General features: G+C 46.0%; 1 protein-coding gene, 1 long non-coding RNA gene and 1 pseudogene across 2 annotated transcripts; 1 reads left to right on the top strand and 2 right to left on the bottom strand.

Annotated features, from left to right (window-relative positions):
- Nucleotides 1-11,972: 11,972 nt before the first annotated feature.
- Nucleotides 11,973-134,033, bottom strand: LOC138567011 (UPF0696 protein C11orf68 homolog pseudogene; annotated as a pseudogene).
- LOC138567012 (uncharacterized) lies at nt 134,005-143,903 on the top strand. Its single transcript, XR_011302083.1, has 2 exons — nt 134,005-134,196; nt 140,510-143,903. It is a non-coding gene; the product is annotated as an uncharacterized lncRNA (long non-coding RNA).
- A 60,604-nt stretch (nt 143,904-204,507) lies between these two features.
- Nucleotides 204,508-209,183, bottom strand: LOC138567010 (uncharacterized). The gene is made up of 2 exons (XM_069644814.1): nt 205,165-209,183; nt 204,508-205,068 (listed from the first exon to the last, which is right to left on the bottom strand). Exon 1 carries the CDS (start codon nt 208,242-208,244, stop codon nt 206,250-206,252), a length of 1,995 nt encoding a protein of 664 aa, XP_069500915.1. The 5' UTR covers nt 208,245-209,183; the 3' UTR covers nt 204,508-205,068; nt 205,165-206,249.
- Nucleotides 209,184-250,575: the final 41,392 nt, after the last annotated feature.

The raw sequence follows: 250,575 nt of genomic DNA, 5'->3' as shown, positions 1-250,575 counted from the left end.
GAGCAGTTTGGTTTAACAGTGTGTGTATTGTTGTTGCATAATAGTGACAGGAGTAGAGGATGTGTAAGAACATCTGAGTTATTTCTTATTTTGTGCCGACCCATGGTTCATTAGCGCAACTACATGTACAGTGGACAAAACATTGCTTCCGCCAGTTGAAAGGAGCCGGCCCCAGGTGAATCCGCTTGCGTTTGGTGAAAGTGTGGATTGATTTACAGTGCTGCGACTCCTCTTGCTAATGGTAATGACTCTGCGAACATGTATGCCGACAAAAGGGGTCATTACTGTATATAAGAGCATGTACAGTAATGGCTGACATAAGAACATTTTGTGGGGGGGGGGGAGTGGGAAAGGATTATGAAAACGTCCAACCCCTTGGTCTCAATGTTGAAGTAGACAGGCGTTCAGTGTGAAGGATGGCATCCAGCACCTGCTCTAAGAGAACCTAAGCTTTTAGCTCCTGTAGCCCCTTTCCTTCAATTTCCAGACTGCTCATTGTATCCTGAAAGTGAGAGACTCACTTGTAGAGGGGCTAGGCCACCTCAGGCTCTTCCAAACCTCCATACTCTGAAGAGTCAGCAGGGAAGGGAACCACGCCCCTCAAGGCAAAAAGGCAGCCCCTGGGATTTATTTTGCCCTACTTTGTTTGATCGTTTGTATGACCCTGGGGATCAGGGATATGGGAGGGAAGGTTTAAAGCAGACCCGGAGGCGAATCCAGATTCTGTGCATCCACCCTCCAGGCAACCACTGCCTCTAGCCTGTAACAAACTGTGGACTTTTGCGGATGATGGGGAGGCAGCCAGATCCAATACTGGCGACCCAAACCTGTAGTTCTTCTGGAAGGTCCCGACTGACGGGACCTACTCCTGGGAGGAGGGCAATCTTCTACTAAGGTGATCTGTCTCGATATTCTTTACTCCCCTGATATTAACTGCTTCCAGGCACAGCAGGTAACGCTTTGACTATGACCTTATCTGCAAAGCCAAGACATTCAGGTAAGTCGACCCTGAACCACCCAGACAGTTCACATATGCCATTGGCAATGGTGTTGTCTGTCTTGACCAGACAGTCCAGCCCTTAATTAACCAAAAGTAATTTCCTAGAGCCATAGCCATGTAAATAGCAGACAGCTCCCTTTAATTCAAAGGTCCTCCCAATTCCATTTTCCTGTAGTGCCATGCACCCACACCTTAGACAGCCGACATCAGATGTAAGGATGGTCTTCATGGTGTGCTCTAACCCAACTCTCCACATTAGGTTTTTGCTGACCAACCACCATTCTAGATTATTCGTCAAGTCCTGGGTCACCGGGATCCGTAAGACTGAGAAGCAGGGATCCAGTGACCCAGACGATATGCAACTAGGGCACTCAGATAGAGAGAAGGCCAAGGAGAAAGGAAGACACACGAGGCCATATAGCCCTGTACTACCAGCAACTGTTGTGCAGAAGCCTATTTTCTCCTAAGGACATTGGTCAGAGAATTTTGTAGATGCAGCTCTTTCTCCTCAGGCAAAACAACCTCGCCTGTTTGGTATAAAACTTAGCCTCTATGAAGCCTAGCTCCAAATAGGGGTTCAGCTGGGATCTGTCAATTTATGAGAACATCAGAATCCCTTGCAGGTGAATATGTGCCATTAGGGGAGCCACCAGCTTTGTAAAAGCCCCCATTTGAGCAGTCTTCAACCCAAAGGGTGGAACCAGTAGTTGATTAGAACATTTCCCCCACATCTGAGGTATTTCCACTGCAAAGAGCCTTTGGCCACATGGTAGTGGGCTGCTGCAGATCAGTGGACACCAACTAGTTCCCATCATTATCAGTGGAATTACTTCTGATGGGTTTACATCGTGAACCGCTCGCCCTTCACACATAGATCCAAGATAATTCTGGGTTTTGGGACCAGAACAACTAGAGTCTGAGGAACCTTTGATCTTGCCCTCTTTTCTGGTCATTGCCTTCCTCTTGATCCAGTTCTTTGGAATAGGAGTTATGGTCCTGGTCTAATAAACAGGAGGGGCCAAAAGCTCGATGAGATACCCTCTTTGTAGTGTCTTGAGGAGGCAGTCATCCGAGGACCACCGGTCCCATACTGAAAAAAAGTGTGAGAGTCATCCACTAACTGGCCTGCTGAGGTTGTCAGGATTGCCGAGATTGGACTGCACATTTTGTATCTTTTGGTCGAGATGGAAAACCCTGTTGTCACTTAAAGGACTTGGACCTGCTACCTGAAGTGTGCAGCTGATGTTTGAAACTGGACGAGTTTAGTCTGGAAGATGAGGAGGCCTTCCTTTTAAGCAGATCAGCATATTAGTCGGCATGACAAACCTTGTGAATTTTATATTCCAGTGAATCACCAAAATGTTTATTTCCATCTATCAGAATCTTCAGGGCCTGAGAATTTGTGGACCCTTCTGCCTTCCAGTCCCTTATATGAATGTGGCACATGGCTGAGACACCAACCCCCATAGCCATGGCTGTTCCCTGCATGCCAATCGTAAGAGAAGTCAGAAAGGAACTCCATCAGCTTCTGCATTTCTATCAGAATAGGTGCAGAATTTAACCCTTTTTCCATGGCCTTGCATAGTTTCTTAAAACCCCCCACAACAGTTTCAATAGTGCATCACCCATAGACATTAGCCCAAAGGGCTAGCTGAGCCCCCAAATAGACTTTATGGTCAACAGGATACCAGGCCGGTGCTTCTTCAGCTTCAATCGATAATCTTCCTACCTTGCCATGGAAATTTGTTCTGGATCCTTCCACTCCTTCAGGACCAGATCTTCATGTCTGAGGTCCGATTGTAGGAGTGTGCTTATATCGTCTGGTCTTGGGATCAGTTGAGCCTCACTGGACAGAAGTTTCAAAAAAGCCCATGCTATCCCAGACCTGGGAAAGTACAGTCTCCACTTCCTACCTATTCAGATATATCCCCTCTACCTCACCCTCTGAGACCCAGTCCTGAGGAGGTCAAGCAAGCTGGATCTGATGTGAAAGATTAAGAGTTGGAGCTAGGAGGAGATACTTACCTATTCCTCCTCCCCTCATGCTCCTGGATCATCTTCATAAAATTTGTCATCTTTCTGAAAGAGGGACAATTGCAGTTCCATTTTCCTTTTATTTATTTGCTCTCAATGCTGAAAATTCAGTGATCTCCAGGTGTTCCCCCTTTAACTTGTGTTTCCTCCTAGAGCTCAAACGCTGCAATCCAAAGGAGACACAGAAATTGGCAACCATAACAACTGGTCCTCCCCACCCTAAAGGCTGCGTAATACAGAAGAGGAACCAATCAGGCTCAGTCTGTTGTGCTGGCCTCAGCCCCCTACATGGACCACACAGCCTGTGTGGAACTGGGTGTCATATCAACGGAACTATCCCTCAAGTACTCCCAAATCAGTCAGCATCACTGCCAACCAGTGTTTAGACCGGACCAAAACATGCAGGATGTAATGCATCCTTCGGTTAAACCATTTTGAAGGTCAACATTCACCATCTGTCTACCTTTGAACGTGTATAGCACAACTGCCACAAAAAGGCATCTTGATGCATGAAAACCGCCCACAGGAAGGCTGAAATGTTTTAAAAAACATACTTTTTCAAACAGGCCTTAAAAAGGTGGATATCCAGAGTAGTCTGGAGAAAAAGCAGAAGAGTTCCAGAAATTGGGCTAGCAACATAAAAAACACTACCACCATAGCATTCTAGGCAATATAGTGGAACAGAGAGAACGGCAAGGAGGCAGAGTGCAAAAAGCGCCCTGGAAGATAGGGCAAGATTTTCTCTTGTAAAGACAGCCTTTTAGATGATAGGCCCGGTGAAACATGCACAAAGATTGTAATTGTATGCAAGCAGCGACCGGAAGCCAGTGTTATTCACAATGAGCCAGGAAGACAGGCTGCATATAGAGAATTCCTTTAGCCAAACAAACAGCAGCATTCTGTAATACTTGGAGACGATTAAGAATATAGGCAGGTTAAGCCCGCAAAGTGGCATTACAATAGTCAAGACTGCCATTAAAAGAGGCAGCAATGAGAGGGGCAGGAAACCTTTCAGGAATAAAGGGAATTATTTTCTTTAGTTTGAAGAAACCAGCACTACAAGTAGCGCTATCTAAGCCTCAGAAGAAAGTGAGGCCAAGCTCTTGATATACAGGTTTTTCACTGACTTGACTAGGATAAGCAGAGGGCCTAAGGTAGCCAGCCAGCAGTCAGTGGTCCATAGACAAGAAACAGAAGAGGAGGAAGAGGAGGAGCACAACCAGGATTGCATTCTTCTCCCAGTTAGGTTTTAGCCAGTTGGAACAGCTTTAAGCCATGATTTATAGACTGGGATCGGACCAGAGATGAATGTATAGCCTTAACCAAATCGCATCAATAGAACTAGCCACGGTTTTCAAAAAAAAAAAAAAAGAAAAAAAAAAAAAGAAGAATGGGATCTTTAAGATGCGAGACTGCACCGACAACTTCGGATCGATTGACTGATGTCATGAATTAAAATAAGGTGCGTCAAGGATCTTTGTAGGAAAGAAGGTTTCCAGGTACTCAAAGTAAGTTATAATGGGTCTTTAATGTCCAGGTCCAGCTCTTCCATCAAACATTAGGATTGTAGGGGAAATACAGGATACAAGTATAAGGGAGAAAACACTGGGACAGCCCCACACCCCATCAACACCTTTGCTCACTGACAAGCCAACCGTCAATAATAGAACAGATGAAACTCCACATTCCACATGATGACACCCTCACCATTCCAAAGCCTAGTTATGAGCCTATGCTCATAAGCATAGATTATAACACTTCCCCCTCCCTTGGGAAACAAACAAAGAATGAGGGAAAATGACCAGCATTGTACCCAAGTCATCACAAAACAAGCACTGAACAACAGAACACAGCGGCCGTCCATGATCGCAATTGCAGCACGCAACATAAGGAAATCTTTCACTGGGCCAACCGGACCACTACCATAAATGCTCCACAGGCCCACACGGACCATCGACAAACACCACACCACCACCATGACCAAACTCCAGATCAAATGCCGATGTAATTCCTAGGTTTCAAAATACCACCTAAACTTCCACCAGAAACTACACAAACCCCTCGATGGAAACCTACAAGGAACAAAAATAACAAATAATGCACTACCACCGTTCCGAGCTGCACCTCGGAACCCTGGACTGCCACTCTCAGATCACGCAGTTCATTAGAGAACACAACTTCCTAACCAACCTATACCCCCATCGCACAAACATCCTCCCACTCTGGTCTGCACCCCAGAGTCTCGGAACTGCCACCACCGAGCACAACCCAGCTCAACAGAGCACAACAAAAGCCCAACAACACCGAGGGACCAGGCTAATACTAAACAAGCAAACCACTCCACAGTAATCTTACAAAGAGAATAACCAAAAGTCCTACAACGCATCTGACTGAATATGGCTTAACACATGTTAACACACCCCAACCAACCGGTATAAAACAAACCTGGGGCAAACCCGTACAACGCGAAGGCACATGGCATGAGATTGAACTACCCTTGGAATTCGCTAACCTCTAACATGGCTATGTGCAAAAAAAAATGTACTCCCCACATGAAACACCCATCACGCACACAACACCTCTTACATAGCCATGTGCATGTGGAAAATTCCCTACATGGCACTTCAGAAGACCAAAACACTGAGTAATAACCGTGTACTCACCACATAACACGAATGGAATGGTGGACCCACCCGGCACCCACCAGCCTAAAACCGGAAAAGTATCAGTATACTGACCACAGAACACCACCTGGTTTCGTGGACCCAATCCGGCATCCACAACCCAAAAACTGGAAAGAATGGACCCACAAGCATCCATTATTTCAGATTCACATCCCACAATACCACATCGTGAACTCTCCCGGATGTCACAACATTGACCTGCATAAAGGCACATAAAACTCGTATACGCCGCCGCACACACATCTAATAAAACCAGAGTATGCACATACTCAATAAATACCTGAACAGCATATCGCGTGAAGCCACCCGGCCATCCACAATTATTATAGATGAGTAAGAAGCAATGGAAATGAAGCGACATAGATCCACCCGGACATCTACACCTAACATAGCCAAACACCAAACCCAAAGATTGGCATAAAAACCTCATAGCCAAATTGACACTACATTCACCCACTCACCTCACAAAACATCATTGTACATTTCATACAATTCACATTTCTTGGTACAATTTGCATTACAATTGCTTTTCATTACATTCCCAATGAACGTTGCCCCTTAGACCACCACCCTCAAGTCCAATATATTCCAGTCCTTAGGAAAAACCACCCGCCAGTCCAGCGTGTTACAGCCCCATTGTCAAAATTCCAATGCAACACACTGTGCTACGTAAAGATGAAACCACCACCCACATGTCCTTGCTTCCCACATAAGGAATAAACCCTCTAATCCATGGAAGCACCACCCTAAACAGTGAGCATAGACTAACAGAATTTCAAAATATGGCTTAACATGGCAACTATGGCTGAACATGGACTATGAGGCCACAACAAAAACACACCACTCACAACATTAGCCCCTTTACTCTAACCGAAAGTTACACCTCGCACCCCTAAGAGTGAGCCACGACAAAGGACAACGACACACTGGCCCAAGACACTAACCTTGTCTATTAGTTACTTGATCTTCTTCGAGTCCACACGGTTCATTGAAGGGCCCGAACACGAATCCAGGAAGTGAAGATAAGTGACACCACTTCCAGCGCCGGCACAAAAGTCCCCCTCGCACCATTCTCTGGCCTCTGCTGAACGTCCAAAGCCAGGACCAGTACAACGGAAATCACTTTTCGGAGGAGGGTACAACATTCCTTGCTGAGCGACCCCATCAGGACCAGGAGTATCCGCAACACTCGACACCTTCAATGGAAAAGGGATTTCCACGGCATCACCACCACTGCCGTATTTCCGCATCACATGACTGCCATCCGTAGTATCCGGAAACGAGCTACGAAACTTGGCATTGATCTCAATGCTGACGTGGGCAGGACACGACCCACAGGAACACCAACGGCCTTTGCGGTGATCGGCCAGATTAGTTAGAGGCGGGGACAACGTCATCATTCTTCCACCAACCTTCGGCCTGTCAACAACGCTCCTGGACGTTGCTGAGCCCTCCTCCGCGGACCTCCCGTGATGGCTCACGTCCGCATTCATGGACGCAAAAGTCAGTCCGGAGGAGGAGCCTGGCACGCACAACTGCCGCTTGTCCGACAGACACCCGGGCATGCTCCCCTTCTCCATGCCCGAAACCAGCTGTGTGCCGCTTCTTCACCGCTCCCTCCAATAAGCCGCTGCTATCACATTCGGAGCCTGGCTGGCACTACGCTCTGATTCCCAACCGCTCCTTCACACCAGCAGACGGAACTTCAGTGACACCAAGTACTGGCAAGCGACTAAACCAGCTGCAAACATGGGCACAAACCTCCGGCGAGAGCCGACAGCAGCTGAACTGGTACCTGTTTGTCTACCAACTCCCATGCAGCGCTCCCAGCACGGAGCCTGCAAGATAGACAGAGGTACCTGCGCAAACGAAATCGCTCGGGGTGCGGGGCTTCCTCTGGGGGGGGGGGGGGCAGTGTTCTCCGGTGGCACAGGGCTGCACCCCCCCCCCCAGCAGCAACGGTCTCCTGCTACAATCCCATCCTCATCGCCAGTGTAGGAAAGAAGGTTTCCAGGTACTCAAGGTAAGTTATAATGGGTCTTTAATGTCCAGGTCCAGCTCTTCCACCAAACATTAGGCATGTAGGGGAAACACAGGATACAAGTATAAGGGAGAAAACACTGGGACAGCCCCACACCCCATCAACACCTTTGCTCACTGACAAGCCAACCGTCAATAATAGAACAGATGAACCTCCACATTCCACATGATGACACCCTCACCATTCCACAGCCTAGTTATGAGCCTATGCTCATAAACATAGATTATAACAATCTTCTATACAGGTGGTGCGAGAGAAACAAGAATATTAGAGCCAATGGTCTCAATTTTATGGATAAAATAAGTGGACAAGTTGTTGCACAAGGTCTGAGAAGGCAGGAATGTGGGGGGGGGGGTAGCCTCTGGGAGAGTAGATCTTTCACTGTTTGAAATAACCTCTTTGGAGTGTTAATCACAGCCTGAATTGTGTCAACGTAATAAGAACGTTCAGCTTCTTTAATGACTGCATGATAGCCAGATTGCTGTTTTTTTTTTAAACACAGATAAAGTGAAGGATCATAATGTATGGGCCATTTACACTCAGTTTGGACCTTAAAATTGATAATTCAAGTGACAATCAGGGAGCTGAAGGACGAGAAGGTTTACGTGTCAATTTAAAAGGTGCCAGAGCATTAGCAACTTTAGATCTAGGGGCAGAAGTGGTCGTTCCATTAGTAATAATTAGATACACCGATTTCCAGTTTCTCTGGTAATTTAGTTTAGGGGTGGGGGAATTCAACGGCCTGATAAAAAAAAAAAAATGTCAAAGCGTATCTAATAATGTGGGGAGGAATCAAGGAAATGTAGGTTTTGCTCTACCTATTGTCGGAGTTTTATGTGGCAAAGCGATTATGATGGGGGGGGGGGAATGCACTGTTTTGGATAGCCAATGTTAGAATTTCAAGAGTCCAAATCCAATAAAGGGACAGAAATACGCTGTCTCGCCATGCTCTCAAATGATACTGTCTTGGGGTCCGTTATCAACTAAAATAAAATTGCTTGTGACCCGTTACTTGGATTGCAATGGTTTATAAACAGCTTCCCCTATCTATTGCTTGCAAGTCATGGGGTGGCAGGCTAATAATGAGAGGAAGGAAACACTGCTCCTGCTGAACCCGTAAAAACATTCAACGAAATCCTTAACATTTTTGTATGTTTGTGGTTCATGTTACTTTCCACAGTGTGTTTGCTGGGCCCGTAAACACGCAAGCAGTGGTGCAAAGACGAATAAAAATAATAATTTAAAAAAAGGTGAATTAAAAAAATATATTATTAAAATTATGCCTGTAAAATGTTTTTGCCCAAAGCTGCTGTTTAGCCGAATACGTCCACAGAAGGTACCTACACCAGCCAGCACAGGCATGCTGAGCACACCATAAATCCTTGCATTTTGTTCTGCTCTTCGAAAATAAATTATGTGTAGTGATAGTGAAAACTAATAATAAGAGCAATACATTTATGAGTCGATATGGACGCATGATACATTGATGGAGAAAATTCTGGAAAAGAGGAAGTAAAAGTTGCTTTGATGGCAATAGGCGCTATACAAAAGATCATTAACACAATAAGCAAGGGCAATAATTGTTCTTTCTTCTCCATCCAAGGAAAATCTGATATGGCAGAGGAGATCCTTTGTGTCAAACTCTCCTTTTGTGTCTCCAGCAGTCATTTTGTACACAGTCAGGTTCAGCTTTACCAGAAGCCGCTTCAGCCATAAGCAGGAGGGGACCCTATAGGATTATCTGGTTAGTAACCCCTCCTGCCCCTTCCCCCCTCAACAACTCAGGAACTCTTGAGCACACCTCAAGGCCATCACACAGCCGCACCATTGCTTAATATGATACAACTGCTGTACTAGTAAAGGACTCCATAAATATGCAGCCTGCCAATAAAATAATCTCTTGTGCCTTCTTTTGATTACATTTTCTTCTGGTCAAATCACTGAAAAATATACACCCATCCCAACAATCCGCTTCACACAACCATAAGTTTTCATTTTCCTACATCTTGTTAAGCCTCTGTATGTTTCCATCTCCCTGACTTTTCCAACTCTTCCCAACTCTCCTCGACCTCCTTGAACAACAGACAGCAGTATGGATGTCACATTGGGTGTAGTGTCAATGTGGCTCTGAATGGTCAAGGTTCTGCGCTTTACTGCCACTACAACAGTGATGTGCTCATTGTGTCTTTTAGCCACACCTACGAGCAAACACACACTTCAGAGTGTTCACCTAATCCATTCCATGGAGGACTACATCAAAATATCTTCCATGCTTTCAAGGAGGACCAAGCATAGGACAGATCCCATGAGGCGCTGTATAAAATGAGTTGCTGTGAATGAGTAGGTGAACTTGGCAGCAAAATAAAAAAAAGGGATGGCAGCTTAGCAACACCAGTCAGCAGTTGGCAAAGCAGTAAGTCACCTAGAGATGGAAAGAATATGTTTAATATGCACTGCTTATGAACATAAAATGTGGAGGCCTTCGCTATGGGAGGAAAGCAAAGCCAGCTGACAAGAATTGGCTCCGAAACCTCCACCTGTTCAATGCTAGTCAAAATACATATCAAAGCAGTACTCAACAGGGGATACTGTAATATTGTAAAGGAACAGTTTCTCTTACGAATTTCCTTCTCTTTAGAAAACGGTCCTGGACCATCAGAGAGATCCCAGAACAGCAGTGAATGTGATCAGATATTTAGTTTACGAGGATGCAGCAGATACTAGAGACTTAGAATAATATGTATACTCTCTTCTTCCAGCATGGCTTGCAGCCACACCAGAATCAGAACGCTAAGAAATATCCTCCCATCAATCATATAGGATCCGGGATCATGACATTTCTAAAGGTTAGGGAATCCCACAGGACATCTTCGCAATAACAATTAATTTCTGATAAACTGGAGCCAGTAAATGCAAAATAACCAATGCTGTGCAACATGAAGGGTTTTGGAAGGATGAAGGGCCTGATTCATGGAAGTGTTTTATAATGGCGCAATCCCATAGAAAAACGTTCAATGAATCAGGCCCGAAGTGTCAGTTTCATTACCAAGAAAGAAATTGAATATAAAACTTTAAAGTAAGATTCAGAGGGATCCAAGAAACATGTGAAAGAGTTGGGAAGCATATGAACACGGTTAGGCCCTTCTACAAAAAATTTAAAAAAAAGATATATTTTTTTTAACTGGACCCTAGGTAAGCAAGTGATTCTTCGCAATACGGCTTACAAACTACTGCAGCAGCCATATCATCAGATCAGGAATCAGTCTGGCAATCTGAAGCAGTTGACGATTTGAATGGCCTGTACTCCTAAAGGAGAAAAAAAAACAAAACACAAAAAAAACAGATTTATATCCAACTATATCCCACAGTGTGGCACTCCAAACAAGGTCATGTGTCGCCCCGGTGCAGCACAATATTGGACTGTGAAGATTCCACCCTTCAGAAATCCATGAATATGATTAACGGGAGAGAGGGGCGCACTCTAGTTCCCTGCGCAGTTGTGATGTGACGAGCACAGAAACCAGTAGGAGGTGGCATCAGTGGCTGAGTAGGTTAACTGTGCAGGGAACTAGAGTGCGCGCCCCTTTCTCCTGTTCATATTCATGGATTTCTGCACTGGGGCGACATATGCCCTGCTTTGGAGTGCCAAACTGTGGGCTACTCACACCCCCCCATTTCCCCACTGTGGGTCTGGGTGTCAGCTTGTTCCTTGCTAACCTGATTACTACAGATACCAGAAGTCCTTGCAGCAAAATCATTGATTGTGAACACCTGCACTTGCTGTGAGCTGCAAGCGGGGAAGACTTCCTCCCTGATTACGTGAAGAGCACAGGTGGGAGGAGAACATCAGTGGCTGAGTAGGTTAACTCTGCAGGGAACTAGAGTGCACCCCTCTCTCCTGTTCATTATCTATATATGGAATCAGGGAAATATACCCTGCTGGACCCCAAAGGAGGCTTTGGCTTTTTCCACAACAGATGCATGCTTTTCACCCATCAAATGAGATCTGCAAATAACCACAGATGGATAAAGATGCGTGCTGGCATTTCAGGTAAGATGAACCAGAACCCTTACATGCCTTCTAGGAAATAAGCAATGCCTTTGAAAATGCATTTTTTGAAGAATTACCAAAATCCTACAGTTCATGGGATTTGTTTTGAATGGACCAAAACAAAATAAAAAACTTAATGGCAACGGTTTTAGACATGAAAGGGACAATCCGGTTCCAAGACCTTATATTGCACACAGGTTTGAAATCATTACACTGTCAAATCATACATTTGTTTCACCGTTTTTAAAAATCGCAGACCAGGGGCCGGAGGGGGGGGAGCGGATGTGGCGGCAGAAGCAAAGCAAGGTTGTATAGTGATATTCACCAATAGAAATCTATTCAGGTATCACAAAGGCAAACTTTACAAAACTTATCACAAGTGCTGTCAGAAGGCACATTTCAATCAGAAGTGCAAAGAAGGTCTTCATATCATAGTGGAGTTTGGGGAGAAGCTTTGTAAACGGCACATGTGGAAATCTGTAAAAACACTCCTCTGCATGTTTAGCAATAAAATTAAGCATCATTTAGAAAAGAAAACCATTTGATCTTTGTGCAAAAACACGAAAGTGTTGAATATAGAATTTAAAAAAAAATAGCACACTTTGCTTTTATAGGAAACTATAAATGGCAAACGTTTTTTTCTAGAAAACGAAATTAAAAAAGAAAAGTAATAATGTTCCCAACTAGCTTTTTTGCCCAGTCTATTGATGGGTTGGGTCTACAATTCACTCCATTGATTCTTAAGAGACCTCAGAGTTGCTGATTTTGTTGATTATGCGCGACCGCCGCGGGATGCACTCCAGGTCATACTTGCTTTCGTAGATAGTGGGGCAGAGTCGCCAGCGATTGTTGCGGTAGATACCCAGGTAGGTGTACACATCTGGCTTGTATGAGATGGAGCACTTTATGCCCGCGCTGCGTATGGCAGCGTCCACGTCCATCACCTGCTCTTCAACAGTAAAGTCCTCATTATAGACACAGATAACATGCTTGCGGTCTGAGTTGGGCATACAAGGACTGACCTTTGCCACGCCAATCCTCCCATCGACCACTAAGGTGGTAATGCCACGCCAAGCATGATCCACCTTGAAGCCTGTATCCAAGTGTATCAGCCACTTTCCGCTCACCACCTTATGGTTCAGTGCAAGTTCCTTGATGGTATCAAAGGTAACATGGCGGCCACTAGCCTGGAGTCGTTCCCAGTCTTCCTGCAGCTCCGTCACAAAGCGAGCTTTTGGGCAGAAGTTTGGCCCATAAACAGCAATCCAGCCTACTGCCTCCATGCTACGCTCAGGGTCACCATAGCGCAGCACCCGTGATGGGCGATTAGTTTCAAGCCAGTCCTCAAATTCTGCCCTTGGAGTTTTCCGGCCATCAAAAATCAGCCAGGGGTCCATGTCAGCAGCCATGGATTCGGCAGCATAATCGTCTGCTAGGAAGTGGCCATTTTTACCCACCTCTTCCTCCTCACAGTCGCCCATTATCAATGTACTATGGCAGCTCTGCAAAGAAAAACAGTAAAAGGAAACAAAGTGATAGCAAGAGTGAATAAAAAGGGAGACATAGAAATCACTATTTTTATTTAACACGGTCTGCCACATGGAATACAAGGCCTGTACACCCTCCCAAATAATGTACTTGTTTGCTGGTATCTATTATAGACCTCACAATATTCAACATTGTGTCGTTCCATTCTTCTACTCAAATACCCAGAAACGAATGTGCTTTTGCCATACAGCAAAATCTTACCAGCCCCGTCAACCTGGTACACAATCACTTAAACACAACCCTTTCCTACCCTTCCTCCCTCCCAGCATTCATCTTTCTTCCAGTGGTGGGACAAGGTGAGCTTTGTGATACACAGCCATGCAACATCAAAACAAAGACGGGGCATCCTCGATTTGTTATTTAAGGGTGCAATTTTGCTTTTGAATTGCACCACATTATATTTGGAGACTTAGGTCTGTCATCAGAGGACATCTGCACCTCTCCCAGTCCTTATGAGTGGTGCCCACTAACATTTTACACCATCTGTTTCTTTCGAGCATTACATTACTGAGAACTGCTGCAGTCAGAACACTGAATGCTTAAGGCATTACAGTGGGATGAATTAATTAAATCCTTCTAAGCAATTCATTTACAGGATTGTTCGTATCTGAAGGAATGGCATGTTTACATAAACAATACTGTATAAAGACGTGACAAAGAAGTTCCCGGTCAAGAGGTTATAAATCAAAAGAGAGCTCACAAAGAGGTCATGTTTCTTGCCAGGTACGAGTTGCTGGCGATCTTCGGGCTCCCAGCACTTTGTCCACCAGCACTAGTAGTCCAGCATTTGTACAGAATAACCAAAAAGTCAGGATGTGCAGAGCATCTCAAATCCGACGGGTGAGAATAGAGATATACCTTATATAGATATATAGGCTTGACAAGTTAGTGAAGGAACTCTAGAACTGACAGCCTGAGAGAATGAAGTTTGACTGCAGAGCTTGTGCCTCCCTAGACTTGAGGATTCCGATCAGGGCTTTGAAGAGATCTCCGTCTTACACTCCTCTGGGCCTGAAAGACCTCCTAAAGAAGACAGAATGTATACCACTGGTGGAAGGCAGAAAAAAAGACAAATTGAAGGCAGAAAAAAAAGACAAATTGATAGCCATGACGACAGTTGGTATGGCCGAGAACAACAAAGCGTACTGAATCTCAGAACAAAAAAAAAATAAAGGCTTGCTAAAAAAAGGGGTCTCAGAGGAGAGGGGCGCCCGAAACATACCACAGGCCCAGAATGCCCAGTTGGAAGAAACATAACACACTCCAGAGCAAGAACATTTGAGGATAAATAACTTATGCATATCTCTGTTTCCAGAGGTGGTGGAGAGCTGGTTGCTATTGCAGAAAACACCAACTATGTGTCTGCAGTTCCAGTTTCGAAATGCTTGCATTCCCAAGGGCACATAGAACCCTGGGCCATAAGTCAACTGATGGAGGACTGCAGAACTCAGCCACCATCAGAGATTGAGCATGAATCTCCGGTGCTGGTCGCTCTCCAGCAAAAAGCGAAGTAATCTTACCGCAACGCCAAGAAAGCAGCTCACCACGTGAATACCATCCAAAGCAAACAGACTGATGTGCCATCCGTGCAAAAAGGGTGGCAACAAAAGGGTTATCTCTAATAATTCAAGGGACATTTTCCCATGATAAATTATCATTGCCATACTTCTGTTATTTCTAATATTACTCATTCACAATGTCTAGTAGACCTAATTTTTTTCTGAACAGATTGTCAAGATTTTAGAAGATCTCTCATTCTATCTTCCAAATGTTCAGGCTCAACCACACAGTATTATTCTCCACCTGCCGCGCTGACCCCTTTAGTCCCTACCAGACACCCCCTCCACCAGCCCAATGCCCCCCCCCCCCCCGGGTCTCAATGCCTCAGACAGCTCCTTCTCCAACACCCCCAAAATCATTTATTCTTATTGTATTGAACTCCTCAATTGTAAACTTGTCGTAAAACCATTGCTAATAAATGGGTCCCTTTGCACACAGCTCACCTATTAAATGTTAGACTAATTTCTCAAATCTCTCTACTTGCCAAGCAGTTGGAAAGGATTGTGTTCCTGCAACAACAGGCCTCTGTCGAAGATAATGACCTTTAAGATCAGCAGAATTTGAATACAAACCCAGTTGTAGCAATACATTTACTTGGAGTGGAGGTGGACAGAGGCAGTGCCACAACCATGTTTTTGTTAGATCTTCTGCAGCCTTCGGCACAATCGACCACAGCAACTCGGTTTAAAAACACAAGCCTTTCAGGGTACGGTCCTCAATTGTATTCACTGCTCCCTTATGGATTGCACCCAGTCAGTGGGTTTGGGGTCATACACATTCAATTAAAAACCTTAGCGTGTGGGATTCCACAGAGCTAACTCAATTGCCTCGTTTTTCTAATATAAACAGGCAGACCTTTGGCTGATCTACTACATAACAGTGGCCCTTTGTTTTCTAATTATTCTGATGAAACTCAAATATTGGTAAAACATTCGGGGAACCGAGATCACACTTCTATTACTGAGAGGGAGCATCTTTCGCAAGTGAACAGTGATGGAAAATCTTTACAATTTAGGAAAGAAAGTGTTTCTGCTTAATTCAGTCTCAAATCTCAGAAGCTCAATTTTTCATCCTGAAAGCTGTGGCTCACGAGTGATCCAGTAGTTTTGGTCAAGAAATATGGGGATCATTATGAATCCAGATCACCTTCTTTCTCAACAAGTAGCAACCTTTTCCAGAAATTGTTATTTCCATCTCAAAGACAAACACATGTATTACCTGAACGAGTGATGGTAGTTAATCCTTTAATTTCCACCATACTAATTTCAGAAGATTTTGTCTAGGTTGCAAAAAATTCAAAATACAGTGATGAGAATTTTGCTCAGGTTGTGATGATTGGATCACGTGTTGCCAGGTCTGGCCTAGTTGCACAGAAGGCTTTTTATTTTAATTCTTGGCATCTAAATCATGGAATGCCATGGTTCAATCCTTTGCTTGAGCCGACTGAAATTCTGCCACTTTTTCCTTACCCAAACAGTGCCAAGATCCTCTGGTGGTGAATGGTCACTAGGGATGTAACGGTATACCGTTAAAGATACCGTGAACCACTCAATTGAACAATAATAACCGTCACATTGTTTATACCGGTATACCGTTTGTACCGTTAAGTGTGCTTTTCAATCTGATTTGGAAAGGCTGCAGTAAACAAGTGCTGCATAGTCTTGGTCTTGCACTGTTGGATGTGCCATCTGCCAAGTAGTTTCAGTTGGAGCAGTTTTTAATGCCATTCCATAAACCACACGTGCCTGACACAAAATCAACATGTTAGCAATAGGAAGAATAAATACAGTGCCAAGAAGGGAAAGGGTTTACTTTGGGTTGGCGGATTTGGGGCTTATATATTTATAATGGATAATGTTTACTAAACTTATGACAATGGGGTATTTGCCTGATTCTATCATTGAATTTACATATAAGTCACACTGCTTAATTCAATCATCTCTGTGGGTATTCCCTGCTGCCATACCAAAGGGTAACATGTCCGTGATTACATTAACACCTTTTGGCCTGCAAGAAAACTAAAGGCTGTAACGTAAAGAGAGTGTGCGTGTGTGTATGCGCAAAAGCTTATACTACCATCAGCCTCCATTGATCTGTGGAATGCAGGTTATAAAGATGGCAACATGTTCATCTTCACCAGTAGCCAGTGGGGGGGCTAAAAGCCAAAATGACCACTTAAGAGAAGCTATTCAGTTTGCTTTGCCAGTCGGAGCAGGGCTCCCCCCCTCCTCCTCTCCACTCGTGTGTTTGTGTTTGGTGGAAGCAAGGGGTGGCATTTCAGTGGAAAGTATGTTGAAAAGCCCAATTCTGGCCCTGGGTGCCTGGTTTTGTTTGTGATGATAAATCTGACAATTTATGACCTTTTAGAAAATATTTAAGATTGGTTAACTCCATCTGCTATACCGCGATAACCATGATATACAGTCATTTGGCAAGAAGGTTATAGTACCGTCATAAAACTAATAGCGTGACACCCCTAATGGTCACCCTTTATAAAAACCTTACTTAAACAACTCAGTCCTTCTCAAGATGAGAGGTCATCCCAACCACATCCTTATCCCACCTATAAAAGACAAGTGTGCTACACAAGATTCACTTTTGTTGCATTACATCCACAGCCCCCTCACAAGCACATCACAACCTCATCCCACGACTACCACATATCAACCCCATATACATCATAATACTCTGATACAGTACAATACATACATGTAAGCTGCTTTTTAGATGAAAAAGCAGAAAGGAGGGTCAGAAACGTTTGGGTCAAGAGCTTTAGCTTTCTGCCAAATCTCTTGAAGCTATTTCCGATAAGCATCCCGGTGACAAAAGGTCTGTTAGAGTTTAAGACACTTTAGAGGCGCCAGTGGAGAGGTTATGATTGGGGAGGGAGTTGCCGATTAGTGCTTTGTTTCCAGGCTGTTTGGTACTCTGTGCTCCACTTTGGTTGTATAACATAAGCATTTTCCCCTCATATGGCTACTATGTGTTTTGCACATGCCCCATTGCTAATAATCATAGAAAGAGAAAAAAACAAAGAGAAGAGGGTCCACGGGCTGGATGGAGATCGTTTCACTACACCCATTAGTTTTGCTATTTGTACAAACAATAGCTTGCACATTTCTTGCTCTCGGTTTACCAAACTGCTTCACACGCAGGTAGTTGGTGCCAGAGGAACGCAGGAGACTAGAAGGAGAGTATTTGGTCAGGAAGCGTTGAAGGAGTGGTCACTGGCTCTAGATAGCCTTGTGGATGATACAGAGGGAATTGAATTTAATCTGTGCTGAGAAAGGGAGCCAGTGAAGGCTATGTAGGGCAGGAGAGATGCGGTCCCTGTGTTCGAGGGCAAGGATAAGTCTTGCTGCCCTATTCTGGGTTAGCTGGAAGGGTCACAGGGTGGAGGAAGAAAGATTATGGAGGAAGCTGATGCAATTCTAGCGTGGAAAGAACCAGAGCACGGGTAACATTGAGTCTCTGGGGGGAAGGCAAGGAAGGATAGAGCTCCCGCGAGAAGGAAAAGCTGAAAGTGGGACTTTTTTTGACAGTGTCCTGAATATGAGGGATGAAGGAAAGGGAGGAGTCAAAGACTGAGATTCCTGGCTTCAGAGACGGGGGCATTGGGGGAGCCCATGGACGACGGCCAGAGTGAAGGGAAGAAGTAGGATGCAGGGGACCCAATAGGGAGAATCTGTTTTGCTGGCATTGAGGCAGAGGTCATTAGCAGTTCACCAAGCCTGGATGGCAGAGAGGCAGTCAAGGATGAAGGAAGCTGCAAGGGCGTCAGTGGGAAGTTTGAAGAAGAGTTGCTTGTCGTCAGCCTAGCACTGGAAGTTGGGGGTGAAGGGGGAAATGCGGCGTGCCAGCACAGAAAGGTATATGTTAGAGAGCCAGGGCGACAGAATGGCGCAGCGGAGGAAGTGGGGGAGGAGAGAAGGCCCAGAATTATTTGAGGAACGGTCAGTTGGGAAAGAGGTAAGCCTATCATGTGCCCGCTACAGGGTACCAGGGGTATCATGGAGCCTTTTTGTGAGGATGGAATGGTTCAGTATGTCAAATGCAGAAGAGAGATCAAGGAGGATGAGGACAGCAGGGGAGGTGGAAGCAAGCAGTTCTTCACTGATGTTCAGAAGAGCAGTTTCCATGCCTCTGGATGCTCGGAATCCGGATTGGTGGTTGTGAAGACCGCCAACAAGTTCGGTATGAGAGATGAGTTGGGGAGGGCCAACGTCGAGCAGTTTCACCTGCAGATCACGTCACTGGGCTGCATTACGGGGTTGGCAGTAAAACTCATTGGTAGACGGCGGGCTACTGCAGAGCCGATAACACTGTTTCCGCCTGTTTCCGCCACCTGACATTCCGGGGCCACCGGGATATCATAGGCGGTGGAACAGTTATTTTCCATTCCCATGGAGTCGCAAAGGACTCCATGGGAAACCTCAAGCACCGGCACCGTTATGAAAAGCCTGCCGGTAGGGGCCTGAACTCCTGGCAGCTCAGAACTGCCGAGAGTACTGTGCCCCTACTGGCAGACTCTTGTCCGGAAAGGATGCTGGTACGTTGCTAGTGGCACCCTTATTTTCGGACTGCCAAACTTGTAATGAAGCCAATTGTCTCTATAAGCTGCTCCAGTACACATCTACATTTTTTAAAAGGCCCGCTACATGATCCCAATAATAATACTTATTGGTCAGGCCCTGGGACTACAGCTCATCTGGATTTATGAGAGGAAAGCACACTAGTAGGGAAGGCAGTCAATCTAGTTCACCAAGAGCCAACTGTGTGCCTGCTGCGAGCGCCGGTGCATTGAGCAGAATAGGGTTTCCTTTTGCGCTAGCATTTATGGAGAATTGTTAGAAAGGGGATTTACATAGTTGTTGCTCCGTGCACTAGGCAAACTCCCATGTGTGACTTCTCACTACAGCCAGTCAAACTAGAGACGTTCTGGTGTTACTTGTATTGGGATGGGTAAACAATAGAAGAGAAGCTCGGACTTAAAATGGACCCATTAGGGGGATGTGCTCTATACTCCGGGTTGGCCGCCAAATACATATTCATCCGCTAGCTTGGTATGAACAGATTTGCAAATCAGGACTCTAGGGTAGGAACATTGAGGCATGTTATTTCCAATATATCCTTTAGTGTGACTAAACAGCATTCCTTAACATGTTGCAACCATTGGATACATTTACTTGTAAGGACATTGTATCTTTTCTCTACTTCACTTCCTTGGTTTGGGTACATTAGCCATCTAGATCAACTCCCTCCTCTAACCCCTCCAAGTATTTATTAATTGGTCTTTCGGCTCCCTTCAAATGGGTTTCTCCCTTCAGATTCCCAAATCAACCATTTGTGAAGGTTTTTTTATTGTGCAAGCGCTGACTTAACGACACTTCACAAATACCCATAAAGTATACAATAATACTTACGAGTCTGTAAATATCCAGTCTAGGTGCTCCACAAAACTCCCCAGTCGAGATTGACAGAGCTCCCTGGTCCCACTACAAGATATGATATAAAGACTGTACCCTACATTCACCACAAAGAGTGCACTCCACTAATGCTGAAGTACCCTCTCGAGCACACTGAACCTCGGCCGTTTTCACTAGATTTAGACACACCCTCAAAAATTCCATCCTTAATTTAGGCCAAAATGTTTAGGTTTATCAAAAATTGAAAAGGGATCTATAAACCTTACGGCCTCTCATTTGTGTAATAGGCGTAATCCAGTCTGCTCGGGACAGAGCCAACTTCACACCCAATGGGTTCTCAATCAACTCAGCTACCGTACAATCACAACCCTCCAAAATACCCATCACACAAGTTTGCAATCACACCAAGAACATATTACAGTCTTTATTCAATTCTCGTTGGATGTCTCCATATAAGGAATCCTCAGTAGAAACGTGTATGCATCTAAAAGTAGTTAACATTTTCCAGTCCAAACTCATTCTCAAGGAGGCTAGCCCCAGTGAGCATCCAAGGCTATCCATCGTAAATGGAGAACCGGTTTCCATTTTCTGCCCTCCAGACGTGCCCAGTTTATCAGCTGGGAGTTGTGAATAGTATCAAATCCAGATAATACAGTGGAGCAAACAGTATTTACCAACACTGCCAACTCAATATTGACCACTAGCCCGCCGACTACTAATAGGTTTTGTAGACCACCGCCCCCCAATTTCCACAGTCTCACACTTACGATGCGTGCTGCTCTCAACACGTTTGCTTTTGAAACACGCTCTAGAGGTCAGCAACTAAATAGAGCATAATAATATAGACATCTGCGGAATCTCAGAAACTTGGAGCTCAGAGGCTGTAGGCCCTAGCTTGAATCTAGCGATTCCGAAGGGATACGTTGTGAAACATATGGATGGACAGGAAGGTAGAGGTGAGGGGGGGTAGCGTTCAACCTAAGAGACACTATCAATATGGGAAGTGCCAGGAGTGATTGTCAAAGAAATCGACTCGCTATATATTAAGATAGGCATGAATGCATTGTACCCAGTCAACCTTATTCTCCTATATCGCCCACCTTCATTAAAGGAGAGTTGGATAGAAGCTCTCATCAACCTTGTGCTTCCCCAACTAAAACCTTTGTCGCATTTTATGACTTTGGGCGATTTTAACCATTGGCTAGGTGACTTTGAAGATCCACAAGCATTACAGGTACAAAAAGCCATTTTAGAACTGGGATTTGAACAACAAGTAACACACCTACTCACATTCTGGTACATATGCTAGATTGGATAGCCACTACTAATATTTTGTGTCAAGATCTGACAATTACCCCATGCCCTTTGTCAGACCATGCTTTTATAAATTTCTCTATTACAGTACTCTTTCCCCATCAAGCTCAGAAACCTATCCATTGGTCATGTGCTGTAACGCAATCAGAAACAGCTCATATTGCACCCCTACTGGATCGTAATGTCAACTTTTTTATTGGACTCCACCTTATCAACGATGTCAGCAAAGCTTGCTTCTAATATTCATAGGATATCTGACAATTTAGCACCTTTAAAACTCAAGAAACAGAAGAATTCCAAGAAAAAAAGCCAACCTTGGTTCTCTACTGATTGAAGGAAGCTCAAGGCCAAAGTACTAAGGCATTCTACTCAAGGAAAGCTGTACAGACTGCTATCCATCGATTATCCTATAAAAACTTAAGTAAGAGTTACAAATTAGCAATTCTTGAGGTTAAACAAACATTTCACAATCAAAGAATAGAAAACGTGGTTTCTAATACTAAAGAAATGTTTAAGATTCTAAAAGAACAAGAGTCTGTTCCCTTAACTGCCGACCAGCAGGAGATTTGCGATGCTGCCTGGTGTCAAAACATTCAGGAGGGCATGCATAACAAACTCTTGGGCAATATGACAGGTATGCAGGAAAGGAAAAAGACCTCTCCAGTTGCCTCCCTCTGTGAGCCTCAAACACCACATAGAAGGCAACTAATCATCCCTCAATTCAAATTTCAACCGATCACAGAGGAGACTCGGCAAGATGTCATTGAAAAATTAAAACCCTCTCATTGCAAAGGCGATGCCTGTGCCTCTCTAATGATAAAAACGTGTCCCTCACCCCTAATAAAAGCAATTTGTAAATTTGTTAACAAATCCCTGGACAAAGGTATAGTCCCCGACGACCTCAAACATACGATGGTCACAGCTAGCCTAAAGAGAATTGGACTAGCCAGGGACAATCCGCTTAATTATCGCCCTATTTCAAATACACCCTTTCCATTAAAGATTTTAGATAAAGTTGCATATAGAGAAATAACAGAACACAAATTCATACCCCATTCTGAATGAACACCAATCTGGGTTCAGATGGGGTTTCGGGACTGAAACCTCTTTGCTCAAACTAAAATCCAACCTGCTCAAGAGACTAGACAAAGGGTCATTGTCCCTGCTAATGTCGCTGGATCAATCCGCGGCTTTCGACTTAGTCGATCATTCCATCTTGAAACAGACTTGTAGATGTCGCCAACTTTTGGCCCCTTGCTGTATCTTGGGTTGCCTCATTTTTGGCAAATAGAGTAAGTAGAGTCTGCTGAGAAATAGGAGAAGCTTCGCCCATCCCAGTCCTCTTCGGGGTACCTCAGGGTGCTAGTACGTCACCATGCATTTACAATTTATTTATGACACCATTCTTTTCCAAACTAGACACAGAGGGTATCATGTTCTGCAATTATGCAGACGATACACAATGCGTCATCCCAATCTCAAGTAATCACGAGCATGATGAAAAGGAACTCAACAGAATCTTTACCATCATAGACTGTTGGATGCTCAATAATAACCTAGCTCTCAACAAAAGCAAAACAGAACTTATGCTTGTGGGGAGCTCTGACACTTTAAAAAAACTAGACAGCAATTATCGCCTGTTTTAATCACCCTTGTAACAAAACTAAAAATTCTAGGAGTGATGCTGGATCAATCTCTAACCATGGAACCCCATGTTCAAGCATTATTACAGCCTCCGCTTATTACATTAAATTACACCATTAGAGCTCAGGAGAATAGCTCAGGGGCAGCGGGCTCGGCTTGGAAGCAAGGCGACATGCAGCAACACAGGTATAATACCCGGGTCCGCACTTAGAAACCTCTGGGTATTAAGCGCGTTACAAATAAACTATCATATCATATCTGAAACCGCTTATCTCCCAAACGAGAGCCAAGATCAACACCAGGGCTATAACTGGCGCTAAGATGGACTACTGTGGGAGTTTACTAGCTGGTATTAGTAAAGGCGAATTACACAGGCTACAAAACAAAAAAAAACAAAAAAACAAACAAAAACAGGGCAGTAGGAGTAGTCTTTGAACTTTCTAGCTTTCTAGAAGAAATCACGTAACGACCGCTAGGCCATCTCTACACTGGCTACCTATTGAAGCACGAATAGCATTTAGGCTTTTGACCATCACCTACAAGTGTAGACTAGGCACTATGCCTGCATGTCTTCAGTCCTCCATTGTAGATAAACCAACTGGAAGGGTTTTGAGGTCTAATGGACAGAACCTACTCACTCAATCTAGATGTAGAACCGTCAAAGCAGAAAAGGGAGCCATTTTTCCAATAGCTCCAAAACTACAGAATAATCTTCCCAAAAGTTCCAAGATTACAAAGTTAATTGCCTTTAAAATAACTCATCTGTTTAGATAAGAATATTATCCTGGCTGAACACCTAAGCTCTTTTGTCTTGCTCATTGTTTAATTGTATACATGTATGTAATTACTGTGATGTAATGTAATAAAGCAATGATGGGACAACCTTTGCCTTGTAATATTTCAATAACTGAGTTACTGAAAATGTGCAAAAGGTTGCGTGTATCAGTGGGATAAGTTTGAACTCTACGTCGGCTTCTCGAGCACCCTTCAGACTGTGCTGATTTTACCTTAATGTCCAGCTAGTACTTTAACCAACGGAACTTCCTGGTTCTGTATCAACTACTTATAGCTGCTCTTACACGAGCCATGGTTCTTAAAACCCTCATAAGCATCAAGATCACCAAGAGGCTTTTTGGGATTGCTCAGGCACAGAGTCTTGCCCAGAGACGTTCTCTGTTTACAGTATCAAACGTTCTGGACAAATCCAGCCAAGCTCCGTAAAGTGGCTGTCCCTTTTTTTCTTTGTTGTAACTCGGCCTAGTACATTACCAGCACATTAAGGGAGGTCAAAAGACCCTTATGAAAACCAGTTTGGAATTTTCCCAATACATTTTCTCTCTTTATTCAGTCCTCCAAATTTCTTAACACAACCGATGCAAAGAACTTTCCATCTACGTCTAAAAGGGCGATCGGGCGGTAATTCGACGGATCGTCCTGATCGCCCTTCTAGTGTATAGCAATAACAATTACGTTCTTCCAGGAGGTAGGTAGCCTCTTGCATATTAAAGACAACTGTCAAAATTGTTGCCCACAGATCAGTGTTCGCTTTTAAGATTAAATTTGTGAGGCCATTTGGGCCCGGTGCTCTTGAACTTATTGATGGACTGGGGTTACTTTTTGTGTTCCAACTGGCTGCCAATATGGGGGGGGGCAGGTTTAGTTTAATGTTGGGTAAATTTATCATCTTTAATGAATCACTTTGTCTCCATTTAGCTCGGTTACTGACTCTTTATCAGACAGATTATTTTTCCAGTATTCATCAGTCAGGATGTTGTCAATGCTATTTTCTTTCTTTTCCTTTTTTACAAGGACCAGCTCCGAGCTCTTTGCTTCTACAGATAGACATCTTTTAATCTTTTGAGCTCTAACTTCCAATAGTTCTCCAATTAACTATTTAGCCATCTTCTTGAGTAGCTCCAAGTGCCTTTATTTGTATGTTTTGCCTCAGTTATCATCATCAAATGCATCTATTCGACTGTCATTACAGCACAAATACAATGAAGCAGCAATGACATTCGTAAAAAATAAACAGCTCAAAACCACACGAGAAGTATTTGTCATTAATAACAAAGGCAAAAAATTATGCATACGGACATCATCGACATAACTTCAAAAACAAGGTGCAAAGTACTAATTAATCTTAAAACTCAAAAAAGCATCTATCAAAACATATGCATACATCAGGATAGTAGGCTCTATAGGTGTGTAGCCCAGGCTCTGAAGAGCAAGCCTGATAAAAATATTTAGCGACAAAGGACGCTGTGTTCAAATTTGCTGTTTGTTTAATGAACAGTATTGCCAGATGGTGCTGCGGATGTTTGCTACATCAAATAGTGGCTTCAAGTATTTCATTCATAGTGCCTTGTAGCTGTTAGAGAATAACAAAAAATTAGCCACTGTTTCTGCCTCCAGGTCACATACTGGACAAATATACATTAACGATATTAAATCTCAGCATTAGATTACGTGAGCACGCTAGTGGGGGGTTGAATCACATCCAAATACCATCATAACCGAAATCCAGTTTTCCTGGAAGATACTCCTGGCCTGAATGCAGCAAGTTACAAGCATCCACTAATTTCCTTCTCGACAAACCCAAAGCTGTTCTTTTAACCTTAGTAAAACAACAGGTATTAGCCTAATTGTTTGTTTATAATAGATCGAATGGTACATTTGACGAAATTCGGCCAGTACAATTCGATCAATTATAAAACATACCAAAAACATGTGGAGCAGGAGTGTCCCCTGCTCACCATGTTCAGTATTTTTGGCCATGGGGAGTTGCAGGGGTAGCCCCCTGCTTCCTCAACACGGGAGACCGAAAAAAAGGGACCCTATGGCATAGGCTCCGACCTGTGTTAGACAGACAGATCTGATGCTGCAGGGGTGCAGGGGACGTGACGGTGAACAAACAGGAACTAGGGGAAAGAGGTGGACGCATTTTGGTTTCAGTTTGTTCGTCTGATAATTGTTCGAATGTGAGCAGATTTTAATTATCAGACAAACAAACAACCTCGATACGCACAGCACACGACTTATCTATCGATGTTGGATTGGTCCACAGTAAACTTAAGTTCAGATAGTGCAGGGCATTCCTCATCCCTGGCAGCGACTAACTCCTCCAGGCCCATAAAACGACATGCCTGTTATGGGAATACAACTGCTGAATTATAGATAACAGATGACTCAGGCTAGCCATGTTGGCTAAAACCAGCCACAATAAATTCCAGGTTACCCCATCAAAAGCTGACTTAAGATCAATAAAGAAAGCATAGAGTTCAGATTTCCTCAAAACAGTATTTCTGCACCAGAAAAAAATAATCGGAAGCTTAGTCTACTGTACCTTTTCCAGTTTGAAAGCCAGCTTCGAGGGGGGGGGGGGGGATCAATGATCTCATTGCCAGTAGACAAATTCCGTAGTTGTAGAAATATTGCTTTCGCAAAAGATCTTACCTGCACTATCCAATAAGGGAATCAGGCTGTAATTCCCATTCAATCCCAGCAGGTGCCTTCCCTCCCTGCTGGGATTGAATAGCTTTTTTAAACATCAGTTAACTGAGCAGGAAAAGAGCCCCTTCGATACGATACGGTCGTCCTGGCCAAAGCCCGCATTGCTGCACGCTCGGTCGAGCTATCCCCATACAACTTCGTAAAATGGGTTCTCCATGTAGCTGGAGTGATACTACAATGAACGCCATTCGCCCCAGCTATCCTTTATCACTAACCAGTTCCCAAAACATATGGGTGTCGCCTTTAATCTTGCCAATTTGGTTGTACAAACGTCTCCTTTCTCTTAACATAAACATGTAATTTGTCTGCAAATGATGCAGTTTCGCCCTTCTACATTGGCTTCTAAACAGGCTATTAGACGAGTTTTTGCTGAATGACACTCCGCATCATACCAGTTCTCTTTCTTTATTGCTTGCCTTTTAACTGGGGTGTGTTACTAGAGGTTGGAGATCAATGACCAACTTATTGAGTCCCTCCAACATTTAATGATTTTGGACTTCTGCCCTAGGCAGCTCTTCCAAGTTGACCAAAATTGTTGGTAAATTTTGGGTTTATGTGAAGATGTATTAAGATTAACCCATTTAAAATTGCTCAGCGTGCGTGCCCTACTACATCTATAGCAGGAACGCTACTTGATACTTTATGATCTAACTCCGTGGGGACACAATGTGATTGAGATTGGTTTGTGATCACTCTCCTGGTGCTCTAAAACCTTAACACCTTGTACCAGACCCCAAACCCTAACAGAAATGAAAACAGTCTACCAGAGATTAACGATTTTGCCCAATTTAAGTGTCTTTAGCTGGCTGGTTTCCTCTTAGTTGACCATTAGCCAGTAGCACATCTCGGTCGCTAGGAAAAGCATTCACTGGCTTCTCATCCGAGAGCAAATTATCTTAAAAACGCATCACACACAGATGTCTCCCCAACTCAGCTGTCCCTCTACTTGGCCCAGCTTCCTCACCTTTGCAGCAAAATAGTGGAACCTACGGCAACAGCACCTTGATGTATCCAGGTTTAGTGCGCTCTATAAATGAAAAAAATAGACAGACACCCTCAGCTCTAGCCCATATAGGACTGTAGCACTTTCAATGGCATTGGAGTGGGCCCTTTGGGGGGTGACTGGGACCAATGTCGGAATATCCCAGACCCTGTCCTGAACCTCCCAAATTCTGAGGAGGATGTGGACTCGCTTAATAACATGCCCGTCCCAATTTCGCTAACAGTACTTGGAGCAACTCTACTGTGTTACATTTGGACAGAGAGCTAGGACGGTTATGAAATAGCAGAATGTAGTGACCTCCGTGAAGTTGTATTTTAAAATATTGTAGATCAGGAGAACCAGAGTCACAGGTTTCAACTTGCCAATTGAGTGCCACATTTATCCAAAAACTGTCAGACCGCCACATGGTTTTGTCTACCTCATGTGCCTTTTAGTGCTGGCAGCGATACAACATGGTAGTCTTAAAACTCCAGTTGTTCCATTGCACTTGCTTCCTGGATGAATATCAGCTCAAACCTTCAAATGAAGTTGCACCACGCAGGGTCCACTAGATTTTGAGCCCTTCGATGTTCCACAAGACTATCCTGATGGAGGACAAGGGGATACAACCCTCCATCTCAGTGGTTGGATCCTGTCAGTCCACCGCATCAAGAGCGTCACCTTCCTAGTGCCCAATCCTCCCCCAAGTTCTTCTAAGCTCAGGTGGAGTGGAAGTTGGCAGTAAACAACACTTATGCAGTCGTTTCATTTTACGAGTATAGAATTATGAAAAAGATCATCGAAATTGGGAGTCGGGGGGGCAGATAAGGGGATGAGGGGGGTCTAGAATAGTTATAAATAAGTGCTGGAAGGGGGGGTTTGGGAACAATCCCAAAAAATAAAAATTTGATGAACTTTTTTATAATTGTGTACTCATAAAAAAAAAAAAGGCAGTGGCAAAATTGAAGAAAGATCACAGACCCAAACAACCTGGGGTGTTGATAAGCACAGCCCAAGAAAGGCCCAAATCTGGTGTTTTTCTTATACTAATTTTTGATCCTCTAGGGGGGTATGTTTGGAGTTCAATAGCTGGCAGCCGCTTTTGCCAAATATCTTTTTTTTTTTTTTTAGAAAGATCCATATTGAGTCATCCTCACAATCTACCATTTATTTGTCTTACGATGCCTACGATGTCATCTCTAATCATTGATACACAACCCCTTACATGACAGAGCTAATGGGAACACTTATTGGTCAATGATTGAGGGTTTCATTCACTCCTTTGGGTAACCTTGAAACAATATACAATGTCACAGAATGCCTCTCCACCACAGTGAAAGTCCCCACCCTTCTTGACTCTCTGAATGCTATTGGGCAGGGGTTTATTCAAAGTATCAGGATTAAAGTAGCTGCCTGTAGTTTTATCTGGAGCTATTGTTCGTCTGGTTGCTCTCTGTGTGATTTTAGAGTTCCATTCTCGGTTGTTAGAATGCCCCCTCTGTGCAATCCCCAAGCGAGCCCCTCGTATGCTGCACTAGGTATCATGCAGTTTGAGACCCAATGTTCCCTCCTACAAACTTCGGGATGGGTACTTGAAGGACGCTCTGCGGTGCAAGGTACAACCCAACTCTAGTTTCCAATAGTTTGAAGGTCTCCATTTTTTTAAAAGTATTTATTGATTGCATGTTCAAAAAATTACATCACTTACAAAAACACAACAGGTTGGATCATACATTAACCAGTGGGTCCTGAATCTTACCCAGCCAAGGGGGCACATATAGACACTCATTCACCAAGATACTCAGGAGAAGAGTTATAATTGAACAAGTATTGTACATAGGTAACCCAGATGTCGGGAGGACGCACATGAAGGGGCATTGTACGTATGTAGGCAACCGCCAGATCCTATCAGTACGCAACGTCTTCCAACCATGCAAAAAACCAGAGGAACTGCACCCCTCTAGCGATCCTCCTGCACACCAATAGCAAAAGCAACTCGGCGGACATGATTGGGCAGGCCCCAGGACCACAAATGGATCCAGCCCAATCTGCTCCCTAATAATGGGAGACCTTAACAAGAACCTTTTGCACAGGGAAAGTGGGGAATTTCACATTGATGTCCTTCCGCAAACGGAATACATGAAAACATCGAGTGGCGACAAGTTGTTTTAGGGACAGGACTACAAATCACCCAGTAGCTTAACCGCAATCTCTTCCATGAAGTATAAATAAAATAAGCCTTTCCCTTCGTGATCTCCAATGCGACACATCTAGCTGGTATCAAGCAGGAGTATATCCTCTCAACCTGCAGTTTTTTGGCTATTTCTTTTTTTTAATCAATCTTTTTATTTGTTTTATCAGTAAACATACAATTTCTAGCGCATTAATTCACTTCTTACATAGTTTGTTTCGAGATAATTGTAATAAACCAAAACATAACCAGGCGGGGAGTTTTTTGGCTATTTTGCACCAGATCTCAACTGCGTTCATCAGGCCCGGCCTGGGTTTACAGGGCTGCAATATGGTGGTTTGTTGCACATCAGGGGCAGTAAGTGAGTCTTCACTTGAACCAGAGGCCTAATAAAACATGCAGGGTACCAGAAGGACACGTAGTGCGCTTGGGGCGCCTAGTAGTAACTCTCAAAATCGTAGGAGACCAGACCTCCCTCGTCCCCACCCTTCTCCGGGCGTACGGTTAGGATAAGAGTAGCCCAACTCACCCTGGGCTGTCTGTTGGCCCACAGAAGCTCTGGAATAATCTAAAAAGATCACAGGGGGAATACAGGGGTATACTCAAGAAGGGATACAAAAACAGCAGGAGTATGACATTTTAACCACCGATACTCGCCCCATTAGGAATAACGGATGGTCACGCCATTTCTGCAAGCAGTCCTTCAGATTAGCTACAGCCCTGCCATAGTTCTTCCAAAAGAGCAGCTCTGGATCCCTCCATAGCAAGTTATCTGGTGATTTCCCCTTCCCAGCATAATCCAAACTCATCAGAAAAGACCCTGGTACACTCCGTGACAGGGAATATCACAGACTTCCCGTGATTGACCTTCAGCCCGGGGAATTCCCTGTATTTAATTATTTGCCTTATCACAGGGTTCAGATTTTCTGGGCGATTTATCGATGAAGAAAAACCACACTGCCAGCATACAGCGAAACCACCAGCCTGTGAGGTGCAAGATGTATGCCTCATGTTCCTCCCGAAGCCTGGCTGCTAGGGGTTCCATCGCCAAGACAAAAAGCAGTGAAGACCGAGGTCATCTCTGTGTTGTCTCCCTACGCATTACCACCGGCCTGGACAAGTGTCCCCCACCCACACCAATCTTGGCTGAGGGAGAGTTGTAAAGAAGCTCCACCAGGGAGACAAACCTGTTCCCTACCCTCTATTTATGCCCTAGGAGAACAGATGTGGCCACTGAACCGAATCAAATGCCTCTGCATCCAACACTGCAATAACCTGGACACTTGCATCCAAAGCCGATAGAACCCCAATAAAACTCCTCAGCCCATAGGAGGGGTTTCTTCCCACAACAAAACTAGGATTGGTCAGCAAGTAACAGTCCCAGCATCAGCGGCAGGAACTGGATGACCAGAACTGTGTCAAATATTTTGGAGTCTATATTGATCAGTGAGATCAGGCAGTCGGAAGCGCACTCCACAGGAGGCTTCCCCTTCTTATGGAGAGAGATCGTTGCAGAGATTCTGAATATACCTGAAGGAGTAGAGGGGCCAAAAGATTAGCATATGCCTTGTAATATTTTCCCCGAGAACCCGTTGGGTCTAGGGGCTTTGGAACCAGGAAGTTCCCTAACTGCCCGAATTTCTTCCAAAGTGATACCATGGTTATGGGCCTCCCTCTGTGAGAGCAGCGAATTTCCATGTCATCTAAATAGCCTTCTACAGAGGGACCACCACTGTGTGTGTTGCGAGAGGATTAGTGTTGTGTAAAAGCGACGAAATTCCTCTACAATTGTGGCAGTTTCGTATTGAAAACAGCCCCAGCGTCCCTTAAGACATCTATCGGTTGTGGTCGCTTGGCTGCAGCCAGCATACATGCCAGCAATGCCTCATGTTCTGTCCTGTACCATGAGTTTCCTACCCAAATATTGGACCTCCATCATCGCATGCTCCCTGAAGCAGTCCAGTTCTTGCCTAATGTGACCTAATACTGTGGAATCCCAGATGTTCGCTACATCAGTTCCAAGACCTTCAACTTATGTTCTGAGGCATCAAGGTATGCCCTAAATAACTAAGATTCAAGCCTCCTCGGTGATGCACCCCGCCTCACGTAGCACTTGAGGCTCTCCCACAGGATGCAGTGCAATTCCACTGAAACATTATGTCACAGGAAACCAATTATCTCATCCCTTATCTCTTGAACGAATAACAAGTCTTTAAGCGCCTCAGGCTTAAACCTCCATCGTCTAGTCCCCCTAAACCACCCTAATGTGTTGAGTGGTCACAGAGTCCTTGGAAGGATTTCAGAAATACCCGCTTGGAGCCTGCCAGTTCTAGAAAGAAAAAGATAGTCCAACCGTGAGGCTGACCTGTGGACCCATGAATGGAAGATACAATCCCTCTGTGACATGTGCTGTACTCGCCAGATATCAAGCCCGTATAAATCGTAGATCACCAATACTTTCTGGGCAGCCTTGGACGGGGCTGTCAACCGCAGGGTCTAGCATTATGTTAAAATCCCCACAAAATCAGTGTTGCATCAGTGCTGTCAGTGAGGTTGACCAGAACCAAATCAAAGAAAAGATCATCAACAACGTTAAGGGCATACGTATTGACCAGAACCACCTTTTTGCCCTCCAAAACTCCTGTTACCATCAGGGCTCTCCCTCTCTGGCCACCCAGAGAAGACGGAAGTTGAGGGAGGTATGGATCAGAATGGAGGCCCCTCTGGCATATGTTGAGAAAGACAAATAGTATCTGACATCCCCATTATCTGGCCCACCTCTGTTTCAATATTGGAAGTGAGGCGAGTCTCTTGTATAAAGGCTATACTCGCCTTGTGCCGTTGCATGTATAAAAGCAATTTCCTCATCCTACCTGGGCGATTACCCCCCGGATACCTTAATAATCATCTCTTTATCCCATCAAATCCTGCGCCAGGCAGTTTACCTTTGTCACACGGCCCATTGGACTACCCTCTGCTGCGCAGACCCACAATGGGTATTCTGCTCCAACCAAAACAGCCATTAAACCTTAACCCTCTCCCCCCCCCACCCAGACCCCTGCCAAGGGAAACCCAAATTGGCCCTCAAACATCCCCCCCACCCGAATCCCCAAAAACGTTTAGCTGTGCGCGATGCACCAGTGCCTAAGCCGACCCAGCCCTATGAGACCAGAGTCAACAACAGGAGAACATGCTGAAGCATTAATTAGGTCAAGATGACCCCCAAACAGTTTGCGCATCCTGGTCACAGTCTAATTACGGATCCACTTGGCCTACGCTCCCTCGTCACCCCCTTTCCTCGCGTATTTTCGGATTGCCCCTCGGACCAGTTTTCACCATTCCATCAACAAATGTACTTGCCGCCCAAAGAGGATGTTAAGAACTACACGTTCCCTTCTTACATTTGTGGGAAAGAGCATTGAATAATTGACATTGTGGTCTTGCAGCCTAAACTTGCACACCTGCAAAGGCATTTCTGGATGCCTGGACTCCAGCAGAAAAAACAGGGACGACCTGGACAGGTCGCCTTTAAGCCAGGCCAACCACAGATCTCTTTCACAGTAATTCAGGATGCGAGCTATGATAGCACGCGGGGGGACCCCTGGTTTGGGTTTGGACGCAGGCACTCCGAGTGCTCTTTCAACTATAAACATGTGGGACTGTTCATTAGTTACCAAACACTATTGTGCAGAATTTCTCCACAAATTCTTCCATCTGCCTTGTCTCTTGATGTTCACAAATGCCCACCAATCGAATGTGGTTCCATCTCAGCCGACCTTCCAGGTCCTCATTCTTAGCCGATACCACCTGAACCATGGTCTCCAATGCTCTCATCTTGGATGCCATTGTGCTTGACGGATCCTCCAACTCTGAAATTCTATTCTCGGCCTCGCCTAACCCTTCACTGGGTTAGTTGCAACATATTGACTTTGCTGGAAAGGGTGCCCAACTTGACATCCAGGCCACCGATGCCTGCCTTTAACTGAAGGAGGAGTTCTATGACACACAAATCTTGGTCAGTCATGTTCCCGGAGTGCATCGCATAGCCGCTGTCTGGCTCAGTTTGTCTGTACAAAGTTTTAGCCTTTTTGGTGACGGTTCCTCCTTCAAATTACAGCACCCTCCAATTCTTGTCATTCTTCCCCATGGTGGCATCTCCTCCAGCCACCATCCAGGGACCAGTACAGAGTATATAGCACTTGCTGTTGAGAAAGGTGCTGTCCTGAAGGGACACCACGTCCTCACCTGAGTCTTACTCAGACGACAGTTCCACCTCTTCGTCGGATTGCTTGGGTGCGCCCTTCTTAGATGTTTCCCGTTCTTTGTAGAGCTATGGTTGACTCAGGGAAGTAGCCAATATGTCCACTGGATAACAGCCCAGACAGGAGACTGACCCCCCGGTAGTCGCCGTTGAAGAAGGGAAAAAGCCTAAGGCCACAACAACAAAAAACCTTTGCTGGGACGTGGATAGTGAGGATCCAGGTAGTTGTCAGCAACTGTTAAAGCAAATTCCCGGTAGGTTGGTTCCCGAGACGTTCCGGAAGCAGAGAATAAGGAGGATCTTGGAGGCAAGAGACCAGTTAAGTAATGAGAGGCCACGGGGAGAAGAAAGTGGCAGCAGAGATGAGCAGGACTGGAAACCCGCCTGCCGGAGAAACAGCAGCGAGAGGCAGAGCTGAGGTGCAGCCTGCCAGGCAGAAGCACAGGGAATGGCAGAGCCGAGGAGCAGTCTGTTGGCAGAGAGCTGCGAGGAGCCAGCAGGGAGAAGCCACAGAGGGGATACAGGGGCAGCCTGCCAGGAGAGAGCAGCAGGGAGCCTGCAGGGCAACGCTGCAGAGAGATACAGGACGGAGGAATCGCCTGTTGTGAGAGCAGCAAAGAAGCCTGCAGGGGGGAACCACAGAGCGAGCAGGTCTGGGGGGCAGCATGCCGAGGGAAAGCAGCAGTGGGCGGCAGGGCCGAGGGATAGCCTGACGGGAGTACACGTGTGTGAAGCAGCAGAGGAGACAAACTAGCGTGCAGCCGGAGCAAAAGGAAAGCAGCCAGCGAGGTTGCAACGCAAGTGAAAAAGGGGTGGAGCCACTACTTAAACAGGCGAGCCCGGGAAACTGGAACAGTGCAGAGCATTAAGTTGGCGTGACAGCACATCAATGGAGAAACTTCTAGAGACTCCACAGGCACCGCCCGGTGACATTATGCCTCCTTCTGTACCTGGGAGGTACCAGGCTTCCCTGGATGCATGCCATGGAACTTCTTGAAGAGATAGGGAGCATTGATGAAAGAGATGGATTTTCCCTTCTCTCTTGTCGGAGTATACCCTTCTTATGGGCCCAGATTTTGTCCAGGAAATTCCCTGCTGCCCCTCTATCGATGAGCTCCAGGGCTTCTATCTTCTTGTGGGGTAGATGGAGGAAAAGGGTGAACCACCAATAAAAACGGGAATCCAGATCCTTTTTGCTGGTGTGGGTAGTAAATGAGGAACATTTTTCGACTTGCGGGTCCCGGGTTCCTCCTAGGACCAGGGTCTTTCATTTCCCGTCCTCCTTGGGGGTACTTCGGAACAGTCCCCAAGCACGTGACAATACATGCAAAGGCCTTGTTTGAGTTGCCTTCTTTCAGAAGAGAACATGGGCCCCCAGGCTGTGCCAATCTGCATGGGTTCCTTCTTTGAGGATGCCCCCGAGGATGTAGGTGGCAGGACAGGCATCGGGCTGGTCTGAGGCTTATTTGACAGTTTCTTGCGCTCAGCCCTTTCTTTCTTTCTGACGATAGTCTATTTACAAATTGAATGCAATCAGATCTGAGAAAGTGGCAGGGCGGGCGGGCAATCCTGGCCAACTCGTCCTTCAGCTCTTCTTGCAAACATCTCCTGAAAAAGATATACTGAGTCTCATCTGGCCAGCCTTCTTCTGCAGCAATGCGTTTGAAGTTGCTGATGTAGGTCATCGCATCCGTAGATCCATGACGGATATCCAGTAAAGGTTCACAGGCGGAATAAGTAACTTCTGACCTTTCCAAGGTCCTTTGTAGAAGGGCTAAGAAAGCCTGAAAATCTTGTAAGGCAAGGTTGGCAGATGTGACTAGGGGTGTGACCCATGACAACGCATTACCAACAATATTGGAGACCATGAAGCCTACTTGAGCCTGGTCTGTGGCTAAGTGTTGGTCCTAAAGGTGAAGTGGACGATACAAGCATCGATAAATTCCTTGAGTCGTTTGGGCGAGCCATCATACTTGCCCATAGCCAGCCCCATAGGTGGAAGATCAGATGTCTCTTGCTGTAACCATCTGTTTAAGTACTTTGTTCTCAGCTTTAACAGCTTGGAGTTCTACAGAAAGTCCTTGAACTGCTGCTATCGATTCTTGGACCTGTTCTGCAGTAGCCATGGCTGTAGTAGTCGACGGGTGTTGTAAAGGGTCCTGAAGTGACACCACGTCCTCATCCGAGTCTTCCTCAGAAGACAGTTCCACCTCTTCGTCGCATTGCTTGGGTGTGCCCTTCTTCTTAGGTGTCTTCCGTTCTTTGTAGAGGAATGGTCGACCCTGGGAGGTAGCCACTATGCTCGCTGGATAAACAGCCCAGGCGGGAGACTGTCCCCACCCCACCTCCGGGAGTCACCGGTGAAGAAGGGAAAAAGCCTAAGGCCACAAAAATCCCTTGTTGCTGGGACGCGGGTAGTGAGGATCCACGTAGTTGTCAGCAACTGCTACGGCAAATTCCTGGTAGGTCGGTCCCTTAGAAGTTCCGGAAGGGGGGGGGGGGGAGAAGAAAGAGAAAAAGAGAGAAAGAGAGAAAGAAAGAGAAAGAGAGAAAGAGATATATTAGGGGCAGCCTGCCAGGAGAGAACAGCAAGGAGCCTGCAGGGAGGGACAAAAGAGCAGTACAGGATTGAGGGGCACCTGCCGAGGGAAAGAAGCAATGGGTGGCAGGGCTGAGGGACAGCTTGCCGGGAGTACACAGGTGTGAAGCAGCAGAGGAGAAAAACTAGCATGCAGTCGGAGCTAAAGGAAAGCAGCCAGCGAGGTTTCAACAGGAGTGAAAAAGGGGCAGAGTCACTACTTAAAACAGGCGAGCCTGGGAAACTGGAACACTGCAGTGCGTTGGCGTGACGGCGCGTCAATGGAGGACCTGCCAGTGTCTCCAGAGACTCCACGGGCACCGCCCGGTGACAGGTATCTCAGGGGGGATGTGATCTTCAATCTCCTGCACACTCCGCCTTACAATACTTAAAAGGAGCAATGCTGTCCCTTCTTCACTGGACAACCCCACCAAGCTACTGCGGCTGTAAAGTGCATTTTCCCCCGGAGGATGAGAGTCCAGCAGGGCCTGGGATGTATGTGCTATGCGCATCACTGGCCTTGCTCAGGGTATGTCAATTTAGGGCTATTGCTGCAGCCCTTTCAGGCCCTCCACTCCCCTCTGGGCCTCAAGATTCGAGCTCCCAGCCTGGCTCTGCAGTTGCCTAACCAAGAGGATCAGGTATTCATTAACGTCCAACCAATCCCAGGATCAAATAGGACCACCCAGACCCAGTACAGTATTTGTCAGCGACCGATATGTGCCACTCAGTCCGTGAGGACTGGCCATCTTCTGCTCCAGGAGCCACCTTCCATCTCCAGGGCTGATGGAAGGGGGCTCAAGGAAAAGAGCTTAGTTAAGCTGCTCCGCTGTTTAGGGCCACCTCTGGCAATTTTATCTTGTCGGAGGTGATGAATCTGGGTGGGTTTGGATGCCGTGGGGGAGGAGTGAATGGGGGTTGTTTTTGATAACTTTCAAGGTGTGTCATTTCTCAAGGGTAGGTACACAGTATGGGCCCAGGTAGCAGGGGCTCATCCATGAACTGTCTTGGAGGAGGGGGAAGTAATGTGATGCCCCGTCAACGGGGCTATGTCTGGCCTGGTTGAAATGATCATTGGGTCCCTTAATGTTCAGGGTTTCAACTCGCCAAGAAAACGATCATTGGTAGTTCATGAATTTAAGGGGGCACGACTGGATTGGATGTGCCTTCAGGAAACACACTGGCCGAAGGGTGGTGAACCTCGACTACGTTCCCGGGAGGTGGGGGGTGAGGGTGATAATGGCATTGGATGTAAAAAAGAAAAAAAAGGCGAGGGGTTGCGATCCTGCGCTCATCCCGATTGGGCCCCCACAACTCGCGCCAACCTCCCCTCCTGCTTTAAATGGCGGGGAGGCACGCCGCGAGGCGAAGCCGCCGAGGGAAGGCCAACAGGAAAGGCCGTTGCCCCTCTCTGTAGCTCTCTGCTGCTCGGAGATGCGGGATGCAGAAATCCATGCTTGCAAGGGAAACGATGGCTGCTCTCCACCCTCTACGGCTCTCCCACCAAATCTCAGACGTAGAACTGATCTCCTCTCGCTGCGCACTGGCACCCGGAACCCCTGCACCTACCCGCCCAGTGTTGCACAAGGTATGCTGCACAAAGCCGTATTCACCGCCCCACAGGCGTGCGCACTAGCCGCATCATCATGAAGCCCTGCTCCGATGCCGGACACAGCCCCACAGGCAGCCCATACGGCCACTACAGCGGATCACACCTGCAAGTCACTCTATACGCATTCCGAAACTGCAACACTGCCGCACCATGAGCCCATAACCTGCCTGAATATGGACTCTCCTCCCGATGCTCTATCTGCAGCACAACATGTAAGTTCCATGTGCACAGACCAAGATGCTATTACTCTGGAAATTGACGCCTCCACCTCCTGCTGGTTAAAGATGCCCCCATTGCTTTGTCATGTAATAATGCCCACACTGCTTTGTTATGCTATGGTTCTAATGATGTTACCCTGGTCAATGATGCCCCCACTGCCCTGCTGGTCAAAGATGCCCCCACTGCGATGTTATGTAATGGTGCCCCCACTGCTTTGTTATGCTATGGTTCTAATGATGTTACCCTGGCCAATGATGCTGTTACCTTGGTCAATGATGCCCCTACTGCGATGCTAGACAACGTCACTAATGATAACATGCTGGCTAATGTTCCACACACTACCAAATCTAGGTCTGCCACGTCCACCAACCAAAGGCTCACTTCAGCTACTCCTGCTAAACCTCGTAGCCCCTCCTCCAAATTCCTAGCTTTCACCCTGGTGGACGCACGCTCTATCCCGGCGCACACGCTTGATGTACATGATCTCATCAGCAGGGATAATCTCAACCTTCTTTTTGTCTGTGAGACATGGCTACAAGACACATCCGGACCCGCACTCTCGCTCGCTATCCCATCTGGATACACCATAGTTAGGCAGGGTCGGGCAGAACAAAGGGAGGGGTGTGGCCATCATAGCCAAGGACACCCTGGACATCAGAAGAATTCAGGGAGAACTGGGGCACAACGCCGAATACCTCCTCATCAAACTCAAAACGTCTCCCAACTCCACCATCGCCTTTCACCTTGTGTATCGCCCCCCCCCCAGGCCCTCCCACCGACTTCCAAGAAACCCTCCTCCATTCTGAATCCCACAACTTGAAAAAAACTACCAGGTTAGTTGTACTGGGTGACTTCAACCTTGGGCTTGACGACCCCCAAGACACCAATGCCATTACCCTACAAAAAGGACTAACCACCATAGGGTTTGTCCAAGCCACCACCAAGCCTACTCGCATCAAAGGTCGTACCCTTGACTGGGTTGCGCATCATAACTGCCCCATTCTCCGCTCTACCATATCCCCAATCCCCTGGTCAGACCATTTCTGTATTAACTTTCACATGGACATCTCCACAGAACCATCAAAACCCACCATCATCCTCCCCGCCGCACTATCTAGGAGCTCCAAGAAACTAACGAAAGATACCCTCCTTCCGTTCCTTCAGGTTCCAGCCCTGCAACCACTATTCCCCAATGATCCTGTACTACTAGCAAACACCTTCAATCAAATCTTAACCACTGCAGTAGATACTATCGCTCCCCTGACAGCCAAAAAAGCTAAGAAAACTAAGCATTCCAATGCCTGGTTCTCCCAAGCACTCATGGATCTTCAATCAAAGAAAAGGGCATCACTTGCCACATGGAAAAGAAACCCTACTGAACCCAACAAATCTGCCTTCAAGACCATTGCGAGACAATACAAATCTGCTATCACATGCCAAAGCTGAATCCTACAACACAAGGATTAATAATGCAGACTCGGGGACTAAAGAGATCTTTGCTATTTTCAGGGAACTTGAATCCCCTTCAGCCCCCCCCACCCAGCATTGTCAAAGATGGGGCATGGTGTAACCAAATTCAAAGAGCTATGCTTGACAAACTTGACTCCCTTCACACCTAAATTCTAGCCCGTCAAAAAGCTGTCTCCTCCTTACTAGCAGCCCAAACTGCACAACCTACATTGGAAACATCCATCCAGGTACCCAAATTTGATTTCTCTCCCATGAGCGAATCAGAAGTCGTTGCCCTCATAAAGTCCATTAAGCCCTCTAACTGTAAGGGGGGCGCCTGCCCAGCTCACGTCATCAAAGATTGTGCTACAGCTATCGCCCCCTTTGTTACTGCTTTTATCAACTCCTCCTGCCAATCATCCACTGTACCCAGCTCCCTTAAAGAAGCCTGGGTCCGACCATTGTTAAAAAAAACTGCTCTTGACCTTCCGATACCTGGCAACTACAGACCCATTACTACAGTCCCTTTACTCAAAGATTTTGGACAAAGCAGCTTACCTGCAAGTTCAAAAATTGAGGACAACCACCTCCTTGGTCTTCGTCAATCCGGCGCTACTTGACCTAAAAAACCAAATAGATGACCTAAGAGACACAACAAAACTGCGCTCTTTCTGCTCCTAGACCCCTCGGCCGCCTTTGACTTGGTAGAGCGCAAAACCCTATGCCACCATCTCGCAGCCACTGCGAACCTCTCCCCAAAGGCTTGTGCTTGGATCAACTCGTTCCTTCAGGAGAGAGTAATGAGGGTTTTCTCGGAATCCTCGAATGCCACACCTAGTCTGATCAAATGTGGAGTGCCTCAGGGCTCATGCATTGCCCCTACCCTATATAACCTCTACACCAGACCTCTGTTCCGTATTCTGGACTCACTGGGCATCTCATATACCAACTATGCAGATGACACCCAGGTGCTCATACCTCTTTCGGGGGACTACCGTACTGATACGGACACCCTCAACCTCGTCTACTCCACCATTCAATCCTGGATGGCAGACAACTGGCTCTGTCTGAACAGTGAAAAAAAACAAACTCTTGCTGATTGGGTCCCCCTTCACTCTGAGCAAACTCGACAGAGTATCTTGCCTTCAATATAGACAGCACCTCCATCACAGTATCACAAACCATTAAGACCTTGGGCGTATACCTAGAGCCAAGCCTGACCATGGACAAGCAGGTCAATGCCATAGCTTCCTCTGCAGCATACTATTCCAAATTGATTAATGCTGCAAGGCCTTTCCTGACCCAACAGAACTGCATTACCATAGCCAGAACCATTATTGGCTCCAGATTAGACTATTGCAATGCCTTCTTCATCGGAACCTCTCAAAGAAACTTGGCTAAGCTCCAGATTGCCCGGAACAATGCCTTAAGGGCCGCAACAGGCATTTCACGCAGGGAACGCATCTCACTGGTTAGGAGGCAGGCACACTGGCTACCTATCAAAGAAAGGGTGGTCTTCAAAACACTTGCCTTAACACACAAATGTCTTCACAGACTCGCACCCACGTACCTCGAACAAAGGATCTCCAAACAAACAGCGACCAGACCGTCCAGGGCCACCTATGCCAACCGCATCTTGGTTCCTCACACGCACAGAGTGCGCGCTGGGGGCTCGAGCTTCCCCTCAATGGCTGCCTCTCTCTGGAACAACCTCTTGAATGAGATCAATCGAATCTCATGCTGCCTTCCGTAAGGCCTTAAAAACTAGGCTCTTTGTCTAGAGGGCTTACGCCTCGTGCGATTCCAAACATATGCTTCCCCACTGAATGTGTCACATCTTTGCAATGTAAATTTCTGCTTCTCTTAACTGTACCAACTAGAGCAAATGTGATATGTTGTTTCTTGGGCCGCTTATTGTAACCCTCAAGCAAGCCTTCATAAGTATCCTTGATAGTGCCTCTATGCCCGTGGGCTGCAGTGCGCTCTACAAATCCAAAAAATAAAATAAAATCCCAACTGGGCTATTTGGTAGAATCGGTATTAGCTGACCCGAATGGGAGGCGTTTGTTAAAAGGACAGTTGTATGGTACCAGACCTACGATGGGTTCCGTGTACGCTCCAAATGTGGGACAGTGAATTTTGGGAGGAGTTCAGGGACAAATTCATTGAATTTGTTGAAGGGCAACTGGTGGTTGAGGGAGACTTTAACATGGGGTTGGACACAATAAGGGACCATAAGAGAATGGGGAAGCGACCAACAACAAGGGCAAATATGGGAGACTTGGAGCGCTTTAAGCAGGTAAATGAGGCGTTGGGCCTGTGTGACTCCCTCACGCCGCCGCTGGAGGGCGATCTTCCGCAAACCACCTCCCCAGTACACTATTCCTTCACGGGCATAGACCTGTTCAACTAAATTTAAGACACAGGCTTTGGACTCCGAGGTTGCCCCAATCCTGTTGTCTGACCACAATATGGTGAGAGTCTCAGACGAAATGGGGATGTCAGCGGGCCCCAGGGAGAGCTGGAGATGCAATGACTCCCTGTTCAAGGATAGGGCAGTGAAACTGAACTACTCACTGGAATCATGAGTACTTCCTCTTCAATGATACTGTAGGTGTGTGGATCCAATAAGTTTGGAAGGGCTTTAAGGCAACTATCCTGAAGTCCTGATAAGGATAGGCTCTAAGAAGAAAAAAGAAAGGGGGGGGGGGGGAAGGAGAGATTGCTCTGTCAGCAAATAGAGCAGATACAGCCTGGGGTGGGTAACCAGGGAAAGTAAATCTCCCACGGAAGCAAAGGAGCTCTGGTAATATAGAACACAATTAAAGGCCACTCTGACCCAGGACACAGAAAAAAACTCCCGTTTCTGAAACAGAAATATTATGAGAAAGGGGATAGGGTGGATAAGATTTTTGCCTGGAGGAGAGAAAGCAGAGGACCATAGGAGCTATAAAGACTGAGGAGGGAGGGTCAGTCTATGACGCCATTTGCAAAGTAGTACAGTACCCTCTACGCTTCGGAATGGAATGGGGATGAGGCACAGATGGATGATTTTTGAGGGGACTGCCCCTCTCAGGGCTCCCCCAGGAAATTGTGGAAAACCTTGAGCCCCATAACGGCAGAGGAGGTCTTGCGGGCCACCAAGGGGATGAAGTCAGGGTCAGCACCTGGGGAGGCTGGGTTTTCGATTAAGTTTTACAAACTATTCAGGTCATTGTTAGCCCCATCCTTAGCAAAGGTGTTTAATGCAAGGGGAGACCCTACCCCTCCAGGATGTTGCTTGCAACAATCGTAGCGATCCCCAAGGAGGGGAAAGGATCCCACCAGGTGTTCCTCTTATCGACCCATCTCCCTCCTAAACGGGGATGTAAAGATCATGGCGAAAGGGAGATTGGCGGTGGGACTACCGCTTCTAATAGGTGGGTTTCATAAGGGGGAGACAAGGGTCCGACAACATTTGGAAGATTATGAACCTGAGTTACGGGGCACAAATGAAGGGGCAAGATGCCTGCCTAGTCTCGCTGGACTCAGAACGCCTTCGACAGGGTTGCATGGCCCTTCATGATGAAAGTCTTGACAAGGATGGGGCTGGGAACGGACTTGCTGATATGGGTGGCAGAATTTAACAATAAGCCCCGGGCCAGGGTCCGGGTCAACGGGGGGCTCACGGATACCTTCGTACTAACAAGAGGCACAAGACAGAGATGTCCCCTTTCTCCATTGCACTACGCACTAGCCATGGAACCCTTGGCAACTGCGATTCGGGCAAATGACCAAATCAAGGGCATAGGGGTGGGGAGGATGTGGGTGGGAAAACCGAGTGCAAACTTCTCGCTCTTTGCTGACGATATATTGGCTTACTTCACTAACATACAGGACTCCCTCCCGGTACTCATGGCCCAGATCGTGGAGTAAGGCCGCCTCTTGGGGCTTGAGATTAACGTAGGGACATCAGGAATAATGCTGATAGTACAGCAGAGCCCCCTGCTCGACTCCAAAAGGAGATGCCAAAGCATGAGGGTAGATCAAAAGAGCATACAGTACTTAAGTCACTAGGAACCTGAAGGAGATTGCCTCGGCCAACTAGGACCCCTTCTGGGCACAACAGATGGCTGACTTGAAGAGATGGGACCCCCTGATACTGACCCGGTACAGTAGGATGACCTCAATAAAAATGAATTCACTCCCCAGACTGCTAGATCTGTTCGCATCCATCCCGAGGCAGCTCACGGAGAGGTTCTTCTTAGAAGTTACAGGAGAGCTCTGTAGATTCATTTGGAAAAATAAGACGCCTAGGGTAAAAATGGTGACCCCGACACTGCCAAGGGATAAGGGGGTGGGGGGATTTGGGTTCCCGGACATCCGCCTATAGTACAAGGCGGCCCAATTTAGGGTGATGCTTGAGCACATGAGGGATGACCTGAGGACCTATTGGACCTACTTGGAAGACCTGGTGGCACATCCACTGAAGGGGAGGCACTATTATTGGTCTTCAATCAGGTCAATCCCGGAAAGGCTAGGGTCCCACCCCACTCTGGGGGTGTTCTGGCACAAATCCAAGGACACCTATGGGTACACGACATGGCCTTCTTTTATGTCCTCTGTATGGGGGTCCCCATTTGAGTTTGGACACCAGGGGCAAGCCCTCTCACAGACATGGACAGATATGGGACTTTAACCAAAGAAGGAAAATTATTGCTACGCCCGGGGTTGGATCAGGTGGGTTAAATTTTTTGGAAACCTCTTTGACAGGAAAAAAACACCATGAAGCCAAGAGCTCTGAATCAAATCTGTATTGAGTTAAGCAAACAACTAACTGTTGGACAAATACAGTATGGAAAAGTCAAATAACATGTGCAAAAATTAACAAGTTGTTAAAACCATCTAAATACACATGTACAGAATTCATAAACCAGAACAGAAAATAGAAAGGAAAAGGGAAACAGACATACAGAAATGGGACAGCGTACAAATAAATTGAAATCCTAAGCATCAAACGGCAAAAGGAAGAAACTAAACCAGTAAATTACTTTCATGTCTACTTAACAGAATGCTATTCTGAGCACACGATGTTACAAATATGAACTGGGTTATCACTTGCTAGTCCTAATTGTGTTGTGGACATAGGTTTAAACATGAACAGTCAAAGAAGGAAGTTGTTTCCCCTCATCAGAGTCCTTATTTTTGCTTGAAAAATGTAAATGGTAGACGGATTCAAACAGTCAATGTGCCTCGGGATAGACTGTCTTCCGGGGTCAAATCTGCCAACGCAGTGGTGGAAAAAAATAGAAATGAGGTCCTGTATTTTGATGTGGAGGCTGTTATTCCAAAGTACAGAAAATACAGTCTAGACGTACAGCAAAAAGAGACCATCAAGCCCCTCACAGATATTGCATTTCGGCGAGAAAGACCCATTTGAAAAAAAATTAAATGTTCCGCCTTCATCTGGGCATCAAAGGACCTTGCGATACAAAGAAGAAAAAAAAAGGAAAATAATGTATCACAAGTAGAGTTGTCTTGGCAGGTTTATAAAACATGTCAAAAGTATGTTCAGCTTAATAAATAAGAAATAGATCTGTGGAAAGCACATTGACAAATACTCAACTCAATGCTCCCTATCCTGTGACAACCTTGCCCACAGGAAGAGAGAAATGGAGTTAAAAATGATTTCTTGCCATCAATGCAAAGGGGCCTCACCACATGTGTTGCCCTCCAGATACTGCCTCTCTCATCAATCATCGTGCATGCTCAAAAATTCAAGTAAAAATGCAGATTGGAGTACCTAAAGCAGCCACAAGGGGGTGCTGTAGAGGATACTGCCTCGTCTTTCGGTGGACCTATTGTGTAGCCCGATGCATCCCGCAACAAAGCAGCCACCTAGATCAGCGCGTGATGCCAGAGAGAATCTTGGTGTAGACAACTGAATATTTACAACTCTGTCATTTCTGCCCTCTGCCAGCAATGCAATGTGTTGAGACATATAGACTAGTGGGTCCTAAATACCCATTGTGTTCGTGTGGCGGCACAGAACTGATAGATACACTCCTGTAGTAAAATTCCTTTAAAGTGGTCTAATCCCTAAATTGTGTCCCAGGCGGGTGCGGCACACGGGAAAGTTCGCGAGGGCTGGTAGGGAGATGAAATCCGAAAAGCCAGTCCCTGATCAGGGCATCATAGTAGGGAGAACCTACCAGATGAAAAGATAATGAAGATAACAAAAATACTCGCTTATTTGCAGAAAACTCCCTCGGCTGGGCATGAAGCCAGCCCTATTAATTCCTCATAAAGATGAGTAAAGGGGGGGGGGGGGGGGGGAGTATTAACGCGGTTACCTGTTGGCGAGTGCTGGCAAGCGTGTCTCTGCAGCAGTCTGCATTGGTGTCCGGCTTTCCGCAGCCCGGTGTTCTGCAGAATGCGGAAGTGAGATCACCAGTCAGTGCACAGCTGTGTGGAAGAGAAGGGGGATGAGGCCGGGATCCGGCAACACACATTAGTCCACGTCACTAGTATCATTACTCGCCGCCCACCACATCGAAAAGTGTAGATGGGCTGGTTTTAGGAAATGTTTTGCCATACGTCACTTATAGGACGTGTGAGGCGGTACCCAAAAGTTTCCTTTATTTGAACTGTACAAAGTGCAAAGAAACAGACACAAAACCATATGTTGCGGCACCCAACGGCTCTTCCGTTCAAACTGCAAAAAGTTTAGAAAATCAGACAGAAGCCCCTGTGGGTGCACAGCATGAAATGCGCCAAGACTTGGCTACAGGTAGAGGCTTTCACTGCAGGGCTGGTGTCTCAGACTGCAAAATTGACGAAATACAGCAGCCGAAATTCACGGACGGACAGCAAAGGGGAAATTGAGAACACCACAAGATAGTTAGTAATGTAGCCACACAGCTGATTAAATAGTCATCCTCGAGATCACTAGGTGCGTGGCATTCGAAATGCAATGTAAACTGGGATGTGCCGAGGCTTGGATGCACAATGTGCATCATATGCTGGAATCACGTGGGTGGCATTTGTTGATGGAGTGACATGCCAACGCTAAGGGGCACTACCCAGGGGGTGCAATTCAACAAATGCCAAAGATGCAAGAATATTTGTAAAAGCACCAAACTGGTTGAGGTAGATGCTGTTCCGCATATGGTTGCAAACGTCGAGGTATTGTGCGGTTGTCAGTTTGTTTAGGTGTGGGACCACTGCCAAACAGATTCATGTTAGAATGATTCATATGCATAAAGCATCATGTTCACGTCTGGGGGATGTATAGCTCATTTAGTCCATTTTCCTGAGTGTTCATCCTGTGGATCCATCTGCTTTCCAGGTTCATAAGTCTGGTCTGTATATTTGTGCCAACTTGGATTTTCTCCAGGACCAACCATAGAAGATCATCAGCTGTGTGATGATTAGTCAAATAGTGAGCTACTACTGGATCCTAGAGCGATGCTCCGAGATCCTGGTCCCAACATTTCGCATGGTCTGCCCTATGTAATGATAGCCACATCGGCATTCGATGCAGTACACCACCTGGCTACTTTTACAGTTTGATTGGTGAAAGACACTGGACCCTAAAACACCAATTAGGAAAGTTTGAATTTTCCTTGTGAATCTGCACACAGAGCACGATCCACAGGGATATTGTCCCGATACCTTGCGAAGATTCCAGAGACCTGAGCGGGGAGTGTCCCGAACATATAGCGAGTGAACTAAATATTCATTGATATTCCGTGCTCACTTAAAAGCGAACCTGGGCGTCTGGTAGTTGTAGCATAACTATTGGCTAGTATTTATGGATCACCTTCTTGATGTTGAAGGAATTGGGACCATGAGTGGTCACATGTGACTCTGTCTAGTTGTTCCTCATCTCGAGGGAGTCTAAGTTCAAGAAGTGCATCTTGGTTCGTAAATCTTGCTCTTTTCCTTGCAGTTGAAACTTGTTCTTGGATACCCTCTTAGCATGAGTTTGTCACCCAGGGTGGTGGCATTCATGTACAAATCCTGGATGGAGGAGCAGTTTCTGCGGACCCGCAGGAATTGTCCATATGGGAGATTTTGTCTGACATCCCTAGGGTGATCACTCCTGTAGTGTAGTAGCGTGTTGCGATCAGTGGGTTTTCTGTATAGATTGCATTCATGTCTGCCTTCTTGGCAGGTAATTTGGAGGTCCAAAAAGTGTACCGAGTTCCTATCATAGTCCATGGTAAATTGAATGTTGCTGTCGCACATATTTAGCCACTCTTGAAAGGATTGAGACGTACCCAGTCTAGTTCTAAGAAACAAGCCATGCTGTCTAGTGTGTGGCAGGCATGGAACTACTTTCCCCTGGTACTACTTTACCTGCGCTATATAAACCACACCCTGACTGCAGAACATGCTTCGTGTTATTCTGAAACCAGCAGCGTGACCTTCACCGTGTCCAGCTCCTGGTCTTCACCATCTTCCTGTAATCCTGCAAGAAGAAGATTATTCTGTTTTACCTGAGGAAACACCATCCAGCACTCAGCATCTCAAATGGGCTGCAATCTGTGGAAACCAAGAGAAGAAGAAACATCACTGACCTGCGAGTACTAGCTTAAGGACTTTCGTTGAACTGCTACCACAGCTGCTGTTCGAACATTGTGACCTGCAATAACGAGAAAGGGAAAAACAATATTAGAACGCACGCTTCCAAAACATCGAATTCCAAAAGTCGTACATGAATTCCATCGCGCTACGCCACGCTTCCATCCGGAGCACCACAGCAACATCTGCAAAGGAAAAGAGACATATTCAGGTTCGCTTTCAATATTAAACAACCGCACAGCGCCGTACTACCTTAACAGATTCCGGTGGCGTGTTTTTCATTGCGCTCTCATCCACTTGCAGCACCACAGCGGCCTGTGAGGAGGAGAAGAAAACACAGGTTAGCTTCAAAAGACAAAAAGGTGCTGCGCTTCGCGCTTTCTCTTACCTAGAAACGTGCCTCTCCATCCGGCACGCCAGCATCAAGACCTTTGCACCGAAAAGAAGGAGATAAAGACATTAACGAATTCCCACCATAAACAGAACAAAGATTTACAATTAACAAACCTACCTGCCTACCAGCAGATTCAGGGTCATAGCAGGCCTGGGCCCAAGGAAGGCGTACTGCACCAGTGAAGCAACTCGGGCAGCTCGCCAACAAACGTGAAACGCCACTGCACAAGAAACGCAGGACGGATAGCTCACCCTACAAATAACTAAGGTGAGAATAGAACCCAGTTGGAAGGGAATCGGTCAGAGGGAGGTGGGAGATTCACCCATTAGAGACAGTTAACACAAATCCTCCCTTCTGTAATTGCAGATTCATTATTCAGCACTGAGCAACTACGCATCCAGGGTTCCAGATCTCAGAGCCTTCCAGACGCCCCCGGGGATATCAGGTGAGCGTAACACTTTATCTGCAGAAAAAAAACGATTGTTGAAAGTAAAGAAATGTTTACAGAGTGCTAGAGTCGTGAATTCTATAATGAACTCCGGTGGGACTCGAGATTGCATTTACGAACATCTAACTCTTGATAATACCCAATCTATTGCAGCCCCCTGTGGGATGGATGTATATAATGATTTAATATCCATAGTCACCAAATATTGGTGACCAGGATCAAAGTGAAGTCCCTCAAATGTTTGGATCGTATGCATAGTGTCCCCAAGATATGATTTGGTCCTTGAACAGGTGGGACAACTATTTAAAAGATGGAGGAATCCTGGAATTGTTAACGATTCGGGAGATACTGGGAAGGGACTCGATTTCAGCATTTGAATATCTCTGCATCAAGGGTAAATTAACGGACCCAAAGTAGGGCGGATCGGTGGCAAGAGAGTTAACGGCACTGGAAACAAACATTTTAGGAGGTACTGGGTAGGCCTGGTGGGGGAGATCTCGGAGGAGGACTGGGCCCGTATCTACAAAGTTGTTTTCCAGGGTGGCCTGTTCACTTCCATGATAAAACAAAACTTCAAAATGTTGATGGGGTTGCATAGAGATCCCCTGGAGCTTCTCCCATGTGCCCCAGGGGTTGTAAGATTCAGGGGTCTCTGGCCCACATGCGGCGGTGGTGGTGTCCTAAGGTGCAAGTATTTTGGAAAGGAGGTTTTAAGCCGGGTGGAAGAGATCACAGGAATATGGTTGGGCTTAGACTCACTGCAGACTCTCTTGGGGATCCCTCAAAAGGACAGGGAAGAATACAGACACCCAAGATATGGGAAGCAATGTTAAGAGTAGGGCGACTGGCCATAGCCCACTATTGGAAAAGTGAAACGCTCCTCTCGAAAGAGGTTTGGGAGGGGAAAGTACACAACATGAGGATAATGGAAAGGATGCCAGCTGCAGTGAACGATAGGATGAGTGAATTTCAAGTAGAGTGAAGCTCTCTGTTGCTCAAATGGGGACTGGGCAAAAGGAAACCGTTGTGGTAGAATAAGCAAATGAGTGGATGTTGAATCTGGAGGGAGAAGGGAAGAGGCCCTGGAGGGAGCCAACAAGGGTAAGAAACATAATGAGGATTGAGCCTCTGAGATGTTGATGAGGGGAGAGAACACCACTGGACATATTTGGTTGAGAACAGGGTTAAGAGAGGGGGGCAGCGCAGGGTTAGAATGAGTGGGGAGGGTTAGGGTGGGAGGTCTAGACTTTTGATAATATGGTGGTCTTATCTGAAATTTCTGCTTTTTTTTTTTTAAAAGTCTTGTTCTCTTAACTAAATTAAGTTTAAAAAATAAAAAAAAGAAATAAAGTGATTGTGGTTTAATACAAGTGGTATGATACGGTTGGATGAGGAATTCAATATTTGCTCGATAAAGTATGTATGTTGGTGACAGGATTTTTGTAGAATTGCTGCTGTAAAGGTGCAACCTGTATGTGTGAGGTCAACAAAAATGGGCTGCAATTTGAGAGAGTTCCGCAGCTGCTGCTAGGAGAGCATCCACTGACTGGAGAACACTTCCTGAAGACACTCAAGACTTGGCTCTCCCTTTCTGCATATCGACAGACGCAGTCCACCTCATGGGTGAATTGTCACTCACAGACCGGTGGGGGCTTCGATGAAATCACGTGAGGAGACGAGACAGCACCAAGTACAGAGCATGCACGGAAAGGATTCCAGTCCATCCGCATATGATATGATCTGCATTCAATCACAACCATACATCAGTTCTAATGCTATTAAAGAAACAGAGGTGAGTATTATTCCAACCATGTCTATTAACTTTCTGCAATGTAAATAGGTGTGTTCTTGTACATGCCTGTTTCCACCCTTTTAGTGATAACTTGAAAATTTCTTTTTCAAGGTATGGAAACCAAATTGTCCCGGGAGGGAGAGAAGGGTGGCCACCTGCGAGTGCTGGCTCGGACAGTTGTCTAGTTGGATTTCACTTTTTGTGGGGGGTCACTGCTGTTCAAAATGGCCTTCAGTTGATTTGGCTAGTTGCTGTCTGATGCAAAGAAAGCAGTGAAGTTGAAGACGGAAAGTAAGGTCAGAGAGCCATGCCAGGGATTTGACTAGGAGTGTCACTTGCTACAATGTAACAAAAATTATTGAGAGAACCATATGCTGCTGGGTCATTTCGTTTGTTTGAATTGTAAAGGAAAGTAAAAGAAGTCGAGCATAACTCTCACCTCCATGTCTTTAATAGTATTAAGGGAGTGCTAATTCTGACAAGCAGCCCAATAGGTAAGGGGTGTACCAGCCAATTCTACTCTAAACCGAAAAAAGTAGGGAGTACAAGTACTCCCAACAGAGAAAATAGGAAACGGGCAAATTGGTTCTTGCTCCCCTGCTTTCACCCACACAGCTCTGATTATATGTTTGGAGCAGTAGTACACAAGCCACCGAGAGACACTCTACTATTATTACTGCCTGAAATGTATCTTTTAATGTTTATACATAGATTGGTGCAAAGAAATATTACAAAAACATTTGGTTTTCCAGGTGGAACTTATTTTCTCGCTTATAAAATACTCCCATTGGAACTTGACTTCATTGTTTTACCCCCTAAAAAGATAATTTTACTCCAACTTCAAAAAAGTATGGAGTAAAATACTCAATTCAAAATCTAATCTAGAGCAATGCTAACAATAATGGGAAATCAATGTTATATATCCAATTGTATGCCTCCTTGTTGCAATATTACCTTCGACTGCACCAGTGTATGCTGCAAGTAAAGAATCCAGTTATAGGGGGGATCCCAAAACTTCTTTTTTTCCCCATAGACTGAATAGGGGGAAAATACTTTGAGCATGCCTACAGGCCAAACCGCTGGACGGATTATCACCAAATTTGCGGCAGGGGCTTGGTCCCGAAAGTGTGCTTTTGTAAATTTGGTGACAATCCGTCCAGTAGTTTCCTTTAAAACGACCAAAAAGTAGGTCTCAAAAAATTAGTGATATCTAGGTCCGCTCTGCAGTCACACTTCCCTGTTCGCTGCGCGGACAAGAAATTGATTGGCTAATACGTAGCGTCATGTCCGCGGACATGTGGCACTTTCACTGATTGGTTGTGGAACAGCGTGAAGTGCGTCAGATTTCTTTGCTGCCCCTGCCATCTTTTGTTCATGTTTTGGTGTACGCGGACATCGCCGGTAACGCATACAAAACAAGACACCAATGCACTTGTTATACTTATGAAATACTGTTTCCGAAGGTGAGCTTTAATTAGGCTGAGATGGGATGTGGCAGCACAAATTCAAAAAGTGGTGTTTTCTTTTCACCAAAGTCATACGGTAAAGTGGAAGTTGGTGCTCAATGTACGGCGAACAATTACTGTATCTGTGTTACAATGTATTTAGATTAATATTGTAGTCGGACTGGCATCCTACGTTTTGAAATCTGAGGCCGCCACCTGGACTGTTTGATGGAAACAGCGGTTTTGGAGGCGTATGGGAGTAGCGGTTCTCTTGATTGGATTCTCATATGTTGTTGCAAAGTGAGAATGTATTTTCTTTCTGAGTGAAGGACACTTGCTTTGCTTTTTGGGTTGCGAGGTCTGTAGGCCCACGCATTTGAGTGAATACATAAGGGGCAATTGTTTTTTGACCTTGAGCGAAAGGGAAACTTCAAAAGGAATGAAAGAAATGACTGGTTGGAAAAAATACCATTTGATAAGGTTATGTTTTAAAAACGTTTGTACAAAACATGAAATATCAGTTCACAAAGATTCATTGCTGCAAATACATTGGTCTCTTACTTGGCCAAAAACAATGGAGCCAGTAAACATCATGTAAGTTTAATTTTGACGACTCTACACCAAACCGCATTTTAATTTTATTTTACCGAAACACTTGTGACAATATAACTGAAGTATTATCTTTCTGAGCAGTTCTAATTTTCCTCCAATAACGGAGAGTGCAGAATCTCCGCATTTGCAGGGTATGACTAGAGTCACCCTTGTTGACTGTTAATATTTCCTCTTTGAAATGTTATGCTTGCCCACAGAGCTTTGTGTATCACTCTGCATATTCTTTTGCTCTGGTTTACAATCAATCACGAGATGTAATTTTTTCTTGCTTGTCCATTCATTTCGACTCCATAACTGAATTACCATCTCACTGAGTAGCTTTTTAAACCATACGGCGACTGCTCATTGTCGGCATTTGTAGGCTGTCACTATATTTACCCATGGTCAACGCTAATATTTCCTTAAAATGTTATGTTTGACCACTTCGATTTGTGTACTACTTTCCACAATGTTTGTGTCTTTTTTGAAATTTTTTGCCAAATGTTGGGTATCGATACATATTTTCACCTACGTTTTCCGCCTAGCTACATCTTGCTGTACTGTGTGTGCCATGGATTCCAGATGCCGAGTGACGGCTTCTTTGGACGCCAAATGCAACTGCTCGTGACCGGCTGCCTGTCCATTACAATGTTGTGGGATGACCGGCCAGGCCCCCTTTGTCCCTACGCTGAATTAGCTATAAGGAGTAACATAACATAATTTATGGTGGTGTAGGGCAAGGGTCATGGTGTCGTCTTGGAAATCACTGTGCAAACAAAGCAGGTGCTTTAACAAAAACGCATACCGTGCGAATGGAAAATAATTACATCTGCCTCACTTTGAACATTTTCAATGACACCCTTAGAACTTTGTTAAAATGTAATTGAAATGGGATTAGTGCGATGGTCTCTGAGGGTTGTTTGTTAAATAAAACTACTTTACAAATTCTATAATGAACGTTTTCTTTTAAAATCCAGTATATCATTTAAAAATGTAAGGTACTACGCTGTACATTTATTTACAGGTTCTGCGTCACGGCACGTACTTTTGCTTTTTGCAGGCTGCCATGGAAAATGAAGAGGGGCCATGTATGGAACAACCACCTTCCCTTTCTATGGTGGCGACAGGGACGTCATTTCACCAAAATGCCAGGGGTAGCGGAAGTGACATCACATGACCCTTGACCCCTAGTGACAGCACAGGAAGTGATGTCAATTGACCACACCCCAAAGTCATATCGCGGGATGCGATGGAACACAACCTTTCACCTGTGCTTCACAGGAAGTGCTATCACATAGCATTGTACACTACAGAAAATATGGTTACGATATCGCTATAATGTGATGCACATTTCATACAAGAATGGATCGCCATATGTATAGTTAAGATCAGTGTATATAGGCACATATTACCAAATTACTGTGAATGCAAGCAGACGTCCATGACCAAATGATAATGGTGTTATTATATAGCACTTACGCTTAAACGCTTTATATAGAAAAGATATACACCCAATATCACACAACCTGTGTTGGTACTCATTTACCAACCTCCAACCTCAGAAGGATGAAAGGCTGAGTTGAGGCGTTTAAGAACAGACTAAATCAGTGATACACCCCCTGAAGTGTGCCCGAAATAAACCTTTAATGAGTCTAGCAATTATTGTATAGAATTCCAGAAAGATGCATTATTTGGTATTCCTATTCCTTCTTATTTAGGGTCAGTGCTGAAAGTGTTAGACTCCTTTTCTTCTTTTTTTTTTTAAAGGGGCTTTAACCAGAAAGCCAGCCACTCCAGAACTAAAGAGCCACATGGTGCTGGCCACAGCCCATGAGCTTATATTACAAAACAAAAAGTTTTTTTTTCTAGAGGTCGCAAGGGAGCCCAGAGGTCGCAGCTGCGACCTCTGGTGACCCCTAAATGACATCCCTGGGTGGCGATTTTGAAAAAGGATTTTGTTTTGCAATTGCTGTATGTTTATTTATAGGTTCTGTGTCACAGCACGTACTTTTGCTTTTTGCAGGCTGCCATGGAAAGCGAAGAGGGGCCATGTATGGAACAACCGCCTTCCCTTTCTATGGTGGCCATCTTGAAAAAGGATTATAAGCAGAAATCCTATTTTTCTGTAGCACACGTTATTGCTCTGCAAATCTATACTATTACTGGCAAATCTTATTGCGTCTATGTCTAAGTACATGGAGTGTACGATATATATATTTTTTTAATATACTTACACTGTGAAAGGTGGTTCTTAATGGAACATTTACTTTGCTAACGGATGGCTTTCTTTTTTGGTAGGACAGGTAATAGGGCAATTTGCGAACGAAAATAAGGAAAGAGGCACCAAATGGAAATATGGGGGGGGGGGCGGGGGGGGTAGGTGGACGGCGCCAAAAATATTGTGCATTTGTTATTTGTAAGATAGGGGCAGTGTTTGTCATGCTCCTTCATTACAGCAGTGCTGCTGTTTCTTGGGGAGGAGGGATGGCCTTAGCTCATGTCATTTTCAGATAACTAGAACTTTTCCTAAAAGTCTGTAATGTGTACTACATTGTTAATGGCCGACTACCAATACGTGTTGGCGATGTGCAAGGGAAATGTTGCAGGTGGACGTTCCTACGTTTCCACACTGTCCACGTGGCATACGTCTTACTGTTCAGTGTTTACGGATTCTTGGACATGTCACCGTGCTGTACACCAGCATATTGTCATGTGGTATTCTCTGCAAAGTGTGTAAATAAGTCAGAAGTTACTTTACATTATAGTTACGTGCCACTACTATAAACCGATGCTCTTTAGCAAAAAAACTTTGGTAAAGGGACGTATGGTTAAGTTGCCCCACTAAAAACCCGTAAAATTCACTAAATGTAAAAAAAGAAGAAAAAAAAAAACCTTTGTTAAGGGGACGTTATGGTTCTAAGTAAAACCCAAAAGCCCCTGAAATTCGCCAGTTATGGTAAGCTAAGCAACCATAATTGCCTGCACCACTGTGTACTGCTAACACTAACACCCAGGACATCAAAGATAACATCACAAATGTCATTGATGACATCACATGTCTAGCCCCTTTGTTTTTGTTCACTGCCATATCTAGGCCAGGTGGGTTCATTTACTGACAGGCAGAAAGTTAACTTTCAAAAGGTATTTTATTTATAGATATTGCTATTCTCACATGTTCTTACAATACTTGCCTTATAATTTAACTGCATCTTATGATGTACATATATAGGGGAAGAAGCAGGCCTGAAACACAGCAATCATTTTTGTGCGTGAATACAATCTTGTATATTACACACATTTGCTAATGATACTACCGCTCATTTGCTTACTTTACTTTCTACATATAAGCCCCATATGTGTATGCATTGTAGTCTATTTATATTTCTGTGTTTATTAGTAGAAATATATAGTATTTATTATTAGCTACTTAGTACATTTTTCACAGTACGGAAAAGTCCGATACAGAAGCATTCAACTTTTTTTTTTTATATAACTTTGGAACATTACAAATATAGCTCCTCTGTGGTGTCTGCTGCAGCCAATACCTACATTCTTTATGACTAGGTTCCTGTACTAGAAAGAACACTGCAATGGAATGTTCTTTAGAACACTACATTGTGTAATGAAGTATATTGTTTATTACACATCTCCCGATAATCCCTGATACTTTTTTTCCAAAATTACATTCACAACCCCATGTCTAAAAAGTAAAAGCACATGTGATGTCATCAGTGATTTCATCAATAACATTTGTGATGTCATCTTTGATGTCCTGGGTGTTAGTGTTAGCATTGTACAGTGGTGCGGGCAGTTATGGTTGCTTAGCTTACCATAACTGGCGAATTTCAGGGTTTTTTCGGTTTTACTTTGAACCATAACGTTCCGTTAGCAAAGTTTTTTTTGTGAATTGCATAGGCTTTTTAGTAGTGCAACTTAACCATAACGTCCCCTAACAAAGCTTTTTTAGTGAAAATATATATTTTTTATATATATATATATATATATATATATATATGATACATTACTCACCGTAATCGTATTTCTGATGCTTGTATCTGCTTAGATTCACATGCTGTGCATAGGCCGACATCTAGTGGAAGCTGCGGAGTATTACAGTTTGTTTTTCGAAACTCGAAATTGGGCGTCGACACAGGCGTGCCAGTAATACTATCCCTAGTGTGACGTCCACTGTACCCAAGATCCCTCACGCGTCTAGGATCCTCAGATTGTATTTTTTCTGACATGAGGAAGCATGAGGAGTAGCGCGAGTACAGATAATCCAAGCAGATAGACAGAAAGGTAAGACTACAAGCAATCATGCGCCTTCTCTCGGAGGGGAGGAAGGGTGGGTCGCATGTGAATCTAAGCAGATACAAGCATCAGAAATACGATTACGGTGAGTAATGTATCCCTTCTGAGGCTTGTGGAATCTGCTTAGATCACATGCTGTGCATAGATTAGCGAGCAGTACCAGAAGAAGGAGGTGGGATGTGAGAAGGGTCATGAGCAAACAGGTGTCTTAGAACCGCTTGTCCCACTTGTGTATCTGTCTTGGAATGAGTGTCAATGCAGTAATGCTGAGTAAAAGTGTGAATAGAGCTCCAAGTAGCTGCTTTGCAAATGGTGTCGAGGGGAACATTTGCGATGAAAGCCAGAGTGGCCCCAATGCCTCTAGTAGAATGGGCCCTTGGCGTAAAAGGCAGAGTTTTTTCAGAAAGAGAGTAACACAGCTGTATACAGTTGATAATCCACTTCGAGATCGCGCCTTTAGAGACGCGATCCCCCTCTCTGCCTGTAGCTACAGAGACAAACAGTTGATCTGTTTTCCTTAGCGGTCTGGTCTTATTTACATAGTAGAGGACCGCCCTACGCACATCAAGGGTGTGTAGTTTCACCTCAGCTGAGCTTTGCGGGTTCTGGAAGAAAGCCGGAAGCTCGATGGACTGGTTTACATGGAACTTAGATATAAATTTAGGTGAGAACCTAGGGTGTGTGCGTAAAACCAGTTTGTCTTTGTGGATAGTAAAGAAAGGATCCTGCACTGACAGAGCCTGAATTTCACTGACCCTTCTATAGAGGTAATGGCTACTAAGAAGGCCGTTTTATAAGTCAGGTGTTTGAGACTACTTTTATGCATGGGTTCGAAAGGGGGGCCCATGAGCTTAGCTAGCACCACATTGAGGTCCCATCCTGGCGGTGGGTTCGAAATAGGAGGGTGAAGTCTCTTTACTCCTTCCATGAAGGCTTTAACTACTGGTACTTTCCACCACGATACTTTGTTATGGGATGTGGTGTAAGCCGAGAGGGCTGCCAGGTGTACCTTCAGAGAGTTAAAAACTAAATCTGCGTCCAGCAGGTGGAGCATGTATGTTACAACGTTGGAAGGAGTGCAATCAACTGGGTTGATTTGTTTATTCTGGCACCAAATAACGAATCTCTTCCACTTGTCAAAGTAACAGTGCCTTGTGTTTGGTTTCCTGGATTCTTTTAGGATGTCCATACACCTCTGTGGTAAATTGAGATGCCCAAACTCTATGACCTCAGGAGCCATGCTGCCAGGTTCATTGAGTTGGGTTTCTGGTGCACTGTTAGACCTTGTTGCTGGGACAGTAGGTTGTACCAGGCTGGGAGTTTGATGGGCTCGCACACCGCCATCCTGCGTAGGTGTGGAAACCATGGTTGTCTCGCCCACATGGGAGCAACTAGGATGAGCGTCATCGATTCCTTGTTCATCTTGTACACCACCTTCCTGATGAGGAGTTGGTGGAAAAGCGTACGCAAACATCCCTGACCAGTTCATCCACAGGGCGTTCCCTTGGGAGTCTGGCTGGGGGAACCTGGATGCAAATCCTGGGCATTGTTTGTTTTCGCCTGTGGCGAATAGGTCTATAGTGGGGAAACCCCACTGAGAGAAGAGATATTCTACGATATCTCTGTGAAGGACCCATTCGTGTTCTTCTGGGAGGGAGTCTCTGCTTAGGGCATCCGCTAGGGAATTGAGCTCCCCTGGAACATGTTGTGATGACAGGAAGATGTTCCGTCTGAGTGCCCATATCCAGATTTTCTGGGCAAGCTTGGACAGATTTGGCGAACGAGTCCCTCCTTGTTTGTTCAGATAGAACATGGCTGTCGTGCTGTCCGTCCGGATCTGCACCGACAAGTTTAGCAGATGGGGCTCGAACGCCCGAAGCGCTCGGAATACTGCCAGAAGCTCTAGCAGGTTGATGTGGTTCTTGGCTACTGAGTGAGACCAGAGACCCTGAGCTGTGTGGTGGAGATGGTGAGCTCCCCACCCAGTCAGGCATGCATCTGTAGTCACCACTGCCTGTACTTGAGGATCGTAAAAGGGTTTTCCCCTTGCGAGATTCTCTCTTGTCCACCAGTGTAAGCTCTGTACGAGTGTTGGCGAAACGACCACTAGATCGTCCCACTGACCACTTGCCTGAGACCACTGTTTCGCCAACCATTCCTGCATGGGACGCATGCGGAGACGCGCGTGGGGGACCAGGTAAATGCATGACGCCATCATGCCCAGTAACCGCATTGCTTTGCGTACCGTTATTTGTTGACCTGACTGATAATGTGGAATTTGCAGTAGTATATTCCGAATTCTCTCTTCCGAAGGGAAGGTCAACCCTTTCTGAGTATCTAGGATTGCTCCTAGGAACTGTTTTGAGGTGCTTGGCACCAGACTTGACTTCTTCTCGTTGATAGAGAAGCCTAATTCGTGGAGGAGGTCGATAGTCCTCTGAATGTTTGACCTGCAAATTCCTGGGGTTTCCCCAGTTATGAGCCAGTCGTCCAGATAAGGGTACACTGGGATTGCCTCCCTGCGTAGGTGTGCAGCTGCCACCGCCAGTACCTTGGTGAATACCCTTGGTGCTGAAGCTATCCCGAAGGGCAGTACCTTGAATTGGTAGTGGCGACTGTCCACCTTGAAGCGCAAGTATTTTCTGTGCGGTGGGAGCATGGAAATATGAAAATAAGCATCTTTCATATCCAAGGTTGCCATGTAATCTTCTTTGGCACAAGGAAGTAAGTTGAATAGATACCCTTGTTTACCTGGTGTCCTGGGACGAGTTCTATCGCGTCCTTTTCTAGCAGAATGGCGATCTCCTCGAGAAGGATCTTCTGATGTTCTAAGGAGTGTATTCTTTGTCGTGGAGGGTGGTTCTGGGGACGCTGCAGTAGTTCTATACAATATCCTGTGGACACTGTTGACAGCACCCATCTGTCTGAGGTGATCCCTTCCCAAGCCTGGGTGAAGTTGGAAATGCGTCCCCCTACTGGGGTTGCGTGAGAAGGGACCCTGAACTGAGCGTCACTGCTTTGGTGGAGGCGTGCCACCTCCCTTGTTGGGGCTGCCTCTGCCTCTTCCACGACCTCTCTTGTTACCCCTGCCGTAACTTTGGGTAGACTGCTGGTTGTTGTTCCATTGTGTACCCTGTCCTTGGGCATAGTTGCCTCTTTGTGAATTTTGGCCGCGTGGGTGACGAAAATTACTGTTCCCCCTCTGGTTAGGGGGTTTGTTGGTAAGCTGGCCAAGGGATTTGAGAGTCTCGTATTCGTCCTTGGCATTCTTAAGTGCGTCTTCGACCGCTTTTCCAAACAATAGATCGGGTTCCACCGGCTTGTCTATTAATGAAGCCTGGGTTTCTGTTTTGAACCCCGACTGCCGTAACCACGCATGTCTCTTGATAACAGTACCTTCCGCTATCAATCTTCCTGCGTTGTCCGCGGCGTCGAAAGTTGCTTTTAATATGCAACCAGACACGGCTCTCCCTTCTGCCGAGATCCGAGCCAACTGGCCCTTTAACGGTTCAGGAGCAGAGGCTATGAGCGCCGCGACCTCTTCCCATTGATGGCAGTTGTAACTTGCCAACAGGGTGGTGGAGTTTGCAATCCTTGCTTGGTAGGCGGACGTTGAGGCTACCTTCCTGCCAAACCCATACAGTTTTTTGCTCTCCTTGTCGGGAGGAGCTTCTGACGACGATAAGGGTGTCCCAGCCCTCTTCCGAGTGTTGGTAACCACTAGGGAGTCTGGTTTAAGATGTCCTCTTATATAAAGAGGGTCAGACTGGGCTGCCCGAAAAAGTTTTTCGACTCTGGGGTTGACGGCTCTGGTGAGGTTAGGATTCACCAGGGATGGATCTATTCTACGTTGGATGGATTTAAGGATAGGGATGGTCTGAGCGACCGGCCTCCTCTCTCCCACCAACTCTTCTGCGAAGTCCCTTTCCTCCTGTACACCGTGGGTGTCGATGTGAAAATGCTCTGCTGCGCGAGCGAGAACTTCATTAAGGAGGGGCTGGTTATCAACTGGCGAGTCGGTAACTGGGGCTTCGCTCTCTACCGGGGAATCTACTCTGTAAATTTCCTGCTCATCTTCTACCTCCTCCAGGTCCTCATCATCCGCATAGTATTTAGTCCCGGTTTGTTCCTCCATAATGTTAAACTCCTGGTCCCCTTCAGGGAAAGGCTGTCCTTGGTATCTGGGGTGTGGAGTAGAGTATGGAGTAGAGTAAGGCTGCACCTCGAAGGGTTCAGGTCTTTCGAACCGGGCCTTTTTACTTAGGGGGATAGGATCAGAGGAGCCTGAGGGTGTGGCCCCTTGAGGGTCATACGAAAGGAAATGTTCTGGGTTTTTGTCATAAAAATCAGCTAAGGAAGACATCCTTGACATGACCCTGTCTATGTCTTCACTGGACCATTCTTTGGAACAGGGTATGACTTTAGTAGGCAACTTAGAGGACTTATCAAGGGTACCCTTGCTGGATGTTGATGTCCCAGTAGATTTGTGTTTGTCTGTCTGCTTAGGGTGAAGGATGGTCTTACAGGAGTGGAAGGCTGTGCTTTCCGCTGTTTCCCACCCTCCCCGTGCGTGGAAAAATGTTTTCCCTGCCCCTTGGAGGCCCCAGAGACTTTCGACGCCTGGCGTCGAGGGTCGGGAGAGGTATCTGTGTGTTTCGAGCGTGGGGCCTCGCTGGTGTTAACTGCGGCCTCGGTCTCCTGGAGCGCGGCCTGGGGGTGGAAGTCGTCTTCGTCTTCCGACGATCGAACTTCCGTTAATCTAGGGAGCGAGGCACTCTTGGCAAGAGTGGATGATTGCCTTGCGTCATGAGGCGATCTCGATCGAGAGCGCCCAGAGGACACCGAGTCGGACCGTTCTAGCTGTGCCTCTTTCCGAGAAGTCGACGTAGTCGAGGTTCGGTTGGACTTAGTGTGCTTAGTGTGTGTAGGGTGTGTAGCGCTTGCGTCGCCGGGGGTCTTCCCCATAGCCGCCCTGCCGGACAACCTTCCGAGGTCGGGGACCTGCGCTCGGCAGTCTTTCGACGCCGTAATGCCCTCGCCGTCCGAAAGTACGGCGTCGCTGCCATCGCTGAAGGCGCCCTCCGCTGCCATGGCCGCCTGCCTGGCGTGGTGGGCCCAACGCTTTGTCGAACGGTCCTTAAGTGTCTTAGGCTTAAACCTACTACACGCTCTGCAGTTCGCTTCGGGGTGGTCCCTCGGCAAGCAGAGATTGCACGTGGCGTGCCTGTCGACCCAAGGGTATTTGCGGTTTCACTTGGGGCAGAATTGGAAAGGGGTACCCTCCATACGCACCTTGAGGCAGCGGGCTGGTAAGTGTTGGAAATATATAAGGTGTACCTATATACCAAGAGTGAAGAGTATGTACCACCCCCCACTCTCCCTACTTGTAGGGCCGAGGCCAGCGGCCTACTAGGCCCGGGCCGAGGCCAGCGGCCTTCCGAGGCCCAGATCCGTCGTGCAGCAGCCGACGGTCGATGTCTTCTCCAGCCGTCGTCGAGGGTCGACGTTGGGGTGGGGAAGGAGGTCAATAAATAATTTTAAACTTCAATAATTAGCAAAAGTAAGGCTAAGGCCAGGGGACTCCGCAAGATGCTTCCGACCAGTATGGCGGAAAAAAACAATCTGAGGATCCTAGACGCGTGAGGGATCTTGGGTACAGTGGACGTCACACTAGGGATAGTATTACTGGCACGCCTGTGTCGACGCCCAATTTCGAGTTTCGAAAAACAAACTAATACTCTGCAGCTTCCACTAGATGTCAGCTTCCACTAGATGTCGGCCTATGCACAGCATGTGATCTAAGCAGATTCCACAAGCCTCAGAAGGGATACATTACTCACCGTAATCGTATTTCTGATGCTTGTATCTGCTTAGATTCACATGCGACCCACCCTTCCTCCTCTCCGAGAGAAGGCGCATGATTGCTTGTAGTCTTACCTTTCTGTCTATCTGCTTGGATTATCTGTACTCACGCTACTCCTCATGCTTCCTCATGTCAGAAAAAATACAATCTGAGGATCCTAGACGCGTGAGGGATCTTGGGTACAGTGGACGTCACACTAGGGATAGTATTACTGGCACGCCTGTGTCGACGCCCAATTTCGAGTTTCGAAAAACAAACTGTAATACTCCGCAGCTTCCACTAGATGTCGGCCTATATATATCCCACCCCAGTGAAAAAGACAAATGAGATACAAGAAGAGAGGATGCAGCACTCTGGACGAGAAAACAGGGAGAAGGCAATTTTCAGCTATCACAATGCTTTTTGTAGAAGGCTGTACATTGGGGAGCGGGGGGGTGTGGGTGAACAGGTCACCCAACCAGTATTTAGGGCCCAAATATCAACCAACTGGGCAGTTGGGTCCATAGTACCTTATTGGCAGTTTGACTATGTCAAAACAGGTTGTTCAGTGTGGTTTGTGGCAATTCAAGTGCAGTGTTAGTGGTGGTGTTGTGCAGGAAGGTGCAGGGTGGCCGAGCAGAGCCTGTTGCCATTTGAAGGTGATGCCAGGAGAAGAGCGGATTGCGAGGGCCACTAGAGTCGGTTTGAAGAAGCTGTTGACTGCATACGGACAGGTTCGATGAAGCGCTCGAGGCGATGCAGACCGTGAAGGCCACCAGGGTCGGTTTGATGGACAGAGTAGACCGACTGGTTTACTCGGCGATGCAGGTGGGAAAAAGATGCTGGCAACTAGATGTGCAGGTTCGGTTCGAATGATCCTTGATGCAGCATCAGATGGGTAGGGCTCGAAGATCCACCAGGGTCGGTTTGACTGGTGATGACGATCAGCAGCGAAGATACTGGCGGAACGAGCAGTGGAGGCAGATCCAACAAAAGGAGCTTGAAGTTCAAGCCGAGGCAACGATGCACTCAGCTAGCAGTGCGGCTGTGAACAAGTTCAAATGAAAAGTTCCGAAACTTGGTGAGTGCCAAAGGCAGCTCTGGAGGGTCCTGCTGGTTCAAAAGGCAGTGAAGAAAAAAAATAAAAAAAAATAAAAAAGTGATGGTTGGAAGGTTTAAAATGAATCGTAACCTCTGTCATTGCTCTGAGCAACCCTCCAGACCATCATTCTTCGCCCGACAAACCATTACAGAAGGGGAAAGATCATATGCAAATCATGCTTGGTTCCACCCGAAAAGGGGCAGTCCAGCCTTTTTTGGACCTCATCGATTGAAGGGTATCTTGGGTCTTTAGGCCCAGCAGGCACAGGACCCACGTCTGGGCATACCCGTCCCACTCAGGGCAACAAAGAAAAAACAAAGGTCTTTTACAACAGTTTGATCTGTTTGATGCAAGGAAGAGGAGGGCTCTTCTGTCTTGGCTCTCTGGATACCAAAGTCCCACTCAGGGGTCTCAGGGACAAGTTCGATCCTTGCTCTCTGGCTCACAGCAAGGGTGGCTTGTGCACACCTTCAGGGGTACTTCACCAAGTTGAGGGCTTCCCAGCAATGCGGCTGGAAGAGAGGCAGGACTTGTTCCAGCAGCAGGTTTACCCCCAATGTGCCTTGAGGCACATAGCTTGCCTCTAACTTGGATGCTCAGTATCCACCTCACTGGTGGAGGGCTCTGGAAAGTGAACACTCCAACAGAGGTCAAATGAATTCTTCTTCCAGGTTTGGAGTCCAAAAGATGATCAGAATAAGTGGTGGGAGACCCCTTCTTCTAAAAGCAAACGCCCGTAGGCGATTGGACTAAAGTTAGCCTGCTTTAGGGGTGCAATCCCTGCGCTTGAAAAAAGTGGACTTTCCCCTTCTGACATCACACCCAAAGTGCTTTACTCTATAGGAAGTGCTGGGGACAGGAAGGAAAGAGAGGTAGAGAGAAACAGGATAGTGACGTCTTCCTCCACAACAGAGCTCCTCGGCCTACCATCCCCTTCCCTTTTCACTAGGATCAAAGGCCTTGGTGTGAGGCTACACTATTTGAATGGGTGTGCTCCTTTAATGCATGGGCCCAGGACAGCTCTCTGTAGAGTGGCTGGATCTGGCGCTGGGTGTTACCTACCCTCACAAAGAGATCAAAGAAGAAGCCTGGCTATTCAGATCCCTGTCTTTATTTGGTAGAGCCAGCCTCTCTGGTCAGAACACACATTACCTCACACAGCTGAGCTGGCTCACTGGAGTGGACACCTCTGATAACAATTTAGATGTGGTTAAAACGATCATGAGTGCCATGCACCATGCCTTAACTTTGGCATAGTTTATGATCATCATAAGTAATGCGTGATGGTGGCACAATAGTGTTGGTATAGGGGTACATATCTTAAATGCAACCCGTGCTCCAGTGACTTGGCTGTCACTGCAGCTATCAAATGGGCAACTGTGACCGCTGAACCTGTCCTGTGCCACCGATCGAGAAGGCCGCAGATCAGTACTGATCCAGTGGGGCACCAATACATATGATGCGTTTGTCGCGGAGTTTATCAAAGGTGGATCTGATTAGCAAATTACCCTTTCAGAGATGGAATTTACCTGCATCATTTCAATACCATTGCCAGATGGCAATTCGATGAGGATGGATATTTCTTTTTTATTGTCCTTGTTCGTAACTGGATGTTTTTGATATTTGAGATACATCTCAAAATGTACACTCACCACTAGCTGGTAATTATGGACTCTTGGAAAGTACGAAATTGCAAGCATTGTGCATCATGAACGGCGGGAGGGAGAGGGGCATTTTATGTGCTGCCAATTTGTTGCAACATGAAATTTGTACATACTTTAGCTGTCAAATTCTGGTAAACCCTCCCGATCCTCCTCCTCACCTGCATCTTCTATTGTGCTGTTGTGGGTCTCTGACTCCTTCTTTCGACAAGTCTTCCATGCTTCCTTGGGCTTCCTTTCCTTCTTTTGATGAAAATAAGGGCGAGCTCCCTCTGAGGCCACCTTGACCTGAGACGTAAACCAGGACCAGGAGGAAGCCCCAGATTATCAGGGGAAAAGCCTCCTTGGCGTAAAAAACCATGAGATTGAGGAGCCCTGAGTCCTTTCTTATTGTGTCTTGAAAAAGATGGAACAGCCAAATCTCAAGTGCGGAACAAAGTCTCTTGTACTCGCTTAAATACTCAATAGGGAAGAGCCTTGATGCCAAAGGAAGTTCTTGATATTGATGGTAGGAAGTATGATGGAGTAAGGCAACTTCAGTGAAGAGTGGCTGGGCCGATAGAAGGAAGGACGTCCTGTGTCCGGAAGGCGTTACAGCCAGACTGAGGAAAGAAGAGTCCTAACTGGATACAGATAGATAAGCCCAATCCACAAGAAGGCATAATAAGAACAAGGAAAGTGCGAAAATCTGCGAGGACAGGGCGGGGAAAGAAGAAGACAGTCGGAAGGGACCGTAAGAGAGCGGTAGAGCAGGTAAAAGTTACCAGAAAAGAAAACAGCAGAAAGACAGGTAAGAGAATGTAACCACAGAGGTTAAAGGAAAGTTGAAAACTACGAGATAGTTAGAAGGCACCAGTACCGCAAGAAACACGGTGGTGGACGAGACAGAAGGCGTAGGGAGAGAGAAGAGGCGAAGTCAAAGGGATAGATAAACAGAAATTATAGGATAAGAGCGAGTCACCGAAATAAAAATATGAGTGAGCAATAAGGGTAAATAGCTAGTGGAAATCACTTATCCGACACCAGAGACAGTGTATGGAGGAATCCTAAAAGAAAAAACAAGCATGAAGAAAAGTAAACACAGAAAGGAACCGGTAGAGACCGGCAGAAGCGTGAGCGCTGAGGAAACAGGAGAAAAAACTAAACTGCTGGGGACAGAGTCTCAGAGCGACTACCAGGAAACAGATACAACGCACTGAGTAGGAGACTCCACCCAGGGATATAGTGGTGGCGGCCATCTTGGAAAAAACACCAGACCGTCAAAAAGGACACCAGCCACCATATTACAAGTACTTCCATTTTTGCCATACTTTCCAAGGGCACAGCATGACATTAGCCACACCTTTCTCAAATAAGCCACACCCTAAACTAGAGCAAATTTATTACACATTAGAACCCTGGGCCGGTGAATACGCCTTTCCTATTGGTCAATTTGCGGACTATAAGTAACTATGTAGCTCGCAGTTTCATTATAGCCCGCAAATTTGGACTTTGCTGGTTTTGTAGCTGGGAAAGTCGAGCACTAACAGTGCTTCACCCCACTCTAGTGGCCTTCTTTAAAATATCACTTGCCTACGAATACCATGCTTTTTTTGTTTTCTTTAAATGCATGATGGTGGGGGTCGCATTGAAGTCAGAGAGGGACCCCTTTACTTGTCCCTCACTCGCTGGGCCGGCCTTAGCGGCAGCAGCACACTGCACAAATCGGCACCCCGCGCCCCTGGTCAGGGTGGGGTGCACCACATTTCTGTTCTACCTCCCCGCTCTGGCGCCTCGCCGGGAGCTAAAATCACTGAAATAGGGTGTTCATAATGCAAGAGTCCCCTATTCCAATGCAAACCGCCTCACTCCCACGTCGGAGCGAGGAGGTAATCATGTGAATAGGGTCCTGATACAAAGCATCAGCACCCTATTGTTATTAAATGCGCCCTGGGTGGGTGCATTTAATAGGGAAAGGGCACCTGCTGCACCTTCTCCCACTACACCAGATCAGGGGATCCCTTGAAAGACTCCCCTGTGCTGGCGTGGCAGGGGTTAATAGCACCCTGGGGGGTGCACGGCACCCCGGGCACTCGCCTGGCCTTCCCCCTGCCCTAAGGCCGGCCCTGTTCACTCCGCCCCCCCATTCCGTGAGCCCGAGCACGCACCTCAGGCTATGCTTCCTCACTTAACTTCCCTGTGCCCCCCTCCCTCCTCACTGTGCACTCACTCACCCCCCCTCAACTATCCTTTTTCTGCTGTCGCTCACTCTTCCGTGGTCCTCGCTTGCCTTCCGTGTACTCCTCCGGTCTCCACGTTCTGTGCTCTGTCGCACACTCACACCTGCTAACTCCTCCCTGAGGGCATGGTTACAACCCCCCTACTGTGCCCCTTTATAAACTTAAATATTCCACGTGGAATATCCCCCCCCCCCAAAAAACATCTATATTTTTAAATAAACTTTGTGTGTTTGCCCATGGGTTCTAATAGCTTTATTGACCTCGCCCTCGGGCCGTACCATCGTTCTGGGTCCTGAAGACCAATTAATGGCCCGAGCAGGATTGAAACATTACTGCCACCCAGTGTGCCTCTCTTTAAATGTCATTAATATATGTTTGAATATGAACTGCACTACCGACCTTAATATAGTTTAAAGAGACCCATTTCACTTAACACATTGCCCTCAAAATGTAACGAGAACTCGACCTTTAGGTTGGACTGGCACATTTTGGGCATCCAATGTCTACATTTCACACCTTCAGAAGTTACCAAGGTGTGTGCATTTTCTCCTTAGTACAGCAACAATTCAATCTCACTAATCAAAATACTGTCCTCTTGTATGGCGGACCCAAGCAAAGGAGACCGCTCCAGGGCCTGTGCTAGTAAACTTTGTACGTTTTCTTTATGTTTCAACATATTGTTAGAAAAACTAAGCACAATAAAAAACAACATGAACCTCCTCTCAAAGCTACCAAACATGAACCTCCTCTCAAAGCTACCAAAAAAATAAGAAAGATCAACAAACTTCCAGAACTAAACATCATGAACTATCATGAGTTGTTCACACAAACAATTCAAAGAATTTTTGCAGAAAAATAATTTTAAGCTGAAAATCACTCTGAGATAATAAGGTCGTCTGTTATTTCAGCGTTCTGAGACCTATGGGTGTGTAGCTTTACTTAAGAAATAAATGCACTATTATTATAGTGTATTCTGTGTGAGGTAAGCATGGAATGCCCGCCAATCGAAACAACCCCAGTCACCTCATCTTCACAACAAGGCTATGCAAGTCTATGTAGCTCTATTTAAATCCCAAATCGTAATATAAGCTCCAAGTAATTCACGTGTAATATTGCACAGGTTGCAAGGACCCAGGTAATCTGCTCATCAATGGCTCAAATCTGGGTAACTACCACATACAACAACAAAAATATAAGGGAGATCCAGCTGACAAACCTTCAGAATGTGATGCGGAATGGGAACCAAGCCTTTCCAGTCTGAAGCACTTGCCCCATTAGGTTTATTTTTACCTTTGTAAGATAGTGATGATATATAACACTACAAAACGTTGTTAAAAAGGGACGTTATGGTTAAGTTGCACTAGCAAAAACCTATGAAATTCAATGGAAAAAAGGTTACAGGGACGTTATGGTTACAGGTAAAGCCGGAAAAAAAATAAACGTGAAATTCGCCAGTTATGGTAAGCTAAGCAACCATAACTCGTGCCACCAGTGTGCCCTGCAAGGACTAACACCCATGACATCAAAGATGCCATCACAAATCTCATTGACGTTCTAGTCTTGGAACTCCGTACTCTCTGAAAACACTTTGTTAAAGGGACGTCAGGATTACATGTAAAACCGAAATAAAAAACGAAATTCGCCAGTTATGGTAAGCTAAGCAACGCCAGCACACTCTGCATGTCTGCATGTCTGCATGTTGTCCTCCACCTACAATGATGTGTTGGAGGGGACATTTGGTAGTTGTGCAAGTACACGCATGTGTATCTGTTCCTCTGTATCCTGGGAACACTGCCACTGTGCAGCATATGCGAACGAACGTTAATTAGGTCGCAGCGCTCACCCACGGCCTACACGTACCTATACAGATAAACATCCCACCTCCCAATACGCTCGGCACACGGGTGGCGCCCTATTATTCACATGCGCACAATGTATTCCGCCCAAAAGGCGTCCTGTGGACTGCTCTTCGAAAGGAGAGCAGTGGAGAAGTCACCATGTGACCGCACCCACGCTGTGCGTGGGCCCTTATTTCAGTGACAGGATCCGTACCCATGGACAGTGGCAAAGAACAGAGTTTTTCTGAAAGTACACGCTTACTAACACACCACAATGGGCCGTTGTAAATGTATTTAAGTTTATGAACAATGTAGGCCTGTTTTCCGGGTGCAAGTTCTTCACAGCAGCCCTACAAAAGGCCACACCCCAGAGCTGCTCCGCAATCTATTTGCAGCTTTTCAGAACACGGTAGTAGGCCACATAGGTTTGGCGTGTAAGTGATGTTGGACCAAATGGGCTGTGCTACATTGCGTTTGCAAGTAAATGCAACCATGTCAACCCGGCTCAGTGTGCGCAGTAATGCAGAAAAATAAGAACAGCCCTTTCTGTGACCCGCACCCACAGGTGTGATAGTCCCCAATGTCCCAATATCATGGGTAGCAAGCTGAAACCAGGAGTATGGGCACGTGCATTTCCGAAAGAAAGGCGAGGGTCGTGCCCCCAATAAAGCAGAAACATTCCTTCTTCCCTTTCTACTGTCTTCTTTTCAGCACACCATCGTTGCGTACTGTTAAAAAGTTCCACACACATCCACCAATAACATTGACTAGCTCCCCATGTAACAGTATCAGTTCTGTACAACAGTCCTCTGTGTACACACCACGTCTAGAAACGTTATTTCGCAATCCCTCTGCCTCCAGAGTCCCACTTCCATTACCGGCATCCTAAAAGTTCACCGATGCGGTTTTCGTGCGGGCATGGGGGGAATACATTGCAACCAGGGTTGGGGGAGCTCTTTTTCTATATGCTTCTAGAGAAACACCTTTTTTCGGTTTTTATTCTATTTTGTGCTCACACTATTACAGTAAACTCGTCAGCGCATCCTGTAGACGAGCAAAGAAAACTGCATTACCAATGGACGACAAAAAGCCATTTTCTTTGTTCCATTCTTCTACTCAAATACCCAGAAACGAATGTGCTTTTGCCATACAGCAAAATCTTACCAGCCCCGTCAACCTGGTACACATAACTTCCACACAACCCTTTCCTACCCTTCCTCCCTCCCAGCATTCATCTTTCTTCCAGTGGTGGGACAAGGCGAGCTTTGTGATACACAGCCATGCAACATCAAAACAAAGACGGGGCATCCTCGATTTGTTATTTAAGGGTGCAATTTTGCTTTTGAATTGCACCACATTATATTTGGAGACTTAGGTCTGTTATCAGAGGGCATCTGCACCTCTCCCAGTCCTTATGAGTGGTGCCCACTAACATTTTACACCATCTGTTTCTTTCGAGCATTACATTACTGAGAACTGCTGCAGTCAGAACACTGAATGCTTAAGGCATTACAGTGGGATGAATTAATTAAATCCTTCTAAGCAATTAATTTACAGGATTGTTCGTATCTAAAGGAATGGCATGTTTACATAAACAATACTGTATAAAGACGTGACAGAGAAGTTCCCGGTCAGAAGTTCCCAGTCAAGAGGTTATAAATCAAAAGAGAGCTCACAAAGAGGTCATGTTGTTTCTTGCCAGGTACGAGTTGCTGGCGATCTTCGGGCTTCCAGCACTTTGTCCACCAGCACTAGTAGTCCAGCATTTGTACAGAATAACCAAAAAGTCAGGATGTGCAGAGCATCTCAAACCCGACGGGTGAGAATAGAGATATACCTTACTATATAGGCTTGACAAGTTAGTGAAGGAACTCTAGAACTGACAGCCTGAGAGAAGGAAGTTTGACTGCAGAGCTTGTGCCTCCCTAGACTTGAGGATTCCGATCAGGGCTTTGAAGAGATCTCCGTCTTACACTCCTCTGGGCCAGAAAGATCTCCTAAAGAAGACAGAATGTATACCACTGGTGGAAGGCAGAAAAAAAGACAAATTGAAGGCAGAAAAAAAAGACAAATTGATAGCCATGACGACAGTTGGTATGGCCGAGAACAACAAAGCGTACTGAATCTCAGAACAAAAAAAAAATAAAGGCTTGCTAAAAAAAGGGGTCTCAGAGGAGAGGGGCGCCCGAAACATACCACAGGCCCAGAATGCCCAGTTGGAAGAAACATAACACACTCCAGAGCAAGAACATTTGAGGATAAATAACTTATGCATATCTCGGTTTCCAGAGGTGGTGGAGAGCTGGTTGCTATTGCAGAAAACACCAACTATGTGTCTGCAGTTCCAGTTTCGAAATGCTTGCATTGCCAAGGGCACATAGAACCCTGGGCCATAAGTCAACTGATGGAGGACTGCAGAACTCAGCCACCATCAGAGACTGAGCATGAATCTCCGGTGCTGGTCGCTCTCCAGCAAAGAGCGAAGTAATCTTACCGCAACGCCAAGAAAGCAGCTCACCACGTGAATACCATCCAAAGCAAACAGACTGATGTGCCATCCGTGCAAAAAGGGTGGCAACAAAAGGGTTCTCTAATAATTCAATGGACATTTTCCCATGATAAATTATCATTGCCATACTTCTGTTATTTCTAATATTACTCATTCACAATGTCTAGTAGACCTAATTTTTTTCTGAACAGATTGTCAAGATTTTAGAAGATCTCTCATTCTATCTTCCAAATGTTCAGGCTCAACCACACAGTATTATTCTCCACCTGCTGCGCTGACCCCTTTAGTCCCTACCAGACACCCCCTCCACCAGCCCAATGCCCCCCCCCCCCCCCCCCCCCGGGTCTCAATGCCTCAGACAGCTCCTTCTCCAACACCCCCAAAATCATTTATTCTTATTGTATTGAACTCCTCAATTGTAAACTTGTCGTAAAACCATTGCTAATAAATGGGTCCCTTTGCACACAGCTCACCTATTAAATGTTAGACTAATTTCTCAAATCTCTCTACTTGCCAAGCAGTTGGAACGGATTGTGTTCCTGCAACAACAGGCCTCTGTCGAAGATAATGACCTTTAAGATCAGCAGAATTTGAATACAAACCCAGTTGTAGCAATACATTTACTTGGAGTGGAGGTGGACAGAGGCAGTGCCACAACCATGTTTTTGTTAGATCTTCTGCAGCCTTCGGCACAATCGACCACAGCAACTCGGTTTAAAAACACAAGCCTTTCAGGGTACGGTCCTCAATTGGATTCACTGCTCCCTTATGGATTGCACCCAGTCAGTGGGTTTGGGGTCATACACATTCAATTAAAAACCTTAGCGTGTGGGGTTCCACAGAGCTAACTCAATTGCCTCGTTTTTCTAATATAAACAGGCAGACCTTTGGCTGATCTACTACATAACAGTGGCCCTTTGTTTTCTAATTATTCTGATGAAACTCAAATATTGGTAAAACATTCGGGGAACCGAGATCACACTTCTATTACTGAGAGGGAGCATCTTTCGCAAGTGAACAGTGATGGAAAATCTTTACAATTTAGGAAAGAAAGTGTTTCTGCTTAATTCAGTCTCAAATCTCAGAAGCTCAATTTTTCATCCTGAAAGCTGTGGCTCACGAGTGATCCAGTAGTTTTGGTCAAGAAATATGGGGATTATCATGAATCCAGATCACCTTCTTTCTCAACAAGTAGCAACCTTTTCCAGAAATTGTTATTTCCATCTCAAAGACAAACACATGTATTACCTGAACGAGTGATGGTAGTTAATCCTTTAATTTCCACCATACTAATTTCAGAAGATGTTGTCTAGGTTGCAAAAAATTCAAAATACAGTGATGAGAATTTTGCTCAGGTTGTGATGATTGGATCACGTGTTGCCAGGTCTGGCCTAGTTGCACAGAAGGCTTTTTATTTTAATTCTTGGCATCTAAATCATGGAATGCCATGGTTCAATCCTTTGCTTGAGCCGACTGAAATTCTGCCACTTTTTCCTTACCCAAACAGTGCCAAGATCCTCTGGTGGCGAATGGTCACTAGGGATGTAACGGTATAACGGTATACCGTTAAAGATACTGTGAACCACTCAATTGAACAATAATAACCGTCACATTGTTTATACCGGTATACCGTTTGTACCGTTAAGTGTGCTTTTCAATCTGATTTGGAAAGGCTGCAGTAAACAAGTGCTGCATAGTCTTGGTCTTGCACTGTTGGATGTGCCATCTGCCAAGTAGTTTCAGTTGGAGCAGTTTTTAATGCCATTCCATAAACCACACGTGCCTGACACAAAATCAACATGTTAGCAATAGGAAGAATAAATACAGTGCCAAGAAGGGAAAGGGTTTACTTTGGGTTGGCGGATTTGGGGCTTATATTTTTATAATGGATAATGTTTACTAAACTTATGACAATGGGGTATTTGCCTGATTCTATCATTGAATTTACATATAAGTCACACTGCTTAATTCAATCATCTCTGTTGGTATTCCCTGCTGCCATACCAAAGGGTAACATGTCCGTGATTACATTAACACCTTTTGGCCTGCAAGAAAACTAAAGGCTGTAACGTAAAGAGAGTGTGCGTGTGTGTATGCGCAAAAGCTTATACTACCATCAGCCTCCATTGATCTGTGGAATGCAGGTTATAAAGATGGCAACATGTTCATCTTCACCAGTAGCCAGTGGGGGAGCTAAAAGCCAAAATGACCACTTAAGAGAAGCTATTCAGTTTGCTTTGCCAGTCGGAGCAGGGCTCCCCCTCCTCCTCCTCTCCACTCGTGTGTTTCTGTTTGGTGGAAGCAAGGGGTGGCATTTCAGTGGAAAGTATGTTGAAAAGCCCAATTCTGGCCCTGGGTGCATGGTTTTGTTTGTGATGATAAATCTGACAATTTATGACCTTTTAGAAAATATTTAAGATTGGTTAACTCCATCTGCTATACCGCGATAACCATGATATACAGTCATTTGGCAAGAAGGTTATAGTACCGTCATAAAACTAATACCGTGACACCCCTAATGGTCACCCTTTATAAAAACCTTACTCAAACAACTCAGTCCTTCTCAAGATGAGAGGTCATCCCAACCACATCCTTATCCCACCTATAAAAGACAAGTGTGCTACACAAGATTCACTTTTGTTGCATTACATCCACAGCCCCCTCACAAGCACATCACAACCTCATCCCACGACTACCACATATCAACCCCATATACATCATAATACTCTGATACAGTACAATACATACATGTAAGCTGCTTTTTAGATGAAAAAGCAGAAAGGAGGGTCAGAAACGTTTGGGTCAAGAGCTTTAGCTTTCTGCCAAATCTCTTGAAGCTATTTCCGATAAGCATCCCGGTGACAAAAGGTCTGTTAGAGTTTAAGACACTTTAGAGGCGCCAGTGGAGAGGTTATGATTGGGGAGGGAGTTGCCGATTAGTGCTTTGTTTCCAGGCTGTTTGGTACTCTGTGCTCCACTTTGGTTGTATAACATTAGCATTTTCCCCTCATATGGCTACTATGTGTTTTGCACATGCCCCATTGCTAATAATCATAGAAAGAGAAAAAAACAAAGAGAAGAGGGTCCACGGGCTGGATGGAGATCGTTTCACTACACCCATTAGTTTTGCTATTTGTACAAACAATAGCTTGCACATTTCTTGCTCTCGGTTTACCAAACTGCTTCACACGCAGGTAGTTGGTGCCAGAGGAACGCAGGAGACTAGAAGGAGAGTATTTGGTCAGGAAGCGTTGAAGGAGTGGTCACTGGCTCTAGATAGCCTTGTGGATGATACAGAGGGAATTGAATTTAATCTGTGCTGAGAAAGGGAGCCAGTGAAGGCTATGTAGGGCAGGAGAGATGCGGTCCCTGTGTTCGAGGGCAAGGATAAATCTTTGCTGCCCTATTCTGGGTTAGCTGGAAGGGTCACAGGGTGGAGGAAGAAAGATTATGGAGGAAGCTGATGCAATTCTAGCGTGGAAAGAACCAGAGCACGGGTAACATTGAGTCTCTGGGGGGAAGGCGAGGAAGGATAGAGCTCCCGCGAGAAGGAAAAGCTGAAAGTGGGACTTTTTTTGACAGTGTCCTGAATATGAGGGATGAAGGAAAGGGAGGAGTCAAAGACTGAGATTCCTGGCTTCAGAGACGGGGGCATTGGGGGAGCCCATGGACGACGGCCAGAGTGAAGGGAAGAAGGAGGATGCAGGGGACCCAATAGGGAGAATCTGTTTTGCTGGCATTGAGGCAGAGGTCATTAGCAGTTCACCAAGCCTGGATGGCAGAGAGGCAGTCAAGGATGAAGGAAGCTGCAAGGGCGTCAGTGGGAAGTTTGAAGAAGAGTTGCTTGTCGTCAGCCTAGCACTGGAAGTTGGGGGTGAAGGAGGAAATGCGGCGTGCCAGCACAGAAAGGTATATGTTAGAGAGCCAGGGCGACAGAATGGCGCAGCGGAGGAAGTGGGGGAGGAGAGAAGGCCCAGAATTATTTGAGGAACGGTCAGTTGGGAAAGAGGTAAGCCTATCATGTGCCCGCTACAGGGTACCAGGGGTATCATGGAGCCTTTTTGTCAGGATGGAATGGTTCAGTATGTCAAATGCAGAAGAGAGATCAAGGAGGATGAGGACAGCAGGGGAGGTGGAAGCAAGCAGTTCTTCACTGATGTTCAGAAGAGCAGTTTCCATGCCTCTGGATGCTCGGAATCCGGATTGGTGGTTGTGAAGACCGCCAACAAGTTCGGTATGAGAGATGAGTTGGGGAGGGCCAACGTCGAGCAGTTTCACCTGCAGATCACGTCACTGGGCTGCATTACGGGGTTGGCAGTAAAACTCATGGTAGACGGCGGGCTACTGCAGAGCCGATAACACTGTTTCCGCCTGTTTCCGCCACCTGACATTCCGGGGCCACCGGGATATCATAGGCGGTGGAACAGTTATTTTCCATTCCCATGGAGTCGCAAAGGACTCCATGGGAAACCTCAAGCACCGGCACCGTTATGAAAAGCCTGCCGGTAGGGGCCTGAACTCCTGGCAGCTCAGAACTGCCGAGAGTACTGTGCCCCTACTGGCAGACTCTTGTCCGGAAAGGATGCTGGTACGTTGCTAGTGGCACCCTTATTTTCGGACTGCCAAACTTGTAATGAAGCCAATTGTCTCTATAAGCTGCTCCAGTACACATCTACATTTTTTAAAAGGCCCGCTACATGATCCCAATAATAATACTTATTGGTCAGGCCCTGGGACTACAGCTCATCTGGATTTATGAGAGGAAAGCACACTAGTAGGGAAGGCAGTCAATCTAGTTCACCAAGAGCCAACTGTGTGCCTGCTGCGAGCGCCGGTGCATTGAGCAGAATAGGGTTTCCTTTTGCGCTAGCATTTATGGAGAATTGTTAGAAAGGGGATTTACATAGTTGTTGCTCCGTGCACTAGGCAAACTCCCATGTGTGACTTCTCACTACAGCCAGTCAAACTAGAGACGTTCTGGTGTTACTTGTATTGGGATGGGTAAACAATAGAAGAGAAGCTCGGACTTAAAATGGACCCATTAGGGGGATGTGCTCTATACTCCGGGTTGGCCGCCAAATACATATTCATCCGCTAGCGTGGTATGAACAGATTTGCAAATCAGGACTCTAGGGTAGGAACATTGAGCCATGTTATTTCCAATATATCCTTTAGTGTGACTAAACAGCATTCCTTAACATGTTGCAACCATTGGATACATTTACTTGTAAGGACATTGTATCTTTTCTCTACTTCACTTCCTTGGTTTGGGTACATTAGCCATCTAGATCAACTCCCTCCTCTAACCCCTCCAAGTATTTATTAATTGGTCTTTCGGCTCCCTTCAAATGGGTTTCTCCCTTCAGATTCCCAAATCAACCATTTGTGAAGGTTTTTTTATTGTGCAAGCGCCGACTTAACGACACTTCACAAATACCCATAAAGTATACAATAATACTTACGAGTCTGTAAATATCCAGTCTAGGTGCTCCACAAAACTCCCCAGTCGAGATTGACAGAGCTCCCTGGTCCCACTACAAGATATGATATAAAGACTGTACCCTACATTCACCACAAAGAGTGCACTCCACTAATGCTGAAGTACCCTCTCGAGCACACTGAACCTCGGCCGTTTTCACTAGATTTAGACACAGCCTCAAAAATTCCATCCTTAATTTAGGCCAAAATGTTTAGGTTTATCAAAAATTGAAAAGGGATCTATAAACCTTACGGCCTCTCATTTGTGTAATAGGCGTAATCCAGTCTGCTCGGGACAGAGCCAACTTCACACCCAATGGATTCTCAATCAACTCAGCTACCGTACAATCACAACCCTCCAAAATACCCATCACACAAGTTTGCAATCGCACCAAGAACATATTACAGTCTTTATTCAATTCTCGTTGGATGTCTCCATATAAGGAATCCTCAGTAGAAACGTGTATGCATCTAAAAGTAGTTAACATTTTCCAGTCCAAACTCATTCTCAAGGAGGCTAGCCCCAGTGAGCATCCAAGGCTATCCATCGTAAATGGAGAACCGGTTTCCATTTTCTGCCCTCCAGACGTGCCCAGTTTATCAGCTGGGAGTTGTGAATAGTATCAAATCCAGATAATACAGTGGAGCAAACAGTATTTACCAACACTGCCAACTCAATATTGACCACTAGCCCGCCGACTACTAATAGGTTTTGTAGACCACCGCCCCCCAATTTCCACAGTCTCACACTTACGATGCGTGCTGCTCTCAACACATGTTCGCTTTTGAAACACGCTCTAGAGGTCAGCAACTAAATAGAGCATAATAATATAGACATCTGCGCAATCTCAGAAACTTGGAGCTCAGAGGCTGTAGGCCCTAGCTTGAATCTAGCGATTCCGAAGGGATACGTTGTGAAACATATGGATGGACAGGAAGGTAGAGGTGAGGGGGGGGTAGCGTTCAACCTAAGAGACACTATCAATATGGGAAGTGCCAGGAGTGATTGTCAAAGAAATCGACTCGCTATATATTAAGATAGGCATGAATGCATTGTACCCAGTCAACCTTATTCTCCTATATCGCCCACCTTCATTAAAGGAGAGTTGGATAGAAGCTCTCATCAACCTTGTGCTTCCCCAACTAAAACCTTTGTCGCATTTTATGACTTTGGGCGATTTTAACCATTGGCTAGGTGACTTTGAAGATCCACAAGCATTACAGGTACAAAAAGCCATTTTAGAACTGGGATTTGAACAACAAGTAACACACCTACTCACATTCTGGTACATATGCTAGATTGGATAGCCACTACTAATATTTTGTGTCAAGATCTTGTCAGACCATGCTTTTATAAATTTCTCTATTACAGTACTCTTTCCCCATCAAGCTCAGAAACCTATCCATTGGTCATGTGCTGTAACGCAATCAGAAACAGCTCATATTGCACCCCTACTGGATCGTAATGTCAACTTTTTTATTGGACTCCACCTTATCAACGATGTCAGCAAAGCTTGCTTCTAATATTCATAGGATATCTGACAATTTAGCACCTTTAAAACTCAAGAAACAGAAGAATTCCAAGAAAAAAAGCCAACCTTGGTTCTCTACTGATTGAAGGAAGCTCAAGGCCAAAGTACTAAAGGCATTCTACTCAAGGAAAGCTGCACAGACTGCTATCCATCGATTATCCTATAAAAACTTAAGTAAGAGTTACAAATTAGCAATTCTTGAGGTTAAACAAACATTTCACAATCAAAGAATAGAAAACGTGGTTTCTAATACTAAAGAAATGTTTAAGATTCTAAAAGAACAAGAGTCTGTTCCCTTAACTGCCGACCAGCAGGAGATTTGCGATGCTGCCTGGTGTCAAAACATTCAGGAGGGCATGCATAACAAACTCTTGGGCAATATGACAGGTATGCAGGAAAGGAAAAAGACCTCTCCAGTTGCCTCCCTCTGTGAGCCTCAAACACCACATAGAAGGCAACTAATCATCCCTCAATTCAAATTTCAACCGATCACAGAGGAGACTCGGCAAGATGTCATTGAAAAATTAAAACCCTCTCATTGCAAAGGCGATCCCTGTGCCTCTCTAATGATAAAAACGTGTCCCTCACCCCTAATAAAAGCAATTTGTAAATTTGTTAACAAATCCCTGGACAAAGGTATAGTCCCCGACGACCTCAAACATACGATGGTCACAGCTAGCCTAAAGAGAATTGGACTAGCCAGGGACAATCCGCTTAATTATCGCCCTATTTCAAATACACACTTTCCATTAAAGATTTTAGATAAAGTTGCATATAGAGAAATAACAGAACACAAATTCATACCCCATTCTGAATGAACACCAATCTGGGTTCAGATGGGGTTTCGGGACTGAAACCTCTTTGCTCAAACTAAAATCCAACCTGCTCAAGAGACTAGACAAAGGGTCATTGTCCCTGCTAATGTCGCTGGATCAATCCGCGGCTTTCGACTTAGTCGATCATTCCATCTTGAAACAGACTTGTAGATGTCGCCAACTTTTGGCCCCTTGCTGTATCTTGGGTTGCCTCATTTTTGGCAAATAGAGTAAGTAGAGTCTGCTGAGAAATAGGAGAAGCTTCGCCCATCCCAGTGCTCTTCGGGGTACCTCAGGGTGCTAGTACGTCACCATGCATTTACAATTTATTTATGACACCATTCTTTTCCAAACTAGACACAGAGGGTATCATGTTCTGCAATTATGCAGACGATACACAATGCGTCATCCCAATCTCAAGTAATCACGAGCATGATGAAAAGGAACTCAACAGAATCTTTACCATCATAGACTGTTGGATGCTCAATAATAACCTAGCTCTCAACAAAAGCAAAACAGAACTTATGCTTGTGGGGAGCTCTGACACTTTAAAAAAACTAGACAGCAATTATCGCCTGTTTTAATCACCCTTGTAACAAAACTAAAAATTCTAGGAGTGATGCTGGATCAATCTCTAACCATGGAACCCCATGTTCAAGCATTATTACAGCCTCCGCTTATTACATTAAATTACTACACCATTAGAGCTCAGGAGAATAGCTCAGGGGCAGCGGGCTCGGCTTGGAAGCAAGGCGACATGCAGCAACACAGGTATAATCCCCGGGTCCGCACTTAGAAACCTCTGGGTATTAAGCGCGTTACAAATAAACTATCATATCATATCTGAAACCGCTTATCTCCCAAAAACGAGAGCCAAGATCAACACCAGGGCTATAACTGGCGCTAAGATGGACTACTGCGGGAGTTTACTAGCTGGTATTAGTAAAGGCGAATTACACAGGCTACAAAACAAAAAAAAACAAAAAAACAAACAAAAACAGGGCAGTAGGAGTAGTCTTGGAACTTTCTAGCTTTCTAGAAGAAATCACGTAACGACCGCTAGGCCATCTCTACACTGGCTACCTATTGAAGCACGAATAGCATTTAGGCTTTTGACCATCACCTACAAGTGTAGACTAGGCACTATGCCTGCATGTCTTCAGTCCTCCATTGTAGATAAACCAACTGGAAGGGTTTTGAGGTCTAATGGACAGAACCTACTCACTCAATCTAGATGTAGAACCGTCAAAGCAGAAAAGGGAGCCATTTTTCCAATAGCTCCAAAACTACAGAATAATCTTCCCAAAAGTTCCAAGATTACAAAGTTAATTGCCTTTAAAATAACTCATCTGTTTAGATAAGAATATTATCCTGGCTGAACACCTAAGCTCTTTTGTCTTGTTCATTGTTTAATTGTACACATGTATGTAATTACTGTGATGTAATGTAATAAAGCAATGATGGGACAACCTTTGCCTTGTAATATTTCAATAACTGAGTTACTGAAAATGTGCAAAAGGTTGCGTGTATCAGTGGGATAAGTTTGAACTCTACGTCGGCTTCTCGAGCATCCTTCAGACTGTGCTGATTTTACCTTAATGTCCAGCTAGTACTTTAACCAACGAAACTTCCTGGTTCTGTATCAACTACTTATAGCTGCTCTTACACGAGCCATGGTTCTTAAAACCCTCATAAGCATCAAGATCACCAAGAGGCTTTTTGGGATTGCTCAGGCACAGAGTCTTGCCCAGAGACGTTCTCTGTTTACAGTATCAAACGTTCTGGACAAATCCAGCTAAGCTCCGTAAAGTGGCTGTCCCTTTTTATTTTTGTTGTAACTCGGCCTAGTACATTACCAGCACATTAAGGGAGGTCGAAAGACCCTTATGAAAACCAGTTTGGAATTTTCCCAATACATTTTCTCTCTTTATTCAGTCCTCCAAATTTCTTAACACAACCGATGCAAAGAACTTTCCATCTACGTCTAAAAGGGCGATCCGGCGGTAATTCGATGGATCGTCCTGATCGCCCTTCTAGTGTATAGCAATAACAATTACGTTCTTCCAGGAGGTAGGTAGCCTCTTGCATATTAAAGACAACTGTCAAAATTGTTGCCCACAGATCAGTGTTCGCTTTTAAGATTAAATTTGTGAGGCCATTTGGGCCCGGTGCTCTTGAACTTATTGATGGACTGGGGTTACTTTTTGTGTTCCAACTGGCTGCCAATATGGGGGGGGGGCAGGTTTAGTTTAATGTTGGGTAAATTTATCATCTTTAATGAATCACTTTGTCTCCATTTAGCTCGGTTACTGACTCTTTATCAGACAGATTATTTTTCCAGTATTCATCAGTCAGGATGTTGTCAATGCTATTTTCTCTCTTTTCCTTTTTTACAAGGACCAGCTCCGAGCTCTTTGCTTCTACAGATAGACATCTTTTAATCTTTTGAGCTCTAACTTCCAATAGTTCTCCAATTAACTATTTAGCCATCTTCTTGAGTAGCTCCAAGTGCCTTTATTTGTATGTTTTGCCTCAGTTATCATCATCAAATGCATCTATTCGACTGTCATTACAGCACAAATACAATGAAGCAGCAATGACATTCGTAAAAAATAAACAGCTCAAAACCACACGAGAAGTATTTGTCATTAATAACAAAGGCAAAAAATGATGCATACGGACATCATCGACATAACTTCAAAAACAAGGTGCAAAGTACTAATTAATCTTAAAACTCAAAAAAGCATCTATCAAAACATATGCATACATCAGGATAGTAGGCTCTATAGGTGTGTAGCCCAGGCTCTGAAGAGCAAGCCTGATAAAAATATTTAGCAACAAAGGACGTTGTGTTCAAATTTGCTGTTTGTTTAATGAACAGTATTGCCAGATGGTGCTGCGGATGTTTGCTACATCAAATAGTGGCTTCAAGTATTTCATTCATAGTGCCTTGTAGCTGTTAGAGAATAACAAAAAATTAGCCACTGTTTCTGCCTCCAGGCCACATACTGGACAAATATACATTAACGATATTAAATCTCAGCATTAGATTACGTGAGCACGCTAGTGGGGGGTTGAATCACATCCAAATACCATCATAACCGAAATCCAGTTTTCCTGGAAGATACTCCTGGCCTGAATGCAGCAAGTTACAAGCATCCACTAATTTCCTTCTCGACAAACCCAAAGCTGTTCTTTTAACCTTAGTAAAACAACAGGTATTAGCCTAATTGTTTGTTTATAATAGATCGAATGGTACATTTGACGAAATTCGGCCAGTACAATTCGATCAATTATAAAACATACCAAAAACATGTGGAGCAGGAGTGTCCCCTGCTCACCATGTTCAGTATTTTTGGCCATGGGGAGTTGCAGGGGTAGCCCCCTGCTTCCTCAACACGGGAGACCGAAAAAAAGGGACCCTGTGGCATAGGCTCCGACCTGTGTTAGACGGACAGATCTGATGCTGCAGGGGTGCAGGGGACGTGACGGTGAACAAACAGGAACTAGGGGAAAGAGGTGGACGCATTTTGGTTTCAGTTTGTTCGTCTGATAATTGTTCGAATGTGAGCAGATTTTAATTATCAGACAAACAAACAACCTCGATACGCACAGCACACGACTTATCTATCGATGTTGGATTGGTCCACAGTAAACTTAAGTTCAGATAGTGCAGGGCATTCCTCATCCCTGGCAGCGACTAACTCCTCCAGGCCCATAAAACGACATGCCTGTTATGGGAATACAACTGCTGAATTATAGATAACAGATGACTCAGGCTAGCCATGTTGGCTAAAACCAGCCACAATAAATTCCAGGTTACCCCATCAAAAGCTGACTTAAGATCAATAAAGAAAGCATAGAGTTCAGATTTCCTCAAAACAGTATTTCTGCACCAGAAAAAAATAATCGGAAGCTTAGTCTACTGTACCTTTTCCAGTTTGAAAGCCAGCTTCAATGGGGGGCGGGGGGGGGGGGGGAGATCAATGATCTCATTGCCAGTAGACAAATTCCGTAGTTGTAGAAATATTGCTTTCGCAAAAGATCTTACCTGCACTATCCAATAAGGGAATCAGGCTGTAATTCCCATTCAATCCCAGCAGGTGCCTTCCCTCCCTGCTGGGATTGAATAGCTTTTTAAACATCAGTTAACTGAGCAGGAAAAGAGCCCCTTCGATACGATACGGTCGTCCTGGCCAAAGCCCGCATTGCTGCACGCTCGGTCGAGCTATCCCCATACAACTTCGTAAAATGGGTTCTCCATGTAGCTGGAGTGATACTACAATGAACGCCATTCGCCCCAGCTATCCTTTATCACTAACCAGTTCCCAAAACATATGGGTGTCGCCTTTAATCTTGCCAATTTGGTTGTACAAACGTCTCCTTTCTCTTAACATAAACATGTAATTTGTCTGCAAATGATGCAGTTTCGCCCTTCTACATTGGCTTCTAAACAGGCTATTAGACGAGTTTTTGCTGAATGACACTCCGCATCATACCAGTTCTCTTTCTTTATTGCTTGCCTTTTAACTGGGGTGTGTTACTAGAGGTTGGAGATCAATGACCAACTTATTGAGTCCCTCCAACATTTAATGATTTTGGACTTCTGTCCTAGGCAGCTCTTCCAAGTTGACCAAAATTGTTGGTAAATTTTGGGCTTATGTGAAGATGTATTAAGATTAACCCATTTAAAATTGCTCAGCGTGCGTGCCCTACTACATCTATAGCAGGAACGCTACTTGATACTTTATGATCTAACTCCGTGGGGACACAATGTGATTGAGATTGGTTTGTGATCACTCTCCTGGTGCTCTAAAACCTTAACACCTTGTACCAGACCCCAAACCCTAACAGAAATGAAAACAGTCTACCAGAGATTAACGATTTTGCCCAATTTAAGTGTCTTTAGCTGGCTGGTCTCCTCTTAGATGACCATTAGCCAGTAGCACATCTCGGTCGCTAGGAAAAGCATTCACTGGCTTCTCATCCGAGAGCAAATTATCTTAAAAACGCATCACACACAGAGGTCTCCCCAACTCAGCTGTCCCTCTACTTGGCCTAGCTTCCTCACCTTTGCAGCAAAATAGTGGAACCTACGGCAACAGCACCTTGTTGTATCCAGGTTTAGTGCGCTCTATAAATGAAAAAAATAAATAGACACCCTCAGCTCTAGCCCATATAGGACTGTAGCACTTTCAATGGCATTGGAGTGGGCCCTTTGGGGGGTGACTGGGACCAATGTCGGAATATCCCAGACCCTGTCCTGAGCCTCCCAAATTCTGAGGAGGATGTGGACTTGCTTAATAACATGCCCGTCCCAATTTCACTAACAGTACTTGGAGCAACTCTACTGTGTTACATTTGGACAGAGAGCTAGGACGGTTATGAAATAGCAGAATGTAGTGACCTCCGTGAAGTTGTATTTTAAAATATTGTAGATCAGGGGAACCAGAGTCACAGGTTTCAACTTGCCAATTGAGTGCCACATTTATCCAAAAACTGTCAGACCGCCACATGGTTTTGTCTACCTCATGTGCCTTTTAGTGCTGGCAGCGATACAACATGGTAGTCTTAAAACTCCAGTTGTTCCATTGCACTTGCTTCCTGGATGAATATCAGCTCAAACCTTCAAATGAAGTTGCACCACGCAGGGTCCACTAGATTTTGAGCCCTTCGATGTTCCACAAGACTATCCTGATGGAGGACAAGGGGATACAACCCTCCATCTCAGTGGTTGGATCCTGTCAGTCCACCGCATCAAGAGCGTCACCTTCCTGGTGCCCAATCCTCCCCCAAGTTCCTCTAAGCTCAGGTGGAGTGGAAGTTGGCAGTAAACAACACTTATGCAGTCGTTTCATTTTACGAGTATAGAATTATGAAAAAGATCATCGAAATTGGGAGTCGGGGGGGCAGATAAGGGGATGAGGGGGGGTCTAGAATAGTTATAAATAAGTGCTGGAAGGGGGGGTTTGGGAACAATCCCAAAAAATAAAAATTTGATGAACTTTTTTATAATTGTGTACTCATTAAAAAAAAAAGGCAGTGGCAAAATTGATGAAAGATCACAGACCCAAACAACCTGGGGTGTTGATAAGCACAGCCCAAGAAAGGCCCAAATCTGGTGTGTGCGTGTGTGTTTTTCTTATAATAATTTTTGATCCTCTAGGGGGGTATGTTTGGAGTTCAATAGCTGGCAGCCGCTTTTGCCAAATATCTATTTTTTGTTTTTTTTTTAGAAAGATCCATATTGAGTCATCCTCACAATCTACCATTTATTTGTCTTACGATGCCTACGATGTCATCTCTAATCATTGATACACAACCCCTTACATGACAGAGCTAATGGGAACACTTATTGGTCAATGATTGAGGGTTTCATTCACTCCTTTGGGTAACCTTGAAAAAATATACAATGTCACAGAATGCCTCTCCACCACAGTGAAAGTCCCCACCCTTCTTGACTCTCTGAATGCTATTGGGCAGGGGTTTATTCAAAGTATCAGGATTAAAGTAGCTGCCTGTAGTTTTATCTGGAGCTATTGTTCGTGTGGTTGCTCTCTGTGTGATTTTAGAGTTTCCATTCTCGGTTGTTAGAATGCCCCCTCTGGGCAATCCCCAAGCGAGCCCCTCGTATGCTGCACTAGGTATCATGCAGTTTGAGACCCAATGTTCCCTCCTACAAACTTCGGGATGGGTACTTGAAGGACGCTCTGCGGTGCAAGGTACAAGGTACAACCCAACTCTAGTTTCCAATAGTTTGAAGGTCTCCATTTTTTTAAAAGTATTTATTGATTGCATGTTCAAAAACTTACATCACTTACAAAAACACAACAGGTTGGATCATACATTAACCAGTGGGTCCTGAATCTCACCCAGCCAAGGGGGCACATATAGACATTCATTCACCAAGATACTCAGGAGAAGAGTTATAATTGAACAAGTATTGTACATAGGTAACCCAGATGTCGGGAGGACGCACATGAAGGGGCATTGTACGTATGTAGGCAACCGCCAGATCCTATCAGTACGCAACGTCTTCCAACCATGCAAAAAACCAGAGGAACTGCACCCCTCTAGCGATCCTCCTGCACACCAATAGCAAAAGCAACTCGGCGGACATGATTGGGCAGGCCCCAGGACCACAAATGGATCCAGCCCAATCTGCTCCCTAATAATGGGAGACCTTAACAAGAACCTCTTGCCAGAACCCAGCCACCTGCCAAATGTACAAAGTAATGTACAAAGTCAGCGGGGCTCACTGCATACCGCGCACATTCATCCGGCGTGGCGGGATCGCAATAATTAATCTTGGTGAGAGTATAGTAAGCCTGATGCACACATTTGAACTGTATAGGTTTCAAGCTAGAATGCAGTGAGAAGTTCTTGATCTGAAGTAGTATATATTCCGAGTCCTCTTCTGAGATTCCCCTCCCAAGGCTTGCTTCCCACCTTCAACTTTCTGTGTCCCACGGCAGCTTAGACACTACACTGCTTCATTGCTTGGAAACCAAATTGACCCTCCTCTTGAGCTTGAATAACATTCTGTAAAAGAGCCCACGTAGGGGTGGGGGTGGTGGTGGGGGGGGGGGGGGGGAGGGGGACTTTTTGCACAGGGAAAGTGGGGAATTTCACATTGATGTCCTTCCGCAAACGGAATACATGAAAACATCGAGTGGCGACAAGTTGTTTTAGGGACAGGACTACAAATCGCCCAGTAGCTTAACCGCAATCTCTTCCATGAAGTATAAATAAAATAAGCCTTTCCCTTCGTGATCTCCAATGCGACACATCTAGCTGGTATCAAGCAGGAGTATATCCTCTCAACCTGCAGTTTTTTGGCTATTTCTTTTTTTTAATCAATCTTTTTATTTGTTTTATCAGTAAACATACAATTTCTAGCGCATTAATTCACTTCTTACATAGTTTGTTTCGAGATAATTGTAATAAACCAAAACATAACCAGGCGGGGAGTTTTTTGGCTATTTTGCACCAGATCTTAACTGCGTTCATCAGGCCCGGCCTGGGTTTACAGGGCTGCAATATGGTGGTTTGTTGCACATCAGGGGCAGTAAGTGAGTCTTCACTTGAACCAGAGGCCTAATAAAACATGCAGGGTACCAGAAGGACACGTAGTGCGCTTGGGGCGCCTAGTAGTAACTCTCAAAATCGTAGGAGACCAGACCTCCCTCGTCCCCACCCTTCTCCGGGCGTACGGTTAGGATAAGAGTAGCCCAACTCACCCTGGGCTGTCTGTCGGCCCACAGAAGCTCTGGAATAATCTAAAAAGATCACAGGGGGAATACAGGGGTATACTCAAGAAGGGATACAAAAACAGCAGGAGTATGACATCTTAACCACCGATACTCGCCCCATTAGGAATAACGGATGGTCACGCCATTTCTGCAAGCAGTCCTTCAGATTAGCTACAGCCCTGCCATAGTTCTTCCAAAAGAGCAGCTCTGGATCCCTCCATAGCAAGTTATCTGGTGATTTCCCCTTCCCAGCATAATCCAAACTCATCAGAAAAGACCCTGGTACACTCCGTGACAGGGAATATCACAGACTTCCCGTGATTGACCTTCAGCCCGGGGAATTCCCTGTATTTAATTATTTGCCTTATCACAGGGTTCAGATTTTCTGGGCGATTTATCGATGAAGAAAAACCACACTGCCAGCATACAGCGAAACCACCAGCCTGTGAGGTGCAAGATGTATGCCTCATGTTCCTCCCGAAGCCTGGCTGCTAGGGGTTCCATCGCCAAGACAAAAAGCAGTGAAGACCGAGGTCATCTCTGTGTTGTCTCCCTACGCATTACCACCGGCCTGGACAGGTGTCCCCCACCCACACCAATCTTGGCTGAGGGAGAGTTGTAAAGAAGCTCCACCAGGGAGACAAACATGTTCCCTACCCTCTATTTATGCCCTAGGAGAACAGATGTGGCCACTGAACCGAATCAAATGCCTCTGCATCCAACACTGCAATAACCTGGACACTTGCATCCAAAGCCGATAGAACCCCAATAAAACTCCTCAGCCCATAGGAGGGGTTTCTTCCCACAACAAAACTAGGATTGGTCAGCAAGTAACAGTCCCAGCATCAGCGGCAGGAACTGGATGACCAGAACTGTGTCAAATATTTTGGAGTCTATATTGATCAGTGAGATCAGGCAGTCGGAAGCGCACTCCACAGGAGGCTTCCCCTTCTTATGGAGAGAGATCGTTGCAGAGATTCTGAATATACCTGAAGGAGTAGAGGGGCCAAAAGATTAGCATATGACCAGGAAGTTCCCTAACTGCCCGAATTTCTTCCAAAGTGATACCATGGTTATGGGCCTCCCTCTGTGAGAGCAGCAAATTTCCATGTCATCTAAATAGCCTTCTACAGAGGGACCACCACTGTGTGTGTTGCGAGAGGATTAGTGTTGTGTAAAAGCGACGAAATTCCTCTACAATTGTGGCAGTTTCGTATTGAAAACAGCCCCAGCGTCCCTTAAGACATCTATCGGTTGTGGTCGCTTGGCTGCAGCCAGCATACATGCCAGCAATGCCTCATGTTCTGTCCTTCACCATGAGTTTCCTACCCAAATATTGGACCTCCATCATCGCATGCTCCCTGAAGCAGTCCAGTTCTTGCCTAATGTGACCTAATACTGTGTAATCCCAGATGTTCGCTACATCAGTTCCAAGACCTTCAACTTATGTTCTGAGGCATCAAGGTATGCCCTAAATAACTAAGATTCAAGCCTCCTCGGTGATGCACCACGCCTCACGTAGCACTTGAGGCTCTCCCACAGGATGCAGTGCAATTCCACTGAAACATTATGTCACAGGAAACCAATTATCTCATCCCTTATCTCTTGAACGAATAACAAGTCTTTAAGCGCCTCAGGCTTAAACCTCCATCGTCTAGTCCCCCTAAACCACCCTAATGTGTTGAGTGGTCACATAGAGTCCTTGGAAGGATTTCAGAAATACCCGCTTGGAGCCTGCCAGTTCTAGAAAGAAAAAGATAGTCCAACCGTGAGGCTGACCTGTGGACCCATGAATGGAAGATACAATCCCTCTGTGACATGTGCTGTACTCGCCAGATATCATCAAGCACGTATAAATCGCAGATCTCCAATACTTTCTGGGCAGCCTTGGACGGGGCTGTCAACCGCAGGGTCTAGCATTATGTTAAAATCCCCACAAAATCAGTGTTGCATCAGTGCTGTCAGTGAGGTTGACCAGAACCAAATCAAAGAAAAGATCATCAACAACGTTAAGGGCATACGCATTGACCAGAACCACCTTTTTGCCCTCCAAAACTCCTGTTACCATCAGGGCTCTCCCTCTCTGGCCACCCAGAGAAGACAGAAGTTGAGGGAGGTATGGATCAGAATGGAGGCCCCTCTGGCATATGTTGAGAAAGACAAATAGTATCCGACATCCCCATTATCTGGCCCACCTCTGTTTCAATATTGGAAGTGAGGCGAGTCTCTTGTATAAAGGCTATACTCGCCTTGTGCCGTTGCATGTATAAAAGCAATTTCCTCATCCTACCTGGGCGATTACCCCCCGGATACCTTAATAATCATCTCTTTATCCCATCAAATCCTGCGCCAGGCAGTTTACCTTTGTCACACGGCCCATTGGACTACCCTCTGCTGCGCAGACCCACAATGGGTATTCTGCTCCAACCAAAACAGCCATTAAACCTTAACCCTCTCCCCCCCCACCCAGACCCCTGCCAAGGGCAACCCAAATTGGCCCTCAAACATCCCCCCACCCGAATCCCCAAAAACGTTTAGCTGTGCACGATGCACCAGTGCCTAAGCCGACCCAGCCCTATGAGACCAGAGTCAACAACAGGAGAACATGCTGAAGCATTAATTAGGTCAAGATGACCCCCAAACAGTTTGCGCATCCTGGTCACAGTCTAATTACGGATCCACTTGGCCTACGCTCCCTCGTCACCCCCTTTCCTCGCGTATTTTCGGATTGCCCCTCGGACCAGTTTTCACCATTCCATCAACAAATGTACTTGCCGCCCAAAGAGGATGTTAAGAACTACACGTTCCCTTCTTACATTTGTGGGAAAGAGCATTGAATAATTGACATTGTGGTCTTGCAGCCTACGCTTGCACACCTGCAAAGGCATTTCTGGATGCCTGGACTCCAGCAGAAAAAACAGGGACGACCTGGACAGGTCGCCTTTAAGCCAGGCCAACCACAGATATCTTTCACAGTAATTCAGGATGCGAGCTATGATAGCACGCGGGGGGACCCCTGGTTTGGGTTTGGACGCAGGCACTCCGAGTGCTCTTTCAACTATAAACATGTGGGACTGTTCATTAGTTACCAAACACTATTGTGCAGAATTTCTCCACAAATTCTTCCATCTGCCTTGTCTCTTGATGTTCACAAATGCCCACCAATCGAATGTGGTTCCATCTCAGCCGACCTTACAGGTCCTCATTCTTAGCCGATACCACCTGAACCATGGTCTCCAATGCTCTCATCTTGGATGCCATTGTGCTTGACGGATCCTCCAACTCTGAAATTCTATTCTCGGCCTCGCCTAACCCTTCACTGGGTTAGTTGCAACATATTGACTTTGCTGGAAAGGGTGCCCAACTTGACATCCAGGCCACCGATGCCTGCCTTTAACTGAAGGAGGAGTTCTATGACACACAAATCTTGGTCAGTCATGTTCCCGGAGTGCATCGCATAGCCGCTGTCTGGCTCAGTTTGTCTGTACAAAGTTTTAGCCTTTTTGGTGACGGTTCCTCCTTCAAATTACAGCACTCTCCAATTCTTGTCATTCTTCCCCATGGTGGCATCTCCTCCAGCCACCATCCAGGGACCAGTACAGAGTATATAGCACTTGCTGTTGAGAAAGGTGCTGTCCTGAAGGGACACCACGTCCTCACCTGAGTCTTACTCAGACGACAGTTCCACCTCTTCGTCGGATTGCTTGGGTGCGCCCTTCTTAGATGTTTCCCGTTCTTTGTAGAGCTATGGTTGACTCAGGGAAGTAGCCAATATGTCCACTGGATAACAGCCCAGACAGGAGACTGACCCCCCGGTAGTCGCCGTTGAAGAAGGGAAAAAGCCTAAGGCCACAACAACAAAAAACCTTTGCTGGGACGTGGATAGTGAGGATCCAGGTAGTTGTCAGCAACTGTTAAAGCAAATTCCCGGTAGGTTGGTTCCCGAGACGTTCCGGAAGCAGAGAATAAGGAGGATCTTGGAGGCAAGAGACCAGTTAAGTAATGAGAGGCCACGGGGAGAAGAAAGTGGTAGCAGAGATGAGCAGGACTGGAAACCCGCCTGCCGGAGAAACAGCAGCGAGAGGCAGAGCTGAGGTGCAGCCTGCTAGGCAGAAGCACAGGGAATGGCAGAGCCGAGGAGCAGTCTGTTGGCAGAGAGCTGCGAGGAGCCAGCAGGGAGAAGCCACAGAGGGGATACAGGGGCAGCCTGCCAGGAGAGAGCAGCAGGGAGCCTGCAGGGCAACGCTGCAGAGAGATACAGGACGGAGGAATCGCCTGTTGTGAGAGCAGCAAAGAAGCCTGCAGGGGGGAACCACAGAGCAAGCAGGTCTGGGGGGCAGCATGCCGAGGGAAAGCAGCAGTGGGCGGCAGGGCCGAGGGATAGCCTGACGGGAGTACACATGTGTGAAGCAGCAGAGGAGACAAACTAGCGTGCAGCCGGAGCAAAAGGAAAGCAGCCAGCGAGGTTGCAACGCAAGTGAAAAAGGGGTGGAGCCACTACTTAAACAGGCGAGCCCGGGAAACTGGAACAGTGCAGAGCATTAAGTTGGCGTGACAGCACATCAATGGAGAAACTTCTAGAGACTCCACAGGCACCGCCCGGTGACATTATGCCTCCTTCTGTACCTGGAGGTACCAGGCTTCCCTGGATGCATGCCATGGAACTTCTTGAGGAGATAGGGAGCATTGATGAAAGAGATGGATTTTCCCTTCTCTCTTGTTGGAGTATACCCTCCTTATGGGCCCAGATTTTGTCCAGGAAATTCCCTGCTGCCCCTCAATCGATGAGCTCCAGGGCTTCTATCTTCTTGTGGGGTAGATGGAGGAAAAGGGTGAACCACCAATAAAAACAGGAATCCAGATCCTTTTTGCTGGTGTGGGTAATAAATGAGGATTTTTCGACTTGCGGGTCCCGGGTTCCTCCTAGGACCAGGGTCTTTCATTTCCCGTCCTCCTTGGGGGTACTTCGGAACAGTCCCCAAGCACGTGACAATACATGCAAAGGCCTTGTTTGAGTTGCCTTCTTTCAGAAGAGAACATGGGCCCTCAGGCTGTGCCAATCTGCATGGGTTCCTTCTTTGAGGATGCCCCCGAGGATGTAGGTGGCAGGACAGGCATCGGGCTGGTCTGAGGCTTATTTGACAGTTTCTTGCGCTCAGCCCTTTCTTGCTTGCTTTCTTTCTTTCTTTCTTTCTTTCTTTCTTTCTTTCTTTCTTTCTTTCCGACGATAGTCTATTTACAAATTGAATGCAATCAGATCTGAGAAAGTGGCAGGGCGGGCGGGCAATCCTGGCCAACTCGTCCTTCAGCTCTTCTTGCAAACATCTCCTGAAAAAGATATACTGAGTCTCATCTGGCCAGCCTTCTTCTGCAGCAATGCGTTTGAAGTTGCTGATGTAGGTCATCACATCCGTAGATCCATGACGGATATCCAGTAAAGGTTCACAGGTGGAATAAGTAACTTCTGACCTTTCCAAGGTCCTTTGTAGAAGGGCTAAGAAAGCCTGAAAATCTTGTAAGGCAAGGTTGGCAGATGTGACTAGGGGTGTGACCCATGACAACGCATTACCAACAATATTGGAGACCATGAAGCCTACTTGAGCCTGGTCTGTGGCTAAGTGTTGGTCCTAAAGGTGAAGTGGACGATACAAGCATCGATAAATTCCTTGAGTCGTTTGGGCGAGCCATCATACTTGCCCATAGCCAGCCCCATAGCTGTAACCATCTGTTTAAGTACTTTGTTCTCAGCTTTAACAGCTTGGCGTTCTACAGAAAGTCCTTGAACTGCTGCTATCGATTCTTGGACCTGTTCTGCAGCAGCCATGGCTGTAGTAGTCGACGGGTGTTGCAAAGTGTCCTGAAGTGACTCCACGTCCTCATCCGAGTCTTCCTCAGAAGACAGTTCCACCTCTTCGTCGCATTGCTTGGGTGTGCCCTTCTTCTTAGGTGTCTTCCGTTCTTTGTAGAGGAATGGTCGACCCTGGGAGGTAGCCACTATGCTCGCTGGATAAACAGCCCAGGCGGGAGACTGTCCCCACCCCACCTCCGGGAGTCACCGGTGAAGAAGGGAAAAAGCCTAAGGCCACAAAAATCCCTTGTTGCTGGGACGCGGGTAGTGAGGATCCACGTAGTTGTCAGCAACTGCTACGGCAAATTCCTGGTAGGTCGGTCCCTTAGAAGTTCCGGAAGGGGGTGGGGGGAGGGAGAAGAAAGAGAAAAAGAGAGAAAGAGAGAAAGAAAGAGAAAGAAAGAGAAAGAAAGAGAGAAAGAGATATATTAGGGGAAGCCTGCCAGGAGAGAACAGCAAGGAGCCTGCAGGGAGGGACAAAAGAGCAGTACAGGATTGAGGGGCACCTGCCGAGGGAAAGAAGCAATGGGTGGCAGGGCTGAGGGACAGCTTGCCGGGAGTACACAGGTGTGAAGCAGCAGAGGAGAAAAACTAGCATGCAGTCGGAGCTAAAGGAAAGCAGCCAGCGAGGTTTCAACAGGAGTGAAAAAGGGGCAGAGTCACTACTTAAACAGGCGAGCCTGGGAGACTGGAACACTGCAGTGCGTTGGCGTGACGGGGCGTCAATGGAGGACCTGCCAGTGTCTCCAGAGACTCCACGGGCACCGCCCGGTGACAGGTATCTCAGGGGGGGATGTGATCTTCAATCTCCTGCACACTCCGCCTTACAATACTTAAAAGGAGCAATGCTGTCCCTTCTTCACTGGACAACCCCACCAAGCTACTGCGGCTGTAAAGTGCATTTTCCCCCGGAGGATGAGAGTCCAGCAGGGCCTGGGATGTATGTGCTATGCGCATCACTGGCCTTGCTCAGGGTATGTCAATTTAGGGCTATTGCTGCAGCCCTTTCAGGCCCTCCACTCCCCTCTGGGCATCAAGATTCGAGCTCCCAGCCTGGCTCTGCAGTTGCCTAACCAAGAGGATCAGGTATTCATTAACGTCCAACCAATCCCAGGATCAAATAGGACCACCCAGACCCAGTACAGTATTTGTCAGCGACCGATATGTGCCACTCAGTCCGTGAGGACTGGCCATCTTCTGCTCCAGGAGCCACCTTCCATCTCCAGGGCTGATGGAAGGGGGCTCAAGGAAAAGAGCTTAGTTAAGCTGCTCTGCTGTTTAGGACCACCTCTGGCAATTTTATCTTGTCGGAGGTGATGAATCTGGGTGGGTTTGGATGCCGTGGGGGAGGAGTGAATGGGGGTTGTTTTTGATAACTTTCAAGGTGTGTCATTTCTCAAGGGTAGGTACACAGTATGGGCCCAGGTAGCAGGGGCTCATCCATGAACTGTCTCGGAGGAGGGGGAAGTAATGTGATGCCCCGGCAACGGGGCCATGTCTGGCCTGGTTGAAATGATCATTGGGTCCCTTAATGTTCAGGGTTTCAACTCGCCAAGAAAACGATCATTGGTAGTTCATGAATTTAAGGGGGCACGACTGGATTGGATGTGCCTTCAGGAAACACACTGGCCGAAGGGTGGTGAACCTCGACTACGTTCCCGGGAGGTGGGGGGTGAGGGTGATAATGGCATTGGATGTAAAAAAGAAAAAAGGCGAGGGGTTGCGATCCTGCGCTCATCCCGATTGGGCCCCCACAACTCGCGCCAACCTCCCCTCCTGCTTTAAATGGAGGGGAGGCACGCCGCGAGGCGAAGCCGCCGAGGGAATGCCAACAGGAAAGGCCGTTGCCCCTCTCTGTAGCTCTCTGCTGCTCGGAGATGCGGGATGCAGAAATCCATGCCTGCAAGGGAAACGATGGCTGCTCTCCAGCCTCTACGGCTCTCCCACCAAATCTCAGACGTAGAACTGATCTCCTCTCGCTGCGCACTGGCACCCGGAACCCCTGCACCTACCCACCCAGTGTTGCTTTGAGGAACGGTTGCTTGCGCACAAGGTATGCTGAACAAAGCGGTATTCACCGCCCCACAGGCGTGCGCACTAGCCGCATCATCATGAAGCCCTGCTCCGATGCCGGACACAGCCCCACAGGCAGCCCATACGGCCACTACAGCGGATCACACCTGCAAGTCACTCTATACGCATTCCGAAACTGCAACACTGCCGCACCATGAGCCCATAACCTGCCTGAATATGGACTCTCCTCCCGATGCTCTATCTGCAGCACAACATGTAAGTTCCATGTGCACAGACCAAGATGCTATTACTCTGGAAATTGACGCCTCCACCTCCTGCTGGTTAAAGATGCCCCCATTGCTTTGTCATGTAATAATGCCCACACTGCTTTGTTATGCTATGGTTCTAATGATGTTACCCTGGTCAATGATGCCCCCACTGCCCTGCTGGTCAAAGATGCCCCCACTGCCCTGCTGGTCAAAGATGCCCCCACTGCTTTGTTATGCTATGGTTCTAATGATGTTACCCTGGCCAATGATGCTGTTACCTTGGTCAATGATGCCCCTACTGCGATGCTAGACAACGTCACTAATGATAACATGCTGGCTAATGTTCCACACACTACCAAATCTAGGTCTGCCACGTCCACCAACCAAAGGCTCGCTTCAGCTACTCCTGCTAAACCTTGTAGCCCCTCCTCCAAATTCCTAGCTTTCACCCTGGTGGACGCACGCTCTATCCCAGCGCACACGCTTGATGTACATGATCTCATCAGCAGGGATAATCTCAACCTTCTTTTTGTCTGTGAGACATGGCTACAAGACACATCCGGACCCGCACTCTCGCTCGCTATCCCATCTGGATACACCATAGTTAGGCAGGGTCGGGCAGAACAAAGGGAGGGGTGTGGCCATCATAGCCAAGGACACCCTGGACATCAGAAGAATTCAGGGGGAACTGGGGCACAACGCCGAATACCTCCTCATCAAACTCAAAACGTCTCCCAACTCCACCATCGCCTTTCACCTTGTGTATCGCCCCCCCAGGCCCTCCCACCGACTTCCAAGAAACCCTCCTCCATTCTGAATCCCACAACTTGAAAAAAAACTACCAGGTTAGTTGTACTGGGTGACTTCAACCTTGGGCTTGACGACCCCCAAGACACCAATGCCATTACCCTACAAAAAGGACTAACCACCATAGGGTTTGTCCAAGCCACCACCAAGCCTACTCGCATCAAAGGTCGTACCCTTGACTGGGTTGCGCATCATAACTGCCCCATTCTCCGCTCTACCATATCCCCAATCCCCTGGTCAGACAATTTCTGTATTAACTTTCACATGGACATCTCCACAGAACCATCAAAACCCACCATCATCCTCCCCGCCGCACTATCTAGGAGCTCCAAGAAACTAACGAAAGATACCCTCCTTCCGTTCCTTCAGGTTCCAGCCCTGCAACCACTATTCCCCAATGATCCTGTACTACTAGCAAACACCTTCAATCAAATCTTAACCACTGCAGTAGATACTATCGCTCCCCTGACAGCCAAAAAAGCTAAGAAAACTAAGCATTCCAATGCCTGGTTCTCCCAAGCACTCATGGATCTTCAATCAAAGAAAAGGGCATCACTTGCCACATGGAAAAGAAACCCTACTGAACCCAACAAATCTGCCTTCAAGACCATTGCGAGACAATACAAAACTGCTATCACATGCCAAAGCTGAATCCTACAACACAAGGATTAATAATGCAGACTCGGGGACTAAAGAGATCTTTGCTATTTTCAGGGAACTTGAATCCCCTTCAGCCCCCCCCCCACCCAGCATTGTCAAAGATGAGGCATGGTGTAACCAAATTCAAAGAGCTATGCTTGACAAACTTGACTCCCTTCACACCTAAATTCTAGCCCGTCAAAAAGCTGTCTCCTCCTTACTAGCAGCCCAAACTGCACAACCTACATTGGAAACATCCATCCAGGTACCCAAATTTGATTTCTCTCCCATGAGCGAATCAGAAGTCGTTGCCCTCATAAAGTCCATTAAGCCCTCTAACTGTAAGGGGGGCGCCTGCCCAGCTCACGTCATCAAAGATTGTGCTACAGCTATCGCCCCCTTTGTTACTGCTTTTATCAACTCCTCCTGCCAATCATCCACTGTACCCAGCTCCCTTAAAGAAGCCTGGGTCCGACCATTGTTAAAAAAAACTGCTCTTGACCTTCCGATACCTGGCAACTACAGACCCATTACTACAGTCCCTTTACTCAAAGATTTTGGACAAAGCAGCTTACCTGCAAGTTCAAAAATTGAGGACAACCACCTCCTTGGTCTTCGTCAATCCGGCGCTACTTGACCTAAAAAACCAAATAGATGACCTAAGAGACACAACAAAACTGCGCTCTTTCTGCTCCTAGACCCCTCGGCCGCCTTTGACTTGGTAGAGCGCAAAACCCTATGCCACCATCTCGCAGCCACTGCGAACCTCTCCCCAAAGGCTTGTGCTTGGATCAACTCGTTCCTTCAGGAGAGAGTAATGAGGGTTTTCTCGGAATCCTCGAATGCCACATCTAGTCTGATCAAATGTGGAGTGCCTCAGGGCTCATGCATTGCCCCTACCCTATATAACCTCTACACCAGACCTCTGTTCCGTATTCTGGACTCACTGGGCATCTCATATACCAACTATGCAGATGACACCCAGGTGCTCATACCTCTTTCGGGGGACTACCGTACTGATACGGACACCCTCAACCTCGTCTACTCCACCATTCAATCCTGGATGGCAGACAACTGGCTCTGTCTGAACAGTGAAAAAAACAAACTCTTGCTGATTGGGTCCCCCTTCACTCTGAGCAAACTCGACAAAGAGTATCTTGCCTTCAATATAGACAACACCTCCATCACAGTATCACAAACCATTAAGACCTTGGGCGTATACCTAGAGCCAAGCCTGACCATGGACAGGCAGGTCAATGCCATAGCTTCCTCTGCAGCATACTATTCCAAATTGATTAATGCTGCAAGGCCTTTCCTGACCCAACAGAACTGCATTACCATAGCCAGAACCATTATTGGCTCCAGACTAGACTATTGCAATGCCTTCTTCATCGGAACCTCTCAAAGAAACTTGGCTAAGCTCCAGATTGCCCGGAACAATGCCTTAAGGGCCGCAACAGGCATTTCACGCAGGGAACACATCTCACTGGTTAGGAGGCAGGCACACTGGCTACCTATCAAAGAAAGGGTGGTCTTCAAAACACTTGCCTTAACACACAAATGTCTTCACAGACTCGCACCCACGTACCTCGAACAAAGGATCTCCAAAGAAACAGCGACCAGACCGTCCAGGGCCACCCATGCCAACCGCATCTTGGTTCCTCACACGCACAGAGTGCGCGCTGGGGGCTCGAGCTTCCCCTCAATGGCTGCCTCTCTCTGGAACAACCTCTTGAATGAGATCAATCGAATCTCATGCGGCCTTCCGTAAGGCCTTAAAAACTAGGCTCTTTGTCTAGAGGGCTTACGCCTCGTGCGATTCCAAACATATGCTTCCCCACTGAATGTGTCACATCTTTGCAATGTAAATTTCTGCTTCTCTTAACTGTACCAACTAGAGCAAATGTGATATGTTGTTTCTTGGGCCGCTTATTGTAACCCTCAAGCAAGCCTTCATAAGTATCCTTGATAGTGCCTCTATGCCCGTGGGCTGCAGTGCGCTCTACAAATCCAAAAAATAAAATAAAATCCCAACTAGGCTATTTGGTAGAATCGGTATTAGCTGACCCGAATGGGAGGCGTTTGTAAAAGGACAGTTGTATGGTACCAGACCTACGATGGGTTCCGTGTACGCTCCAAATGTGGGACAGTGAATTTTGGGAGGAGTTCAGGGACAAATTCATTGAATTTGTTGAAGGGCAACTGGTGGTTGAGGGAGACTTTAACATGGGGTTGGACACAATAAGGGACCATAAGAGAATGGGGAAGCGACCAACAACAAGGGCAAATATGGGAGACTTGGAGCGCTTTAGGCAGGTAAATGAGGCGTTGGGCCTGTGTGACTCCCTCACGCCGCCGCTGGAGGGCGATCTTCCGCAAACCACCTCCCCAGTACACTATTCCTTCACTGGCATAGACCTGTTCAACTGAATTTAAGACACAGGCTTTGGACTCCGAGGTTGCCCCAATCCTGTTGTCTGACCACAATATGGTGAGAGTCTCAGACGAAATGGGGATGTCAGCGGGCCCCAGGGAGAGCTGGAGATGCAATGACTCCCTGTTCAAGGATAGGGCAGTGAAACTGAACTACTCACTGGAATCATGAGTACTTCCTCTTCAATGATACTGTAGGTGTGTGGATCCAATAAGTCTGGAAGGGCTTTAAGGCAACTATCCTGAAGTCCTGATAAGGATAGGCTCTAAGAAGAAAAAAGAAAGGGGGGGGGGGAGAGATTGCTCTGTCAGCAAATAGAGCAGATACAGCCGGGGGGGTAACCAGGGAAAGTAAATCTCCCACGGAAGCAAAGGAGCTCTGGTAATATAGAACACAATTAAAGGCCACTCTGACCCAGGACACAGAAAAAAACTCCCGTTTCTGAAACAGAAATATTATGAGAAAGGGGATAGGGTGGATAAGATTTTTGCCTGGAGGAGAGAAAGCAGAGGACCATAGGAGCTATAAAGACTGAGGAGGGAGGGTCAGTCTATGATGCCATTTGCAAAGTAGTACAGTACCCTCTACGCTTCGGAATGGAATGGGGATGAGGCACAGATGGATGATTTTTGAGGGGACTGCCCCTCTCAGGGCTCCCCCAGGAAATTGTGGAAAACCTTGAGCCCCATAACGGCAGAGGAGGTCTTGCGGGCCACCAAGGGGATGAAGTCAGGGTCAGCACCTGGGGAGGCTTGGTTTTCGATTAAGTTTTACAAACTATTCAGGTCATTGTTAGCCCCATCCTTAGCAAAGGTGTTTAATGCAAGGGGAGACCCTACCCCTCCAGGATGTTGCTTGCAACAATCGTAGCGATCCCCAAGGAGGGGAAAGGATCCCACCAGGTGTTCCTATTATCGACCCATCTCCCTCCTAAACGGGGATGTAAAGATCATGGCGAAAGGGAGATTGGCGGTGGGACTACCACTTCTAATAGGTGGGTTTCATAAGGGGGAGACAAGGGTCCGACAACATTTGGAAGATTATGAACCTGAGTTACGGGGCACAAATGAAGGGGCAAGATGCCTGCCTAGTCTCACTGGACTCAGAACGCCTTCGACAGGGTTGCATGGCCCTTCATGATGAAAGCCTTGACAAGGATGGGGCTGGGAACGGACTTGCTGATATGGGTGGCAGAATTTAACAATAAGCCCCGGGCCAGGGTCCTGGTCAACGGGGGGCTCACGGATACCTTTGTACTAACAAGAGGCACAAGACAGAGATGTCCCCTTTCTCCATTGCACTACGCACTAGCCATGGAACCCTTGGCAACTGCGATTCGGGCAAATGACCAAATCAAGGGCATAGGGGTGGGGAGGATGTGGGTGGGAAAACCGAGTGCAAACTTCTCGCTCTTTGCTGACGATATATTGGCTTACTTCACTAACATACAGGACTCCCTCCCGGCACTCATGGCCCAGATCGTGGAGTAAGGCCGCCTCTTGGGGCTTGAGATTAACGTAGGGACATCTGGAATAATGCTGATAGTAGAGCAGAGCCCCCTGCTCGACTCCAAAAGGAGATGCCAAAGCATGAGGGTAGATCAAAAGAGCATACAGTACTTAAGTCACTAGGAACCTGAAGGAGATTGCCTCGGCCAACTAGGACCCCTTCTGGGCACAACAGATGGCTGACTTGAAGAGATGGGACCCCCTGATACTGACCCGGTACAGTAGGATGACCTCAATAAAAATGAATTCACTCCCCAGACTGCTATATCTGTTCGCATCCATCCCGAGGCAGCTCACGGAGAGGTTCTTCTTAGAAGTTACAGGAGAGCTCTGTAGATTCATTTGGAAAAAATAAGACGCCTAGGGTAAAAATGGTGACCCCGACACTGCCAAGGGATAAGGGGGTGGGGGGATTTGGGTTCCCGGACATCCGCCTATAGTACAAGGCGGCCCAATTTAGGGTGATGCTTGAGCACATGAGGGATGACCTGAGGACCTATTGGACCTACTTGGAAGACCTGGTGGCACATCCACTGAAGGGGAGGCACTGTTATTGGTCTTCAATCAGGTCCATCCCGGAAAGGCTAAGGTCCCACCCCACTCTGGGGGTGTTCTGGCACAAATCCAAGGACACCTATGGGTACACGACATGGCCTTCTTTTATGTCCTCTGTATGGGGGTCCCCATTTGAGTTTGGACACCAGGGGCAAGCCCTCTCACAGACATGGACAGATATGGGACTTTAACCAAAGAAGGAAAATTATTGCTACGCCCGGGGTTGGTTCAGGTGGGTTAAATTATTTGGAAACCTCTTTGACAGGAAAAAAACACCATGAAGCCAAGAGCTCTGAATCAAATCTGTATTGAGTTAAGCAAACAACTAACTGTTGGACAAATACAGTATGGAAAAGTCAAATAACATGTGCAAAAATTAACAAGTTGTTAAAACCATCTAAATACACATGTACAGAATTCATAAACCAGAACAGAAAATAGAAAGGAAAAGGGAAACAGACATACAGAAATGGGACAGCGTACAAATAAATTGAAATCATAAGCATCAAACGGCAAAAGGAAGAAACTAAACCAGTAAATTACTTTCATGTCTACTTAACAGAATGCTATTCTAAGCACACGATGTTACAAATATGAACTGGGTTATCACTTGCTAGTGCTAATTGTGTTGTGGACATAGGTTTAAACATGAACAGTCAAAGAAGGAAGTTGTTTCCCCTCATCAGAGTCCTTATTTTTGCTTGAAAAATGTAAATGGTAGACGGATTCAAACAGTCAATGTGCCTCGGGATAGACTGTCTTCCGGGGTCAAATCTGCCAACGCAGTGGTGGAAAAAAAATAGAAATGAGGTCCTGTATTTTGATGTGGAGGCTGTTATTCCAAAGTACAGAAAATACAGTCTAGACGTACAGCAAAAAGAGACCATCAAGCCCCTCACAGATATTGCATTTCGGCGAGAAAGACCCATTTGAAAAAAAATTAAATGTTCCGCCTTCATCAGGGCATCAAAGGACCCTGCGATACAAAGAAGAAAAAAAAAGGAAAATAATGTATCACAAGTAGAGTTGTCTTGGCAGGTTTATAAAACATGTCAAAGGTATGTTCAGCTTAATAAATAAGAAATAGATCTGTGGAAAGCACATTGACAAATACTCAACTCAATGCTCCCTATCCTGTGACAACCTTGCCCACAGGAAGAGAGAAATGGAGTTAAAAATGATTTCTTGCCATCAATGCAAAGGGGCCTCACCACATGTGTTGCCCTCCAGATACTGCCTCTCTCATCAATCATCGTGCATGCTCAAAAATTCAAGTAAAAATGCAGATTGGAGTACCTAAAGCAGCCACAAGGGGGTGCTGTAGAGGATACTGCCTCGTCTTTCGGTGGACCTATAGTGTAGCCCGATGCATCCCGCAACCAAGCAGCCACCTAGATCAGCGCGTGATGCCAGAGAGAATCTTGGTGTAGACAACTGAATATTTACAACTCTGTCATTTCTGCCCTCTGCCAGCAATGCAATGTGTTGAGACATATAGACTAGTGGGTCCTAAATACCCATTGTGTTCGTGTGGCGGCACAGAACTGATAGATACACTCCTGTAGTAAAATTCCTTTAAAGTGGTCTAATCCCTAAATTGTGTCCCAGGCGGGTGCGGCACACGGGAAAGTTCGCGAGGGCTGGTAGGGAGATGAAATCTGAAAAGCCAGTCCCTGATCAGGGCATCATAGTAGGGAGAACCTACCAGATGAAAAGATAATGAAGATAACAAAAATACTCGCTTATTTGCAGAAAACTCCCTCGGCTGGGCGTGAAGCCAGCCCTATTAATTCCTCATAAAGATGAGTAAGGGGGGGGAGGGGGGGGGGAGTATTAACGCGGTTACCTGTTGGCGAGTGCTGGCAAGCGTGTCTCTGCAGCAGTTTGCATTGGCGTCCGGCTTTCCGCAGCCCGGTGTTCTGCAGAATGCGGAAGTGAGATCACCAGTCAGTGCACAGCTGTGTGGAAGAGAAGTGGGATGAGGCCGGGATCCGGCACACCCATTGGTCCACGTCACTAGTATCACTACTCGCCGCCCACCACATCGAAAAGTGTAGATGGGCTGGTTTTAGGAAATGTTTTGCCATACGTCACTTATAGGACGTGTGAGGCGGTACCCAAAAGTTTCCTTTATTTGAACTGTACAAAGTGCAAAGAAACAGACACAAAACCATATGTTGCGGCACCCAACGGCTCTTCCGTTCAAACTGCAAAAAGTTTAGAAAACCAGACAGAAGCCCCTGTGGGTGCACAGCATGAAATGCGCCAAGACTTGGCTACAGGTAGAGGCTTTCACTGCAGGGCTGGTGTCTCAGACTGCAAAATTGACGAAATACAGCAGCCGAAATTCACGGACGGACAGTAAAGGGGAAATTGAGAACACCACAAGATACAGTTAGTAATGTAGCCACACAGCTGATTAAATAGTCATCCTCGAGATCACTAGGTGCGTGGCATTCGAAATGCAATGTAAACTGGGATGTGCCGAGGCTTGGATGCACAATGTGCATCATATGCTGGAATCACGTGGGTGGCATTTGTTGATGGAGTGACATGCCAACGCTAAGGGGCACTACCCAGGGGGTGCAATTCAACAAATGCCAAAGATGTAAGAATATTTGTAAAAGCACCAAACTGGTTGAGGTAGATGCTGTTCCGCATATGGTTGCGGACGTCGAGGTATTGTGCGGTTGTCAGTTTGTTTAGGTGTGGGACCACTGCCAAACAGATTCATGTTAGAATGATTCATATGCATAAAGCATCATGTTCACGTCTGGGGGATGTATAGCTCATTTAGTCCATTTTCCTGAGTGTTCATCCTGTGGATCCATCTGCTTTCCAGGTTCATAAATCTGGTCTGTATATTTGTGCCAACTTGGATTTTCTCCAGGACCAACCATAGAAGATCATCAGCTGTGTGATGATTAGTCAAATAGTGAGCTACTACTGGATCCTAGAGCGATGCTCCGAGATCCTGGTCCCAACATTTCGCAAGGTCTGCCCTATGTAATGATAGCCACATCGGCATTCGATGCAGTACACCACCTGGCTACTTTTACAGTTTGATTGGTGAAAGACACTGGACCCTAAAACACCAATTAGGAAAGTTTGAATTTTCCTTGTGAATCTGCACACAGAGCACGATCCACAGGGATATTGTCCAGATACCTTGCGAAGATTCCAGAGACCTGAGCGGGGAGTGCCCCGAACATATAGCGAGTGAACTAAATGTTCATTGATATTCCGTGCTCACTTAAAAGCGAACCTGGGCGTCTGGTAGTTGTAGCATAACTATTGGCTAGTATTTATGGATCACCTTCTTGATGTTGAAGGAATTGGGACCATGAGTGGTCACATGTGACTCTGTCTAGTTGTTCCTCATCTCGAGGGAGTCTAAGTTCAAGAAGTGCATCTTGGTTCGTAAATCTTGCTCTTTTCCTTGCAGTTGAAACTTGTTCTTGGATACCCTCTTAGCATGAGTTTGTCACCCAGGGTGGTGGCATTCATGTACAAATCCTGGATGGAGGAGCAGTTTCTGCAGACCCGCAGGAATTGTCCATATGGGAGTTTTTGTCTGACATCCCTAGGGTGATCACTCCTGTAGTGTAGTAGCGTGTTGCGATCAGTGGGTTTTCTGTATAGATTGCATTCATGTCTGCCTTCTTGGCAGGTAATTTGGAGGTCCAAAAAGTGTACCGAGTTCCTATCATAGTCCATGGTAAATTGAATGTTGCTGTCGCACATATTTAGCCACTCTTGAAAGGATTGAGACGTACCCAGTCTAGTTCTAAGAAACAAGCCATGCTGTCTAGTGTGTGGCAGGCATGGAACTACTTTCCCCTGGTACTACTTTACCTGCGCTATATAAACCACACCCTGACTGCAGAACATGCTTCGTGTTATTCTGAAACCAGCAGCGTGACCTTCACCGTGTCCAGCTCCTGGTCTTCACCATCTTCCTGTAATCCTGCAAGAAGAAGATTATTCTGTTTTACCTGAGGAAACACCATCCAGCACTCAGCATCTCAAATGGCCTGCAATCTGTGGAAACCAAGAGAAGAAGAAACATCACTGACCTGCGAGTACTAGCTTAAGGGCTTTCGGTGAACTGCTACCACAGCTGCTGTTCGAACATTGTGACCTGCAATAACGAGAAAGGGAAAAACAATATTAGAACGCACGCTTCCAAAACATCGAATTCCAAAAGTCGTACATGAATTCCATCGCGCTACGCCACGCTTCCATCCGGAGCACCACAGCAACATCTGCAAAGGAAAAGAGACATATTCAGGTTCGCTTTCAATATTAAACAACCGCACAGCGCCGTACTACCTTAACAGATTCCGGTGGCGTGTTTTTCATTTCGCTCTCATCCACTTGCAGCACCACAGCAGCCTGTGAGGAGGAGAAGAAAACACAGGTTAGCTTCAAAAGACAAAAAGGTGCTGCGCTTCGCGCTTTCTCTTACCTAGAAACGTGCCTCTCCATCCGGCACGCCAGCATCAAGACCTTCGCACCCGAAAAGAAGGAGATAAAGACATTAACGAATTCCCACCATAAACAGAACAAAGATTTACAATTAACAAACCTACCTGCCTACCAGCAGATTCAGGGTCATAGCAGGCCTGGGCCCAAGGAAGGCGTACTGCACCAGTGAAGCAACTCGGGCAGCTCGCCAACAAACGTGAAACGCCACTGCACAAGAAACGCAGGACGGATAGCTCACCCTACAAATAACTAAGGTGAGAATAGAACCCAGTTGGAAGGGAATCGGTCAGAGGGAGGTGGGAGATTCACCCATTAGAGACAGTTAACACAAATCCTCCCTTCTGTAATTGCAGATTCATTATTCAGCGCTGAGCAACTACGCATCCAGGGTTCCAGATCTCAGAGCCTTCCAGACGCCCCCGGGGATATCAGGTGAGCGTAACACTTTATCTGCAGAAAAAAAACGATTGTTGAAAGTAAAGAAATGTTTGCAGAGTGCTAGAGTCGTGAATTCTATAATGAACTCCGGTGGGACTCGAGATTGCATTTACGAACATCTAACTCTTGATAATACCCAATCTATTGCAGCCCCCTGTGGGATGGATGTATATAATGATTTAATATCCATAGTCACCAAATATTGGTGACCAGGATCAAAGTGAAGTCCCTCAAATGTTTGGATCGTATGCATAGTGTCCCCAAGATATGATTTGGTCCTTGAACAGGTGGGACAACTATTTAAAAGATGGAGGAATCCTGGAATTGTTAACGATTCGGGAGATACTGGGAAGGGACTCGATTTCAGCATTTGAATATCTCTGCATCAAGGGTAAATTAACGGACCCAAAGTAGGGCGGGTCGGTGGCAAGAGAGTTAACGGCACTGGAAACAAACATTTTAGGAGGTACTGGGTAGGCCTGGTGGGGGAGATCTCGGAGGAGGACTGGGCCCGTATCTACAAAGTTGTTTTCCAGGGTGGCCTGTTCACTTCCATGATAAAACAAAACTTCAAAATGTTGATGGGGTTGCATAGAGATCCCCTGGAGCTTCTCCCATGTGCCCCAGGGGTTGTAAGATTCAGGGGTCTCTGGCCCACATGCGGCGGTGGTGGTGTCCCAAGGTGCAAGTATTTTGGAAAGGAGGTTTTAAGCCGGGTGGAAGAGGTCACAGGAATATGGTTGGGCTTAGACTCACTGCAGACTCTCTTGGGGATCCCTCAAAAGGACAGGGAAGAATACAGACACCCAAGATATGGGAAGCAATGTTAAGGGTAGGGCGACTGGCCATAGCCCACTATTGGAAAAGTGAAACGCTCCTCTCGAAAGAGGTTTGGGAGGGGAAAGTACACAACATGAGGATAATGGAAAGGATGCCAGCTGCAGTGAACGATAGGATGAGTGAATTTCAAGTAGAGTGAAGCTCTCTGTTGCTCAAATGGGGACTGGGCAAAAGGAAACCGTTGTGGTAGAATAAGCAAATGAGTGGATGTTGAATCTGGAGGGAGAAGGGAAGAGGCCCTGGAGGGAGCCAACAAGGGTAAGAAACATAATGAGGATTGAGCCTCTGAGATGTTGATGAGGGGAGAGAACACCACTGGACATATTTGGTTGAGAACAGGGTTAAGAGAGGGGGGCAGCGCAGGGTTAGAATGAGTGGGGAGGGTTAGGGTGGGAGGTCTAGACTTTTGATAATATGGTGGTCTTATCTGAAATTTCTGCTTTTTTTTTTTTTTAAAGTCTTGTTCTCTTAACTAAATTAAGTTTAAAAAATAAAAAGAAATAAAGTGATTGTGGTTTAATACAAGTGGTATGATACGGTTGGATGAGGAATTCAATATTTGCTCGATAAAGTATGTATGTTGGGTGACAGGATTTTTGTAGAATTGCTGCTGTAAAGGTGCAACCTGTATGTGTGAGGTCAACAAAAATGGGCTGCAATTTGAGAGAGTTCCGCAGCTGCTGCTAGGAGAGCATCCACTGCCTGGAGAACACTTCCTGAAGACACTCAAGACCTGGCTCTCCCTTTCTGCATATCGACAGACGCAGTCCACCTCATGGGTGAATTGTCACTCACAGACCGGTGGGGGCTTCGATGAAATCACGTGAGGAGACGAGACAGCACCAAGTACAGAGCATGCACGGAAAGGATTCCAGTCCATCCGCATATGATATGATCTGCATTCAATCACAACCATACATCAGTTCTAATGCTATTAAAGAAACAGAGGTGAGTATTATTCCAACCATGTCTATTAACTTTCTGCAATGTAAATAGGTGTGTTTTTGTACATGCCTGTTTCCACCCTTTTAGTGATAACTTGAAAATTTCTTTTTCAAGGTATGGAAACCAAATTGTCCCGGGAGGGAGAGAAGGATGGCCACCTGCGAGTGCTGGCTCGGACAGTTGTCTAGTTGGATTTCACTTTTTGTGGGGGGTCACTGCTGTTCAAAATGGCCTTCAGTTGATTTGGCTAGTTGCTGTCTGATGCAAAGAAAGCAGTGAAGTTGAAGACGGAAAGTAAGGTCAGAGAGCCATGCCAGGGATTTGACTAGGAGTGTCACTTGCTACAATGTAACAAAAATTATTGAGAGAACCATATGCTGCTGGGTCATTTTGTTTGTTTGAATTGTAAAGGAAAGTAAAAGAAGTCGAGCATAACTCTCACCTCCATGTCTTTAATAGTATTAAGGGAGTGCTAATTCTGACAAGCAGCCCAACAGGTAAGGGGTGTACCAGCCAATTCTACTCTAAACCGAAAAAAGTAGGGAGTACAAGTACTCCCAACAGAGAAAATAGGAAACGGGCAAATTGGTTCTTGCTCCCCTGCTTTCACCCACACAGCTCTGATTATATGTTTGGAACAGTAGTACACAAGCCACCGAGAGACACTCTACTATTATTACTGCCTGAAATGTATCTTTTAATGTTTATACATAGATTGGTGCAAAGAAATATTACAAAAACATTTGGTTTTCCAGGTGGAACTTATTTTCTCGCTTATAAAATACTCCCATTGGAACTTGACTTCATTGTTTTACCCCCTAAAAAGATAATTTTACTCCAACTTCAAAAAAGTATGGAGTAAAATACTCAATTCAAAATCTAATCTAGAGCAATGCTAATAATAATGGGAAATCAATGTTATATATCCAATTGTATGCCTCCTTGTTGCAATATTACCTTCGACTGCACCAGTGTATGCTGCAAGTAAAGAATCCAGTTATAGGGGGGATCCCAAAACTCCCCCATAGACTGAATAGGGGGAAAATACTTTGAGCATGCCTACAGGCCAAACCGCTGGACGGATTATCACCAAATTTGCGGCAGGGGCTTGGTCCCGAAAGTGTGCTTTTGTAAATTTGGTGACAATCCGTCCAGTAGTTTCCTTTAAAACGACCAAAAAGTAGGTCTCAAAAAATTAGTGATATCTAGGTCCGCTCTGCAGTCACACTTCCCTGTTCGCTGCGCGGACAAGAAATTGATTGGCTAATACGTAGCGTCATGTCCGCGGACATGTGGCACTTTCACTGATTGGTTGTGGAACAGCGTGAAGTGCGTCAGATTTCTTTGCTGCCCCTGCCATCTTTTGTTCATGTTTTGGTGTACGCGGACATCGCCGGTAACGCATACAAGACAAGACACCAATGCACTTGTTATACTTATGAAATACTGTTTCCGAAGGTGAGCTTTAATTAGGCTGAGATGGGATGTGGCAGCACAAACTCAAAAAGTGGTGTTTTCTTTTCACCAAAGTCATACGGTAAAGTGGAAGTTGGTGCTCAATGTACGGCGAACAATTACTGCGTCTGTGTTACAATGTATTTAGATTAATATTGTAGTCGGACTGGCATCCTACGTTTTGAAATCTGAGGCCGCCACCTGGACTGTTTGATGGAAACAGCGGTTTTGGAGGCGTATCGGAGTAGCGGTTCTCTTGATTGGATTCTCATATGTTGTTGCAAAGTGAGAATGTATTTGCTTTCTGAGTGAAGGACACTTGCTTTGCTTTTTGGGTTGCGAGGTCTGTAGGCCCACGCATTTGAGTGAATACATAAGGGGCAATTGTTTTTTGACCTTGAGCGAAAGGGAAACTTCAAAAGGAATGAAAGAAATGACTGGTTGGAAAAAATACCATTTGATAAGGTTATGTTTTAAAAACGTTTGTACATAACATGAAATATCAGTTCACAAAGATTCATTGCTGCAAATACATTGGTCTCTTACTTGGCCAAAAACAATGGAGCCAGTAAACATCATGTAAGTTTAATTTTGACGACTCTACACCAAACCGCATTTTAATTTTATTTTACCGAAACACTTGTGACAATATAACTGAAGTATTATCTTTCTGAGCAGTTCTAATTTTCCTCCAATAACGGAGAGTGCAGAATCTCCGCATTTGCAGGGTATGACTAGAGTCACCCTTGTTGACTGTTAATATTTCCTCTTTGAAATGTTATGCTTGCCCACAGAGCTTTGTGTATCACTTTGCATATTCTTTTGCTCTGGTTTACAATCAATCACGAGATGTAATTTTTTCTTGCTTGTCCATTCATTTCGACTCCATAACTGAATTACCATCTCACTGAGTAGCTTTTTAAACCATACGGCGACTGCTCATTGTCGGCATTTGTAGGCTGTCACTATATTTACCCATGGTCAACGCTAATATTTCCTTAAAATGTAATGTTTGACCACTTCGATTTGTGTACTACTTTCCACAATGTTTGTGTCTTTTTTGAAATTTTTTGCCAAATGTTGGGTATCGATACATATTTTCACCTACGTTTTCCGCCTAGCTACATCTTGCTGTACTGTGTGTGCCATGGATTCCAGATGCCGAGTGACGGCTTCTTTGGACGCCAAATGCAACTGCTCGTGACCGGCTGCCTGTCCATTACAATGTTGTGGGATGACCGGCCAGGCCCCCTTTGTCCCTACGCTGAATTAGCTATAAGGAGTAACATACCATAATTTATGGTGGTGTAGGGCAAGGGTCATGGTGTCTTGGAAATCACTGTGCAAACAAAGCAGGTGCTTTAACAAAAACGCATACCGTGCGAATGGAAAATAATTACATCTGCCTCACTTTGAACATTTTCAATGACACCCTTAGAACTTTGTTAAAATGTAATTGAAAATGGGATTAGTGCGATGGTCTCTGAGGGTTGTTTGTTAAATAAAACTACTTTACAAATTCTATAATGAACGTTTTCTTTTAAAATCCAGTATATCATTTAAAAATGTAAGGTACTACGCTGTACATTTATTTACAGGTTCTGCGTCACGGCACGTACTTTTGCTTTTTGCAGGCTGCCATGGAAAATGAAGAGGGGCCATGTATGGAACAACCACCTTCCCTTTCTATGGTGGCGACAGGGACGTCATTTCACCAAAATGCCAGGGGTAGCGGAAGTGACATCACATGACCCTTGACCCCTAGTGACAGCACAGGAAGTGATGTCAATTGACCACACCCCAAAGTCATATCGCGGGATGCGATGGAACACAACCTTTCACCTGTGCTTCACAGGAAGTGCTATCACATAGCATTGTACACTACAGAAAATATGGTTACGATATCGCTATAATGTGATGCACATTTCATACAAGAATGGATCGCCATATGTATAGTTAAGATCAGTGTATATAGGCCCATATTACCAAATTACTGTGAATGCAAGCAGACGTCCATGACCAAATGATAATGGTGTTATTATATAGCACTTACGCTTAAACGCTTTATATAGAAAAGATATACACCCAATATCACACAACCTGTGTTGGTACTCATTTACCAACCTCCAACCTCAGAAGGATGAAAGGCTGAGTTGAGGCGTTTAAGAACAGACTAAATCAGTGATACACCCCCTGAAGTGTGCCCGAAATAAACCTTTAATGAGTCTAGCAATTATTGTATAGAATTCCAGAAAGATGCATTATTTGGTATTCCTATTCCTTCTTATTTAGGGTCAGTGCTGAAAGTGTTAGACTCCTTTTCTTCTTTTTTTTTTTAAAGGGGCTTTAACCAGAAAGCCAGCCACTCCAGAACTAAAGAGCCACATGGTGCTGGCCACAGCCCATGAGCTTATATTACAAAACAAAAAGTTTTTTTTTCTAGAGGTCGCAAGGGAGCCCAGAGGTCGCAGCTGCGACCTCTGGTGACCCCTAAATGACATCCCTGGGTGGCGATTTTGAAAAAGGATTTTGTTTTGTAATTGCTGTATGTTTATTTATAGGTTCTGTGTCACAGCACGTACTTTTGCTTTTTGCAGGCTGCCATGGAAAGCGAAGAGGGGCCATGTATGGAACAACCGCCTTCCCTTTCTATGGTGGCCATCTTGAAAAAGGATTATAAGCAGAAATCCTATTTTTCTGTAGCACACGTTATTGCTCTGCAAATCTATACTATTACTGGCAAATCTTATTGCGTCTATGTCTAAGTACATGGAGTGTACGATATATATATTTTTTAATATACTTACACTGTGAAAGGTGGTTCTTAATGGAACATTTACTTTGCTAACGGATGGCTTTCTTTTTTGGTAGGACAGGTAATAAGGCAATTTGCGAACGGAAATAAGGAAAGAGGCACCAAATGGAAATATGGGGGGGGGGCGGGGGGGTAGGTGGACGGCGCCAAAAATATTGTGCATTTGTTATTTGTAAGATAGGGGCAGTGTTTGTCATGCTCCTTCATTACAGCAGTGCTGCTGTTTCTTGGGGAGGAGGGATGGCCTTAGCTCATGTCATTTTCAGATAACTAGAACTTTTCCTAAAAGTCTGTAATGTGTACTACATTGTTAATGGCTGACTACCAATACGTGTTGGCGATGTGCAAGGGAAATGTTGCAGGTGGACGTTCCTACGTTTCCACACTGTCCACGTGGCATACGTCTTACTGTTCAGTGTTTACGGATTCTTGGACATGTCACCGTGCTGTACACCAGCATATTGTCATGTGGTATTCTCTGCAAAGTGTGTAAATAAGTCAGAAGTTACTTTACATTATAGTTACGTGCCACTACTATAAACCGATGCTCTTTAGCAAAAAAACTTTGGTAAAGGGACGTATGGTTAAGTTGCCCCACTAAAAACCCGTAAAATTCACTAAATGTAAAAAAAGAAGAAAAAAAAAAAAACCTTTGTTAAGGGGACGTTATGGTTCTAAGTAAAACCCAAAAGCCCCTGAAATTCGCCAGTTATGGTAAGCTAAGCAACCATAATTGCCTGCACCACTGTGTACTGCTAACACTAACACCCAGGACATCAAAGATGACATCACAAATGTAATTGATGACATCACATGTCTAGCCCCTTTGTTTTTGTTCACTGCCATATCTAGGCCAGGTGGGTTCATTTACTGACAGGCAGAAAGTTAACTTTCAAAAGGTATTTTATTTATAGATATTGCTATTCTCACATGTTCTTACAATACTTGCCTTATAATTTAACTGCATCTTATGATGTACATATATAGGGGAAGAAGCAGGCCTGAAACACAGCAATCATTTTTGTGCGTGAATACAATCTTGTATATTACACACATTTGCTAATGATACTACCGCTCATGTGCTTACTTTACTTTCTACATATAAGCCCCATATGTGTATGCATTGTAGTCTATTTATATTTCTGTGTTTATTAGTAGAAATATATAGTATTTATTATTAGCTACTTAGTACATTTTTCACAGTACGGAAAAGTCCGATACAGAAGCATTCAACTTTTTTTTTTATATAACTTTGGAACATTACAAATATAGCTCCTCTGTGGTGTCTGCTGCAGCCAATACCTACATTCTTTATGACTAGGTTCCTGTACTAGAAAGAACACTGCAATGGAATGTTCTTTAGAACACTACATTGTGTAATGAAGTATATTGTTTATTACACATCTCCCGATAATCCCTGATACTTTTTTTCCAAAATTACATTCACAACCCCATGTCTAAAAAGTAAAAGCACATGTGATGTCATCAGTGATTTCATCAATAACATTTGTGATGTCATCTTTGATGTCCTGGGTGTTAGTGTTAGCATTGTACAGTGGTGCGGGCAGTTATGGTTGCTTAGCTTACCATAACTGGCGAATTTCAGGGTTTTTTCGGTTTTACTTTGAACCATAACGTTCCGTTAGCAAAGTTTTTTTTGTGAATTGCATAGGCTTTTTAGTAGTGCAACTTAACCATAACGTCCCCTAACAAAGTTTTTTTAGTGAAAATATATTTTATATATATCTATCCCACCCCAGTGAAAAAGACAAATGAGATACAAGAAGAGAGGATGCAGCACTCTGGACGAGAAAACAGGGAGAAGGCAATTTTCAGCTATCACAATGCTTTTTGTAGAAGGCTGTATGTACATTGGGGGGCGGGGGGGGTGTGGGTGAACAGGTCACCCAACCAGTATTTAGGGCCCAAATATCAACCAACTGGGCAGTTGGGTCCATAGTACCTTATTGGCAGTTTGACTATGTCAAAACAGGTTGTTCAGTGTGGTTTGTGGCAGTTCAAGTGCAGCGTTAGTGGTGGTGTTGTGCAGGAAGGTGCAGGGTGGCCGAGCAGAGCCTGTTGCCATTTGAAGGTGATGCCAGGAGAAGAGCGGATTGCGAGGGCCACTAGAGTCGGTTTGAAGAAGCTGTTGACTGCATACGGACAGGTTCGATGAAGCGCTCGAGGCGATGCAGACCGTGAAGGCCACCAGGGTCGGTTTGATGGACAGAGTAGACCGACTGGTTTACTCGGCGATGCAGGTGGGAAAAAGATGCTGGCAACTAGATGTGCAGGTTCGGTTCGAATGATCCTTGATGCAGCATCAGATGGGTAGGGCTCGAAGATCCACCAGGGTCGGTTTGACTGGTGATGACGATCAGCAGCGAAGATACTGGCGGAACGAGCAGTGGAGGCAGATCCAACAAAAGGAGCTTGAAGTTCAAGCCGAGGCAACGATGCACTCAGCTAGCAGTGCGGCTGTGAACAAGTTCAAATGAGAAGTTCCGAAACTTGGTGAGTGCCAAAGGCAGCTCTGGAGGGTCCTGCTGGTTCAAAAGGCAGTGAAGAAAAAAAATAAAAAAAAATAAAAAAGTGATGGTTGGAAGGTTTAGAATGAATCGTAACCTCTGTCATTGCTCTGAGCAACCCTCCAGACCATCATTCTTCGCCCGACAAACCATTACAGAAGGGGAAAGATCATATGCAAATCATGCTTGGTTCCACCCGAAAAGGGGCAGTCCAGCCTTTTTTGGACATCATCGATTGAAGGGTATCTTGGGTCTTTAGGCCCAGCAGGCACAGGACCCACATCTGGGCATACCCGTCCCACTCAGGGCAACAAAGCAAAAACAAAGGTCTTTTACAACAGTTTGATCTGTTTGATGCAAGGAAGAGGAGGGCTCTTCTGTCTTGGCTCTCTGGATACCAAAGTCCCACTCAGGGGTCTCAGGGACAAGTTCGATCCTTGCTCTCTGGCTCACAGCAAGGGTGGCTTGTGCACACCTTCAGGGGTACTTCACCAAGTTGAGGGCTTCCCAGCAATGCGGCTGGAAGAGAGGCAGGACTTGTTCCAGCAGCAGGTTTACCCCCAATGTGCCTTGAGGCACATAGCTTGCCTCTAACTTGGATGCTCAGTATCCACCTCACTGGTGGAGGGCTCTGGAAAGTGAACACTCCCAACAGAGGTCAAATGAATTCTTCTTCCAGGTTTGGAGTCCAAAAGATGATCAGAATAAGTGGTGGGAGACCCCCTTCTTCTAAAAGCAAACGCCTGTAGGCGATTGGCTAAAGTTAGCCTGCTTTAGGGGTGCAATCCCTGCGCTTGAAAAAAGTGGACTTTCCCCTTCTGACATCACACCCAAAGTGCTTTACTCTATAGGAAGTGCTGGGGACAGGAAGGAAAGAGAGGTAGAGAGAAACAGGATAGTGACATCCACAACAGAGCTCCTCGGCCTACCATAAGACCATCCCCTTCCCTTTTCACTAGGATCAAAGGCCTTGGTGTGAGGCTACACTATTTGAATGGGTGTGCTCCTTTAATGCATGGGCCCAGGACAGCTCTCTGTAGAGTGGCTGGATCTGGCGCTGGGTGTTACCTACCCTCACAAACAGATCAAAGAAGAAGCCTGGCTATTCAGATCCCTGTCTTTATTTGGTAGAGCCAGCCTCTCTGGCCAGAACACACATTACCTCACACAGCTGAGCTGGCTCACTGGAGTGGACACCTCTGATAACAATTTAGATGTGGTTAAAACGATCACGAGTAGTGCCATGCACCATGCCTTAACTTTGGCATAGTTTATGATCATCATAAGTAATGCGTGATGGTGGCACAATAGTGTTGGTATAGGGGTACATATCTTAAATGCAACCCGTGCTCCAGTGACTTGGCTGTCACTGCAGCTATCAAATGGGCAACTGTGACCTCTGAACCTGTCCTGTGCCACCGATCGAGAAGGCCGCAGATCAGTACTGATCCAGTGGGGCACCAATACATACGATGCGTTTGTCGCTGAGTTTATCAAAGGTGGATCTGATTAGCAAATTACCCTTTCAGAGATGGAATTACCTGCATCATTTCAATACCATTGCCAGGTGGCAATTCGATGAGGAGTGGATATTTTTTTTTATTGTCCTTGTTCGTAACTGGATGTTTTTGTTATTTGAGATACATCTCAAAATGTACACTCACCACTAGCTGGCAATTATGGACTCTTGGAAAGTACGAAATTGCAAGCATTGTGCATCATGAACGGCGGGAGGGAGAGGGGCATTTTATGTGCTGCCAATTTGTTGCAACCTGAAATTTGTACATACTTTAGCTGTCAAATTCTGGTAAACCCTCCCGATCCTCCTCCTCACCTGCATCTTCTATTGTGCTGTCGTGGGTCTCTGACTCCTTCTTTCGACAAGTCTTCCGTGCTTCCTTGGGCTTCCTTTCCTTCTTTTGATGAAGATAAGGGCGAGCTCCCTCTGAGGCCACCTTGACCTGAGACGTAAACCAGGACCAGGGGGACCCCGAGGAGGAAGCCCCAGATTATCAGGGAAAAAGCCTCCTTGGCGTAAAAAACCATGAGATTGAAGAGCCCCGAGTCCTTTCTTATTGTGTCTTGAAAAAGATGGAACAGCCAACTCTCAAGTGCGGAACAAAGTAGTGGTCAGTCAAAATCTCGAAAACAAAATCTCCAATGACAAAAAGCACGAAACAAAAATCTCGAAAAAAAAAAAATATCGAATTTTTTATTTATTTATTTATATATGTTTTTGGGGTCAGGTAAGTAAAAAAAAGGGGTAAAATAAAAAAAAAATGAAAAAAGGGGGGTTTGGGGGGAACCCCCCCATTTTGAAAAAAAACGCATTGAAAAAAAATTCGATATTTTTTTTTCGAGATTTTGAATTTGTGCTTTTTTTTTCGAGATTTTGTTTTCGAGATTTTGACTACAAACCAACAAAGTCTCTTGTACTTGCTTAAATACTCAATAGGGAAGAGCCTTGATGCCAAAGGAAGTTCTTGATACTGATGGTAGGAAGTATGATGGAGTAAGGCAACTTCAGTGAAGAGTGGCTGGGCCGATAAAAGGAAGGACGTCCTGTGTCCGGAAGGCGTTACAGCCAGACTGAGGAAAGAAGAGTCCTAACTGGATACAGATAGATGAGCCTAATCCACAAGAAGGCATAATAAGAACAAGGAAAGTGCGAAAATCCGCGAGGACAGGGCGGGGAAAGAAGAAGACAGTCGGAAGGAACCGTAAGAGAGCGGTAGAGCAGGTAAAAGTTACCAGAAAAGAAAACAGCAGAAAGACAGGTAAGAGAATGTAACCACAGAGGTTAAAGGAAAGTTGAAAACTACGAGATAGTTAGAAGGCACCAGTACCGCAAGAAACACGGTGGTGGACGAGACAGAAGGCGTAGGGAGAGAGAAGAGGCGAAGTCAAAGGGATAGATAAACAGAAATTATAGGATAAGAGCGAGTCACCGAAATAAAAATATGAGTGAGCAATAAGGGTAAATAGCTAGTGGAAATCACTTATCCGACACCAGAGACAGTGTATGGAGGAATCCTAAAAGAAAAAACAAGCACGAAGAAAAGTAAACACAGAAAGGAACCGGTAGAGACCGGCAGAAGCGTGAGCGCTGAGGAAACAGGAGAAAAAACTAAACTGCTGGGGACAGAGTCTCAGAGCGACTACCAGGAAACAGATACAACGCACTGAGTAGGAGACTCCACCCAGGGATATAGTGGTGGCGGCCATCTTGGAAAAAACACCAGACCGTCAAAAAGGACACCAGCCACCATATTACAAGTACTTCCATTTTTGCCATACTTTCCAAGGGCACAGCATGACATTAGCCACACCTTTCTCAAATAAGCCACACCCTAAACTAGAGCAAATTTATTACACATTAGAACCCTGGGCCGGTGAATACGCCTTTCCTATTGGTCAATTTGCGGACTATAAGTAACTATGTAGCTCGCAGTTATAGCCCGCAAATTTGGACTTTGCTGGTTTTGTAGCTGGGAAAGTCGAGCACTAACAGTGCTTCACCCCACTCTAGTGGCCTTCTTTAAAATATCACTTGCCTACGAATACCATGCTTTTTTTGTTTTCTTTAAATGCATGATGGTGGGGGTCGCATTGAAGTCAGAGAGGGACCCCTTTACTTGTCCCTCACTCGCTGGGCCGGCCTTAGCGGCAGCAGCACACTGCACAAATTGGCACCCCGCGCCCCTGGTCAGGGTGGGGTGCACCACATTTCTGTTCTACCTCCCCGCTCTGGCGCCTCGCAGGGAGCTAAAATCACTGAAATAGGGTGTTCATAATGCAAGAGTGCCCTATTCCAATGCAAACCGCCTCACTCCCACGTCGGAGCGAGGAGGTAATCATGTGAATAGGGTCCTGATACAAAGCATCAGCACCCTATTGTTATTAAATGCGCCCTGGGTGGGTGCATTTAATAGGGAAAGGGCACCTGCTGCACCTTCTCCCACTACACCAGATCAGGGGATCCCTTGAAAGACTCCCCTGAGCTGGCGTGGCAGGGGTTAATAGCACCCTGGGGGGTGCACGGCACCCCGGGCACTCGCCTGGCCTTCCCCCTGCCCTAAGGCCGGCCCTGTTCACTCCGCCCCCCCATTCCGTGAGCCCGAGCACGCACCTCAGGCTATGCTTCCTCACTTAACTTCCCTGTGCCCCCCTCCCTCCTCACTGTGCACTCACTCACCCCCCCTCAACTATCCTTTTTCTACTGTCGCTCACTCTTCCGTGGTCCTCGCTTGCCTTCCGTGTACTCCTCCGGTCTCCACGTTCTGTGCTCTGTCGCACACTCACACCTGCTAACTCCTCCCTGAGGGCATGGTTACAACCCCCCTACTGTGCCCCTTTATAAACTTAAATATTCCACGTGGAATATCTCCCCCCCCAAAAAACATATATATTTTTAAATAAACTTTGTGTGTTTGCCCATGGGTTCTAATAGCTTTATTGACCTCGCCCTCGGGCCGTACCATCGTTCTGGGTCCTGAAGACCAATTAATGGCCCGAGCAGGATTGAAACATTACTGCCACCCAGTGTGCCTCTCTTTAAATGTCATTAATATATGTTTGAATATGAACTGCACTACCGACCTTAATATAGTTTAAAGAGACCCATTTCACTTAACACATTGCCCTCAAAATGTAACGAGAACTCGACCTTTAGGTTGGACTGGCACATTTTGGGCATCCAATGTCTACATTTCACACCTTCAGAAGTTACCAAGGTGTGTGCATTTTCTCCTTAGTACAGCAACAATTCAATCTCACTAATCAAAATACTGTCCTCTTGTATGGCGGACCCAAGCAAAGGAGACCGCTCCAGGGCCTGTGCTAGTAAACTTTGTACGTTTTCTTTATGTTTCAACATATTGTTAGAAAAACTAAGCACAATAAAAAACAACATGAACCTCCTCTCAAAGCTACCAAACAACATGAACCTCCTCTCAAAGCTACCAAAAAAATAAGAACGATCAACAATGTTCCAGAACTAAACATCATGAACTATCATGAGTTGTTCACACAAACAATTCAAAGAATTTTTGCAGAAAAATAATTTTAAGCTGAAAATCACTCTGAGATAATAAGGTCGTCTGTTATTTCAGCGTTCTGAGACCTATGGGTGTGTAGCTTTACTTAAGAAATAAATGCACTATTATTATAGTGTATTCTGTGTGAGGGAAGCATGGAATGCCCGCCAATCGAAACAGACCCCAGTCACCTCATCTTCACAACAAGGCTATGCAAGTCTATGTAGCTCTATTTAAATCCCAAATCGTAATATAAGCTCCAAGTAATTCACGTGTAATATTGCACGGGTTGCAAGGCCCCAGGTAATCTGCTCATCAATGGCTCAAATCTGGGTAACTACCACATACAACAACAAAAATATAAGGGAGATCCAGCTGACAAACCTTCAGAATGTGATGCGGAATGGGAACCAAGCCTTTCCAGTCTGAAGCACTTGCCCCATTAGGTTTATTTTTACCTTTGTAAGATAGTGATGATATATAACACTACAAAACGTTGTTAAAAAGGGACGTTATGGTTAGGTTGCACTAGCAAAAACCTATGAAATTCAATGGAAAAAAGGTTACAGGGACGTTATGGTTACAGGTAAAGCCGGAAAAAAAATAAACGTGAAATTCGCCAGTTATGGTAAGCTAAGCAACCATAACTCGTGCCACCAGTGTGCCCTGCAAGGACTAACACCCATGACATCAAAGATGCCATCACAAATCTCATTGACGTTCTAGTCTTGGAACTCCGTACTCTCTGAAAACACTTTGTTAAAGGGACGTCATGATTACAGGTAAAACCGAAATAAAAAACGAAATTCGCCAGTTATGGTAAGCTAAGCAACGCCAGCACACTCTGCATGTCTGCATGTTGTCCTCCACCTACAATGATGTGTTGGAGGGGACATTTGGTAGTTGTGCAAGTACACGCATGTGTATCTGTTGCTCTGTATCCTGGTAACACTGCCACTGTGCAGCATATGCGAACGAACGTTAATTAGGTCGCAGCGCTCACCCACGGCCTACAGGTACCTATACAGATAAACATCCCACCTCCCAATACGCTCGGCACACGGGTGGCGCCCTATTATTCACATGCGCACAACGTATTCCGCCCAAAAGGCGTCCTGTGGACTGCACTTCGAAAGGAGAGCAGTGGAGACATCACCATGTGACCGCACCCACGCTGTGCGTGGGCCCTTATTTCAGTGACAGGATCCGTACCCATGGACAGTGGCAAAGTACAGAGTGTTTTTCTGAAAGTACACGCTTACAAACACACCACAATGGGCCGTTGTAAATGTATTTAAGTTTATGAACAATGTAGGCCTGTTTTCCGGGTGCAAGTTCTTCACAGCAGCCCTACAAAAGGCCACACCCCAGAGCTGCTCCGCAATCTATTTGCAGCTTTTCAGAACACGGTAGTAGGCCACATAGGTTTGGCGTGTAAGTGATGTTGGACCAAATGGGCTGTGCTACATTGCGTTTGCAAGTAAATGCAACCATGTCAACCCGGCTCAGTGTGCGCAGTAATGCAGAAAAATAAGAACAGCCCTTTCTGTGACCCGCACCCACAGGTGTGATAGTCCCCAATGTCCCAATGTCATGGGTAGCAAGCTGAAACCAGGAGTATGGGCACGTGCATTTCCGAAAGAAAGGCGAGGGTCGTGCCCCCAATAAAGCAGAAACATTCCTTCTTCCCTTTCTACTGTCTTCTTTTCAGCACACCGTCATTGCGTACTGTTAAAAAGTTCCACACACATCCACCAATAACATTGAATAGCTCCCCATTGAATAGCTCCCCATGTAACAGTATCAGTTCTGTACAACAGTCCTCTGTGTACACACCACGTCTAGAAACGTTATTTCGCAATCCCTCTGCCTCCAGAGTCCCACTTCCATTACCGGCATCCTAAAAGTTCCCCGATGCGGTTTTCGTGCGGGCATGGGGGGAATACATTGCAACCAGGGTTGGGGGGGGGAGCTCTTTTTCTATATGCTTCTAGAGAAACACCTTTTTTCGGTTTTTATTCTATTTTGTGCTCACACTATTACAGTAAACTCGTCAGCGCATCCTGTAGACAAGCAAAGAAAACTGCATTACCAATGGACGACAAAAAGCCATTTTCTTTGAACAACTCAGCATTTCCACAACTGTTGGGGTCACTGTTGCAGAAGAACATCCCACGAACGGAAAAAATAAAAATAAATACATGCTTCTGTTGACGAGACCCCTTCCGACCTCTGGGTCCTCCATCGTAGATGTATAAAAGGTTTTTGTTTTTTCTCTTTATATGCGTTTCCGTTTGGCTCGCCTCACGTTTTTACCACATTCTGGTCAATGCTTCTTGCACAGTGTAAAAGAAAACGGCATTGCCAATGGCGCTCAAATAAATACCATTTCTATTTCCTATTTCCCACAATTCCTTTTCCATGGCCACCATGATCATAATGGCAGGATATGGCACGTGCGATTTTCCATTTACAATGAGGGCCGCGGCTCAGTAAAGCAGACACAATACTTCTTCCCTTTGCACTGGCATTTTTGCAGCATTCCCTCATTGGGTGCTGTCAAATTTTCAAACACGCATGCAGCAATTACATACAAAACCTCTCCATTGCACACTATCATTTCTGTGCACCACTCCATATTTACCTGCGAAGTGGCGCATTACGCACGAATACTCCGTGCATGTTACATTTGATTCTAAAGCCCCTCCACCAGAAACATCTGCTAAAGAATGCACGATTGCAGCATCCACAAAGATCCTGAGGTGCACCCAGCACACCTTTGGCCATGCACACAACAGTGCAGCCCTTGCCCATACCCACCACAACACTATGGACACATTCATGCGACCATGTGGGTAGCTAACATTATGCACAAATGTAAATACGTAGCAGCACTTACCCAACTCCCCCACACCATAAAACATCAATTAATGAAAACGGGTCACAATTAGAAGGATCCACAAATATACCACAGCCTGCCCCACCCCTACCCACTGCCATTCACTAAGTATTGTGTCACTGCCAACCTAACCCCAACATTTTCACAACATTGCCTAGTCCAAGCAATCTGCACACAGCACACTATCCAAGCACATATAAGCTGCACTTCAACCATACTCTCTTGCATACCGACAGTACGCAAACACTGCACCCAGTCCCCACACGCGTGACATTTCACTGCACCAACTCCAACCACACATGAAAAACATGTTCCAACAGTGACCTCACTTGCGAAACCAAACATGCACGCATGGCAGCTCTCTTCTGCTGCTCTATTGCGTCTAAAATGTGCGCCAGAACCATTCTGTACAAGTCACCACCCTCTAACTGATACAGAGTCTGTACCCAATAGTCTAGACCTTGAACACACCCACCGCAACATAATGCCACCATGCATGTCACCAACTACGACAATCTACATACACACCACTGCCACCAGTACTCCTACCCAATCTGCGTACTGCCATGGAGCTATGCAGCAATAAATTGCAAAGGTTACCATAATGTAGAAAGAAAACACTGTCTCCTGCACCCCTGTGCACTTTCATTCACATACTATTCACAAAGTACTGTGTCACTGGCAACCTACCCACATACTGTTCGAAACATGGAACCTACTCCAACCAATCTACACACCACATTATGCAAGCACCACCCGCCATCGGCTGCAGAGTCAGACATGCATTGCTGCAGTGGGTGTGCTGAAGCCGTAGCGTCTTGAGTGCATGCCCTACAGCATTCGGCCATGCACCCAGCAGTCTAATCGTTCAACAGACCCACTGCTACTTCATGCACCCATGCATGACACCATGTGCCCAACTACTGCAATCCATCCGCAGAGCACAGCCACCCAGCTCCCACCCAATCTATGTCATGTGCAATTCACTTCCCTTCTTAAAGTCACCTGCCACCACTCACCACGGAAAGAGGTCGCCATAAACAGGTCGCGGCACAAGCTATCGGGCCGTTACGACAGCTGCCTCCAATCACCACACAAAGTAGTCGCCTGTCTAGGTACCCTCGAAGTGGTGCAATACGCACGAACACTGCAGGCACTCCTCCGTCTTCTTCCACCTATTTAAATAGGTTACATGAACCACTTCTCACTACCCCACCCTTTCCCTCCCTTCTTGCTGCCAACACATGGCATACAGTATATTTTCCAGACCCTTCCGCCGGCGCACTGTCCTCCGATACACCTGCGATACATTGGCCTGCGGTACGCTTTGCTGTCGGTGAACATTGGAGACGGCCAGTGGTTGGCTGGAGGGAAGCGTGGTGTGCGTCAAAGGTTTTGGGAAACACTGCCATGGTGTATCGGAGGACAGTGTTGTGGTGTGTGTGCCAAGCCCTTAATGCATTGTGTTCATGGCTGGGCCTCTTGTATGTAACTGTGTGGCTACTAAAAGTAGTCATATCTGCTTCCGATTCGGAGTCCCTTTTCCGTGTTCGCCGCATGGTCAAAAATGTGATTGCACTGCAGGGACAGTGAAATGTTGTGCGCGAGTTGTTTTCGATAACACCGGCATGTTGTTTCCGAGGGCAGCGCGCTGGCGAAAGGGCCTGGAAAACATAGTTTACGGCATCTGGTGGTGGGAAGAAGGGATGGAAAGGGTGGGGGGAGTGAGAAGGGCTGTAAGTGATGAATTGCATTAGAAGAGTGGTGTGCCCGCGGTATCTGTGCATTCTACGCCAATTTGCGGTTGCCTTAACAGGCAACAATCTTGTGTGGTCATTGCAGACAGCCTTCGTTATGGTATGACAGCTGCAGCGGCAATGTCTTTCGGTTATGAGTGGTGGCAGGCACATCTGCAGAAGGGGAGTGCATTGCACAAGACATGCACATTTACAGATAGGGTGTACTATGATGTGCTGTGTGTGGCAAGTCTGTAGTCCCTTTAATGCATGACTGCAGCCCTTGCACAGAAAAGTATGTCCACTGGTTGAAAGTCGGTGCCACATTGTCGCTTTGTGTGTGTGTGGTTTGGCTGCATTGCACACATTGTTGGTTGCATGGGTGTGGCGATTGGTAGAACATCTTACAGTTTTCGGTGTCTGTGTGGAGATGCTGCACCTACCAGTCGTGTACTGTTTCCACTGGGTGCACTAATGGAATAGTGTAAATATGGAAGAGGTTACAGTGCAACTGGTTCTTACATGTGCTTGCGTAGTGTGCATTGCGCGGATTAGTAAGTGTTGCTGTGCAATGTGCAGCAATGCTTGTGTGCACGTAGTACAGTGTGGAAAGCAGGACCAATGTTGCAACGATTGTGTTGTTTGGTTGCCATTGTTACAATGGCTTCTGAATGGAAGTGGGTAGTGGTGCCAAACCCTGGTGTTATGTTAGTGCATTACGGTAAGTGGTGCATTACGTAAGTGGAACATGTGTTTATGCATTCCTGCTTTAGGGTGCGGAGGTTGGGTAGAAGTGCTGGTGCCTATGTTGCCTTTCTGAATTGTGGCACATGCCTACATGTTTGCCTGCATGGCTTTGTTATGTTGTGGTGGGTGTGGGCAAGGCGTAGACTGTTGGGTGCATGGCCGACGGCCATAGGCTGTAGGCCATGCACCCAGCAGGCTAGGTCTTCATCACAGCCACCACAATGTAATGCAGTCATGCAGTTGTCACTCTGCATGCATTTGAAGTTGGTGACTTTTACACAATGTTTGTGGAGGACATTGTACAGTTGGTAGACCAGTGGAAGAGAGCTGGTATGCGTACATTAGCATACGGTGTACATCATTGCCCCTGTTGAACAATAGGGAGGCACATACCACCATGTGCATTTCCTATGGTTTGGCCCTTACAATCCCCATGCTTTTGGGAGTGCTGTAAGATATTGCAGCATGAAAGGCCGCGCTTAGCAGTACACATGTAAACTATGGCTAACGTACACGGGCTCCTACATACCGTTCAGCACACACAACGCAACGTTATGCAGCCATGCGTGCAAATATGTGCCCAGGGTGAAAGCTGGCAGGCTGAATTGCAGATGGGGAATGCAGTGCACATGACATGAGCATTTAACTATAGCCTGTACTATGGTGCGTTTTCTGTGGGGAGGGCTTAGCACCTGGCATGCATGGCTGGAGTAGAAAGGGAAAAAGGAGTCGTCCTGCTCTACTGGGGCGCGGCCCTACCGGTACTTGGGGAAGCTTACATGCCACATTCTGCGCTTCTCACAATGTTGGCCAATGGAAATGGGACTATAGCATTTGGCCAATCAGGTGCTCAGGGTGTGTGTCACAGGCACGAGCACCAATAGGGAGAAGGACTCCTCCTGCTTCACTTGGACAAGGCCCTCCCGGTACTTGGGGAACAGCACGCGCCACATGCTGCGCTTCTCACAATGCTGGCCAATGGAAATGGGACTGTGGGCACTGTCCAATCAGGTGCTCGGGATGTGCGTCACAGGAAAGAGCTGCAATCATTTTTCCATTAGTTTGTGTTGTGCGGCTGGCAAACATAGCAAGATGCACAGTTTTCATTGTGGTTGATGCCTTTGTGGAAGATCTGTTCGTTTATGCCCTCCAAGAAGGCTTTTGTGGCAATTTCGGTTTGGGGGGAGTGGATGCTTTGTGGTGCAGTGTCAAAGCACGCTGTTTCGGCGGAGTGCTTGTAGAATGTCGATGCATGGCCACTTCCGCAACTGTACATGTTGTGGTTGTGCACTTTGGAGCCTTCTTTTTGGGTTCCATGCCTGGTTCCCGTGTGTACCATCAACTGAAGATGATGAAAGCAGTGCAGTGCATTTTTCCCACTGCCAAGGTGCTTTTCTCATATATACCCCCGAGAATAGTGTGGAACTATAGCAATGATTGCTGTCGCAAGCCAGAGTTTGGAAGGGGTCTCGTCAACAGAAGCATGTGTGACTTCTTGAGTGCTGCTGGGATGTTCTCATGTGAGAATGAGAACATTGGTACTCAATATATAAACCTTTTCAAAGGAAATGGCATGTCTTTGTGAAACAAAATGTCATTGCCACTGGTCGACAATCTACAGGCTGCACTGAAGACCCTACTGTAAGAATGTGAGCAGATGTTGAAAACACAAAATTACTTATAAAAACAGCAAAAAAAGTTTCTCTATGGAAGCACCTTAAAAAAGGCTCTTTTAAGAGCCGCCACAACTAACAACGTCCCCTACCCTGGTTGAAATGTATTCCCCCCACTCCTGTGCGCGCACAGTTCAAAAAGTCAGCGAATATTGAGATATATGCAGGGTGGCACGTGTTAGATACACCCCTTTTGCAGGCAACAGCCATAGAAATGGGCCTGTCGAGGCTACAGGATTGGTCACCAAGGTTTCTGGGTGTGGTGTGTATGCACAGACTGTGGTGCATTGACTGTGGTACACAGTGTGTATTTGTCGACAGAATTACAGAGTGTGCGGTTATGGCTGTGTGTTTCATGAGCCACAGCGTGCAGGTTTTAGGGGCGTTCAAAATACATTGATTGAAAGTGAATGGAAAACACTGTGCAGTGGCTGCTCAGTTAGGAATCTATCATGTGGATGTGTAGTGCTATGGAGTACCTACAATGAAGTTACTAATTTCGGTTTGTCTGTGCGACACTTGGTGACATGCAATCATGCCGACATTCTTGTTGTTCATTGTGGAGGGAAAATTGCACAGCATGTTACACGGGTTTCAGTGCCGTTTGTGATGAAGGGGCCACTTGCCCAGGTAACGTGTTTGTTTCCGATCCCTTGCATAACTTTCTATCGCATTATTCAGACACTGATGTGGCTCCGTCATTTTTTATTTGGACCGCAAATGGCGAAAGCGCAGTACATTGTAGTAGTGTATTTGTACAACATGTGACAATGGTGTACTACACACATGGGAATATGACGGTCGCAGCACGATCAGTTTTCCCCAGCTATAACGTTTATCCTACTATGCCTGCCATCCCGATTTCTGCACACCCCATCCAAATTGCCTTTGTGTGCCCTTCTTGAAAGTAGTGGAAAAATATTTGTAGTAAGTGTTGCGCACTGACACTCTTCAAAACGCCATGCAACAAGTAAAGAAACCTCTTTCTACAGCGACCCCCTTTCTAACCGATTCAACTCGTTTTTTGCACAGTGCCACGCCTCCCGCCCTGCATCCCTTCATTGGCAATTTCATTGTTCATCTCTGAAAGGTGCTTTCTTTATTTCCCTTTTTTCCTTTCCCAGTTCATTTCCATTTATTATGGTCTTCTGACACGCCACAGAAGGAACGGCAGGAAAGGCCGGGTACAGAAAGGGCAGCACCTGCATGTATACCATAGGGGATGTGCCGAGAGGCAGAGTTATTAGGTAGCCCTCACCTACATAGGCGCCAGTCATTGTCATGCTCCCTGACTGACCCTTGCCACGCACTTCCAAGTACCTTCCCTCTGTAGGGTAGCGCTTTGCAGTACATGCTGAATATAATGCCCTTTGCCGGTTAAGGGTCTGTAGCGCGGCATATGGTCTGCAAGGATGTTTTAGAGCTGCGCTGCCCTACAGGAGTGCCCCTCTTGTTGCCCGCAGCAGATGTGGCAAATGCTCTACATGAAATTACTGTACATAATTGTTGGAAGGGAGGTAGACTGCCCACTGGTCCCTTGTGCTTTCATTTCAGTTATCGTCACATGCAGTACAAACACTTCATGCTATACCATTAGTCTTAGGAGTAGCATTCATGGAGATGCATACATTCTGGAATAAAAGAATGTTTACAACAAAGTGAAACAAAGCTTCATTAGATGGAGTAGGAAGGCATAAGCCGGCCTACTCCTTTTCACAGAACTGCGCTTTAGATTGTTTGGATCCTTCATAAGACCTCACCTTATGGCATGGATCATTCCTCATATTTGCACATATTTTTGGTAATATCTTCTTTGCCAAGCCATCCCCAGTCCTGCCGCGACGTAATGAGCAAAGTGGGGCCAGCTGCCCTTCATCGTGTCTAGATCACCATGTTCATGGTCCTGCGTACTGAGATGCCCCCGAGAGGCGTGCCATAGTCATTTCCTTTCAGCACAAGACTGCCCCACTGACCAAATGCTACAGACACCCATGTGTGAAAGCCCATGTGACCCATGCAGCTACAGTACTTTTCTAACCACCACTAACATTGTTTGCGCTCTGAACATTCTGCTGTTTGCTTACTTGCCTTTGCATGCACTAGTATGGGCGTGACCAAGCCACACTAGCTTTGCCATTTATCAGACTCAATACAAACTGTCCCACCTGCAGTTACATGTTTTCTTCAACTGTACGACCCGCAGGCGAACTCTTGACACTTTCCGTCACACTTCTCAGTGCAGACATGATGTTTCTGTTTCACGGTTCATGGAAAGCCAAGCAGCACACCAATCAAATTAATGTGACATTTAACACGCCCACGTTACACTGCAGGTTGCTGTTTCTCGTTTACCAGTGGGCGTCATACAGCCAGGCATGCTTCAGCCACACATTGGTAGGTTTGCAGAGCCACCCACGCAGTCGCCAGGAGTACTTGACATGCAGTAGCCTACCGTATGAATCTGTAAGAATGGCGACAGGGGCGGTGTTACCAGCACACAGGGGATGACATATGCACGGGTATAGGTGTGGGACGGATACACGTGCGCTTCCACAACTATTTAAAAGTGCGCTAGAAGATGTGGCCATGCGGCCACTAATGAGTCCTATGGCTACTTGCAATGTAATTGCACATACGCTGACCAGGTGCAGTCTTCCTAGGAAATGTCCATATTGCTCATCTGTAGTCATCTCGACCAGCACTGTGCGGCACAGATTCACCATGCAATGTTAACACAAAAAGAGAAACTACTCAAACACTCACCAACACTTACCATGTACATCTGTAATTGCTAAGATACACCAACACTATTTGGAAAAAGAAGGGGTAGCGCAAGTGGATACATACACCAGACAATTTGGCCTTTCCACACGTTTATCATGAGGGCAGCCAAAGAATCAGTAACAAACCGCTGTGAACGGGACGTTATGGTTCCGTTGCAGTACGAAACAGCTATCATCTTTACAGAAAACACTATGCTAAAGCAGCATTCTGGTTCAAGTGCCCCACTAAGGATCTATGTGATTATTGTGACGGTCGAAAATGCAACTTTTTTTTAACCCTTTACACCACATATATACGGGGCAGACCCCCCGCACCCACCTATATTAATATTATATTCTATAGGCCCCCCCACATATATATGTGGTGTAAGGGGGGGGTTTAAAAAAAAAAAAGTCCGCTTTATCGACCATCGCAATTGTCAGGTAGACATTTTGGTACGATTCCCCCACTAAAAACCTATGAAATTCAACAAAAACGTTGTTAAAAAAAAAGGGACATTATGGTTAAGTTGCACTAGTAAAAACTAATTCAATTGACAAACGTTGTTACAGGGACGTTATGGTTGCAGGTAAAACTTTAAAACCCTGTCGATTTGCCAGTTATGGTAAGCTAAGCAACCGTAACTCACACAACCACTGTGCACTGCAAGGACTAACCCCCATGATATCAAAGATTACATCACAAATGTCATTGATGACATCACATGTACCTTTTCATAAAAAGCCTCCACAAGGGATTGGCATTGTAATGTTGGCAGAAAACTATCAGATTATTGGAAGACTTATTATGAGATAAACTGTTCATTAACCAATGAATTTCTATAAATACCATTGCATTACAGAGTTCTTTCCAGTACATGACCCAACTCATGTAGAAACATAGCCACTGCCTACAGCATGCATCATACATGTGCACTATTCAAAATCTTCCCATGTTGGATAGTGAAATGATGAATGCTTTCGTTTCAAAGTTTTGTCTACTCCGCAACATGAAATAAGTAGCCAACGATGCCTCACTCACTACATAATGGTTCTACTGTACACAAAAAAATGCCAAAACACACACAAATATGAGCATATACAAGGAAAGTAAAGTTAGCAAAACAGTAGCAGTACTACCAGAAAGCGTTCATACCCTAACTAATTATCTTCATGCACAGAAATGATTGCTGGGTTTTAGGCTTACTTCTTTCCCTATGTATATGTATATGTATATCATGTGCGTGAACCCCGAGGACAGTAGTGCAAGACCATATGAGAAGGTTAAGGTCAACAAATACAGTACCTTTTCAATTTTTAGTTCCTGACTCCCAGTGAAGAAAAGCATCCGATATACATACGTCACTGAACAAAAAAAAAAAGGGGAGCCACACATGTGATGTTATCAGTCATGTCATCAATGTTAGTCCTTGCAGTGCACACTGGTAGCATGAGTTATGGTTGCTCAGCTGACCATAACTGGCAGATTTCTGGGGGGTTTCAGTTTTTCACCTGTAAGAACATTTGTCAATTGAATTGCATAGGTTTTTACTAGTGCAGCAACAACGTTTTGTTCCTGGTTCCACCTTTTCAAACTCTCATACGCTGGCCTACCACCTGATCTCATCTTTATGCTATTGCACAGGCACTCTTCGTGGGAATGCCGTGGCTACCTGTAAACGAGTTTTGGAAGCAATTCCTGTTCAAAATGGACATCCCTATTCTGCAAATACAAATGCGAAACAGTAGTTTCCAGCTTACACACAAAACAAGTATGCTTTGAAACAATAGGGAAAACTATAAATTGTATGTGCAATTACATTATACCCAGAAACATCCACGTATCCAGGAACACAGCAATGTACAGTAAAAGCGCATCAAGCCCAAGGCTCCAAATATACATAATGGCTGCTTCTCAAAGGTTTGGTAAGGAGGATAGTTTAAATGTCAATGCAGATCAAACATTTTCACTCTAAATTGCCTGGAGCACATCAATGCTTTGACCAGTCAAAATATAAATTTCAAATGAAACGAAGGAGAACCGCCCTTTCATACCCATGCACGATTCTGCTAGGACAGGTGCAGTACTACAAATGTTTTGGACTACAGATCTCATGATCCCTCACCATTAACTGGGTTTGGTAGAGCTGATGCGCTAGGACAATGGCGCTCCTGAATATTGTCTCAGTTTCGTTGTAAATTACAGAAGACAGCGTGTCCCCTATCAAAAATATCGAGTACTACATGCATTCTGGAACTTGTGGTCTTAAATGACTTCCAAGTGAAGTAATTAAAGAGCCAGATTACAATGCACTTAAAATAAAAATCCCACGTGCCCGCCATCTAATAGCACAACAACAGATCAATAATTGGGATGGTAAAAGGAGGTACTCTATAGGCTGTACAGCAGAAAGTGCATATTATCGCTTGTGGGGGAATCTAGCTGGCTGCCTTCCCGTCTCTCGTAATTACGGGCCATTGATATCAGACCTACACAACACACTTAGTCGCGCGCAAATTACGGTTACAGTAACGCACCTGCACTTGAGCCGTAAACAACCGTTAACCGGTTTGGGGCTTTATGCGCCTGAAGGTAGGGTCTAGTTCCTATTCGAGAAACGGACAGTAGCAAAGCTCCGCCTCCTCTTCATCACGTGAGTTGCACGTTCGGGCGTGTGTGGGAAGTCATGTGCCTAAGGTTGTCACACCAAGAACTATTTGTCTGTTGAAGGCGTGGCACGAGCGGGAAAGCTGGCGTAGCATCGTGGCAGAGAGTCGAGGCCCAGAGCTTCAGACAGCATTTTCTTGGCCCAGCGCTGATGACCATCGGCGTTCCTCCATGTCTAAGCGAATTTGGTTTACAGTAAGTATTTAAAGCTGTCGTATACGTGTTGTTATTTTAGTAGAACGGGGCGGTTTAGCCTGCACGCAAAAGGGGGTATTTAGGTGTATTTTGGGGATCCGCTATGTGCTAGAGGATGGGCCGACCAAGGGCCGTTCCCAGGCGAATTTCCAGTATACCATTTTACAGTAATGCAGATAGTTATTTTTTTGTTTTCTCACGGAGAGGCTTTTTTTCCCCCTGTCTGCTGCTGGAGAGGGGCATTTTGGGGATTTGTTATGTGCAACAGAGAGGAGAGATGGGTTTTGTGCAGTAGGACATACTTGACTATCCTGTACAGAGGGTCACGTTTGGATACGAATTTCCAGCATAACAGTTTACAGTAAGGTGGATAGTTATTTTTGGGATTGTTTTCTCGTGCATCGCGTAGGGTGACCAGATTTTCAAGATTAAAAAAACGGGGACAGTCACAAACAAAAAAGGACTACCAAGGCCAACACTCAAAACACCCCATCTCATAGGATTTCTAGGCCTGGATATAAAATGCACTGTTTTGATTTATAATGTTGTAAGCATGTCATTAAGAAAGGAGATTTTGCCGTGATCAGGTTGGGGGTTTGAGCCCACCCTGCGATGTCAGAGATGAGATTAATGTGACACAGGAAAATATATAAAGTATTCCAATGTTTGTTTGATTTAGAAGTGTTGCCCACTGCCCCTATTCAATCATTTTGTGATGGAACGGTTAGTGGGACCTTCCCTTTTCTTGAAACTGGGAGAGGGTTTTTAATTTGAAAAAACTCTTGGGGAGACCACTAGGGGGCACGAACGGCAATGGCTGCCTGAAGCTCGGCTCCGCTTACCTGGGAGACTTAAGAGATGATTTAGAGCGTTTCCCCAAGCAGGAAAGCAACGAAAGCGGAGGTAGAGAAGCCGTAGTGACGAGGATGGCAATGGAGCCACCAAACTGACAAGAGATCCAGAGAAGGGATGTGAATTTTCAGTTGAGAGAATCTAGTGCTGCAGCCTGATCATAGCAAGCGGGCCGTCTAGAGCGTGAAACAAAAAGAAGGTAGGTGAGGTGCAGTTCTACGACCAGCAGGGTGGAAGTACCCATTAGAGAAGGAGAGAGGCGCAGTGGAGCCCAAATGGTGATCACCCCAGCAGAGATGGATAGAGGCACAGGAGAGTCCCAGCGGAGACTCGCCTTGCGCTACGTAGCAACAAGAGGAAACTTCAGAGAGCCGGAACGGGGGCGGAGCAGGCGAGTCAGCGGGAAGGGCCTGGCAGAGGAGGTACAGCACAGCGGGTGGGCGGACGACAGTGGCCCCCTGTGATCGGAGCTACACGGAGACGTGAAGGTACTGTGAAAACCCAGAGCCCAGAGGAGAAGTGAAGGCTGTGCGACACCCCGGGGAGCAATTCCAGAGAGGCACGGTCGGTGCTGAAGGATAAGAAGCAGAGTCGTGACCCTGGCAACAACCAGCAGAGTCACCTGCCCGGAGTGGAAAGGAGGAGACTGAAAGAAGTGGCCACGGACAAAGGCCGGAGAGCGGCCTCGCACAGAGGCAAGAAGGTGAGAGGAGCCCGGGCACTCCAGAATACATAGATCACAGCAGGCCCAGTGGGGGAAGGCGTATTCACCTGCACTGGGGGCCCCCAAACAAAAACCCCAACAAGGGGGCACCAAAGAGATGTGAAAGTGTGGTGGGTACAGTGAAAACCTCCCCAAAGGCATAAATAATGCCGAATTCCATGGGGACTATAAGTGGAAGGGCAGAGAGCTGGCCCTCCCCATCTCGCACCCACTAAGCTCTGAACTGAGACAGGTGCTCGAACAAGCAACCAAAACTAAGCCCTTCGGTACAGCTCTACAACAGGAAAACACCTTCAAGGGGCAACTATAAGTGGAGGGGCCCAATCCCAAAAGGCTATATTGCAGCGCATAACCTCCAGGAACAATAGGCGGGACCCCGGGAAGGAGCAAGCCCCCATCTAAGGAACACAGAGAGAAGAAGAAAAGGCTCTGCCGTGGAGCCCAATTGCAGAGACCTGATGAAAGGAGGGAGAAAGGAGAAAAAAGAGGGCAGCCAAGGGGGGGGGAGAGCCTCACAGCAGCGCAGTTCCCCCGCTTAACAGCGAACGGGAAAAGGAGGAGAATCGGCTTCCCAAGCTAGACACATCAAGTATGACCACAGGACCGCCAAGGACGGTAGGACGCAGCTCACCACCCCGGAATAAACCCTTCTAAAAAAGGTAGATCAAGTGCTAACACCCTGTGAGGGATATACTGGCAAAGATACACACGTCCCTCCCCAGTTCAGAGGGCAATAATACCCTAAGGAGAGGCAAAGCTCTGAAGGTCAGGTACTGGCCAGCAGCGAAACTCCAGGGGAGAACCAAACAAACGCCATCATAGGTACGCAGCAAGGAGATAGGGGGCCAACACAGGGCCTCCCCACAAGAGGGCTGGAAGCGCTGGAACAACTCAGAAGGAAAGAGGACTGTAGTGATACACGAAATTGCAGCCTTGCCAATCAGGGCTTTAGATGACAGCATTAGCCGCTGAAAGCCAATAGTGTATTCAAAGTATGTGCTAAAAATGCTGACAGTAGTCTGTTGTAGCACTTCCATTATGCAGTAGTGAGCTACAAGGAATATGCAGGCCTAGTATGAAATAGGTCACATTATGCATTGTTGATAGACAGGCAGGGAGAGGGCCCCTAGCTCTGTAGCGAATAGGTATTTTTGGAGTGTTTGGAACATCATGGCACCTATATAGCGCTTAGATAGCCAGTCTTAAGCGCTATAAACACTAAGCTATGAGTGCATGCCTTTTAGAGCTTGCAGATGGGGTTAATACATCCCTGCTTCCCTTAGAATATTCAGCCTCACTAACGGTAGCCCTGGCTCCAAGCTAATCTTCCTTTTCTCTGGGAAGGTACTGATAAGACATTCCTCAGCCAGCGCAGATGGGAACCAGGGAGGGGTAGGAGCGAGCAGGGTGCCTCTCAGAGAGAGTTGGGTTTTTTCCATGAGCCAGTTGCACAGGGAAAGTTCTGGAACTGTGCGTCATGGTGACTGACAGCACGAGATTATAAAATATCCATGCACACATGACTCGGTGGGAGATCGTCCTGTGGACTTGATTCATGCACGGTCAAGTGCCCGGAATTGGCTCTCACGGTGTCCTCCAGCATTGTTTTTCTGAGCGGGGCTTGTTTTTACAGCTAGCTTATGAAAAGCCAAGGTCTCCCAGTGCTGATTAAAGGGACGTAAGACTGTGTTTCTCTATGTTTCTCTATATTTCTCTATGTTTCTCTATGTTTATCTAAGTTCCATGTTTCACTATATTTTGCATTGTTCTAAGTTTATGCTTTGTAATATTCTTTAACTTGAATCCCAAATGTATATGAAATTCACTGCTTAGAATAAATATGCTAAAACTTTGAGGGTGTCATTTGTCACTAGCATGAGATCACTGCTCAGCACAATAGAACCTGTATTTTGGGCTGAATTGGGTATTTTTGCTCTCAAAGGGCTGGCCCCGAGGAAGATTTTGCCCATATCAAGACATTTGGTGGCAGCTTTGTGGGATTTGTGAAGAGCAGTGCCATGCTGTGACATGACAAATTGTGTGAGAGAACACAGTGTAGAGTGGGGAGCAGGCTGTCGCATTTCCTTGGTGGTCTCACTGCAGCTCTGAGACTTCAAAAGGCAGCAATGTTGTGTCGGCTTGCCGTGGCCGATAGCTCGTGTGGTTAAGACTCCCTTCAGTAAATCAGTCGTGACTGACTTATTGCTTGGGATGGAGCCAGGGAGTACAAGGCGATAAACGAGCGGGAAATGGCTTTGTTTAAAGCGCTCCGATGAATGGTCAAGAAAGATGTATGCTCAATTAGAAAAGAATTTTATCATGCGGTTTCCCCAGTTTAAAGTTGTAATTTGGAATGCATAGTGAGACGGAGTTCTCATCTCTATTCTGTCATGAGGGCAGGGAAAAATAATTGCAAGGATTTGACATGCAAATTGTGAATAGTGATTTAACCATTGACTCAGCCCCAGTGTGCTAGCGAGTGGGGGCTGTAATGTTCGGAGGCGAAGGTTCGCTTTTTTGATGTATGCTTTTGAATGTTGGCATTCCTGAATAATGAGGAGCCATGCTTAGGAGAATGAGTAACATCTGTGCTGAGAGCCTAAAGGGTTTGTTTTTCTTTTGGCAACTGTAAAATTCCATGTGCTGGTGGTGGCGAATTCTGTTTTAAAGGAAACACACTAAAATGGTTATATTGCATTTTAAGCTGTGCCATGCTTTTAATGGGTGAGAGACTCACTTAAAAAGAAAGTGAGTGAATGTTATTTGGATTTTCGATTTTTGTGTATTGATTTGAATTTGCAGAATCAGTTTGCAATGGTTTGGGGGGAAAAACAATTTATATTTTTCTAAATTGCCCCTGGAGTATTTTTGACTGTCCCCATGCTATGCCATGGATTTGTGCTGTTGCCTTATAAGTGATGTATGATTTAGAAATAGTAACCTGTTGACTGTGATACATGGTGAAAAAATGTTGTTGACACATTAAACAGCCCACAAGCAATATAGAGTGTGGGTTGCTCTTGCAGGAAAACGTGCAGGGAGCTGCACTAAACATTGGCATTTTTTATTTTTTAAATGCACTGAAATGAGTGGTTATATTTTGGCAATGGTACAACAGAATGAAAAATCTGTGTGTGATAAGATAGCACAAAGATTTAGTGGGTTGTGGGTTCATTTGAAAAATCGCACTGTAAATTGGAGTGAATTTGTGAAGCCAAAACTACAAGGAAAAGGAAAAAAAACCGTATGCTTTTAAATGGGACATTAATCAGGTTAAAACAGGCAAAAAAGACGCTTTGACATTTTGCAAAATTACATGGAGTAGAATCTGATGACAAGGAAAGTGCCTCTTTTGAAAATAAGAGTCTTGCTGTGTGTGCAGAGCTTGTGCCTTGAAGCTGTTTTGGGCGAGGTGCGCAAAAGGAAGGCAAACAAAAGCAGAAACAGTACAAGAAAGAGTTAATCTGGATGAACTGTCTGAAACGAGTGCCTTTCCATTGAAGCCGCCACAGTGTAAGAGTTATAGAGCAAAAAGAGATAAGCTGCGTGCTCATGGCGCTGCCAGGTGCACACGAAAGATAAACAATGCCTGCATTCCTGAGGAAGGAGGTGCAAAGACAGAGAGCTGTTCAGAAGTAAAGAATTTGCCCAGTGACACTGTGGTAGGGAACAAAGGCATGCAGGATGGCAGACGGGCACATCACATCTTAACATTTACCTATGCATCTGTGAATGGGCCAAGAAAAGACAGCTGCCCATTCCAACAGACATTACTGTGCAAACCGCATTCCAATGTGATGTGATGTGATGTGAAGTGAAACGCTATTGCTGTGCAAGCTGCATTCCAATGCTCCATGTGATGTGAATTGAAGTAAAGCGCTGTGCACTGGAGAAGAAACCTCTAGGCGCTTTGAGAAGAGAAAATACACATCTGGCAAACTGCAAGCTACATTGCCAGGGATGGAGTAACTGACAAAGACATTATGGCATTCCAGATGGAAGCAAAACTGACAAAAGTGCTTAGCCGTTTTGCAAGAGACAACATGCAGAGCGGGGCTTTGAAGTACAACATGAACACTGCACATTAGCCATGATCCAGAAGCCACACGGCTTAGTGCAAGAATGAATGATTTGTTGAAGCAACAAAAGAAACTGACTTAGACTATCGCACTCAAAGGGGTGGTTCAAGAAACAGCAAACACCCTTTGAAAAAATGACAAGTGAAAAAAACAGAGGCTTGAAAGACACTGCCTGTATGGAAAAGAAAAATAAACAGCTGCTTGTGCAACTGTAAGCGGTATTGGACTGAAAGACTTTACCTTTGAAAAATGGAGAGATGCCAGCAGTGCAAACTAAATCAAGATCATGAGACACTGGAAGCAAGTTGGCGCCTGGCATTTGTGATCGCTTTGGTGAAAAAAGAAAAGCATTGTGCGACCTGGGTACTTATTATATGGCTTTGTAAAAGCACAGATCAGTCTGAGGTACCATTGACCAACTATGATTGCATTGCACAAATGAGTTTGTGATTAGGCAGTTACACCCCGTATGGTTGAGTGTAAATAAGCCCCCAGAAACATGCAGAAGGGTGATAAATAATTGCAGTAGCAATGATAAAGTGTGTGGTTACCTGATGAGACTTTTTTGAAGATGGGGGTGGTATTATGGGAAGGGGTGGATAACGCTGATATTGAAGTTTTGATGACATCCTAACATTTCTGTTTGTATTTTGCCTAGGCAAATAACCAAGAAATAGATTGGGGGGTAGACGTGTGCAAATGCCGGGTGACACTGATCAAGGAAACAGACGCATTCTCAGAGAAAGCGAGCCACTGCGACATGCTATTTCAACTTTAAACGTGCCCTGCACCGCACTCAATGCTGCAACCTGCGAAAGGTGTCCAACAGAGTAATAACTTCTGCTGAACTGGCACGGTGCAGACTTGGCTAATTATCAAATATTTGATGCTACACATTCAAATGATTCAGTTGCTGGAAATAACTTAATTGACATGACTTGCCCTTTCTTGTTTAAAGGACTATGGACAATGAATTGTGGACTGTAACATCAGGCACCACAAACAGCTGTGTGACACAGCAATTGAATGCTAACACATTGAAAAATGATTTTTAAATGCACTGTTGAGATGAATCTGAAAAAACGAAATGGTTTTACTCTTCCAACTGAATTGCTTTAACCAGAGATGTTTTGCTTTTTGCTTTGAAAAAAAAAAAAAACTTCTACGTTACACGTAGGCAGGAGAATGATTTATGAATTGTTGGGGCAGCAGAATTATGCAAGCAGGAGCGTAATTTATTTTGAGATAAAATGAGTGCGCACATCAAAGTCACCTGTGCGTAGGTTAAGATTCTTAATTGAAGTAATGCTGCCAAGTGTGTGAGCTATAATTTGAAATGGTAATCTTTGAAACACTGGATACTTTTACAGCCAGCTTAAGGCAGGTAAATGAAACCATGACTGACTTGATGTTTGATTTTATGACACAGAGTGTGACACGGTTTTTGTTAAACCAACCAGTTTCATGTTTTTGTGGGGACAGCTGTCTCCAGCACACTAATGCAAAGAGTCACCTTTGATTGTAGACATTTGGAATAATTCTTTGGAAAAGCGCTACAAATGAGTATCCACATGGAATTGCTAGCGTACTGGCCTGGCACATTGTCGGGCATCTTTTGTCACTGAATGGATACGATTTGTTTAATTTGTCTAATGTGATGTTTTTCTGACCAAGAACTGCAGCGAGTTTCTCGCCAAGATTTTATGGACTATAACTTGACTAAGGCATTTTACCATGGTGTGATGAAACAGCCACTGCCGGATAGTAGTATGGTGTTTGTGGCTAAAGTTATTATTGTATATGGTAGATATCCCACTTGAAGAAGAGTATTCTCCAAGTCACAATAGGTAGACACTGTGAACATGTTAGATTTTCCAGTAGTAAGGCAACATGTAAATTGTAGGCTGGTAATGCACACCTCCATAATTACAATTGATACACTTAGACATAGATTTATCATGAGGCAATGTTTCCTTAGTACTACCAAGCTGCTACAAATGGAGTCCATTTGTATGGCCCATCGCTAGAGTGCGCGTAGCTAGGGAGCTAGATTCATTAATTGCAGGTGCTTTATATGCTTGTGACATAGAAACTGTGCACAATAAGCTAGCTACTATGGGTTCTGATGCCAGCTCTGCTATAGAACTTCTGGCCTGGTGGGGCCCATTGATACGCCCAACACTGCTACAAGTATTGACAACCACTGAAGATGGCAGAATTTTAGGTATGAAGACATTTTTGTCTGCCATAGGGCAGGTCAACAAGACTGCTAAATACACACGATGCATTGTATGGCAAACATTGTTTAATCAGCAGGTGTTGGCTTTTTACTGGGTGGGGGCGACCATCCTCCACACACTGGCACGCAGAGCTACAGTTACCAGCATACATATGGATTGAATTGCTTGCTTTTGATTGCATGAATAACACATGCCATGCTTTGATGTAAATTAGTAGAATTGTTTTTATTTAGATAACCTGGTGCCCATGGGTTCACCTTGTTCACGAAATTAGATGGTTTCTGGTTGGGTTCCACATACATGGGGGAAGTGTCTAGTCACACAGCCCACAGTTACGCTTGAATGCCCTGGGATCAGGGGGAGGGTAGACCCTTAGAGTGAAAGGCTGCCAGGTTTAGAGTTAGTAACCATACATAAATGCAATAGTGCATTGTAGATTAGACTACACTGGATTGCCTTGACATTTTAACTGCATGCTGCTTTTTAACTGACAATCAGTTATACAAAATTGATTTAGGTATTTTTGTGTAGGCCAGGTTTTGGCTAGAGTAAATGTCCATGTTCACTTGGTGTAGGTATTTTTTGTGTAGGCCAGGTTTTGGCTAGAGTAAATGTCACTGTTCACTTTGTGTAGGTATTTTTGTGTAGGCCAGGTTTTGGCAAGGGTATATGTCACTGTTCACTTTGTGTACATTTTTGTTTAGGTAGTGTTATACCTTGCATGCCACGCTAACTAACCGCTAGAAGATAGTTTGCTTAAACCTCTTGCAAAGCCCCAAGGTCTTTATCACTGCACTAAATACTATATTGATAGGTATTAGTCAGCATTTGTCGCACAAACGTTGAATAGGGGTGGAATGTAGTGATACACGAAATTGCAGCCTTGCCAATCAGGGCTTTAGATGACAGCATTAGCCGCTGAAAGCCAATAGTGTATTCAAAGTATGTGCTAAAAATGCTGACAGTAGTCTGTTGTAGCACTTCCATTATGCAGTAGTGAGCTACAAGGAATATGCAGGCCTAGTATGAAATAGGTCACATTATGCATTGTTGATAGACAGGCAGGGAGAGGGCCCCTAGCTCTGTAGCGAATAGGTATTTTTGGAGTGTTTGGAACATCATGGCACCTATATAGCGCTTAGATAGCCAGTCTTAAGCACTATAAACACTAAGCTATGAGTGCATGCCTTTTAGAGCTTGCAGATGGGGTTAATACATCCCTGCTTCCCTTAGAATATTCAGCCTCACTAACGGTAGCCCTGGCTCCAAGCTAATCTTCCTTTTCTCTGGGAAGGTACTGATAAGACATTCCTCAGCCAGCGCAGATGGGAACCAGGGAGGGGTAGGAGCGAGCAGGGTGCCTCTCAGAGAGAGTTGGGTTTTTTCCATGAGCCAGTTGCACAGGGAAAGTTCTGGAACTGTGCGTCATGGTGACTGACAGCACGAGATTATAAAATATCCATGCACACATGACTCGGTGGGAGATCGTCCTGTGGACTTGATTCATGCACGGTCAAGTGCCCGGAATTGGCTCTCACGGTGTCCTCCAGCATTGTTTTTCTGAGCGGGGCTTGTTTTTACAGCTAGCTTATGAAAAGCCAAGGTCTCCCAGTGCTGATTAAAGGGACGTAAGACTGTGTTTCTCTATGTTTCTCTATGTTTCTCTATATTTCTCTATGTTTCTCTATGTTTATCTAAGTTCCATGTTTCACTATATTTTGCATTGTTCTAAGTTTATGCTTTGTAATATTCTTTAACTTGAATCCCAAATGTATATGAAATTCACTGCTTAGAATAAATATGCTAAAACTTTGAGGGTGTCATTTGTCACTAGCATGAGATCACTGCTCAGCACAATAGAACCTGTATTTTGGGCTGAATTGGGTATTTTTGCTCTCAAAGGGCTGGCCCCGAGGAAGATTTTGCCCATATCAAGACAAGGACCCCCTCTCAACTCAGACCCCAGCATGAATGACGCTTTCACAAAAGAAGACATTGCGGGGGTAATGACGGAAATAAGAGCTCTGCGCACAGACATTCAGACATCCATCACAGAATTGCGGGCAAAAGTGGAAAAAATAGAAGGGAAGGGGTCACAACCACACAAGAGGAACACATTGAGGACCCACGTATGGGGAGCGAGAGAGCTGATGGGGGGGGGTACATAGAGCAGGGATCCAACCTGAGAATGGAAGAAAGAGTAATGCCGACTACAGGTAGTAGACTCCTCAAGGTGGGCTCACTAAGTGTCAAGGGTATGAACTCCCCTACCAAAAGATCTTTGATAGCACGGGAATTCGAGAGGGCTGCACTCAACGTCCTCTTCATCCAGGAGACTAGCAGGGGAGGAGAGGCCACTGAAGGGGAGGGGAGTGGGACGAACGTATTGGGCCTCTGCTGCATGGAAAAAAAAGAGCGGTAGTGCTAATACTACATAAGCAGGTCCGGTTAGTGAACCCCACTGTTCTCTCTTTGATGGAAGGTAGGCTCCTTCTGGTGCAGGGAAGTTGTGAGGGAACCTGGGTCACCCTGTTGGGAGTGTATACGCCCAACCAGGGGCAAAGCGCTTTCAATGAAGAGACCCTTGCAACCATCATGGCAAAAAATAGAGGAGCAACCATAATCGGAGGGGACTTTAACACCTGGGCGGACCCACTCTTGGATAGACAAGCAACAAAGCCAGAGCAAAAGGGCCCGCCTCCAGGAGGGGGAGAAAGATTTAAACAAAACCTGACAGGGGCCTCCTGGACGTCTGGAGGGCCCATCACCCCGATAGAAAGGGATATACATTCCTATCCAGTGTCCACGCAACCTTTACTGGAATTGACTACTTGCTAATTAGTAAAGAACTCCAGTCACGAATAAGCAAGAGCGCAATTTGTGCAGTGAGACGGTCGGACCATGACATGGTGATCATGAACCTTGAAATGGAGGGCATAAGCGGAGGCGAATCCAGGTGGCGCTGCAATGAGCTCCTTTGGTGAGACCAGCTCTTCGCTGAGGAACTCAAGGCCGCAGTCGAAGAATGCTTTATGATCAATGGCAACAGGGAGGTAGATGGTACAACGGTATGGGAGGCGGGAAAGCCACATGGAGGGAAAGGAGCCAAAAAGAAATGGGAGCAAAAGCTACAGGAGGAGAAACTGGGCAAAGAAATAAAACATTTAGGAGACAGATTACATTCGCAGGGGTCCTACTGAGAGGAGCACTTGATAACGCTTAAACAAAAAAGGGCCGATCTGAGGGCGCTGGGAGTAGGGGACACAATATGCAAATTGAAATTCCTAAAGTAAAAAATCTATGAAAAGGGAGACAAGGCAGGTAAAATCTTGGCCTCCAGATTGAGAACGCAGAGGGCGGAGAGATGGGTGGGGCGAGTCAGGGAGGGGGAGGGAGACTGGGCCACATCCCCTGGTGATATAGCCAACCACTTTGCTAAATATTACGAAGAGCTCTTATTATAGACCGAAGGCTCTGCAGAGAAAACAGAGATACAAGAACACATTGCCAGGGTAGGCGTAACCAGCTGTCCCAAGAGGAATGAACATTCCTGGAATCCCCCTTCATGGCCGAAGAAATAAAGGCACCAATCAGTAGGCTCCCACCGGGAGGGGCCCCAGGGGAAGATGGCTAGATGATGGGATTCTACAAGCAATTAGAGTGTCTCCTCACATGACCAATTATTTAATCACATTTAAGAATCGGGACAAGCCCCGCCCTCCTTTACTAAAGCTCAAATGCCGGTCCGATAGCACAGCGAGTAGAGCGATCGCTTTGACATCTGTGCAGAGCCCGCTTACGCAGCTTCGAATCCCGGCAGGGCCAAACTCAGCCTTTCATCCTTCCGAGGTCGCTAAATGAGCACCACACACCGTGGGTACTAATGAGCAGCGCTCAGATACTTGAGGGTTTGTAGCGCTATATAAATGCTTACATTATTAATTATTATTATCCCCAAAACGGGGAAAGACCCCACCAGCTGTAAGTCATACCGCCCGATATCACTTCTAAACACAGACGCTAAGATCTACACGAGAGAGCGCTGACCACACGCATGGAAGGAATCATGCATCTGATCCACCTGGACTAGGCAGGCTTTATAAAAGGGAGACAGGATGTGGACGCCATGTGCAAAACCCTAGACATAATGGAACACTCGAGGGGGGAAGGGTAAGGACAAGCACTCCTAAGTCTGGATTTAGAGAAGGACTTGGGTGGAGTGGGAGTTCCTCTAGGCCACACTGGAGAGCATGGGCTTTGGAGAGCGGTTCATAAAAGGGATTAGAGCAGTATACAAGGGCCCCACGGGAAAGGTGGTAGTCAATGGGAGGATAACTCAGTGGCAAACAAGACGTCACGAAGCAACACTGGTTCGATCCCCGGGTCCGCACTTAGAAACCTTTGGGTATTAAGTGCGTTATAAATACGCAACTAAGACATATCCCTGTAACAGCGCCTCGATGCCCCTCGGCTGTGTGAGCACTTTACAAATGCAAAAAAAATACAATAAATGGCAAAACATCAAGGGAATTCACCCTCACAAGGGGAACCAGGCAGGGATGCCCACCCCCCCCCCGTATGCCCTGTCCATAGTACCCCTCGGGAATATGATCAGGAAGGACCCAACCATTGATAGGATTAAGGTGGGGAACCGTGAATACAAGTTGGCGATGTTCGCTGATGATGTGCTCCTATACCTCCTGGCCAACCCCTCAGCCTCAATATCGAGAGTCCTCCAAACTATAGAGGAATATGGCAAGTGGGCAGGACAGGAAATCCACACTCTTCCCCTATAACAATCCGAGGACCTCCAACGAGGTGAGAGCACATGTCCAGGGAATCCGAGTGTCCCTGCAGACGCTAAAATACCTGGGAATCAATATTACGAGATAAACAAAGCACCTTTACGAGGCCAATCTCTCCCCCCACCCCCACCTGATGACAGAACTAAATGCGTACCTAAACAGATGGGCAAAATTGACATTCTCCTGGTTGGGCCTCCTTAATGTGATCAAAATGGCAATCCTTCCCAAGGTTCTCTATCACTACCAAATGCTCCCAATAGAAATCCCAGGGACTCACTTCTCCGAACTTAAAAGTAAAATCACTAAAGTCCTTTGACAAGGGAAGAAGCAGCGCATAGCATACAACACCCTAACAAAAGATAAGGACGACAGGGGAGTGGGCCTTCCGGACAGTTATACATACTACAATGCAGCTCAATTTAGGGCCCTGATCCCGCCTCTCAGAGGAGACAAAAATAAGCAATGGGTTGAAATACAAAACTACCTACCGAGCCCAGTAAAGCTGGGGGAATGGGCCCCAAATCATCCTTCCCAGGTAAAGCCATCACTCATAAGATTCTGGGCTTGCTCCTGAAACTTTGGTGGAACAAAGGCGAAATGAAGGGTCACACAACTTGGCTCTCACCCATGAGCCACATCTGGGCGCCCTCAATTAGAAACAAAATCCAAGACCCACTACGCTTACAGGAGTGGTACGAAGTGGGGCTGGAAACAGTGGGACGGATGTTAAAAGAAGACTCGTATATCACGCTCCAGGAACTTGAAGCAGGGCTAAAAATCAAACTCATAGGAGCCTTCCAATTCCTACAACTGAAGGGAGTTTTGACATCCCCACAATGGAATGACAAGCTACAGAGAAACCTATCGCTGCTAGAAAGAATTGTGAGCGAAATTACATTGTCAACGGGTCTCATCTCCCAGATATATAAGACCCCCCCCTGAACAGCCAGACAAACGCAAACAAAGCCCTCAGGAAACAGTGGGAAGAGATCTGGACCTACCGTTGCATGAAAATCTTTGGAAGCGCCTATGCAAATACGCCCACAAAACCTGGATCCCGGCCCAATACAAACTGCAAGGCCTGAAACTCCTTCGTAGAGGGCAGTATGACCCCAAGCACCTCTCCGAAATGTTAACCCACTATGTGGGAGAGGATGCAGTGAACAAGCAGACTACTGGCACATGTGGTGGTTCTGCCCGAAAATTCAGGTATTCTGTAAACAAGTTCTGGCCTGGATCAAGAGGTTAGAGGGGGAAGAACGGAACTACATCCTATTTGGATTTGAAGAACGGGAGGGCCGATGGTCGCCGTTCCTGCACATGCCACATTTCCTACTACGGGCGGCAAGGGTATTTCTCACGATTAAATGGAAATTTCAGACTCTCCCATCAGAAAAAACCTGGGCCCAAAAATCCAAAGAAATAGAATGGGTACCCTTTCTTAACATGTACAAATAACTCATTGCAGCACCCCACACCGGAGTTCTCACTGACACATGCGAAATCTGCACCAAATATATGGTTCTTTGTGACCTGTCCCGTTTCAGGGGGGAAGGGTGAGGGGGAAGAAGGGACTGAACAGTTTGAATGGTCACATGAGGATGTCTTGGCATCCATCCCAGAGATTATATTTGTTATGTGCACTGTCTATATTCGGGAACCTCAGTAAAATAAGTAAAATAAAACATTTCTCGGGATGGGGAAAGGTCCCAATTCTGGGACAGTCCTGGCAAAATTGTGACATCGGGTCGCGCTAGCAGAGGGGTGATATGGCCTTCCAGGGGAGGGGGTATTTTGTCGATCTCTTAAGTGCAGCAGAGGGCGGAGATGTGTTTTGTGCTGTGGGGCCTACTTGAGCATTGCAGGACCCTTTAGTTTCGCACCTTGTCATCATTGCACAAGCGGGAAGGCAGGAACTTGAGGAAGTATTGTGGTCGAGAACTGATGAGCACTGGGATACTTGAAGATTCATCCTGTGCAGAGGGACACATTTGGGTAGTGAAGAATGGCAGACCACTTGTGCTCCAGTATAAAGGAGCAGTTTGTTCTGTGCAGAGGGTGTATTTGGTCATTTGTAATGTGTTGCAGATGGGGCTATTGTTTTTGTTTTTTTCTTTGCCATGGCGATCTTGGGTATTTGTCTTCTGCAAAGATCTGTTCTCTTGCACAGCAGGGGCGTATTTGGGTATTTGACCAGGGGACATGTGTACTTTACAAAGGTACAACAGAGTTGTGCATTTGCTCTATGCAGAGTGGAGTGAGATTTCTCTGCCCAGAGGGTGTATTTAGAGATTTGTCCTATGCAGCACAAGTGTGGGATGGGTGTTATTTGTCCTCTGCAGAGAGAGGGACATGTTTTGGCATAGATTTTTGTTCTGGTCTTGTGCAGAGTGGTGGATTTTCCCTGTGTGGTTTTGTGCAGAGAGGCGAATTGCAGTGAAGCATGTTACATTTTGGGTTTGGGTTCTTTGAAGAGCAGTCTCCACGAGACCTGGAACAGGTTTGTAAATTGAAATGTGAAAGCGTAGCGTCTGTGTGGAGCTTTGTAAAGGGGGCGCGTGGTGTTTATAAAGGGGGCCAGGATGGTCCTTGCAGAGGAAAATTCTAACTACCTCCAGCAAAGGAGCATGTGGCTTTGTAGGGGTGGTTTTGGGTGGTGGCAGGGTGTAGGGGTCGTATTTGAGGAAGCATAGCTGGATAGAGAATTGTAGTAGAGGGGTCTACATTGCACCTTGTTAGAGATGTTATGGAAGATGCAATGTAAGTGGGGCAAAATTGGGTCTTGTCATTGCTTTTTGATGGTGCTTTGCAGGGAATCTATCAGGATTGTATTTTGTTAGAGGTGATTTGGAGGGCGCTTATAGAGAAGACACCACTTTTGGATCTTTGCAGAGTGGTTTCAGGTGGTGCTTTGCAGAGAGGGCACCTGTATTATACCTTGCCATAGTGCCTTTGTATGGGGCTTTGCAGAGTGTGGGGAAAATGGGACATTTGGAAACGTGTTCATGGTGGGCCTTTGTAGAAGACACCAGGCTTGGACCTTTTCAGGCGTTTTTGTGTGGGGCTTTGTAGAGGAGCCTCAGGATAGAACAATGCCGAATAGGTTTTGGATGGGGCTTTATATGTGGGATAGGTTTCGACTTTGACAAGAGAGGTTTTGGATGGCACTTTAGGGAGGATTAATGTGACCTTGCAAAGCAAATGGCTTGGGCGTTTTAGAATCGAGGATCTGGTTGTGCCATTGTCAAGTCTGTCTGGATTTGGGTTTGTAAAAAGGGCATGGATATGACCTTCTAGAGGGTTCAGGACTTTAGTTGAGGTGGCATGGGTTGGGCCTGTTTTGCAGTAGCACCTTCATGTACCTTTGAAGAGTGTGTTTGGATAGTGAATTTTTTTATGGATGCGTGGATGGTGTTATTGAGAAAGGTATTGATGGGGCACGGGAAATGGGTATATGGACTGGGTTTGTGCAGAGATGGGTCTAGACGGGAGTTGTGCATAGATGTGTCTGTATCAGGCTGTAAACAAGTTGTCCAGGTGAGGCTGTGCAGAGGTATCTCAGGGTTTGCAATTGGGAAGATCAGGGAGATATATAGCTACTGTTTGCAGCCCAGAAGAGCCTGGTTAGCTTGACACCAACTTCTGCCAGGAGCTACTTTTGGCTCCCCAGGGCAACAGATGCAGAACAAACAAACCTATGTGAATTTTACTCTGTTTGTTTGGCATAATCCATAAATAAATATTAGGGCACATCCATACGACATTTAAAGCATAAGGGCTCAAATAATGGACAAAATCGTGTTTTTTCATTTTATGAGGAGGTTAGATTTGCAGAACGCTATGTGCTAGCTCTTTGTCCAGCCATTGTAGCTCCTGGTCACTGGTTAATGCTGGATAGCCAGGAGCTGCGTTTAGCTCCTGCTTATGCAATTTTATTTTCAATCCCTGTTTCTATATGAGTCTTTGCGGATGCCTCTGGATATGGCTTTGTCCGGTGTAGCATTGTACAGTGGTCAGGTTGGGGGTTTTCACAGGAATCGGAAGGTTGATTGTTATGTTATTTGAATTTATATTATTATATTCATATAGCGCAGACCTAGCTCAGAAGCAGTGGAGCGATGTACTGCAGAATTAGGGTAACATTAACGGGCAATAGTTGAGGGGCAGACAGTAGCGTAGTATTGTGTGTCCACAAAACAATTAACACTGTAGCACTTTGTTGATCTACAGACTCTGTGGCGGGTAAGTAGTCTCAGAGTCTAGGTCAGGGAGCAAAATGTGCACTAGCCATTGGCTAATGATATTTGACTCTTGGCAATAAGAATTGGTAGGCTGTGTTTAGGTGGCAACTGACTTTCTTATGACCGGCTAGTAACTTCAACTTGGATTTTTGCCCTCTGGCCTTGTTAACGTCAAGGTGTGACTGAAATAGGAAGGGGGAGTCAGTTCTTTACATAATTGGAAGAGAAAGGGAACAGGCCGTATTGCTGCTGGGATAGAATTCCATAGGAACGGAGGGTAGCAGGAGAATGGCTGTTTCCTAGTTTTCTCCTTGCAGGCCCATCTATTTGCGAGTATCGCAATGATTCTACTGCGTGTCTGTCGCGATAATTTCCGCAATGAGGTGCAGGGTAAATCTGTCCAAGTGCATGCCTTCAAGCCCCCTTTCAGTGAGAGCCTAGGATAACAAATTCTGTCTTGGTAGGGTTAAGTTTCAACTAGGATCTTCACATCCATTTCGAATGGCAATAAGGCCTGAGCAGAGATGGGTGTTTTACCATCAGACAGAGTGGAGTTAACAGTATTTGTTCTGGAATTAACACCTCGCAATGAGGCCCACTACATGGCAGTCCGATTAAGGCATCTTGCCTCCAGGACTGTTCACTGCCTCATTTCTGTTGTTGCAAACCACACTTCTCATCTGGCTAATGCCTCACTGCATCCTGCATCAGAAAGAACGGCATGCATGCCCAGCAGGGCTATCCCTTGGGTCACACTGCTCCCGGTGATGCTAAAGCTAGCAGAGTGCAGAACTATGTCCTCCTGGGCTACACAGTTAACAGTAACCCTAGGACAGCAAAGCTCTCCCAGGTTACACACAATATTTTCTCCTACTTGAGCTGGCGAGAGCCTCCTGGCAGAGGGTGCGTAAATAGGTTGAAATCGCCACTTTCTGCTTGGCCCGGCAAGTGTCCTTTGGCTAATTGCTTCACCAAAGCCCAGCTTTCATCCCACCTTCGGCTGCATTGTTATAATTAAAATGGTAATAAAGTTTGATTAAAAAAAAGAAAGAAAAAGAAACAGTAAAATGTATTGGTGACCCACTAAGGGTAGATGGAGCCAATTTGCAGCTGTTATAATTTCTGACAGGAAAACAGGAGGGTTTATTCAATGCCTACCATTCTAGGGACAATGTGTTACTTTGGAAATGGATGTCCGACAGTGAGTTGAAAGGAGAACGCTCATTGGTCTACTGTATTGGTATGGCAGAATGGACAGTGTATTTCTCAAACTTGTAACCTCTACCTTCTTCTTTGCACCCCCCCCAGCTGTAACCCTTTGTATGTCAGACAGAGAAGTGCAGTATATTACTCTTAAAGAGGTTGAGGATGCAATTTGCTCAGCAAAGAGTGGCAAAGCTGCAGGGCTAGATTTAATACCAACAGACCTCTTTAAAGACGAGATGTCTATATGGGCCCCTATGCTCTGTCAGATTTTTAATGCCATATTGCTTACAGTGAGGATTCCCGGCTCTTGCCGCAAAGCGGTTATTGTCCTAGTATATAAAAAGGGTGGAAGAGACACTCCGGCTAGCTACAGACTAATCTCTATTTCAGACAAGGTTGGTAAGTTGTTGGGGAAAGTTAAATTGAGCCACCTACAACTTTGGACTGACGGCAACAATGCGATTAGTGTCCATCAGGCCTTGTTCCAGAAGGGCTGTGGAACAGTGGATCAATGTTTTATGCTTTTTCTCATAATCCCCACTATGGAAAATGCACCTGTACGTGTTGTTGAGGACTACATTCGATTCCTTGCACAGTCGTGGCGGGTACTGGCAGCGCGAAAGGTTCCCCAGTACCTGATTTCTACATTATCACTGGTCTATTTGAACACGGAAGCCTGTGCCCATTATGGTCTGGGTGGCGAACAAACACGTTTTTTAGGGTAGGCTCAGGCGTTAGGCACGGATGTGTCCTGGCCCCACTTTTATTTAACATCTATCTATGTTCAGGAAATTATAGATGCGTTGTTAAGTGGGTGCCAGGACTGGCCTAAGTTGGTCTCAAACAAATTCCCGTTTTACGCGGACAATGCAATTTTGATTCCCACTACATTGCAGGGCCTGAAGCAATCCCCTTCTGTCTTTTTGAGGAAGTGTATGGATTTTGGTCTTACAGTAAACACGACCAAAACTAAGTTGCTGGTTTTTAGACCCCACTCTAGGAAGTGTCTTCCGATTAAGTTGATGATAGAGGGTGTAACCAATAGAATAGGTCAACAGATTTGATTATCTCGGCGTTAGATTCCAGGCAAGCCCAGGATGGATGGCTTAGACCAATAAGGCTGCCACTACGCTAGAAAGTTTAGTGGCTCGATTTTGTCTTTCTTTACTCGTCATGGGAGCAAATATAGCTGGCACTGGACTTGTACCAGGAGCAGACTTTGTCAGCAGCAGAGCATGGGTCAGAATTATGGGGGTATGTGAAGGTTGAGATGATGCTTGGTAGGGAAAATAACCTTGTGAAGAAGCTATTACCTGCAAGTGCACCAACTGCCCTAGTTAATTTAGAATATAGCAATATCCCATTGGGTGCAGAAATTATGTTTAAGCCAGTAGCCTATTGGGTAAGATTATGGACTTATTCAGGTTTAGGGCAGTGTAGGGACGGATTGCTACATATTATGTCTCTTGATGGTGGCAAAAGCTTGAAATGGATCTCCCATGTGAAAGACTTACTGATTAACTTGTAACTTGAAAGTGAGCGAGTTTTGGGAGAATCCACATAGCCTTTGTGCTTCAAGCCCGAGTAGGTTCAAGCAACTCTCTAAGCAGAGAGCATGGGAACATCTTTTGCTTGATGCCTCAAGGCTTAAGCTACGCTTGGACTACTTGGAACAGAGGCTGGAGGTTGGCTTTAAAGCCTACCTGGATCTAATTACGCCAGCCTACGGAAAACCGCTGTATATGGAGGTTTCGGGGTATTCTGCCCATCACCGCTTTTACATACTCGTGGAATGGCTCTGACTAGGATAAATGCCCATTGTGTGGTGTCGCTAAGGAGACAGTCTCACAATTCCTCTTTCTCTGCATGTCGACCCTGTGGTTAAGACGTTTATACTTGAGACCTGCCTTATTATTTCTAAGCCAATGCTCTATTCCCTAAGGAACGTGTTCTGCTGCAGCTAGAGCCTGGCTGCTGAGGAGGAAGGCATTGCCAAAGTGATGATGCCTTTTGTTAACTGTGCATCATTGCTGTGTAATTAGTAAGTGTTCTAGGCTGCCTAGTATTAATTTTCTTAATTAGCATGTGATCAGCTGTGTGAATGATGGCTTATGTAATGATGTACTTGCATTTTATGATTTTGAATGTTTTAATAATGACTGATGTAATATTTTGATCCACGTGTGAATTCTCTTTTGAATGTTTATTCGTGTTGTTTTTATCATATTAATATTATGTATTCTGTGAGTTGTTCAAACCTGGTGACTTTTTGTCAAATAAAGGTTTTCTAAAGTAAAGTATCAAAGTTCAAATGCACTGGCAAAAACGAACATTGCTAAAAGCACTGCCTTCTAGTTTGCATCTGAATAAACCAACCATAAAGACAAAAAGCAACCAAAAGAGGTGTCCGGGGGGGGGGGGGAGAGAAACAAGCTCACAACTGCACAATAAAGGGGGCCTGATAACAGGTAATTCTATCTATTGCATCAGTGCCCTGTAGTGTGTTTAAAGTTTAATCTCTATACTGGGTACACTTTAGTGATTGCGGGGTTTATTGTGGATAAGCGATTTGGAAGACACCATTACCTTCTCAATGTGGCCGTTTGCGTTTAGATAAGACTTAATTATCTGTAGATTCTAACATTCAAGGTTACTGTCAGCAAAAAACATCACTTCAGTAAACAAGTGACAGAATATAGACTTCGCTAGAAGTGCTATCCAAACACACAAAGAAGTGATCAGGCGTTTAGTTACGAACAAAGTACTGCATTCAGAGTCCAAAACGAGTGGACATGAAGGGCATGATGGAGGCATCCCAGAAGAAGCAATGCCTTGAAGACCGATTCTGACGAGCTCCTAATCCAGACCCCATCCAAGACTGCAGCAAAGTCAAACCCCACAGCATTTATTTATTTATTGGACATTTGTATGGCGCCCATACACACGTGTTTTCAGGTGCCACAAGACAAAAAAAGGGGTGAGGGGACAGAGGAAAAACAATTCAGTAAAGAACGTTCTTGCTAAGCCTTGTGACATTCGAATTGTGCAAGCGCAGTGAGATTAAGTGTGGTTGGGAGGGGGCAGGTCAGGGAGGAAGCGCTGCAGTGAGGGGAAAGGGGGTTTTGGGTGTGGGGGAAAGAGTGCAGGAAGGCAGGGGACCCAGGGCTGGGCAGGTGCCAGCAAGAGCCAGGGGAGAGGGTAAGATAGTGCAGGGGAGGGGGTGGACCAGAATCAAGCTAGTCAGGGAAGGGTGCCCGTGGGCAAGTGCTGGTAAGGTGTACTGGGGTAGACTGGATGAGGAGGGCCTGGCCTCAGTAAGGTACATAAGTGTCAATGCAACAGTCGCAGTGGCAGGGCGACAGGTCAACAAGGGAGGGGGGAAGAGAAAAGGAGGAGGTGAAAAGAAAAATCTTGTGAAGTTTCCAGAACTTAAGGAGATCCGGCTCAAGTCTGAGAGAGGCAGGAAGGCCATTCCAGAGGGAGGCTCCTGCCCAAGAAAGATCTACCCCCCCACTCTCTGCTTGGAGAAGCATCTGATCTGCAGAGAGTTGGAGCTAGATGACCGAAGGACTCTAGCAGGGAGGCATTTATGGAGAGAAAGTTGGATGCAGCAGGGTCTTGCGCCCTAGCAAGCCTTGTGGATGATGCAGAGTCATGAATGTGATTCTTGCAGCCAGTAGAGAGGTTTTAGGGCTGGAGAGATACGGTTCCTGGGCTTGAGGCCAAGGATACGTCTTGCAGCCCTATCCTGGATTATTTGCAAAGGGAGGAAAGAGGCAGATTGAGGAAGTTGTTTTAGTCCCGCCTAGAAAGAACCAGGGATCTGGAGACAGTGAGCTTCTCGGGAAAGGTGAGGAAAGGGAGAATGCCTCCGAGGAGGCGGAGCAGAAAGTTGGACTTCTTGACAAGGTCCGTGATATGAGGGGAGAAGGAGAGGAGTCGAAGATGACCCAAGGTTTTTTGCCTCACAAGGGGAAGAGCAGAAGGAGCCCAAGGAGGGTGGCCAGAGAGTGGGAGGGAAACAGGGAGCAGAAGTCCCAATGATAAAGATCTCAGTCTTACTGGCATTAAGGCAGAGATCATTAGCAGAACGCCATGCCTGAATAGCAATGAGGTATGTGAAAGGAGAGCTGTGTGTCATCAGCATAGCACTGGAAGTGAGGAGAGAAGGTGGCGATCAAGTGGGCCAGAGGGACAAGGTAAATGGTGACAGGATAGACCCCTGAGGAACGCCACAGGCAGAGAGTGAGGTGGAGGAGAGGAAAGAGGCAAGTTGCACTTGGTCGGTTAGAAAGGAAGGTCGTCAGCCAGGCCAGTGCCTGGTCCATGACACCAAGGGTATCACAGAGACCATTTATGAGGATGGCATGATTGACTGTGTTGAAGTCAGAGAAAAAAATCAAGAATGATCACAACAGAGGGAGAGTTGGAATCAAGATTATAGAGCAGGTCTTCACGGGTGTTCAGGAGAGAAATTTCCGTGCCTCTGGATCTTCTGAATCCAGACTGGTGGTCGTGGAGACAGCCAGCAGACTCAGTGTGGTGGGTCAGTTGGGGGATGACCAGCTTCTCCAGAAGTTTGCCAACGAACAGGGTGATGGAGAAATAGTTAGCCGGGCAGGAAGGGTCCGCAGACTTCTTTTTTAGGAGAGGGTGAACACATGGGAGTGCTTGAGTGGTTGTAAAAAAGAGCCAGTGGCAAAGGAATGGTTACACAAATCAGCCAAGGCAGGGGCAAGAGAGAGGAGATATTGTCCACAATAGTTCTGGAAGAGCAGGGGAGTACCTGTTTGGAGGAGCCTTTCATGGAGCAGGCTACTCTAGAGACCTCGTCCGATGCAATGGGAGAGAAGGGGAGGAGGAGAGTGTAGGACTGTAGGGCGAAGGGGGGGTAGAGGGAGGCATGAGCAGAGGTGGGGAGAAGAGAAGAGTGAGGACAATATGTCCTGAGTTTTGGTGAAGTGGGAAGCTAGTGCAGAGGCTATAGGAGGGAAAGGGGAGCAGGAGGTGGGGGAATGCAGAAGGATTAGTCAGTACCTTGCATATTTTGAAAGGTTCAGCCGTGTTACTGATGGCCCCATAAATATGGGCTTGGACATGAGCCCTCTTCTTGGAGCGGATGAAGAGACAATGTTGCCTTTGGAGCAGGTGGCAGGCCATCTTGTCAGAGGATGTACTTTAGGCCTGCCACTTCTGCTCAGCAGTTGTGCACTTGCGTTTCAGAGCGGCCAAGTTGGAGTCATACCAAGAGTTGGACTTGAAGGCAGGCTTCATGCAGATCATCATGACCGGGGCAAGGATGTTCAGAGCGTTGGAGATGGAGAGATGGAGGTTAGCAAGTGCTAAATTGGAGTGAGAGTCAATAGCAGGGGTGGGAGGAGGAATGACGGTGGCGGCAAACGCAGCGACTGACACACGCTTCATCAGTTGATTGAAAGAGGAGTCTGGCAGTGAGGGAGAGGCATTGCAGGGAGACCAGGGAGCTCCAGATGGGAAGAGAGAGTGGTCAGACCAGCAGAGAGGGGTAGTTAGAGGGATGGAGAGGGTGATGTCTGCTGAGATGAGCACATCCAAGGTGTGACCAGCAGTGTGGGTTCGGCAGGAGGGAAGCATTGTAAGGGAGAGTCGCAGCCTCTGTCCTTTTCTGGGGCCTCTGTATCAGAAGAGTCTAGATGAATATTAAAGTCCCGAAGGAAGAGAAGTTTGGGGGAGGTGGTCAGGAGAAGTCAGCCCATTCAGAGAGGAAAAGGGAGGTAGGTCCAGGGGGCCTATAGATTGGGGCAAAAGTGAGGGAGAAGGTAGGAGAGACACCCAGTCTACAGACAACACATTCAAAGTAAGATTGAGTGGGAATGATAGTAGCAAGAATCCAATCAGTGAAGTCAAGGGCACTCCACCTCCAGACCAATTAGTCCTGGGTTTGGAGAGGATCTCCTTCAGAAAGGACAAGAGCGAGGATGTCAAGGTCAAAGTCGAGGAGGTGACAGATGTCAGAGGAGTGTTTAACAGCAGAGTGAGAATTGAAGGTAGTCCAGTGAAGCTGGTTGCATCCTTTAAAATGTTTTCAGAGGTGGGGTACAGGGATGTGGTACACCCATCGATTGGAGGTGGTGAGAGGCCAGAGGGGTGGCAGGGGATGGGGGCTGGGGTGTCAGGAGAGGGGAGGAAGTTAATGAGAGATGTATGATACTAAGCATACTAAATGAGGTTTGGGATCTGCCGGTTGTCCTGGACGAAGGAGGAAAATACCTATTGTGTATGGACAGTGATGGTGGTGCTTTGGGAACAAACATTAGGTCTTGCTTTAATAATGATTTAAGGCATATATCAATACAACCATGGCACAGTCCTATCGTCTCATCTGTACCCAACACTAGAAAGGTATCAGCTCACAACCATGCAGGGCACACAAAAATGTGTCTGTCAGTGGAGCACTTGGAGGTTATGAAATGTTTTGGCACATCTATAATGTTTGTCACTGAAGTGTATGAATTCGGCTGCATCCCAGATTGGTAGTAATGTGAGGTTTTACATCAATAATTAGTGGCGCTTGCTAAAATACTCGCACAAGGGAGTAACGACTTGCACATGCTTATCTCCACTTCTTCACCGAGATAGCCTAAACACTGCACATCTCAATTGGTCCATCCAGAGGTCATTTAGGCTCTTACAAGCTGTGCAAGAAAGTAGGCATGTTGCGATACAGGGTTAATGTATATATTTACCTATAAATAATACTTGCACTCAGGCTTTCTTAGTCCCCCATCTAGCCTATATAGACCAGCCAGCTTAAAAGCTATGAATTATACCTAGCCCACAGCTTAGGAACTTTATACTATTGGACTCAGGTTGATTGTTTCTCCTATTCCTCTCCCTTTCAGCTTACCTCACGTTTTCTCCCACACATTCATCTATACATATACATCTCTTGAAGCAGATACAGCAAAACCAGTTCTCTCCTCGGTCACGGGCAATGTTTCTTACAAATCGTTCTGGTGAAAGCCTCCACACTACCAGGGCTACTTCAGCACATCTCCACTCCACAACCGCACACCAAGTACATCTAGTACCATGAATCATCTGGTCTAGATATTTCCAGAAAAGCCTTTGCATTAAACTAAGCTTTACATTACTGAAAGGTTCTCTCCTGCTTACCGATTCCTCACAGAACATGCACTATTACCATATTACTTCCGCTAGCTTCATCTTTTCCTTTCCATGTTTGTTCATAAACTGGCTAAACCCCACTTTTCTATCTCCATTTCACCCCCAAACTTCTTGTTAACTATCCTCAGACTAAGGTCTGGCGACACCTTGGCAAGGTCACAATATGCTACCCCTCTGACAATGTTCAGGCGTTGTAAGATCACTAAAGTGGCAATGGGCACAGTATAAATATTTGATAATAGAATGGTGGGTACAGTGTATCTGAACATTATACACCGATTTCAGGATCACATTCAGCCAGCCATTGGAAAAAAGTAGCACTTGTCAGACAATTGTTAGGCAGAAACCTGTGCAGTTCCCTTTGGGAACACTGCAAAAGATTTAGGACTACATGTGTTCGCAGTAAACCCACTTGGTAGCAGTCTGTACCACCCAGATTCTGTACCACACAGATTCACTTGGTAGCTGTGGCTGAGCAGTCAGACTTCCCTCAAGAAGAGTTAGGCAGTATACAGAGTATTCACAATAGGTCAGAAGAGCACAGTAGAACAAGTAAACACTGACCAGAGCTTGGTGTAAAAGAGATATAATGATTTATTTAAAACCACATCTAGAAAAACACACAGGCACTAATAGTAAGCAATTCAAAAACGCGGTCACTAAAAGATATACACTCCCTTAGAAGAATTTTAGACAAGTCTTAAGTAAAGCCCCACTTATTTTCAGACAGCGGTGAGCGCTTAACGCAGATGGCACTCTAATAATTCGTTTTAAAAGGGAGAGAAAAGCAGAGTATAATATGAAACAGATCCCAACCCTTTTCATAAGAACAAAACAAGAGAGGGAGGCAAGAAGATTTAGAATCTTCTTCATCAAGGGGAACAGCAGATGTGGCACCCCTCCCCACAATCGCTCAACTTGGCGGCATGATGCCCGAGTTCACGTCTCTAGAGCATTTGGGTTTGTCTGCGGATAACATGCACATTATCCAGGCAGCCAGGAAACCCTCGAACAGATCCCAATACAAGAGTAAATGGCTCAGATTCTGTCATTGGTGTTTGGAGAAAGAGTTGGACCCGAGGGTGGCAACGATTGACACAGTGCTGTCCTTCGTATCCTCCCTAGCAGAGTCAGGGGTTCATGTTCTGTCTTGCAGGAATTATCTCTCGGCGATTTCCGCTTACCTCTCTACTGACCGGTGTTCTTATTCTTTAACTAACCCGGTGGTGAAGAGACATTTTGCTGGCTTGACACGCATCTACCCTCCGGTAGTCCGCACCCGCCTTGGGACCTAAATGTAGTCCTGACGGCGCTGTGCCATAAACCCTTTGAGCCAATGGCTAAGGTTGACCTCAAGTACGTGTCCTTTCTGGTACGTCAGCGAGGAGAGTGAGTGAGCTCCAGGCATTGTCGGTGGAGCATCCTTTCTTGGTCTTTCAAAAGGACAAGGTAGTCCTTCGGACGAACCCAGCTTTCCTACCAAAGGTAGTGACCGAATTCCATCTGAATCAGTCGATTTCCCTTCCGGTCTTTTTTCCGAACCCTGCCTCGGAGGCGGAAAGGGTTCTACACTGCCTGGATGTCCGAAGAGCTCTTAAGTTCTACCTGGACAGGACTTCCGAGCTTCGGAGCTCTTCCCAACTGCTTGTGACCTTCGGTAAGCCTCAGGGCAGGCCGGCGTCTAAGGCATCTATTTCCAGATGAATTGCCGCCTGTATCACGGAATCTTTCACTGTCCAAAAGCTGAAACCTCCTAAAGGTATCCTGCACACCAGGTGCGAGGCAAGGGAGCCGCGGTTGCTTTTCAGAAGTATGTTCCCTGGGAGTCCATCGCTAAAGCGGCTACTTGGGCCTCCCCATCTGCTTTCTGTAAGCATTACTGCCTCGATATGAGCTCTAGAGCTGATGCTCAGTTCGGCCAGGCTGTGCTGAAGAACCTGTTTCAGTAAGGGGTATTTCCATCCACCCATAGTTCCTGTAAGGAGTGCTTGGGAATCTCCCATAAGTAAGGAGGGAAGGGGACGGGACGTAGGAGTATTACCAGGTTACTCACCATAGTGACCACCTTACTCCTAGTCCACAGTCCCCTTTCCTCCATACGCCCGACCGCCGTCCCCTCTAATAAGGTTCCTCTGTTATTGCTAATGGGTCTTTGACCCTGCGATAGAAAAGGACTGATGGGCGATGCGTGGGGCGGAGCCAAGGTGGGCGGGGTTATGGCTGCATGCCGGTCCCCACGCAGGAAAGAGAGGAGGGACACATTTTTGAAAAAAATGTGGATGCTTTTTACAAAGTGCTCCGGTCCTGTCCCACAGGACGAAGAGATGTCCCACAAGTATGGAGGAAAGGGGACTATGGACTAGGAGTAAGGTGGTCACTACGGTGAGTAACCTGGTAATATTACAGTACTTCAACCAGTGGGTGGCCTCTGGCCATGCACGCAAGACTCTAGTAGCTGGTCACAATTACCACAGCATAATACAGCCATGCACCCAAGAATCTGCCCAGTGGCCACAACCCTCGGGGCAGTCCAATAAGCCAGCTGCCACACACCCTGTCCACTTCTGTATACATACTATTACACCACTTGGGCAGACTATTTGGTGCATGGTCTCCAGCCATGCACGCAAGAGTCTAGTAGCTGCCCACAATCACCACAGTATGATACAGCCATGCACCCAACAATCTGCACACTGGCCACAACCCACACACATAACCCAGCCGCCTGAGGCCCTGTCCACTTCTATACACAGACTAGTCCAGTACTTGCCCATAAGAGTCCAGGTGCTTGCTACAACCACCACAGCATAATACAGCCTATACAAACATCCTCAAATCATCTACATTCCACTCCACTCCCCTACCCTAATGACGCCTGCCTGCAGTCGCCAGATAAGCTGCTCGCCTGAGGACCTACCTGCAAACTGCTGCGGTGTCCGCGTACACCGTGGACACAACACGGTCTTCTTCCACCTAAACAAATACATCATATGAACCATCTTTCACTCCCCCACCCTTTAGTGCCCCTCTTCCCAACACCAAATGCCCCCAAGCATGTTTTCCAGCCTTGTTCGCCGGCCGCGCTATCCGTGGATACAAACATCCTCAAATCATCTACATTCCACTCCACTCCCCTACCCTAATGACGCCTGCCTGCAGTCGCCAGATAAGCTGCTCGCCTGAGGACCTACCTGCAAACTGCTGCGGTGTCCGCGTACACCGTGGACACAACACGGTCTTCTTCCACCTAAACAAATACATCATATGAACCATCTTTCACTCCCCCACCCTTTAGTGCCCCTCTTCCCAACACCAAATGCCCCCAAGCATGTTTTCCAGCCTTGTTCGCCGGCCGCGCTATCCGTGGATACAACATGATGGGCATTTCAGAAAAATATGACGCACATGATGCTTCCCTCCAGCCAATCAGCGGGCATGTCATCACAAATCTTTTGACACCTACATTTTGCCTGTTTTAAAGAAAAATGACTGGACGCTTTGGGGATCAATTTGGTGAAAATCCGTCCAGCGATTTGGGCTGTAGGCGTGAGCAAACATTTTTTCCATTCAGTCTATGGGAGAAAAAAAAACTTTGCTCGTCTGGACACTCTGGACTACCACTGGCACAGTTTCATATGATTTAGCGAGTGCAGTTTGAAAAAAAAATGCATTAATGCTTTAATTGTTGTTAGGGAGAATTCTCTGTTTAGGCTGAATTTCCTAACCTAGTGAGTCCCCCAGCAGCTTTGCTGGATTTTGGGGGTTTATTTTTTTCTCCTGCCAAGAGTGAGACTCTTTTACCCTCACTCTTGGACATGATTTGAGTGTGCTCCTTTGACTCTAGATGTGTTTAATGGGCTATGGGGTCTTTTACTCCATAGGGCTTCATGTGTTTTTGTGATGTGTGTTACACAGCACCCTCAGTGCAGTAACACAGGGGTGTCATAGTGACCCCCCAGTATAGACTCCATACCCTGGGACTGACTACTGTCTCCCAGGGCATGTAAAGTCACCATTGACTTTACTAGTCTTGAATTTTGAACAGAACCAGTACAAACCATCATATTGTGGACGTACTGGCTGGGGCAATTCGATTGCCTCGGGGTCTGTTAGTCGAGGGGGCACGTCTCCGTCCCCCCTGATCGAGTTTTGGCTGGTGGCACTGGATACTACTTTTTATATTCAACCGCAAATATTTCTCTATGGGATTTTCCCATTGTTCGAGGCTACTATATTTATTTATTTAATTATGATAGCCTCGAACATACCGCCGGTTTATTTAATTATTATTAATTCTCCGCTTGGTATTTTTTGGCAAAACTCTGTTCTAAAATGCCATTTGTGTTCTCTACTGTGACTCCAACCCAAGTCGAGCCCTTTGTTCCACTTTTTGGCGGGCTTCTCCACAGAAGCCCCCCAAAGTGGTGCCACTCTGTCTGGGGTACTTAGGAGGGGTGGAGTTGCCTAGGCAATTCAAGTCGCACTCCGTCCTGATTGGCCCAAGTGGTGAGCCGGCCGGCTCACCACTTAGCATGTTTGAGTGACAGCTAGGCTGAGTGAATGGGGGTTTTCTGCATAAAAGCAGGGCTTTGGGGACTGGAACTTGAGAAGTCGCCACAGGACCTAAGAATCCGACGAGGGAGAAGCTGAACCGACCTGCCACAGTAGTGACCTGTAAGTGATCTTTTCCCGCTTCCTGTGAGGATATTGAAAATCTGATTTAAAAAAATCATCTACCTCCAAGGCGGTCGGACCCAATGGATTGAGTAATACAATCTTAAAAATGAACCCGGCTATTAGGCCCAGGGTGTTAAAATCACTTTGATAATATAATGTTCAGAAAGAAAATACCCGAGTCCTGGAGATCATCTGTTGTAATTCTGATCTACAAAAGGTGGGACAGATTAGAAGCATCTAATTATCGTCCTCTCTCTCCTAGATGCAGACAGTAAAATTTCTGTGGGTCTGATACTGGGAGAGATGGAGACCTGGGCTAAATCCAAAGGTAGTATACCAAAACAGAAAACCAGTTTTAGAAGGGGCTTATCCACATCCTTGAATGGGCAAGTTCTAGGCTTCATCAGTGCTCAATCCCTTGTGAAGGGTGGTACTCCCCTTTTCGAAGCATTGATAGACCTATTACAGGAGTTCGACACAATCGATAGAAATCTTTTATGGAAGAAATTGAACGCCTCAGGTGTCCCTCCTAATTTGTTGTCAATCCTGATTGAACTCCATCGGGATTCAACAATGCAAGTTAGGTTTTCTAGATCAGGTTCGTTGGCGGACCCAATTAAGATTGAAAGAGGGGTGCGCCAAGGCAGCCTGATAGCGCCTTTCCTATTCATTCCCTTTATGTCTGGCCTGTGTCTAGGGTTGCAAGAGATAGGACTCATTACCCCAAGAATCAGCAACATCAAAATAAACTGGTTGGCCTATGCGGACGATGTAGTGGTATTAGACCACTCTCAAGTCGGGCTGCAACGTCTATTGTCTGCATTGACCTAAAAATCAACCCAAAGAACTCTAAGGTGTTAATCTTTAAACATCCAAATAAGTTAATTAAGCCCTATACTTGGGACTTGGAGAACCAGCCAATAGACATAGTTACTGAGGTAATATATTTGGGGGCAGTTATTAAAGCTTTTCCAACAATAAACCATCTTCTCTCAACCATTGACTTTAAGGTTCTCAACTTGGGGTCACAAATGAAAAGGATCCGTTTGAAATTCTGTAAATTCTCCATCAGGCCTTTAGTGAGGTTTTACATAGGAAAAGTGGTACTCGTCATTTTATTTGGCTTAGATTCTAATCCACTATCTGTGAATATAGATCTGGACAAAATTGAGACCAAGCTCTGGAAAAAACCTTGAATTTGCCCAACTGTGATCCCATTGCTTGTCTAAGGTTTGAATTGGGACTAACCTCCCTCACGGTCTGGATGAAGTGGAAATGGATATCCATGTTTAGGCTAATTTTGGAACTACCAAAGGGCTCCCTTTATGAGGATACGGCACTATTAATACAAAGAGCCGATAATGTCTTCCTTAATAATCTTAGCTCAAAGTGCTATGGCATTTTGGCCAACTCAGATTGTACAACTGATCTTCTTATCCACAATCCTGGGAAAGTTAAAGAACACATGAAACGAATGGACTGGATACGGATGATCGACAAAATGAGGCTGACAAAGATGTCTGTGTCACATACGCATATGGACAAACCCAGGTCATTATTGTCCCCTTACTTAAGCAACTCGTCCGACCCTGTTGTGTCTAAGATTTAGACTAAATCTGCTTCCAACTCTAGAAATTCTTTCTACTAGAGACAAAGATAAATAGCCTACTGCCATTTGTGATAAATGTGACAAACATGAAAGGCAGTCGCTTCAACATCTATTATCGTAATGCCCAGGCCCTTAGGACATAGGAGTGGCAATATTTCAGAGGTTTGTCCACGATGCAAGGGGGTTTCTGGGACAGATTGTCATCAGAGAATGAAACCTTCCTGACCACAGATGTTGCTCTCCTAAAGGTTTTGGATGGGGGGGGGGGTGGGACTTCCTTTCCAGCAAGTTGTGAATGTGAATTTATGAACTCTCATGGTGTATTTGATGGTTTTTATTTGATTCTACTAGCTCTGAGTTGATGTGATGCTTGTCATGTTTAGAGTGGTTTGTTTCTCTTTTAGTTTTCATGAGTTCTTTCTGTTTTAAACGTGTTAAGTCAAACTTTTCTTTCTGTTTTCTAATATGGCTAAAACACAATAAATAATATTTTTAAAAAGTATGCTAAGTTGTTCCAGTTTCACAGGGCAGATGATTATTTTTTGCCATTTCTTTTGTGTACATGTGTAATAGAAGGTTGGCATCCGCTACTCTCTTCTAAAGTTACTGCATTATGTAAGTGCTCTTCACCTTCAAAATATTTGCTTTGGATGTGGTCTATTTCTTCCATGAGTTATTTGGCTGTGCCATGTAGGAGAATGTAATGTAAATGCTCCAGTAATAAAGCAGGACTTTTTGCATAGTACAGGAGATTTCGTACAGTAGAATGGTTTGTAATATTTTAATTTGTCTTTGGCTTTCACATACTGATTGAGGAACTGCCGCAAAGAGTTGAAGGATTGTTTTCATATGTTACAAATTGAGGTGCACGGCCATTTGTAGAGTTTGTTGGGGATATTCTTGCAATAATCGTTTCTTCTGCCATATGGTACTGTCTACCTTTTCATACCCTTGGCCACTGGTATGTATGGTAATTGGGTTTGTTTGCTTTTGTTTGTATGCCTCTTCATTGAAATATGGCTCTGTGCTGGTTGTGTGAATACAGAAGTTTGCAAAGGTATTGATGTTGATATTAAGTATGTTACAAAGTACTTTTTGTAGTTTACTAATTAATTTTGTTAATGGTTTCATTCTGTTTAAAATTAATATAAACAATGTCCTTTTGAGGAGCAATGCACCGTCTATGAGAGCTTCCAGGATTTTCTGTGGTTAGTTTTAAGGATTGAGTGCGATTTCTCCCCTGTTTTATAAGGTTCTGAGGGATTCGATGGTGGAACATTTATTTTTTTGAAATGCTTACTTGTGGATATATGAACATTGGTAGATGCAGTGTTATCACTACTGGTAGTTGCTTTCTTCTTAATACATTTACTTTTGCATTTTGGAATAGTCACACATTTTTTCTTACTACCTGGTTCAGTTTTGCTCAGTGACTGTATTAGCCTTTTTGTTTGAACTTTTCGTACAAAGTCTGCTAGAGGCAGATAGCTATCTGCTCTATTTCTCTGTGTGTGTGTGTGTGTGTGTTTGTACTATCCTTGTGGGGACTTGGGTGTGTAAACATGCACACGCTGTGGGGACCTAAACCCAAGTCCCCAAATGGTAATGTGTCCCAAATGACTTAAAATGGCCTAAAAGACATCTGTGCCAATTTTTACAACTTTTGAAAAAATGGGCTTGTGGGGACCTGTGTTTATTTTGGTGTGTGGATTTCTTTTTTCTCAGCTCTGCCCCCATAGGCTGGATGTGGTATTGCAGTCATCAACACACGGACAGGAATTTAAACACACTTCATAAATCTGATGCCCCACATGCTTAGGCAACAGGCAGCAGATTCATGGGAACCATTTATAAACACTCAAAATTGTGTTTTAATGGCCTAAACTCTTTCCTCGTTGTGTTTAAATGGAAAATAAATGAAATAAAGCAGGGTGTTTTACATTTCGTATGTTTACAGACTTTTATAAAAAATCACTACTTAACGGAAGTATTTCCTTATTGCACAACACATTTCCAGATTCAATTTAAGCACCGGCTTCTTTTGTAACAAACCAATCAAAATGTGACTTTACTTCCTTATGTTTCTGTAAATATGTTGAAGTCCCCACAGAGGTGGTGCGTGATTATATTGAATTCCACACTGTGAAGATCTTACACATATTGTGTGCAATGATGCCATCTTGCCTTTAGTATGATATGTGAATTAGTTGAATGTTAGCTTTACATTTATTTCACAGGGTTGATGTTTATTTGATACCAATTGGATCTCATTACAAGTTCAGTGGTAAGGGGGAAAAAGTGGCAGTAACGGAATTCCTGCCACTTTATCTATCTGCTGTTATAATGGTTTTGAAAATGGATGCTAATCCTTCTGGTGGAATTAACCCTGTAGATACTAGCACCAGAGGAATAAACATTTAAAACCAGAAATAATTCCACCAGGGCTAAATCCCCTGGAGGAATTAGTGCCGGAAACAAAAATGCTAATTCCATCGTATGTTCAGGTTGAAATACTGGACTAAACACTACCAAAAATAATAGCTAATTGAACCAAAAACAAAAAGGCGAAGGTAAATGCATTCAGGTGATGGAAATGAAGCCACAGGCGCACCCAATTGGCCATGAAAGGGCATGTGAGGCCCATACCTCCTCCAGAGACATTTTCCAACACAATGCAGCCACTATATGCAGCCACTAGAAATAGCAAACCCCAGGCTCGAAGAGTTCCTTCTGTACATTAAGCTGAAGAGGCATGCACAGCTGCATCACAGAGTACAACCAGCACACATTTACAGGAAACACCTTACAAGGATAGCAACCATTCCTTGGGTTAAGCAATCTCCCTGGGCACTACCTGATGAACAGCTGATAACAATTTAGCACCTTAACAGAGAGATGTCAGCTGAGCTACTCTCCCTGATAAAGGCAAATCTGCAAAGAATGATCTACACAAGAACAGCCATCCTGCCATTGCTGAATCTTTTGTCAGTGCTGTACGTTTTCAGAACAAGCACCTTCCAGCACATTATGAGAATGCTGCATGGCTTGTTGCAGCCCATGTTTTCAATTGTGCTTTGGACACTGTAGAGGAGCAGCTGAATGCCTCTGCAGGATGTCCCACCCTCCTACTGGCTGTATTTTGGGAGGCTGAAACTGCACCATGTTTGACACCAATAGTTGTGACCATACCGCGTAGAGTATTTGAGAAAAGATAAACATTAAGAAAGCCATACCTGATGTACCCCCATAGAGATGACAATCTCTTGGAAGAGATTCCTGAAGGAATATGAAGATGAAAGAAGGAGAAGCTGGTGACATCACAAGAAGTGAAATTGACACACTGAGAAGAGTGGCTGAAGAAGAGGATGTATGGACCTTATAGAAACTGATGACGAAATATGGAATTGCATGAAAATCATTATGCAGAAATTAAGATTGCACGCGTAAAGAGCACTGCAGAAAATGCAAGCCGTTTAATACTGTACAAATGCATAAACGCAAGTAGAACAAAATCTTAGAAGCTATCTATACGTAGTGAATAGGATGCAGGCAAAGCCATCTTTATATAGTGTGTGGACATCAGTGTCACAATTTTAGTAAGTTCAAATCCACAGAGAAAGAAGGATTGAGAGATGTTTGTGTCGCAGCACAGAATCAGCTGGAGATCACAGACTTGAAGGGTGAAGCTGTTTGGCCTGGTGTCAGAGCTGAAGCAGCCGAGAACTGGTTATCTATCCATGAAGAACAGAAACCGTGAGACGTTGAATCATCTCGTGTTAAGGTGCAAAGAAGGAACACCATGAGTGCCAAGTTTATTAAAGACAATGAAATGCTTCAAAACAGGCCGCAATACGGGCTCTTGTCACATAAACCAAGGATGTAAATAGGAGTTGGGCATGCAGACCAGAACTGTGATAAGCGTGTGCCTGTACTCCCTTTTATTCCCAAGAGAAGAGAATCTCCTGCAAGGCCAAGTTCAAGGGCAGTCTGCTTGGCAGAAGGCATGGGCGATGAGAGATGAGGGGCTAATTGGGTGGAAAGCAAAAGTCATGGCCACCTCCCGGCACCTGCGAATGAACTTATGTGCTGCTAAGGAGCCGAATGTTCCAGACATGGTACAAGCGTGCCAACTAGTTATAGGGGGCCCTATAGCAAAGGGCTTTATAGGACCCAATAGTATTATGTGTACTGAATAAGTGTTGAAGATGACTTGCACTAGGGGTGGGCATAAGTTGTCCACCTGACGTAGAGACCCAATCACAACCTGTTCCTATATAGAAAGTATACTTAGATGTTCCCCTTGACCCAAATACAACACCGCCATAGGTTTCTTTTATTTGCTACATAGTATGACATCACTTATGATGGATTTTCAGTACTTAAGTGTATTTATACGTGATTTGCATTGAGAGCTCGAGCAAATGTCCGTTGATGTCCATTGTAACTCCCTATTTTAGACAATTGATATTAAAACCGTTGCATGAGACGTTTTACCATCTACCTGAGTCGGTCTGATTATTTGGTGCAAGAGTTATTCTGCATCCCTTCCATGCATGACATGTTACTGATTAAGGACCTTGAGTTCAACACGCTCATGCAGTATGCAATCGAGTACATCTCCCTGCCCATCACCCATGCACAGGTAAAGGCAACAAAGGCAAAGTTGTTTATGACATCCCACTTCCCCAACATCATTGCAGCACTGGTGACATTGGTGGTACCCAAAGCATTGGAAGAGGTGTACCGTAACGGGAAACAGCAACATTCTCTTAACACACAGGTCACCTGTGATGCAGAGCTCAATGCGACCCATTGCTATGCCCGCTACTCCAGGTTCCACCCATGATGCCATGCCCTTGTGCAACAGTACACTACAGTATATATGGTGACCCAACAAGGCCAACAGACCTGGATCCTGCGTAAATACAGTCAACATCAAACACACATTCAGGGTTCACAAGTGCAAAGGGTAGGACCGATGAGGGGGTGGAGTTTAATTTATGTGATTGTAATGTAATGCATGCCCTATCACAGCCCTGTGCTAGGACCTGCCCTGCGACCAAGCACAATAGAAGCTCTAGCCCACTAGACAAAGCCCTGCAGGATAACATCTGGTCATGAAAGGAAAGCAAAAAGCCAAATGAACAATGTCTGAACTACAAGTCTCCCAATGTATAAGAAAGCTATACCTAGATAGGAGACGGCACAGTTCTCTTCTGTAAGATGACCGACGTAACACTGACAAGAAGAGATGGCACAAAAAGTGCATCGTATGAAGGAGGATCACGGTCACAAAGTGCACAAGATTATCGGAAAGTATATCAAGGCACATGCATGAGTGCACAGTACTGAAGATTGAAAGATAACATGTGTTCTATATAAGGAGCCCGATCAACAGAAGCAGATCTCTAGAATTGCGGCAAAGTAAAAATTAAGTTTTGAAATGGAGGATATTAATGACTTAATTGGCAAATCATCTGGTGCTTGGGCCCCGAGTTTGAATGGACTAAGCAATTATGTCTTTAAGAATGCAACCAATCTTGGGCACACACACTGTTCTTATTGTTTAAGGATATTCTAATTGAAAAACGAATACACAATATTTTGAAATTATCTAACAATATCCCCATCAAATAGTTACAGGTAAACAGCCTTAATAGATGCAGAGAGCAAATGATTGTCTTCCTATTTACTAAGGGAACTATAAGAATGGGCTTCCTTAACAGGCTGCTTATCAAAACAGCAGACAGGTTTTAGGAAAATAATTGGCACAATGATTAATGATCGATTTGTAATCGATGCACTTGTACAAATATGACAAAAGATGCCCCCCTTATTTGGTGCATCTATTGATCTGTCATTAGCATTTTACATGGTTGGCCATGGGGTAGGGGGCTTGATTTCACTGTGGGGACCTGAAGCCAGGTCCCCACGCGCTAAAGTACTTCAAATTATTTAAAATGATTTTAAAAACAACTGTGCTAATTTTCGCATCTTTTAAAAAATTGACCTTGTGGGGACCTGTGTTTATTTTCGTGTGTGTATTCATTTTCTCAGCAATGCCCCCGTAGACCGGAGGCTGTACTGCAGTCTTCAACACACACTTGGGATTTTAAACACTCTTCAGCATTATGATACTCAAACTATTGGCAGACAGGCGAGCATTTTCAAAGGAAAATGTGTTGCCACACATTATAGGTTTCAGACGAATACAAAGTTCTATTTAATGTAATTTTCTCCTTTTAATAAAATTAAGTATAAATCAAATGTAGTCTTACATTTGTCCTTTATATATGTTCAAAATGTTTATTTTGAGCTACTTTAGGGCATAACTACACTATTTGATACATTAGTCATTATTTTAGTGCTAGAATACTTCAACATGACAGTTGATTGATTGGCTGCGGGTAAAATAAACAAGTTTTTCTTGGCCGTTTTTGAAGTCAGGAGTTGCTTTAGCTGCCTGTGTTTCAGTACAGGTGATGTTATAATGAATTGTAGCATACATAACTGTTTTCTTTGCCTACTACCTTACAATGTAGAATGTTTCCCTGTAATACATTAATGGGCTGATTCTCAAAGAATCAGACATCATAAAATAGCTCTGGCGATGCTATGTCTTTTATAGAACTTATTGACAAAGGTGACTTGCACATTTCATAGGCACTGTACTCTATTGCAAATGGTGAACTGGTCAATTCTTTGAGTATATAGCGTTAGCACTAATATACTGAGACGTTCTGAGCACCAACGTGGCTTCTGGTAGTGCAACTCACTATGACGGATGTTAAATTGCATAACATTGAAAATTCCCAAAAACAAAAAAACAAATTTCCATCGCTGTATGAGGCATAGAAACACCAGTGAGACAGCAACAGTTCACACTGCAAGTGCCTTGTTTAGAAGCATCAGATATGTGTACGTTGCCCAGCCCTTTGAGCATGGCTCAAACAAGCTATAGGTGGAGATGTGGATTTTCCTTGCCTTGAAAAGTGTGTACTGTTTGTGAATACAAATGTGCTTCCTTTGGCGAAGAAACACCCCCACTAATCACCAAACATATGCAATTATGCAACATTCAGAGTGGATGAGACTGACATTGAAGTCCCTACAGAGATGATGCCCTATGATATTCAAGTTATGTATGTATGATGTGTGATAATGTTGCAGTCTCCACCGTAGTGGTGTGTGTTGATGTTGAAGTCCCCTCTGGGATGGTGTGTGATGATACTGAAGTCCCCACTAGGAATGAAGTCCCAACTGGGATGGGTTGTTATGATACTGAACTTCCCACTGGGATGGTGTGTGATGATTTTGAAATCCCAAGAGGGATAGTGTGTAACAATAGTGAGGTCCCCACTGGGATGGTGCATGATGATACAGAAGTCCCCACTGGGGTGGTGCGTGATGATACTGAAGCCCCCACTGTGATGGTGTGTGATGCTACTGAAGTCCCCACTGGGATAGTGTGTGATACTACTGAAGTTCCCACTGTGATGGTGCGTGATGATACTGAAGTTCCCACTGGGATGGTGCGTGATGATACTGAAGTCCCCAGTGGGATAGTGTGCGATTATCTTAAAGTCTTCCACAGATGGTGCATGGTAATATAGAAGTGTCCGCCGATATGGGTGTCATTATGTTGAAGCCGAAATAACGATGAGGTGTCATAATATGGAGGATTCCACAAAGAGGACGTTGGATTACTATGGCCCAACGTTGATGTTGTCTGATGGTTTGGATAACTCCACAAGTCTGTTGTGTGAAGATATTGAATTCTCCACAGGGATGGTGCATGATGTGCAAATGGAAATTTCCCATCTGTGAAAGGTACAGTGAGTAAAAAGCATGTGCCGCAAACTCTCATCTCACAACAGGTCATCGGCCATGTTTTTTCTGGAGAGGAGCGCCTACTACCTTTTTTGTAAATATGGTGCATGATGATATAAGTTCACAAAGATTCAGAATATCATTATATTGAATCCCCAGAAGGATGAGGAGTTATGTGGTAATTTCCACACAGATGGTGTATGATACACAGATGGTGGTTGATGATATTAATGTCCATACAGTGATAGTGTGTGATGATTAAGATGTCCCCATCAAGATGATATGTAATTCAAAGAATGCAAAGGGAGGTTCTGTTATTATATTGTATTTTTACAGAGGATACAGATGTCTCCACAGGAATAGTTTGTGATGATGTTGAGATCCTGCCATGGATAGTCTGAGATTATTGCCAAAATGTGGATGTTTTTCAGTTGTGTTCAGGTCTGCATAGGGATGGTGTGCAATGACATTTAACTATTTACAGAAATTATGAATTTTGCCATTGATAATTCCACATGGATGGTGATATTCGAGTGAGGAGGTTGAGGTTCCCATGCAATGTTATAGTATGACTTTGGATGTGTGATAAACTCTCCTCATGGATTTTCTATGCTGCTATTGATGACTCCAAAGCGATTTTTTATAATGGTGCTGAATTCCCTCCAGGGTGGTCTTTGGGTATACTGAAAATGCATACCTCAACTGTCTAGTGAAAGATCCAATTTAAGTAGACAAAGAATTCCATTTGGCTGCTATACATTGCCCAACTGGTGGGGGTGGGGCTGTCTGATGATATTCAAGACCAGGTCCCTAAAGGGATGGTCTGAGATGACATGTAGTCTGCAAGTGTGTATTATCACTTTGAAGCTACCTCTGGAATATCTTCAGAATGTTTATTTTTAGCTATTCTAGAGCATAGCTGTACACTGTGTGATGTGTTATTCATTATTTTAGTGCACAGAATATTTCAAAAGTACTGTTTATTGTTTGGCTGTAGGTATAATAAACAAGTCACAGTGACTTTCTTTCCTGGCAGTTTTTGAAATCAAGAATTACTTTAGCTGCCTGATATTCAGTACTGGGGAGGTTATGATGAACTGTAGCATGTGTCACCTTTCTTTTTTGCCCGCTATCTTGCAATTTAGAATATTTCCCTATAATACATCAATGGGCCAATTCAGAAAATACCAGATATCACAAAATAGCTCTGGGGATGCAATATTTTTTACAGGCTTTATTCACAAAGGTGACCTGCCCATTTCATAGAGGCTGTGCTCCATTGCAAATGGTGCACTGGTCAGTTCTTTCAGTACATTAGTATTATCACTAATGTACTGAGAAGTTCTGAGCACCAACATGGCTGCTGGTAGTGCATTTCACTATAATGGGTGTTAAATGGCATACCATAGAGAATTCCCCAAAAACAAAAAAGCACATTTCCATCACTGTATGAGGGATATAAACACTAGTGGGACAGCAAGAGTTCACACTGAAAATTCCTTGTTTAGAAGGGTCAGATATGTATGCTTTGCAGAGTCCTTTGAGCCTGTCCCAAACAAGCTATGGGCGGAAATGTGGATTTTCCTTGCATTGAAAAGTGTGTACCATGTGTGAATACAGATGTGCTTCCCTTGGTGGAGAAACCACCCCACTAATCACCAAACATATGCAATTCTGCTACATTATTCAGAGGGGATCAGACTGAAATTGAAATCTCCACACAGATGGTGCCCTATGATATTTAATTTCCCACATGGATGGTGTGTGATAAAGTTGACATGGATGGTGTGTGATAAAGTTAAAGTCTCCACAGATGTGGTGGTTCTTGATGTTGTAGTCCCCACTGGGATGGTGTGTGATGATACTGAACTACCCACTGGGAGGGTGCATGATGATATTGAAGTCACCAGAGAGATAGTGTGTAATGATATTGAATTCCCCACTGGGATATTGTGTGATGATCTTAAACTCTTCCAGAGATGGTGCATGACAATATAGAGATTTCTGCAAATATGGGTGTCATTCTTTATTTATTGGACATTTGTATGGCGCCTATACATGCTTCCAGGTGCCACAAGACAATATGGTGGCTGAGGGTACATGGGAATCATGAAAGTAGAACAACAAAAATTGTTATATTGGTCTTGTGACGATCCTACCGTTCAAGTGCTTGAAAAGGTAGTAAGTGCATGGGGGGAGGTGATAGAGGGATTAGTGTGATATGGGTCAAAACAGCAAGTGCCACAGGGAAAGGGAAGATGAATGCAGTGGACGGGGAGGGCTAGGTTGGGCTAGTCTGGGAAAGGGAGACCAAGGGCAAGTACTGGCAAACGATGCTGAGTGGACTGGAAGGGGAAGGGACCAGCCCCCAGTCACAGCGGAAGAGGGAGACTTTGCACAGGACGGGCAGAGGGAAGGAAGAGGAGAAAAGGAAAGTCTTGAGAAGTTTCCAGAACTTAAGAAGATCCGGCTCAAGTCTGAGGGCGGGAATGAGGTCGTTCCAGAGGAAGGAGCCAGCCTAAGTAAGGGATCTACCTCCCATTCTCTGCCTGGGAAACATTTGACCTGCAGAGAGTTGGAGCCATAGGATCAAAGGGCTCTGGGTGGGAGGTATTTAGGGATAGAAAGCTGGATGTAAAGAGGTCCCAGGCTCCAGATAGCCTTGTGTATGATGCAAAGAGTCTTGAATTTGATCCTTGCAGTCACCAGGAGCCAGTGGAGAGATTTTAGGGCTGGAGAGATGCGGTCCTTAACGCCAAGGATAAGTCTTACAGTCCGATTCTGGATTAGTTGAAGGGAGTAAATGGAGGAAAGAGGCAGAGGCTGTTGCTGTAGTCTAGCCTAGAGAGAACCAGGGCTCTGGAGACGTTGAGCTTCTAGGGGAAGGCAAGGAAAGGTAGAATGACCCTGAGAAGGTGGAGCTGAAAGTTGGACTTCTTGGCAAGGCCCTTGATATATATATATATATATATATATATATATATATATATATATATATATATATATATATATATATATATATATATATATAGAGAGAGAGAGAGAGAGAGAGAGAGAGAGAGAGAGAGAGAGAGAGAGAGAGAGAGAGAGAGAGAGAGAGAGAGAGAGAGAGAGAGAGAGAGAGAGAGAGAGAGAGAGAGAGAGAGAGAGAGAAAAGATAATCCCAAGGTTTTTTGCCTCAAAGGTGGGGGAGGGGAGGGGACCCAAGGAGTCATGCCAGAGAGTGGGAGGGAAACAAGGAGCAGGCATCCCAATGAGAAGGATCTCTGTTTAGCTGCGTTAAGGCAGTGGTCATTGGCGGAGCACCATGACTGAATAGCAGTCGGGCAGCCAGGAATGGTGTGCCACCAATGACCTCTGCCTTAATGCCAGTAAGACTGAGATTCTACTCATCGGCACACCCACTCCCTTCTTCCCTGCAGCTCTCTGGCCAGCCTCTCTTGTCCTTCTTCCTGCTCCTACCTGCAAGGCAAAAAACCTCGGGGTCATCTTCGACTCCACACTCTCCTTCTCTCCTCATATATCTGACGTCTCTAAGAAGTCACACTACCAGCTGCACCTCCTCAGGGGGGAGGGGAGGGGACCCAAGGAGTCATGCCAGAGAGTGGGAGGGAAACAAGGAGCAGGCATCCCAATGAGAAGGATCTCTGTTTAGCTGCGTTAAGGCAGTGGTCATTGGCGGAGCACCATGACTGAATAGCAGTCGGGCAGCCAGGAATGGTGTGCCACCAATGACCTCTGCCTTAATGCCAGTAAGACTGAGATTCTACTCATCGGCACACCCACTCCCTTCTTCCCTGCAGCTCTCTGGCCAGCCTCTCTTGTCCTTCTTCCTGCTCCTACCTGCAAGGCAAAAAACCTCGGGGTCATCTTCGACTCCACACTCTCCTTCTCTCCTCATATATCTGACGTCTCTAAGAAGTCACACTACCAGCTGCACCTCCTCAGAGGTATTCTTCCCTTCCTCTCCTTCCCCCAGACGCTCACTGTCTCCCGAGCCCTGGTTCTCTCGAAGCTGGACTACTGTAACAGCCTCTATCTTAATCTGCCTGCTTCCACTCTCCGCCCTCTGCAACTCATCCAGAACAGAACTGCGAGACTTGTCCTTGGCCTCAAGCCCAGGGACCGTATCTCTCCAGGATTGAAATCTCTACACTGGCTCCCAGTGGCTGCGAGGATCAAGTTCAAAACCCTCTGCATTGTCCACAAGGCCTTCTGGGGCCTGGGGCCTAAATACCTTCAACTCTCTCTTCCTAAATATCTTCCTTCCCGAGCCCTTCGCTCATCCGTCTCCAACTCCCTCAGGGTTAGCCGCTTCTCGAAGCAACGAGCTGGGGGTAGATCTCTCTCCGCGGCAGGGGCCTCCCTCTGGAACAGCCTTCCTGCCTCCCTGAAACTTGAGGAGAACCATCTCCGGTTCCGGAAGCACCTCAAAACCTTCCTCTTTGTCTCTTCTTTCTCTCTCCCTCTCCCCTGCTAAATCCTTCACTGAAACTGCACTGACTCTGCAACTGGGCCACTCTCACCGACCTCGGTCCTGGGCCCAGCCACTCTCCAATTGCACTGCCTCCCTGGCAACCTCTGCACTGCGGTCTGTCTCTGTATCCCTACAGCCCCCCCTTCCCAGCACTTGTCTGCACTTACTTTGCACTTGCCACCAGCTGGCCCTATTTCTTTATTTATTTATTTTATTCTACTTACTTGTACTGCACTTCCCCCTTCCCCTTTCCCCTTGCACTTTACCCTCCCCCTGCACTTGCGCGATCTGAATGACACCTGGCCTAGTAGGATCGTTGTCTGTCTTCCCCTTGTTTCCCGCCTCCCTGCCTCGTCACGCCTTGAAACACTTGTGTATAGGCGCGTTACAAATGCCATATCATATCATAATGCCATATCATATCATATATCATATCATATCAAAGCGGGAAATGAGAGGAGAAGCGGAGACCCGGAGAGGCAGGAAATGGAGGAGCGGAAACCGGAGAGAAGCCAGGTCGAGACTCACGAGCAAGCCGGGAGAAGTGGAACTGACGTTGTGGGAAGCTGCAGAGACGCCAAGAGCGGAGAGCAGCTCCCTGGGCATTTGCATCTGCAGGATCGCGAGGACAGTGCTTACCAGTGCTCCAGGCAAGGCAGCAGCGTGAGGCGAGTTCTGTCGAGGAGGTGTCAAACACCAGATTCTAGACATCCACAACACAGAATGCGTATTTGTCACATACTACATTCACCCAGGACCCACCCACAGGCGTACCCACAACATACGGTCGTTGGGGAAGGCTCCAGCCAGTCTGGTCGGCACTTCCCCACACTATCATATATGGAACTTCCACCCAACAGCCAGTCATGGGGAAGGGACAGAGTCGGGACTTCCCGGGACTTCAGGAAGATCAAGGTAACAGGTGATGGAGGGCAAGAGGCTATGGGGGCCATCTTGTCTCCATCAGGAATCTACCGATTCCAATAACAGGGTCTGGGCATCCCAAAATGGAGGACGCTCAGGGCACCAGTCAATTCAGTACAGAGCTGCCACCAGCCCGTAGCCTGCTCTGTGGGCCACACACAGGTTCCCAAAAACATACACTAGGGGCACAGGGTTGTACCCCCACCCATGGGTGCCATAAGGTGGGAGCTGCACCGACAGGAGTCCCACATGAACGCCTGCGTGGAAAACACGACAGAACACACGATTAAAAAGCAGTAAAGGACAAGGATACGGAGGCCCTGTCCCTCTGACGCATTTCCAGCATCACAGTCCCCCCCAGACAGAGGTGAGGGTTGCCTAATCTCCCACGAGATAGACACCCTCATCCAGACGGTCAACATACCTTCTGGAAAGGCCATCTTCATTATCGTGACTTTTCCCTGGTCTATGCTCTATGGTGAAGTTTACCCCTTGCAGGCTAATGGACGACCTGCGCAGTTTCGGGTTCTCACCCTTCATCTGCATAAGCCACTTCAGGGGCTTATGAGCTGTTTGGACCTTGAAGGTAGACCCCGTAAGGTAGGGCCTAAAATACCTAAGGCTCCAAACTATACTAAAACATTCCTTTTCAACAGTAGCCCACCTAAGTTCTCTACCCTTGAGTTGTCTACTGATGAATATGATAGGATGTTCCCTTCCTTTGTCATCTAACTGGGACAAGACAGCTCCAATTCCAGTGTTGCAGGCGTCATTTTGAACGATAAAGGGCTTGCTGTAATCAGGTGCACACAACACAGGTGCCCTACACAGACTTTCATTCAAGCCATCAAAGGCCCTCTGAAATTCTTCACTCCAATTAACCTTCCTAGGCTGTTTGAGTGAAGTCAGAGCTGTCAGGGGTATAGCTATGGTTCCATAGTCTGCCATGAAATTGCAATAATACCCAGTGAGGCCCAAAAAGGCTCTCACCTGGGTTTGAGTAGTGGGAGTCTCCCAGTCATGTACATCCTGTACTTTACTGGGGAGTGGTTGGATTTGACCCCCTCCTACCTCATGACCAAGATACGTGACTTTCCCCTGAGCTATCTGGCACTTGGTGGCCTTGATAGTGAAGTTAGCCCTTTTCAAGGCCTGCAACACCTTATCCTGATGTGTCAAATGCTCTTCCCAGGTAGAACTGTAGATGGCTATGTCGTCTAATTAGGCCACACAAAAGGCTTCCAGCCCACTGAGAGCATGATTGACCAATCTCTGGAAGGTGGCAGGGGCATTCTTCAAGCCAAAAGGCATGACCCTCAACTGGTAGAGTCCCTCGGGTGTTGAGAACACCATCTTTTCCTTGGCATGGTCCGTCAGAGCTATTTGCAAATAGCCTGAGGGAAGGTCAAAAGTGCTCACAAATTTGGCAGCACCTATGGTGTCCACAACCTCCAATCCTTGATACCTGCCTGGGAACTTGCCTTGGGGACAAGGACCACGGGACTGGACCAGGGACTGGTTGAGGGTTCAATAGCACCCAGATCCACCATCTTGGCGTTCTCAGCCTGAATGTGGTTCTTAACTTTATTTGACATACGGTAGCACCGGCTTTTGACAGGCACACTGTCAGTGTCAATTTCGTGCCTACATCACAATGTAAGGCCTGGTGTCAGTGAAAACAGAGAGGCATACTGCTGGAGGCCCTCTGCTGCTCTGTCATCAGATCGGGAGAGAGATGTATTACCCTCCACTGAGCCATCCTGAGGGTTGCTATGCAGCAAATCGAGAAGGGGCTCACTCTCATCCTCTTCATGCTCTGAAGCTAGCAAGAGACATGAGACTTCTACTCGCCTGTCGAAAGGCTTGAGCCTGTTAACATGCAATACCTCAGGGGCTACGCCAGGGACTCCCATGTCAACCAGATAATTGACTTTGCGCTTCTTGGAGATGATCCTGAAGGGTCCAGTCCACTTGTCTGCCAAAGCTCTAGGCTTGGTAGGCTCCATCTCAAGGATTTCCTGTCCCGGAGTCCAATCCACTTGCGAGGCTTTAAGGTCATGCCAGTACTTATTAAATTCCTGGCTGGCCTTGAGATTCGCTGTTGCCTGACCCATCATCTGTGTCATCCTCCGTCTGAGGCCTAACACATAGTCCCCCACTTGCTTGGCGGGACCTGGAAGGGTGGCCTCCAAACCTTCTCTGATCAAGGCAAGGGGCCCCCTCACGGGATGTCCAAAGAGTAACTCAAAGGGGCTGAAACCAACACCCTTTTGAGGTACCTCTCTGTAAGCAAACAGTAGGCATAGCAGGAGGAGATCCCATTTTCTCATTAGGGGCTCTTCCAAAGCACCCAGCATGCCCTTGAGAGTTTTATTAAATCTCTCAACCAGACCAATGGTCTGGGGATGGTAAGAGGTGGAGAATTTATAGGTTACCCCGCACTCTTTCCACATGGTTTTCATGTAACTAGACATGAAGTTGGATCCTCGGTCAGAGACAACCTCCTTAGGGAATCCAACACGGGTGAAAATGCCCTGGCAACCTCCTTGGCAGTAACAGTCAGAAGGGCTATAGCCTCAGGGTACCTGGTGGCATGATCAACCAAGACCAGGATGAACTGATGCCCACCTGAGGTGGGAGGGGTCAAGGGGACTGACAAAGTCGATACCCACCCTCTCAAATGGTGTGCCAACCACTGGCAATGGCTGCAGTGGGGCAATGACACTGCCTCCAGTCTTGCCAGACAACTGACAAGTTGGGCAGGTCCTGCAGTGCGGCTCCACTTCTTCTCCCATCCGGGGCCAGTGGTAATGGGCAGAGAGCCTCTGCTTAGTCTTTTTGGTACCAAGATGACCAGCTAAGGGCACCTCATGTGCCAACTGCAGCAGGAAGGGCCTGTAAACCTGGGATACCACCAACCTCTTGAGGGCACCAGGTTCAGGCTTAGTGGGCTCACTAACAAGGAGCTCACCCTCCCAATACATCTGGAATGTCCTAGGCACTTCTCCTGTGCCTGGGACAGGGTCTGTTTCCTCAGACCCTCAAGAGAACGGCACTCTCTCTGTCCCTTACAGAAGTCTGCCCGTGAGGGTCCCCCTTCAGCTAGCAAGCATTGAAGGTCGGGTGGTCCTTCGGGTTGAGTACCTCTCCCACAGGAAAGTCTTCTGGCTCGTCTCCCACTGGAGCCTGGACCCCAATGGGTGCTGTTGGAACAGCAGGAAGGAAGAGCTGCACCGCCAGGAGTCCCACATGAACTCCTGTGCGGAAAACAAGACAGAACACAGGATAAAAAGCAGTAAAGGACAAGGATACGGAGGCCATGTCCCTCCGATGCATTTCCAGCATCACAGAGGGAAGCCCTCGATGGGACCAGTGACAATGGCCTTGTGAGAACGGGGTATTCACAACTTTCATCTCTGTCCCCAGTATCCTTCCAACCCACTCAGTTTCCTGTGGCCCCTCACACCTCTATCTATTTCTGTAGAGGATTCCATGCACAAAGATCATATTTGAATGAGGAAGAGGGAGGCTTAGCCACGAGGAGTGCATACCAGTACTGACAGGAAGAAGATCAGGCAATAAGGCATAAGCCCACTGCGGAACCGACATACGCAGTACAGTCTGCTAAAACCCACACCGGTTATAAAAAGGGAAGAAATACTGTGTACATTGTCAAGCCTGTCCTCGAGGAGCGAGGAACCAGACGCTGCTTTCATGGCAAGAGACCGAGGGAAAGATAGCAAGACGCTGCCAGGAAGGGACAGATGTCTCCAGCAGTTCTGAGGAGAAGCAACTTGTCCGGAAACATGGAGAGAGGAAACCTGACCGGTGAAAGCAACATCAGAGAAAAAAGCACAGCCGAGGATGCTAGTGAGAGCGTGTCACTGCAAAGCCGCCGAGAGCAGATCACTGAACGACAAAGCAGCACAGAAGCCACACTCCATTCCCAGGATGGACCAGAGACCGCAACAGCATTTCGCCATGGTAACAAAAGGGTCGGGCCGTCTGGTGGGACGTGAAGGCTACCCATAAAATAGAAAAGAACATTGCAATACGCAAATGTCAAGAAAAAAGGGATATACAACCAAGTGAGGAAACAAAAGCCAACTTTACAAAGTATCCTAAATTGAACAGTACCTGGCAGGAGAGTACACCAGGTCTGTTCAATGGGACATTGAGAAAAGCAGGGGTAGTGAACCCACAAACAAATAAACAACTTGTAGAAATAAGAAGTGTTGTAAAGTAGCCTATGTGGGACAGTACCTGGCAGGAGAGTACACACACCAAGTATGATGAATTGGATATTGGGTGAAAAATGGAGAGAACCCCAAACATAACACAGCAGGGTCTGGGAACCATGTGAGGGCAGGTGACCTCTACAGAAGTGGAATCCTGGGGTCAAGGACCCATACAAGATTGAAGGAACACACAGGCAAGGGCTTGGGGCCCAGAAAAAATTGAGTAGACCCTGAGGCAACCCAGGAGAACATGGGGCTCAAATAAGAAAGAAAGAAAGAAAGAAAGAAAGAAAGAAAGAAAGAAAGAAAGAAAGAAAGAAAGAAAGAAAGAAAGAAAGAAAGAAAGAAAGAAAGAAGTGCAAGAAGTTGTATCAAGGGGTCAGGTACCCACTAACAAAGGAAGAGACAGTTTTTGGAACTCCAAGATATTTATTCAAGTCTGGCAGATAGTGCACCAGACTTAACGCAACAATCTTTGAGCTGGAGAAAGAAGAATACTAAGGGACTTACCTCCTTGAAACTTGGAAAATACGTTTTATTGATCAAAAGGGTCTAGAGTGAAGTCTGGCAGGATAATGAGCCAAACATCATACTCCATTTATGTATGGAGGAGAAGAATAAGAAGCAGAGACTCCCCCTTGAAACTTGGGAACTTTGTTTATACTCACTGTGTTTACTCATTAAGAATGGAAAGTTGTATGTCTACATCCAGAAAGTGAGAATCTCCCTCTGGATCAAGAAGACACCCAGTTTTTCCTTAGTTAGTTGGCATAAGGGACAGAAATACGTTTGCACATAGGATGGTGGTCATCTTGCTTTTCACCACATCCTGAGTCCTTAATGTTTTGTTTGAGCCATTGCAACCCCTCATAGAACTGGGCAAGGTAGATTTTTCCTTTTTGTTTTATAATAAAAGTTTTTGCCAACAAGCAAGCCACCACTGTGTCAGACTCGTACTTCTGCTCCCTTACATTGGTGTGTCACGATGTGAAATTCCCACTGAAGATTTGTCATGGTGTGGATGCAGACCATGATGTGTGATGATGTTCAAGTTTCTACAGAGATATGTGATGTTTTTAATATCCTCACAGTAATGATACATGATGTTTCTACATCACAGCAGGGATGGTTTTTAATGATATTGGAGTCTATGCAAGGATTTAGTGTGATGATACAGATTGACCTAAAGAATGCTATGGGCCCGATTCATGAATATTTGCCCAGCTCAAAGTGAATTTGCACTGCGGAAAAGTGACTTTGCGCTTCCAACACAACCCCTGATTCATGGAACTGTGCAAAAATGACTAAGCGCTGACTTTGCCCAGCAAAAATACACTTTGCACAGTTGCATGAATCAGGGTTTGTGTCGGAAGTGCAAAGTCACTTTTCAGAAGTGCACATTCACTTTGAACCAGGCAAATATTCCATGAATCAGGCCCTTCATTATTATACTGCAATCCTTACACGGTCTAAAATAATATTAAAGATGGCACAAGATTGATGTTCATTTGTGTTAACCATACCAAATGGATATTTTGTTATGATGTTTGGATCCCCAACAGAGGTAGTATTTCATTATATTGAAGTTCCCAAATGAACGATATCTCAAAATGGATGTTGCTTGGTGATAGTAAAAGCATTAGTGGTTTCTAGTCACCTGGCCACGAGGGTCTCCTCCCCAGCAGGGCGAGCTTCCTAGTTCCTGGCATGCACAGTGGAGATGTGCTCAAAGGCGCCTCCATCTCTGCTGCAAAAGAAATAATGATTTCCTTTGTGGCTCGGGGCGGAGGAGCTCTGGGGCCAGGCAAATGGAAACCAGTGATGCTTTTACTGTCACCACATCCATGGGGCCTCCATCTCCTGCTGCAAAACAAATAGTTATGTATTTCCTTTGCAGTGCGAGCTGGAGGAGCGAGGGTGCCTCCATCTCGCGCCACAAAATAAATAATTTCTTTCTGAAGTCCTAGATGCATGCACTTGAACATCAGAAAGAAGTGTTTTCTTTCTGAAGTCCTGCTCCCCCCCCCCCAGAACATGGTGTGGCAAGGTCCCTCCCCCACAACATGGGAACTGCCGGGTCCCCCACTATGGCAATGACACCACAGGTTAATAGGATTACATGTTAGGGGGCAAAGTAGTTCTGTGTTATGTGAAGGCATCATGAATTAAGAAACAGATAACAGATTCACTTTTCTAAAATCAATGTTTTGGGAGTAAGCTGCAGCATAAGCTTCAGTTCTTGGCGTTGCATTCTGTGATGGTGTGCCCACTGGAGCAGTCTCCCTTCTGTGTTCGTTGGAAGAGGGTTTTGTTTTGTTTTTTTTACAAATACTAACCCCTAGCGCATAGCCAGCGGAGTAAGCTGCAGTTTGTGGCTTAGTGGCTCAACAATGGGTCAAGTAACTGTGAGTTAGGGGGAGCAGCCTTGTTGTACTGGAAGTTGCTAATTTTATGCGCAATAAGTTGCCTCCTGCTTTCTTTGATCTCCTTGGTTTCACCCTTTGGATATGAACATTTATGATCTGCGGTCATGTTTGAGCCCCCGGCTGAAGCATTTCTCTGCTCTCTCTACTACTCGTGAGAGGATTCTACCTTCCAAAAAGGCCCTGGTTGTGACACAGCAATTGAAGCAGTTGTCCCCAGTGACAGCAGTGAGTGATTCACGCTCCATGCGGAACAACATGAGCGCGAGATCTTTGAGGTCAAAGAGGTCTTTGCTCCTGTTAGAGGCTGCCACGATAGTAAACAGCTTTGACCCGGTAATTAAATCTCTGGCGTGGAGAGATTTGATGTTGGTGAGATCTCCAGGTTAAGGGTTTTTGTGACACCGTTTCTCTAGGGATCTGATTGAGAATTTGTTGGAGGTGAGCTCAGGGGTGTAACAAGGGACGGATGGTTTGGTCTTAGCATGGTTGATTTTTAAGGGGGCATGAGTGTCCAACGGCTTCATAGCAGAATTGTTGAATAATTCTAGGATGGCTGATGTATTCCCTGTGGTGGGGAAGTCTGCAGTTTCCTTCTAGCTTATTTTACTGGGAAGGTTTTGGAATGGGTGGTGCTAGGTGAGTGAGCATTTAGCCTGAACTTTGTGAGCCGTAGTCGAATGAGTGATCGATTGTGGGATGTCAGCATTGTCAGATCAGTGAGATAGGGTCTGTGCAGGTTATGACAGTGAGTGGATGATGTAAAGACCAAGGGTGTCATTACGAGGTTGGAGGTAAGTAACTGTCTTTACCGGCAAGGAGCAAATGTTGTGTCCATGTAGGTAAGAGCCGCTAATAGAGGGCTATTACGACTTCGCAGGCACGAGCTATGCGCCATGCCGGTAAAGACATTACTGGCATGCTGCTAAAGTCCCGAAAATGGACCTTAGCAGCATCATGTATAGCGCAGATTGCACTACCGGCATGAAGCAAGACGGCATTAGCGGTCACCATTAATAGCGGTGACCGCTATCAGCGGTGAAGCGGAACCGGAAGTAGCGTCATTGCACAGGAACAGGAAAGAGCACAGCGGCCATCTTTAAAAGCCCAATCCATTGCTGTCCTCAGCAGCCAGGACCTGTAGTATACTGCTGTGTGGCAAAATCAATCCACAACAACAATACTATACCCAAAGCTGTGAAAAAGGGCATCTCCCGCCAGCGCAAGGAGCACTTTAATGAAGATGAGCTAACCATGCTTGCAGAGATCCTGGCAGAGAATGCCGATGTGAGGGAAGCGGTCATCAGAAAGAAGCAGATCTGGGCACTAGTGGCAGAAAAAGTCAGCGCGGTTGGCAACACCCCCCGCACAACTAAGGACTGCAGGAAGAGGTGGAATGAAGTGCGCCTGCGAGGCTGCAACATCCTCTCGGCAAGCAGGAGCCAGGCCATGGCAACTGGCGGAGCAGAAAGCTCTTCCATTAAGCTGTCCCGGTGGGAGGAGATATGTACAATCCTCATTGGCATGGAGGCCATTTAAGGCGTTGGTGATATGGAGTGTGGCGCAACATCATCGGCGGAAGTAGGTGAGTGTCCTAAGAAAACACTGATGCATAGTCTGATGATAGTCCACCAATGTGTCTGTCTGAAGAGGCAAGCCATGCCCTAATACACACACATTCCAAGCCTACTTGTTGTCCGCAGTACAGACACATGCAGATGCCTGCAGCAAGACAATGCCATACCTTACACAAACCACAGCAAGTTGTTAATGGCATAAGTCACAATGCATGCAGCCTACACAAATATGCATGTCACATAGCATACTTCTGCCCCAACATGAGTGACCCCGACGGATGCCTGCATTACCCACCCATATAGCAAGCAACGTGATCATCCAAACTCCACTGCCTATTACCCTCTATTATGTAGATGAGCAATTATACAAATGTATGCATGATGCTTCTCAAACCATCACTCATGCCGTCCCTCTCTTCGACCCATACTAACCTCTACAGCCGACCACACCCCGTAAGAGGGCCTGGGATGAAGACAACAGGCCTTCCACCTCAAAAGCCCAAGACAAGCCTCAGCATGCACCGCAGAGGAAACCACCTCCGGATGCCATGGCACCGGTGCCGCCAAGGGCTGTTGACACTGAGTCCACAACTCCAGTCACACTGCCACAGGACACTGTAGAATCTGCACTCTCAGCAGAGAGCAGTTCTGTCGGGGAGGCGGAAGCAACAGCACCCCTGGCTGAGGACGAGGCGCAGGAACATGTGTGGGTGCCCGTGGAGGACGACTCCTCCGAATTGCCTGGCACACCAAGTCCGGCACCATCCCCGCAGCTCACGTCCATAGACTCGACACACGCCACCACCCAGGAGCAGTATGGGGGGGGGGTACAACCCGAGTCCCATAGGGGACCCAATAGAAATTGTGCATGATCCACAAGCACTCTCCACCTCCACAGGTGTACCAGCGGCGGTGCAGCGGCAGGAGGAGCTGACCTTCCTGGTGCGACAATTCGTAACTGAAAATGCCCAAGCAAGGCAGAAGTGGCGCAAAACCACCACCTCTCTGGGCAAGATCATTGCCAATAGCACAACTAGACAGTGCGAGGAGGTATCAGCCCTGTGGCGGTCCTCAGCCGCATTGCTGATGCATTGGAGGCTGAGCGTCCGGCACCCCAAGTGGAGCAGGCGACCACCCCATCGTCCTCGAGCTCAACACAGACTATCCCACTACGCAGGTCAGCGTGCACCCTGCGCTGCCCGGAAATGCCGCCACCAGGTGCAGTGATTGGCAGGAAGTAGACGGGCCAGCCTGATGAAGGCAATAGACACTTGTTTAGATATGTGTGGGGGAGTTGTGGGGCGAGACAGATGGGGGTGAGGGTGCGTGGGGGAGTTGTGGGGGGAGGTGGAGGGGGGTGAGGGTTGTGGGGGAGTTTTGGGGGGAGGGGGTGAGGGAGGTGAGGGGTTAGTGCACTTTCATCTTCATTGTACATTTCAATACACCCGTTGTGTGAAAAAAAATTCTTGAGTGGACATTCATCATTGCGCATGTGTCATTTATTCATATACAGTGCATAGTGTACATGTACTCCCACCCCCAGTGCCCTCTGTCCAACTATCATGTCACCTTCTGCAGCCATGTGTGTCAGAAATATTGTGCAATTACTGACTGACGCACAACACATCCCTCCTGTGCATCGGCACCGCGATGATGTGCAGCCACATCTTCTTCACCCCCTTCATCCTCACCAGGTGGTTGCAGTTCAATGTCAGCGGGCAGGGGCACGTTCCGTCGGATACACATATTGTGCAGCATGACACATGCCATGATGATCTTGGCCACCTTCTCATGCCTGTAGAGGAGTGCGCCACCCAACCGGCTAAGGCAGCGAAACCGTGCCTTCAACAGCCCAAAGATCTGCTCAATGACCACACGGGTGTGGGAATGATTGTAGTCCTCCTCGTGCCTGTTCTGTGGATTTCGGACAGGGGTGAGGAGCCACGGCTTCAAGGGATAGCCACTGTCACCTGCATGGGAGACAAAAAAGGTATATGTCAGTCGATTCATGATGAACAGCTGTACTAGTCACACATGCCTGCAGATTATCGTTGGTCACATGCACATGTCCCTGGTTGTATGCACGCCATTTTTAGGCCCTCAATGTGTCCTGTGACATGGACTAATGGTGTGGGTTGCATCTTCAAGATGATACACGGTGTGCACTGCTGTCATGTTCCTCATGCATTGTGTACGCATACAGCTGTGTTCGTGTCTAATTTGTGATGTGTTCTGTGGGATTTTCTGACTGGGAGCGTTGGCAGTAGGCTCTGCAATGTTAGGCATTCAACGCTGATTTTTCCCATGGTGGCATGCTGCATTCCTGTGGTGGCCCTGTGACAGACAGTGGATTCCCTTGGTGGTTTTGTTCAATGCACTCCCATGGATGCTTGTCCTGTGTGGTGATTTGATGGAGACAGCAACATAGTGCATATTCACTGCATGTTGCCGGATGGTGTTACGGAGTGTGAGGTCCGCTGATGAGTGGTGATCGTGTTGTGGGGTGGTTTACTTTTTGACATGTTGTGATAGGTGTCAACCTTACTTCATTCCTATGGGATTTGGGTGTCATGTTCTGTTTGGGATGCTTTGGGGCACTGTGTTTATTGATGTGCACATTGTGCTATCACATCAACATTGACACCATGGTGGTGTGTGCATCTCTCTCCCCATTTCAGTGCCATGTGCCTGTCATGCAACTTACCAAGCTGCCAGGCACGTCATCCAGCATGTAGCGTGGAGTTCCGCAGGACCATGGAGTCATGAGTTGATCCGGGAAATCGGGTACAACAATGTGTGATGATCTGGCTGGTGTCACATACCATCTGCACATTGATGGAGTGGTATTGCTTGTGGTTACGGTACACCACCTCCATGGCATGCGGGACCACCAACTCCATGTGGGTGCAGTCAAGGGCACCTATACCATTGCATGGAAGCCAATTTTTGTATCAAAAATCTCCTGGGGAGTCCGTGGTAGGGATATTTAGTCCCTTGTGTGCTTGAGGAGGGCATCCAGCACTTGGTTCAGAATTCGAGAATATAAGGGTTGTGATATGCCATGCATGTGCCCCACTGTGTGCTGGTAGGTGCCTGTGGCAAGGAAATGGAGCACCGACACTAACTTGAGTAGAGGGGGGATGGCGGGGCGTATTTCAATGAGGCCGACAATGTCGCCGTGTATCATGTCCACGATAGTGGTGATGGTATCCCGGTCCAGACGGTACAGGGTGTGGATCTGCTCAGGGGTTAGGTTGAATGCACTGGCTCTGATGCAAGGAATTGGTAGAAGAAATGTTGTTTCCGCAGAAATGCATTTTCATACATACAATACAATAGTCTCAAAAGCCTAATGCCACAACTGTATTTAATACACCCTTACATGGGGACACCCAAGTTAGCCCCCATGCACTAACATAAAGTCCAGTTAAATGAAGATGTTTTGAACTGGTTCCAGTCACTCACAAATGGTTGTTTCTACAGCTTTCAAATTGCTGCTATGAATGTCACCGGGAGGATATTTTAGAAGGTACATTCATTTTAAATCTGCCAAAAATCCCCCTGGGGTACTATGGGCTCCATAAATGGGGAATTACACTACCCTACCACCACTTGTAATCCCATGGGAAACACAGGGGACCAAGTGGCAGTAACAGTAAAAAGATGATGGTGGTGGTAATTACGCAGATTTCCTTCCATCCTCAAACCTCTTTTCCTGGCTACACACCACCCCTTTTAGTCACTCCACATTACCCTTCCTCCCTTGCCACATCTCCTTTCCTTGCCCCTCATCACCCCTCTTTCAGTCATTCCACGCAGATCCAATGTTCAAAGCATATATTAAAGCCAAAGCAGTTGGCTTTGCCAATGCTTGTTTTTAGTTTGATTTGGACGTGCTTTGCTCTTCTTTCTACTCTTGTTGCCACTGCCACATAAAGTTAAGAAAACAACCTGCTTGAGACCTTCTGTGTCTGACAGATACACTAATGCTAATAACACCACCTGACCAGAATGCAGCAACTTACAAACTGCTGTTCTGTACACACAGAACAAAATTGTAAGACATGTTTTCAAGTGTAACTGCTCCAGCATTTTAGCTTTCTGTTTCACAGGCAGTGTAACTTACACTCAGCGCATGCTGATCAGGAATATTATTTTAAGTAAAACCTTTAAATAATGAACAAGTAAATAAAAAAAGGTTTCTAATGCTCATTTGTATATTGCAGCCCTATTGACTACTTGCTGGCCCTCATTACAGAGTATCTGTCCTGCAGCTCAGTCCCACACGTGCAGTTCAAGATTACAACACAGAACTTGCCTATTGACAGTAAAAAAAAAAAACTGTCTTTGAATTAACTTTTTTCTGCCTGCAAACAGAGCCAATAATCGACAATACTGCTACAAAACAAGTACACATATAATAAAACCAGCTCCAAGTTACGTTTTCATTTGTGAGAACTAGAGGGAAAGTTTAAATGTCAAGCTCCCTGTGATTTGAGTGGTTTTGGGGTTACAATAGGTGAATCCTGTAGCTGTGTAAAGTGCAAGGCTGAGTCATTCAGGCAGGGCCTTTGTCATTGAGAATCACTAATTGGCTGCATTGACACCTCGCCCTCTTTCCAGATGCATTACAATGCGAGTTCCACAGCAATGTGGAAGAGGCTGCCTAGCACACCAACAGAGGACTGGGGGAGGGGGCTGCTTTGCAGGAAGATTCCTGGCTCTTCATTTCAGTTTGAGTGAAAAAAAGCAGTTTAATTTTAAAAAGTGAACGCCCGCCATATGTTGTACTCTCCTCTCTAACACATACAATTAAAAATGAACAATATGTGTGTGTATTTTCTTATACAAGCAAACTTTTAAACATTTGCATTTTATTTTTTAGAGTCTTCAAAAGTCGTTACAATTATTAAGTATTTGCTTCTTGACAAATGCTACTGCTGCCCCATAAGTGCAGGCATGGCAAATTAAAATATACATTTCACAAAGTGTTAGCACCTTCACAAAAAAGGAAATCTAATTTGTTAAAACGGGTTAGTGCTGTTTATTTTCTTATTTTCAGTTTTGCAGGCCTATTATGTGGATGAAGGAGTAATGTCCTTGCAGCTGAATATGGCAAGCCCCTTGATTTCAAGCAACTCTAGATAATACAAGGGAATTAAGAGACACAGCGAAACTATCAACTGTGCGTTTGCCACAGAGGTAAACCACTACTGATCAAGTAGGACACACTGGGTCTCATCGCGAGTTGGGCGGTATACCGGTGGTATTACCACCGGGGCTAATAGTGTTATCGCAACCCCCACCCCGGTGTTATTAGCGGCACTGGATCACATGTTTGGCAGAACAGTAATTCCCCATTGGGCCCATTCGGTAAATTTCAGCACAACTACCGTCAGCGGTATTACCACGCTGTAATTGCGTTGAAAATAAGCACATTTACGGCGCATTTACCCCCAGATGCAGGCAAACGTGTGATTTGCCAGACCCTTAAATGTGACTGTAATAGCGTTACTGCCACATTTAAGGGTTACGCGATGTGTACAGTTGGACCAAATTCATCGTCGGGCTCAGCTGCATATTATGGGATGTTGTAACTTTACCTCCAAAAAGCAAAACATATGCAGCGGGCCCATGATAAATCTGATAAATCCCCTTGGAGTCCTATGGACTCCTACAATGCAGATTAAAACTCCCTTCCTCCACTGCTGTGGTTGAGGCTGGGGGTGCCAGTTGAGGGATAGGCATCCCATGAGCGAACCGCTGGGACGGTGGTAGCACAGATGCATGCAGACTCCTGAGTGCTGAATGCCCCACTCCGTCAGCAGATCCGTTGCACACACGACATTGAGGTCACTGGCCTGTGAGGTAGCCCCATTTGGAGAAAAATGTATTTTTCTTTCTGATTTCACTTTCTGTACAGAAATAATGTCTTTATGAAGGCAGAGTGACTACAAAAAGGAACTTTCTTTTTGAAGTCCGAGGGATCCCTCCACCCCATGCAATGGAAGACCCTAGGCTGGAGGCCTCCATGTCATGGGTTGGGGAAGCCCTATGACTTCAAAAAGAAACAGTGGGCCTCATTATGAGTTTGCCGGTCTGTAAACAATGGAACCGGTAAGCTTGCCGGTTCTGTTGTTTCTGGACCGGCAAACTAAGAGTTCTGCAAGCGGGTGCCTTTCAGCCCAACAGGTCTGACCTGGCGGTCAGAACGCACCGGTGCGCACAACTCGACGGATGCACCGGCACCATTCATGAATTGTGCCGGTGCATCCGGCCTCCCCATTCAATTGAGTACAATGAGACTCGAATGGGAATGGGGAGTAATATTTTCCTGCACCTAGGAATGGGCAATTACTGGGTTCGCCGGGGCTTTAATGCACTGGTAATTGCCCATTCCCGAGCACCGGAAAATTCATGACTCCCGTGGCGGTATTTACCGGCACGGCTACCGCCAGGGTCATAATGACCCCCAGTATCTTTTTGAAGTCACTCTGCATTCATAAAGAAATTATTTCCGTTATGGTTCAGTCCTTAAAGGAAATCATTTCTTTATGAAGTCAATGTGACTTCAAAAAGAAACACTTTCTATTTGAAGTAATAGGGCTCCCCCTTAACCCCATGACGGGTGCGTGTGTGAGTGTATGGTGAAAGCGTGCACACTTAAATGTTTAGGTGGCTGCCTGTGTGAGTGGATGGTGAAAGCGTGCACACTTAAATGTTTAGGTGGCTGGGTGTGCATGTGTGTATATGGTGAATGGTGTGTGTGCTTGTGTCCTGGGGTGCAACAAAACCTACATTTCGGCAGGGCTAACCCTTCAAATGTTGGGAGAGGCGCTAACTTCACGGGCGGTGGGGGAGGGCTGTATTTATTTGTGTGGGGGAATCCTATTTCTTCTTTATGCATTTTAATAGGACTATTCTAGTGCAGCTTCAATGTTACAAGCAGTTAACTCTCTCCTTTAAGGTTTAAAGTTCCCACTTATGGACTGCTGCGAGAATTGAGTGCTCAAATGTTCCCTCTCTACCCTTCCAATCAATCCCCTGGCATAAATGTACTAAACCCACATCACGATTTCAATTGGCTAAATAATTTGGCATTTGAATGCAGGTACTAACGTGAAATGATTTATGTTAGTAATTCCTAGGCTCTTGTTGATAGCAAAATCCAGGTGCCGTTTAACATCTTTGTCCTGTTCTGTCCGGCAACTGCTCTGAAGGTCAGCCAGGTCGAGTCAACATAGCCCAACATTTCGGGAGGGGAGGAGTGCTGAATCCCAGTCAACTCAATGGTGTTGCACCACTACTTGTGTTTAATGTCTTGATTATGTATTAGTAATATTCGTTACTCCTAGCCCTATTCTTCCTCGTCCCACTATTTGTGTATGAGGCAGTCTGCCTCATACACAAGTGCTGGGATGAGGTAGAGGTACATGGAGGTAATGCCTCACTTAGCTACCTGTAATCTTCATTACTCCTAGTCCGACTCTTCCTCATCCCAGTACTTATCAAAGAGTGAAGGAGCCTCATATGTATGCCCTGGGACAAGGAAGAGGGACACGGAGGTAATTCTGGGCCAAGGATCTGATTTTGGAGGTTGGGGAAGGGGTGGGAGGGAGAGGGAATGTTTGTGCATTCGGGAAAGGCAGAGGACAGCCGGCTCAAAGAGGCCATAGGAGATCCACCCGAGGTGGACGGGTCAAAAGTACTAAGGCTGCAGCAGCAGCAGCAGGTGCCTCTTTACCCTCGGCATCTGCATCAGCCGCCCCCAAACCACTCTGAGGTCTTTCCACACAAAACACCTGTAGGGGGCAGGTTAACTCACCATCTGACGGAATGGCAGGCTATTACGTCAGATGCTTGGGCATTGGAGACAGTTACCCAAGGTTACTGCCTACCCTTTCTACGCATCCCTCAGAGTCATCCACCGAAGCACAGCTCTCTAAAAGTTCCAGATCCGCTCCTCCTGCAGGAAATTGTAGACCTGCTAGAGAAAGGTGCCATAGAACCGGTACCTGTAGCGGAGAGGAACAAGGGCTGGTACTCCCCCCTACTTTCTCATACCGAAGAAGGACGGAGAACTGAGACCTATCTTGGATTTACGAGAATTGAACAAGTTCCTCAGGAAGGACAAGTTCAAGATGGTAACTCTCTCTCAGATCCTACAGGCCCTCCAGATCCAGGACTGGCTGGTATCTCTGGACCTCCAGGATGCTTATTTCCATGTGCCAATCCATCTCAAACACAGGAAATACCTGAGGTTCGCAATTGGTAGCTCTCATTATCAATTTCGAGTTCTGCCATTTGGGCTGACCTCCGCCCCTAGGGTCTTCACCAAGCTAATGTCGGTAGTGGATGCAAGTCTAAGGAGGGAAGGGATCCACGTCTACCCCCTACCTGGACAATTGGCTGATCAGAGCTGTATCTTCGGAACAAGCTCAGATCCAGCTAGATTATGTCTGCCACTTCCTTCACAAACTGGTCTTCTCCCTCAATTTAAAGAAGTCACAGATGATACCATCACAGAGACTCCAGTTCATCGGAGCGGTCCTGGACACTTCCCTGGGAAAAGCCTCGCCACCAGAGGTGAGGGCTCAAGATATTCTGCAGATGGTCAACAAGTTTCAAAATGCCCAACATCTCCCAGCCTTTGACTTTTTGAGATTGCTAGGCCTCATGGCATCCTGCATCTTCCTTGTGCCAGAGGCTCGCCTGAGAATGAGATCTCTCCAGTGGGAACTAAGAACCCAGTGGTCACAATACTAAGGAAGAATGGCAGATCTCCTCCGGATTCCGGACAAGGTAGCCCACGACCTTCAATGGTGGGCCTATCCACAGAACATCTTGAAAGGAGAACTGTTTTGGCAACCATGGCCGGAGATAACAGTAGTCACAGACGCCTCACTCACGGGGTGGAGAGCCCATGCCAATGACTTGACCATCAGCGGTCGTTGGTCTCCATCGGAGTCCAGACTACACATCAACCTGTTAGAGCTGAGAGCGATCAGACTAGTGCTGAAAGCTTTCCTGCCATCAGTACAGGGGAGAAATGTCCTGATAATGACGGACAACACGGTGGCCATGCACTACCTCAACAAAAGAGGAGGCGTAGGGTCACTGCCACTGTGCAGAGAGGCAATGCAGCTCTGGTTTTGGGTAATTCAGGAAGGAATCTCTCTAGCGGCAGTTCACCTAGCCGGAGAGAAGAATTTGACAGCGGACACTCTGAGCAGGCAGAGCACAGTCTCCCACGAGTGGGAGCTAGCTCAGGAAGTCCTTCAAGAGATCTTTGCCCTTTGGGGAACCCCTTAGGTGGATCTGTTTGCCACCAGTACCAACAGGAAGTGCGATCTGTTCTGTTCAAGGGAATTTCCCCCGAGAGGAGCTCTAGGGGACGCATTCATAGTAGACTGGGAGTTTCCACTCCTTTACGCGTTTCCACCAGTTCCTGTTATTCCTCAAATGATCAGGAGGTTGAGAAGATTCCGGAAAACCATGATCCTAATTGCCCCGGTCTGGGCCAGGAGAACGTGGTACCTGGACCTTCTGGATATGTCCTCTGCCCTCCAATCTGTCTTCCACTCAAAGAGAATCTTCTCTCGCAGAAGGGAGGTCAGGTTCTCCATCCAGACATAAGAACCCTCAACCTTCACGCTTGGCTTCTGAAAGGTTGAGGTACAAGGATTGGGACCTCCCTGATGACGTCATGGAGGTGTTGCTTTCGGCCAGAAGGCCAGCAACAAAGCCTTTATACCGCTGCCATTGGAACAAATTTTGCAGCTGGTGTAGAGAGAACGATATCGACCCTTTTTCATGCGGTACACCAACAGTGTTATCGTTTCTACTCTACTTGGCAAACTCAGGCCTTCAAGTTGGCACTGTAAAAGGCTATCTCGCGGCGCTATCAATCTTCAAGCGCACTGCGGAGGAACCATCGTATTTCAAACTACCCTTAGAAATACAAGTTCTCAAGGGATTAACTAATGTCTATCCTCCAAGACCATTCCAAGTTCCCTTATGGGACTTAAATTTAGTCTTAAATTTCCTAATGGGTACTCCCTTCGAACCACTCCACTCTTGTTCACTTAGATTTCTCACTCTTGAAACTGTCCTATTAGTAGCACTAACATCTGCTAGGAGGGTGAGCGAATTACAAGCTCTACCTTGTAAACCCCCCCATACTATTTTCAATAAGGACAAAGTTGTCCTACAGGTGAAGCCTAATTTCCTCCCAAAGGTGGTTTCTGATTTTCACATCACTCAGAAAATTACCTTACCTTCGTTCTACGCTCCTCCCCATCGGGGGAAAGAGGAAGAAAGGCTACATAGGCTGGACCCAAGGTGAGCTCTAAGCTTTTACATCAGCAGACTGGCTAGGATTAGGCAAGCAGACCAACTGTTTGTAGGCTACTCAGGTCACAAGTTGGGACTACCCATAACAAAACAGACCATTTCCAGGTGGATTATTTTGGCCATTCTGGAATGTTACAAACTGGCAGGGAAAGAGCCCCCTCAGAATCTTAGGGCTCATTCAACCAGGGGTATCGCAGCCTCTTCGGCCCTCCAAAGAGGGGTACCGGTCCGAGACATATGTGCGGCTGCCAAATGGTCATCCGCACATACATTCACAAGATTTTACAACCTGGATTCCTCCGCTAGTCAAGAGACCAGATTTGGCAAAGCCATATTACATTCCTAAAAGGGATACATGACATTCTTACTTCCACCTCCAATTACATGCCACTGCTATGGGAGTCTATCAAAGATAAGGAATACGTCAGAGGACACAAACCCTTCGAAGAACAATTTACTTCTTACCTGGTAACGTTCTATCGATGGGATGTTCCTCCGACGTAGAGCACACTATGAGTAAGGCAAACCGCACGATGAGACAGCTATCCTAGTACGGCAATCCAAGAGGAGGAGAAAAGAAGCGAGAACCGAAGGAGCAACAAGGAGAAAAGCAACCTTGCCATTTCCAACGCAGACACGCAAAGTCTCTGTGAAAGGAATTGTAAGACTGCAAACAATAGCCATCGTGTTTTGCAACAGATGTCAATGGTACACAAACCCCTCCTATACTAATAATCAGGACAGGGAGAGGCCCCTGCTACTGTTGTACCATCCTAGATTCCAGAGACAAGAAAAGCCAAGCGGTTCATCACAGCCGGTGAGTCGAAGGGAGAACCGATAAGAAACTGAACTGTGTTGAACGAAAGTTGCAAATGGCGAATTGAGGGGAAATCAAAGAACTGTTAACTCCTACTGGGAAAACCAGCTGCAGAGGAGTCCAGCACCACATAGGTGCTCACTCGAGAGACTCTGGTTAAATTCCCCATGGTTGAAACTGCCAATACCAGAAGGCCTTGGGAAAGTTGAAAGCTACAAGGAAGAGGTTAAAGTGGTCATGCAGGGGTCTAGCAAAATCCTCTGTACAGTCGAAAGTCTTTGACCGGCAGTAATTAGCAAGCTAAGGAAGATGAATCCGCATAGTGAGAAAGGAGAATGAACATTGTGTTGTCAAAATTGAACCTGACAAAGTGATGCCGACAGAAAGGGGCGAAACATGGGGCCCTAATGAACATTGTGGTGACAAGCGTGAACCCAACGGAGGGATGTCCGAGCCGGAGGAGCCTGAGAAACTTGGAAAGAAAAACCGCAGCGTTTTCCAACACAATAACGTTGTATTTATGTTTGCGGTTGCTTCAAAAGCGACCGCAAACATAAATACAACGTTTTTAAAGCTGCGGTTTTATTTCTAAGTTTTCTTAGCTCCTCCAGCCCGGAAAACTTAGAAAAAAAAACGCAGCTAGTGCTTATTTTTTAAAAAAAAAATAAATAGCACTTACCGAGATTCAGCTGCAGCTTTCCTGCTCTGGTCTCCGGTCCCCGTCCTCCGCCTACAGCACTAATGAAGGGAAAGCCACCCAGCGGTAGCTTTTGTTTACTACAGCTGGCTGGCTTTTCCTTCATTAGTGCCGCAAAAGCAAAAGCCAGCACAGGAGGGCCTCCATTTCACAAAATAGATGCGCCCATGTGCTTGCTTTTGCGAATTTTGAGCTTGAATAGCTCAAAATTTTACATAGGAAGTTTTAAAACGGAGAATGCTAGTATTTTTTTTTTATGTTGCCCATCTATTTTTTACTAGACCATCCCTTTAAGACTTGTGAATGCGAAAGGTGAAATTGTTTTGGACACCAAGCCGTAGTGAACCCGACAGAGGGAGCCAACTTTATAGAATGGTCTGAGTCCGGAAGAGGGGGATCCAGGGGTGAAAAGCCATCAGCCAACGACACGTGATTGTAGCAGATGTTATCTTTTTTTTAATGAAGCCATAGTGGAACCAATGGAGGGAGGCCGACAATCGAGATGAGTCAATGCCCAAAAGAGGGAGACGCAGGGGTGAAGAACCATTACCCTAGTACAATCAGACAGGAACTTTTGTTTATCACTTTGAACCTATCAGACCTTCGGAAGCAAGAAACCTAACCACTGAAGGTCCCGATAGAGCTAGGAATCTTTGTGGATCTGAGCCTGAAAGAGGGGGTCTAGGGTTAAAGAGTCATCACCCAGCGTACATACGGAAAGGAACTTTTTGTTTATTATTTTGAACACAGCAGAACCTCGGAGGCAAGAGACTTTTTGTAGAAAAGAGACTTAACCAAAGAATGTCCTGATAGCTGAGAGCAGAACTGTCGTCCCATGCTGGGAAAGCTCGAGAGTGTGCTGTGCTCAGGAATCCCGCCTTGTCCCATGCTCAAAATGTCGTGATGGGAGACCCCAGGCTACCACACCCTGATTTATCATTTGTGAACACTTCTTTCTTTCTTCTCAATCCTGTCCCAAACTATTTTTGTATTTATTTGTAAGGATTGGCAATCATTAGTATAGGCCCTTTTATTTGACAAGACGCCACTAGGACAGCCTTATTATTATTTCATGGTCGTAGCTTGCTCCCATCTTAGATTTAGGTTTAGATTAGGCGTTTTTCCAACCTCCCTATACAGTTTAATAAACACCCCTGAACTGTGATTACGTGTGTCTGTCTTTACTGTTGCCACCACGAGTACCTTACCCTGCACAGTAGCACAAAGATATGGACAATAGGTGTGCCAGTTTATGAAGGTGTACAAAAGTGGAACAAATACCAGTGACAAAACAAAACAAACAAATATATATCAGAAAACACTTACAAGGGTAGCATTAACCTAAGGGGGAAAGCTCTTCAAACTAAAGAGTACTATATAACTCTTCAATATTACATTATTACGTGTCGCTGGAGGGAGTGGTGGGGTCACGTAGGGATAATGAGGGGCAGGGCAATAGCAGCTTTCTCATTAGCCAGTAAGTTCAGTTTATGCCAAGCTTTGAAGAAATCCACAGTTGGGCTGTCTTTCATTGTTATGGGTAGCAGCTTCCAGTGGAGCAAGTAGGGAGAAAGAGTGGAAAAGAGAGGAGGAAAGGTGTTGCATGGGACAGTGAGTTTGAGTACAGAGGAGGACCAGAGGGAACAGGTTTGTGAGTAGCAGATATACAATTAGACAGATAGTGAGGAGGACTACCATTGATAGCATTGTGGACAAGGAGAATGAACTTGAATAGTGGTTGTGCATGGAGAGCCACCAGCATATTGTCTGTAGGTAGAAGTGGATGAGGATATCGGTAGGATTTATTATATGTGGGTAGAAAAGTTGAGGACTTTGTCTGGAGGGTTGAAGGAATAGTACGGAAGGCTTAGTAGTAGGCTTGACCAGTAGTCAAGTTAGTAATAAAAGGAGAAATTTTACAAATGTTGAGGAGGTTAATATGAGCAGCAGAGGTAGTGGTGGTGATGAATTGTTGCATTTGGAGGTCGCTATCAAAGAGGACCCCCAAGGTTGCAAGCCTCATTCAAGAGAGAAAGAAGGAGATGCGGAAAGGGGAAGGTAGGGTTAGCAATGGAAGCCATGAGAGAACAAGTTACTTTCTTACCTGGTAAGGTTCTTTCGAGGGGATGTTCCAAAGACATATTCCACATCTGACAGGTAATCACCACAGCTGTGCTGCTTCAGAACATTTTAGGTTCCTGCGTCGATGACGTCGATGCGCTGTCCTCGAGGGCCTCCGTCAAGCCGACGTCACCGGATGTTATAAGTAGGACGCACGACGCACGCAGCCTCAGTTGTAGTTTTTTCCCAGAACGTGTGGCACCAATCTTCTGCCAGTATGACTACAGAAAGCCTTGCGGAAACAGAAGCTGCAATCGCATAAGAAATTCTGTAGAGGGGCAGGCTGGGAGGGAACGATGTGGAATACGTCGTCGGAAAATCCCGCCGAAAGAACGTTACCAGGTAAGAAACGAACTTGTTCTTCGAAGGGATCGGTTCCTCCGATGTATTCCACATCTATGACAGACTCCCAAAGCAGTACCAATGTAAGGAGGTGTTAAAAGAATTTAGAATTTTAGAATGCCCAATTAAATTGCAGAATAGAGGACTGCCTTGCCAAAGGCCAAATCTTGCCCATGGATATAATCCAGGGAGTAGTGTTTTACAAAAGTATGGACAGAGGCCCATGTGGCTGCTTCACAAATGTTATGAATGGGAACACCCCTCTGCAGGGCAGAAGAGGCAGTCACCCCCCTAGTAGAATGGACCAGCAAGCCTACCGGAGGGTCCTTACCCGCCAAGCAGTAACATTCAGAAATTGTCAAGATAATCCATCTAGACAAAGTCTGTTTAGTAACAGCTTGTCTCAAACGCCTTGCAGCGTATATTACAAAGAGCTGATCATCCACTCTGACCCGGGACATGCGCGAGATGTAGAAACTTAAATCTCTCCTAGGATCCAACCTATGGAGCCTCCCCTCTTCCTTACCAGGATGCGGAGGAGGACAGAACGCCGGAAGAACAACCTTCTGGCTTAAATTAAATTCCGACACAACTTTCAGAAGAAAAGAAGGATGAACCCTAAGTACAACCCTGTCCTTATGGAACACCATGAAGGGTGGCTTAATGGAAAGTGCCTGCAACTCACTCACTCTGCGAGCGAAAGTGACCGCAACTAAAAACACAGTTTTCAAGGTCAACAGTCTCAAAGGGCAAGAACGTAAAGGCTCAAACGGAGCTCCCATGAGGAATTTTAGAACCAGGTTCAAATCCCAACCGGGCACCTGGAAAGGTGTCGGTGGAAACACGTTAGTGAGCCCTTTGAGAAACTGGGAAATCAAAGGAATCTTAAAATAAGAACACTCCTCAGACAAGCGCTTAAATATGGACAGCGCCGCCAGGTAACCCTTAATGGTACCCACTTGCAGGCCCTTGTGGGCTAAAGAAAGCAAAAAAGACAGAACCACAGGAATGGCACATGAAAAGGATCCACATTCTAAACCCTGCACCAGTCAGAGAACTTTCTCCAATGGCAACGGTACAGGGACTTTGTTGCTGGCGTTCTTGCCGAAAGCAACACCTCCATCACATCTTCAGGAAGGTCCCAATCCTTATACCTCAACCTTTCAGAAGCCAAGCATGAAGGTTGAGGGACTTGACCTCTGGATGGAGAACCTGACCCCCCCCTCCCATGAGAGCAGATCGTCTCGGTAGAGAAGACGGCGTGGAGGGCAGATGGACATGTCGAGAAGTTCAGGGTACAATGTTCTCCGGGCCCATGCCGGAGCAATGAGGATCATCCGGGAACCGAACCTCCGTAACCTCTGCATCACTTGCGGAATGACGGGGACTGGAGGAAACGCGTACAGTAGTGGGAAGGACCACTCCACTACAAACGCGTCCCCTAAGGCTCCTCTTGGAGGAAATTCCCTCGAGCAGAATCTTACGCACTTCTTGTTGGTACTGGTGGCGAAGAAATCCACTTGTTGGGTCCCCCAAAGGGCAGAGACCTCCAGGAGAATCTCCTGAGCCAGTTCCCACTCATGAGAGACCGTGCTCTGCCTGCTCAGAGTGTCCACCACCACGTTTTCGTCTCCGGCCAGATGAACTGCCGAGATCGACATTTCCTGCTGGATGGCCCAGAACCAGAGCTGCATCGCCTCTCTGCACAGAGGTAGAGACCCTGCGCCCCCATTTTTGTTGAGGTAATGCATGGCCACTGTGTTGTCTGTCAGAATCAGGACAGTCCTCCCCTGTACAGAAGGCAGAAAAGCCTTCAGGGGTATGCCTGATGGCCCTCAGTTCCAACAGATTGATATGGAGTCTGGACCCCGTGAGGGACGCATCCGTCACGATCGTTACCTCCAGCCAGGGTAGCCAAAATGGAGCCCATTCCTCAGATTGCCTTTGACGGCCCACCACAGAAGATCCTGGGCGACCGAGGGCGGCACCTGAAAGGGATCCGACATCCTGCCGGAGGACTGCGACCACTGGAGCTTGAGAGCCCATTGCAGAGATCTCATCCGCAACCTGGCCTATGGCACCGGAAGAATGCAGGATGCCATGAGGCCGAGCAACCTCAAGAACTCGAACACCAGGAGACTCTGGGCAAGTTAAATTTATGCACCATCTGCAGAATGTGATGAGCCCTCACCTGGGGAGGGAAACACTGCCCCAGGGATGTGTCGAGCACTGCTCCAATGTACTGGAGCCACTGGGTAGGTGTCAAGTGGGACTTCTTTAAGTTGAGGGAGAAGCCCAGCTGAAGGGAGTGACAGGTGACTGACAGATGATCCAGGACTTGCTCGGGAGAGCGCGCCCTGATCAACCAATCGTCCAGGTAGTGGTAGACGTGAATCCCCCCTTTCCTGAGATACGCTGCCACCAGCACCATGAGCTTGGTGAAGACCCTCGGGGGGAGGTCAATCCGAACGGCAGGACCCGAAACTGAAAGTGCGAGTCGCCAACCGCGAACCTCAGGTACTTCTTGTGCTTGGGATGAATCGGCACATGAAAATAAGCATCCTTGAGGTCGAGAGACACCAACTAGTCCTGAAGTTAAAGAGCCTGGAGGACGTGAGAAAGAGTAACCATCTTGAACTTGTCCTTCCTGAGGAGCTTGTTCAAACAACGCAAGTCCATGATGGGCCTCAATCCCCTGTCTTTTTTCGGAATCAAAAAATATGGGGAATACCATCCCTTGTTTCTCTCCGCTACAGGCACCAGTTCTATGGCTCTCTCTATTCTCAAAACGGTACTGAATCACAGGTAGGGATAAAACAGACCTCTTGCTCTGTGCGCATACACTTGTATAAACAAAAAGACAGTCCGATATTTACTTAGGTGTCACTAAACACTCTTCCCACAACAAAAAGTGGTATCAATTATCACAAAATTTTATTAAGATTCTAAATTTCATAAAACAATCATAAAAATGATCATCATACATACAACATATACATTATGCTTAAAACCACACAAGTAGAAATACCATAAGTACGGCAAGTTTTCAGATGTTCTATAAGGATCTTACATTGTGTGTACAACTCACACTCTGATTCCTATGTCACACTACTAATGGCCTATTTCCTATTGGTATAATACAAACAACCCGACTTGTACAAGTTTCTGTCCTTAAGATACAGTGATGTAGGACATTCTTCAGGGGAAATTGTCTTGTGCCGCAATTTAAAAATTCTTCTTTCTTAGGGGAGAACTCTGTTGGTCAAAAAGTGAACACCCTATTAGTATCTAGTCATTGAGTATCAATCTCTATTTACATAAAACATGTATACCCTCATCCCTCCAAGGGTAAAGAGTATGTCTTAAATTACATACCTCTCTGCTCAATCATGAATCTGGGGCTTTCTCAGTTAAATATTGTAGATTCCCGATTTCTTCAGGTATTCTAGCGCTTCCTTATCTCTCCCTTCTCTCTAGTAGTGTGTAAATAGGGCAAAAAGATATGGGATTTAACACAACCTCCCATATATGTCAACTTCCTAGGCTAAAAAATAGGTTCAAAGTCTTACCTATATCAAAGCAGGGTTATGCTACAGTATGGCTGAACATCTTGATCCCAAGTGTTCTGTAAGGATTCCTCCTGTATACTGGTGAGTACCAGACTCCACTCCCCTTATAGGGCCAAGTTCCTGTAAGAGATAGATCCCCATTCAGATTTCTATAGTCCTTATAGTTCTACAAATGTCACCTCCACCATGGAGTTTTTCATGGATTTATTCATCCAAATTCTGCCTTCACTTACTTGAACATCCTTTCTCTTTACCACCAACCCGTAGAAGCACCAATCCTGTGTTCCTGCTAGGATCTGGCGCCCCGCGATTTTCGCGGGTAAAAACGGCTTGAAAACGTGACGTCATGACGTCATCGCGCACCAAAACGTTTTTTTTTTTTCGTTTTTTTCGTTATTGACGTGACTTAGGGCACACAAATACCCACCCTTTGGGACAACTTCTCAAATTTCATATGTAAACTTCTATTTCCAGGTGGAAGTCAACAAGGCCACGGAGAGTCGCAAACATAGTTAGGTGTAAACTGAATAAACACCAGATAGCAGAACAAAGATACAAATACCACACAATCAGTCTCCATGTCGAAAACAAAAAGGGAACTGTGTCTTCAGCTGTACAACATAGCGCTATTCTCATAGATATTAATTTGTAACACATCAACTTAACATTTAATTGTGCGGGAGACAGGTCATAAAAACCCTGGCGGTCCCCCGATGTCATGTGCCAAACTTCAAGGTGTCAAAAACTCATAACACTCTTCCCATTGGCAATATCTTGTAATACATCAACTTTACATTTCATTGTACGCAAGTCATGGGTAAAAAGTCCCCAGATGGGTATCGCAACTTAAATCCTCATCACCAAGGGGTGTCAGAAATTCCAGATCTAGTTATTATACTAATATGAATATGAATTCATAGATATTCTACTAGATTGAAGAACCCCATTGTCCATATTCTCTATTTACCTAATTAGGCATTATGCCATTCGACTCCTTCATTCAAACCCCTAATGTGACTTTTGGACAAAAAAATAAGTTTTTGTTCTAGATGTAATAATTTTCTGTTGATAGCCATCTGTGACTGTCACTTGACTTGTTTCAAAATACACCACTCGAAATTGTTACATGAATGTTCCATTTCTATAAAATGTTTGACCATAGGCGCTTGTTCCACCTTATTCCTGATACAGCTCCTATGTTCAATCATTCTAGTTCTGCATTTCCTATTAGTTTTACCAATGTAGATCAGTTTACATGGACATACAATCAAATAAATCACATTGTTAGTATTGCAATTGGTATGTTCATTAATGTTCCACATCCTGTCCAGTCCCAGATCTACATTTACTGTTTTTCTTGTTTGAGTACACATAGAACAATTACCGCATGGAAAATGTCCAACAACAGGGGGTAAACCCCATAGATTTGTTTGTTGCAAAGGTCTCTTTTTGGTACTCACATCATTTCTCATTATCAAATTTCGTACGGTGGTGCTTTTCTTAAAAGCTACAATGGGTTTGCCCACTTCCTTGGTCATGATCTTGTTCCAATTTCTTGTCACAATACCCTTAATTTTATATGACAGATTGCTGAACGTATTGACAAATACTAAAGGGTTCTCCTTTGTTTTTCTTTCTCTTTGAATTTGCTGGTCAAGGAGGGATTCACGATTATTATTAAAGGCCCTCTTGGCTGCTTTTTTTACCAGAGAGGCCGGGTATCCCCGATGTACCAGCTTGGTAATCAGATTGTTTGCTCCATTCTCGTATGATTCATTAGTGCTGCTATTTTTCTTTAACCGCAAAAATTGGCCAAATGGGAGGTTATTCTTCACATGTTGAGCATGATGACTTTTGAAATATAATAAGGCATTCTTATCAGTTGTTTTAGTATATGGTCGAACTAAAAGTAATCCATTCTGGTGGTATATACTGATATCTAAATAATTCACTTCCTTGTTACTTATATTACTAGTGAATTTAAGATATCTATTTTGTAGATTGAGCCATTGTAAAAATTGGTCTGCTTTCTCTTCGTTCCCTTTCCAAATGACGAAAACATCATCTATATAACGTAACCAACAGATGATGTTATTCTGAAAAGGATTACGTTCATTATAAACTACCGTTTCTTCAAACATGTTGACATACAGATTGGCGACATTTGGGGCCATGGCTGAGCCCATTGCTGTCCCTTCAATCTGTTTGTAGAACTGTCCCATGAATTGGAAGAAATTTTTAGTGAGGGCCATCTCTGTGCACCATTTTATGAAAGAACTGGCTACCGGGTGCCCATCATCTCTTTTCAATAAAGTTTCCTCCACTACCTCCAAAGTTGCCAACTGGGGTATGTTGGTGTATAGTGCTTGAATATCTAAGCACATGAGTAAATTAACCGCGGGGTCAAAAGTGTTGCCCTCTATTCTGTTGATAGCATCAGTGGTGTCCTTAATATAGCTTCTCATAATAGGAATGAAGGGTCTCAAATAGAAATCTACAAATTTAGAAAGTGGTTCCAAAAGGGAACTCACTCCCGAAACAATAGGTCTCCCCGGCGGGTTCTCTAAACTCTTGTGAATCTTAGGTAATGTGTAAAAAATGGGTACCCGCCCGTTCTCTCTTGTCAAATATTCACCCTCTTGTTTACTAATCATCTGTTCATCCACTGCCTTATGTACCTTGTCTCGAATGATATTTAAGAGGTCATTACTGGGATCTCTATCTATTTTAAGGTAATGATTCTCGTCAGATAACAGTTTCTCACATTCCTGAATATAATCATTCCTATTCATTATGACAATAGCGCCTCCTTTGTCTGCTTGGCGAATAATAATCTTATCATTTGCCTCCAAGTTCTTCAAAATCGTCTGCTCTGCTATACTTAAATTAGAATGGTGAGGAATACCCTTAGTTTCCAACTTAGTTACCTCTTCCAAAACCTTTTTTTCAAAAACCTTAGATTCAGCTGATTGTGCACTGCTAGGTGCACAAAAAACGGAGGGATTTCTCAAACCACTGAAATTATCACTTTTATCAAAGGCGTTATCCATAAAGAATTCTTTAAGGTGAACTTTCCGCATGAACTGATTGAATTCAATCCTAAATTCAAAAGGATTATGAAACTTGGTGAGTACAAAGTTCAAACCCTTACTGAGTACTTCTTCCTTTTTAGTGATATGAGTATCTGAAAGGTTCACTACCAACCCCTGTAACTCCTCGTTTGCATCCGTTCTGGTTCCCACTGTCTCCGATCTCCTCCTCTTCCTAAAAAAGACTGCCTTTGGTTATTCCCCCTCTGGCTGTTGTTCCTTGTACCTCTTCCTCTACCTCTAAAGGGACGGCCTCCACCCCTATGGCGCCTTTCTCCAGCAGGGACTGAATTTCCTGGGCAAGGAGCGGATCCGGACACTTCAAAGAGAGATTCCCTGGTGGATTGTCGTGAGGCCTCTGCCGGAAAGGAAGACAGTAGCCGTGGGCTATGATCTCCAGAACCCACACATCTGAAGTAATGGCATGCCACTCTACAGGATACTGCGCCAGCCTTCCCCCAACCGGCGAACCATGGGACCTGGCCTCATGACTGAGCTGAAGCGGCTGCGGCAGTGGCTGAGGGCAAAGAGGCAACTGCCCGAGCGGCCTTGGCACCTCGAGTACCCTGTTTTCCACCTCTGGCACTCCTATGGTGACCCTTTTGACTTGCAGCTCCCCTCGATCTACTAAAGGAAGAGTAGTATCGAAAGGAACATCACCTCCATTTCTGTCCCCTAGGACGAAAAGGCGGAGGTTGGTGAACTGCAACGCTCAACGACTTTGCTGCAGCTTTGGAGGTCTGCAACCTCTCAAAGCTCTCATCAGCCTTGCTGCCAAAAAGATGTTCACCATCAAAGGGCATGTTGAGAAGCCGAGCTTGTACGTCAGGAGCAAACCCCGACTTCCGCAACCACGCAAATCTGCGCAATTCGGTGCTCGCCGCCATGGACCGGCTGACACAATCTGCCACGTCCAGACCCGACTGAACTGATTCACACATGGCATCCTTGCCATCCTGAACGAGAGCAAGAAAACCATCCCGTCCCTCCCCTTCCGGAATATGTTCAGCCGCCAAAGACACACAATTCCACAGAGTGTGAGTGAATCGTGCTAAGGCACACACATAGTTGGCTGCCTGTAAAGCCATACCCCCTGAAGAAAACACTTTCTTCACCCAGCCATTTAAACGCTTGTCGTCCCTATCAGGAGGGATGGTAGGGTACGACACCTGCTTTGCTGGGGCCTTAGCCTCCTGCACCACCAAACTCTCCGGAGTGGGGTGCATAGTCAAGTAGCTGGGGTCGCTACTAGCTGGACTGTATTTCTTCGGCAAAGACTTGCTCACTGCCGGGAGACTCTCCGGAGCAGTCCAAGCCGCCGCCACCCTTCTCTGTAAAGCCAAATGAAAATGCAGCATCAGGTCAATGGATGGACCTTGGTCAAGGATATCTGTCAGGTCATCCTGCAGAAAATCCACTGGTGGCGCAGACCACCCGAAGTACTCCGTCACCCTCGACATGAGTCGCCTGTACAAAGATTCAGCATGCGTACCAGGCTCAGGCCTGCCAAATTCAACCTCTGGGGAGGTATCAAGACCACTGGCATCATGCAAAGACTGACGCTGGCCTTCCAACTGTCTATGACCAGATAACAGGTCATCAGGAACCTCCTCAGGAACCAAACCTTCCCCAGACCCTTCCTCCATCTCAGAAATATAATCCAGAGGCTGGAACAAATCCCTGGAAGAGGGCACAGAAAAAGGCTCAAGTACAGGCCTTACCGACTTCTTCAGGGCCTTCCTCGGAGTTTCCACCGATGCACGGGTACCTCCGGTAAAGCCTCCACAAATGGCGTGGAGGGCGTCGACGGATTCGGCATCGATGTCGAGCGAGGCGCCGATGGCTTCGACACAGGCCTCGAGGATGGCGTCCCAAGCGTGTGCTTCGACGGCCCCGGCGCCGATGGCATCGATGACTTCCTCGGAGGCGGAGTCTTGAGAGAGTCCCTCGATGGACATGGCGCCAATGGCGTTGAGGTCTTCTAAGAAGACCTCATAGACTCAACCGGTCTCGAGGGCGTCGAGGACCGGGACCTGGAGCGGGCATGGCTAGAGCAATCTACCCTGTCCGATCGGGACCTCGAAGGCTCCCGATGATTGCACCGACCGCCCGAGCCCGAAGCCGTGCGAGCAGTGGCCCTAGCACGTTCCCTGCCGGCTTCTTTGGAAGGCGCGGATGGAACGGAGCCCTGCGACTGGAAAATCGCCATCATCTCCGTAAGAAATGCCTCCCATTCCGCAGGAGAAGAATGCTTCTTGGGACAAGCAACCTGCCGACGGGCGGAGTCCTCGGACGAGGACGGGGAAGGCGACCGGTGACAGTGCTTCTGCGAGTGCCTGGAAGAGGCAGAGGAATGGCAAGACCCACTCCGAGACCCATACCCCCTGGAGTTACACTGACGATGTGGAGAGTCGCCCCTCGAATCATCGGTCGAAAGCCCAGCGGATTTTGACTTTCAGGGCTTGGACACCCTACCAACAAAGCTTCTTCTTCCGACCCCGCAAGGCCTCCGATGTTAACGACTGGCAATCGTCACAATCATCCGTAGCGTGGTCCTCACCGAGGAACCAGAGGCAGACGTTGTGCGGGTCTGTCAGCGACATCTTGGAACCGCAGTCCCAACACTTCTTGAAACCCAACCGCAGGACAGAAGAAGACGAAGGCATGATATCCTCACAAACAAACAGGTTCAAAGAACCGAAAGAAGTACTCAGAAGAACCGAGGTGCACCGAGATCTCCGAAGCGAACACGTTTGCGGAAAAAACGGAAGTGATGCTACGGGGGTCGTGCGTCCTACTTATAACATCCGGTGACGTCGGCTCGACAGAGGCCCTCGAGGACAGTGTATCGACATCATCCACGCAGGACGCAGACGCCGAAGATTTTCCAAAGCAGCACAGCTGTGGTGATTATCTGTCATAGATGTGGAATACGTCGGAGGAACCAATCCCTTCAAAAGAGGATTTCCATTTTTGTGGAGTTCAGCATGAGGCAGCTGAGTGTGATCTAGTATTGAATTGCAGTGAGACAGTTGGTAATCCATTCCAAGATGGCTGGGGTGAAGTATATACATGTTTTGAGTGTCATCAGCAAAAAAGTGATGGTGAAAGGCAAAGGATGAAATAGGTTTTACTTATACAAAGGTATAGAGGGTGAAGAGGAGAGGCCATCTACCATGTTTGTTGCTTCTTTACCATCATTTACAGTTTATACTAATGGAAACTTTGGCATCACAATAGTCACAAACCTTTACAGGAGCGTAACTAAAAGCACAGTTTCCCACATGGGTAGAGGCATAGTCCTCACAGACCATCCTTGTGGGTGCTTTAAAATCACCACAATACTAGACCCTGTGCCTCTTTACAAGTATGGCAGTGCAGTAAAATACAATGGGCCTCAGCACGAGTCTGGCGGTAACCCTTAAATGCGGTGGTAGCGGTATTACCGCCGCATTTAAGGGTCCGCCAGATCATGGCTTTGACAAATTTCCCCCCAGCTCTGAGCTGGGGGGGGAAATCTGCGGCAAAATTGCTGATTTTTGGTGCGATTACCGCCGGCAGGAAATTCGCCGGCGGTAATAGCGTGAATGTTCCCCATTGGGCCCAATGGGGAATGGGGAATTCCTGAATGGGCCCAATGGGGAATGGGCAATAACCCTTCCGCCAAACCCGTGATCCGGCGCTAGTAGCGCCGGGGGGTTTGGCGGTAGGGCTATTAGCACCGGCGGCAATACCACCAGCGTTACCGGCCAACTCGTGATGAGGCCCAATGTGTGTAACAGATCTACTACCAATTTTAACACACAGCCATTTATCGATTTTGGAGTTTAGTTGGAGGAAAAAAACTCCAGCATTTGACTGGCTGTTTTTCGTCCACAAAATGGAGAAGTTACCACCTGAAAAATGACGGTCCTTTGTTAATCCTCCATACCCCATTTTAGTTTAATAGGACAGAATAATGGGGATTTGCACCACCTCAGAATCTGTAAGATGTATCTCCAGGTCTGATGTGGTAGTGCTATTACAACAAAATAACAATACAGTAATTGGACAGAATTATCAAAGAGAATTCCATTCAACTCATAATCAAGCCTTTTATCTTTGGAGACATTAAACTAGGGCTCAACATTCACAATGCAATGTAGATGAAAGCACCACAATCAAACAATTGCTGTGGAGAAGCCATCTATTGGCTTGAGGAGATGTGGTCTACATGCTCATTTGGTGACTATTGATCACTGACACCTGACTTCTAATTTAGCTTCCTCAGTTTCCTGTCATCACACAGCACCTTGCTGGGAGCTAATAAATCACCATTATGTCACAATTGGTCTATGCGATGTGTAACAAAACCATCATCACACACTAACAATGAGGGAAAAATATAGCATTAAACATTTCCATCTTAGAAAAATTTTTTCACATCATCAACTACTGTCTCTGCAGGGGTTTTAACCTCAACATCACACAACATCTCTGTGGGGCCTTTAAAATCTTTATTGTGATGTTATTGACCTTCATGCTCCCTTATTCATCTTACACTCTGTATATCAACCAACTAAAGCTCCCCTCACAGTGGCATGGCCACTCAAACACCCATAAGGGAAAACACCCTAATCTGTTCTGTGATCTCCATGTTGCATTGCCACACCTACCCATGTTCGTAAGATGAATCCTGTTAGTATTTCATGGAATACCACACCTGGGGCCCATGTATCAACACAAAACCTACATGTCCAACTCACTCGGTATCTCACCAGCTCACAGAAAGCAAAGCACGTACATCTACATCTGTACAAATCAACACTTCAGGATTTGCAGCTCACATTTGATCTGCTCCCACCAGTCCCTACCTTACCTCTATTGCAGAACATATCGCCAAAAAGCCACCAAAATTGTAGAAGTCATATCATTTAAGATCCATTTATCAAATATTGTTACATACCATCTCTGACTTTAACATTGATACACATCATCTCTGTGTGGACGGTAACATCATTATTATCCCACTTCACATATGAAATTATCCCACTTCACCTGTGAAAACTTTAATAGCACCCTTATCAAACATCTCTGTGAGAACTTAAACATCAATATGATCAAACGCCATCTCTGTGGGGTCTTCAATCTCATTTTTATCACACACCATCTCTGTAGGGACTTTAATACCGTTATAAACACACCATTGCTGTGGGAACTTTAACATCACTATATTCAAACACAATCTCTTTGGGGTTCCGACACCATTTTTATCACACACCATGTCTAAGTGGAGTTTAACTGCATTATGATCACACACTATCTATGTGGGGACTTCATTATCACCATTATCACACGCAATCTCTGTGAGGACCTTAAAGTCATGATAATTACACAGCATCTCTGTGGACTTTTGAACATCATATTAATCGCATATCATCTCCTCAGGGACTTCAGCATCATTATCATACTCAATACATTAACTGAAAGGTGGTCTTCTATAGTGAACCTTTGGCATTTTGGTGGTTTTATTGCATGAGACTTTACTAGGTTAGTGGGGGAATCCTATGCAAAACCCGACTCCTCAATGCCAGTATGGTTCTGTGTGGTTTGTGACAGTGGCACTTCGATTTCTCTCTTTTAAAAGGGGAGAGCCCAAAATCTATTAAATGACAGCGCTGTGATACCTGATTAGCCACTGCTTTGGGGGTGATTGAAATAAATAGAGATGAGAGCTTTTTGCAAGGCTCCCTCAGGTTAATTTGGTATTAATAGGCATAAGGCTGCCATGTGTGTAGAGGAATACGTGTGTGTAGTGTACGATAGTAGGAGAAGGAGCGGTAAGTCATTTTTGATGGGGAAGGGGAGATGCTTAATGAGGACAACCATTGAGGAGTTCAATACTAGACTCAAATGTTCAGTTCAAGTTTTTGTTGACCTCTGTGTGACCTCTGGGTGGACTTTAAAAATATTCCTATTACACACCATCTTTGCGGAGAACTAAACATCATTGAAATTACACACCATCTCTGCGGGGACTTTAGTGTTATCATAATCACATACCATCTCTGTGGGGACCTAAACATCATTGAAATTGCACACCATCTCTGTGGGGACTTTAGGTTTAACATAATCACATACCATCTCTGTGGGGACCTAAACATCATTGAAATTACACACCATCTCTGTGGGGACTTTAGGGTTAACATAATCACACACCATCTCTATGGGGACTTTATCGTTATCATAATCGCGTACCATATCTGTGGTAACCTTACTTTCTCTACCGTATACATATGTGTTTCATATTTTTTTCCTTTTTCTGTATTTTGGTCGCAATTAAATGTACCACTTTGACATTTCCTACGGTAAAATGACTGGTTACTTCGGCTAAGCCTAAGTTTTTAACATCATCATAATTACACACTAACATAATCACATACCATCTCTGTGGGGACCTAAAGATCACTGAAATTACACATCATCTCTGTGGGGATTTTAGCGTTATCATAATCACATACCATATCTGTGTGGACATTATTTTGTAATTGTATTTTATATTTTATCTAGATTTATATAGCTGCTTCTGGCAAAGCGCTTATTACACACTGTCTCTGTGGGGACTGGATTGTAGTCATAATCACACACCATCTCCGTTGGGACCTTAACTTGATTACAAGCGCACTCCATCTCTGTGGGGACTTTATCATGATTATCGTACCCGATCTCTGTGGAGAATGTAACTTTCCCATAATCATACATGACCCCTATGGGAAAGTTAACTCCACTATTATTATACACATTCCAAAAGAAGAAAGCAACACCATTTCCATTCCACCATTTCTAAAAAGGATATATAAGTGAGCAGGGAAGATGATGTCTGTGAAAGAACGAAATCTGAATCTAAATTCATGATTCCTTTTTTGCCACAGTGCGTGAGCCTGGGTCAATCAAGTCATCTCTTGTGTCACAGTTCTCTTTTTCTGGAACATTTTTAACGTTTATAATAGTCTTTAATGCCAGAGACCAAGTGCTTTTTTAAGTTTCAAATGCAAATTAAACATCTTATGGGAAATGCAAAACCAACTGAATCCATCTGTTGTGATACCCATAATGCAGGCAGATACTCACATGTAGATATAAAATGGTATAATGTATACTTAGTACTATAAAGTAAGCATGTTTACATTTGCTTATGATGCCCTCCATCCCAAATGAGAATAATGAAGTAAGCCCCCACAAAGATGGTAACACACATTAAAGTCCCCGCAAAGATGGTGCATAAATGTGAGAAAAAATAAGCATTTTTGCAAATATGAATTTCCTGTGTTATCATTTTTTTCTGAACATAATTCTGCTATTAGCCCATTTTTATAACATTGGGAAGGGTTAGTTCCCACAAGGTAGGTTTCCGCACATAGTCCTCACAAGGTAGGTAAAATGTGTTTGTGGGTGTAGTAGCTAATGCCCAAGCAGTTAACATCATCATAATTACACACTATCTCTGTGGGGACTTGAGTATAGTCCTAATCACACACCATCCCTATGGGGACCTTATCATCATTGTAATCACACACCATCTCTGTGGGGACTTTAGGGTTATCATAATCACTTACCATATCTGTGGGGACCATATTTTGTATTTGTATTTCTTGTATTATATTTATAGAGCGGCTAATGACCAAGTGCTTAACATCATCATAATTACACACTGTCTATGTGGGGACTTGAGTATAGTCCTAATCACACACCATCTCTATGGGGACCTTATCATTATTTTAATCACACACCATCTCTGTGGGGACCTCAACATGATTGCAAGTACACACTCTCTCTGTGGGGACATTCTGTTAAGAAAGGAAGAAGGCAATGTGCACGGAATCTCACAGTGTACAACTTTGAATCTAAATATGTGCATACAAAACCCAAGACTTGTGTATACTAAAACCCAGGAGAAACAATAATACCTATATATGAAAAGGAATGTGGGGTAAGCACTTAGAACCTCCTTATGACTGAAAGGAATGTCGGCAAACTCCTTACCCACTATGCTATTACAGATACTGACAGCGCTAAACCCACGTAGAGGGCAAGCAAGGACAGGATCTGTGAGCTGACACTCTGGATGATACAGAATAAGGAACTTAGAAACTGTACTCACGAGGACCGGAAAGACCACTTGAATGTCAGTAAACTCACGAACCCAGTTGATCAAACAGGAACCCTGAAGGCTATAACAGCAATGGGTGGAGGAAACTAAATACATAAGACCCTAGTCAAGGGGCGAGTAGAAATAGTGATATAAAATAGTGAGGAAACAAAAAGGGCATTTACACTGGGACTAGTTACAATAACACCAACACCTAATAATCCATGGGAAATGAATGCAGAAGTGAGATGGAAAACATGGAATGGATCCCAATAGAAAGTAAGGATCAGGAGCAGGGAAAATGATATCACAAAAGGAAACCTTGAGGCAGGAAGCTGAATCTATAAAGGGAAAGACTAAAGCATCAGGTTTTTCAGTAGCAAAGGACAGCAACAAAGAAACAGAAAACACAGGCGAATTGGGCAGCATTAAAGGGTAAAGCACAGAGACAGGCTGCCTGCAGACAGAGGAAGACAGAAAGGGAAATCCAGTGAGCAGAAATCAATTAAGCACAAGAATCCGAAATCCAGGGCAGAGGAACAAGAAACAGGAACTGGGCACTAGGCACAAAAGCTAGGAACAAGGAACAGGAACTAGGTACTAGGCACAAAAGCTAGGAACAAGGAACAAGGGACCAGTCACAACAGGAACACAGCAACAATGACCAGCGCTGGACTGAAGCAAACTGAGGCTTTTAAAGCTGCTTAACGAGCACACCCCTCAGGCGTGCCGCCTGCTGCACCTGCAGCCACAGGTGTTGCCTATCCTCCACCCAGCCTTGTCCTGCAAGGGAGGAGGTGAAGCAGTGAGCCAGGCATTCTGGGAAGCATAGTCATTTGATTAAAGTAGCAGTAGCATGCTGGCTGCCAAAAACCTGGAATGGATCCGGAAGGAAAGTAATTTGGGAAATAAGATTTTAGCGCTCCCAATTCATCAGGACACTGTAGCATAAGGTTCGGAGGAAATGTCCAGTAGGGAATAAACCCCAAAACATGCCCCCAAGTGGCGGGAACGGGAGCGAAGGGAGCGAGCCGTGACACATTATCATGATTATCGCACCCGATCTCTGTGGAAAATGTAACTTTTCCATAATCAAACATGACCCCTATAGGAAAGTTAACACCACTATTATTATACACATTCCAAAAGAAGAAAGCAACACCATTTCCATTCCACCATTTCTAAAGAGCAGATATGAGTTAGCAGGGAAGATGATGTCTGTGAAAGAATTAAATTTAAATTTGAATTCTTTATTCCTTGTTGGCCACAGTGTGTCAGCCTGGGTCAATCAAGTCATCTCCTCTGTTGCAGTTTTCTTTTCGGAAATATTTTGAGTGTTTATTATAGTGTTTAATGGCAGAAACTAAGTGCCTTTTTAAGTTTCACATGCACATTAAACATCTTATGGGAAATGCCAAACGATCAAAATCCATATGTTGTCATAGCTATAATGCTCACATGTAGAAATACAATTGTATAATGTATATTGAGTACTATAAAGTAAGCATTTGTCCATTTGCTTATGGTGCAATCCATCCCAAATAAGAATAATAAAGTAAGTCCCCACAAGGATGGTAACACGCGTTCAAGTCCCCACAAAGATGGTACCGTACACGTGAGTAAAAAATAAGCATTTTTGCAAATATGAAGTTAGATCCTGTATTATGAATTTTTTCTGAACATAGTTCTGCTATTAGCCCATTTCTAGAACTTTGGGAAGGTTTAGTCCCCACAAGGTAGGTATCCACACATAGTCCCCACAAGGTAGGTAAAGTGTGAGTGTGTGTATGTGTATGTTCCTGTGGGAAAAGTTTACATCAGTGTGTATTCCAGTGTTGTGCGTTTGTGGAAGTAAGCATTACAATGTTATTATTAAATTAATGGGGATTACCATACTGGTGTTCTGATGACAATACAAAGAGTGCACCTTACTCATTGCAAGGTGCAATTAGTAAGGGTGAGGCAAGTGCTTTGGGGTTGGATAGAATTGCCTAGGCTACAATACAACAACACTACACTGTCTGAGTAACAGGCAGAACACTACCACAGTACTGCACTTACTTTGTTGGCTGTGAAGAATAGGTTTCTGCTGGGTTTTATCACAGCAGAGACATCACTGGCTTTTAGGAGGCGGTTCTTCAACGAGACTGCAAAAGACGGAAGTTAGTGGGTATGTGTGTTAATGGTACAGTACTAGCACTAGTAGAACACATTGTTTCAGATTGTAGGAGTATTTGTTGGCAGGACGAGTTAATGTGTGTGTTTAATTGTATAGCACTGCATCCGAGTGGGGACTTGGGAGTATCAGCATTGTTGGTATGGGGGCCAGTGCTGTAGTGATAGCTGTGCCCTATGGGGCTGCACTTTTGAAGTGTGTGAGATGTTGCACTACTTGCTTTGGAAATGAATTAGTGAAAGGCCTAGTAGGGTTAGAAAAAGGGCAGAGAGGTGTACAGGTTGTAAAGGAGAATGTTACCGTGTGTGGAATTCTGTTAACTTTCTCATCCATATATGCTTGCAACATGAGTGCAGAAATCCTTTCCTGGTATTTCATTTATTTATCCAAATTTACAGATAGCACTGTTTCCAATGTACACATGCAGTTCTTTGCTTTCCTTCCAATGGTGAATTTTGTCAATTGTGCAGTGTATGCACTAGCCATGCTTTAACATACATGCAGTTTCCCTTTTCTCTGGGCATTTCAGATAGGATCTGCCACTTGAATTTGCTGTCCAAATTTTCCTAATGTGTTTTTTTATAAACAATATCACAGACAGTAGTGCTGGAATTGAAATGTGTGGTTTGCAGCTGTTATGCAAGTGGGCATTACAAGAAAACTTTGAAAGCAAACAGCATTGCAAGTAACGGTCAGTTGATTTTAGGAGATGGGACAAAGGAGTTTGATTATTGAGCAGGTTACGCAGGGCAAGTGGCAGGCACCCTGTTCAATGCATGTAATTATGCACTTGCTATGCTTTGGTAACATACATGCAGTTTTCGTTTTATCTATGCATTACAAAACATATGCATACCTGAAGTTTGTGTTGATGGGTGTAGATGTGGATGAATCTGGAAGTAGACATTTTGGCGAGTTTCACAGTACTTTGGCAGCAGTACTGAGTTGACAGAGTTAGATGTAGAGATCTTGGATGTGATTGATGGATGGGTGTGGGACTGCTTACTAGTAGCCAATGAGAGAGTGCTGCAAAGAGTGAAGTGGAAAGGGAAGAAGGGCTGGCCCTGTGCTACTTGGTCCATGGACACTGCAGTAGTTTGCGGATCGCACATGCCACATCCGGGTCTTCCCCTTTGTGCCTCTTAAGTGACGCAGCATCATCCAGCTATTATGATTGTTCATTGTGGAGGGAATAGTTTAGGCCACGTTACTGGAATCTTTTGGCAGTTCACGATAAAGGAGGCACTTGGGAAAGTCATGGACATGTCGCTGAATTTTTTGTGCATTGCCCAGAGACGGATGTGGCTGCGCTCTTCCTCATTCGGTTCGCAAATGGAGAAAGCCAGGCGCAATGCCAACAGGGCTGTTTGCACATTTTTGTGAGATGTGGTATGTCTTCCTTCCACAATGAAAACATTACATTTCGTAGCACCAACATTTTCCGCAGAGATGGTGTCCATCTTACTGATGCTGGCAATCACCTTTTTTGCGCAATATCCAAAATGCTTTGCAGCCGTTCTTGCAAGTATAGCAAGCATTTGTACAGTAGGTGTTGGCCACTTCAAAACTTCCAAGAACAAAACAAAAAAAGGAAAAGGCTCTACTTTCTCGCAGAAAAGAATGCAACTGTTTACATGCTGCCATACCCTGCATGCTTTGGGAGTCTGCAGACTACCGCCTGCACCGATTTTTTGGTACTTCTATTTTTAAACTGTGAAAGGTGGCTCTGAAAAGAGCAGTTTTCTTTTACTTTTGTGTTTTGTGATTTTTCAAACACAACACACAAGGAAGGGAGGGTAGGGGCACGAACCATAGGGATAAGAAAGGGCAGATGGAGAGAGGAAGATGTTGGGTGGGCCTCATCGAGGAAGAGGGCACTTTCCTTCGTGGTCCTGGACCACAGCCTTGAAACCACTCTGGAACTGCTCACCCCTGCAGAGTACCATGTCACAGTACACACACAAAACAGTGACCTTTGAAAGGTAAGGATCCACTGCAGTGCGTATGGCCTGCAAGGCTGAGTCAGGGATCTGCTGCCCCACAGGAGTGTCGCTTGTGGTGACAGGAGCAGATGTCGAGGATGCTGCAGTGGAACTCAACCTACTACCCTGTTCAAAGGGGACAACCCTCCAAACTGCTGCTTTGAGGCTGGATATCAGGTGTCCCCGCATGGAGGTGGTGCCATAACTGTACAGCCCAGGTTTGCAGCGAACCTGGTTTGCAGCAAACCTTGGCTGCTTGAGCCTTGGCTAACCCCCTCCCTCCAATGGTGGTAAAAAGCCTCCACACCCAAGACCCGTCAGCAGCTGGTAGTGGAGACTTCCACTACCTCATCTTCTTGTTCCCCCTCTGCATCATCACGCCTGTTCCCCCTCCAGGCCCTTTGGATTGTGGTGGGGGTGGGGCAGAGGCAGCAGATGTAACAGCAGTGGATGTCATTATTCAGGAATCAACTCAGCAATGCAGCAATGTGGAGCAGTAAGGCAGCAATCCAGCAGAGTACTGTGTTCAGGAAATCCAAAAACAGAATGAGGAGCAGCACTGGGGTGTGGCCTTTTAGAAGTCTAGATCAGCATGGGCATGGTCTGTGACCTCTGCAAGGGTGAAGTTTTACAGTAGAACACCTTGGATTGCTCAAAAAAGCACTTTTTTGGTGTCCGGGGTTCATGAATAAGGACCAACGCTCGGCGTGGGTGCAGTCACATGGTGACATCGTGAATGTTCGTGAATGGGACAGCTGTCCGTAAGGCACATTGTGCGGGAATCCATTGTGCGCATACGCTTAGGTGGCCTACAGACAGGGTTGGGCTCCCCAAACTAAAAGTGCGACACACATGCAGCCGACAGTTACAAAAGGTGCAGTGTTCATAGGACCCAGGGGGTGTGATGCGCATGTGCCTAGGTGTCCGCCGGACAGGGGCAGCCTCCCTGAACTAATTAAAGTGCGTCACTGCTTTGCAGACATGCCAGACATGCACAGTGTTCGTATGACCCAGGGGGCGTGATGCGCATGTGACCACCAGACAAGGGTGGGCTCCCCTAACTGATTAAAGTACATCACTGCTTTGTGGACATGCCGGACAGGCACGTTGTTCAGAGGACCCCAGGAACGAGATACGCATGCGCCCAGGTTTCCGCCGGACAGGGCTGGCCTCCCCAAACTAATTAAAAGTATGCCACAACTTTGCAGACAAGCTTGTTGTCCATAGGACACAGGGAATGTGATGCACATGCACCCAGGTGTCCCCGAACTAATTAAAAGGTACATCACACCTTTTCGGACATGTCCGCACAGGCACTGAGTCCTAAGGACACCTCCATTTTGATTCGGACAGCCTGGACAGTCATGCGCTCCGCTGACTCCTAACGGGGCTTTTAAAAAAAGGAAACACACACACAGCAACAGTACACACATAGAGCTTTATTTACAAACACAAATACACAGTATTTGGAAAGGGAAGGGGTAGCGAAATTTTAAACATATAGGGGAATAGGGGTTATGTATTTGTTGGTCATCAGGGATTCTTTAATTTTACTTGTAACCATAATATGGATAGGTTTTTATTAACACAAAGTAACTAACGTCCCTTTAATAACGTTTTTGCACTGAATATATATATATATAAATATATATATATATATATATATATATGATACATTACTCACCGTAATCGTATTTCTGATGCTTGTATCTGCTTAGATTCACATGCTGTGCATAGGCCGACATCTAGTGGAAGCTGCGGAGTATTACAGTTTGTTTTTCGAAACTCGAAATTGGGCGTCGACACAGGCGTGCCAGTAATACTATCCCTAGTGTGACGTCCACTGTACCCAAGATCCCTCACGCGTCTAGGATCCTCAGATTGTATTTTTTCTGACATGAGGAAGCATGAGGAGTAGCGTGAGTACAGATAATCCAAGCAGATAGACAGAAAGGTAAGACTACAAGCAATCATGCGCCTTCTCTCGGAGGGGAGGAAGGGTGGGTCGCATGTGAATCTAAGCAGATACAAGCATCAGAAATACGATTACGGTGAGTAATGTATCCCTTCTGAGGCTTGTGGAATCTGCTTAGATCACATGCTGTGCATAGATTAGCGAGCAGTACCAGAAGAAGGAGGTGGGATGTGAGAAGGGTCATGAGCAAACAGGTGTCTTAGAACCGCTTGTCCCACTTGTGTATCTGTCTTGGAATGAGTGTCAATGCAGTAATGCTGAGTAAAAGTGTGAATAGAGCTTCAAGTAGCTGCTTTGCAAATGGTGTCGAGGGGAACATTTGCGATGAAAGCCAGAGTGGCCCCAATGCCTCTAGTAGAATGGGCCCTTGGCGTAAAAGGCAGAGTTTTTTCAGAAAGAGAGTAACACAGCTGTATACAGTTGATAATCCACTTCGAGATCGCGCCTTTAGAGACGCGATCCCCCTCTCTGCCTGTAGCTACGGAGACAAACAGTTGATCTGTTTTCCTTAGCGGTCTGGTCTTATTTACATAGTAGAGGACCGCCCTACGCACATCAAGGGTGTGTAGTTTCACCTCAGCTGAGCTTTGCGGGTTCTGGAAGAAAGCCGGAAGCTCGATGGACTGGTTTACATGGAACTTAGATATAAATTTAGGTGAGAACCTAGGGTGTGTGCGTAAAACCAGTTTGTCTTTGTGGATAGTAAAGAAAGGATCCTGCACTGACAGAGCCTGAATTTCACTGACCCTTCTTATAGAGGTAATGGCTACTAAGAAGGCCGTTTTATAAGTCAGGTGTTTGAGACTACTTTTATGCATGGGTTCGAAAGGGGGGCCCATGAGCTTAGCTAGCACCACATTGAGGTCCCATCCTGGCGGTGGGTTCGAAATAGGAGGGTGAAGTCTCTTTACTCCTTCCATGAAGGCTTTAACTACTGGTACTTTCCACCACGATACTTTGTTATGGGATGTGGTGTAAGCCGAGAGGGCTGCCAGGTGTACCTTCAGAGAGTTAAAAACTAAACCTGCGTCCAGCAGGTGGAGCATGTATGTTACAACGTTGGAAGGAGTGCAATCAACTGGGTTGATTTGTTTATTCTGGCACCAAATAACGAATCTCTTCCACTTGTCAAAGTAACAGTGCCTTGTGTTTGGTTTCCTGGATTCTTTTAGGATGTCCATACACCTCTGTGGTAAATTGAGATGCCCAAACTCTATGACCTCAGGAGCCATGCTGCCAGGTTCATTGAGTTGGGTTTCTGGTGCACTGTTAGACCTTGTTGCTGGGACAGTAGGTTGTACCAGGCTGGGAGTTTGATGGGCTCGCACACCGCCATCCTGCGTAGGTGTGGAAACCATGGTTGTCTCGCCCACATGGGAGCAACTAGGATGAGCGTCATCGATTCCTTGTTCATCTTGTACACCACCTTCCTGATGAGAGGAGTTGGTGGAAAAGCGTACGCAAACATCCCTGACCAGTTCATCCACAGGGCGTTCCCTTGGGAGTCTGGCTGGGGGAACCTGGATGCAAATCCTGGGCATTGTTTGTTTTCGCCTGTGGCGAATAGGTCTATAGTGGGGAAACCCCACTGAGAGAAGAGATCTTCTACGATATCTCTGTGAAGGACCCATTCGTGTTCTTCTGGGAGGGAGTCTCTGCTTAGGGCATCCGCTAGGGAATTGAGCTCCCCTGGAACATGTTGTGATGACAGGAAGATGTTCCGTCTGAGTGCCCATATCCAGATTTTCTGGGCAAGCTTGGACAGATTTGGCGAACGAGTCCCTCCTTGTTTGTTCAGATAGAACATGGCTGTCGTGCTGTCCGTCCGGATCTGCACCGACAAGTTTAGCAGATGGGGCTCGAACGCCCGAAGCGCTCGGAATACTGCCAGAAGCTCTAGCAGGTTGATGTGGTTCTTGGCTACTGAGTGAGACCAGAGACCCTGAGCTGTGTGGTGGAGATGGTGAGCTCCCCACCCAGTCAGGCATGCATCTGTAGTCACCACTGCCTGTACTTCGGGATCGTAAAAGGGTTTTCCCCTTGCGAGATTCTCTCTTGTCCACCAGTGTAAGCTCTGTACGAGTGTTGGCGAAACGACCACTAGATCGTCCCACTGACCACTTGCCTGAGACCACTGTTTCGCCAACCATTCCTGCATGGGACGCATGCGCAGACGCGCGTGGGGGACCAGGTAAATGCATGACGCCATCATGCCCAGTAACCGCATTGCTTTGCGTACCGTTATTTGTTGACCTGACTGATAATGTGGAATTTGCAGTAGTATATTCCGAATTCTCTCTTCCGAAGGGAAGGTCAACCCTTTCTGAGTATCTAGGATTGCTCCTAGGAACTGTTTTGAGGTGCTTGGCACCAGACTTGACTTCTTCTCGTTGATAGAGAAGCCTAATTCGTGGAGGAGGTCGATAGTCCTCTGAATGTTTGACCTGCAAATTCCTGGGGTTTCCCCCGTTATGAGCCAGTCGTCCAGATAAGGGTACACTGGGATTGCCTCCCTGCGTAGGTGTGCAGCTGCCACCGCCAGTACCTTGGTGAATACCCTTGGTGCTGAAGCTATCCCGAAGGGCAGTACCTTGAATTGGTAGTGGCGACTGTCCACCTTGAAGCGCAAGTATTTTCTGTGCGCTGGGAGCATGGAAATATGAAAATAAGCATCTTTCATATCCAAGGTTGCCATGTAATCCCCCTTTTTTAGGAGGGGGATTACCTCTTGTAGCGTGGTCATACGGAATTTTTGGGGCTTGACATACTTGTTGGCAGGCCGTAAGTCCAATACTGGGCGCATTGTCAAATCTTTCTTTGGCACAAGGAAGTAAGTTGAATAGATACCCTTGTTTACCTGTTGTCCTGGGACGAGTTCTATCGCGTCCTTTTCTAGCAGAATGGCGATCTCCTCGAGAAGGATCTTCTGATGTTCTAAGGAGTGTATTCTTTGTCGTGGAGGGTGGTTCTGGGGACGCTGCAGTAGTTCTATACAATATCCTGTGGACACTGTTGACAGCACCCATCTGTCTGAGGTGATCCCTTCCCAAGCCTGGGTGAAGTTGGAAATGCGTCCCCCTACTGGGGTTGCGTGAGAAGGGACCCTGAACTGAGCGTCACTGCTTTGGTGGAGGCGTGCCACCTCCCTTGTTGGGGCTGCCTCTGCCTCTTCCACGACCTCTCTTGTTACCCCTGCCGTAACTTTGGGTAGACTGCTGGTTGTTGTTCCATTGTGTACCCTGTCCTTGGGCATAGTTGCCTCTTTGTGAATTTTGGCCGCGTGGGCGACGAAAATTACTGTTCCCCCTCTGGTTAGGGGGTTTGTTGGTAAGCTGGCCAAGGGATTTGAGAGTCTCGTATTCGTCCTTGGCATTCTTAAGTGCGTCTTCGACCGCTTTTCCAAACAATAGATCGGGTTCCACCGGCTTGTCTATTAATGAAGCCTGGGTTTCTGTTTTGAACCCCGACTGCCGTAACCACGCATGTCTCTTGATAACAGTACCTTCCGCTATCAATCTTCCTGCGTTGTCCGCGGCGTCGAAAGTTGCTTTTAATATGCAACCAGACACGGCTCTCCCTTCTGCCGAGATCCGAGCCAACTGGCCCTTTAACGGTTCAGGAGCAGAGGCTATGAGCGCCGCGACCTCTTCCCATTGATGGCAGTTGTAACTTGCCAACAGGGTGGTGGAGTTTGCAATCCTTGCTTGGTAGGCGGACGTTGAGGCTACCTTCCTGCCAAACCCATACAGTTTTTTGCTCTCCTTGTCGGGAGGAGCTTCTGACGACGATAAGGGTGTCCCAGCCCTCTTCCGAGTGTTGGTAACCACTAGGGAGTCTGGTTTAAGATGTCCTCTTATATAAAGAGGGTCAGACTGGGCTGCCCGAAAAAGTTTTTCGACTCTGGGGTTGACGGCTCTGGTGAGGTTAGGATTCACCAGGGATGGATCTATTCTACGTTGGATGGATTTAAGGATAGGGATGGTCTGAGCGACCGGCCTCCTCTCTCCCACCAACTCTTCTGCGAAGTCCCTTTCCTCCTGTACACCGTGGGTGTCGATGTGAAAATGCTCTGCTGCGCGAGCGAGAACTTCATTAAGGAGGGGCAGGTTATCAACTGGCGAGTCGGTAACTGGGGCTTCGCTCTCTACCGGGGAATCTACTCTGTAAATGTCCTGCTCATCTTCTACCTCCTCCAGGTCCTCATCATCCGCATAGTATTCAGTCCCGGTTTGTTCCTCCATAATGTTAAACTCCTGGTCCCCTTCAGGGAAAGGCTGTCCTTGGTATCTGGGGTGTGGAGTAGAGTATGGAGTAGAGTAAGGCTGCACCTCGAAGGGTTCAGGTCTTTCGAACCGGGCCTTTTTACTTAGGGGGATAGGATCAGAGGAGCCTGAGGGTGTGGCCCCTTGAGGGTCATACGAAAGGAAATGTTCTGGGTTTTTGTCATAAAAATCAGCTAAGGAAGACATCCTTGACATGACCCCGTCTATGTCTTCACTGGACCATTCTTTGGAACAGGGTATGACTTTAGTAGGCAACTTAGAGGACTTATCAAGGGTACCCTTGCTGGATGTTGATGTCCCAGTAGATTTGTGTTTGTCTGTCTGCTTAGGGTGGAAGGATGGTCTTACAGGAGTGGAAGGCTGTGCTTTCCGCTGTTTCCCACCCTCCCCGTGCGTGGAAAAATGTTTTCCCTGCCCCTTGGAGGCCCCAGAGACTTTCGACGCCTGGCGTCGAGGGTCGGGAGAGGTATCTGTGTGTTTCGAGCGTGGGGCCTCGCTGGTGTTAACTGCGGCCTCGGTCTCCTGGAGCGCGGCCTGGGGGTCGAAGTCGTCTTCCGACGATCGAACTTCCGTTAATCTAGGGAGCGAGGCACTCTTGGCAAGAGTGGATGATTGCCTTGCGTCATGAGGCGATCTCGATCAAGAGCGCCCAGAGGACACCGAGTCGGACCGTTCTATCTGTGCCTCTTTCCGAGAAGTCGACGTAGTCGAGGTTCGGTTGGACTTAGTGTGCTTAGTGTGTGTAGGGTGTGTAGCGCTTGCGTCGCCGGGGGTCTTCCCCATAGCCGCCCTGCCGGACAACCTTCCGAGGTCGGGGACCTGCGCTCGGCAGTCTTTCGACGCCGTAATGCCCTCGCCGTCCGAAAGTAAGGTGTCGCTGCCATCGCTGAAGGCGCCCTCCGCTGCCATGGCCGCCTGCCTGGCGTGGTGGGCCCAACGCTTTGTCGAACGGTCCTTAAGTGTCTTATGCTTAAACCTACTACACGCTCTGCAGTTCGCTTCGGGGTGGTCCCTCGGCAAGCAGAGATTGCACGTGGCGTGCCTGTCGACCCAAGGGTATTTGCGGTTGCACTTGGGGCAGAATTGGAAAGGGGTACCCTCCATACGCACCTTGAGGCAGCGGGCTGGTAAGTGTTGGAAATATATAAGGTGTACCTATATACCAAGAGTGAAGAGTATGTACCACCCCCCACTCTCCCTACTTGTAGGGCCGAGGCCAGCGGCCTACTAGGCCCGGGCCGAGGCCAGCGGCCTTCCGAGGCCCAGATCCGTCGTGCAGCAGCCGACCGTCGATGTCTTCTCCAGCCGTCGTCGAGTGTCGAGGGTCGACGTTGGGGTGGGGAAGGATGTCAATAAATAATTTTAAACTTCAATAATTAGCAAAAGTAAGGCTAAGGCCAGGGGACTCCGCAAGATGCTTCCGACCAGTATGGCGGAAAAAAACAATCTGAGGATCCTAGACGCGTGAGGGATCTTGGGTACAGTGGACGTCACACTAGGGATAGTATTACTGGCACGCCTGTGTCGACGCCCAATTTCGAGTTTCGAAAAACAAACTGTAATACTCCGCAGCTTCCACTAGATGTCGGCCTATGCACAGCATGTGATCTAAGCAGATTCCACAAGCCTCAGAAATATATATATATATATAGATACATACATTACTCACCGTAATCGTATTTCTGATGCTTGTATCTGCTTAGATTCAAATGCTGTGCATAGGCCGACAGCTAGTGGAAGCTGCAGAGTATTAAAGTTTGTTTTTCGAAGCTCGAAAAGGTGCGTCGAACTAGGGCGTGCCAGTAATACTATCCCTAGTATGATGCCCACTGTACCCATGATCCCTCACGAGTGTAGGACCCTTAGATTGTATTTTTTCTGACATGAGGTAACATGAGGAGTAGCGCGAGTACAGAGTATCCAAGCAAATAAGATAGATAAGACTACAAGCATCCATGCACCCTCTCTCAGAAGGGAGGAAGGGCGGGCGCATGTGAATCTAAGCAGATACAACCATCAGAAATACGATTACGGTGAGTAATGCATCCCTTATGAGGTTTATGGAATCTGCTTAGATCACATGCTGTGCATAGAAGAGCGAGCAGTGTTAGAAGAAGGAGGTGGGATGTGAGAAGGGTCAGGAGCGAACAAATGTCTTAGAACCGCTTGTCCCACTTGAGTATCTGTCTTGGAATAAGTGTCGATGCAGTAGTGCTGAGTAAAGGTGTGAATAGAGCTCCATGTAGCTGCTTTGCAAATGGTGTCAAGGGGATACATTTGCAATGAAAGCCAGAGTGGCCCCAGTACCTCTTGTAGAGTGGGCCCTCAGCGTAAAAGGCAGTGTTTTATCTGAAAGGGAGTAGCACAGTTGGATACATTGGACTATCCATTTAGAGATGGCACCTTTAGAGACGTGATCTCCTTCTCTGCCTAGAGCTACAGAGACGAACAGTTGATCTGTCTTTCTTAGCGGTCTGGTCTCGTCTACGTAGTAGAGGACTGCTCTTCTCACATCTAGTGTGTGGAGTTTCACCTCAGCGGAGCCTTTGGGTTCTTGGAAGACAGCCGGTAGCTCAATGGACTGTTTTTTTTGTTGTTTTTAACAATTTTTATTATTTTTATTAACACTCCAAACTTTCCAAACATTGAGGACATTCGCATCACATCGTTATATTCACATGTTGTGCGTCACAGTCCTCCCCCCTCCCGCCCCTTAACTCGAGCCCCTTCTTGTGGTACCTTTGAGCCCTATCCCACTGTCCATGCAGCATAGGTTCTCCCACCTCCTCCTCCCAGTCCCGCCTCAGTTGGAGCAACTCCTTGCCCACCCTAGTCATCAATAGTTCATATATGCGGGATATTTCGTGCCCACCCTCTCGTACATTGTCTCAATGACCGTATCGGGTTGCTCCGCTAGCACTGCCTCAGGCCACCTTTCTCGCACCCGTTTGATGATTCTTGTATGAGTAATATATTGGCCTTTGTGCACCCCGGTGTCCTCCATTAATCTCTGGAAATCTAGTGCCTCCCCCTCTTGCCATACATCTCTGAGGGTCGCAAGGCCCATCGGTTCCCAGTATCTACGGACCCCTTTTATCATTTGCGTATCCTCCCCACATAGCACCACTAGCGGCACCTGCAGGGAGCATGGGGTCAGGTTTCCCACCATTTGCCATGCTTTGCTCCATATTTCCCAGCCCAGTTCCAGCAGTGTCGCCCGTCCTTGCAACTTTGATTTAGGCAACCACACCACCTCTCTTAGAAAAAAGGGGGTGGTGTCTTTGTACAAAAGCCTGGCTTCAGCCGTCTCTTCTTCGGACAACCACCTGGCCACATACTGGAGCTGTCCCGCCAGGTAGTAGATCTCGAAGTTCGGTAGGTTTATGCCGCCCCAAACCCCCCGACGCCCCCACCCCCCCATCACACAAGTTTTGTAGCTTCCAAAGGGCCACCCTGTTCCTGGAGTAATGCCATATGAAGCCCCTGCATAAGCTGTGGAGTTTCACAAAAAAAGCGTTTGGGGGGGCATGTACGGGATGTTCATAAAAAGTGTAGCAATCTCGGCAGGACCACCATCTTGATCAAGGCCGCCCTACCCACCATGGCCAGGGGTAGTTTGGACCAAAACCCCATGCTATTCTTAATGCCTTCCACTGCCTTTTCTGTGTAGTATTTGTGTTCCTCCTCGGCCGTGTGATATATGTCGATTCCCAAGTATCGGAATGCCCTGGTCTGCCAGGGTATCGGCAAGACCAGTAGGTTGCTATGCAGGGCCCACCTGTATCTCCCCGAGGGGAACATGCTTGATTTCTTGGGGTTTACCGCTAAGCCGAGAGGGTGGCATACCGTTCCATCACCTCCAGGACATATTGTAGGTTTTGTTCTGGGAAGCGCAAGTATAGCACCATGTCATTCGCATACAATGATATGAGGTGTGATCCTCCCTTTGTGGGGATCCTTATCGCCCCATACTGTTGTCTGAGGCAGATTGCCAGTGGTTCCAGAGCAAGGATGTAGAGTATGGGCGACCAGGGGCAGCCCTGTCTAGAGCCCCTACTAAGTTGCCATTTGTCTGAGATTATTGCGCCGGTTTTAACCCTGGCGATCAGGGAGCTATATACCATTTTGACTCACCTCAGGTACCCCCGCCCCATCCCATATTCTTTCAGTGCCGCTAGCAACCACGGCCACGTCACAGAGTTGAAGGCCTTAATGGCATCCAGCGAGACTATTGCCATTTCGCCGGGATACTTCTCTGTTCACTAATGTGGTGGAGTATCCTATGATTGTCGGTTATATTCTTACCTGGTACGTAGCTTGTTTGATCGAGGTGTATCAGTTTGCCAATAACTCGTTTGAGCCTGTTTGCCAGCGTAGTTGTAAGGATTTTGCTATCTTCGTTGAGCAGTGATAGGGGTCTGTATGACTCGCAATCCGTGCTTGGCTTGTCCGGTTTTAGGAGCAGAATGACCACCGCCTCCCTCAGGGACTCCAGCAGCCTCCCTCGTTCAAGCGCCTCATTTAGCATGGCAAGCAGCAGGGGGGGGGGAGCACCACCTGCTTGTATGTCTTGTAAAATTCACTTGGGAGCCCATCCGACCCCGGAGCCTTAAACGTGGGTAGGCGCTGAATCACTGTCTCTAATTCTTCTAATGAGATTGGGGCCTCAAGGTCCTCCCGTTCCTCATCGTTTAATTTGGGCAATCCTATGTCTTCCAATGTTTCGTGAATCTCCAGACCCATCTCCTCCCCCGTGTCCTCATAAAGGCGTTTATAGAATCTAAGGAACCCCTCGTTAACTCCCTCCTGGGTATCCCAGGTCTGGCCTTCTTCCCCCTTTATCTCCCTGACCACTGGTCGTGGTGTTCATTTTTGTATAACCATGCTAGCAGCCGTCCTGGTTTCTCCCCACACATGTTGCCTTTCGATATATGTTTTATAGTTGAGTTTACATAGTCTGTCCCAATGCTCCCTGCTAGTTTGTTATAACAAATTCACCAGTTTGGCATCCTCCTGTGAGGTGCTCCCCCTCTGCATTATTTCTTCCAGCTCCTTCTCTGTCTCCTGTAGCTCTCGCTCTATGCCCCCTTGGAGCCCTCTGGATTTGGATATGGCTGAACACCGTACTACCACTTTGAACACCTCCCATAAGGTTCCTTCTGATTGCACACTCACTGTGTTGATGTGAAAGTACTCAGTAATCGCCTTCCTTAAGTCCTCACGCAATCCCGAGTCCTGCAGGGCCTCGGCTCTGAGCTTCCAAGTCGAGATTCTCGCTCTAGGGGGCTGGGGCCTCCACTCCAAGACCAGGGGAGAGTGGTCCGAAAGTACTCTGGCCGTGTATTCCGAGCCCATCATTTCTCCTACCAGCTCTGAGGCAACAAACATAGTCCAGTCTCGTGTGCAGGTTGTGTGGGGCCACATAATGTGAGTACTGCCCGTCTTCCGGGTGTAGCTGTCTCCAGATATCCTCTAGTCCAAAGTCTCCCAGCAGGGCCTGTAATGCCCTCGCTGCCGGGGTGGGCCTACCTAGTTTACTGTCCGACCTGTCCATTTTGGAGTGTAACGTACAGTTAAAATCCCCTCCCCATATAATCGCACCGCCCAGTAGGGGACTAATTTTTCCGTATAGCACCATAAAATAGTCCGCCATGTCTTGGTTAGGGGCGTATGAGTTTATAATGCTCACCTATGTTTTCCAGCATCCCACGCACCACTATCATTCTACCATCTGGGTCTACTGTGGACTGAAGCAACTGAAACGGTACATGAGGTGCCACCCACGTGACCACCCCCCCTTGCATAAGAAGAGTATGTGGCTCCCGTGGTGGTCCCTCTCCACTTTCTCTTGACCACTTCTAATTTCTCCTTAGTAAGGTGGGTTTCCTGCAGTAGTGCTATGTCCACTTTCAGCCTTCTCAAGTACATCATTACTTTATTCCTCTTCAAGTAACTGTTGAGGCCTCTCAAGTGCCAGGTTACAATTCTAAGGCTTCCCATTGCCATGGTTGGTTTGTTCCCGCTCCTCCCCTCCCGGGTTCCCTCTCCAGTCTAGTTTGGCATGAACTTGGGCTCGTATCCCTCCCTCTTTCAACATAAACTCCCTAACTAAACCCCCCCTCCCCTCCTTCCACAACTATAATGCACTGCACACAACCCCTTCCCTACCCCTCCCCAACTGGTGCCCAGCTCCATCCCTGGATCTCAGGCTCCCCCGCGTTTGGTCCTGCCTCGGGATGCCGAGATCAGGAAGCAGGGTGTCAGCGTTCTACCGGTAACCTAACTGGTCTGTTCGTGGGGGCTGGCTCCATTAGGCTCCTATACCTTACACTAAGTTCCCGTGCTCAAAGGATCATATGCGTGCAGCCCTGGTCACACTACTCCGACAGACTGTATCCTGTCCTATGTTCTAGTCCCAGTGTCAGACTGCAACACCCTGGGTACCGCAGTCTCCATGTTACTTATCTTCGCCATCTTTCTTCTGGATACCAGATTCCGGGGGGGGGGGGGGGAACAGCTCTGCGTATCCAGCCATTCTGTCGCATCCTCCGGGGTATCAAAAAACAGTGTTCTATTTTTGTGGAACTTTCAGTTTCGCAGGGTAGATCAGCATGTACTTGTAGCCTGCTTCTCGCAATCTTCTCTTCACTGCACCAAAGTTCATGCGTCAGCGTTGTACCTGCAGGGTATAGTCTGGGTATGCCGTTATGTTTGCCGACGCCCTTTGTATCGTTCCTCTCTTCTGGAAATGCTCTAGAATTTTTTTCCCGGCCCCGGTAGTTCAGGATCTTGGCAATTACCAGCTATGGGGGGGGGCTCCCGGTGGTGGCTTCCTTGTAAGGGCCCTGTGCGCCCGTTCCACCGCAAACCCGAGTCAGCGCTCCTCCGGTTGATTCTTGCAGCAGCATTGATTCGATGTACTCCGTAGGGTTGGGTCCCTCGGCTCCTTCAGGCAATCCTACGATATGTATATTGTTCCTCCGGGAGCATCCCTCCGCCTCCTCTGCCCCTACTTTCCAGGTTGCCCATGCATTGTTCCAGGACATGGAGCTTAGATTTGTGGGATGCATATGCAGCTGTATTCGGGGCCACTTCCTTCTCTAAGTCACCTGTACGTTCTGCTAGCGCTCTGACGTCTTGCCGGAGGAGATTCACCTCCTCCTGTACTGCCCCAACTTTGAGCTCCAGTGCCGCCTTCAGCTCGACCATGGCTGATTCCAGTTTGGTTTCCCATGCCACTTTCAGGTGTGCAATTGGTGTGAGTTTTCAGGGCATATGTGCCTGAATGTATGCACTTTTGGCCAGGATCAAATTCCGGATAGCAGGAGCTCACCCAGAGCCCGACTCCTCACATGGCTCTCGTAGCCACGCACCCATGGACTGGTTAACATGGAATTTTGAAATGAACTTAGGTGAAAACCTAGGATGAGTGCATAAAACCAGTTTATCCTTATGAACAGTAAAGAAAGCTTGAAATTCACTGACCCTTCTTATGGATGTAATGGCTACTAAGAAGGCAGTTTTATCAGTTAGGTGTTTGATACTAGCCTTGTGCATGGGTTCAAAGGGAGGTCCCATGAGTTTAGCAAGCACCACATTAAGGGCCCAACCTAATGGTGGGTTAGAAATTGGAGGGTGGAGTCTCTGTACCCCTTCCATAATGGCCTTGACAACAACTGGCACTTTCCACCATGACACCTTGTTATGGGAGGCAGTGTAGGCTGACAGCGCCGCCAGGTGTACCTTGAGTGAATTAAATACTAACCCTGCATCCAGTAGGTGGCGCATATAGGTGATAATATTGGATGGAGTACAATCAATTGGGTTGATTTGTTTATTCTGGCACCAAATAACAAATCTTTTCCACTTATCAAAGTAACAGTGCCTTGTGTTAGGTTTTCTTGACTCCTTTAAGATATCCATACATCTCTGGGGTAAATTGAGATGGCTGAACTCTGACTTCAGGAGCCATGCTGCCAAGTTCATCGAGTTGGGTTGAGGATGCACCGTTTGTCCTTCGTGCTGGGAGAGTAGGTTATACCAGCACGGGAGTCTGATGGGGTCGCACACCGCCAGTTTGCATAGGTGTGGAAACCATTGTCTCGCCCACATAGGAGCAACTAGGATGAGCGTCATCGATTCCCTGTGCATCTTGTTGACGACCTTCCTCATTAGAGGGGTTGGTGGAAAAGTATAGGCAAACATCCTTGAACGATTCATCCATAGAGAGTTCCCCTTGGAGCCTGGCTGGGGGAACCTGGATGCGAAGTCTGGGCATGGTCTGTTTTTGTCTGTGGCGAAAAGGTCTATAGTTTGAAAGCCCAACTGAGAGAAGAGAAGAGATCTTCTACGACTTTGTGTATTCGCCATTCATGTTCCTCTGGGAGGGGAAATCGCTGCTCAGAGCGTCCACTAGTGAATTGAGATCCTCTGGAACATGTTGGGATGACAGGTAAATGTTCTGTCTTAGTGCCCATTTCAAAATTATCTGGGCAGGCTTGGACAGATTTGGTGAACGAGAGCCCCCTTGTTTGTTTAAGTAAAACAGAGCCATTGCGCCGTCTGTGAGGATTTGCATGACAGGTTGGATAAGAGGGCTTTGAATGCCCAAAGTGCTCTGAAGACTGCCAGAAGTTCTAGCAGATTGATATGGTTCTGAGCCACTGTGTGAGACCAGAGACCCCGAGCTGTGTGGTGAAGGGAGTGTGCTCCCCACCCTGCCAGGGAAGCGTCTGTTGTGATGACGGCTTGTATCTCTGGATCGTAAAAGGGTTTCCCTTTTGTCAGATTCTCTCTTGTCCACAAGTGAAGACTTTGTGCTAGTGTTGGCGAAATGACCACTAGATCGTCCCACTGACCACCTGCTTGAGACCACTGTTTGCCAACCATTCCTGCATGGGTCACAGGCGCACGCGTGAATGGGGAACCAGGTAAATGCAAGATGCCATCATGCCTAGCAAACACATCTCTTTGCGTACCCTTATTTGGCAACCGGACTGATATTGAGGAATTTGCAGCAACAGATTTCAAATTATTTCCTCTGATGGAAAGGCCAACCCCTCTTGGGTGTTTAGGACAGCTCCTAGGAACTGTTTTGGGGTGCTTGGCAGCAGGCTTGATTTTTTCTCGTTTATTGAGAAGCCCAATAGGAAGAGGAGGTAGATTGTTCTTTGAATGTTTAACCTGCAAATTACGGGGTTTTCCCCTGTGATGAGCCAGTCATCCAGGTAAGGGTATAATGGGATTGCCTCCCTGCGTACCACCGCCAGTACCTTAGTGAATACCCTTGGAGCAGAGGTTATTCCGAAGGGCAGCACCTTGAACTGGTCGTGCTGGATGTCTATCTTGAAACGCAAGACTCTTCTGTGCGCTGGGAACATGGAAACATGAAAATGGGCATCTTTCATATCCAATGTTGCCATGTAATCCCCCTTTTTTAGTAGGGGATTACCTCTTGGAGTGTAGTCATGCAGAATTTTTGTGGCTTGACATACTTGTTTGCAGGGCACAAGTCTAATACTGGGCGCATCGTTAGATCTTTTTTTGGCACAAGGAAGTAGGTTGAATAAATACCCTTGTTTACCTGGTTGCCCAGGACGAGTTCTATTGCGTCCTTTGCAAGAAGAATGGCGATCTCCTCGAGGACACTCTGGACAGCACCCACCTGTCCGAAGTGATCCCTTCCCATGCGTGGGTGAAGGTGGACATGCGCAGCCCCCTACTGGGAATGTGTCACGGCCCTCAGCCCATACCCCCACTGGCAGGCCCATTGGCCAGGTGGAGTCAGGACTCGGATCGCAAATAAGGCCGGGCATCCACCTTTCAGGCCCTCTATGGGCCAGTGCTGGCGCCTTTGGCGCCAGGCTCATACCCACTGAAAGACATCTGCTCAAGGAACTACTTTATTTAGGCTTTCAGCCAACATGGAGGCATCCACATAGCTTGATTCCTAAGAACCAAGGTATGCTGTATAGTGTTTTGGGTGTGGTGGCCTAGGGACTACTTTACCTGGACTACTTTGCAGAGGCTATTTAAACCACACCGAACAAGACAACACGCTTCGCGTTACTTTGCTACTAGCAACGTGACGCTCACTGTGTCCAGCTTTCTCACAAGCCTGGCAAAATCCGGACTTGCAGAAAGACAAAGAACATCGTTAGCAGCAGAATCCTACCTGCACTCTCCATCCTTCACTGCTCGCACCTCATGGGCAGCTCCGTTGGAACGGTTCACCGCCCGGATCGAAGCACCTGAGAAAGGAAGAAAGACCTCATTAAAGGAGGTAGGAGAGACATTACCACCACAAATTGCTTAAAGATTTACCTGGCTGGTTGCTTTTCGACCGGCATACCTCCGGAACTCCACCCGCGCTGGAACCACACCGCAACCTACAAAAAAGAGAAAACACAGGTCAGTGAAGACAAGACAGCACAAATCGCCTACTTACAGCATCATAGCACTTATTGTGCACCATCATTTACAGCCGAGGACCAGCCTACCCAGTTCACCAAGCGGATGCTCCGCGAACCTAAGGGAGATAAAAAGAGACATTATCGAACAGAGAAAAGGCATGCAAGAACAACAACACCATAAACCGCAATAAGACCTACCTGAAAGACATTACTTGTGCTGCTGTCAGTGAAGTAACTGGACCGCACACGCCCACGAAAGACAACGCGCCCCTGCCCAGAAAGCAGGACGGAGAGCCCACCAACTTCGACAACAAGGTGAGAAGAGAACCCGGAGGGGCTGAAATCACAATGGAGGTGGGGGGAAACTTACCTTGGTCGTCCAGTCGTAAACACAGTCTTAATTTCCAGGCGGAATTTCCACCGAGAACCACACCATGGAATCACTGAGAATGGCACAAGCGACCAACTGGCTGGGTGGCGTCCCTGTGGATACCAGGTGAGCGTAACAGGATGCATGGGAAGGGAAACACAGCTTCACCTCACTGTTGAGGCCCAACAAGGCTGAAACGTGTATGGGGTTGCTGTTGGTACTCTTGTTCAGAGAGGAATTGCCATAGCATTTTGGTGCTGGACTGCCCATGTGGGCGGGACAAAGACTGATATGCAAATGGATATTTCCCCATCTGTGAAAGGTACAGTGAGCAAAAAGCGTGTGCTGCCAACTCTCATCTCAGAACAGGTTATCATGCCATGTTCTTTCTGGAGAGGAGCACTTACTACCTTTTTTGAAATCTCAGAAATATATATATATATATATATATATATATATATATATATATATATATATATAAATAATAAACCAGGTCCCCAGATCCACAATTGAACCGGGAAAAGAAGGTCAGCGGAATGCACTCCCAGGAACAGCAAAGATAGCTTGGATGACTCTGCAAAAAGGCTCATACGTCAAATTAAATCCAAACTGACAATCCTTTATTGTTTCAAGTCAGCATGGCAAGGAAATGTGCAGGAAAACGACGCGTTTCGCGGTCAACAGGCCGCTTGATCACATTCAATATATATATCACACAGAAATCACAGACATTAATGTGTTTCCTGCCTGTATTTGCATGTGTTGTAACATGCTTTCGACCTGCCTTGTCTTCTATGCATGAAAGGTGAAGTTATGAGAGTTCTCAGAGTGGAATGTTGTGTGAGTGCTGACTGTTCTATGCATGACAGTTGGAGAGAGACTGGCTGAGAGAGAGGGTGTGCCGCTGGATGTTCTCTACAAACCAATCATTCAGTTATTTGTATAGGCCACTGTCGCCAAAGGCATCATGGCGCTTATCACCGATACCGGACAAAGAGACCAGGAGGATCAGCTCAAAAGAAGAGACTGGTCAGGAGCTTTTGTTTGAAAGATAGGAAGCCAACCATAGTTCTTAACTGGTAAGGAAGGGAGGTCCAGAGCTTAGGGGCCCTCCCCCCCAGCCACTTCTTCCTATACCTAGACTTAGGTACACACAGAAGAACTGCATTGGAGGATCTTAAAGACCAGGTTGGGGTATAGATCTGAAGTTTCTCCTGAATAGCTAGACATCCTTTGCCACTCAGGGCCCGATGGATCAAACACATGGCTTTAATTTTTCTCTGGCTTCAATAGGCAACCAATGAAGAGATTGCCGGACCTTGGTAACTCCTGCTTCAAACGGGATAGGTTTCACCAGGTGCACTGCTGCATTTTGAAGTACTTGCAGTCACTGGGTGAGATACACTGGTTGTGCTAGATAAATAGCATTGCAATAGTAAATGCTGCCATTAAGGCATGCTGCTAGTATCTGTTTGCGAAAGATTTCGGGCACAAAAGGGAGGACCTTCTTCAATTGCTTAAGTTTAAGGAAACCTAGCCCGCATACAGTGTTGACCTGGACCTCCCTAGACAAAGTTTCCGATATTTTTACACCCAGGTTAAGAACCACTCTGGCAGGTTGTGGCAAAGGACCAAGCGATAATGGCTAGAAATAGTCAGTCCATCCCTTAGCTGCCTCAAGAGGGCCGATGATTAGGGCCGATGATTAGGACCTCTGTCTTCCCGCCATTTAATTTAAGCCAATTTCCTCCATCCAGCCCAGGACAGAATCCTGGCATTTTTTTTTTTACTTTTGTTCACATCACCCTGTTTAGGATCCAGTGTGAACAAACTCTGGGTGTCATCAGCATAAGAGAACACCATGAACCCAAACGAGTGAATAAGTGCCCTCGGTGGCCTGATCTATAAATGAAAATGTAAGAGTAACAAGGCAGAGCCCTGTGGAAACCCACAAGTAACTATCCCTATCGAGCGCCTTCGTGGCAAAGAGAAACTGTTTGCGAGCGTGAACTCAGAAAAGCACGAAACCAATCCAGAACCGCCCCCGTGAACCCTGCTTCTTGTAACCTGGATATCAGAATCCCATGATCAAACGTGTTGAAGGCGGCCGACAGGTTCAGTAAAATAAGGCCTGCCGAGCCCCCCTTGTCTCCGAACATGGTAAGGTCATCAAGTACTAATAACAGGACCGATTTGGTCCCCATCAATGGGCAAAAGCCTATTTGGCAGCTATCAAGGATGTTCTGTCCTTCAAAAAAGGCCCGTAATTGCGGCGTAACCACTGCTTCGAATACCTTCCATAAGGAAGGGAAGCTGTGAAATGGGGCAGTAATTTGCCAGGACTGAAGCATCAAGGGATGGCTTCTTCAGTAGCAGTATTTTATTTTTTAATTAGCATTTGGTTTTACAATTAAAAACCTTAAGCTTTTATCATAAAAAGAAAACAGATAACAGAAAAAATACAAAAGTAAGATAAAAATAATAAAATGCCAAATTTTACAATTTTGCAATTTGACTTGGAAGCAAGATAATCAAACGTATGTGTTGTTGTGAATATGTACATTTAAGCAAGCTTAGCTGAAGCGTGTGGTCATTGTGAAAGACCAAAACATGAAATGCCAATCTCTTGACGCCTCTCATTTTTTTAACAATGTCAGATTTGGAATTTAAAGCAAGCGATCTGGGGCACAATTATTAATTTTTCATTTAATTTAATAGACTTTTCCTGTATACTTGAGAACACTTCTTTCAGATAATCTAAAAGGGCTGGTGTCAAAGAGATTCTTTCCCCTTATAACAACAATGACCACCATTCCTCAATTGATCTCGTCCTGTATTGTGCACAATATTTGCCCAGCCATCGACTTCTTTCTTGTATAAGTTCTGGACAATGCATAGTGAAATGGAATAGAGTCTCTCTCTCTCTGGCTTTTACAAAGCCGACATCTATAGTGTCTCTGTTATGACTTTTCTTGCTTCCAATAGTTCTTTTGTAGGCATCAAGTTTATACAAAATCTCATGAATTCCATTCTACGTTGGTAGAATGTGAATCTTTTCAGGTATTGACACGGATTCCCTCTTGCTCTATGTGCAAGATCTTTCTGACCATAAAGTTTTAAACTTCGAACCTTCTCTCTGGTCAAGATCCCATCCTGATCAAAAACTTTTCTTTTAGCTTTGCCGGGACATGTCCTCAGCAATTCCTCTGTCACGCTCGATTCTTCCAAGATGTTTAGACATGATGATCTCCAATTTTTAAGCACTTTGTTCGAATCGTCGGACAGAGCTTTCTTCAAAGCTTTAGCCCCTCCTTCCAAATCGCCCAATAGGCATTTTCAAAAGAAGGCCAATGCTTCCACTGCACAGATGCATGAAGTGAAGTTAGCCACATCTCTTCTCGTATTAGAGCAATGGGAGTAGCTGTTGGAAGTATCAGCACCTGTCTCCAAAACAATCATAATTTCGGCCATAGCTCTTTAGAAATGAGAGTTGTAGATTCTGACCCATAAGTAATTACCGGGATGGCTTTCATTTTTATAAATGTCGATTAAAGGCTGCAGCGTGAATTTGCAGTATTTTTTTATAATTATTTTTCCTTGTGGGGTCGTCAGATTTCTCATTTTCAATTTTAGCCTCAATACTTGGGGTGCTTCTATTATGCTGTTAATGCATACGCCCCAAGTAGATCAGGCTAGTCACTTCTGGGATTTTCTCTCTTTTTAAGTGCTACACTTGTTTTGTAGATGAATTGTGCATTTTCCACACATCTTCTTGCTGCGCCACAATTATGTATGAACAAAGTTCCACAATCACATGTGTTGGTGATCCAATTAGTTTTGTTTATTCAGCATTATTTATATATGCATGTTTGTAGAGATGTTGAGATAGTACTGGGATAAATCCCATCTGCTGAAAATGTTTGTTTCTTGCAGCTCGCGTCATGTGTACATATAGCAGACGCCCAACTGCTTCCCCTGTAAGTCTCGGAGGGAACATTCGGATATTGTCAAAGGCATTTGGAAAATCTGAAATAAACTGATTAAACATATTCAGCGCCAATGTGCACCCTTATTTGAGGCCTATTGTTCTAATTGGACTTGTGAGGCGGCCTTTTTTAACCAATTTTACCTTTATGCTGGTGTTTATATGCAGTACCATCAATACTTCTCTCAAATCGTTGGGACAGTTCCAGATCTTCCATTTTCCCCACAATTTGGTTCTTTCCATAAGGTCAAATGCTTTGGCTAGGTCGATTGATGACAGATAAACCCTGCTCCCAGGCTTGGCTTTTGTAACAGCTTTAATATGGTTGAATATGAAAAGATTTAAAGCTGTACCTATGCCCTTCTCAAAACCGGCCTGCCATTTATCATAATGACCTGAACTCTTAAGTATTGACCTCCCTAAGAATTAAGGCTCCAAAAATCTTCCCCATAACATCAAGAAGAGCAACCGGTCTATAGTTTGCTGGTTCCGCCCCATCACCTTTCTTGAAGATGGGTACAATTATTGAGGACGTCCATGTTGGAGGAATCAATTTTGTTTTTTTATTTCATTAAACCGGTCGAACATCACATTGGTCCATCCGTCCGGGTCCATCCGTCCGGGTCCTCTTTAAGTCTACAATTAGTCAGGCCATCAGGACCTGGCACCCTTGAATTGTTAGCAGCTAGGATCAATGCTTTGATGTCATCACTTTTTTTTTTTTAATCAAAAAGGACCACACTGTGTTGGATAGTTGTTGGGCCTTTTCCATCGCCTGGTCTGATTTGAACAGTATTTGAAAATGTTCTCTACATCATTCTGCTGACACTCAATTAGAAACTAAGGAGCTTTGAGGATCTTTTAGACATGTATTACTCTCCATATACCCATAGTATTTTTCGTGCTAATCAGTCTAAGCATCTCCACAGCACCACGCTAGTCAAAAAGCCTTCTGTGGCTTTTTAACCAATTTTTATACTGTTATTTTAATTATCAGCAATCCCTTTGAATCTTTCTTTGCCCGGAGCAACTCAGCTTTCAGAATCATCTTTTTTTCTCAGTTTCCCTATATCAAACACATGCTTTTCCTTAAAACCGCCCTTTGAGGTTCCAGTGCTCATAGCCATGAATGTCTCAAGGCTTGAGTCGAATACAGTGGTTTCCTTTGCTCCGTAACTGATTTGGATTCTATTACGTCCTTGCTCATCATAAAGATCGATATTATCCCCCATCAAATTAGTGTGACCAGTTACAGATGGACAGTTAAAATGTCATAATCACTTCTGTCCGATTCCTTTATCTTCAAATCTGTTAAGTTTGCATACAGTTTATCAGAAGCAAACAGATTATCAAGGGTTTGTCGTGCTTTCCCTCTTCTCCAGGTAAATCTGAGGCATATACCCCTGTATGGACCCATTATCCATATTGATGTTTCTCTCTTCCATTTGCTCTCTACATAGAAGGCCACTCAATACTTGTGGAGTTGAGTTTATGCAACGGTTTGTAATAGTACCATTGGTGTCAAAGCAATGAATATTCAAATCGCCACATATAAGAATCTCAAAATCAGCTCTTAATTCGATAGCCTCGTCCATGGTCTTTGATACAATGTTCAAACACTCTTTTTCTCCACAGAATTCCAGTATAAATTTAAGAGTAAGAGGGACCTGATTTGGTTCGAATTTTCAGTCTTGATTTCAATCAGGAGGGCTTGGACCAAGGGTGATAGACAGTATTCATTAGTCACCTTGATTTTGATGTTTTTTTTTTTTTTTAAACCATTAATAATCCCGCAGTCGGGAGCCCACTTATCCCCTTCACTGCGGGATGAATATAAACGTCATATCCCTCCAGTAATGGGTTTTCCCTCAGCCAGGTCTCCTGTAGGCATATTATCCCAAAGTTTTCAAAGTGTAATTCACCCAGACAGAACAAAATGGGCAAAGCAGCGCATATTTCATTAAGCTAATAATATATTTGTGCTCCGTTTTAAACCCTGCCCTGCTTCTTCATTTATTACTGGCTATGAAATAGTTTTTTGTTCGCCAGAGCTCCAGCCAAACATGTCCAGTTTTCCTCAATACCCCTCATTTCCTCTAGTACTCTCCTTCCTGATGAGGCGTTGAAACTTCTGTTTTTCACTGTTACTTGCAAGAAACTGTCATCATAAACTCCATCCCCACTTTCATTGATGTTACGATGGACTTCGACGTCTGGTACTTGGTGTCTATCTCTCCTTTGTTGTCGGCGATTACCTTTTTACTTCTTCCCCTTGCTTCTCCTCTATTGGTTTGTCATTGTCATACAGTCTAAATCCCATAGTGAGCAGGTTTTCTGCTGCTTTCAAGATCTGGTTTTTCTTTTCCTTGGAAGCGACATAGATTACTTTCTCCAGTCTTTCATCCTCTGGAAATTCAATTAAATGAAGATCTGTAGTTTCGATGTTCTTTAGTGATGGGATACAGTGCAACAATCACAGTTTATTGGCGCAGTTCAGCACCAAAGCATCTTTTATCAGCATCACCAAAGCCTCTTAATTTATTAGGAATTTGACCCCAAGTCAGAGACGAGTCCACCACTGCGGCCAAAGTCTCATTAAAAAAAAACCTCAGGTGCTAGTTTTAGTAAATGCAGGCAGATGTCGTCAAGAGGAAATGCAGACTTTAATTCCTGCAACTGTCTTGCTCATTTCCTCCTTGTTTATTAATACAAAGGTCGAGAAACATGCAGCCATGTTAGCTACAAAGGGAGATGCCACTAACCCACTTTCGGAGATCCTATCGTTACTGTGTTCAATATTCCCTTTTTCTGTAACCTCCTTCCTAATCCCTTTAATTTTACTAGTAAAGAATTACGAAAGACCATCACACAATGATTGTGAACTAGCTGAGTCAATGCTCGTAGCTAGCTTCGTCAGATTCTTTATTATTTCAAAAAGCTTTTTGGGAGTATTGACCACTGATTGAATAGAATCAACAAAATAGAGAGATTTGGCTGCTTTTAAAGCCTCATGATAAGCTGTATGTTGTTGCTTATAGTCTTTGCACAGCTGGACCTCATAGCGTTTTCTTCACTTCCGCTCTGCCTGTAGGATCATAAATTGTAAGAGGCGTAGTTCTGGAATTTACCAGGGGGCACATTATAGGGGGGATTTTGACATAATCTGAAATGGTGCCATTTCGTCTGCCACTGCCTCCATAGCATTAGTCAGCGTAGCTATGTCGGAGGCCCTGGAACCGGACTCCGATAGGTCCCTTGGAAAGCTGCTGGGCAACTTTAGAAAAGACTAGTGTTAGAAAAGAGGTGGGGTCCGCTCTCAGCCAGTTACGTCTCTTGGTTGGTGTCTACGAATAGAGGTTTTTTTTTATATTGCCCAACTGTCTGAATCATAAAAGGAACAATGTAATGGTCGGACTAAGTAAGTGGAAGACTTGGAGAGACCTTCACGAGCGAAGGGGAGGCAAGTATGAGGTCCAGAGTATGACCTTTAACATGAGTGGGGCCCATTACCTGTTGTGTTAGCTGAAGTTGCTTCATGGCTTTAAGGAAACCCTCATTTACTTGTGCTGGTGTGAACCTCTGCCCATAAATTGAAATCTCCCAATACAATTACATTTTTGTATTGCAAAGCTAGATTAGATGCATCATTCACAAAGACTGTAGCGAATGTGGCAGAATTGGTGGATGGGGGGGCGGTATCTCAAACTAATGGCATTACCCAATTGGAATTTACTACAATTCTCACAACTAGGTGCTCCAACTATGCCTCCAGTGAACTGGGTAGCAGTGAGCATTCATATTGTGCATTATAAATCAATGCTACCCCCTGTGCTTTGCCCCTCAGTCTACCTGGAGTGTAGCGTATCCTGGAAGTAATGACTGTATGACATCCACACCTGTTGAGTTAGAAAACCAAGTTTCCATGACAAACACCAAATCCAGACAGTGGAGTTCCTACAGAGAGTACATCTCCATTTTATGGGCCACCAGGCATCGTGCGGTGATCAGACATGCATATAGGAGGACTCCCGCACCCAGATGGCACTTTACCCTGCATCTGCCGTCAGCCTGCTGGAAACCACATTTGCGGCAGCACCAAAGCCAGAATCTCCCCGCGACTGTCCGTCTTGCTGTTAGCCTGCTGTGCCCACAGCACAGAATCTGCCCGGGCGAGCATAGACGGGCCGGACATTGGCCTGACTTCGGGCTGCGCTCCCGGCGTGATCGCTTAAATTGATTGGCCACAGAATTGTATACACCAACCCCCAAGGAGACTGGAGTTAGTGAATGAAAGCAAGGAAACACGTGCGTGCTGCAATGCGTGTGTGTGAAATCAAAGACAGCTGGGAGATGTAGTCCCGGGCCTGAGCACCGGTCTCCCCAAGTCCAGGCACACTTGGAAACGCAAAAAGCGATATACAAGGAAATAAAAATCTTACCTTTAAGTGTGGGAATACAAATTATTACAATGATTTCTTCAATGAACCACGATATCCAGTCAGCCGCCCGGCACAGTAACGCCTGAAAGGAAAATAAAAGTACTACGTTTTTTTAAAAAACGAACAGAATAGAAAGTAGAAGGTAAAAACAAAACAAACCGACACTCTCCAGCGTGCCCCCGCCATATCACGGTGTCCGTCGCCTTCAGCAAAGAACTGGGCTAATAAGCCCTAGAAGTGACCAACCCCCAAGGAGACTGGAATTGGTGAATGAAAGAGTAAAGACTCGTGTGCTGCAATGTGTGTGTATTAAATCAAAGACAGCTGGGAGATGTAGTCCTCTGCCAGAGCACCGGTCTCCTACTTTACCTGAATCTTTTGTCCGGTTACCTTTTAGTGTTGATCTGTCCTGCACTCTATCCAATAAAGAAGAGTTCCTATTGTACCTGTTCCTCCTGGTCATCTCTGGGAAAAGACACCATGCAACACGTGTTCCCACGCTGTCAGTCTGGCTTTGCTGATCAAGGCATGCGTTCCCATGATGTTGGTCTGGCTTTGCTGACCAAGGCCACGAAGACTGGCCAAATTAAAAATGCAATTAACGGAGCAGACTCTTATGTAGGCAGGGCTGTAACTTGTGCAGGGCATCTTGCCAAATACCTTCAATTCACCCTCAGTTTTCTGCATTGGATTTATATTGTGCAGCACCGTAAACTGCAGATCAGCACTGATTTGAGGGGGGGCGGGAAGAGGTTAGAAGTGATTGTGAGGTTTTGCTCGGGCCCTCACACCGAACTCGGGACATAATACGCGGGAGCCAGGCTTGCTGCTAACGGGTCTTTATTCAACACTGGCAGGAACTGCCGAACTTCCCCCTCGTCCCCCCTCCTTATCCCAAACGTCACTTCCATTCCAGGGACGATACGACTGCAACGGCGGTCGGCCCACACAACGATGTGGGCTGGCTGCAAGCCCTGCGAGACAATCTGACATCTCCCTTCTTTTTAACAAGCAAGGTACTTGCCTCTCCTCACTCCATCTCTTCGATCAGTCTGTGAGGTTTGATGCAGCTTCTTTGTGGTCAAGCACGAATGCTCGGTGTCCTCTCTGTCTGTCCTGGTGACACCTGAGTGTCTTCACTTTCAGAGATCTCCCAATCTCCTACGTAGGGGTTGTCTTGGCCACGGTCATCATCGCTGTATCTTCCCACTTGCTCGTGCTCAGCGTCGCTCCTTTTGGCCTCTAAGTGCGATACATTCCGAGTGACAGAGGATTGGTCAGTTCTCTGAGCCGTGATCAGTCCCTTTTCTCTGTGTGACCGTCAGAGGGTCTCGTGCGAACGTGGCGTCCTCCTTTCTTTGTTTGGGTTGCCTCATCCACACTTGTTCTCCGGGCTCAATGTTCGACTCCTGAGCTTTCCTCTTGTGGTCCGCGGTCTCTTTCATTTTGGCTTTTGCTGCTTCATCCTCGTCCCTGGCTTCCTGTTCAAGTGGCGTTGTTTCAGCCGAATGTGTGTCTTCCGGCAGTCGCGTCTGGACCGGTCTTCGGAACATCAGATCAGCTTGGCATATGCCCGTCGTGCTATGGGGTGTGTGTCGATAATCCCTAAGGAATTGATAGAGTGCTTGTTCGAACGGTTTGTTGAGTATGGCCGCTATCTGTAATGTTCTTTTGATGTTGGCCATGAATCTCTCGACCATGCCATTTGCTTGTGGCCACCGTGGTGTTATTCTCCGGTGCTGGAATCCCATGTATCTCGAGAAGTTTTCGAAGTCCTTGCTCATGAATGGCGCTCTGTTATCAGACTTGATGATCCTGGGTATGCCATATGTAGACGGCATGCGGTCCAGTGCTGGGATGACACTTGAGGCAGCGGTGCTGTCCACGATTTGTGCTTCTGGAAATCTTGAGTGTTCATCTATGAGCACCAGCACGTATGTGCCATCTCTCAGGGGTCCAAAGAAGTCCACCGCCAATTACTCCCATACATGTCTTGGCATTGGTGACATGTGAGTTAAATATTTGAGCTTTCACTGTTAGTGCTAAATTAGCAACCTAAAGCAATCCGTTTACCACCTTTAGCTGTCTAACCTATGCCTCATCCTAATACAACATAAAAAGTGAATCACAAAGTAAAACCATTTCAAACTCCGTGGTGATTTTAGGTGTACAGATTAAGCAGTTGTTTATTATCACTAGGGATTCAAAATTCTACTCAGCATGCTCCTAAACAGATTACATTTGAAAATGCAACTGCAAAGTTAAAGTGCTTGTGTCAACATTTGTTTTGAAAAAAATAAAATAAAAATAAAAAGAGTAAAAAAAAAAAAAACAATGTTAGTAAAGAAATAAAAATGAATGCCGATTGTTAGGGAGAATTCTCTGTTAAGGCTAATTTCCCAAACCTAATGAGTCCCCCAGCAGCTTTGCTGGATTTTTGGGGTTTATTTTTTTCTCCTGCTAAGAGTGAGACTCTTTCTCCCACTCTTAGACATGATTTGAGATATCCTTTGACTTTGTAATGTGTTTTATGGGCTATGGGGTCTTTTACTCCATAGGGTCTCATGTGGTTTTTGGTAAGTGTGTTACACAGCACCCTCAGTGCAATAACACAGGGGTGTCATAGTGACCCCCAAACATAGACTCCATACCCTGGGACCGACTACCGTCTCCCAGGGCATGTAAAGTCACCATTGACTTTACTAGTCTTAAATTGTGAACAGAACCAGTACAAACCATCATATTATGGAAGTATTGGTAGGGGTAATTAGATTGCCTCTGGGTCTTTTTTTTTTCGAGGGGGCAGTGTGCAATCCCCCCCTCGTCGAGTTTCTGGCTGGTGGCAGTGGTTACCACGCGAAATATTCCAACGGAATATTTCCTATGGGATTTTCACATTCATTTTACTTTATTTTGGTGCAATGTTAAAGATACCGCTGGGTTATTCATTTAATATTTATTTTCCCCGGTTGGGTCTTTTTGCCAGGACTCGGTTTTAAAATGGCGCTTGTGTTCGCCTCTGTAACTCCAACCCAAGTCAAGCCCTTTGTTCCACTTTTTGGCGGGCTTCTCCACAGAAGCCTCCAAAAGTGGTGCCACTCTGTCTGGGTCTACAGGATGTGTGGGAGGGGGGGTTTAGGCACCCTGGACTGAGTTGCCTCGGCAACCCAAGTCACACTCTTGTGTGATTGGCCCAGTGGTGAGCCGCCCGGCTCACCACTTAGCATGTTTGAGTGACAGCTAGGACTGATGAATGGGGGTTTTCTGCATAAAAGCAGGGCTTTGGGGACTGGAACTTGAGAAGTCGCCACATGACCAAAGAATCCGAAGAGGGAGAAGCTGAGCCAACCTGCAACGACAACACCACCGGTGGAGCCCTGCTGAACCGTCTCACCACTTCCCAACGACAGAGAAGATCTTCATCCCGGAGAGTCTTCTTCCTCTGAACTGGTGGGGATAACCAGTTCGCCCTCTTTTAGCCTTCCTGGATCGTCTCGTGGTCGAATCGCCCATGCCAAGCACCCCGGCGGCCGGATAACCATGCTTCACCACTACCACGAATAAAAGGGTAGTACCTTTTAACCGGGAAACTCCGCAGCTGGTCTCTTCCCAGGCAGTGCAAAGACCTCCAGCTTTCCTCCACGTCGAGATCTTCTCTTCCCCTGGACGAAGCACCGACTTGCACCCGCTGCCTGGAACAACTGCCTCCGCTGGAGCTTTCGCACCATTTCAGGTACTGAGTCCCGCCTGGTCTCCCTTGCAACAGACTGTTCAAGGTGTCCCGTAAATCCTTGACTTTCTATCCTAGGGTGACTTGGGACCTCCTAACTAACTTTTCCTGACTTGATCAAAACCTTTTTGAACTCTTTGCAAAGACTCTTTAAAAGTACTATTCAACTGTGTGATCTTGGACACATTCCGCCTTGCTCTCTCCAAGAGTGGGCCTGGCCTATGACTTTCTTGCTCCTCAGTAGACTCTGCCTTTTCTGACTTGCTCTGGTTCTCTTAAAGAGTTGGTATTGTGTATGTTCCTAATTCTGCCTTTTTCCCCTCCCTTTTCAATTAACTTATTGGAGTGCCATCTTAGGTTAAGTGCTCACCTCTGTCTGAAAATAAGTGGTGTTTTAACTAAGACTTGTTCAATAAGTGATCAGGGATGTATATATATTAATAGGGACTGTGTTTGAACTTGCTTGCCATATTAGTGTTAGTGTATTTTACAAAGTGTGTTTTTAAATACATCATTATATACTTTTATACCCAAGCTCTGGTCAGTGTTTGCTTGTGCTACTGTATTTTGGTACCTACCTTGTATACTCTATATACTGTCTAACTCTTCTTGAGAGAAGTCTGGCTGCTCAGCCACAGCTACCAGGTAAATCTGGGTGGTACAGACCGCTACCAATTGGGTTTACTGCCAACACCTGTAGTCTTAAGCCTTTTGCAGTGGTCCCGGAGGGAACTGCACAGGTTTCTGCCTAACACTGATAAATACAGATAGAGAGCAAACAATACATATGCATAAAACCAGGAGCATTCATTATAATATATTTACATATATAACGAAATGTG

The sequence above is a fragment of the Ambystoma mexicanum genome, chromosome 2p (assembly GCF_040938575.1).
Source record: "Ambystoma mexicanum isolate Mex_15411 chromosome 2p, UKY_AmexF1_1, whole genome shotgun sequence".
In the NCBI taxonomy this organism is placed as follows: domain Eukaryota; kingdom Metazoa; phylum Chordata; class Amphibia; order Caudata; family Ambystomatidae; genus Ambystoma; species Ambystoma mexicanum.
This window is presented reverse-complemented; position numbering and strand designations above follow the sequence as displayed.

What these genes read in the sequence shown, in the direction of transcription:
- LOC138567010 (XM_069644814.1), bottom strand. Translation starts at nt 208,244, where the DNA reads ATGCGGAAAGTTCACCTTAAAGAATTCTTTATGGATAACGCCTTTGAT.